The following is a 288,358-nucleotide window of genomic DNA, read 5'->3' on the forward strand; positions in this document are numbered from 1 at the left end:
TAATAGGATTCAATTAACAATTGATCAACCAACAATCACACTGGCAAGTGCCCAGCAATGAGGTCCAAGATAGCTTGACCAGTAAAAAGTCATTTAGTTCTTCTAAACACCTTATGGATAGTACTTTTTAGAGAATACTTTGTACCAATTTGGAGACCACCAAATGGGCATCCCTTTAAGACCCTTTGTGCAGCATATGAAATAAAACACAGTCATCCAAAAGTGGTTTGTTGATTAGCCAGGTTTCCTGGAGGAATACATGTAATTTTTTAGACTGTTCAGTACACATGAATTTGGATGAAAAAGGTGGCTTGTCCTCTTGTATTCCAAGAAGGTACTAATCTTTGATGTGACTTTGAAACACAACGTGATTGCCTAGGTGTCACATTTGAGTTATGCAGAGCTGCAGAGATACTAGACCAGTTAAGCCATGAGGGACGTGTATTACTGATAAAGGATTTCCAGCATACTATTTTTCTAGCACAAAGTGGGTCCTCCCTCAAGTGCATAGTAAAATAAAAGTCTTTGCTGGGAGACGATCTCACTGGTCTCATAACATTAGACTGTGGTGGCTTCTTATCAGAGAAAGAGGATGGCCTACTTTTGTAAATATCAAACCTTAAGCCTTAAAGAAAGGAATGATGGAGCTTCTCCCAACAGCGTTTCGGTAGTCAATCTAGATTTTAATTGTATAAGAGTAAGATCCATTCCGTGATCTTCTACAAATTTGATCTAGTCAATGTCTATCAAGTCAATCATCCGCAATCATGGGATATCTTGAAATAGATGGACCACATTCTATCTATATAGAGGAATTTTATCACCAGAGTTAAAGAAGCCTTTCAGGAAAACACTCTCCAATGATGAAAATCTTTGTGAAGTTGTAGCAGGTTTGGCACCACAAACCTTAGAGATTGTAGTCTTTGAGGCAGGTTTCAATATATATTTTCACTTTTCCTCAATGGTCATGAAGGTGATTTTACATTTCAAAGCCATGTACATTACTTCAGATTGGTCACCCTTACCTTCATCACACAATGACAAGATTTAAGGGGTATTAAAACTATAGGTTGATGGATTATCTAAATGACTTAAGTCATTTGATATTTGAGAGAGGCAGGAGGTTTCAAGTAACTCATAAATGTGCCCATCAAGGTTGAGCAGGGAATGTCCAAGGTTACTGATTGCAAAGGTAGATGAGGTGATGCATCATGTAGGTTAGAAAGCTCCGGTTCTATCTGTGATTTCTGAGGTACCAATGTAGATTTCTTCGCACATTCTTCTGGAGTGTTCAAGCAGTTCAATAAGACTGTGCTTTAATTTTCTCAGAAATGTTCTTGTCCACGCATGCTTAGTTGTTACATTTTTCATATTTTTACATTTATTTCACTTCTTGCTTCCTTTTGCAGATTATTTTTCTGAATTTGCAGACAAATTGCTACCTTTGGTGACTGTAGATAAGGGAGCTGTAGAGCTAGTTGTGCAGTTGTTAATAATGTGATCGTAACAGTCAGTAGAGATGCAATGATATTGATTGGAAAAGTCAATACAGGTAAAATAAAAATGGCCCTTGAAGGTAGAGACTCTAAAGAATCTTGAGGGTCGACCGACACAGCTTGAAATGGCTGATAAAGTAGTCAGAGGATCAGCATCTGTCCGCTTTGTATTGGTAAAGATATAGCGTTCCAGAAATATCAGCTTGGAGTTCATCAGATTAAGAGTGCCCTTTTGTTCTTTAAAATCAGATTCAATGTTTTTGTAAAGTTTCACAAAAAAATTTAAAATGAAATTCCATGGATTTAGGCTCAGTCGAATATTCAAACAAACATTGAGAGTTTAGCGTTGTAGAGGAGAAATATTAGGAAAATGTTGATTGCTCACACCCTTTCGACTAATCTCTGGTAGGTAAAAGAGGCAATCTTTCTTTGAAGAGTTTTGATTAAACAAATTAGTTTGAGATTCCATGTACTGTGGTGGCACTGCAGGAAGTGTGTCCATAACTATTTGAGAATCCAGAATACTGAGCTTTGGTTGTGAATAAAGCACAATAAGGGGTTCAGTAGCCATTACAGCCTCAGAAGTCTGTAACATTGAAACGTCTGCTGACAAAAACATTCAGTAATCTCCCATGTTTGATAGGAAATTAATAATTTTCCATTGGGCCATTTTTGCAGCACATAACATATTAGGAATTGCAGTCAGAGGTGTCATAGACTGATCAATCAGGAAGTTTTGCAAGTCAAAATCTGACAAAGGTGTACCCACATGTGCTGCTTGGAGTGAAGTTGTTTGACTCTGAAGGGCATACATTCAATACCATAAACGAGGAAACACAAAGGGAAGAATTATTTTGTTTTTATGGAAAGGCACCAGCTAAAAGCAACACACTTGCCCGATGTCAGGACTTACTGGTGATTCACAGCCATCAATTACTTGAACTGCAGGAGACTCTGCTTTGCGTCCACAGAGTTTGCCTGCAGGTATGTGTGGCAGTGAATTATGGGGCTCACTTGTGTTCTCTGACAACGGTTAAGAGTAAGCTCATGAAACACCATTGTAGACTTTCTGGTAGTAGCCCAACTAACACTCTCTTGGAGTCAGGCACAAAGCTATACATCCTGAAGCCTACTTAAAACCTTTAAAATATTAGTTGTATCTTCAAAAATCTGAAGTACTAAAAGTATTTAGGGACTCTCTTTGGGATGCCATTTGATTGCAAAGAGGCACCACATGGAACTTGTTTAATCATTTTAAAGACCTCCTGGATGATACCTGGTCTGTGGGGCCCCTGTGATATCAGACCAAGTGATTGATGTTGTTTCAGATGCATGCTTTTGAACTATGGCAGTATGAAATGCAGATTTCCAAAATCCTTGTTGAGAATAGATTTGTGGGGTATTTGATTGGTATTTAGTTTATTTTTTTATTTTAAAGCTGAATCTTAATTAAAATGTATTAATCTGGTCAAGAGGAGAGTTATTTATATGAAATCTAGATTACATATTACCCTTTAGCTGAGCTCATGTCCAGTTGGCTAGTCAGTTCATCATGTTATTGTCCCTGTATTCCCCTACAATCTGAGTCGCTCACATATTTCTTTTTTTGTGTCCAGATGGGAAATTCAGATTATTAACAAACAACAGAGCATATACATAGTAGAAGAGATGACTTTATGTTAAAAAATCATGGCATAACTCAGTATCTTATGTTGTTATGTATAAGGTCTGGCAATGAAGATCTAAAGTCCAGCCCTTGTTGGGGGAATGCACACCTATAGCAACCCAATGCGCTAGTTAAGCTCTAGCCAGGCTGGGTGGGTGCCTGGAGCTGGGAGGAAGTTGAGAGTGAACAGGCATGTTGAAGTTTGGACAGTGAGGTAGGAGTGTGGAGGATTTTTTATTTTAAATGGGAAATTGGAGAGGTTGGAGATTGTGTAATCAATTTGATGGAGGCTGGAGAGAAAGGAGAAAGGAACATGGACACAGAAAGATATTGGAATATAAGTCAGGAGGAGGAGAGTGCTGTAGAAGACGCCAGGTCAGAATATCAAGAGAAGTGGGAGAGAAATATAAGTAGTGTAGGGGAGGACTGGTCCAGGAGACCCCTCTCGCCTGCGTTTCTTCCCCAGGTGAGGGCTATGGCCCATTGGGCGTTCCCTCATGCCACCCGGGCCCAGGTGGTGGGGGGCTCACCCACTGGAGACATTGCCCACATGTATCGAATGCCCACATGTATTGATTACAACACAAATTTAGTTAGGCCCAAAAACCATTCTCTGCCCGGTAAAGATGGTGTGAGCTCAGCGCACTGTAGCGCGGCCCCCACCCTTGGAGAACATCCCTGTTGCCGCAGCACCCTGGCAGATCCGCTGCGAGCACGTTCCCACAAACAAGACGGACATGAGCTAGCGCAATACGCTAACATTGTAACAGTTCACCTCCCGCAGTGTACCATCACTATCAGCATGACCCAGCCAGCAGGCCTGAACAATGAAATGAACAGCAAAAAAGGTCCTCTGATGGCAGACAGTCTTTACATATATATGTATATATGAATGTCAAGTCCTCTTGCATTATTTCTTTCTTCCACAAAATATACACGCCTGTAGAATGTATTAAAATGAGAGAGTATGCTCCCATGATATAAGCTATAGCGAGCCCGCACTATTACAGGTGGATGCTAATGATAAAGGGATGCTCCAGGGATCTGTTCGTTGCGTGTATCACTGGGCAGCCTACCTCACATGGTTTCGCGCCATAACTAAAACTAATGCTGCTAGAGTACGCGAGAAAGCGGATGCAACTATACTATGAACTCATGTCAAGAATGCGCAAGAGTGCACTTATCATGTGTGAATGTCTGAGCCCCTCATATGCTACCACCGTCACGTACAGGGGCGGATCGTTTTCTATGTACTCCACTGATCTAACCACTACCTCATTTACTGCAAATGTATATGCATGTAACTAAAACACTGTAGCTGCTAGAATATAATGTACAAAAATGGTGCTCGGACTGGGTATAATGGAAACGCACCCAGCCAAGGTTAAATGCATGTTTTGAAGTGATTTTAAATAAGTATTATAGAAAGTATTCAAATGTTTGCGATGTCTTTACCTATATTTGGCAACACACGAGGGAGATACCTTTGTGAAAGCGTACAAGGTCTCGATGTATCCCCCTCCCTCCCTCAGAAGGCTGCCAAGACATAAGAACAGAGCCCCGCTCTGTGCTATCACGCCTCCCCCGACCTGACTGGAGCCGCTTCAAAGACTTGTAACCCCACTGCAGCACCCAAGGCCGCGGCCAGCCACCTGCATTATTTACAGCGTAGCAGTAAACCTTAGTTTAAACTCAAGCGCCCCCTTGTAAACCCCACAACCCACCGGACTGTCTCAGACTTATGGCCCTGTGCAATCAGGACACCCAACACTTTGACGACACACAGCGAAACATCTATAACCACTTCTAACAAGACAGAAAGACCTGTACCACCCGCCCCAGTCCCCGAAGCTTAGCCCCGCGACCTACGGTCCCGGTCAACAGATCACAAGTAACCAGGCCTCGATATATTATCTCCAGACCCCTCACAAGGTGCATTCCTCCTGTGTTGCATTAACCTATTGAAAGATTTACTAAAGAGAATAGAACTGTAAATGACTGAATGACTGCGGGGTGCATGGCAGAGGGCAAGTAAGTCAGGAAAGGCATTCATCTCTGCCACAGGCCGCCTCAGCACACCAACACCGCCCGGATGAACTCAAGCCGACCTGCCAGGCCCAGCCCAACCCACGAGGGTGACCAGTGACGTCCTCCAGCCAAGACCAACCACACCGCAGCAGCACCTATAGTTAGTCGTCGCCACCCAATCCCAATGAACTTGTGCCCCCTATAGTATGTAGGTTTTGATGACGTTTTTTGTAAATATATACGCCTGTCTTTGCTATTGTCAGACAGAGCGCTCTCGGAGTTTGCAGAGTTCTTTGCACGCCCAATTCTGATCGATAAACTCCCATTTACGCTCACCCGCACTCTGTCTTGGCCTTATTCCCATTTTGGGAGAGTCCTTCATTGTCTCTCATTGCGGGGAGGATCGTGCTGTTTGGGGACGCTTGCTTTCAGTGGTGACCCCGATAGCGTGATTTTTATTTCTTCCTAAACTCCTTCTAACCGTCCCCGTTTGGCACGAGAATCTCCGGTCGAAAAGGGATACGCACGGTGAGCCAGCTCCGGGAGGCTGCCCGCCAACGGCGACCGGTACACTAAGAAGTGCGCACTCAATAGAGAGGGGGTACGGGATCCCGGTTGAAAAATCCCCTTTGAGTACCGCTCGCCGGAGCCGGGGCTGACTGTTGAGCTGACGGCGACACTGCCTGGACGGACCCAGTTTCGGAGAGTATCGGTTCAAGACGGGCACGTGAGTACTGAGTGCGAGCGATCTTAAGGGGAGCGGGGAGTGAAGTGTAGGACAGGAAACGAAGAGGGGGTACGCAGATCTACTAAAGATCATCTTAAATTTTCCTTGCTTTTTCTTTGCATATGGCCATTAGGATTAAGAGGTGAATAAGAGATAAAAGTGACGGGAACCGAGCTCCGAAAGGGGGTGGAAGGCGGCGCCGCATAGTGCTATCTTAACTAGTACTGGGAATATATGAAGAAGTGGAGTATAAAATAAAAGTGTTCAGCAAAAGGGGACACTGAGAGTATATTAGTGACCGCTATTACTTTTTTCCTTTTCTTAAGGGTAGGGGGGAGAATAAAGAACTGTGATTAGCACAGACTTGGGGAGACAATAAGAGAAACAAAGTCCTATTAGAAGGAGGGGAAAACAGGTTAATATCTATATATATATGCGCATCTAGATACTCAAATAAGGCGATTAGTGACAGCCGGCTAGGGAGAAAAGGGAGGGCAGCTTGAATGGTGAATGGTGCCGAGAGGTGTGTGCACCTCGTATGTGCTAGAAGAGATTTGGTGCTGTGAATGTGTGAGCGATTATAAGTGCATAATAGTTAAATGGTCATGATAAGTGTGGTCGGATAAAAGTTTTTTCTCTCTTCAGAAAACGCCAATATAGTGGAGTGAGTGAGTACCTTTTTGATTTCCAGTCTGATATTGTCAAACCAAAGGATGGGTTGCTCTTGTATGTGCCCCTCAAAAAGAACATAATAGATATTGTGTACGGCCAGTTTTGTATTGTGCAGACAGGAAGGGGGAGAGCCCAAAGGGACCCAACATTGAATGTGAAGTAAAATATAAAGAATAATATTGATACTACATTTACATTGTAGTTGCAAACACACTAGGCACATTAGCACTAGGAGGGCACAGAGATGGGGGCTGAAACACCCTTATCGCATATTTGTAAGAATCTCCCGGGATACGTGGAGCGGATTAAAAAATACCACGACCAATGGGTGACCGAGCTAAAGGGGGAGGGGTTACCACAGATTTGGCCCGAGGGAGGGTCGTTTGATAAAAGTGTCCTGGATACAGTGGCCACATGCATTTATCTAAAATACAAAGGAAAGCAGCTGCAAAATAGGAGGGAAATATTAGATCTTTGGAGGTTATTTGAAGAGATACCACCGCCTAAGACACCAGTACTAAATACTGATCTCCCGTCCACCACAGACAATCCACTGCTAATACAAAGAGATGTCAAAGAAGGCTCAAGTGTAGCGCCACCAGTAGAGGTAATAAGTCTGTACCCGATAATAAAGAAGCCTGTGCCCGCAGAGGGGTACAGTGATCCCACTTACATACCTCCCCCGAGAGATACTACACCCCTCCGGCCCACGGCACCTCCGCCATACGAGAGCACGAGGGAGCGAGCCCAGGCAGGCGCACAAAGGGTAGATATAGAGAAGCTCACAGATGATTTAGAATCAAGACTGACGATAGCAAAGGATGAGCTCTCGAGGATAAAAGACATATGCGAACAGACAGCACTAGATGCAACTAGATCAGGGCGTACGTCCAGAGCGCTTGGTGAAAATAGAAAGCCTGAAGAGGGGTGGAAAAAGGGCGAGATTTTGTTCAGAATTGAGGAAGAACCAACGCGAATAATAGAAGTAGGGCCCGGAGAGGGAGATGGTGCAAGTGAGGAAAGGCGGGGGGGAATTAGAGAGGAGTTGCTGTGTGATATAAGGGACGAGGTAGAAGAAAGCGACAGGTTGAGTATGGCAATAGGAGGGGGAAGCGAGGGGGAGGAAGGTACGTGTTCGCTGAGAACCCTGGATGATGAGTGGACGGGCCGACTAAGGAACAGAGTGGGAAAAATGGCATCACTGGGGACATCAACAGCTCAAACGGGTCCGGACGGAACGACAAAAGGAAGGCTACAGCTCCCGTTGATACACAGGGGAGGAGGGAGGCCTAACTATATCCCATGGGCACAGATGGATAAAGCCAATTTATTAAAGCTATTGCCCCCGTTGTCAGGAGGGGCAAGTAAGTGGATATATGCCTTTGAGAAACATACTGCCGGGGTACCCCTAGCCATAGGAGATGTAAAAAGTCTACTCGTATCAGCAGTAGGCGATCAGGCTGAAAGGGTATGGGTTAAGGCCGGTTTCCCGGGAGTAACGTTAGACTGTGACCGCCATGATGGGGCATCATTTAACACGGTGCGTGCCAGGGTGTGGGATGCCTTACGCGAAACATTCCCAGACACACCGGACTTGCAGTCAGTGATGCAGTGTACAATGAATGACGGGGAAGAGGCTATGGATTATATTTTTCGGGTCCAAGAGATGTGGAGAGCAGAGACGGGCACGCCCTGGTACCAATCGACATCTTTATTTTATTTCATTATAAAGAGAGGGCTCCCAAAGGAAGTGCAGAAGGCGCTTGACAAGATAGCAGGTATTGAAGCAAAGGGATGGCCAGAAATTCAGAGCATAATAGTACACCATTGTAAAAGAATCAAGGAAAGGGAGAAGGAGGTGGCGCAGAAAAGATTGGCAGACGAGGCGAAGTTAGTACAGTCAAAGTTAGTGAAGGTTGCAGCAGCAGTAGCCGCGCTCCCACACAGTAGGGAGGGAGATGAGGAGGAGGAGGGGCTGATAGCACTCCAAGGAAGGGTGGCAACTAATTGGGCAGGACCAGCACAGCGGCAGTGGACTGAGCAGGAGCAAGGTGGAAGCCCGCAGTGGCAAGAGTGGACCCCTCGAGGGGGACGAGGTGGGTACAGGGGCCGAAGAGGAGGCGGACAGGGGTATGGGGGCATGGGAGGAAATGGATGGCAGGGTCCCAGGGGCCCCCAAGGGAGTTGCTGGAACTGTGGAAGATGGGGACATTACTCCAGGGAGTGCAGAAGTAGACAAAACAATGGGTTCCAGGAGGGGGAGGCTTATGGTCATCCACACCCGGGAAGCCCATACGGTCTCCCAATGGGACAACAGCAGCTAAGGAACCCTGGCCAGGGTACCACGGGCCAGCAACAAGGACACCAGTATAGGACACAGAACCACCCCCAAAACAATGACAATATGCAATACACGCCAGGTAACCCTTTCGCGACAACAGCAAACGGGGACCCCGCGCCAGCACCTTACAGCGGCATGTCGATAGTTTCCGGAAATGTCTTTACTGAGGGAGGGGCGACGAGATACCCCGCATAGGACAGCCCACAGAGAACACTTGCGTGTCCAGTTCTATCCACCACCTACAATGCAGCAGAGGAACCATTGGTAGGGGCGCAGATAGGAGACAAGCAGTTTATATTCATGGTTGATTCGGGAGCGGAGAAATCATGTATCAGAGAGGGCCGATTCCCGTTATCTAACAGGAAGTTAGAGACGCAGGGGTTCTCTGGGGCTGTAGTTGAAGTTCCTTATACAGAAGCTTTGGATGTAACAGTGGGGGGTAAGACTGTGAAAGCACCCTTATTGTATTACGAACATTCCCCAATTAACTTGCTAGGGAGGGATCTCCTGAGTAAACTCAACATGACCATATCATTTACTGAGAGAGGGATAGTGTGTTCCACACCCGGGATATGCCCCTTGCGTGCAATGTTGGTAGTACAAGCCTACACAACCACGCAGGAAATACGAGGACTGCCACAAAATGAGGAAATGTTTATCAAAGGGCTGAAGACTCTGGCCCTCATTATTCCCGAGCTGAGAAGCATGGATTGGAGGATCCCGGCGGAGTTCCTCTTCCGGCCCATAGTATGCCCCAACACAGCACCAGGATCAGTGGTATCGTTAGATTTGCACGCTGTGCAAGTGTCAGTAAAAAGAATAGCTGTGATTGGAGTGGACGAGGAAGGGTGTGAGTGGCGCACAGTGCTATGCACAAACGCCAACATCGCCCTGCGAGAAGTGACAGATGAGGATCTTTTTTCAGACTCAGAAGGTGATGGTGAAATAGTGATGGAAATAGCGATGCCCTGTGATATTTTAATACAAGCCAGGGAGACTCCCGTCCAATTGATGACAGTGGTAGGAGCACCACCGTCGTTTTTTGATGACGACATGAGGCTCGTACCAAACAACTTATGGACAACAGGCCCCCATGATGTGGGACTGTTGCATGGGGTACAGCCTGTGGTAATAAAGCTAAAGCAAGGAGCAATTTTACCACGAGTTAAACAGTATCCTCTGTCTCGTGAAGCTGAAGAAGGGATAAAAGAGACAATAAATGCCCTACTAGCACAAGGGATAATAGTGCCTTCAAACTCCCCATGTAACACTTGCATTTATCCGATCAAAAAAGCAAAAGGGGGGTCGTGGAGGATGATACAAGACCTACGCCCCCTCAATGATGTAATTCAGAAGGAGTTCCCTCTAGTCCCGAACCCCGCATCAATACTATGCAGCATCCCGAAAGAGGCATCACATTTCACAGTAGTGGATTTGAAAAACGCATTTTTCTCTATACCCCTGGCTGAAGAGAGTAGATACCTTACCGCCTTCACACTGGGGGGTAAAAGGTATGAGCATTGCAGATTACCACAGGGTTACTGCGAGAGCCCGAGCATCTTCAATCGTGTATTACATGAAGACCTAGGAAACCTATCAGTTGAGAGCACCATTATTCAGTACGTAGACGATTTACTAGTCTGCGCACGAAACGAAGAGACATGCAGAACAGATTCCGTAACATTGTTGACCTTGCTGGCCAACAAGGGGTACAAAGTGGACAAAGGAAAGCTACAGTACTGTCTGACAGAGGTCCTGTACCTAGGGCAGCTGATTTCAAGAGATGGGAAAAGAATAATACCAGACAGGGTAGAAGCCATAAAATCAGTACAAGAACCCACAACAGTAAAAGACATGCAGAAATTTTTGGGAATGTGCAATTATTGCCGAGCATGGATATTAGATTATGCGGCATACACCAGGCCCTTATTACAAGCATTAAAGGTGGCCCAACAGGAGAACAGGAAGATGGAATGGACAGAAGAGATGAGTTCCTCCTTCCAAACACTAAAAGAGTTGATTTCAAGTGCCCCAGTACTCGCAAACCCTGATTATGGACGCGAGTTTTACCTATTCTCACACTGCAAGGAAACACTGATGACAGCAGTGCTGACACAAAAAACATCTTTAGGACACAAGCCATTGGCTTACTATAGTGGCACTTTACATGCCGTGATGCAGGGCCATTTCGCGTGCGAGCAATCACTCGCTGCAGCCGCGTTCGCGATTGAGAAAAGTGCCACAATAGTAATGGGTTGCCCTGTGACATTGTTTGTGGAACATTCATTATTTGCAATACTCGAGAGATCAAAAAGCACACTGACCACACAGCGGGCGACCGCCTACGAGGTTATACTGTCCAGTGCCAACATCCATATAGTGAGATGCAAGACAGTGAACCCCGCCACATTCATTACAGAAGCGTGCACGCTCGAAGACATGCAGAACCACGATTGCACAACCTACACAGGAGGAAGCGGGGAGGAGACAGTGGTGTGTGAGAACGCTCTAAGCGAAGGGGAAGTGTACTTTGTGGATGGGTCCGCATCAATTGACGCGGACACGGGAGAAAAACACGTTGGCATGGCAGTGGTGAGGTTAGAAGACGGTGAGTATGAAACACTGGTACAATATCGTCTCCCATCACATTACTCCGCGCAGGCAGCAGAACTGATTGCACTCATAGAAGCACTACATGCGGCAAAGGGTTGTGCAGTGACGATATACACAGACTCAGCTTACATGACAACGACAGTACATGGAGGACTAGCAAGATGGGGGCGGAGGGGCTTTAGGAGGGCAGATGGAACACCTGTACAGCATGCAGAATTGTTAAAAGAGTTAATTGAGTCCCTGCAAAACCCCACTGCAGTAGCAATAGTAAAGTGCCAAGCACATACGTCCAACACAGATGTTGTGTCTCTAGGGAACGCGGCAGCGGACGCGGCCGCCAAGGAGGCTTCCTATTTTCAGAAAAATGACACAGGTGAGTACATGCTTAAGGACAAAACAAACGACGAGCCCCCAGAGGGATATAATATCATGCCCATACAACAAATAATAGAATTACAGGAAGGAGCCAGTGCAGAGGAAAAACTATTGTGGACAAAGCGAGGGTGCAGCAAGTCAGGAACAGACCTGCTGTGGAGGCAAAATAACTCGGGGAAGGTGGTAATGCCAATTCAGCTACTAGAGATTGCATTTCAACAGCTACACTTCCCTGCACATAACACCAAACAACACATTGCAGCAGAAATACAGGAAGAATGGTTCGTGCCCTGTCTTCAGGAGCATGTGTCTCGATTGGCAATGGAATGTACAACATGCCAAATATACAATTCAGGGATGACCTTACGCACTCTCCGGGGAACAATCCCTAGACCCATTGGCCCATTCAAGGAACTACACATAGATTACGCAGACATGGGGGAAAGGTGTAATGGTGCACGGTACATGATTGTGGTCGTGTGCCCATTTTCAAGGTGGGTGGAAGCAGGACCCTGTGCGCGACCCGATGCCAAGAGCGCCGCCAAGTTCCTAGTAAGGGAAGTATTCCCGCGCTGGGGAATTTGTGACGTGATCCGCTCAGACAATGGCACTCATTTTGTGAATGAGCTTTTTAAGGAAGTGACAACATTGCTGGGATGAACGGACTGTTGAAGGGCAGGTTATCAAAACTATGCTTCTCATTAAAAAAGAATTGGATTTACTGCCTACCGCTTGCGCTATTTGAGTTGTGAAACCAGCCAAGCAAAGACCACCATTTGTCCCCGCACGAGATCGTGACTGGGAGACGGATGAACACAGCACATTCACCACTGCGCGAACACTCAGACGCTCACAGAAGCGCCGCGATATTGGGAGATGAGTTCACAGACTATTTAAAGAAACTGACAAGGGCAGCGCGCGTGATAGCAAAGCAATTGTCCCCACCCTTCACTAGAGAAGAGGGAAATGTAACAGGCGCTGTCACAGAGCCAGAGCAACAACTACAGCTGATGCCAGGCGACTGGATATATGTCAGAAGTTTTGTGCGTCGGTGGAATGCACCACGATTCCATGGCCCATATAAAGTAATATTTTGCACGCCTACGGCGGTAAAGGTCAAAGGGTTGAGGTACTGGGTGCACTTGACCGATGTACGGAAGGCATATAGCTACGTACAAGAGGAGGTAGATGGGGAGGCACAGACAACAGCAAACGCTGCAACTGAGCAGAATGACTGAATATGAACTTGCGTGTATGTGCTGGTACTGAATTTGAAGAAATGCACAACTGATAAAGATGTCAAAAAAAAAAAAAAGAAAAAGAAAAAAGGGGGGGAAAATTTTGTTTTAACTTTGATCTTGTTGAGTATGAATATATCATATACATATATTAAATGAAATGCCAAACTATGAGCGTGTATACACCCTTGTCTGTGAATACCCCTCCCCGTATCCCCACCCGCTTCCATTCCCCGTCACATGTATATTGGCACTGATGGTGCCAACAAAAATGTTTACATGTATGCACTCAATGCACTTTTATATCTTAAAACAGGAGCTTCCATGGCATCTAACGGGCGGCCTGCAACGGATAAATTTACTAGAATTAGAGAATGGTTAACTGTGAAATGTATATATTCGTATGAATGTGGATTATCTGCGTGCATTATATTGTTTTTTACATTATTATTTGGTCTGGTTACATACTGGTTCATAGCGTTCATCTCTATCGAGATGAACGAGGGGGGAGGGAGCAACACAACCATTGGGACCAATACAACTGCAAGTGTCAACGCAACTACAAGGGAAGGTGATTTTTTGATATGGGATGGAACTAAACTTGTGTGGGGCTACTATACTACGTCACCCAATGTTGTCATCTCACACGATGGAGGGCCAAAAAGTGAAAGACAAAACAACACACTGTCCCCACCTGAGATGTCTAATTACAATGCTCACAGTTTAAACAACCGAAATCCCTCTGCCATATCCTGGTTGTATAATACCCCCACCAGCCAACCTGCCCCCACGGCCATAGAGAATCAAAGAATGAGAGAAACACATGAAATATTATATGATGACTGGGTGAAGGGGGGCGGGAATGAGAAAGGGGGGTCTAGTTTGTCTCGTGCCCAGGGAATCGGGAAGAATATGAGGAATAAGAACAATAGACGGAAGAGGGAAGCAGGGAGGAGGAAGTATGATGAGTACTATGGGCTAGGCCTAGATAAGATGGAAGACCCACGACACCCCCACCAAACAAATAAGTGGTATGCAGATATGAGTGCCACAGCTAAACAAACAACAAACGAGAGCTGTTATGTTTGCTCCCTCATCCCTCACGCATCAGGTACACCCAAAGTACTGTTACCCAAAGAGTTGCCGATTATAGATGCCCAATGTCTTCTTCATCTCACGTTGTGCAGAATTAAGAACACCTTCCAGGCACATGAAGTGACTTTTCAAATGCTGCAGAATGAGAAAACGTGCTACCCAAAACCGTCAGGGGTTGTATGTCTGAAAGAACCATTTTTTGCAATCGAAGGGACACTTTTTTCTGATAACAAGTGGAAGAATGAAGAAGTAATGTGCAAAGCTGAAGCACTGAGGGGTGTGGCACCGGAGAAATTGCAATGGATAGAAGAAACATGCACACCCGTATGGAGAGAACACATTTCAAAACTAACCTGGGTCACGCCCATCGAAAAGCCTTTCAAGTTGCAGAATGAAATAGACTATGAACTATGTTTCAAAGGAGAGGGGAGAACGTCCATGGGAACGAACAAGAAGTGCAACAAAACCCTCACTATCCCAGACCTAAGAAAAGGGACTGCGGCCCTTATGGACACGTATTGGGTATGTGGAAACCAGGCATACCTACACCTCCCCCCGTCGTGGAGTGGCAGCTGCTCAATGGCCACTCTGCACTCAGCTCTAATGGTGATACCAGAAAGCCACATCGATGGAAGCAAAAGGACACAGGAACGCACACAACAGAGTGTGGGCCGACCAACTGCAGAACCACGAATGTATATCCTGTCTTCTGGAAGCAAGGAAGAGGTGCTGACCCGCAACAGACGAGCATCAAACTATATATCGAAGGCATCATCAGAACTATTGGCCCAGATCCCAGACAAATATCGATTATTCAGCTCAGCAGAAACATTCTTTGCCTCGCTCGTATCAAGTGTCCAAGCAAAGGCTAACGCAAAATGGCTCCAGATAACACGCTGGGAATTAATTCAGCTGGCGAACGACACTGAAGAAGGTTTTAACATAATAAAGGTCGAACTAAGAGCCTTGCGACTGATGACCGTGCAAAACAGGTATGTCCTGGACCTGTTGACGGCGATGGACGGCGGTGTTTGCCGAAAAATAGGAAGTGCCTGCTGCACTTTCGTACCTTCTGAAGACGCAGAAAACGGCTCCCTGTCCCATGTGATTGAAGCAGTCCACAACCTAGGAGAAAAAATGAAGATGGAAGGCGGAGCAGAAGATAGTACATGGTTCGATAACCTCTTCTCCTGGGTCCCCTCATGGCTTGGAACAACGATGAAATTTTTGATGCCAGCTGTGGTGTTCCTCCTATTGATTTTCTGCCTATGCCAGGTGGGTCTTCGAGTCTGTGCTAACGCAGTACCAAATGGTGCAATGATGATGGTGACAATGGGCAACTCACACGGTACAATAAAAACGGTGCAAGAAGCACAAGTACAAACAGGGGTAGACAACACACCAAGGTACCAACTGGTGCCCATGTACCATGACAAGGATATTGTAGATAAGCTTTGGCACACCACCATCAAAGAGCCCCGCATACTAGAATGGTACGAGGAAGTGTGGGTAGATTTGGAAGGAGATGGTGGGTGAATATATCTTACGTGTACTCCAGATGAATACGCCAGGAGAGGTGAGAGTTTAAGGGGGGTGTGCAGAGCATGGATGCCTATCAAAGGAACTCCTGCATGGGATGAGGCGGTGATGGACGAAGCAGAGTGTAGGAGGATAGAGGAGTTAAAGAATTCGTTACTTTAGTAACGAAAGGGGGGAAATGTAGGGGAGGACTGGTCCAGGAGACCCCTCTTGCCTGCGTTTCTTCCCCAGGTGAGGGCTATGGCCCATTGGGCGTTCCCTCATGCCACCCGGGCCCAGGTGGTGGGGGGCTCACCCACTGGAGACATTGCCCACATGTATCGAATGCCCACATGTATTGATTACAACACAAATTTAGTTAGGCCCGAAAACCATTCTCTGCCCGGTAAAGATGGTGTGAGCTCAGCGCACTGTAGCGCGGCCCCCACCCTTGGAGAACATCCCTGTTGCCGCAGCACCCTGGCAGATCCGCTGCGAGCACGTTCCCACGAACAAGACGGACATGAGCTAGCGCAATACGCTAACATTGTAACAGTTCACCTCCCGCAGTGTACCATCACTATCAGCATGACCCAGCCAGCAGGCCTGAACAATGAAATGAACAGCAAAAATGGTCCTCTGATGGCAGACAGTCTTTACATATATATGTATATATGAATGTCAAGTCCTCTTGCATTATTTCTTTCTTCCACAAAATATACACGCCTGTAGAATGTATTAAAATGAGAGAGTATGCTCCCATGATATAAGCTATAGCGAGCCCGCACTATTACAGGTGGATGCTAATGATAAAGGGACGCTCCAGGGATCTGTTCGTTGCGTGTATCACTGGGCAGCCTACCTCACATGGTTTCGCGCCATAACTAAAACTAATGCTGCTAGAGTACGCGAGAAAGCGGATGCAACTATACTATGAACTCATGTCAAGAATGCGCAAGAGTGCACTTATCATGTGTGAATGTCTGAGCCCCTCATATGCTACCACCGTCACGTACAGGGGCGGATCGTTTTCTATGTACTCCACTGATCTAACCACTACCTCATTTACTGCAAATGTATATGCATGTAACTAAAACACTGTAGCTGCTAGAATATAATGTACAAAAATGGTGCTCGGACTGGGTATAATGGAAACGCACCCAGCCAAGGTTAAATGCATGTTTTGAAGTGATTTTAAATAAGTATTATAGAAAGTATTCAAATGTTTGCGATGTCTTTACCTATATTTGGCAACACACGAGGGAGATACCTTTGTGAAAGCGTACAAGGTCTCGATGTATCCCCCTCCCTCCCTCAGAAGGCTGCCAAGACATAAGAACAGAGCCCCGCTCTGTGCTATCACGCCTCCCCCGACCTGACTGGAGCCGCTTCAAAGACTTGTAACCCCACTGCAGCACCCAAGGCCGCGGCCAGCCACCTGCATTATTTACAGCGTAGCAGTAAACCTTAGTTTAAACTCAAGCGCCCCCTTGTAAACCTCACAACCCACCGGACTGTCTCAGACTTATGGCCCTGTGCAATCAGGACACCCAACACTTTGACGACACACAGCGAAACATCTATAACCACTTCTAACAAGACAGAAAGACCTGTACCACCCGCCCCAGTCCCCGAAGCTTAGCCCCGCGACCTACGGTCCCGGTCAACAGATCACAAGTAACCAGGCCTCGATATATTATCTCCAGACCCCTCACAAGGTGCATTCCTCCTGTGTTGCATTAACCTATTGAAAGATTTACTAAAGAGAATAGAACTGTAAATGACTGAATGACTGCGGGGTGCATGGCAGAGGGCAAGTAAGTCAGGAAAGGCATTCATCTCTGCCACAGGCCGCCTCAGCACACCAACACCGCCCGGATGAACTCAAGCCGACCTGCCAGGCCCAGCCCAACCCACGAGGGTGACCAGTGACGTCCTCCAGCCAAGACCAACCACACCGCAGCAGCACCTATAGTTAGTCGTCGCCACCCAATCCCAATGAACTTGTGCCCCCTATAGTATGTAGGTTTTGATGACGTTTTTTGTAAATATATACGCCTGTCTTTGCTATTGTCAGACAGAGCGCTCTCGGAGTTTGCAGAGTTCTTTGCACGCCCAATTCTGATCGATAAACTCCCATTTACGCTCACCCGCACTCTGTCTTGGCCTTATTCCCATTTTGGGAGAGTCCTTCATTGTCTCTCATTGCGGGGAGGATCGTGCTGTTTGGGGACGCTTGCTTTCAGTAGGTATATGGAGTTTAACTTTGATTGGAGTTTGTACAGGAATAGCAGGAGAGGGTGTCTATAAACATTAAGAGGAGGTCATATATATATCACACGGAGGTGTTAAAAGAATGTGGCGGTTAAGAAAGAACGTAGGCATTCACATTTTAAACCTAGTGTTGTGTTACCCCATGTCATGAGAAAAAGTATGTAGTCTTTCTAATGCACTTACTTTATATGTGCCTTTATGGTGCTCAGTCCTACCTGTGCTTTATTCCAACAATAACTACCTTCGCTTTCCTCACATTTCCATCTTGGCCTGGTTATTAATCCCTGTCATCATCATGAAAAAATGAATGATAGACCCCATAAGCCAGTAATGAAATAACTTCATGTGGTGTTATGAATTCATTTCCTCAATCAGGAACTACTGCACAGTATTGCCATTTGCATGATCTTCAGGCTTTCTGACGGATCTGAAAAATAAGATGGGGTTAATTTGTTAGTGGGAGGAGAGGGAGTGTCCACAAGTGCCTTTGCTGTGATGTAGGTGGTTTCAGTTTGGAAAGACCATTGACTTTGTCTTGGGAGGATAGCTCAGCGGCAACATGCTCGCTTTGGAAGCAAGACGAAATGGAGCAACACAGATTTGATGCCCGGGTCCATGCTTAGAAACCTTTGGGTATTATACGTGTTATAAATAACCAATCATATCATATCATGTGTAGGTTTGCTCTAGGTGGTCTGAGTTGGTGGGTGTTCAGGCATATGAGTCCATATTGGGGGCCTTGTATGCCTGTGGGGTAAGGGTGGATTGATCTTGTTGAGATTGTGTGAGCTATTGGAGGAGGATTGAAGTTCTTCTGATTAGTGTCAGTTTGGGGGTGTTATAGATATTGCATGTTTGTGTCATAGTTGTGTTACGTTTCCAGGGGTATGGAGGGTTTTAGCATAGGTTAGTGGGAGAAGAGAGTACAATCCTCATGGCATTGGGTTATGTCGTAGTCATGCAGGGTGCTTGTTTGTTGATTGAAACATAATCTGCTGTGGTGAGCTGTGTTTGGTCTCTCTTTAACACTAGCCTCTGGCTTGTGAGTTAGCTCTGCAAGTGAAGCAGCCATATTGATACTGCTTTTCTTAAGTTCAGATGTTTTTCTATTTTGTTTATTCCCTAGGAGAGGGAATTCCAGAATGTGTTGAGATGTTTAAGAATGCTGTTCCACCATATTTATTTTTCAAATTACATTTGGTTTCAAGATATATTTCTTTGCTAGACCTCAGGGTTCTGTTTGGTCTGTAGATGGAGATTCTATCATGTAGAGATTCTGCTCCTTGAAATACAACCTTTTCTTAACAGGTAGCAAGTGTAGTGCTCTTAGTGTTTGTGTGATGTGTTCTCTCTTGTGGAATCATAGAAGGTGTCTTGCTGCTGCGTTCTGGATTTTTTGTATTATGTTGGTAAAATAGTCAAGCATGCCAAGGTAGATGCTGTTGGCATAGTTTATTCTTGAAATGACAGATGGCCTAGTGGCAAGGTTCTGTGTGTGAAAGTGATGAGTTAAATGAGTTTCCAGTGTTAGTTCATTGTCAGGTTTACAAGATTCATTAACCCTTTGGAGGATTATGGACTGGTTCCCATTCCCTAGGCCATGGCATCAGTGACTCTATTGAAGGGCTGATGGGTGTGATCATGATTTCAGTTTTATTCGGGTTAAATTTAAGATTGGTATTGCTCATCAATGCATTCATTTGTGAGAGGCAGTTTGTGAGCCTTTGGTCTATGTCTCTACTGTTGGTAATTTTGTAAATGACTTGAGGGTCATCTGCGTAGTTGTAGAATGCAAGCCAGTGTTGTATGTAATAATGACAATCATTAGGCAGTATATATTTGGCACCAGTAAACAGTATATACAGTAATAAATAACATCTTTAGGTAGAACTGGCGAGGGATACAGTGCGAGACAGCATAGGTGCTGCTATGTGCCTTTTTACAATTTACAGTTGGGGCTTTTCTCCGTGTAGTGCATGCAATTTCACTACAACTATGTCCTAATGTTAACTGTTGCTGGCTCCATTACTTACTCTTACCACATCCTCCTACCTGTACATTGCAATACAGTTTCAAGGTAAAACTGCACCTCAGAGACCCAGGTCTTGGAGACAACTACAGAACTTGGAGCAGTACGAAGCAGAGGCTTGCTCCTGAGCTTACTGGCACCACCGGTTCTCTCTGATCCCAAATGATCAGTGACAATTTGTACTGCCTGATAAGGTGAATGAAATTTATAGGAATATTTAAATATTAAACATATATCAGGGTTGGTGCATTGAGGCTGGTGGGATTTGTATGTGGCCCACAAATTCAACCATATCCCTTTAGCACATCAATTAACTACGACAGTGTCCAACCCTTCAATGTCAGTTGGAATGACACCTGTTCTTTATACTTCAAGCACCAATGAAACAAGGTCATGTCACAGGAGAATGGTGAACTGACTTATCTCTACATGTAATGCATGTGGAGTACACTAGTAGCCAGATGTGATTCATAAAGATAAATAACTGCATGCTATTGTCTTATATTGACAATTATCCTTCTTTGTGACCAAAAGAGGCCTGCTGGACCAGTTTCCAAATTTGGCAGTCAAGAAGGTCTCGGGGCTCACTCATTGGGGGTTCATCATTTCTGAACCCCCCTCTTCCAAATCCACCAGATCACTCTTAATGTTCTCCAAAATCCACCTCTCACTCTTCTCAACATGGCCTCCAAACCCATAAAAAACATGTTTTTTCCATGGGCCCGTCACCATGAGAACTTGTTGGTAAGCCAACTTGAGTTTGTTTTTTCTATTTTCAATTTGAGATGGCACATTAATACTGGAAAAGTAAACATTTCTCTCTCTCTCCTTTGAGCACAAAACACACTATAAAAATAGCTTTTTAATTTCTAGCGAGAGTGAGCCTACCCGCAATAATATTAGAACAAAATATGATTTTATTTCCATGATGAGCACACTGAAAATTACACATTTCTTTTGTATGCCTCTTATGCTTAAGCAAGAAGCAGGTTATCTTTAGGCCCTTGCAGGTTGTAGTTGCCTGTGCTCCCTCACAAAACCCTTCCAGGGGTGGATCTCAAAAATGTTCAGATGATTTGCTAAAAAAGTCCAGCAATTTTGAGGCAGCATTGTAAAATGTTTATTGAAGGTAACTGAAACATGTGTTTATTAAAGAAAATTGTATTGTACATGGCAGTGTCATCCCTATAATGTACATCTCACAGAAATTGTCCTTAAGTAAAATGTTTAAATCAATCAGTGTTCTTTTGTGCCGCCATATTACATACATGATTTAAAAGCTGTTGCATTTTGCACAAGAAAGCCATAAGTTAAAGAAAAATGCACCAGCATTATATATATTGAATTATATTATCAAATGCTGAATTGATAGAAAAACACAGCAATAACATATATCCTAATTTTCCATTTGGTATGTAACTTTAAAAGGTAAATGCAGTTTAAACCTGGACTGTATTTGTTGAAGTTCAGTTCCAAAGATGCTGGTTCAATTCTCTGGTACAATAAAGAAATATCATCAATCATTAATTAATACATTCAATGAACAGATGCAGCTGTGTATATTCAGAACATATGTTGAATTAAAAAAAAAAGAGGGGAACAGTCCTGTATACATCCCAAAATCCTCTCTTTTCCCCTGTCTAACTATTTTGATGGGCAAATCCAGTTCATAAGGAATGTATCTATTTCTTATGAAGAAAATGGGCCTCATTACGAGTCCGGCGGTAACCGAGGCGGTAAAACCGCCTGGGTACCGCCGGACTCGTATTACCATTCCACCTCTGTGATTCCCAGAATTACCGGGGCATTACAACCCCGGTTTTCCGGGAATCACGGAGGCGGAATGGTGTAAATCCCCATTCCCATTGAGTCCTATGGGACTCAATGGGAATCGGGATCATGGAAACACCGGCAGCATCTCGTGATGCAGCGGTGTTTCCTCGTCCGCCTGCAGGCGGGCGGTGTTAAACCCGCCAGGTCAAACCTGGCGGGAACATCACCTCCCGCCTGCAGGAGTCGGGATCAGGCGGTCCGGAAACAATGGTGGTGGCGGGTTTACCGCCACCATTATTTCCGGACCGCCTGATTTCCAATACATCAAAACAACATGTTTCCAAGCAGACCTAGGGCCTCATTACGAGTCTGGCGGTAACTAAGGTGGTAAAACCGCCTGGTTACCGCCGGACTCGTATTACCATTCCGCCTCCGTGATTCCTGGAATTGCCGGGGCATTACAACCCCGGTTTTCCGGAAATCACGGAGGCGGAATGGTGTAAATCCCCATTCCCATTGAGTCCCATGGGACTCAATGGGAATGGGGATCATGGAAACACCGGCAGCATCTCGTGATGCTGCCGGTGTTTCCCCGTCCGCCTGCAGGCGGGCGGTGTTAAACCCGCCAGGTCAAACCTGGCGGGAACATCACCTCCCGCCTGCAGGAGTCGGGATCAGGCGGTCCGGAAACAACGGTGGCGGCGGGTTTACCGCCACCGTTATTTCCAGACCGCCTGATTTGTAATGAGACCCCTAGACCTTCATTTACTGTGGCATGGCCATACATGACCACCTGTGTGTGTCTATGTCATAGCCAGCATTTTAATGTAATAATTAACTTTGATGGAAATGAACCTGAAAGGTTAATTTAAGATGGCACTGAAATTAAATTCTATTATTAGTATGAACACTTTGCTTGATTTTAAAAAATGAATCCAGATTTGAATATATTTTATTTATTTATTTCATGTTAATTTATTAGGCGCTTATACAATTAACAAAACTGTTTCAAAGCGCCCACAGGGTAACATGATGGGGACAGGGAAGGTAGACAATGAATTACATCAAAGGTAAATAATTGAAATAATAGTACAAACAAATAGTGACTAACAGGCAGGGGAGATTAACCTAATATGCCTTGTTAGTGTTCAGAATGTGCAAGTGCAGGGGGCGGAGGGTGAGGGATAGATGCTGTGGTGCTTATGGAGAAGTGCTTGGGGTGAAGTGCTAAGAAGAGAAGAACATAATTGCAACCTCCCGTGGGGAGGGTGAGCCAAGTAAGTGCAGTAATAGACAGTGGCCGGGATGAGAGATGTGGGAGGGTCAGGGCCCCCGAGTATACATAAGGGCCCTGCACATCAGTCACGCTACTTTATGATTAGCAGGGAAGAGATGAGGAGAAGGAAGGAAATTCAGTGAAACATTCCCAATAACTTATGTATAAAGTTCATACATTGAAATGGGCACATTATTATTGGATGTGCCTAGTTCAACAACATGTTCATATTAAAGGTTATTTGAACATGAAGCATACCTCTTAATTCAGCATTTCTTTCTGTTTTTGAATATGTGGGCCTTAATAATTGTGTAGGTTTATAACAAAGTTGATGAGGGAAACAGATTTACCTTCAATGTGATCTGAAAACCAGAAGAGAGGGGATAACCTCCCATTATCCCATGGCAAAATACAAAGGAACAATCAAATCAAAGGGGAACATCATTTGGAGTGTTAGTATCTGAAGAAAACCAATGATAGGCCTCATCCAGTGAGAGAATGCTGCATCAAATAAAGCTTAGTGGGCAGAGATTATCACTTAAGTCTAAACACACAGAATATAGGAACATTTATTGGGCAATCTGCAGAAGAAAGTACCTTATCTGACAGACGCAGTGCTGTGTGGTGTTATAACTTGTATGTAGGCGATGGGGATTCCCCTTAAGGAGGCCTGATGAAGATGTCTTGCCCAAGACAGTTCAGGTTACCTGAGCAGGATTTTGAAGGTAGGAGATAGAGCTATTGTTGTCCCTACCTGCCAAGTACCTTAACAAGACAAACCAAGAGTGAGTAAAACAATCTGTGTACATCTAGATATATGTCACAGGAATTAGTTAATTCCAGAAAGAATTTGGATAAGTCCCACTATTAGCAAAGCATGTTTTAACCCCTTCTATATTGGCATGTTTGGTTTAACCTGGTTAGTCATCATGCTGTTACTAATCTTCAAATTATATGTACGCCCCTAAGTTTAATAATGGCACATCACTGCTGTAAGCAAGGAAAGCAAGGACAAATATTTTTACACGTGGCTGAAATTAAGCAAAATGTCAAATCGCGGCAAATTTAGTCACGTTCGTCGAGCACAATTACAGAGGCACTATAAGGGGTAGCATGTCGGTTTTAGGTTTGTTGGAAAGCTTAGAATCTTAGCTTTAAGATGACAGTTAAGGAGGCAGTTCTAATAGGCTAAAATAGTTTGGATTAGATTATTTTAAACTAAAAGATTGGTTTTGGCACAGTGCTAGCTGGGTACTCACACTAGATTTTGGACAGGAATGCGACTTCGTCACCGATCGGGTCAGGATTGGCTGGACTTCTGCTAGCAGTTCTTCACAGCGATCTGGTCTCTGGTTCTCTCTGGTTCTGGATACAGCACTGCTTTCTGGATACTGCTAAAGGTTCTTGCAAAAGTTCTTGGCAAATAATTCAAACAGCTCGCCCGGCTGTTGAATAGTTTGTTTGGTTTTGAGGCCTGCTGAAGAGGATTCAGCTTGTGGATTCAGGCCTCTTTGCTACAAATTCTGGAGTTAATTTCTGGTCTCTGGAGATTGATGGATTTGAAATCTGGATCTCTGGATGTGAAGTCTGAAGTCTACCGGCAAAGCGTCCCGCAAGAAAGTGGAAAGTGATTGTCTCTACCTGGGTTCCAGTGGCTCTTTTTATGTGTTTAGAAATTGGGTGGGTCGGCTCATTCTGCATGCCCAACCCTCTCAACTTATCATTGGCCAGTTCCTCCTCTCTTCCTTGATTGGGGGAACTGGGTTGTGAGTCGGAGTGATGAGGTAGGTTTATGGTCAGAGGATCTTCCCCTTGTCAAATTGCACACAAATCTTTTTCTGATCCAAACACATATTTATCTATGTACCATTTTTCTAATGTTATAGGTCCAGTTAACATATTTTCTGTAGCACCAAACCATCCGATCCCTGTCTTTGTACAATGTCATGTCCACTTCTGACAGAATTCTCCCCTTTTCATCCAGATAACAACCTCTACACCTTTCCAGATTGTACACAAATGTGCACCAGGGATATGGGTTTCAGATGATAAAGTGTCAGATTTTTAACATGCATACATTTGAGTAACAACATTTATTCCGCTACTATCCCCAAGAAAATACCACAGGGTCCTAACACCTCTTAAAATGTGCACAAAAAAGTCACAAGAATGATGATGTCATTTATATAATTTTTACAAGTCCGCACTATGAATTATCCATCTTTTTAAAATCATGCTCTGGCCCCAAAGGGGTGTGGTTTTCCAAAGCTCATGGTGGAATTTCTGGTTTATCCACTTTCCCCAAGCTCAGCTTGCTCTCACAGGCACTGCCCCTCCCAGTTTCTCCCAAGAGGAAGCCATTTTATCACCACCCTAATATAACATTTGCCAGGGACAGTGCTTTGTTTAGTTTGCTGTAGTCCCCAGGTGCCACTTCCCTAATCCAATCAGAGAGGTGTCATCTCCTTTTGGCAGGGGCAGCAGAATGCAGCCAGGCCTGGGAACAGTTGTTGAGCCAGTTCAACTCCTGTCGGGGGTAGTTGTCAGGCAGAATTCAGCTAAATGTCACTTTATTTCCCAGTTTTCTACATTCAAATCCAACTTACAATTTTTGCACATGCAGCTAGAATGCTGATTCTAAGTTCAAAACTATGACATTTAAACAATTGCAACCTATGTGACACTCACAAGTAGGTCACTCATTTATTCTAAACATTTTGATTTTAGTGGCTTTAAACCCAAATTCACTTAAGCTGCTGACATCCCCAGCTATATTTTATATATACATTAAATAATTACTTCCTTCAAGTCATTTCAGAATATAGTTTTACATTGTATCCACCTCTTAGCAAGTCTTTCCTTGGCCTGGTTTGGGTTCATTTGTTCAGTTTTACACAAAAGTCTGGTGGTTTTAAAACGCTGGCTTTCTGATGGTGGTGAGCACCAGTATTGCATCCATTTTTGACATTAAGAAAATTAATTCCCCACAGTTCTGGGTTGCTTTTGGCAATCAGCATTGCCATTCCCAATGGTTTCAGGCTACTGTGTGTGTAGCCCAATGGTGGTTTTAGGCAGTGCCCTCCTGTTGTCACAACATAGGCAAAAATGGGTGGCAGCATATTCTTCATGTTTTCCCTGTGCACTCTCTGGGGAGTTCTGGCCATCATGATGTTTTCAATGCTAGTAATGCACAGTTTTATGGTAGGGCTTGGATGCATGTGTAAAAACATCCCACAAGCCCCCCTCTTGCGATGGCCATTCTGATCTTTTACTGATGGAACTCGCAAGATCTGGGATGTTCGCCTCATCTTCTTCCAATTCCGTAGATGGCACAGTTCAGCATCTTTTCCTCCTTCCAGTCGATCAATCAGTTCTCCTTGCTGGTTCTGAAGGGAGGATTGGGCGGTACCCTGGGCCCCTCAGATCTTCGCTCCCTGTCCCCAGGTCGCCTTCCGTGGTCAGTCTCCAGGTTTTCTTTCTCCTAGGACGACGAAAGCAAAGCGGCAATACCTATTTGTAGACGTTTCTCCACCACTATTAATGGTGTGGCGAACACATACATTTTATATATCCGGTTACATTTTTCAGTCTTGTTTTAAAAAATAAGATATAACAGGAAATATTTTTACAAGAATCATAATATTTCAGAGACTATCTACATGGGATAATTTAGGGTTGGAACTGAATTATTCTGGAGCGGCCCCCTCTGGGATTCCAGAGGATTCCTCCAGTTGTTGCATAGTGTGCCTGGGATAGCAACACTTTAGCTGATTTATATGTACCCACTTGTCTTCCCCTTCCGCCAGGCTACCTTTGGGGATGCAGATCTTATACGCTACAGGGGAGATCTTGTCTATAATTTCAAATGGTCCCTTCCATGTAGGCAAAGATTTTTGCTGTTTGGCCTGGTTCCTTTGGAAATTGTATAGATAGACCCGGTCCCCCACCTCGTATACTTTCCTGGTGGTTTTTAGGTCGTAGTGGGTCTTCATGCTATCAGCTGATCTTTCTAGATTCCACTGAGCATAGGCAAAAGCATGTTGAAGGTGTTTCCTTAAATTCTCCACATACTCATGAGTTGTGGAGGCATTTATCAGTGTCTGCTCTTGGGTCCTGTAGAGCAAATGCTGGGGAAGCACCATCTTGCGTCCGGTCATCAACTCAAATGGTGACATTTTAGTTGCAGATGAAGGGGTAGATCTGATGGCCATTAGGACCAGAGGTAATCGGATATCCCAACTTGGCCCAGAATCTGCCACAAACTTTTTTAATATGCTCACAATGGTTCGGTTGTATCTCTCCACCGCTCCAGAAGAAGCTGGCCTGTAAGCAATGTGTAGCTTCCTTTTAACCCCCAGTATCTCCCACATCTTTGTCATTACCTCACTGGTGAAATGGCTACCTCTGTCTGACTCAATCCTTTGAGGCAGACCAAAACGGGAAAAGATGTGGTTCATCATCAGGGCAGCTGCTGTTTCTGCCTTGCAGTTTGGGGCCGGGAGACATTCCACCCACTTGGTAAACAAGCATGTAACTGTCAACATGTACTTGTTTCCTCTAGACGAGCGAATCACAGGGCCTACAAAGTCGATTTGCAAATCTGACCATGGCAGTGTCATCCCCCTCTTTTGGAGAGGCGCACGGTGTGTGAGGGATGATGGCTGAAATTGTGCACACACAAGACACCCCTTCAAGTCCTGAACCATGTGTGGCCAGTGTGCAACCTCTCTTAAAATCTCAAGGGTTGTGTGAAACCCAATATGGCCGGCGGTGGCCGCATCATGGGCGTGACTTAAAACCAGGCTTCGGAATGAGGTAGGAACCACCCACTGATCATGGCCATCTTGGGATTTCCTTACCAACAAACCGTCTTGGATTCAGAACCTTTTTGGACATTTCATCAACACTCTTAGGTCCTCTTTTCCAATGTAATCGGTATCAGTCAGGGGAAAGTTCTCAGGGTCCTCAATTAATGGGTCCCCCTTCTGAGCTGTAATCAAATCAGCATCCGGGGTCTCCTTACTCCACTGTGAAGTTGAAAGATCATTGTGAGCATTTGTCTGGGACCTCGTTATAGCAGTGACCGGGATTTCCCCCAACAGGGACTCTATTTCTATTAGATCCCCTCGGATGGCCCCAGTTTTGGCGAGCTGATCAGCTAAGTCATTTCCAGTTTTGTCTGGTCCCTCTACTTTGGAATGACCCTTGATCTTTTTCCAGTAGATGGTCATCCCATTCAATGTGACCAGATCATCAATATTTTGGATTAACTTCCCATGTTTCAGGGGTTTGTTATTAGCACATAACATGCCTCTGGTTTTCCAATGAACCAGGAGCTCCACGAACCCGTTCCGTACATAATCCTAATCTGTGATCATGACCAGTTTGTGGAGTTCATGTTGGACAGCAGTGAGGATGGCCTGATGCACAGCCATCAAATCTGCCACCTGACTACTTCGGGGACCAATTTTGTATCCAGCGGAGGGCTCTGGAAACTCCTTCACCCATGCATCCCCTACACGGCCACCAGTTCTTTCTCCCCGTTGTTGTCAACATGGTAAGAGCATCCATCCACATAGACAGTGGGCATTCCCTCACACTTGTCTTCTTCAAAGACTTTGTGTGGGGAATTAAGGTATGCCTCCATGTTGTCCTTGATTATTTAGACTTTCGTTCTCGAGACAGTTTTCTCTGGCACAATCATGCAAGTCAGCCAGACCTTGCGCGAGGGGACTCTTCTTGTTTTGGCCATATCAGACCTCCACAGGAAAGCCTTGCATTGACAGAATCCAGGAAGTAATTTGGGAATTACTCACATTTCCGGCCCGGATTCTGTCACTTTGGAGATATTGCAGAGGCTGGTGTGGAGTCTCCACTATGATGTATTACCCCTGGATGAACGGGCGGTAATTCTTCAATGCCCGCACCTTTGTCAGGAGTGCCTTCTCACAATCGTTGAATTTTTCCTCCACAGAGGATAAAGTTTTACTCGCATAGGAGATTAGTTTATTGACCTTGTCATGCTTTTGGTATAATACTGCCGTCAAGCACGTATTAGAGAACCCTGTCTCCAGGTAGAACTCCTTGTTTCTGACAGGGTAAGCTAGGCAAGGCGCTTGTGAGAGGCTTCTCTTGAGTTGTCTTACTGCCTCGGATTGTTCTGGACCCCATTCCCACTTGACCCCCCCCCATCAAGAGATGAATCAGTGGTCTAGTGATCTCTGCATAGCCCTCAATGAACTTTCTGCTGTAATTAGTCAGTCCAAGGAGGCTCCTTAGATCCCGCAGAGTTGTGAGATCCTTCAGTTTCTGAAGTGCTTCAACTTTCTTTTCCTGGGGACAGAGACCCTGAGGAGTAATCTCATGCCCCAAGAAATTAACACGGGTTCTACACCACTCTGCTTTCTGAAAGGAAAGTTTTGCTCTGGCAGCCCTCAACTATGTCAGAACATAACGGATCTCCGCTATGTGTTCCTCCACAGATGAACTTTTGATGAGGACATCATCTACATAAGCCAGGTTACCCCTCGCACCCATGTCGGGCATGGCCTTATGTAGGAAAATGTTGAATTCATTAGCGGAGTTGAGGTATCCGAAGGGGGTCCGGGTCCATGTGAACTGCTGGCCCCCAAAGGTAAAAGCCAGTTTGTATTGGTCCTCCCTACTGACAGGCACGGTCCAGTATCCATTGGTCAGGTCTATTGCAGTGAATACCTGTGACCCCTGGATCTGGGCCAGCCCTTGGTCAATGTAGGGCAGAGGCCATCGGGAAGTATGGACCCGTTTGTTGAGCTCCCTAAGGTCGGCACAGAGTCTCCACTGGCCGTTTGGCTTCAATATTCCCAGCACCGGATTATTGAAGGTGCTGTGTACTGGACGGATTATTCCCCGGGACTCAAGGTTCTTAATTATTTCAGTAAGGGACTCCATGGATGCGAGAGGCAAGCGATATTGCTTCACAAACACTGGAGTTATGCCGAGGGTCCATGGGAATTGTTGTTGTGTGGATGTCGGTGCGACCACAGTCATATGAGTCTACTACAAAGAGATCTTGGAAATCCAAGAAAACTTGTTTCAACTTTTGCTTCTGTTCCAGAGTCACATAGGCATCAGCTAGGTTGACACTCTCTTCCAAGATCTGCCTGAAGCCTGGTAAGACTTGTCGTTTGGCTATCTCAGCGGCCTCCTCCAGTTGGGTGGAGAAGTCCCTGGTCAGAGTGCTGATTTGGACTGGAGGCTTCAGGTGGGAAAGGCAGCCCTCATGGACTTGGAAAATCACCTCATCCCTCCTGAAGTCACAAGTCACATCTTCCTTACCACAAGGGCAAGAAGTGTACACCAGGAAGTTCCCCCCATGCCGGGTAAAGATCCTGTCTGGTGTTGTATTGTCATCACTGTCACTGTCAAAACAGTCCTTGGGGATTGGTCCTAATAGTTAATTTCCTAAATCAATGGAGAAATGTCGGTCATCAACCGCCATTCCAATAATGGTGCCTGCGGCTAGAGTAATATTCTTTAAGTCGCTATTATCCACATCTATTGGAATGGTGTCATGTTCTATGTTGACTAATGGTGTTGGGTTTACTCCCAACCCTTGCTGTTGGAGAGAAGCATTTAGATGAATATAAGCATCAGGGTTTTTCAATTTTTGTCCTCTTTTAACTTTCACTTCCAGGGAAAATTGTCGGGTCCTTTCTGGGATGGTGACTTCCTCTTTAATCTGAATTTCAACTGCACAAGGTAGCAATTGAGCTGATCTAAATGTTTTCCTGGATCATCAAAGCCCATGGGATTATCCGCTAATCGGGACCAAGCTTTGAGGTTTATTAGTTCCAAACTAATGGCAAAGCGATTGAGAATGTCACTGCCTAAGTAAAAGGCGGCAGTGACGTCTCGCACGACCCAACAACTATGGACTATGCTCTTGTTGCCAATGGAGATTTTGAGCATACACCTGCTTAGCAGGAGATGTTTCGCATTGGGTGTTTCCAGATCCATTTCCCATTTGTCTATCAGTTTGAATGTGGGAATGGCTGGATCTTTTGGGAGTTGGCGGAACATGGTTTCGCTGATGAAGCTCTTAACGTTGTTCAAACACACTCGAGCGAGAACAGAGTCCTTCCCATCATTTACCTGAACAGGGATGAACAACTGCTCTCCAATTTGCTGAATATCAGCCAGGCTCTGAGCTGCTTTCGCATCTTTCTGGACTTTAGGAGTGGGAGTTTCTGATTTTGGATTGGTAAAGAATTTCAAAGTGTTTCCTTCCAGTGTGGAATACCACCTTAAACTGGAAGGAAGGTTGATTTTCAGAAATAGAGAGGACCCCCCATCACCAGTCTGTTGTCCTACTGCTATTACTGTCACGTCTGGAATTTGGTTGTTCTGGAAGTGAAATTCTACTTGGTCAGATTTTTGTTCAACCATGTGGCAGGTGCCGTTTAAACTAACATGGTTGACACTCTGTTTTAATTTTATTGGTCGGCTAGTCTGAGTCCAGAGGACCTTGTTTACGCAATCTATTAGGGGTGACAACCTTCTCAGGAGGTCATTCCCTAGTAAACAAGGGGTGCCCTCTGGAGTCACTACTATGACCGGGTGTTTCACCTTGTGTCGCCCAGTTTTGATGTCCAAATCTGCAGTCCCCTCGAGGGGAATTTCCTTCCTGTCAAAGTTCTGGAGTTGTCCAGGAAGAGAGGTGAGGGGAATTTGGTACTTCTCCCCCCTACCTGAATTTAGTTCATCAAAGGCCCTTCTGGACAGAAGGGTAGCTTGGGATCCAGTGTCCACCAGTGCCAAAATTGTACCCGGCCCCTGTACTTGTACCGGGGCATAGTATCTTCCCTCCTTCTCCTCAAGGGGCACAGATAGTGCACATTTTTGGACAACTGGTGGCTAACTTTCTGGTTTTTGACATGGCGAGAGAAGAGATTTGGGCAGAATTCTGTGAAGAGGCTGGGGTATCTGAAAGAAAAAGTTGGCAACTGGAAATGGTTTCGGGTTCTGGGCCGCCCCCCCTTTTTGGAGGCAGTCATCAGGATGAGTTTGACCCATGGGATTTTGGGATTGTTGGTTCTGGGATAGAATGATGGGCGGCGACAGCTCAATCCCCACATCTACCCAGTCTGTTGATTCGGTTTTAGGTTCCCCTGGTTCCGGTTCTGGGCCGCCCCTGCCTTTTTGGAGGCAGTCACCAGGATGGGTTTGAACCAGGGAAGTTTGGTTTTGTTGGTTCTGGGATAGGATGATGGGCAGCGACAGCTCAATCCCCACATCCATCCAGTCTGGATTGGAATCTCTTGGGACCCATTTTTCCTAAGGAGGAGTTCCCCCATCTCTGAAGGAGAAGATCCTTTTCCCAGGCTCCTCTGAGGATCCCTCTCCCTCAAATTGGAAGACCTGTACCTCCTGCACAAAATGGGTCTGTTTGGGTCCTTTGTTTCTCCTACCTCCTCTCTGCTCCTTGGGTGGCAGACTTTCAGGGTTAGGAGATTTTGTTTCCGGTTCCTGGGTTTCCAGGGGCTGTTTACAAGTGGGGAAGGAAGCTTCCTCCAAGGCTTTACACCCCCCTTCCCCTTGTGCCTCCTCCATGGGAACCAGTGGGTTTCCTCTAGACGAGCGAATCACAGGGCCTACAAAGTCGATTTGCAAATCTGACCATGGCAGTGTCATCCCCCTCTTTTGGAGAGGCGCACGGTGTGTGAGGGATGATGGCTGAAATTGTGCACACACAAGACACCCCTTCAAGTCCTGAACCATGTGTGGCCAGTGTGCAACCTCTCTTAAAATCTCAAGGGTTGTGTGAAACCCAATATGACCGGCGGTGGCCGCATCATGGGCGTGACTTAAAACCAGGCTTCGGAATGAGGTAGGAACCACCCACTGATCATGGCCATCTTGGGATTTCCTTACCAACAAACCGTCTTGGATTCAGAACCTTTTTGGACATTTCATCAACACTCTTAGGTCCTCTTTTCCAATGTAATCGGTATCAGTCAGGGGAAAGTTCTCAGGGTCCTCAATTAATGGGTCCCCCTTCTGAGCTGTAATCAAATCAGCATCAGGGGTCTCCTTACTCCACTGTGAAGTTGAAAGATCATTGTGAGCATTTGTCTGGGACCTCGTTATAGCAGTGACCTGGATTTCCCCCAACAGGGACTCTATTTCTATTAGATCCCCTCGGATGGCCCCAGTTTTGGCCAGCTGATCAGCTAAGTCATTTCCAGTTTTGTCTGGTCCCTCTACTTTGGAATGACCCTTGATCTTTTTCCAGTAGATGGTCATCCCATTCAATGTGACCAGATCATCAATATTTTGGATTAACTTCCCATGTTTCAGGGGTTTGTTATTAGCACATAACATGCCTCTGGTTTTCCAATGAACCAGGAGCTCCACGAACCCGTTCCGTACATAATCCTAATCTGTGATCATGACCAGTTTGTGGAGTTCATGTTGGACAGCAGTGAGGAGGGCCTGATGCACAGCCATCAACTCTGCCACCTGACTACTTCGGGGACCAATTTTGTATCCAGCGGAGGGTTCTGGAAACTCCTTCACCCATGCATCCCCTACACGGCCACCAGTTCTTTCTCCCCGTTGTTGTCAACATGGTAAGAGCATCCATCCACATAGACAGTGGGCATTCCCTCACACTTGTCTTCTTCAAAGACTTTGTGTGGGGAATTAAGGTATGCCTCCATGTTGTCCTTGATTATTTAGACTTTCGTTCTCGAGACAGTTTTCTCTGGCACAATCATGCAAGTCAGCCAGACCTTGCGCGAGGGGACTCTTCTTGTTTTGGCCATATCTGACCTCCACAGGAAAGCCTTGCATTGACAGAATCCAGGAAGTAATTTGGGAATTACTCACATTTCCGGCCTGGATTCTGTCACTTTGGAGATATTGCAGAGGCTGGTGTGGAGTCTCCACTATGATGTATTCCCCCTGGATGAACGGGCGGTAATTCTTCAATGCCCGCACCTTTGCCAGGAGTGCCTTCTCACAATCGTTGAATTTTTCCTCCACAGAGGATAAAGTTTTACTCGCATAGGAGATTAGTTTATTGACCTTGTCATGCTTTTGGTATAATACTGCCGTCAAGCACGTATTAGAGAACCCTGTCTCCAGGTAGAACTCCTTGTTTCTGACAGGGTAAGCTAGGCAAGGCGCTTGTGAGAGGCTTCTCTTGAGTTGTCTTACTGCCTCGGATTGTTCTGGACCCCATTCCCACTTGACCCCCCATCCCATCAAGAGATGAATCAGTGGTCTAGTGATCTCTGCATAGCCCTCAATGAACTTTCTGCTGTAATTAGTCAGTCCAAGGAGGCTCCTTAGATCCCGCAGAGTTGTGAGATCCTTCAGTTTCTGAAGTGCTTCAACTTTCTTTTCCTGGGGACAGAGACCCTGAGGAGTAATCTCATGCCCCAAGAAATTAACACGGGTTCTACACCACTCTGCTTTCTGAAAGGAAAGTTTTGCTCTGGCAGCCCTCAACTATGTCAGAACATAACGGATCTCCGCTATGTGTTCCTCCACAGATGAACTTTTGATGAGGACATCATCTACATAAGCCAGGTTACCTCTCGCACCCATGTCGGGCATGGCCTTATGTAGGAAAATGTTGAATTCATTAGCGGAGTTGAGGTATCCGAAGGGGGTCCGGGTCCATGTGAACTGCTGGCCCCCAAATGTAAAAGCCAGTTTGTATTGGTCCTCCCTACTGACAGGCACGGTCCAGTATCCATTGGTCAGGTCTATTGCAGTGAATACCTGTGACCCCTGGATCTGGGCCAGCCCTTGGTCAATGTAGGGCAGAGGCCATCGGGAAGTATGGACCCGTTTGTTGAGCTCCCTAAGGTCGGCACAGAGTCTCCACTGGCCGTTTGGCTTCAATATTCCCAGCACCGGATTATTGAAGGTGCTGTGTACTGGACGGATTATTCCCCGGGACTCAAGGTTCTTAATTATTTCAGTAAGGAACTCCATGGATGCGAGAGGCAAGCGATATTGCTTCACAAACACTGGAGTTATGCCGAGGGTCCATGGGAATTGTTGTTGTGTGGATGTCGGTGTGACCACAGTCATATGAGTCTACTACAAAGAGATCTTGGAAATCCAAGAAAACTTGTTTCAACTTTTGCTTCTGTTCCAGAGTCACATAGGCATCAGCTAGGTTGACACTCTCTTCCAAGATCTGCCTGAAGCCTGGTAAGACTTGTCGTTTGGCTATCTCAGCGGCCTCCTCCAGCTGGGTGGAGAAGTCCCTGGTCAGAGTGCTGATTTGGACTGGAGGCTTCAGGTGGGAAAGGCAGCCCTCATGGACCTGGAAAATCACCTCATCCCTCCTGAAGTCACAAGTCACATCTTCCTTACCATAAGGGCAGGAAGTGTACACCAGGAAGTTCCCCCTATGCCGGGTAAAGATCCTGTCTGGTGTTGTATGGCCATCACTGTCACTGTCAAAACATTCCTTGGGGATTGGTCCTAACAGTTCATTTCCTACATCAATGGAAAAATGTCGGTCATCAACCGCCATTCCAATGATGGTGCCTGCGGCTAGAGTGATACTCTTTAAGTCGCTATTATCCACCTCTATTGGAATGGTGTCATGTTCTATGTTGACTAATGGTGTTGGGTTTACCCCCAGCCTTTGCTGTTGGAGGGAAGCATTAAGATGAATATAAGCATCAGGGTTTTTCAATTTTTGTCCTCTTTTAACTTTCACTTCCAGGGAGAATTGTCGGTCCTTTCTGGGATGGTGACTTCCTCTTTAATCTGAATTTCAACTGCATAAGGTAGCAATTGAGCTGACCTAAGTGCTTTCTCTGGATCATCAAAGCCCATGGGATTATCCGCTAATCAGGACCAAGCTTTGAAGTTTATTAGGTAGAAACTAATGGCAAAGTGATTGAGAATGTCACTGCCTAAGTAAAAGGCGGCAGTGACGTCTCGCACCACCCAACAATTATGGACTATGCTCTTGTTGCCAATGGAGATTTTGAGCATACACCTGCTTGGCATGAGATGTTTGGAATTGGGTGTTTCCAGATCCATTCCCCATTTGTCTATCAGTTTGAATGTGGCTGGATCTTTTGGGAGTTGGCGGAACATGGCTTCGCTGATGAAGCTCTTACCGTTGTTCACACACACTCGGGCCGGACCAGAGTCCTTCCCATCATTTAACTGAATAGGGATGAACAACTGCTCTCCAATTTGTTGAATATCAGCCAGGGTCTGAGCTGATTTCTCATCTTTCTGGAATATCGGATTGGGAGTTTCTGATTTTGGATTGGTAAAGAATTTCAGAGTGTTTCCTTCCAGTGTGGAATACCACCTTAAACTGGAAGGAAGGTTGATTTTCAGAAATGCAGAGGACCCCCCATCACCAGTCTGTTGTCCTACTGCTATTACTGTCACGTCTGGAATTTGGTTGTTCTGGAAGTGAAATTCTACTTGGTCAGATTTTTGTTCAACCATGTGGCAGGTGCCGTTTAAACTAACATGGTTGACACTCTGTTTTAATTTTATTGGTCGGCTAGTCTGAGTCCAGAGGACCTTGTTTACGCAATCTATTAGGGGTGACAACCTTCTCAGGAGGTCATTCCCTAGTAAACAAGGGGTGCCCTCTGGAGTCACTACTATGACCGGGTGTTTCACCTTGTGTCGCCCAGTTTTGATGTCCAAATCTGCAGTCCCCTCGAGGGGAATTTCCTTCCTGTCAAAGTTCTGGAGTTGTCCAGGAAGAGAGGTGAGGGGAATTTGGTACTTCTCCCCCCTACCTGAATTTAGTTCATCAAAGGCCCTTCTGGACAGAAGGGTAGCTTGGGATCCAGTGTCCACCAGTGCCAAAATTGTACCCGGCCCCTGTACTTGTACCGGGGCATAGTATCTTCCCTCCTTCTCCTCAAGGGGCACAGATAGTGCACATTTTTGGACAACTGGTGGCTAACTTTCTGGTTTTTGACATGGCGAGAGAAGAGATTTGGGCAGAATTCTGTGAAGAGGCTGGGGTATCTGAAAGAAAAAGTTGGCAACTGGAAATGGTTTCGGGTTCTGGGCCGCCCCCCCTTTTTGGAGGCAGTCATCAGGATGGGTTTGACCCATGGGATTTTGGGATTGTTGGTTCTGGGATAGAATGATGGGCGGCGACAGCTCAATCCCCACATCTACCCAGTCTGTTGATTCGGTTTTAGGTTCCCCTGGTTCCGGTTCTGGGCCGCCCCTGCCTTTTTGGAGGCAGTCACCAGGATGGGTTTGAACCAGGGAAGTTTGGTTTTGTTGGTTCTGGGATAGGATGATGGGCAGCGACAGCTCAATCCCCACATCCATCCAGTCTGGATTGGAATCTCTTGGGACCCATTTTTCCTAAGGAGGAGTTCCCCCATCTCTGAAGGAGAAGATCCTTTTCCCAGGCTCCTCTGAGGATCCCTCCCCCTCAAATTGGAAGACCTGTACCTCCTGCACAAAATGGGTCTGTTTGGGTCCTTTGTTTCTCCTACCTCCTCTCTGCTCCTTGGGTGGCAGACTTTCAGGGTTAGGAGATTTTGTTTCCGGTTCCTGGGTTTCCAGGGGCTGTTTACAAGTGGGGAAGGAAGCTTCCTCCAAGGCTTTACACCCCCCTTCCCCTTGTGCCTCCTCCATGGGAACCAGTGGGTTATCGGGGTGCTGCCCCCGTCATTGTTCTGGACCACTAGGTCCAGAGTTTGGGGCATTCTGTGTCGGCATGCCCATCTGAGGGTTCTGTTGGGCCCTCAGCATGCGGCCCAAATCCTGTGCCATGTTCTGAACCTGGCGCTCTAACTGGGAAACCCGCTCATGCTGATACGGGGCTCTATTTTCTCCCCTGGGCTGATCCCGGGAAGGGTAGCTATCCCTTCTCTGGTAATACCCCGGGTTGGGAAGATTTGGGTACCCCTCCACCCTTGGCCTCCCCTCTCCCGGATTAGGTGGTCTGGGCTCAGGGAATTGGGGAAAGAAGGATGGATGAGTTTGGGGCTGGAAACCTTGTGGATACCTGGGGAAAAAGTTCGGCCCAGGGTTTGGTGAATTTCTGCCCTCCTGTGGGAAGTTAGGAGGGAAGTTCCCCGGGTTAGGCGCTTGGCTGGATCCCCCCCTTGGGCTGGAGGAGTCCACACATAACCCAGGATGGGTCGGTTTCCCTTGTAGCGGGGACTTACATAATCAGGGGAGCGAGGGACCCCATTTGTGGGACTTTCGGGTAAAGATCCTGTCTGGTGTTGTATGGCCATCACTGTCACTGTCAAAACATTCCTTGGGGATTGGTCCTAACAGTTCATTTCCTACATCAATGGAAAAATGTCGGTCATCAACCGCCATTCCAATGATGGTGCCTGCGGCTAGAGTGATACTCTTTAAGTCGCTATTATCCACCTCTATTGGAATGGTGTCATGTTCTATGTTGACTAATGGTGTTGGGTTTACCCCCAGCCTTTGCTGTTGGAGGGAAGCATTAAGATGAATATAAGCATCAGGGTTTTTCAATTTTTGTCCTCTTTTAACTTTCACTTCCAGGGAGAATTGTCGGTCCTTTCTGGGATGGTGACTTCCTCTTTAATCTGAATTTCAACTGCATAAGGTAGCAATTGAGCTGACCTAAGTGCTTTCTCTGGATCATCAAAGCCCATGGGATTATCCGCTAATCAGGACCAAGCTTTGAAGTTTATTAGGTAGAAACTAATGGCAAAGTGATTGAGAATGTCACTGCCTAAGTAAAAGGCGGCAGTGACGTCTCGCACCACCCAACAATTATGGACTATGCTCTTGTTGCCAATGGAGATTTTGAGCATACACCTGCTTGGCATGAGATGTTTGGAATTGGGTGTTTCCAGATCCATTCCCCATTTGTCTATCAGTTTGAATGTGGCTGGATCTTTTGGGAGTTGGCGGAACATGGCTTCGCTGATGAAGCTCTTACCGTTGTTCACACACACTCGGGCCGGACCAGAGTCCTTCCCATCATTTAACTGAATAGGGATGAACAACTGCTCTCCAATTTGTTGAATATCAGCCAGGGTCTGAGCTGATTTCTCATCTTTCTGGAATATCGGATTGGGAGTTTCTGATTTTGGATTGGTAAAGAATTTCAGAGTGTTTCCTTCCAGTGTGGAATACCACCTTAAACTGGAAGGAAGGTTGATTTTCAGAAATGCAGAGGACCCCCCATCACCAGTCTGTTGTCCTACTGCTATTACTGTCACGTCTGGAATTCGGTTGTTCTGGAAGTGAAATTCTACTTGGTCAGATTTTTGTTCAACCATGTGGCAGGTGCCGTTTAAACTAACATGGTTGACACTCTGTTTTAATTTTATTGGTCGGCTAGTCTGAGTCCAGAGGACCTTGTTTACGCAATCTATTAGGGGTGACAACCTTCTCAGGAGGTCATTCCCTAGTAAACAAGGGGTGCCCTCTGGAGTCACTACTATGACCGGGTGTTTCACCTTGTGTCGCCCAGTTTTGATGTCCAAATCTGCAGTCCCCTCGAGGGGAATTTCCTTCCTGTCAAAGTTCTGGAGTTGTCCAGGAAGAGAGGTGAGGGGAATTTGGTACTTCTCCCCCCTACCTGAATTTAGTTCATCAAAGGCCCTTCTGGACAGAAGGGTAGCTTGGGATCCAGTGTCCACCAGTGCCAAAATTGTACCCGGCCCCTGTACTTGTACCGGGGCATAGTATCTTCCCTCCTTCTCCTCAAGGGGCACAGATAGTGCACATTTTTGGACAACTGGTGGCTAACTTTCTGGTTTTTGACATGGCGAGAGAAGAGATTTGGGCAGAATTCTGTGAAGAGGCTGGGGTATCTGAAAGAAAAAGTTGGCAACTGGAAATGGTTTCGGGTTCTGGGCCGCCCCCCCTTTTTGGAGGCAGTCATCAGGATGGGTTTGACCCATGGGATTTTGGGATTGTTGGTTCTGGGATAGAATGATGGGCGGCGACAGCTCAATCCCCACATCTACCCAGTCTGTTGATTCGGTTTTAGGTTCCCCTGGTTCCGGTTCTGGGCCGCCCCTGCCTTTTTGGAGGCAGTCACCAGGATGGGTTTGAACCAGGGAAGTTTGGTTTTGTTGGTTCTGGGATAGGATGATGGGCAGCGACAGCTCAATCCCCACATCCATCCAGTCTGGATTGGAATCTCTTGGGACCCATTTTTCCTAAGGAGGAGTTCCCCCATCTCTGAAGGAGAAGATCCTTTTCCCAGGCTCCTCTGAGGATCCCTCCCCCTCAAATTGGAAGACCTGTACCTCCTGCACAAAATGGGTCTGTTTGGGTCCTTTGTTTCTCCTACCTCCTCTCTGCTCCTTGGGTGGCAGACTTTCAGGGTTAGGAGATTTTGTTTCCGGTTCCTGGGTTTCCAGGGGCTGTTTACAAGTGGGGAAGGAAGCTTCCTCCAAGGCTTTACACCCCCCTTCCCCTTGTGCCTCCTCCATGGGAACCAGTGGGTTATCGGGGTGCTGCCCCCGTCATTGTTCTGGACCACTAGGTCCAGAGTTTGGGGCATTCTGTGTCGGCATGCCCATCTGAGGGTTCTGTTGGGCCCTCAGCATGCGGCCCAAATCCTGTGCCATGTTCTGAACCTGGCGCTCTAACTGGGAAACCCGCTCATGCTGATACGGGGCTCTATTTTCTCCCCTGGGCTGATCCCGGGAAGGGTAGCTATCCCTTCTCTGGTAATACCCCGGGTTGGGAAGATTTGGGTACCCCTCCACCCTTGGCCTCCCCTCTCCCGGATTAGGTGGTCTGGGCTCAGGGAATTGGGGAAAGAAGGATGGATGAGTTTGGGGCTGGAAACCTTGTGGATACCTGGGGAAAAAGTTCGGCCCAGGGTTTGGTGAATTTCTGCCCTCCTGTGGGAAGTTAGGAGGGAAGTTCCCCGGGTTAGGCGCTTGGCTGGATCCCCCCCTTGGGCTGGAGGAGTCCACACATAACCCAGGATGGGTCGGTTTCCCTTGTAGCGGGGACTTACATAATCAGGGGAGCGAGGGACCCCATTTGTGGGACTTTCTCCTTCACTCCATGTCTGTGACTGGCCCGAGGGCCTTCTGGGCTGTGAACTATTTGGTTCAGGCAGGTTTTTAGGTCCCCCCATCTCCAAATCTAAAATGGGGGCAACCTTTACCTCCGCCACCTTGGCAGCAGCAGGGGTGCTTTTGGTTTTGGGGTTTTTCTGCGCATTACTTTTATTTTCTATGGGCTTCTGCACCTCATAGATCCGGGTGGCTTGCTCAATGACCCAGTCTAAAGATCTTTTCTCATGAAAATCTCTCACGAGCTGGGTCATTATGTACTTGGGAAGAGCATGGAAAAATGTGTTGATGAATTCTCTGCTGTCCGTGCGCACCCTTCTGGTGGTCTGCGCAAAGGCACGCTTCAATTCTTGCACAAATTCTTGTGGGGCCTGATCCTCCCCACATTGCAAATTGTAGGCTGCCTTGCGAGCCTCTTGGGGATTTCTATGTACAGAAAAATGTTTCAAGATGGCCACCCTATATGTGGACCATCTTGAATGGTTTTGGTCCTCCAGCTCCGCAAAGAAACTGGAGTATTCAGGGGAGAATGTCCATTTGACGTACTGGATGCAGCTACTGCTGTCCTTCAAATGGAAAGTCTCCATCATTTGCTCATAGAGCTCCAAGTTTTCCCAAACAGAATACTTGGCGTTCTTATGATAAGGCGTGATGACACTCCTGATTGCCTTAATCTGTTTTAAGGGGTCCTTAAGCAAGGCCCTTTTCACCTTATTGGCCTTTTTGGTTCGGGTAACCCTGGTCCATTCATCCTCTGATTCAGAAGCACTGCTCCCAGAGGTGCCCGTCTGATCTTCCAGGTTTTCCCGGATTCTGCGAGCCTGGGAATAGCTGGCAGAATGTGGGGACCTGGTCTCCTGTGTCCTGTGATGCTCAGAGGAGTCTTCAGATCCCTCCTTGCTACCAGGATTTGATGGGTACCCCGCCCACTGACCTAACTGGGCAGAGGTTTTCAGGATGCCCTTAGTGGGCCTACTCTCCTGGGGTTCCCCACTAAATTGCACTGTACTTAGGTGCCCATACCCGGGTGCCCGCCCATCCATTTCTGGGAGGTATTGGCTTATGAGCCCCATACTTTTGGCTGGATAGTAATCTGCCATTCCTGTGGCCCTGTGCTCATGCACGCCAGGGGACATGGGGGTGGCAGAGTCCAGGGACTGAAAGAGATGAAGGCCTCTGGTACTAGGGCTTCTGAGGTTATGCTCAGGTGTTTCCCTTTCCCATCGAACTTCATCTCTGTCAGCCCCTGCTCCCTGTTGCAATGCAAGAGCCTGCGCTTTCAGTTCCTCAGTTAAGGCCTTGCTAGACTCTATCAGTCTCTCCTGCATGGCTACCTGTTGCTGGAGCCTATCATTGTGCTGACAGAGAGCCTCATTTTCTCTCTGTGCCTCCTGGTTGGTCCTGGAGTACTGGGCCAGTCTCTGCTGCAGGAGGGTTACCTTCTGAGTCCCATCCCTACTGGCCTGCTCCTTTCTTGCCAGAGCCTCCTCCACCCTCCTGGTGTGATCTAGCAAGCCCTGATGCTCTTTTTGGAGGTCACCCAGCCCCTGGAGGGCCAAGTGATTTTCTTCAATTTCTCTTTTTAAATGGCAGACTTCCTGGCCTAAGGTATCCCTTTCCTGACCAAGAGTCTGCATTTGTGACGCCAGGTCGTCCCTCTGCCTTTGAAAGGCACCAGCTTTCTGGCGTTCTTCATCAAACTCATCAGCTAAATGTCACTTTAGTTCCCAGTTTTCTACATTCAAATCCAACTTACAATTTTTGCACATGCAGCTAGAATGCTGATTCTAAGTTCAAAACTATGACATTTAAACAATTGCAACCTATGTGACACTCACAAGTAGGTCACTCATTTATTCTAAACATTTCGATTTTAGTGGCTTTAAACCCAAATTCACTTAAGCTGCTGACATCCCCAGCTATTTTTTATATATACATTAAATAATTACTTCCTTCAAGTCATTTCAGAATATGGTTTTACATTGTATCCACCTCTTAGCAAGTCTTTCCTTGGCCTGGTTTGGGTTCATTTGTTCAGTTTTACACAAAAGTCTGGTGGTTTTAAAATGCCGGCTTTCTGATGGTGGTGAGCACCAGTATTGCATCCATTTTTGACATTAAAAAAATGAATTCCCCACAGTTCTGGGTTGCTTTTGGCAATCAGCATTGCCATTCCCATTGGTTTCAGGCTATTGTGTGTGTAGCCCAATGGTGGTTTTAGGCAGTGCCCTCCTGTGCTCACAACATAGGCAAAAATGGGTGGCAGCCTATTCTTCATGTTTTCCCTCTGCACTCTCTGGGGAGTTCTGGCCATCATGATGTTTTCAATGCCAATAATGCACAGTTTTATGGTAGGGCTTCGATGCATGGGCTTGGATGCATGGGTAAAAACATCCCACACTGCCTTGCTTATTTGTAGCTGTCAACCTTTTGTTTGGCTATTTTCCTGACCTCACATTTATGGACATTTGCTGCAGCTAACAAACTTAGGGACAGTATTACTCTGTTCTTCTGTGTTAATTGACAAGAGTTTATATTAAGGGGCTCATTCTAAGTTTGCCCATATCCTGTCCGAAAATCTGCAGGATACTTTCTAGCAGAATTACCATTACCGCCACTTGATCTGGCAGAATTACTGCCAGATTACAAGTGGTGGTAAGGGCTGTAAATCCCTATTCCATGGAGTCCCATTGGTATTACCGGTGCCAGTAATACAGGCTATTATTGCCTGTAAGGAACCTGACTTACCTTCAGCCCTCGGCTGGAGTTAAATCTGGGGCCCCACCACCAAACCTACAGCTGGCCAGGTTAGTAAGATGCCAGTATGCAGTAATATTGGCAAGTTATTAACACACTGGCCAACTTAGAATGAGCCCCTAAGTCTCTACATTTTTCTATCTATCTTTACCTTCAGTCAGGTAGGTGTTGTCAATTTATTATTGCTTGAATATTGATAGATTTACTTTCGCTATACCAGTACTAGGTGACCCTAAATGTCCCCTGCTTTTAAACTTATATTTTGAAAACATACATTTTTATTTAACAACATCACTCATCAATATTCCATTGAAACTCAATTGTATAAAAGAGTGTCATCAGCTGATGATATTCATAACGCTATGACTTGTTTGACTGATATAGAGAACTTCATGCATTTTAGCTAATCTTACATTTAACACCCATACAACTGAATTTAGTTTATTTGCCTCATCAGGTTGCAAATATAGGATTCATGTCTGCCTGACCCCGCTTGTGAAGAATGAAATGTTGCTTCTATTACTCCCTTTGTGAAATCGCTTGTTTATTCGATGGACAATAAACAATTGTTGAAATAGCATGTTCACAAAAGTTCAAACTGCCAATTATGAACTGGTCTCCTCCATTAGATCACATTTTACATACCATGGGAGCTTTTCTGAATTGTGCAAGCTCAGATTCTTTCTCATGTGCATGGTGGCTGTTCTATATTGATTGATGGGTGCATCTAAATGTGCTCTTCAGTCCTTTAAATCGGTCCTTTTTTCTGCCATTTGTTGTCTGGCAAGAGGCAATTTCACCATATTTTTCCTAAATTTGTTGAGTTGTACTGAATTCCGCGGGAGGCTCAAATTCTGCTTATTTCAGTTTGTATGAACTATAAAGCTATGGTCCTACTTTAACCACTTTATCTGACTGATGAATTCAAGATGTTCTTTTTAGAAATATACCAAAAGTATGAAAATATCAAACTTCAAAGCAGTTATTTTTCTTTTGCTTTAACTAGCCTGAGGAATGTTCTGCCTTCCACCTTTTCCTTTGCTCCTCTCTTGCTACAGTTTCATACAAACTTAAACACCTTTCTGTTTAACCTCTGAATATTTTTTTGTAAATATTCAGGATGTTTTTCTGTATCTATATATTGATATAGTGTTCTGCACTCTGATGCTCTTGGGTTAGGTTTGTGCAGGTGAAACAGTCCTATCTGCTTTTTCAATATTAGTCAGATGTGGCTGTTTCTGTCCTGAGCCTTTGCAAATTTCCACTGTTTTTCATCTCAATTTAAAAACTGTCTAGCTGCAGTAGTAGGCTGGACAGCAAAAGACTGACTCAAACTCAATGGGGACAAAACCCGAAGTCTTCATGGTCAGACCTACCACTCCAAGGATGTCGTGGACCACCCATTATTTGCCAACCTCTCTGTGCCCTTTTCCGGAGCCTGCCCTGACAGTAAGGATTTTGGGTATTAAACGTATGGCAAGGGCTCCAGAGAGGCCCGAATATCTGCTGGCTGCCAATCTGGCTTTACCAAACTGAAAGTACTAAAAAAAGTGTTACACCTCTTCCCGCCAGAATCCAAGGCTAAGATTGTTACCACGTCCATTATGGGCTCTGTTGACTATTGTAACGGCACCTATCTTGGTCAACCTGATGGTTTGATACAACGCCTTCAGCTTCTTCAGAATTCAGCTGCCCGTCTTGCCTTAGGTGCTCCCAGACTGTAACACTCTCAGGACTGCATTGGCTTCCAATCAGGAGCTGGGTGAATTTTAAGATCCTATGCCTGGTTCACCGAGCCACTCATAATGCTGGCACAGAACTTCTACGGTCTAGGCTCACTCCTTACAATACGAGTAGATCTCTTTGATCATCTAGTCAGTCTTTCCTGTGTATCCTTAGATTCCGCTGTGCCGGGCTGGAGGAAGGTCTGTTGTGGTACTAGCTCTCTCGCTCTGGAACTCTTTGCCAATGGTTCTTCGCAATACTCCAGACTATTGCAATATTTCTGAAGAACCTAAAGTACCATCTGTTTTAGTTCCTGGCCCTGGTCAGTCCATACCTGTCTCCTATAAGCACCTTGTTGCCTATTCTGGCCTTTTTTGCACTGTACAAATTCCCATACAATACATTAAGATACCTCCACTTCTTCTAGATACATATTAGTCTCCTGCATATTAAAATTAACTCATTGTGAGCACTTAGTCCCTAAATACGTTCACAAATGGAGACCTTTTCACACAAGGCAAAGGTTTACCTGCCAGCACTGGGTGAAAATCTCTTCTTCTGCTAATTCCAATCAACATGATCAAGTTTTTACCTATTAGTGGTCCACTCAAACTACAATACATTGCTAAATATGTATAGAAAGGCCAGCATACACTCCAATGGTAATGCACCTTAAACAAATGTGCCGACATAGCTATAGGCTACACTATACCTTTACCTGTAAATGTTTCCCTTAGCACGACAATTAATCTGCTTAAAAAATATATGAGGGAGGATGTTAATGTAAAAGTGGAAAATGGTCAGTTGATAAAATGTTGCACTTGTCCGCCATCCCGTGGCAGACTCAAACACAACCTCAGCCCTTATCCTACTCGACCTCTCTACAGAGGTGAGGGTTAGTCATGACACCCTAACCAAAAAACTAGAAGACATAGGCATAACAGACACAGCACTTCTCTGGACTAAATCATTCCTAGCAGACAGAATAGAATCCATATGGATTAAACCCTTCAAATCCACTCCAAGAGCTAACGACTTTGGAGTGCCACCTGGATCCTCACTGTCACCACTGTACTTCAACATCTATCAGGCTCCAGTTATCAGAATCTTCAAAAAGTACAATATTACATGCTACAACTATGCAGATGATACTCAAATCATCTACAAAATCAAAGATACCCAAGCCAATCATTCAACCCTAACCGAGTGTCTAAAAGAAGTCTTCAACTGGATGACTGCCAACAAACTAAAAATCAACCCAGGAAAGACAGAAATCATGATCATATCCAAAGACCAAGAGAACAAAACCGCCATCCCGTGGCCAACGGAAATGGGAACCGCACCATTACCATCTAAGGTTGTAAACAATCTGGGAGTCATGATGGACAACACCCTAACCTTAGAACCACAAATAAATGCAACAGTCAAGAAATGCTTTTTCCTCCTCCACACGGCAAGAAGAATCCTATCTTTCCTCTCCTTCACGCACAAAACATTCCCTATCGTTGCCCTCATTATGTCAAGAATCGACTATGCAAACAGCCTCTTCCTGGGAATACCACAATACCTCATGAAGAAACTACAACGGATCCAAAATGCAGCAGCAAGACTACTCCTCAAACTATCAAGAAGAAAACACATCACTCCTGCTCTGAAAACACTACACTGGCTCCCAGTAATACATTGCATCACCTTCAAAACAATGTGCATAATGCATAGGGCAATCAGCGGACAAGGAGCAGAATTCCTACAATAGAAAATAACAATCTACAAGCCAACAAGACCCCTCAGGTCAAGCAACGACATCCGCCTGGAACCTAAACCATACATCAAGAAAGAACTTGGAGGCACCTCATTCAACCACTTAGCCGCAAAAACCTGAAACAACATCCCAAAAGAAATAAGAAACACAAAAGATCACCTCAAATTTAAGAAATTACTAAAAAACTGGTTCTTCAACAACACAGACTCAAACTGAAAAGCAAAAAGGAATAGGGATGACTAAACCAGAGTGGACACGGACAACTACCAGACCTGACAGGGTAGCTCCCACGGCACCTGGATGGGTGACACCGAGTATAGAGTGGAGCTCAGGCGAAACTCATGGAGACGGAGCCAACAACCCCACCTAACCCCACCCTACACCCGCACTCACCCCTTAGTCCCCACCAGGTACCACAGTGTTGTGGCACTGTCGGGATATCATCAAACATTACAATAAATGAGCTATGGACATTAACAGGTGCACGGGCCATGTGAGCGGGAAGGGAAGGTAGGTAGGGCTGCGAGGGAGACAAGAAGAAGGGGGCCAACAGACCCAGATCAGGACAGAAGTGCTGGGGTGCTCCGGAAACCCATCGGGGGGGACTACAGAAGTCGAAGCCCACAGCCTCAGGTGAGAATAGAAATGCCAACTAATCAATTTGCACTAACAATTTCCGCCCTCCGCATACTTCTGTCAAACTCCAAACAAAACACAACCACAAACCTACAGCACAACAAACCGCACAAACTTCACTACATGGCAACAACAAAACTAAAACACACATAGACTCGCACAACAGTACACAATGACTACGGGACCCAAACACCCCAGGCCCAGCCAACGGACCCACTGGGCTGAGGCCGCCAACAGCACATCACTGTTCTCTTGCACTTTTCCAGCTTCTTCCCACTAACTCCACTCCCTTCCACTTTCAGAGCCGCCAGAGCGCCAGGGGACCACTCCGGTGGTGATAGTGCACGGTACAAATGTCCTTTAATATTAACATTAACATTAACACTTACAATTCCTTTCCTTTACCTTAGTCAAACTTTCAGATAGGTTTTTGAACTGGGCCTGTGATATTTGCATTTTTATGCTGTGTATTCTCTGTGTTGATACATTTGATTACATAAACCCCATCCCCCATAATTCAATTATCTATGCATCAAAAATCCAAACATTATTTTTCCAATTTCTCTTTCTTATTTGTAGGTTAGACATACAAGAATTCCTTATGTTTCTGAGAGCCTCCCCTGAGAAAGTGTGGAACACCAGAAAGTGAGGCTAGTCGGGGATCTCTACCTTTCCCTCTTGAAGTCCTTGCCTGCCTTCATCTAGTTTCACAGGCAACTTGAGTTTATAACTGGAGCTGGGATATCATACATAGAGAGGCAGGCTCACCCTTTAAGTTAATGGCAGAGTTGCATAGCATCATCAAAATGCAGCAAAGTAGATAGTTAAACGGAGACACCTCAACTCAGGCATCTTAGCAATGTTAAGTTAAACTGGTGAGGGCAAAGACCCCCGGCAAGTCTAAGCCAACAAGGGTGTGGGTGGCTAAAGCTTCCCAACAAAACCTTCCCAAGAAATTATGAAAGCAGTGCTGAGTCATCTGCTGACCCACCCAAAGCTATGCATTTGAATAGTCGGATAGTCATGTATGGAAGGAGGAAACAATGACCTGCAATATTTAAAACAGTCAGAAAATCATGTAGACTTAAATCCAATGGCTGTTCTTTGTCTTGAAATATTGCATACAGTTGGAAAGAACCCATTAAACCCTCCACTGATGTGCAAACTCAGGTAGCAAGTATCTATGTTTTTGAAGTACACAGTTGACTTCGGAAAGTGTAGGTTCAGTTCCAAGCAGCCTGTGTTAGGAGCAGGGTTGGAGCAAGCTTCAGCCAGGGTGCAGGGGAGGCTCTATAACTGTTTTAAATATTACACCAAGCACGCAAACACAAAAACCCTTGTTCTGAGCCCAATAGGTTGAATATTGTTTTCTAATCATTCAGCGGAGGAAGAGAGACACCTGCAAGCTGAGCAGAGCAGTTATGCCTTGGGCATCATCCTTTCTTGCATGTTGAATTGGGCTGGACAGGCTTCAGTCCTCTACTACCCAAGTTTATTTGCTGTTGTGTGCTAATTACTGCTTATATTATCTGTTGTTATGGGTGATAGATTTGTCTCTCACTTGCTGTAAACCCCCTTTCACATTTGCCTCCAAGCTGGGTGTCATTGCAGAGTGTTGCTTACTGCCTTTAACTTAATCAATTTTTGAGATCTTCAACACCCCCTAGCCTTCCCCTCCACCACCTACGGCTCGCTCTGCCACTGGTTAAGATATATGAATTAATTACTGTTGTTGTAAAAAGTAGAACTCTTGGAAAATATTTTGTATGACATAACTTTGGAAGTGGTTCTAACAGGGAATCAAAGAAAAGGACAAACCTCATATTGTGTTATTGTTAACTTCAGCAAGGGTCTAATCAACTACTAATTGTCTATGAAGTATAAGTATCCAATGTCTTATATGCCGACCTTGTGCCCATTCTGTACCCCTCTCAATCCTCCTCTCTTTCTCTTGCTGTCTGCCTCTCAGTGCTCTCTTTTTCATAGCTCTGTCTCCCTCCCATTCTCATGTAGTCAGGTGCACATTTGCCAGTGCCACATCCACCATTGCTGGCTGTGCGATCAAAGAAAAACAAATATATTGGGGGAAGAGGGACTTGGTGTTTTCTTCTGTGTAAAAGCAGCCAGTCATTTAAAAAAATGACATTTTTAAATAATTAAAGGTGATGGCAAACAAGACTTGATAGGTACCTACATATTGGAATGGATCATGTTGGCAAGTATGCAAGTGCTGCCCACATATTAGACATCCACACACCAAGTGCGACTTAAAAATATACGAGCTGGTTGTGTGTGCTGGTAATTCACTCTATGCCTTAATTATCACGATGTTCCACATGTATCTACTTAGCAATACATAAGTTAGAAATGTCATACATTTCACTATTCCCCATTTATTCTCTTGTTACAGCCGATATATTTTCTTGTTACAGCCCTTGTTACAACCGTTTTATGCCAACATGTGTTTTCAAGGCTGCTCATTTGCACATAATCATAAGCGAAACATAAAAATATGAGTTATAATATTAAAAAGAAAAGTACATTTACATACCATATTCGTCATTTAAGGGCAGATAGTTATGAAAAAATAAATGAAAAACACGTGTCCTTCAAATGTTAGAGTCCATCCTACTGGCAGCAGTTATCGGAGGCTGGTTTTTCATGGCCACATAATTTTCACAAGACATATACAAAGACCAGACCATGTTGTAGACAATTTATGTCACAACCAGAATGGAGAGACTGTACCAATAAGATACTGTGCCAAAATAAAAACTGCAAGGACTTGAAATTGCACATTATATTTTATAGGCAACATTACCAGATGACTATTGGTGACTTCATTTTACTATATGTTCGCCCATACGATTTGTGAACACATGAGGGGACATCACTGGGGTCCATATTTCTGGTGGCACTAACCACTCATGATACTGTTGATCAAGGAATATCGCTCCAAAGACCCATTTACATAGCAAATAATGGTTTCAGTTGCACTTTGGGCATCAATAAACAAGCATGCATCAATGGACCGGGCACTGGCTATTGAGTGGCCTCATACATTCATCTCCTTGTAAATCTGTTTGAGCAAATGAGGCCATTGCCAATATGATGAACACTAACATTTGAAAGACACGTGTTTTTCGTAATTATTTTCCTTATGCTCTTAAATGCGAATTTGGTGTATAAATGTACTTTTCTTTTTAATATTATAACTCATATGTTATGCTTCTGTTATGATTATGTGCAAATTAACAGCCTTGAAAACGACCTAGTGTCGAAACACGTGTCGGCTGTAACAAGAGAATGAATCGGCTTTAACAAGGGCTGTAACAATGTATGACATTTCTAACTTATGTATTGCTAAGTAGATAAATGTGGAACATCATGATAATCAGGGCATAGCGCGTATCACCAGCACAAACAACCAGCTTGTACATATTACAAGAGGTTTAGGGTGAAACCTCTCTGTACTGGAAATACAGCTTGTCACACCATACGCCTTACAGCCTAAGCACACTCATACATGGTGTTTACCCCTATTAACCTCACTTTTCTGACCCACTTAAACATTTTCTACAAATCTTTTCCATCTGCTTTTCCTTTCTTTTAGAAAACAAATACACACAATGCTGTTATGAATGCACACATGCATTTTTTTTAACTATGCTACTAAAAAGAAACATTTTCAAACGCTGAAAATTCTCAATGTTTCATTCCATACAAATGCCATACTTTCCAACCTCTCTCAATACATCCCTTATATTACAACCATTCTCCACCTGCTCACACATGTGTGTATACTGCCAACATATCTATATACAACACTTCACCTTACATTTAAAGTAATGTTCTTTTCTAACCTCTAATATAAGACACCAAACACTTCTGCAACGACAATCCGCCATTGCTTTATCACTAGGCCACAGTTTCCCTATTCTTTAAAAACACTGAAACACATTACAAATACATTGGACCACAAAGACAGCACCTCTTTCATTAAAATCACCAGCACAAAAATAACCTAGATATGCATTTTTTCACGCCAATTTTTACCCTGTTCCTTTTAATGTCCCAAACAGCACTACTCATACTCTGATTGTTCTAAAACATAGTTAACATACTTTACTACACCACCAATATCACAACTTTATTAACTCTTTTCCACAACAACTCCTCTTAATAAATAACAACCTCTCCTACTAAAAGTAGTTAATCATTACCACATTCACCCACTAACTTTCTTTTATAATTACAGGAAAAAATAAGATTGCTGAAGACAGCTCCCGAAAAAAGAACACTCTTCACATCCTACAAAGTAAGTACATTCATTTAGCATGCATATTGCTCTAATTGCAACAATGTACTTTCACTATACATTGGCCTAGAGTATTCTTTTTGAGTCAACAACATTTAATTCACTCATACTGATTATATTGCAGCATTCACACTCTTTCTATTTCCAGCTAAACATTTTACTTTATTCAATACACCACCCATTCCTTACTGGTTACCAACACATCCATCTCTCATTAGCTTCTGTATCACAATTTGACTTCCTTACTATTCCATACCCCTATCCAAATGAGGTCCTAATTCCAATAAAAGTTTCACACTCATTGCATTCCAAATCACTATCAGACATTACCACACATACACACACTTTGTCACCCATTTTTCATTACACCCGCGCAACCTTCATACCTATGCGCTAGATCACACCATTATAACAACCACTGTTGTCCTCAAAACATCAACATGTCCCTACTGATTCAAACCAGCACTCCCTTACTCACTAACACAAGCCCATCACATCTGTACAAACTCTTACTCTTACAACCTTCCCAACCACACTTGTTATCCTACTACACAATCACACAACTATCTATTCATCTCTACAATCACACCCACACTCCCATGCACAATACATGCACATACAGTCCACAACTTTCAAACCAAAACTTTCTTTTTTCCGAACAGACAAAACAGAATGCCTACTAAAATCCAACTTGGTAGAAAACAAAGAAAAAATAGAACAGATTAGCGAGTAGCAGTAAGGTGGTAAATCCCCATTCCATTGGACCCAATGGGTATGGGGTGGCGCTATTAGTGCTGGAGCAATTAACACCATGCTATTAGCACTGAAAACGGTGATGAAAGGGGACATTTTGTACCTGAAACATAAAGATGGAGGTAAAAGTCACACTGTCTGCCCAACTCATTATTGGGCCAAGCCTTAAATTTGGCAGCAATAGCATTACCATCACATTTAAGGGTTACTGCCCAACTTTTGATGAGGCCCTATATCTACAAATGTTAACATAGCCACAGGAAAGCATTCCAATAAATGTGTTTTGCAAAACATTTTCCATTGCAGAGTTCTTCACAATCTTATGAAAGACAGCTAAAAACTCACGATCTACCATTAAAAACTACAGATGACTAAACCTTGAAGCTCTAATTGACAGCACATTTCTACTAAGAGAAAGTTGTTTATATTGATTGTAAACAGAATGAAACCACTAACTAAATTAATCAATACATTGCTAAAAGTACTTCTAAACATGGTCAATGTCAATATAGATACATTTTCAAACTTATGTGAAGTGGAATGGATTCACACAAGCAGCACAGAACCATATTTCAATGAAGAGGCGTATAAACAGGAACAGAAAAAAATGATTGCCATAGATAGTAATGGCCAAGGGTATGTAATGGTAGAAGACACCATTATGACAAAAGAAACCCTTACAGAAAAAAAACTTCCCCAACAAACTTTCAAACAAATGTTCCTTTCGCCCAAACAAGCCGTCCAGTGTACAAATGGACATGAAGCTCAATATCTAACGTACGTCAACAATCCTTCAAATCTTTATGCCAATTCCTCAATCACTATGTGAAACTAAAAGACAAAAGTAGAATGAAAACTTTACAAATCATAGACTCCTGCCCAGTGCTCAGCCACTCTGGACTGCAAGGACATTCATTAGCCAACATTTAATGAATTCCTTGCAAAAGCATATTTCACCACTTCAAAAGGTTAGTAATACACCATTCTGCTATATGAAATCTTGTGCATAGTCTGTACTTTGCAAAAAGTACTTCACTAGAACTCCAAAATTAAAATAGCATTAAATAACATTCTCCTACATGGAACAGCCAAAGAACTTCGATGAGAAATAGAGCACCCAAAGTAAATATTTTGAACTGAAATTGACTTACACATTTCTGTAACTTCACAAAAAATTAGCAAAAGCCTCACAAACACCAACTTCCTAACAAACACATACAATCAACAAATAGCAAAGTTTTAAAACACATCTGCTGAACTACCAGAGCAAGTATGTGTCTGTTGTCACATAATTTTTTATAAAAAGAGCACAACAATAGTAGATATAGCCTTCAAAATAGAGGACAATGAGGAATCTCAATGGTTCCAATTAGCGTTATATCTAACAACAGGAAATAAATACAAAATAACTGACCCCTCAACGGTTTGCCCATGCGGCAATACAAAGCTAGACAATAACCAAATGCCATCATGTGCTATCATTAATAACTTAGAAATATCCCCACTTAAAAAAAGCTCTCCAATGACTTAACTTGTATAAGAGCTTATAATGCAAACAGTACACCCAGTTCACGCTTTAATTCACCTTCAACTGAAAACAGCCAAATTGCCTCCATCTGTATAGCTAAAAGGCAATCATGGCAAAGTAATATTTGCCATTAGATCATTAAGAAAATGTAGAAATTAAGAGTACAAAGGCCAATAGATCAATCTTTGAATGTACTATTTAATAGTGTACCAGTAAAGACAACAATATTTGGCAACAACTAGTCAACTCAAACAAAGTTAGACAAGTCCTCGAAATCTCAATGAAAACAATAAATACTACAAAGATATACACATACTCCCTGATTCATAGAATTATTTGCACGTAAAACACACATTTGCGTGCCATTTTTCCTGAAAATCCCCATACCTCAAACAGGGATTTTCGGGCAGAATGGCACGCAAATGTGCATTTTATGCGCAAATAATTCCATGAATCAGGGGCATAGATTTAAACCTAAGAGAAACCACCAAAAAATTCAAGATTCCCAACCAACTGCCAATTTCAACGTGTATATCCTGTTACTGCAGCCAAAATGTTACACCAGTATAGAATTCAACCACTACATTCCAAAGACACCATAGAATATGCATTAGAAACATATCAAATGTGTCAAGCCAAATGATGCCCAATGAGCATATGGGAGAAATGTTTAGAAGCATGTTCTTTTCCTCTACTCTTTCCTACAGGAAAAGGAGGAAGCTATGATGAAAGATCCACACAAATTAATTTTTACAAATGTATTCTGAAGACCCCAGATTCAGACACAATGTAGAATATATTTTCCACCTCCTGTTTGAAAGTGAACTAGGAACTCTGTGTTATGGAGTTGCTCACACAATAAAATCAGGCTGTAATTCTATTTTACATGTATGTTAACCAACAGCTAAAACAGATAAATGACAAAGGTGTAGTTTTGCAGCCAAGTATCATAAATCTCTTGGCAAACATGCGTGGTACAAAAGAATACTGGTTCTGACGCCACGCTGATGTTCATTGTATACTAAGGATCCCAGGCCCACCCACATGGTTTTTAACTTTAAGTTGCGCAGATACGCATGGGATGACTTGCATGACTTCTTACGCACTGTAAACCAAAATAAAGAGGGAATAGGCATAAAAATACCAGCAGGACTCTGCTCTCTACACCCTATCAATGTATCAAGGTATTTTCACCATCGCTTCATTGCCATGAAGCACTTCATCTGCAATAAAACTAGCCCTCCACTCGGAGAAGTGGAACAATTCTTTAAGAGATATTAATATCTATCCAGATGAGTACCACACATCCACATGCTTTTGTGGATAAAAGATGCTCCCAAATTTGGCCATGACAGTGATACCACTGTTTTACAGTTGACTGAAAATACATTACCTGTGACATCCCTTCAGAAACCACACATAGTGATCTTCGTACACAAATCTTACGCTACATAACTGTGGCAAATATGCAGACGTAGATATAAAAACAGAGGTAAATACTATACCAAAGGTATCTTTGGCTTTTCTAGACCAGTTTGCCCGAAAGGACAAGTAAATAGCTTGATGTCTTCTGTTAGACACAGCGTAAAAGGCAAATCTCCTAAAAACACATACAACATTAAAAGGGACAAAGCATCCAAGTGCATCAGTGGTTACAATGCAATCATTGCCCTGTTTTGGAATGTAACTATAGAAATAGAATACATTAGAGACAATTCCACTGCAGTTGCAACATATATGATATGATATGGCAATTATAACGTGCCTGTACACAAGTGCTTCAACGCACGACGAGGCAAGGGAGGGGGAACAGAGGGATGACAGAGACAGCGATCTTACTATGCCAGGTGTCATTGAGATTGCGCAAGTGCAGGGCAAGGGCGGGGGGACAGTGCAGTACATGGGATAGACAATAAAATAAATTGAATAAATAACAGCAATAAATAAAAGTGTGGCCAGCTGGTGGCAAGGAAAACGTTAAGTACAGACTTCAGGTGTCAAGTGCTGGTGGGGGACTGTAGGGTTACAGAAAACAGTCCCCAAGTGAGGGGGTTGCCAGGAAGGCAGTGCAGGTGTGCAACTAGATGGGGGAGAGGACCTGCACCAGAGATCAGAGGGTGGCCAGGTAACCAGTGCAGTTTCAGTTTCAGCCAGGAGGTCAGGGGAGAGGAGGAGAGAAAGCAGAAGCAAAGAGGAAGGTTTTGAGGTGCTTCCGGAACCGGAGGTGGTTCTCCTCAAGTTTCAGGGAGGCAGGGTGGCTGTTCCAGAGGGAGGCCCCAGCCGAAAAAAGAGATATCCCATCAATTTGTTGCTTAGAGAAGCAACTGACCCTGGAGGAGTTGGATGTGGATGAGTGAATAGCGCGAGAAGGACGATATTTAGGAAGAGAGAGTTGAAGGTATTGAGGTCCCAGGCCTCAGAAGGCCTTGTGGACAATGCAGAGGGTTTTGAACTTAATCTTCGCAGCCACTGGGGGTCAGTGCAGCGATTTCAGTCCTGGAGAGTTACGATCCCTGGGATTGAGGCAAAGGACAAGTCTTGCAGTCCTGTTCTGGATGAGTTGCAGACGGCGGAGAGTGGAAGCATGCAGATTTAGAAAGAGGTTTTGCAGTAGTCCAGCATAGAGAGAACCAGAGCTCTGAAGACAGCAAGCTTCTGGGAAAGGAGAGGAAAGGAAGAATACCTCTGAAACATTGCGCCTTGAAACACTTGTGTATAGGTGCATTATAAATGCCATATCATATCATATCATATCTGATGAGGTGCAGCTGGTAGAGGGACTTCTTAGAGATGTCAGAGATGTGAGGAGAGAAGGAGAGTGTGGAGTCGAAGATGACCCAGATGTTTTTAGCCTCGCAGGTGGGAGCAGGAAGAGGGCCAAGAGAGGCTGGCCAGAGGGTGGTAGGAAAGAAGGGAGTGTGTGTGCTGATGGAATAATCTCAGTCTTACTGGCATTAAAACAGAGATTATTAGTGGCAGGCCATTCCTCAATAGCAGACAGACTGTCAGAGATGAGAGAAGGAGAAGAGGTGGCTGAAGGTAGCCTAGAAATGAGCTGAGTGTCATCTGCGTAGCACTGAAAGTTGGGGCATAGAGCGGCAATGAGGTGGGCAAGAAGTACCAGGTATTGGTTGAACAGCCAGGGAGAGAGGTTAGACCTCTGGGGAACACCACAGGTAGAGATAGAGATAGAGGAGTGGAAGGAACCAAGTTGTACCTGGGAAGGTCGATCAGAGAGGAAAGAAGTCAGCCAAGGCAGGACCTGACCGGTGATACCAACTGTATCAAGGAGACGATTGAGTAGGATGGCATGGTTGACCGTATCAAAGGCAGAAGAGAGATCAAGTAAGATGAGGACACAGAGAGTGTTAGAATCAAGGCTGGAGAGCAGGTCTTCATGGATTTTCAGGAGAGCAGTTTCCGTGCTTCTAGCAGCTCTGAAGCCAGACTGATGGTCATGAAGACAACCAACAGATTCAGTGTGAAGATTAAGATGGGAGATGTCCAGCTTTTCCAGGAGTTTGCCAAGGAAAGGAGTGATTGAGATTGTGCGATAGTTAGCCGGGCAGGACGAGTCGGCAGTGGTTTTCTTAAGAAGAGCTAAAAACAATGAGAAAACAGAGCTAAAAGACCTCTGGGATGACATATCATCTGACAAATCACTGTCACAAAAATTTTACAGCTTTGTAAGAAAAAATGCTCTTCCATAGAGAATGCAGGTGCTACAAAGCTGCAGACCATTTAACAGGTACTACGTTACATGGCAAATCAGAACAGACTGTCTGGCTAAACCGTGGTCCATCTTCATCACAAGAAAGAGTACTAAAATTCTACCAAAAGATAGAAACAATAGTCATAAACAATCCCAACAGCCAGGACATTTTAGAAAACCAATTTAATTGACACGTACTACCCAAAGAGAATTACTGCTTTGGAAAACATGTGCCTGCACAACAAAACAATGTCACATCAATTCAGACAACTGGCAAATATTCAGTCACAACTTGTCAAGGAAGTCTAGCCTAATTAATCATATACAGTTATCATTTAAATCTCTGCAACATAGAGAACTTTATTACATATGCCCTACTGCAACTTGTTAAACCTTGGAGAAATGAAGAAGAATTATTAGGTTGCCAAGACTAATTTGAAACTGCATTCAAAGCAAATGAAAGCAGTACAGCAAATGCATATTTCAAACAATAAAAACAAATGTTGGACAACTAACGCATACAAGAGGAAGAGATGGAAGCTGTACTAGATAAAGACACTCCTGAGGGCAGTCAACCTTCCCTTACAGGAAGCCAAGAACCACTTGGAGAACCACTCATTCTAAATGAAACAGAAATAGGCATGACTGAGGTAGAAAATACCATGTATCAATCTAAACAATCTGAAGAAGACTTGCCAGCGCTCAAATCACTTCTAAATGATGAACAACTCAACATTTATCTGGAAGTCACTGAAGAAATTGAACATGGTTTTAAACATGATATTAAAACTTGCAGCTGTAAACATGATAAACCTCTGCTCCTGTATGTAAGTGGTGAAGCTGGTTCTGGAAAAACATTCTTAATTAAAATAATCATCACCTTCTGCAAAACCTAACAAAGAACAGCCTTTCATCTGTTGTGACAGCATCCACAGGATTAGCTGCCAACAACATAGGAGGTGTAACTGTACACCAACTACTGCTCCTCCCAGTAGAACACCAAAACAAATTAGAACACTACAAATTATCAGCAGAAGCTGCTACTGAAGTACGCAGAATTCTGAAACAAATGAAAGTGCTTCTGATAGATGAAGTAAGTATGGTTGCCAACCTTTTTTTTGGCTTTTATTCATCCCAGAATATAAGCAGTCCTAAAAACCAACTACGAAGAACTGTCTGGAGGAAAACACATTATTGTTTTTGGATTCCTCCTACAGTTAACACCAGTAAAAGGTCAACCTATTTTGAAATTATTAGGACGCAAACAATGCTCTAACACACTCATGAACATTTAAATTCAAATCTCTGGCAGCATTTTGGCTACAGAGAACTAACTCAATAAGTGTTTCAGTCTGCAGATATCACCTATGCTAACATTTTAAAAAGCATGATATATGATTACTAAAGATGCAAAATCCATCTTAAATACTAGACTAATACATGAAATATATGAGCAAAACACATATGCTGCTGATGTCATGGAACAATTAACTCAACAAAATATAAAATTCATGTCCTTAATGCCAACCCTTACAAGCTGTGGACAATTCAACAATACAATGTTAAAAAAGAAATACAACCCATACTGTATATCAACTCCACAGACAAACTAGAAGTGCACGGCATGACACCCCCTAGGTTGCAACAAGCAACAGCATGACTAATATCTTAGACAAATGTATCACGAACACAGCTCAATTAGAAAATGTATCTAAACTGATGAGTAATTCTAAGCTGTAACCTTGATGTAGAATAAGGTTTAGCCAATGGAGCAATTGGTACAGTTGTTGGCTTCCAAACATATTCATATGACAAATGAGAACAACATTCAGGTTGTCAACATCCACTTTGGGAAACTTGCAGAAGTCAACAAAAATAGGCCGCACAATAGCATGTTTCTGTCTTTTCAAAGACGTACGTACGGAGAGAAAATTCTCTCTATCTCTTGCATATGCTTCACTATTCAAAAATCGCAAGGTCTAGTCTTATATCACGCATTGATTGACATTGGCAGCACATTCTTTAAAGAAGGTATGAGTTATGTAGCACTTTCGCATCTGTGTACACTCAATGGTCTACTTCTAGTTAACTTTGATGCAAACAAAGTTAACGCTGACATTCCTTGCATCCAAGAATACAAAAGGTTATGTGCACTGTACACTACCATCTAGATATGTACCATGTTCCTCAAAAAATAAAACCTAGAAAAAGAAAACAAATCAAATACAAACAGAACCTATAGCAGATACCCCAACAATACTGCTAAAGAAACCAACAACAACTGCTCTCCATCAAATAATACAACCGCAAAGGAGTCTATTCCAAAATCGACTGTCGCTTCTCAAAAAACAACTGCAGGCCCATCAAAGGACACCGAGGCACAACTCTCTGGTCCATTTACATTCAGCAACACAACTGGAGTAAATTGTTATGCACATGTAGCAATCAATCTTCTCTTCCAATTGCCACCAATTGTTCACAACATGCACTTACACGGCTCAGACCAGTTGTGTTTTCAAATGCTCGCCCTTCATAGAAATGCCACAAATAATCCTGACAGCACTTACAGTGTCTCATATATAAGGCAAGAATTGGACTACTGTACAGGAATGGTAAAATTTACCATAAACGCACATGAAGATCCATAAGAATTTCTAATGTACTTACTACAAGTTCTGGAAAACGAAAACATCCCTATAAATGAAAGCTTCCAGATTTCATACCCTTGGAAATATGCATGCACTCTCTGCAACCAAGTTTCACAAGGCCACATGCCTAATGAATGATTGTGTATATATCCATACGAAATTATGAATCCATTCCATTTCACCACCTTCTGCAGAATGCAAATCATAGCATATTATGCCCTTTTTTTAAATCAGACAATCGTTCTAACATACAATCACATGGCCAATAATATAATACAAATGTTTCTAAGGTATAATGCAGATGGTAACAAACAAAACTGTAAGCTTACTAGCTTCACACATGGCCAAATATCTCTTGGCAAGAAAACCTTCACAACAGTGGGCATAATTGACCACAGTGGTGCTATAACCACTTTAGGCCACTATACTACATATGTCTAAAAAATAAGGCCTTGGTTTGAAAATAACAACACCACCGCTACTCCAAAACTTAGGTTACCAGCAAATCGAACAAATGCCTACTTAATATTTCTTCAACCCACATTTAGTCACTAACGTATAATACAATAAACAGTTAGAATATGCCAACGAGTATCCAACTACATCCATATTACTACAATAGTACTTTTTAAAATCCAAGACAGTTAGCATTTACCAACAGGTATCTAACTACTCTTCATGCCAATACACTTTAAATATGCCATCACAGTTCTTGTCACTGCAATACCACCTTACAATACAACCAACGTTACTACCAAATCTAACAAATGACTACTTAATATTCCTTCACCCCACATTTACTCACTAAACTATAGTCCAATAAACAGTTAGAATGCACCAACTGCTAGCTAACTACATCTAAAATACAATAGTAGTATGGTTAAAACCCAACACAGCGAGAATATGCCAACGGGTGTCTAACTACTTTAAAAACACCCTTCATTGTAATACACTTCAAATGTGCCATCACAGTTATTCTTACTGCAAAACATCTTGTAAAGTTCAATGTAGTTAGAATATGACAGCAGGTATATAACTACTTCCCCTTAATTACAACACACTTCAAACAAACATGCTACCAGACTAATACCCACATAATTATAGTTGTTTTCTTTTAATGCTTTTTAGATTTTATTTCCAAATGACCCAATGACCCAATGATTATTTTATGTCAATACAACAACAGTGTAGCACACACTAATGTTGTACCAAATATACAGGGTAATTCATAGATTTCAGCGCAGAGGCAGCGCACGCAGGCAGCACAGAGAGGGAGCGTGTGCCAGCGTGCGCCAGCCGTGTGCGCTAAATAGCGTTCTGGCGCACCACGTATTCATGAATTACCAAGCCATTTTGAGCGCTGGCGCAGAGAACATCCTGCAGCACCAGTTACGTCTTTCTGAGGTGTGCAGGAAGTTTCACACACGATAGGCCTTGGGCAAGCGGGGTACGTGTATTTCGGGGGTGCGCAGGAAGTTTCACACGCGATAGGCCTTGGGCGAGCGGGGTACATGTATTTGTGGGGTGCGCGGGAAGTTTCACATGCATTAGGCCTTCGGTGAGCGGGGTATGTGTCTTTCTGGGGTGTGCAGGAAGTTTCACACGCGATAGGCCTTGGGCGAGCGGGGTACGTGTCTTTCTTGGGTGCGCAGGAAGTTTCACATGCCATAGGCCTTGGGAGAGTGGGGTACATGTATTTCTGGGGAGCGCGGGAAGTTTCACACATGATAGGCCTTGAGAGAGTGGGGTACGTGTCTTTCTGGGGTGCGCAGGAAGTTTCACATGCGATAGGCCTTGGGCGAGCCGGGTACGTGTATTTCTGGGGTACGTGGGAAGTTTCACATGTGATAGACCTTGGGCGAGTGGGGTACGTTTATTTCTGGGGTGCGCTGGAAGTTTCACATGCGATAGGCCATGGGCGAGCGGGGTACGTGTATTTTGGGGGTGCGCTGGAAGTTTCACACGCGATAGGCCTTGGGCGAGCGGGGTATGTGTATTTCTGTGGTGGACGGGAAGTTTCACACGCTATAGGCCTTAGGCGAGCGGGGTACGTGTATTTTGGGGGTGCACGGGAAGTTTCACACACGATACGCCTTGGGCGAGGGGGGTACGTGTATTTCTGAGGTTTGTGGGAAGTTTCACACACGATAGGCATTTGGCGAGCAGGGTACGTGTATTTCTGGGGTGCGCTGGAAGTTTCACATGTGATAGGCCTTGGGCGAGTGGGGTACATGTATTTTGGGGGTGCGCGGGAAGTTTCACACGCGATAGGCCTTTGGCGAGCAGGGTATGTGTATTTCTGGGGTGGACGGGAAGTTTCACACGCTATAGGCCTTGGGCGAGCGGGGTACGTGTATTTTGGGGGTGCACGGGAAGTTTCACACACCATACGCCTTGGGCGAGCGGGGTACGTGTATTTCTGGGGTATGTGGGAAGTTTCACACACAATAGGCATTTGGCGAGAAGGGTACGTGTATTTCTGGGGTGCGCGGGAAGTTTCACATGCGATAGGCCTTGGGCGAGTGGGGTATGTGTATTTTGGGGGTGCGCTGGAAGTTTCACACGCGATAGGCCTTGGACGAGCAGGGTATGTGTATTTCTGGGGTGCGTGGGAAGTTTCACACGCGATCGGCCTTGGTCGAGCGGGGTACGTGTATTTTGGGGGTGCGCAGGAAATTTCACACGCGATAGGCCTTGGGTGAGTGGGGTACGTGTATTTTGGGGTGCACGGGAAGTTTCACACGCGATAGGCTTTGGACGAGCGGGGTATGTGTATTTCTGGGATGCGTGGGAAGTTTCACACGCGATAGGCCTTGGGCGAGCGGGGTACGTGTATTTTGGGGGTGCGCGGGAAGTTTCACACGCGATAAGCCTTGGGCGAGCGGGGTACGTGTATTTCTGGGGTGCGTGGGAAGTTTCACACACGATAGGCATTTGGCGAGCAGGGTACGTGTATTTTGGGTGTGAGCAGGAAGTTTCACACACGATAGGTCTTGGGCGATCGGTGTACGTGTTTTTCTGGGGTGTGTGGGAAGCTTCACACGCAATAGGCATTGGGCGAGCGGGGTATGTGTATTTTGGGGGTGCACAGGAAGTTTCACACGCGATTTCGCTGGCCGAGCGGGGTATGTGTATTCCTAGGGTGCCCCAATGCGAATTGGCAGTGTGTGTCCTCCCAGGTGAGCCCTCCCCAGGGCCTGCAGACAGCCCACACCACAGGAGACTACCCTGCACCCCTGGCCATGGCCCGCAGGCAGCCCATCCACCCTGGGCATGCCCCCTAGACAGCCCACATGTCACCATGCACAAGTGAGCACCGACACATGTCCCCCTGCATCCCCCCACCCAGCAGTGACAGGCACCTGCCAGCAGGCCCCGACTCATGTCCCCCTGCACCCCCCACTCAGCAGTGATGGGCACCTGCCAGCAGGCCCCTACTCATGTCCCCCTGCACCCCCCACCCTGCAGTGAAGGGCACCTGCCAGCAGGCCCCGACTCATGTGCCGCTGCGCCCCCCTACCCAGCAGTGACGGGCACCTGCCAGCAGGCCCCGACTCATGTCCCCCCAACATGTCATAAAGATGCACATTCATGGGCCTCATGTCCACCAAAATCCCACTGCACGCCACCCCAGTCTTGAGACCCAATCAAGTTTCTCATCCACCCCACACTGAAAGGTCTATTACATGACACAAACCAAAAGACAACTATGTACATCAACACATGTCCGTCACACACATACACTGGGTGCCAGTGATTGTGTAAACCCACATTGTGACATGCAGTAAACCAATGAGCAAATACCACATAATAGAAGTAATACATCAAAATGTATTTTCCACAAAATTAAGGTAATGAAATGAAAACATGAAAAATATTTTAAACAAGAAAATAAATGCATGCACACAAATTTATAAAAGAAATGAAGTCTCAATACAAAGTTATCCTAAAGAAAGTTCGTCCAAACTCTCCGTCCACCAAAGCAAATCCAAAGGAAACGTAAATTGTAAAATCCATTGATCCATGCTGATTTAAAAAAATGTTGTTTTCAGAAATCCACAGTTCAACTATGTACATCTATTCAATCCAGGGTCCATGAGCCCATAAATGAAATGAAATCTATGAAAAAAATACCTAAGAAATAACTATATACAAAAGGGTGGGACATTGTCCGAGCACCCCAAAATAAAGCAAAATGAAAATGAAACCTAACACTACAAACAATATACAATGGGGTCGGGCTAGTCCGACGGCTCACTTTTTGATTTCCCTGGCCAGGGCATCATCAAACTCCTGGTCTATGTCCTGGAGGTGGGCCTCTTCCATGGCCCTGAGTTTTCGCAGGGATGATGCCATGTTCAACTCCAACTCCCTGCGAATTGCCTTGAGGCACTCGGCCCGTCTAAGCACCCTGCACATGGAGTTCTCCGCCCTGACCATTGTGAGCCGTGTCTCTTCCGCCCACCGCCGCTTCGCATCTATGGCCTGGCCCAACCGCTGCCACACAGAAGACACTCACATTCCAGGGTCCTCCTGCGCTCTGGCCGATGCCTGCCCCTCTGATGTTGATGGCCCCGAGCCATCATCGCTCCCACCTTGTGCCTGCTGCTGCTGTGCCTGTGCCCTGCCTCTTTCTGCCTGCACATCCTCCTCTGGCTGGGGTGCAGTTGTTGTGGTGGCCACCCCTGCTGGACGTCTGACTCCCGACTGTGGCAGGGATGTGTCCTCCACCAGCCTGGCCACTGGGTCAGAGGTAGCTCCACAGGGTACCCAGGTGATACATGGGTGGGAAGATGGCATGGAGGACGACTGGCGCATAGGGGGTTCAGGTGAGGAGGGGGTCGGAAGAAGGTCCAGCACACAGAGGAATCCAGCACTGGTGACCCGTCCTAGTAGGTCAACGCGGTCAAAGAGGCATCCGAGATGACGTGCAGTGTCTTCACGAAAACACTGCAGGTCAGCTCACATGCCCCGTTGACGCAACACCATTCCAGCCAGGAAAGGCTCAACCCGGTCCCGGATTGCCACATCTGCAGGGAGAGGAAGGCAGTTGTGCGCTCAACCTCCCTAAAAACGGGTCTGGACGTAGGCATCCCTGCTGGTGCGGGATGATGCAGTCACAGGATCGGGGACAGGATTACACACAGGCACCTCTGTGGTGGCCTGTTGCCTCCTGTCCCTGCCCCTGGACTGCACCACTAGCACCAGTGGAATCCCCCCTTCAGACCCTGTGTGTGTCCCTTCCACGGCCTCCTCCTCCACCAAACCCCCCACCAACCTGGATGACTCCGTGCCATCTTCCTCCGTTCGACCCTGTGGGGTCTCAGCTGCCCCTTCTGCTGCCGAGGAGTCCACCTCTGACCTCCGCCTCTTGGACCTACCCTTGGCAGCTGCGGCCTGGGGCGCGACACCAGACTCCTCACTCCCCGACGAGATGACAACATGGGAGGGGAGCTGAGCCTTGCGTCTCTGGCTGGATGTGCAATCCCTGCCGCTTTGCTCCACAGCACCCTCTCCGCCATCTTCATCAGTTGACGCTGCATACAGGGAGAGATAGAACACAGGCATCAGGGAACTGTACAATGGACTGATACACACATGACATTTGTATATGAGTGGCAGTGTCAAACTTCAGACATGGCATCACACTCCCCAACAAAAATGTCATTTCAACTCACACACATGAGCAAATCAACAGGAATGTTGCACCAGGCAGCACCATCCATACACAAACAACAGCATGAGCAGCCGAAGGTGAGCCTGACGTCACATGCAACACGGGGAGTGCAGAACACATGCACACACGCCACCAGACTTACATGCATCTGTACATCTCCACCACCTGTCGCAGTGATAACATCGCCATCCATGTCACATCTGGCAATCAGCCTCCTACTTGTCAGTGTCACATGCATCCATGTTGCATCACAGTTGCACACTTGTCAAATACACACACATGCACATGTACATAGTGCAGATACATGCAGCAGGAACCAGCATCCATGTGTGACACCACAACCATGCCACAGTGCATGCACATACATTTTTACATGTGTGCACCCACACATGCATTTGCCCAGCATGCTTACCAACACATACACCATCGATGTGTCTCACACATGAAAGGAATCACATGTGGCAGGTTCACGTCCCTGTACATACACATCCATACATGGCCCTACAAAGACATATGTGCAACCTGCACACTCCTGGCACACCTCAACACGCACAGCGTCCAATCAGTATGCATGTACACTTACCGCTTGACTCCAGACAGGTCTGCCTCTCAAGGACCTGAACGTGGAGTGCTGGGCGTATACGTTAAAGGACCCTCATTTGGTTGTTGGTTAGGCAGACCCGGCACCCCTTGGCATCCGCTGCCTTCAAGAGGCGCCAAGCCTTGTTGAGAGTCCTGAACCTGAAGTCCTCCCAGTGCTTCCGGACATGTTGAATGTGGCAGACTGCCACCCCCGCCCACATTGATGGCAGTCACGATGTCCATCCAGATCCTCTTCCATCCTTCATTGTCAGCGCATGAACTTCCAAAGAGGGCATCATACTGCCCCAGGACTTGCTCCACCAGGATACCAACTTCACTGGCACTGAAGCGGGTAGCCCTCTGCCTCTCTGGCTGGGGGTTGCCAGTGATGCCGGATGGTGTTGTGTCCGACATGGCAACCCCACAGGCAGGTGTGAGTGGGCAACTGGGTCCTGTGCCTGGGCTGTGGAGCAATGGTATCCCAGTCGGGAGTCTTCAGTTCCAGCAGGGGTGGTCACAGCAACTGCACCCCTGCAGATGGCTGACGTGCAGGCACCAAATAGCAGGACACGTGGGCAGCAGGCAGGCAGGCAGCAGCAGATGGCAGGTGGGAGCATGCTCGGGACTCTGGGGGGCAGGAAAATGGCCTTCTGTGCAGGAGCGTGTTCTTCCGTGTGTTGTCGCGTGGCCAGCTTGATACGGAGTGATTTGGCACGTGAAAAAAGTGCATGTCAGCGTGAAATTCGAGGAAAGGCCCTTAGCGCGTAAGCACGTCTGTGACGTTACGCACGCGGGCGTTTCGCACAACACGGGTGCATGTTTATTGTACACGTGAAATAACTGCACGTCCGGGTGTGATTGGAGGTAAGGCCCTTAGCACGTAGGCGCCTAAGTGACGTTGCACGCTTGGGCTGGTTTAAAAGGTACGTGTAGAACAACATTTTCTTGTATGTGCTTTTTGTGGAAAGCGAGCAGGTGATTCTTGTACTTCTTTTCGGTTCACATGCGATTACTTCACAACGGTTCCAGTTCGTACTCCTTGTTTCCTCAGACAGCGTTCAATTCTTCTTTTGGCGGTGTGTTGCCAACGCACACACGTGCGTCTTTTTCACGTTCTTTTTCCAGGCAGACGGTGAGTCGCACACGTATTTTCCAACTGTGGTTGCCTCCGTGTGTCGTGTACCCCTTCAGAGGTCATTGTAGGCTGCGTGTATCACGCGTACACTTACTTTTGTGTTTCTGGGTGCCACAGCGAAGGGCGGGTTCATTTTTCCATGCACGTGGTCTACCAGGGTTGCGTGCATGTTTGATATTGTTTTTGGGGTTCCTGTGCATTGCGTGACCCGTCATCTTCCCCCAGGGGTCACAGACAGCCTTGCTAGAGCACTAAGGTACGAATACCATCTAGTACCCTACCCCTTTCACCCCAATTACCCAGGACAATTGTTTACTGCAACTCCCATATGCACTACATGAGTGTCATGGTTGGGAGATGACCAAGCAGTTAGGGAGGCAAAGGTGGCCGACCTCTGGAAGGTGGGCGCGGTAGGGGACGTGGCCATGATGTGCAGGGTGGCCCAAGAGGGCAGTGTGTGGAGGACCAATCAGGGCCACCTATGCCCCCCCAAATGGTTGTGGGAAATGTAGCTGACACCATCCCTGCTCAGCCCTTGTTAAACCGGCCCATATTGTCAACTGAACCGGCACAGGATGACTCCCAAGCTGACTTCCGTGTCACTAAGTCTAAGCCACGTGTGGTGGTGAAAGTTGTTGTCACCAGGCCACGTGGATCTGGGGCAGAAATGTCATCTGCTGCCCCAAGTAGCCAGGGTGAGGAGGCTGCAGGGGCAGCTGCAGCTCAATCCACCCTAGCTCCGAGTCTCCCAGCCGGGACAGTGTCGGTCCAAGTACATCACACCGAGGTTGGTCCTGCCAGCATCACCCTGCAGCAAATGCCTGCAATGAGACCTTTGGTCATTGTGCCTTTGGAAAATTCAAGTACCCAGTCCACCTGTGCTTCTGCCCCTACCAACTGGCTGGGACCCCAGACACAGCTGCACACTCCGGCTCGTCAAGGAAACCTAGCTTCAATGACGCCGAACTAGATGCACTCGTGGCCTGTGTGTTGGCACATAGCCGTGAAATGGTGGTGACTGCAGGGTGCAAGACAACGCCTGCTCAACGTAGGACCCACTGGCAGACCATCGCGGACCACATTAGTACCCTTGGATTTGTGAGAAGCACAGCTGATGATTGCTATAAGCGGTGGAATGACCTGAAACGCAGAGCAAAGAACAAGCTGGCTTCCAATCATGCCTCTACTCTGTTGACTGGTGGTGGGTCTCCACCAGAGGACGACCAACTCACTGAACATGAGTCTGTCGCTGGAACCTTCATCACAGAGGAACAGATCCGAGGCATGGGAGACCTACCAGATCTTGAAGCATTGTCCGGTAAGTGCCCATGCGTGTGTGTGCAATCCATGTCTATGTTGCTTGGGTGATGTGTTCTGATTGAGTGCCAGGTGAGGCTGTGTAGTCATGACTGGTATGGGTCATCCATGTGGTTCCTCCAAACCATTCCCCGGCCTTGGGTTTGGGTGTGACAGTATTCCTTCTAACCACAGTAGCCACTTTGCACCAGATTACTGCAGTTGCCCTTCAACAGTCATCTTGAAACAACACTGTTCAAAATGTTTTCCTGTTCATTCAGCCTGATTGTTTCAATCCTTGCCATTTTTACGACGCATTTTTCTGCCCTACCGCTATAAATGTGACATACTTCTGTCATAGATTACAGCCCACAATGGCCCACATTTATTACCTTGTTATGGGAATGATTTAACCATTAAGGATGATTGAGTAATGGCCTGCACACAATCATTTTTGGCCCCTGTTTGAATGTTGTTAATGACTGTTGTCTTCTGTCATGTTGAAGTGACCAACCATTGATCTATCCATCTGCCTGCCATCACTGTATAATTGAACACTGGATCTGTTGCAGCGTGTGGCACATGCGTGTTTTGTCACACTATTTTGCATGTTGTATCTCATGATGTCCATCTCACATGGATGGGTGACAGTACTTATTTCCTACCATATGGCTGTACCTGTTAAATGGACCATGGCTATGCTATGTGCCATCTGTGTGCTGCCATGTGTCATGTATGTGTATTGGACATGACACTCACAGGCTAATGTGTGATGCCAGTGCTATCCAACATGCAGCACATGTGTTGCTTTTCCATCTTAGAGTCATCAGTGTCTGCTTCTTGCCTCCCCTTCCAACTAATTGACAGTGCATGCATGGCAAGGTTATAGTCATGTGGGACATGTGTAATTTATGTACTGGATCTCTGCCTCGTCAGGCATATGTGTGTGCTATGGTGCTCATGCCTGTTTCCATTTGTTTTCTTTCATGTTTTTGCAGGTGATGAGGCACTTGATGCTGTTGAGGATGAGGAGATGGTGCAGACCCAGGAGGAATCACACCCACAACCGGGCACCACTGGAGGACATGGGGTGGTGGTGGGTGAAAACCCATTTGTCCTACAGACCATACTGTCCAGGGATGTCTCTGGGTACACCTCCGCAGACCTCTATGAATCAGGTGCTGAATCGGACAGTGAGTCATATGTGCCGTCGCAGGTGAGTGTTTCTGGCAGGGATGCTGTTCTGTCCAACCCACTTGCATCGGGGGTAGACCCCTCTATGGGGATTTCAGTGTTGGTAAGTCCGCCTTTGGCGGTTACGGATGCAGGGTCAAACTCCACAATATTTGCTCCTGTTCCTGGGCCAGCAGATCAAAGGAGGAATGCAGTCCTGCAGCCTCAGGCAGTGCCAGCACAGCAAGGTGCAGATTGCCTTCCCCCAAACAGGTGTGGTGCCCGTCAACGCGGTGGCCGTGTGCCACCAGGCAATACAGTGTGGGAGAACTCCATGTACAGTATTGCAGCACAACAGGGAGCATCGTGTGAAATGATGGCTCAGGCAATGGCTAGGGTGGCCACTTCCATTCTCCCCCCTGAAAGGCAGATGGAGCTCCAGCAGCAGGCAACAGACTCCATTTGCCACTCACACAGGGAGTACATGTTGACGTCCAACAGGGACCGACGGGCTGGACTGGACGCTCTGCGCAAAGCCATATCTGTAGAGTCACAGGCCCACAGAGAAGAACACGGTTCCTCAGAGATACTCTGGGTGAACTTGAGGCTTCCCGGAATTTTAGGTCAGAACAGCAGCTGGAGCAGCTCACACGTTCACTCTCAGCTGAGCTCCAGGCAACCCGTGCGGAGATCCGGGCATCACGGGAGGCCATGCAGGCAGAAATGTGGGCAACCCGTGAGGTGCTGCATGGGGATCTCTGTACCATCATCCTGCAGAACCAAACATTCCAGACCTGCTTGCTTACTGCCATGGAGGACCATACCAGGGCTTTGCGTGGGCTGCCTCCCATATCACGGCCACCTCCTGATGCAGCAGCAGAGGGTGAAGAGAGTTCTCCCACTGTAGCGTAGCCGTACAGGCCATGAGCCCATGGAGGTATTTTTTTTCTCAACATCTATGCATGTGGGTGTTGGGGTGCACCCTGTACCTCAAACCTCCTGGGTGGCCTCACCCCTGGTCCACACATGGCCATTTTTGATTATAATTGTTTTTAATATGTTTTTTTTTTTACAGTGTGTTGCTTTGTGTGGCTCCTGTGGGCATCCACTGTGTATTCCAGCTGGGCACATGCAGGCTTGTCCGGTCTTTGGGTTAGATGCTTGATTTCCTGACACACACACCCCTCCTGCTTCCCCTTTCCATGGGCTTGCAAAGGGTTTGACCAAGTGACAGTAACTTACACAGTGACATTGGGCTCCCATGAGTTGTGTGGGCAGTCTGCAGTCAAAACTGTGTGTACATCCCTAGTGGGGATTGTTGTTGGATTCTACACTGCATGGTGTATTGATATGTGCTTCTGCATCCATGTCTTTCTCCTTATATAAATGTAGGTTCTTCATGTCTTCACAAGGCTCCTTTGCAGATGCAGTTCATGTTGTATGCAGTACACTGAGACATTTGCCTGATAGCAACACCCTGTAGTTGGAAGGGGTCGATGTGCTGCCTTAGTCAGGTTATGAGAGTTGCACTACTTCAATTGTTTACTGTCATATATTGACACAGTTTCATCCTGAACTGATGTTTTGTGTTGCTGGTAAGTATTGGTTCATGTGTGCTGTTTCTTATTGATTGCTGAGCGCATATTGTCTGTGGCCTGTTTACATTAGGGACAATGCCCTTTGTGACACTTGTGTCATGTGTTGTGCATTCATTTGGTTGCTTTCACATTGCATGCCATTCCAGGGTGTGTTGGGTAGCTGAGATGGGGAGGGGTTGGGTGACATGGTACTATTTTGATGTGGTATTTTGCAAGAGGGTAGTCATTCCTGCTGCATGAATGTGTGTCTTTTTGTGATACAGCCTTGGGTGTTTTTAAGTAGGTAGGGATGCACACAATGTAATACTTCCAGGTGAACAATCTCAGGCTGGTATGGTTGTGACAGTTGACTGTCCCTTTTGTCATCATCATTGATTGTCAGCTGGTATGTGCCAGGCCTGTGTGCACTCCGCAGGGGTGGGATTTTAGGTGAAGTAATTTGCCTCAAGCTGGGTACGGGCTGCCTCACCACGTGCCCTTTTACCTCCCATGCGCAGCGGCCGTGCATGTGGTTGGGGATGTGGGGGCACCACCATGTCCACCGGCACGCCCCGGCGGATTGCAACATTGTGTAGGACACATGCTGCCACTATGATCCTGCACACTACTGGTGGCGCATATAGCAGCTGCCCACCAGAGCGGTCAAGGGAGAAAGCGTGACTTGAGCCCTCCGAATGTGCGCTCCACAATGCCCCGGGTTGCAATATGGCCTGTGATGTATCTTACCTTGGGTAGTGGGGTTCCGAATTGGCGTCATCATGTAGGTGCTCAGAGGGCAGGCACTGTCCCCTGGGGAGGTGATAATGGTTGTCATTAGTGGGGTTTTCACATTTCTCAGTTTCTGACATGCATGCATGTGCAGAGGCATTTATACTCACCAATTAGTCATGTGTCGCCATGCCGGCCAGCTTCCAGGTCCCGGTTTAGGGGTGACATTCTGAATATGAAACTATCATGGCTGGACACTGGATAGTTGGCCTATACTGAGGTGATGGTTCCCTTGGCATCACATACAACCTGCACGTTGATGGAATGCCAGTGCTTGCGGTTCCGATAGATGTGCTCAGTGGCCTTGGGTGGACGTAGAGCCACATGGGTGCAATCAATGGCACCTAGGACTTTGGGGAAGTGTGCCACCCTGTATAATTGCTGGACAACAGCCTGCCTTTCTGCAGGTGTTTTGGGCATGTATATGTGCCTGCGGACTGAGGGGCGTGCATGTCATGATGGCCAACACCTGGTGTAGGCAGCGTGACTGCGTGACCTGTGACACCCTCCCCACTATGGCACTTGTCTGCTGAAATGAACCAGTAGCTAAGAAGTGCAGTAGATTGAGCACCTTTTCCAAGGGGCTCAGTGCTTGCGGGCACAGGGTGGGTGATGTGAGGTCATCCTCCCACTCCCTCACCAGGTCTGGGATTATGTGTTGTGGAAACCTGTACCTCCCATACACCTGGTCATCAGGCATCCCAAAAAGGCTGGTCATGGGTAAAAAAATGCGGGGCCTGGCTATCCTCCTCCTCCTGCAGTGTCCCACAACCACTGCTGCGAGGAACGGTATATTCATCGTAGCATCTGTGCTTGTTTGTTGTTTGCGCACACTTTTATGCTGCGTGGGTCGCTTACGCCTGCTTCCTGCTGGCGTGCGTGTTTCCGGATTAGCGCGTCTTTTTTGGTGCACGCCTTTCCCTTGTTCGATTCCATGAATACGTGTTGTTGGCGCGCATGTGGGCTTTGTGAGCGTTTACCTCCTGTACTTCCCCTGTAATGCCCACATTTTCACGCGTTGTTCCCCATTCCGCGTGTAATGCCCTGTGTTCCGCCCACTTTTGTTGTGTGCGCTGCGCTATGAGCACTTTCCCTGTGTGCGTAGCGCACGCCATTTAATGATGATTTTAGCGCACATCCCAGGATTTACACGCGCACTGAATTCCATGAATCGATGTGCGCAGCTTTGGCATGCGTGCACTGCGATTTTCACGCTTGCACTCCCCTTTTGGGTGCACATTTATTCATTGAATCAGCCTGATAGTATTGTATAGTATTGTATTAGGTTATTCATATAATGTTTGGCCTCAATGCGCTTTGTGGTCAGAACGCCCTCAGTGACTGTAGTCAATGTGCTTGAGGTTCTAAGAGTTTTAGATTAGGAGATGCATGTGTGCATTTTTGCCGGTCTAGGATTTAGGTGGCTGGCTTGGCTCGACTAAGCAGCCCAGAAAAGGTCAGGCATGTGGGTGGGTGCTGTTGGTGGTTTGCGATAGAGTGCTATTGTTGAAGAGTTGATGTGTGGCCAGCTATAATGTATTTCTTTTTGTTGGAAATCACTGTATGCTAGTGGCAGAGGTGTAGAGGTATGTCAGGTGTTTCAGTGTGGATGGCTATGTGCTCTGCTAGATCGGATGGGCATAGCCATAGCTGCATTCTACGGTGCATGAATATTTGGCCGTGCCTGTGTCCTGTGTCCACAGACGTGGTGTAAGGTATACGTACCATAGGCTTTGATGTTGTTTGGCTGCAGTGATCTGTGTCCAGTGTGGACATCATGGTCTCATTATTCATGGTCTCTCTGGTGGGAGAGTCTGAGCGTCGAGAGAGCGAGTGAGTTTATTGCGGTGTTGTTATTCACGGGGCGATAGTTTGTCAGGGTGAGCTGATGCAAATGCTGTTGTTGTTTGTGTTGTAGTTGTTGTAGTTGGGGTAGGAGTAAGGTTTATTGTGGTGTGCCTCAGTGAATTCTGCTGGCTTCCATGTGGTACATGGAGTTGATGGCTGAAAAAGAGTGGGGATCGTTGAGGTAAGGGAAAATACACCTGAGAATCCGTAGATAGAACAAAAAGGTTTTAGATATGCCGGTGGTGTATTGGGTGAGGGATACGTTTGTGTCCAGCATGCATCCAAGGTTTTTTACCACGTTTGAAGTTGCCGGTGCTTGTCCTAGGGATTGAGGCCATGGAATCGGTTGGGGAAGGAGGGCAGTTTTCCTGCAAACTAGGATTTCAGTTTTCCCAGGATTGAGGATGAGGTGGTTGGTCGTCATCCAGTGGTCAATATCTGAAAGGCATGGCGACAGGTCAGGATTGCCAGAGCCTTGAGATTTGGGGATTTTAAGGGTGATCTGGGTGTCGTCTGCCTAGTTGTAGCAAGTAATATTGTATGAGCGGATGATTGCGGGCAGGGTTTTTAGGAAGAAGTTGAAGATTATGGGAGATAGGGATGCTCCGTGTGGGACACCTTTTCTTACTGGTCGTGAGGTGGATGTGAACTGGTGGAGGTGCATGATTTGAGAGCGATTTGAGATGAAATAGGATATCCATGAGAGGGCTGTGTTTCTGATTCCTAATGTTTGTAGCTTGTCTAGTAAAGATAGTGTGATCACTGGTATCGAAAGCTGCAGAGAGATCCACTAAGATGAGTACAGCGAAGCCTTCTGCGTTGGCTGTTCTTTTTAGGTTGTCCCAGATGGACACTAGGGAGGATTTTCTTTCCCCTGAGTGGCCTGAAGCCGGATTGTGCAGGGTCTAGGAGATTGTGGGCTTTGGTGACGAGGCCAAGCTGCTTGTATGCTGCGCGGACCATGAGTTTTATGATGAAACGTGTGTTGGAGATTATCTGGTAGTTCTGGGGAGGAGTGGGTTGAGTGTTGGTTTACTGACAATGGGTTTGATCTAGGAGGTTTTTAGGGCTTCCGGGAAAGATCCTGAAATGAGTGAGTGGTTCATATTTGAGTGAGCAATACTACTTGCACAGGTAGAGGCTAGGATCTTTTTGAGGAGTGCGGGTGGGCCGGGGTCCTTCAGTGAAGCCGGAAGGCTGGCTATCTTCTACGAGCAAGTGTAGCTAGGCTTTTGGGGAAGGTTAGTCTGTGAGCGAGCGGATGGGTGGCGGGGACATATGTTCCAATTTAGAGATGATGACTGAGTGTCTCTCAGTATCAACATTGTGGAAGTGCAGTGATAAGGTGTCACATAGGGTTTGGGAGACTGGTGGGGGGGTAGCTCGAGCATGCGAGGGATTTGAATTCTGATATGATTCCATGTAGTTCCTTGCTTGGGTTTCGGGCATTTAGGATTCTGTTCTCATAGAATGTTTTCTTGGTATTTCTGATTTCCAGTCTGTATGCTCTGGTTGTTCTTTCTGGGATGGTTTTGTTCTTTGCTGTAGGGTGAGTTCTCCAGGTCCATTCCAGACGATGCTTTAGGATTTTTAGTGATTTAAGTTTGGCAGTGAACCACCTGGGTGTTGGTCCTGATCTCTGAGTGGTCCGTTTTGTTGGAGTAAGGGGTGTGAGGGTGTTTGTAAGCCAGAGGTCAAAGGTTTTGCTTGCTGGAGGTCCTTCCTGGAGTGAACGTGTATGGAGAGAGTTGAGCAGTGAGTGAGCTAGGTCTGAGGTGATTATGACTTTTTTCCATAGTGGAATGATTTGTGAGGTGGTAGGTCGTGGTTGTGTTGGGCCTTGACCATCAGCCGATGTGTTCAGTGGTATGGAGAAGTAAATTGCTGAGTGATCAATCCATAAAAGGGGTTGGGGTGGTTGGGTAGATATGTTTGTAGTGTTGAAGATCACATCAAGCGCATGACCTCTTGTGTGGGTGGGTGTGGAGATGTAGTGTGTTATGTTGAGCGATTCTAGATTGTCTGAGAGTGATAGGGTCATAGGGTTTCAGGGTGAGTCGAACCATACGTTGAAATCCCTTAATATGGTAAGTGTTAGATGTAGGATGAGGTTGTTGGCCAGTGCTTCTCCAAGTGTTTTTGTTGTAGCCAGGGGGCCTGTAGATGAGTAGGAAGCTGTTGGAGGTGCAGGCTGAGACTTGCAGTTTTACCAGGAGGGATTCATAATCTATGGTGTTGGTTGAGGTGTCCTTAATAATTAGTGGTAATTGTTTTTTGTGTAGTATCGCACCCCCCCCCCTTCATGATCTGTCCCGGACATTAAGGTTTTAGCCAGGTGGGAAGGAAGGTCTCATGCATGATGAAAAGGTTGTCTGGGATTTTTTCTGTGATGAGATCAGAGATGCAGAATTTATTTTTTGATAATGACCTTGCGTTGAGGAGCAGGGTGAGGGGAGGAGGTGCAGTGTGGAGAAAATGGAACAATAGGAATGGGAGATGAGGGAAATAGGGCTAGGACTGAATTGGGTATGGGTGGGGAGGTATGGGTCCAATAGCATTGTGGCAGTGTTTGAGGTCTGGGTTGGAAGATGGGTTATGCTAGGGGGTGCATAAGGTGCCTTTGATCTTGGCCTTTCCTTGACTTTTGGGAGTTAAGGGAGTGTGGGTCAGAGTGTGGGGCCTGTGGAGCTTTGGGTTTTGGCCAGAGCTGCTCTTGCTGCGCTAAGGCTGGGGAAGATTGATTTGGAAGTGCTATATTGTTGGTAGAGGGTGTGAGCAGATGGTGCAGGTGGGTGGTTGTTGGCAGGGTTGGTGTATAATGGGAGTTTATGTGGCTCATTGTGCGGTCCGGTGTGTTCCGGGGATAATGTACTGTGCATCCTCTCCATCTTGTCGTTCTTAGTTGAGCAGAGCAGGATCTACACGGGGGGATAACAGGTTGGGGTAAGAGGGGTTGCTCGGGTGAGGAGGAGGGGTAAGTTTGTCATGAGGGTTGCAGGGTGATGGGGTTGAGGGATAGGGTATTGGCATGTGTGTTGATGGTGGTTAACTACTGCTGTGTTTGGTCTTGTTGGGCCTACTGGTACACCAGTGTTCTGCTATGCTTTGACCTGTGTGTGGCATGGTGTCTGCCTAGTCGTGAGTAAAAGCAGGTTATTTGTCTGAGGGCGGGTGCACCTTCAGCTGGGATACAGTGCCAGATCTCTATACTTACTCTGTCTATCACACTTGGTCAGGGCAAACCTGTGGGTTTGATGGGAAAGCCTAGGTTTCACACAGTGGTTTATAGAGAGAGAGTTATGGGGTCCCGGATAGTGTAACTAAATGTCTAACCCCAACAGAATGCTAGGCAGTAATGATACCTACGTTTCTAGATAGTTGGAGAGTGCCTAGGCTTCACAGCATGGCAGACATGATGACTGCGCAATTTAACTCGAGATTCCCGGACAGTGGGACAGGCCTATGATTCAAAGAATTGCAGATATAAACACATTCATGTTTGATAGTGATATGATATGATATGGCTTTTATAACGCACCTATACACAAGTGTTTGAATGTGCAACGAGGCAAGGGAGGGGGAACAGAGGGAGGACAGACAATGATCCTACTAGGCCAGGTGTCATTTAGAACGCTCAAGTGCATGGGAAGGGGGAAAAGGGGAATTGCGGAGGGGAGGGGACAGTGCAGTACATAGGATAAAAGAATAAATAACAATAAGTACTGCCGGCAGGTGGCTAGTGCAAGGGTAAGTGCAGACATCAATGTAGTAGTGTGGTTTGGTAGTGTGACTGGAGGGATGCAGAAAAACAGTCCCCAAGAGAGGGGGTTGCCAGGACGGCAGTGCTGGTGTGTGACTGGAGGGGGAGGGGACCTGGGTCCGAGATCAGAGGGTGGCCAGGTAACCAGTCCAGTTTAAGTTTCAGCCAGGAAGTCAACAGGGGAAAGGAGGAAACAAAGCAGAAGCAAAGAGAAAGGTTTAGAGGTGTTTCCAGAACCAGAGATGGTTCTCCTCAAGTTTCAGGGAGGTAGGGAGGCTGTTCCACAGGGAGGCCTCAGCCGAAGAAAGAGATCTACCACCAACTTGTTGCTTGAAGAAGCGACGGACCCTGAGGGAGTTGGAGGTGGATGAGGGAAGAGCTGGTGAAGGAAGATATTTGGGAAGTGAAAGTTGGGAGAGAGGCCTATGTTTCACAAAATGGCAGATATAAACACGGTCACAAATGAGACTCCTAGATAGTGGGAGAGAGGCTTATGTTTCACAATTTGTCAGTTCTAAACACACCTAGATTTGAGACTCTGAGACAGTGGGAGAGAGGCCTATGTTTCACAAGATGGCAGATAAAAACACATTCACATTTGAGACTCCTAGATAGTGGGAGAGAGGCCTATGTTTCACAAAATGGCATATATGAACACACTCGCAATTGAGACTCATAGATAGTGGGGGAGAGGCCCATGTTTCACAAAATGGCAGATATAAACACATTCACATTAGAGACTCCTAAATAGTGGGAGAGAGGCCTACGTTGCACAAAATGGTAGATCTGTGGGATGTTTTTACCCATACATCCGAGCCCTACCACAAAAACTGTGCAGTACTGGCATCGAAAACATCATGATGGCCAGAACTTCCCAGAAAATGCACAGGGAAATGCATGAAGAATAGGCTGCCACCCATTTTTGCCTATGTTGTGAGCACAGAAGGGCACAGAGCCTAAAACCATTGTAAAAGGGGCAATGCTGATTGCCAAAAGCAACCCATAACTGGTGGGAATTCGTTTTCTTCAGGTCAAACATGGCTAATTTATGGGCACAAAATTATTTTACTGCAGAACTACACCAATGCCATTTGTTGAACCTGGACAATATACTTCCATGTAATATCTCTTGTTTGAAATGCTTGAATTCAAGACTGATCCAAAAAAATTGCATGCAGTACCTGCTTTTGACTGAGGGCGTCGCTAGCGGCCTAAGGTCTAAACTCTGACAGGGAAACTGCATGTCAGGAGTTGCAGGAGAGGCCTTTACATGAAAGGCTGGGAGTTAATTAAAATCTTAACCACATGCTGTTCCCAGAAGACAATCTGATTTAATTAACAGGCCAAAGGCTGGGAAACCTCTCACCTCCAGAGATTCACACCAGGAGTTAGAATCTCACATGACCTCTTGATTGATAGAAGGCAGACTGGCTGGGAGCCTCCTGGAGACCACACAATAGGCTCTTGCACTTGAATAGAATATGTTGATTTTGACTGTTTCCTGTCAACAAAGGCCTGCCTGCCAGAAAACACATGTGATCACTGACCCACCCAAGTCTTGGAGGCGGACTCCAACACTCTGAGAACTGAATTGAAAGCAAAATATATATTTTACATAAACACTGATAACTCTTTGTAATCAAATGACAGGAATGTATAACTTTGAGAGCCTTCATTTAAAAAATGTACCTTCGATTCAAGCCCAAAATCCAATTTGTGTGATGTTCTGGGGAAAAACCCTGCTATTTATGTATACTACAGACTCTGTGTTTAAGCTAGAGACATGGGAATTTACTGGAGTATGTATGGACAGGCCGTGTATATGTGTATAATTTTTAATGAAAAACCAATATTGCAAAACCAGTTAAAAAATGCAAAATGTTGCCATTTCTGAATGCAAGCTCTTAGAAACATCAGAGTTTGAACAGAGTATACCTCATATGATACGTGATGGGTGCATGTAATTTCAAACCACTGTGTATCTATGAAATATGTCTTTAGGTCAAATATAGATTTGTGGGCAAACTGACCAGGGGAGGATCCTCTGACCCATAAAACCTACAGCATCACCATGACACACATTTCCTTCCCCCAATCAAAGCAGTGCGGAAAGCTTGACCAATGGGCAGTTGAAAGAGGTGCTGGCTAGTGATGCTGCACACACACCCACTTTCAAAAGACATAAAAAGAGCCACTGGAAGCTAGAGAGGACATTAAAATCCAGTTGCTGCAACACGCTCTGCAGGACCATACAACATCCAGAAGATACCAGATTCAACACTTAGACTTTAAAACTCCAAAGAACTTGATTCAGAACTCAAAGCAAGGGCCTAAACCCACAAACTGAGAATTCTTCTCAGTAGGCCTCAGCATCCAGCAAACCTAACAGCGGTAGCAGCATCCAGGAGCCGTGCAGATCAGTGCTGGGTCCAGAGAAAGCTGTGCAGAAAGATCCAGAAGCAGTGCTGTACCCAGAGAAAGCAGAGCAGTAACCAGAACCAGAGGCCAGAGATCCAGAGTGACCCAGACGGCTGTTAGCAGAACCAGAGAGCTGACCCAGATCACTGTGAAGTGCCGAGACCAGAACCGGAGTCCCGTCCAAAACCTGACCTGATCCGTGGGGAGGCCTATTTCAAAATATATTGTGAGTACCTAGCAGAACTGTGCAGAACCAATCTCTTAGTTAAAATAATATAATTCAATCTATTTTAAATCTAACCAGAACTGCCTCCTAACTGTCACCTGTCATTTGCAAAGCTGTCACCTGTCATTTTCTAGCTGCAAGCTGTAACCTGTCGCTTTGAACTTTTAAAATTTCAAATCCGAAAAACTACCTTTATTTAATCGTCCGTATCTCTGGAACCGTTTGTGCTAGGAACTTGGTTTAACTTTCCTCTGAAAGCTTAGAATCTCAGCTTTTTAACAAGCACATCTCAGCTTTGCCGTAATCACGATTCTCGCACTCGCAAATTTTGCCACGATTTGCAATTTGGCCCGATTTCTTTACTTGTAAAAAGATAGCTGCTTTTGCCTGAACTGCTAATTTTCGTTTGCCTCTTAAGAACCATCCCTGAATCATTGCTAGAGTGAGCCTGAACTCATATTAACTAGATACCACTCACCCTGAACCTCCTGAAGGGAATTAAAATCATTTTCAGCATATTTCTCACTGCATTGTCATCATATTCAAAGCCTTTTGCCTGTGTTTCAAACTTCTGTAGTCTAAGCTTGCTGAATTGAACTGAATTACATTTGATTGCATTCCTAAGAACTGTGTCATCTTCATCTTCATCTCCTTACATTGCATAAAAGGGGGGGTGAATTGTCCAAGAAAGTGATTACATTGTCTTTTGCTGAAACCCTATCAAGTTTTTTTTTCTGTACTGCATTTTCATTCCACCTTGCATCCATTTGAAACCATAAAAGTATTGTTGCTATCTTATCCATCCTATAACCACTCATCAGTGATTATAAAGAAGTGTGCTAGTGCCAGACTATCCATTATTGATTACTGCTCAGATTAAGTGTGATATTCAATTATTAATTTATTATAAAGTGTGATATATATATATATATATATATATATATTGTTTAAATTCTCAAATAAATCTTTTAACTTGCAAAACAGAACTACTTCTTGGCTCAGTGGGGTCAGGGGGATTCCAAGAGAGGGGTGTTATATAGGGGTAGTCATCCAGAACTCATGAACTGGACATAAAGATATATCGATAAGGGTTTCCATTCAGTATCCCAGACTAGGCATTGACTTAGCTGTACTGCTGGATTGAATCCTCTTACAAAGTGGGGGCTCGAGCCGGACGTCTGGGTTAGATTTATCACTTGTGCAGATTAATACAGTGTGCTAACTGACAGGAGACATACATCCGGTCGGATCACCACACTGTGTTACGCTGTAAAGCACTCCTCAAAGGAAAGCTCTAAGGAAACAGTCTGATATGCAAAAATAAAATACAAACTTCTGTAAGTCAGGAAGGAACTCAAATTCCAGAATGACGACACTGGTAAACATCAAAATAGCCAGAGAGCACTTTTTATATAAGCTATTTGTGAGAGGTGAGTGGACTCATCAGGACCAAACGGTCTGGTTGCAGGCAATCGCGCAACAGGTCACGGAAACAGGGTCAGATATATGGGGAGATCAGGGTCCCCTACATGTGGCCCTGAGTGAATTATACATGGCCCCTAAGGCCAAGGATGAGCACAACAAGATTGCCAGGGTAGCGACATATTTATATTTACATATGGGAGCCATGCAGGACAAATGTGCTGAAGGCCAAGATCTGGCGAGTAGGCAACTGCTGGCATTACAGAAGGCCCAATCTGTTCTGGACTCTTCTGCGCAGAGGCTGCTCAGGAGCCAGGAGTCAGAAAATGACAGCAGACGGTACATCACTAAAATAAAGGAGGATATGGATGTGCTGCAACAGGAAAAGGCGGACCAGGATACCAGATTTCTGGCCTTGCAGAAGGAATACCAAGAAGGTTTGGACTCCCTACTGCAGAGCCAGAAAAAGCTGGAGCAACAGTTAGACTTCAATAGGGCATGTGCTGAGCAGGTAGTCACCCTGCAAAGCCACCTAGATAGGGAGAAGGCAGAGAGTAATAAACTGATTTTGAAAGACCTGAATACCCAGGCAGAGTTTGACCAGGAGCGCCAGAAAGCTGGTGCCTTCCAAAGGCAAAGGGACGACCTGGCGGCACAGATGCAGGCTCTTAGTCAGGAAAGGGATACATTAGGCCAGGAAGTCTGCCACTTAAAAAGGAAAATGGAAGAAAATCACCTGGCCCTCCAGGGACTGGGTGACCTCCAAAAAGAACACCAGAACTGGTTAGAGCACACCAGGAGGGTGGAGGATGCTCTGGCAAGAAAGGAGCAGGCCAATAGGGACACAGCTCAGGAGGTAACCCTCCTGCAGCAGAGACTGGCCCAGTACTCCAGGACCAATCAGGAGGCACAGAGAGAAAATGAGGCTCTCTGTCAGCACAATGATAGGCTCCAACAACAGGTAGCGATGCAGGAGTGACTGATAGAGTCTAATAAGGCCTTAACTGAGGAACTGAAAGCGCAGGCTCTTGCATTGCAACAGGGAGCAGGGGCGGATAGAGACCAGGTTCGTTGGGAAAGGGAAACTCCTGAGCATAACCTCAGGAGCCCTATTACCAGAGGCCTTTATCTCTCTCAGTCCCTGGACTCTGCCACCCCCATGTCCCCTGGCGCACATGAGCACTGGGCCACAGGGATGGCAGATTACTATCCAGTCAGAAGTATGGGGCTCATAGGCCAGTACCTCCCAGGAATGGATGGGCGGGCATCTGGGTATGGGCACCTAAGCACAGTGCAATTTAGTGGGGAACCCCAGGAGAGTAGGCCATTAAGGGCATCCTGAAAACCTCTGCCCAGTTAGGTCAGTGGGGGGGGTACCCATCAAATCCTGGCAGCGAGGAGGGATCTGAAGACCCCTCTGAGCGGTACAGGACACAGGAGACCAGGTCCCCACATTCTGCCAGCCACTCCCAGGCTCGCAGAATCCGGGAAAACCTGGAAGATCAGACAGGAACCTCTGGGAGCAGTGCCTCTGAGTCAGAGGATGAATGGACCAGGGTAACCCGAACCAAAAAGGCCAATAAGGCAAAAAGGGCCTTGCTTAAGGACCCATTGAAACAGATTAAGGCAATCAGGAGTGTCATCACGCCTTATCATAAGAACGCCAAGAACTCTGTTTGGGAACACTTGGAGCTCTATGAGCAAATGATGGAGACTTTTCATTTGAAGAACAGCCAAAGCTGTATCCAATATGTAAAGTGGACATTCTCCCCAGAGTACTCCAGTTTCTTTGCGGGGCTGGAGGACCAAAATCATTCAAGGTGGTCCACCTATAGGGCGGCCATATTAAAACATTTTTCTGTTCACAGAAATCCCCAAGAGGCTCGCAAGGCAGCCTACAATTTGCAATGTGGGGAGGAACAGGCCCCACAAGAATTCGTGCAAGAACTGAAACGTGCCATTGCGCAGACCACCAGAAGGGTGCGCACAGACAGCAGAGAATTTGTCAATACATTTTTCCATGCCTTGCCCAAATATATAATGACCCAGCTCGTGAGAGATTTTCATGAGAAAAGATCTTTAGATTGGGTCATTGAACAGGCTACCCGGATCTATGAGGTGCAGAAGCCCATAGAAAATAAAAGCAACACCCAGAAAAATCCCAAAACCAACAGCACCCCTGCTGCTGCCAAGGTGGCAGAGGTAAAGGTCACCCCCGTTTTGGATTTGGAGATTGGGGGGCCTAAAAACCTACCTGCACCTAATAATTCACAGCCCAGAAGGCCCTCGGGCCAGACACAGACAGGGAGTCGAGGAGGTAGTCCCACAAATGGGGTCCCCCGCTCCCCTGACTATGTAAGTCCCCGCTATAAGGGAAACCGACCAATCCTGGGTTATGTGTGGACTCCTCCAGCCCAAGGGGCGGTATCCGGCCAAGCACCTAACCCAGGGAACTTCCCTCCCAACTTCCCACAGGAGGGCAGAAATTCTCCAAATCCTGGGCAGAACTTTTTCCCCAGGTATCCGCCCAATTTCCAGCCCCAAAATCATCCATCCTTCTTTCCCCAATTCCCTGAGCCCAGACAACCTAATCCGGGAGAGGGGAGGCCAAAGGTGGAGGGGTACCAAAATCTTCCCAACCAGGGGTACTACCAGAGAAGGGATAGCTACCCTTCCCGGGATCAGCCTAGGGGAGAAAATAGAGCCCCGTATCAGCCTGAGCGCGTTTCCCAGTTAGAGCGCCAGGTCCAAAATATGGCACGGGATCTGGGTCACATACTGAGGGCTCAACAGAACCCTCAGATGAGCATGCCACCGCAGAATGCCCCAAACTCTGGACCTGGTGCTCCAGAACAATGACGGGGGCAGCACCCCGATAACACACCGGTTCCCAGGGAGGAGGCACAAGGGGAAGGGGGGATTAAAGCCTTGGAGGAAGCTTCCTTCCCACTTGTAAACAGCCCCTGGAAACCCAGGAACCGGAAACAAAATCTCCTGCCCCTGAAAGCCCGCCCCCCAAGGAGCAGAGGGGGGTAGGAGAAACAAAGGACCCAAACAGACCCACTTTGTGGAGGAGGTACAGGTCTTCCAATTTGAGGGAGAGGGATCCTCAGAAGATCCTGGGAAAAGGATCTTCTCCTTCAGAGATGGGGGAACTCCTCCCAAGGAGAAATGGGTCCCAAGGGATGTCAATTCAGACTGGGGAGATATGGAGACTGAGCTACCGCCGCCCATCATCTCATCCCAGAACCCACAATACCGAAATCCCCTGGTTCAAACCCATCCTGGTGACTGCCTCCAAAAAGGGGGGGCGGCCCAGAACCGGAACCAGGGGAACCCACAATGGCTCTGATCTCCAGTTGCCAACTTTTTCTTTCAGATTCCCAAGGCTCTCCACAGAATTCCGCCCAAATCTCTTCGCTAGCAATGTCCAAAACCAGAAAGTTAGCCCACCAGTTGTCCAAAAATGTGCATTATCTGTGCCCCCTTGAGGACAAGGAGGGAAGATACTATGCCCCGGTACAAGTACAGGGGCAGGGTACAATTTTGGCACTGGTGGACACTGGATCCCAAGCTACCCTTCTGTCCAAAAGGGCCTTTGAGGAACTAAATGCCGGTAGGGGGGAGAATTACCATATTCCTCTCACCTCTCTTCCTGGACAACTGCAGAACTTTGACGGGAAGGAAATTCCCGTTGAGGGGACTGCAGACTTGGACATTAAAATTGGGCGACACAAGTTGAAACACCCGGTCATAGTAGTGACTCCAGAGGGCACCCCTTGTTTACTAGGGAATGACCGCCTGGGAAGGTTGTCACCTCTAATAGATTGTGTAAACAAGGTCCTCTGGACCCAGACTAGCCGACCAATAAAATTAAAACAGAGTGTCAACCATGCTAGTTTAAACGGCACCTGCCACATGGTTGAACAAAAATCTGACCAAGTAGAATTTCACTTCCAGAACAACCAGATTCCAGACGTGACAGTAATAGCAGTAGGACAACAGACTGGTGATGGGGGGTCCTCTCTATTTCTGAAAATCAACCTTCCTTCCATTTTAAGGTGGTATTCCGCACTGGAAGGAAACACCCTGAAATTCTTTACTAATCCACAATCAGAAACTCAAACTCCTATAGTCCAGAAAGATGTGAAATCAGCTCAGAGCCTGGCTGATATTCAGCAAATTGGAGAGCAGTTGTTCATCCCTGTTCAGTTAAATGATGGGAAGGACACTGTTCTCGCTCGAGTGTGTGTGAACAACGGTAAGAGCTTCATCAGCGAAGCCATGTTCCGCCAACTCCCAAAAGATCCAGTCATTCCCACATTCAAACTGATAGACAAATGGGAAATGGACCTGGAAGCACCCAATTCCAAACATCTCCTGCCAAGCAGGTGTATGCTCAAAATCTCCATTGGCAACAAGAGCATAGTCCACAATTGTTGGGTCGTGCGAGACGTCACTGCCGCCTTTTACTTAGGCAGTGACATTCTCAATAGCTTTGCCATTAGTTTGGACCTAATAAACTTCAAAGCTTGGTCCCGATTAGCGGATAATCCCATGGGCTTTGATGATCCAGAAAAAGCATTTAGGTCAGCTCAATTGCTACCTTATGCAGTTGAAATTCAGGTTAAAGAGGAAGTCACCATCCCAGAAAGGACCCGACAATTCTCCCTGGAAGTGAAAGTTAAAAGGGGGCAATATTTGCAAAATCCTGATGCTTATATACATCTAAATGCTTCTCTCCAACAGCAAGGGTTGGGGGTAAACCCAACTCCATTAGTCAACATAGAACATGACACCATTCCAATAGAGGTGGATAACAGCGACTTAAAGAGTATTACTCTAGCCGCAGGCACCATTATTGGAATGGTGGTTGATGACCGACATTTTTCCATTGATCTAGGAAATTAACTGTTAGGACCAATCCCCAAGGACTGTTTTGACAGTGACAGTGAGGACAATACAACACCAGACAGGATTTTTACCCGGCATGGGGGGAACTTCCTGGTGTACACTTCCTGCCCCTATGGTAAGGAAGATGTAACTTGTGACTTCAGGAGGGATGAGGTGATTTTCCAGGTCCATGAGGGTTGCCTTTCCCACCTGAGGCCTCCAGTCCAAATCAGCACTCTGACCAGGGACTTCTCCACCCAGCTGGAGGAGGCCGCTGAGATAGCCAAACCAGAAGTGTTTCCAGGCTTCAGGCAGATGGTGGAAGAGAGTCAACCTAGCTGATGCCTGTGTGACTCTGGAACAAAAGCAAAAGTTGAAACAAGTTTTCTTGGATTTCCAAGATCTCTTTGCGGTAGACTCATATGACTGTGGCCGCACCGACATCCACACAACAACAATCCCCACGGACCCTGGCATGACTCCAGTGTTTGTGAAGCAATATTGTTTGCCTCTCGCATCCATGGAGTCCCTTACTGAAATAATTAAGAACCTTGAGTCCCAGGGAATAATTTGTCCAATACACACCACCTTCAATAATCCGGTGCTGGGAATATTGAAGCCAAACGGCCAGTGGAGACTCTGTGCCGACCTCAGGGAGCTCAACAAACGGGTCCATACTTCCCGATGGCCTCTCCCCTACATTGACCAAGGGCTGGCCCAGATCCAGGGGTCACAGGTATTCACTGCAATAGACCTGACCAATGGATACTGGACTGTGCCTGTCAGTAGGGAGGACCAATACAAGCTGGCTTTTACCTTTGGGGGCCAGCAGTACACATGGACCGGACTCCCTTCGGATACCTCAACTCCGGCAATGAATTCAACATTTTCCTACATAAGGCCATGCCCGACCTGGGTGCGAGGGGTAACCTGGCTTATGTAGATGATGTCCTCATCAAAAGTTCATCTGTGGAGGAACACATAGCGGAGATCCCTTATGTTCTGACCCAGTTGAGGGCCGCCGGAGCAAAACTTTCCTTTCAGAAAGCACAGTGGTGTAGAACCTGTGTTAATTTCTTGGGGCATGAGATTACTCCTCAGGGTCTCGGTCCCCAGGAAAAGAAAGTGGAAGCACTTCAGAAACTGAAAGATCCCACAACTCTGCGGGAACTAAGGAGCCTCCTTGGACTGACTAATTACAGCAGAAAGTTCATTGAGGGCTACGCAGAGATCACCAGACCCCTGATTCATCTCCTGAAGGGGGGGGTCAAGTGGGAATGGGGTCCAGAACAAGCCGAGGCAGTAAAACAACTCAAAAGAAGCCTCTCACAAGCGCCTTGCCTAGCTTACCCTGTCAGAAACAAGGAGTTCTTCCTGGAGACAGGGTTCTCTAATATGTGCTTGACGGCAGTATTATACCAAAAGCATGACAAGGTCAATAAAGTAATCTCCTATGCGAGCAAAACTTTATCCTCTGTGGAGGAAAAATTCAATGAGTGTGAGAAGGCACTCCTGGCAACGGTGTGGGCATTGAAGAATTACCGCCCGTTTATCCAGGGGGAACACATCATAGTGGAGACTCCACGCCAGCCTCTGCAATATCTCCAAAGTGATAGAATCCGGGCCGGAAATGTGAGTAATTCCCGAATTACTTCCTGGATTCTGTCAATGCAAGGCTTTCCTGTGGAGGTCAGATATGGCCAAAACAAGAAGAGTCCCCTCGCGCAAGGTCTGGCTGACTTGCATGATTGTGCCAGAGAAAACTGTCTCGAGGACGAAAGTCTAAAAATCAAGGACAACACGGAGGCATACCTTAATTCCCCACACAAAGTCTTTGAAGAGGACAAGTGTGAGGGAATGCCCACTGTCTATGTGGATGGATGCTCTTACTATGTTGACAACGACGGGGAGAAAGAATTGGTGGCTGGCGTAGGGAATGCATGGGTGAAGGAGTTCCCAGAACCCTCCGCTGGATACACAATTGGTCCCCGAAGTAGTCAGGTGGCAGAATTGATGGCTGTGCATCAAGCCATCCTCACTGCTGTCCAACATCAACTCCACAAACTGGTCATAATCACAGATTCTGATTATGTTCGGAACGGGTTCGTGGAGCACCTGGTTAATTGGAAAACCAGAGGCATGTTATGTGCTAACAACAAACCCTTGAAACATGGGAAGTTGATCCAAAACATTGATGATCTGGTCACCTCGAATGAGATGACCATCTATTGGAAAAAGATCAAGGGTCATTCCAAAGTAGAGGGACCAGACAAAACTGGAAATGACTTAGCTGATCAGCTGGCCAAAACCAGGGCCATCCAAGGGGATCTAATTGAGATTGAGTCCCTGTTGGGGGAAATCCAGGTCACTGCTATCACTAGGTCCCAGACAAATGCTCACAATGATCTTTCAATTGCCCAATGGAGTAGGTAGGCCCCTGATGCTGATTTGATTACAGCTCAGAAGGGGGATCCAATTATTGGTAAGTTTTACCAACACCTTGAGGACCCTGAGAACTTTCCCCTGACGGATACTGAGTACATTGGGAAAGAGGACCTAAGAGTGTTGATGAAATGTCCAAAAATGTTCCGGATCCAAGACGGTTTGTTGGTAAGGAAATCCAAAGCTGGCCACAATCAGTGGGTGGTTCCTAACTCATTCCGAAGCCTGATGCTAAATCACGCCCATGATGCGGCCACCGCCGGTCATAGGGGGTTTCACACAACATTGGAAATCTTAAAAGAGGGTGCATACTGGCCACACATGGGGCAGGACCTCAACCAATATTTGAAGGGGTGTCTTGTGTGTGCACAATTTCAGCCATCATCCCTCACGCACCGTGTGCCCCTCCAAAAGAGGGGAATGACACTCCCATGGTCAGATTTACAAATCGACTTTGTAGGCCCCGTGATTCGCTCCGCTAGGGGGAATAAGTACATGTTGACTGTGACATGCTTGTTTACCAAGTGGGTGGAATGTCTCCCAGCCCCAAATTGCAAGGCAGAAACAGCAGCTGCCCTGATGATTAACCACATCTTTTCCCGTTTTGGTCTACCTCAAAGGATTGAGTCAGACAGGGGTAGCCACTTCACCAGTGAAGTAATGACAAAGATGTGGGAGTTACTGGGGGTCAAGAGAAAGCTACACATTGCTTACAGGCCAGCTTCTTCTGGGGCAGTAGAGAGATATAACCGAACCATTGTGAGCATATTAAAGAAGTTTGTGGCAGATTCTTGGCCAAGTTGGGATATCTGATTACCTCTGGTCCTATTGGCCATCATATCTACCCCTTCATCTGCAACCAAAATGTCACCATTCGAGTTATATGACTGGACGCAAGATGGTGCTTCCGCAGCATTTGCTCTACAGGACCCAAGAGCAGACACTAATAAATGCCTCCACAACTCATGAGTATGTGGAGAATTTAAGGAAACACCTTCAACATGCTTTTGCCTATGCTCAGCGGAATCTAGAAAGATCAGCTGAGAGTATGAAGACCCACTATGACCTGAAAACGTCCAGGAAGGAATATCAGGTGGGGGACCGGGTCTATCTATACAATTTCCAAAGGAACCAGGCCAAACAGCGAAAATTTTTGCCTACATGGAAGGGACCCTTTGAGATTATAGACAAGATCTCCCCTGTGGCCTACAAGATCCGCATCCCCAAAGGCGGTTTGGCAGAGGGGGAAGACAAGTGGGTCCACATCAACCAGTTGAAGTGTTGCCATCCCAAGCACACTCTGCAACAACTGGAGGAGTCCTCTGCAATCCCAGAGGGTACCGCTCCAGAGTAATTCAATTCCAACCCTAAAATATCCTACATATAACCTATCAAATTCTGTGTTTCTCAAGTTTATGTGTTCCTGTCGCTTAATTTAAAAAAATGTGCTTGTTCATATCTGTTGAGTTCTAAAATATATATGTCACCCCACTATATCAATGGTGGGGGAGAAATGTCCATGAATAGGTGTTGCCGCTCTTCCTTTGTCGTCCTAGGAGAAAGAAAACCTGGAGACTGGCCAAGGAGGACGATCCGGAGACCAGGAGCAGAGACACAAGGGGCCTGGGGTACCGCCCAATATTCCCATCAGGACCGGTGAGGAGAACCGATCGATCAGTACCAGATGGAGGAAAAGATGCTGAACTGTGCCATCCACCGGAAGAAGATGAGGAGAACATCCCAGATCTTGCGAGTTCCATCAGTGAAGCAGTATGGCCATCGCAAGAGGGGGGCTTGTGGGATGTTTTTACCCATGCATCCGAGCCCTACCACAAAAACTGTGCAGTACTGGCATGGAAAACATCATGATGGCCAGAACTTCCCAGAAAATGCACAGGGAAATGCATGAAGAATAGGCTGCCACCCATTTTTGCTTATGTTGTGACCACAGAAGGGCACAGAGCCTAAAACCATTGTAAAAGGGGCAATGCTGATTGCCAAAAGCAACCCATAACTGGTGGGAATTTGTTTTCTTCAGGTCAAACATGGCTAATTTATGGGCACAAAATTATTTTACTGCAGAACTACACCAATGCCATTTGTTGAACCTGGACAATATACTTCCATGTTATATCTCTTGTTTGAAATGCTTGAATTCAAGACTGATCCAAAACAATTGCATGCAGTACCCGCTTTTGACTGAGGGCGGCGCTAGCGGTCTAAACTCTGACAGGGAAACTGCATGTCAGGAGTTGCAGGAGAGGCCTTTACATCAAAGGCTGGGAGTTAATTAAAATCTTAACCACATGCTGTTCCCAGAAGACAATCTGATTTAATTAACAGGCCAAAGGCTGGGAAACCTCTCACCTCCAGAGATTCACACCAGGAGTTAGAATCTCACATGACCTCTTGATTGATAGAAGGCAGACTGGCTGGGAGCCTCCTGGAGACCACACAATAGGCTCTTGCACTTGAATAGAATATGTTGATTTTGACTGTTTCCTGTCAACAAAGGCCTGCCTGCCAGAAGACACATGTGATCACTGACCCACCCAAGTCTTGGAGGCGGACTCCAACACTCTGAGAACTGAATTGAAAGCAAAATATATATTTTACAGAAACACTGATAACTCTTTGTAATCAAATGACAGGGATGTATAACTTTGAGAGCCTTCATTTAAAAAATGTACCTTCGATTCAAGCACAAAATCCAATTTGTGTGATGTTCTGGGGCAAAACCCTGCTATTTATGTATACTACAGACTCTGTGTTTAAGCTAGAGACATGGGAATTTACTGGAGTATGTATGGACAGGCCGTGTATATGTGTATAATTTTTAATGAAAAACCAATATTGCAAAACCAGTTAAAAAACACAAAATGTTGCCGTTTCTGAATGCAAGCTCTTAGAAACATCAGAGTTTGAACAGAGTATACCTCATGTGATACGTGATGGGTGCATGTAATTTCAAACCACTGTGTATCTATGAAATATGTCTTTAGGTCAAATATAGATTTGTGGGCAAACTGACCAGGGGAGGATCCTCTGACCCATAAAACCTACAGCATCACCATGACACACATTTCCTTCCCCCAATCAAAGCAGTGCGGAAAGCTTGACCAATGGGCAGTTGAAAGAGGGGCTGGCTAGTGATGCTGCACACACACCCACTTTCAAAAGACATAAAAAGAGCCACTGGAAGCTAGAGAGGACATTAAAATCCAGTTGCTGCAACGCGCTCTGCCGGACCATACAACATCCAGAAGATACCAGATTCAACACTTAGACTTTAAAACTCCAAAGAACTTGATTCAGAACTCAAAGCAAGGGCCTAAACCCACAAACTGAGAATTCTTCTCAGTAGGCCTCAGCATCCAGCAAACCTAACAGCGGTAGCAGCATCCAGGAGCCGTGCACATCAGCGCTGGGTCCAGAGAAAGCTGTGCAGAAAGATCCAGAAGCAGTGCTGTACCCAGAGAAAGCAGAGCAGTATCCAGAACCAGAGGCCAGAGATCCAGAGTGACGCAGACCGCTGTTAGCAGAACCAGAGAGCTGACCCAGATCACTGTGAAGTGCCGAGACCAGAACCGGAGTCCAGTCCAAAACCTGACCAGGTCCGTGGGGAGGCCTATTTCAAAATATATTGTGAGTACCTAGCAGAACTGTGCAGAACCAATCTCTTAGTTAAAATAATATAATTCAATCTATTTTAAATCTAACCAGAACTGCCTCCTAACTGTCACCTGTCATTTGCAAAGCTGTCACCTGTCATTTTCTAGCTGCAAGCTGTAACCTTTCGCTTTGAACTTTTAAAATTTCAAATCTGAAAAACTACCTTTATTTAATCATCCGTATCTCTGGAACCGTTTGTGCTAGGAACTTGGTTTAACGTTCCTCCGAAAGCTTAGAATCTCAGCTTTTCAACAAGCTTAGAACCCACTTGCCACTCCTTATACTTTTGCCTTAATCACGTTTCTCGCACTCGCGAATTTTGCCGCGATTTGCGATTTGGCCCGATTTCTTTACTTGTAAAAAGATAGCTGCTTTTGCCTGAACTGCTAAATTTCATTTGCCTCTTAAGAACCATCCCTGAATCATTGCTAGAGTGAGCCTGAACTCATATTAACTAGATACCACTCACCCTGAACCTCCTGAAGGGAATTAAAAGTATTTTCAGCATATTTCTCACTGCATTGTCATCATATTCAAACTTTTGCCTGTGTTTCAAACTTCTGTAGTCTAAGCTTGCTGAATTGAACTGAATTACATTTGATTGCATTCCTAAGAACTGTGTCATCTTCATCTCCTTACATTGCATAAAAGGGGGGGGTGAATTGTCCAAGAAAGTGATTACATTGTCTTTTGCTGAAACCCTATCAAGTTTTTTTTCTGTACTGCATTTTCATTCCACCTTGCATCCATTTGAAACCATAAAAGTATTGTTGCTATCTTATCCATCCTATAACCACTCATCATTGATTATAAAGAAGTGTGCTAGTGCCAGACTATACATTATTGATTACTGCTCAGATTAAGTGTGATATTCAATTATTAATTTATTATAAAGTGTGATATATATATATATATATATATATATATATATATATATATATATTGTTTAAATTCTCAAATAAACCTTTTAACTTGCAAAACAGAACTACTTCTTGGCTTAGTGGGGTCAGGGGGATTCCAAGAGAGGGGTGTTATATAGGGGTAGTCATCCAGAACTCATGAACTGGACATAAAGATATATCAATAAGGGTTTCCATTCAGTATCCCAGACTAGGCATTGACTTAGCTGTAGTGCTGGATTGAATCCTCTTACAGATCTAAACACACCTGGTTGTGAGACTCCTAGAACAGTGTGAGAGAGGCTAATGTTTCAAAAAATGGCACTTATAAACACATTCACATATAGGACTTCTGGATAGTGGGAGAGAGGCCCATGCTTCACAAAATGGCAGATATAAACACATTCACATTTGAGATTCCTAGATAATGGGAGAGAGGCCTATGTTGCACAAAATTGCAAATCCAAACACACCTAAATTTGAAACTCCTAGATAGTGGGAGTGAGGCCTATGTTGCACAAAGCGGCAGATCTAAACACATTCACATTTGAGACTCTTGGATAGTGGGAGAGAGGCCTAAGTTGCACAAAATGGTAGATCTAAACACACCTAGATTTGAGAATCCTAGAACAGTGTGAGAGAGGACAATGTTTCACAAAATGGCAATTATAAACACATTCACATTTGGGACTCCTGGATAGTGGGAGAGAGGCCTAAGGTGCACAAAATGGCAGATCTAAACACACCTAGATTTGAGACTCCTAGATACTGGGAGAGGCCTATGTTGCACAAAATGGCAGATCTAAACACACCCAGACTTGAGACTCGTAGATAGTGGGAGAGAGTCTTATGTTGCACAAAATGGCAGATCTAAACACACCTATATTTGAGACTCCTAGATTGTGGGATATAGGCCTATGTTGCACAAAATCTCAGATCTAAACGCTTTCACATTTGAGACTCCCGGATAGTGGGGGCGAGGATTATGCTGCACAAAATGCAGATCTAAACACAACCAGACTTAGGAATCCTAGATAGTGGGAGGGAGGCCTATGTTGCCAAAATGGCAGATGTACACACACCCAGATTTGAGACTCATAGATAGTGGGAGAGAGGCTTGTGTTGCACAAAATGGCAGATCAAAACACACCTAGATTTGAGACTCCTAGATGGTGAGAGAGAGGCCTATGTTGCACAAAATGGCAGATCTAAACACATTCACATTCAAGACTCCTGGATGGTGGGAGAGAGTCCTAAATTGTACCTTCCTGGTGGTGGTGTTGTATGGTGGGGTGAATGCTAAAAATGGTTATTGGTATCAGTGAAATTGTGCTAAGGGGCCTACCTTATCCGTTGGTTCTGGTTAACGGCAGTGTGTGCCTTGATTGGCATGTATGGGAACTGCAGCCAGCTGCTACTGCTGATTTGCTAGGATGTACTATTACACAGAAGGTACTATTTATCACGGTCAAAAAAGTAAATCAGTATGAAATATTGTATGCAATGAAAGCTTTTAAACCATCCTGCTTAAAAAAGTATACTGTTTTTTTCAATAGAACCAGAGATTCCAGCATTATTACTGTATTCAACTAAGTAACCATACAAAGAAACAAATACATATTCCATAAGCACTATCCTCAATTGTACTACAATCATAAATACCATATACACGTCAATTATATCTTTAAACCATATTACAATTACTATATACTCCCCCTAAATTACCTATAATTACTGTACACATATTACTATAGTATGTGTGACAAGTGGCAAGATTCCTACTCCCCCTACGGCCATGCCCTCAAGAATCTGACCACTGGCCACAAGAACCACAATATATTGAAACCATATAACAAGTACATACAATGTACCTTCAAATAACAAGATCCACCCAGAACCCCCTGCAATCCAAATGATGTCCACAAACAGCAAAATTGACAGTGGACTCGATGGCACATGCACACCCTATTTTCACCTATAAAAACAGCTCCATTACAAATGTATTGTACTCACACACCATTTGCAGCCTCTCTTTCAGCCACCAAATAACCCCGAATGTGTTTTCCAGACGTTTTTTCTCAATGCGGTGTCCGGGGTCAGCCATGAGGTCAGCAGTCTTGACGGCATCTGAAAACCCTTTTTTTCACCTATAATAACAGTTCTCGTCTCCAGAGCCCTGGTTCTCTCTAAGATGGACTATTGCAACAGCCTCTTCCTCAATCTGCCTTCTGCTACTCTCCACCCTCTGCAGCTAATCTAGAACAGTACTGCAAGACATACTCTTGATCCCAAGTCCAAGGACCCTATCTCTCCAGCCCGGGAATCTCTCCACTGACTCCTAATGGCTGCAAGGATCAAGTTCAAGACAATTTGCATTGACCACATGGCTTTCTGTGGCCAGGGCCCGCACTACATCCAACGCTCTCTTCCTAAATACCTTCCTTCTCAAGCCCTTTGCTCATCCCCCCAACTCTCTAAGGGGCAGACGCTCCTCCAGGCAGAGGGTGGGGAGTAGATCTCTCTCCTCTGCAGATGCCTCCCTCTGGAATGGCCTCCCTGCCCCTCTCAAACTACAGCCAAACCACTGAAGTTTCGGAAACAGCTCAAAACATTCCTCTTCTCCTCTGTATTCTCTCTCTCCATCCCCTGCTGACCTACCTGTCTGCCACACCGACGGGTTGCTTGGCTACCCTCAGAACCTCACAGGGTACCAGGCTCTCTCTTGATCAGTCACCACTGCACTGGCTCTGGGCCTTACGCACACTTGGGGCTGTAACTGTAACAGGCTCTGCTTACGCTTCAAAGTGAGGAAGGGGCTAGCCTCTTCAGGCCATGTTGCCTGATAAATGAGCCAAACTTACAAGAGCTCTTAGAGGAATGGGCCGGCCTTTTTCTTCAGGATCATCCCCACTATGAAGCTAAGCGGGGTCAGTCCTAGTTACTGCATGGATAGGCGACAGAAAGAGCATCTGAATTATTTCCTTTTTTTAAACCGTTCTACTGTCAGTCCTTGAAGGTTTTGCACTCAGAGACATTTTTCTTTACCTTTTGCTGAATTGCATTCTGGTATTTGTAGTCTCCCAGTCAATAATCGAAAATAAAAAATGAGGTATTTTTACCGCAACAGTGAGTTCTTATCCCTGCAGTAACTGAGACGAACCGTGCTTAGCTTCAAAGTGAGGAAGGGGTCAGCCCACTAAAGCCATGTTGCCTAATGTATGCCCTCCCTTACCCTTTGAAAAACACTTAGAGAAACATGGCCTAATGGGGCTGGATCTTTCCTTGCTTTGAAGCTACACAGGGCCGGTCCCGTTTACTGATGGAATGTAGACAGTCCACGGTCCTGAATGCTCTGTGTTTTCTTAGTTTTAAATATCTTATAACACATGGCATTTTTATAATACAGAATAAATGAAATTTAAAAAAATCACATTTATGTTGAACACTGCAACATGAGAACCCCGGCCTTAAGGAGTTCAAGACGCAGCACTTAACTATTATGCTTCCATTAAGTTATTGTTTGGATTTTCACAAATTTCATACCTAGCCTTTTGTCATTGAACATATTCAATTGTAGGGTAAGTATGAAATGTATGCCCCATGAAGCACCAAGCCTCCTTGAAGCATTGTGCCATTGTGGCCTAGTGGTTAATTGTTGGGCTTCAAATTCAAATTGGGCTTCAAATTCTGTCAGGTTGGATGTTTTTTTATTTTATTTAACTCATTTCATTTATTTAAAAGAAAAACCTGTGTCCAATCTGTTTGCCTGTTTGCTTGAATAAAATGTTTAAAAAAAAGAAAAGCAATGCAAGTGGGAGAAGGTGAGGTTTGTTGCAGTGCAGTCCTGTGATCCTATTTAGCATGAGGGCATTTAGACGTGGCTGCAATGTCAGCCATGTCCAAACATCCCTCGAGCCAAAATAGCTTTCACGCTGAAAAGAGCACGCTGAAATGGGTGCTGTGGTAGAATGGCCCAAAAAAGGTGTGTGCCGCTTGTAGAATTTTATCTCACTGCGCATTGCCTAAAAACATTGTGAGTTCTCAAAGCCTGCAATCCAAAGGCCAGGGCTAGTGGTCTGGTTGTGTTTTAAAATGGACAGTGGCATGACCAAAGTCCATGCCCACTGACCATGCCCGAAGACCATACTAGTGGCCTGGAAGCATTCTTAAAATCTATGGAATAACACAACCCTAGAAATTCAAGGAAAACACATTAGTTGCAGGGATGTTAAGGTGAGCAATACTTTGTAAAAAAACTTTGAAATTCAAGGAAAAAACGTTAGTTTCAGGGATGTTACAGTGAGAACGTAATGCTATAAAATGCTGGTAATTAAGCTAAAGCCACCTTAACTTTGCACCCCCTGTTACGTAGACTATGACCACAATGATGACATCACAGTCACATCACTGATGACATAACTTATTACATTTCAACAGTAACTGGCATTAAGCATGGCCTTCAGCCATGGTCAGTGTGCATGGCCAAATATATTTTAACACATTAATGGGTACTAGTCATGGCCTTCAGTTATGGACAGTGGTTGCAAATTTCACCCATGTGCACTGAATAAACACTAACAAGCTACCACTATCTTCATTGTGCATTTGCCCAGTCCAAGATGGCTGGACTGGTTTACTTTGTTTGCCTTCTTTATGACCTGGCCCTGGCTCCCTCTTCATCGGTTGCCCGGCCTAGATCGGCCAATCAGTGCAGCCGGGAGGCGGGAGCCGGCACCTAACCACGAAAGCCTGCATCAAGGGATATGCCCCACTTCAGCCTTTCCTTTCTTCACTGCTGCACCTGCCCTGCCGCTCCTGCAACAATCGTCCTGCCTGGAATCCTCTCTGCCTCTCCCACTCTCAGCCAAGGTAAGCCTGGCTATTGTGGGATCCAGTGCACCTGGTTTGCATTTCTGAGCTTTTTTTTGTTAAAACATTTGGATTGTGTGGGAGGCATGACGGTTTCACAAGCTCAATCTATCTTCAAGATTTAAACCAGTTTTCCAGTTTCTTTTCACCTCTTTCTGCTCCATGTGGCACTATCTTCATCGTGCATTTCAGCCAGAACTGGTTTACTTTGTTTGTCTTCCTGTGGCCTGGCCCCGGTTCCCTCTCCCATTGGTTGCCCAGCCTAGATAGGCCAATCAGTGCAGCCAGGAGGTGGGAGCTGGCACCTGACCACAAAGTCCTGTAAGAAAGGCCCTGTCTAATCCCTGTCCACCACCAGGCCGATCCAGGGTGATTGCCCCGCTGCAACACCATGATTATGCCCACCAATCTTTTCTCTTGCATCTGTTTGTGCTACTGCCCTGCAACATTGTGCTGCTGCCCTGCAACATGGGGTAGGCTCCATGTTTATGCCAACAGATTTTGACTCTTGCATCTGCGTGTGCTGATGCCCTGCAACATGGGGTAGGCTCCATGTTTATGCCCACTGATTTTGACTCTTGCATCTGTGTGTGCTGCCACCCTGCAATATGGGGATAGGCACCATGTATGTTTCTTTAAGCACTTATGTAACTAAGTATGTTAGGCACCATGTATTTTTCTTTAAGCACTTATGTAACTAAGCAAAGCCTTCTGTAACAGCGCCACGGTGCCCTAGAGCTGTTTGTGTGCTTTATACATGCAAATAAATAAAAATAGATAAACAAACCATAGATGTTGGCCTTTACAAATAGATGCTGCTTTTCAACAGTGTCCACTGTATATTATATACATTGATCAGGCACTAGCCATAGACTTCAGCACAATACTGGCCATTGGCCACAATCTTTGGATGTTCCCACTATATATTCAAACATGTAAGTGCATATAAGGCAGTAAACGTGACTAACCCTAATATGTGATGCCATCAATGACATTTCAAGGGTTTTTCGGTTTCACTTGTAACCATGACATCCTTTTAACTCAGTTCTTTCACTGAATTTCATAGGTTGTTGTTAGTACAACTTAACCATCATTTCCTTTTAACACATTTTTGTCACTGAATTTCATAGGTTTTTATTACTGTCCCTTTAACAAAGTTGTTTCACTGAATTGCAGGGGTTTATACCAGTGCACCCTAATTTGCTACAACTTCCTAATATCTTACTCCCCCCCAATATAGCAGCATATTCAGTGGATCTAGGAAGTTTCAACTAAAAACTGTGCAACGTTTTAACACTTCCATCAACTTTTTGCAACTTTGTACACCGGTTTGTCAATGTATGGTAACATCTGGCATCATTGCAGACTTCCCGGGCATTGTCACGTGACCACAGACGCTCATTCTGTGATGACGTGATCCCGAACAGGTCTGCGCTTCACGAAGGGGACAGTGCTTCGTGAACTGTTAAAAACGGCATTTTTCAGCCGATCTAGGAACAGGTCCTAGACCTATTCTTACTGATTTTCCATCTGCAAACCAGGAGAAAGAACATGCTTGGAAAGGTTTTAATACAACTGTCATTTACCTTCAAAAATGGCATCAGAAATGGCCATCCCTCCTCCCCAGGAGCCACCACCACCACCAGCTGAAAGGCCTACACAATCGTAAAAGCGCAATGGTGCACAGAAAAATCAAGAGGACCAGGAAGATGAGATAGAGGAAATGCCTACCTCCAGCACCCAAAGAGAATCATGGGTGTGGCGGTTCTTTACCACCGTTGCGGGTGTACCGAAAGCTCAGGCTGCCAAGGTGAAATGCACTGAGTGCTCAGTTGCAGACAACCTGGGCAGTACTCCTACAGCACCGTTACACCAAATCCAAGCACTGGGATGCTCTGAGAAAGGCTGTTCCTTTCTCAGGAAGTAGTAGCCTGTGTTCCTCTACCTCATCTTACTCAACCAATACTGCCAGCACACAGGCTACTCATCTGGGGAAGAATATCCAACCAGCTAACTTGCAACCAATAAAATAGGCTGTTGATCCATATCTTTCAAAGACAATAGTACTCTGTGCATAACTGTACATACTGCAAAACACCACTGTGCAGGAGGTAGCAGTTTCAAAATGCTTTCGAGGCTGCCATCAAGGAGCATGAGAAACACTGCCCCTTACCTTAGACTTAAAGCACACTCAACATGTTCCCCTGTCCACCTGCCCCATTCATATCTGTGGTGTGTGCCCCTGCCATCATTTCCCTCCCCAACCTTATTTCCTGGCCACTCCAGCCAAAATAAAGAACAAAAAAAAAAACAACAAGGTTCCTTTTGGGGCCACCTTTCACAGTAAAAACATTTTTTTTAATCTTATAGATTCCATCTACTTTACATTTTTTCCATAAAGTAATTAGACTCAATAAGATTCTATAATGGACAATTGTATCACAGAAAAAAAGAAAAAAAGGACAGAAACAATTTTCTGTCACAAATACGTTTCTGTAGCATGCAAGAATAACCATAATCAATGGATTTTCATGAATATCCATGGTCTCTGCAGACCCCTTTCCAGAACAGGCATCATTAAAACACCCAGATAGCACATGCACACTATCGCACATGACAGCTCTTCTACCCTTTTCCCTTTTATGTTTGCAACACTCCCTCATTGCTTCCTTTCAAAAACTCACACATCCATCCAGCAATTACTTCCAAAATCTTTACCTGAAACCTTTTCAACATATTAAACCTCCACACACCAGCTCTCAGTTAACAATGGTCTACAAATATTTTCCATATGCATTTCCTTTACTTATATAAAAATAAATGCACACAGTACTACTATAAATGCACATATGCATTGTGCAGTAAGAGAAGTGTGTTAATGAAAGGGAGAGTAAGGACGGGCATGTACTTATGGGAAACCGGGAAGGAAGAGCCAATGGGTGCCAATGTTGGTGGCCACTAGCTAAGTGCTGGGACGGAAGAGTCCCAAGGATGGGGTGCACAGCCGCCAGGCAATGGTCCCGCAAAGGTAGAGTTGAAGTGGGGGAGGTGCTGGTGTCAAGTAGGTATAGTGCTGCAAACCTGTGAAGGTAATGAGGCGCAGGGCACCACTGTCAGTGGCAGTGGGATCAGTTAGCAGAGAAATGAGGGAGGGAAAGAGGAAGACAAAAGCAGAGTTTAGAAAGGTTTACGCCACTTAATGAAGCCGGCTCAAAGTCTAAAAGGGGCAGGGACACTGTTCCAAAAAAAGGCTCCAGCTAAACAGAGATCTTCCTCCCCCTCTCTGTTTGGAGACACATTTCACAAGCATACCATTGGAGTAAAAGTAGCACAAGGCTGTAGCAAGGGAGTATTTAGGGCCAGGGAAGTTGAAAATAGCATGGTCCCATGTCCAAGAAAGCCTTGTGGATGATGCAGAGGGTCTTCAATTTCATCCTTACAGCCACCAGAAGCCACTGTAGAAATGTTAGGGCTGCTGAGATAGAATCCCTAGCCTTCAGGCCAAGCAGAGTACTCTTTCTAAAAGTGATGCAGAGGAGGATAACGAAGAACATGAACAATAGGTAGAGGAAGTGCCGACCTCTAGTCCCAGGAGACAGTCATGGGTGTGGTGGTTCTTTTAGACCATAGGGGGGATCCTGAAGGCTCTGGCTGCCCATGTTGAATGCATTGAGTGTTGGAGTCATACTAAGCCACAGACAACACCGGCAGTATTCCTTCGGAACTACCTGCATGCACCACCACACCAGATCCAATAACCCAGGTGCTCTGAGAAAAGCTGCTCCTTTCTCAGGGAGAAGAAGGTTCATGTGTCCTCTACCCCATCTTCCTGAACTCCTCCTGCCACCACACAGCATACTCCTGTGGGGCAGAGTATCCCGCCAGCTGCCTCGCAGGCCATACAGGAGGCTGCCGATCCTTACCTTTGGAGAATCATAGTTCTCTGCATGAACTGTGACACACCGTTCTACAGGGCGGAGCAGTTTTAAAGTACTTTCAAGGGTTTGGTCAAGGAGCATGAGAAACACAGCCCCCTACCTTACACTTAAGATCCACCTCATAACTTCCCCTGTCAAACTTGTGCTACATATCTATGGTTGATGCCCCTTCCCTACGTTCCCTCCCCCACCTTATATCCTCGCCTGTCCTACAAAAAAACAGAATCCCCCAAAAAATATAAAAGCCAGAAACACAAAAAAGGTTCCTTTAGGAGCCACCTTTTCCAGTTAAAAAATAGAACTAAAATAAATATACACAGGACAACTTGAATCCTGTATGGTCTGCGGACAGTACGATATTCTGCAGACACCCGGAAATTTCCAAGATTGGGATGGGGGAATAAAAATCATTTCAATAATTTTTTGTTAAAAAATGGTGGCTCTTGACTTTTTTTGTATTTTTGGGGGGTTTTATATACTGAACTGACAAATATTCTACTGAACTTATTTATTTTTTCCATCTTTCACAAAAACTGCTTCTAATTTGTTTTCTGTTTTTGTTTTTTATCTGCTACAACTACTAAAAAATACTTCCAACATATGTGTTAATGGGACATTATGGTTAAGTTGCATTAATAAAAACATATAAAATTCAGTGTTAAATGTTGTTAAAGGGACGTTATGTTTACAAGTAAAACCGAAAAAGCAACAGAAATTCAGAGCAGAACTAAGTGAGCATAACTCGCACCACCACCGTGCGCTGCTAACACTAAGACCCAGGACATCAAAGATGACATCACAAATGTCATTGATGACATCACTGATTACATCACATATTGCAATAATTGTGATGAAAAGTTCCTCCATTAAGTAAAAAAATAAGCTTATAGACTCCATCTACTTCACATGTTTCAGTAAAGTAGTTGGACACAATAATATTCTCCAATATTCCCATTAGCAGTCTCTACAATGCTAATGTAAATGCTGGCCAGTTTTATACTAGAGAAAAAGAAAAAAAAATACATAAACAATTTTCTGTCCCAAATACGTTTCTGTAGCATACAATAAGGACATAATCCATGGACCTTCATTATTATCCGAGGTCTCCACAGTCCCCTCTCCAGGCCATCCATCATTAAAAAACACAGATTACATGTGCACACCATTGCACAAGACAGCCCTTCTACCCTTTTGACTATTCTGTTTGTAACAGTCCCTCATTTCCTGCTTTCAAACCGACACATCTATCCATCAATCAGTTAAACATATTAAACTTCCACACACCAACTGCCACTTTAGAATGTTCTAGAATTATTTTGCATCTGCATTTCCCTTGCTTATCCAAAATAATTGTACACACTGCTGCTATAAATTCACATATGTCCACCCTTCCCCCTGACCACTTTTTCAAGCACTTCTCTAATATACATGTCTCTGGCCTAGTATGCTAGCTACTGTTGTTAAAACATTCAGAATCTTCAAGGCCTAAGAATGATGTCTGTTTTCCCGTGTTTCCTTCACACCTTGAAGCACTTTGAAGCACTTCACTTGTGTATAAGCGCTTTACAAATAAACAATTACAATATGCATTGTGCAGTAACTAAAGTGCATGAATGGAAAGGGGAGTGTGTATTGCCAAATGCTGATAGGAGCCCAGAAGCAGAGAATGGAGTTAGCGGAGCGGAGAACAGTAGTAGAACAGTATTTAGGGAGACAACGTTAGAGATATTGTAGTCCCTGGCTCCAAAAAGCCTTGTCAATGATAAAGTGGATCTTGAATTTTATCTTTGCACCAACGAAGATGCAATATACACATTTTAGGGCTGCAGCGATAGGAACCCTGGGCTTGAGGGTAATGATAAGTCTTGCAACCCTATTATAGATTAGCCAAAGGCGGCGTAGACAACAAAGGGGGAGGTTAAGGAAGAGGCTGTTTCAGTAGTCCAGCCTACAGAGGACCAGGCTCTAGAGAGTTTGAGCCTCTGAGGGAAAGTGAGGAATGGTAGAATGCCATTAAGGAGGTGAAGCTGAAAGTGGGCTTTCTTTACAAGCTCCAAAATGCAAGAAGTAGAGGAGAGAGAGGACTTAAAGATGACCCCAAGCTTTTTGGCCTCCCAGGATGATGAGAGTAGAGGGCCCAAAGAGGGTGGCCAGAGGTTAGGAGAAAAACAGGGCACAGGTGTCAAAATAGGAAAGATCTCTGGCTTACTGGCATTGAGACAAAGATTGTTAGCTGCACACAATGCGTTGTTGGCAGTCAATCAATCACGGACAAACAACGAAGAGAAGAAATTAGTTGAGGGAAGTTAAAGGAAAGCTGTGTGCCATTAACATAACACTGGAAATAAGAAAAGAAGAAGGACATCAGGTGAGCCAGATGGACGAAATAGATACTGAAGAGTTACAATCATAGGATAGAACTCTAGGGTTCTCTGCAGATAGACAGAGAGGTGGTGGAGTCAAAACAACCCATTTTCTGCTGGAACAACGATTAGTGACGAAAACAAGTCAGCCAGTCCAGTGCCGATTATGGTGCTAAAGGTATCATGTAACCGTTTAAAGAGGATAGAATGGTTGACCATGTGAAAGGCGGCGGAGACATCAAGGAGCACTATCCTCAGTTGTCATACTATAATAAATACCAAATACTCTTCATTTACATTGATGTTTCCATTGCTACAAAGAGTTATTTCTGATTAACGGATTAGCAGATTTGCTAGATCAGCTTTTCTCAGTGGGGTGCTAAAAATGACTACATGTCTTAAGTGTTTTTGCAAATGTTGTGTCTTGCAGTAATTATTTTCATTAAAGCAAAGTGAAGGTTTGTTTCTGAATCTTTATGAACACATATTCATTCAATGTACAATATTTCCTTCCACATATTGAACAAGTCTCTTCCTCATGGCTGAAGACTTTTCATTAAAGCATGTCTTCCACCTTGTTGGACTTATTCTTAAAAAGTGTAAGATATTACCACTGGTTTGGCAAAATCAATTGGTATAAACAATTTTTGCCACATCGTCCACTGCTCTGGTGTATGCCAATTGAGGAAAGTGGATTTACAGCCTGCTGAGTTCCATGGACATCATTTTGAATCCTTATGGTTCTTATAAGTAAGGTAACACATCGTACGATGGATGGGATGTAGAATAACTCCCAAACCAAACAAGAAGACTGACTCAGGAAGTTGGCAAAAACTCTCTGTTTTAATATTAATTATTTTAAACAGGGCGTACAATGGACATCAACGGAAGTCGCGCCACAACATATTTCATAAAAAATTACACTTTTATAGCACAAACTTGTTATACGTGATGTCATACTACATGGCAAACTACGAAAACCTATGGCGGTTTGTGGTTGGTTCAAGGGGAACATCTAAATATACTTTCTATATAGGATAGGATTGTGATTGAGTCTCTATAGTAAGGTGGGCAACTTATGCCCTTCCTTAGTGCAAGTCATGGAGCAAGTCATCCTCGACTGTGATTAGAAACACAACACCTCATTGGGTCTCAAACTATAAGAATCTTTGTTATATGGCCTTCTGCAATTGGTTGGCATGCTTTTACCCTTCTGAAACATTTGATTCTCTAGCAGCACATAAGCTATTACGGCAGATGCTGGTGGGTGGACTTGACTGTACCTCCCCACCCAATTTGCCAATCATCTCTCATCACTCATGCCATCTGCCATTCAGATTGTCTTTGAACTTGACCTTGTAGTAGCTTCTCGTCTCCGGAAATATAAGAGAGTGTGGACACGTACTTATCAAGGTTCAGGCTTGCATGCTCACGTCTGTTCTCATCTTGGACTCACATGATCAGAGAGTGTGAATTAGCCCATTTCGTAGCATGTACTTGTCTTTAATGAAGAACTTAGCTTCAGGATATTCTCTCTTTGCAACTTAACAAGGGTACCTCAGCTTCTCACGCTTACTTGTTCTTCAAGGACTGATAATTAGTTTTGGCTGCTTTTAGCCGTTGACACCAAGCAAAGCAGTTTTCCTTTGGTCCATCTTTGAGCCTCAAGTTATTGTTTGCTGCAACACACACACAACTGTCAATCCTCCTTTCTCCATGGGTTGAGCTTACTAAAATTATAGCATGGAATGTCCAGATTCTATATACATATATATATTGGTGGCACTGCCTGCAGTCTATTCACTACAAATAGCCACCCCTATGATTACTTAGTCTACTTGCGTTACGGCATCTGTACAATTATAAAATGACATGCATTTTCTGCAATGCTTCTTTACACATGTAAACTTCATTCCATACATGAATGTCTTCTCAATTCTTTACTTCGCCATGTGATTCTATATGCTTATGTATTCTCTTCTTCGGTCATCCTTCTAAGTGCATAACGCTCATTTCTTGTGACATACCAGCTTCTTCCTTACATGTTTTCACACTTCATCTGGCATCTCACCTAAGAGATGATCATCCTTCCGAGGATACATCGCATATGGTTTTCTCAGCAGATACCTTGTGTCAAAGGCTTTTTGCAATATAGGCACTCTTATTGGTATAGCGCATGTCGCAATTTCCGGTTTCCAACATGTAGGCAGAATAGGGACAGGACTTCCTGCAGAGGCATTCAGCTGCTCCTCTACATTCCCCCCTCTTGTTGATTTATCAACCACTCCTTCACCAGTCTCCACATCTTGGTAACTTCTCTTGAAAAAGTGCCTCTTTGGAGTCCAGATCTTCACCACTCCCTTCAGGGATCCTGCTGATTTTACATGTTCATCAACACTCCAGGTCATGTGGCTGATTTGTACATTCAGATTTCAGTAGATCCATCATCCCACATACTTTCTGTGATTTCTTGGATGCAGGAACTTCGTTCCCTTTGGTGGTAAGATGCTGGCCTCTATATATTTTCTGATCTCTTCATCTGTCAACTCCTTGGGTCTAAACTCTGATTCAACATCAATGATGATTTTCATTCCTACTGCCTCCTTTGCTGTCTTCTTACACTGTGTTATTATTATCCTGATCACACAGAATCCAAACATCACCATCACCACTATTGATCCCAGGAGTTTGAAGATATTTGTCATCCACTGTGGGACCCACGAGAAGATAGATGCAAACTAGCTATCATCCGCAATATCTTCTGTCTCATCTTCCATCTTATTGTGCAACTTCATAAGCAGCGCTATGGCCTCTGCCAGGGTCCCATTCTTGTCATCATGAAAAAGTATGAACATGCAACATGATTCTCAGATTTTGATACAAGCACCAATATCTATTGCTGTAATCATATCAAGAACATATCTGTTCTGGATGGTCATCAGTCTTATGGCCCTCAATTCCTCCTTGATCGCATTGAATCCCTTTATAGTAATGTTGATCTCCTGCAGAAGCTCCCATCTGGTAATTTCTAACCATTTTGCATTAGCAATCATCTGGATCCCTGGCATGAAGATCGTCATAAAGATTGAAGCAGTCTTGCTGAACAACCTATGTTCATATGGAACAGCATTGAAGGATTCTATAGATTTAGCAGAGAAATAATTCACCTTCCTTGTTCCTCTACAAATGGGCCTCTGCTTTTGGAAACTCTCCAATGTTCAGGTCGCTTTGAAGAATCACTAACTGTGGAACATGAATAAGCACTAGGAAACACATTCCTCCCCAATCGTTGGGCAGCTTCATATACTCTCTGGACCCACAGCCCATTAGTGATCCATTAGAACTACTCACTTCACTCCTCCTCATCGTGGGGTGAGGGCAGGAGCCCCCCCAGCACCCCAGCCCAGCCGAGGAACCACGAGCTACACGGACAGGGCCTGCCTGACCCTGTCCCCACACGCCGCCTGACTCGCGTATGCCGGGCGCAGCGCGGCCTGAAACCGAGGCTGAGCCTCGCTAACATCAGCTGGAACCGCCGGCAGGCGGATCACGCCGGCGGCCAGCTCCAAGGCCACTCTAAGGCCTGTTGGGTGCCTGTTCGGAGCCACAGGAGCCAGGGGCCATAAACTCTGCCCGTGCTGCTCCAGGCATCACAATCACCCTGCGTAATCACCTTTGTTCACCGCCGGAGCCTCAGAGCCAGTGTCTACTCGGACCTTTAATCTTTTGTGAGTAAAGGGGATACCCTCAGTTTTCACTATTGTGCTTTCTGGTATGTCTTCTGCTATTCCGCATTCATAAGCATTTGAACTCGTTTTTTTTTTTTTTTTTCACCTTCGATAACTGTTTGCTACATACGCTTATGCTTCCAACTCCGCCGCCTCTATGCGTACTGCTGCCACCTCTTTAATAGTTCAGTCTTCTTCAGCCCCTAGTGCTTTATGCCCCATGACTGCTATTGGCCGTGCCCTCTGTTCGCTAACTGACCATTGCAATTGTGCGGTGCCTTATGGTCGCCCAGAGACCACTGTATTATTGTGTAGTGCCTTATGGTCGCCCAGAGACCACTGTATTATTGTGTAGTGCCTTATGGTCGCCCAGAGACCACTGTATTATTGTGTAGTGCCTATGGTCGCCCAGAGACCACTGTATTATTGTGTAGCGCCTTATGGTCGCCCAGAGACCACTGTACTATTGTGTAGTGCCTATGGTCGCCCAGAGACCACTGTATTATTGTGTAGCGCCTTATGGTCGCCCAGAGACCACTGTACTATTGTGTAGTGCCTATGGTCGCCCAGAGACCACTGTATTATTGTGTAGCGCCTTATGGTCGCCCAGAGACCACTGCATTATTGTGTAGCGCCTTATGGTCGCCCAGAGACCACTGTATTATTGTGTAGTGCCTCATGGTCGCCCAGAGACCACTGTACTATCACTCTCAGCCCAGTATCCGACCTCGGTTTTTAGACCTACATCTGACCGTCGCACTTAGCCCAGTATCTGACTGCTACTCTTAGACTAGAACATCACTGCTGCATTAATCTCGCCAAGTATTTGAGACCTGTACTCTGCCAACTCTGCCCCGTATCCATCCACGGCAACTAACTCCAGCCCACCTAGTTCAGCTAGTAGTAACAGTATGTACTTCCACATGCCCAACCCAGTTCACCTTGCACAATTCTCCAAACTGACAATTATCCTTACCATCATCTACATGACCATGCCTACAGTTCTGCCTACAGAGGGCCTTGGTGCCCACATACAACTCATCTCTAAACCCTGCAACTTAGAACAAAGGAAGCTTAGACTCCGGGCTCGACTACCTAAAATATTCGAACCTATTACTAAATATAACATTAACCTAGAACACCTCCGACCCAAAATATGCCGACCACCGGTAATCACCGCTCCTCTCAGACACCAACCACACCATAAAATCAAGAAACTTATAGCCAAACTTCCGCTCACAGCACAGCTAGAACCTGAACTAAAAGCTGCTCTAATTAATGCCAGATCATTAGTCGCCCATGCCACTGACATAGCAGATATCATACGGGATAATAGCCTTGACTTCATCGCCATTACTGAATCTTGGCTCCACGATGCAGCAGGTCCGGCTCTCACCCTGGCAGTCCCAGAGAATTATACCATTCTCAGAGCTGACAGACTAGACTCGCGCGGTGGAGGAATTGCAATTATCGCCAAATCTAATCTCTCTATGAGAATCACACCCACACCCTCCCTCAAATCCTGCGAGCTTCTCTCTATCAAATTACCAATTGCCAACTCCCAAACACTAAATATCCACCTTATCTATCGACCCCCTGGCCCCGTCAGCACCTTCACTGAAGACATCACCACTGTTATTTCTGAGAAGCTAAAAGAATCCTCCCAAACACTAATACTAGGAGACTTCAATCTAGGGCTCAACGATATCAACGACCATCATGCTACTGCCACAGCCAACACTCTGTCAGTGCTAGGCTTCACGCAGTGCGTGAATACTCCCACACATATCAAGGGAAGAACACTAGACTGGATTGCCAGTCACAACTGTCACCCCTCTATAACAGCCATCACCCCCCAAATATGGTCTGACCATTACCTTATCTCTTTCACCCTTAACACCAAAAGACCCATAGTCTTAACACCCTCGCCAGCCACACCCACCTTAACGAGAAACAAGAAAAACATTACAGCCGACAATATTCTGCCCCACATCCTACCCAAACTAAATTCCCTACCTGACCACTCTGACCCAGGCATCCTAGTGGATGCATTCAACGCAGCCATGTGCTCTGCTCTTGACAGTACTGCTCCTTTCAAACTTCGGATCAGTAAACCTAAAAAGCACTTGAACTCATGGTTTACACCCCACCTAAAAAACTTAAGACTACAGAAGAGAAAATGTGAAACAGCTTGGAACCGACATCCGACCGCTGAAAATAAAACTAACCTAATTAACATCTCCTCGCAATACAAAAGAGACATCATCCTAGCCAAACAAGAAACCTATAATAATAGGATCTCCCAATCCAACTCCAGCATGAAGGAGCTATTCTCCATCCTAAAGGAATTGGAAACTCCTATCACAGTACAGGATGACTCCATCAAAGACAAAACTTGGTGCACAGACATACAACTGGCACTAACCAACAAAGTATCTAACCTCCAAACAAAAATTGCCCTAAAGAAAGCCTCCCTGCCAACTCTACCTCTGATAGTCAAAACCCCCTCATCCAACAACCCAGAATCCACTCAATTCCGCTTCTCCAAGGTCTCAGTAATTGAGGTAGAGAAGACCATTTTGACTCTCAAACCTTCTAATTGCAAAGGCGACCAATGCCCCGCACAACTGATCAAGGATGCGGCTAGGGATTTAGCCCCCTTTATCACAAAACTTATCAATGCCTCCTTTACTACGGGCACCATCCCCCGCAACCTAAAGGAATCTTGGGTACTCCCCCTCCTAAAAAAGCAAACATTGGACCCCAACATTCCTACTAACTACAGGCCCATCACCACGGTTCCCTTCCTACTAAAAATATTAGACAAGGTAGCATACACCCAGATCCAGAACTTCCTTGAGATGAACCATCTCCTCGGCACCCGCCAATCCGGTTTCCGGCCGCAACACGGCACAGAGACTGCCCTTATCGACCTAAAAGCCCAAATAGATTCACTCAGAGACGAGGGAAAATTAGCTCTCCTCCTCCTTCTAGACCTCTCAGCCGCCTTCGATCTTGTGGACCATAAAGTCCTATGTAATCACTTGGACTCGGCTGCCCACTTCTCAGAGGAGGCTATAGTCTGGATTCAATCATTTCTTAGTGACAGGACTATGAGGGTGTTCTCCCCTGCAGCGGCAGCAGACCCTATCCCAATCACTTGCGGAGTGCCCCAGGGATCCTGCGTCTCGCCGACACTCTACAACATCTTCACCAAGCCACTCTTTGACGATCTTGATAATCTGGGTATCACCTACACTAACTATGCGGATGATACTCAGATTCTCTTACCACTTACTGGGGATTACGTCGAAGACCTGGCTCTGGTGAATAGAGTCTACAGCATCGTTCAGGCATGGATGGCCAACCATGGCCTATGCTTGAACGATGACAAAACAGAGCTCATCATCCTGGGCACGGCAGCCCGTATCTCCAAACTTAACCAAAACTACTCCGCCTTCATCATAGATGGCAACACTATCAAGGTCGCCAGAGAAGTAAAAACCCTAGGTTTTTACCTTGATGCGACACTATCTTTCACCAAACAGGTGAACTCATTGTCATCATCCACTGCCTATACATGCAAGTTAATACGAGCTGGGAAACCATTCCTCTCAGAGGACAGTTGTCTTATTCTAGCTAGAGCCCTCATCTTATCGAAATTAGATTATTGTAACGCCCTCTACATAGGGACTACCAAACAAATCATCCACAGAATCCAAGTACTCCAAAACAATGCACTTAGAGCGGCCTTAAGTATCCCCAGAAGTGCACACATTTCAGAAATAAGTCGAAGACACAAATGGCTTTCCACCCAAGAAAAAATCAACCTTAAATCTGCGTCCCTTATCCACAAATGCCTAAACAACAAAGCTCCCCGATACCTCTCAGAACGCTTCAACAGGAAAAATCCAACGAGACTCACAAGGACAGCCAGCCCCAACTGCCTCCTAGTGCCCAGATTCAAACTAGCCACCATTGGAGGTTCCAGCTTCCCAGTTAAGGCAGCACAGTTATGGAACTCCCTACCCCTTGCACTCAGATCTGACCAAACCTTCAATAACTTCAGAAAGAACACCATAAAATGGCTTATTGAGAATGCGACATAGCGTATGTCACTTTATACGTAACGTCTTCTTATTATGTTTGTACCAACCTGCTTTTACTGTTTGATCGCCATAGATTTGACTGTTTAGCTACGCCTTATCTGCACTTGCACTTGCCCTACCCTGCAGACTCGAAATGTCCACTATGCCTGTAACCTGTAACGTTAACTAATCTGTAACCTGTAAACGTTAACTAAGCTGTAAACCTCCTTGTTCTCTTGCGCCCTGTTACCCTAGGGTCTGGTGCGCACAATAAATAAATAAACAAACAAACAAACAAACAAACTGTCCCATCCTTCATGCCTGGTACATCAAAAATGTGGCCACACTGATGATTTACTCCAACTTTCCCTGTGCCATTGTTTCTGAAACACAGAGCTGCACTGGCCACAGATACTATCTGCAATGGTCCTCCTTTATTGTCAACCCATGCCAACAACTTCACAAATTCCTGGCCAGTGGTGCTTGCATTCATTCTCTGCTGTAACTATAACTGGCTCATAATATCCCGTTAGTGCTGCTGCCTTGCACACAATCAGGCCTTCCACCTATCCTTCCGGAGTCAACACATTTCCTTTGATTTGTAATTGGCCTCTTTCCTTACATTTCTGTATCTCTTCTTGATTCTTGTTTTGACAATCTAGCATCTTGTTTTATTCTCTTCTGATTCCTGCTTCGTTCATTTCAGGCTGTTCATATCTTATCACTGAATTATGTGTTTCTGGTCTCTCTCTTGTTTTCAAATCTTGCACATTGTTATCTTCTCTTTGGGATGTATTTTCAGTTATCCATATCAAGGATGCTGTTTGACACTTGAATTGTCCTGGTGTCTGGCAGAGTGCATGGTGCATTAGGCAATTAGCTTTTTGCACTGGCACCTCTGTAGCTATGAATATCTTGGAGGTCCCCATAGCATACGGTATGAGAGCACAAACATAGCAACTCTCCTTGGAAGTTCTTTCTCTCACATTTCATGTGCTGAAACCACATGTGTTCTGTACTGTCTAAATATGTGTTAATCGCATTATCATCTTCCTCTGCAATTCCCCTGTGGCATCCCCTTCAAAAGTTAGCAGCCCATGCAAACAAATCTAAAGTAGCTCTGCTCTTGTCAGAAAACACTTGAGACCTTGGCTCATCGGTTATCTACACGAGTACCTAGAGTAGGGAGAATCAATGGAGCTTCCACTGTTCCTGGACTAATAAAGAGTGTGGACCAGAAGAAACAGGAAAACAAAGATAGACATTGTACATGCATAGATTTTGCACCAGAATATTAATCCACACTATTTGTACCACTCAGGTATTTCTTGAGTTTGCTCATTCTCTGAAATTGTGCTATTTTCAAGATGCCTCATTTTTGCTATACTCGTTTAAGGAAGGAAAACACTTTTTAATCAGGTAAATATGGTAAGTCTGATAGCGGTTGGATATCTTCTATCATTGTGACAAGCCCAACAATAGAATCAATTAAACAAGTATTAAGTAAAGAACGAATCAGGGTACTGTTCCCTCTTCCATTAGTCAAAGCACATTTCAAAATCCAACTCAGGCATAATCACAATATGTCAACAACTTTCTAAAGTTCATTTTCAAAGTATTCTGTGGCTCAGGAACACGTTTGCAAGCCTGCTATATTATCTATGTTGAGTGTCCAATGAGAGCTGCAGTCCAAATGCAAATATGCATGTTTTTTTTCAATCAATCCGCTGGATTATCGCCTTTCTTCCTCGTCATCGATCGTGTCTGCACGTGCTAAACGTCTTCTTCCTGACTTGCTTCTGGATTAATCATTGGGGGTGTGATGGTCTCACCAGCATAGGTTTTGATGTCGCTGAGATGGATCTAAGCTTGTCTGCGTTGAACTTTGCTGCTGAGGGAGTAATGACCTCCACAACATATGGGCCCTCATTACAACACCGGCGCTAAACCATGGCGCTATTAGCACCATGGTTGGTGCCGGTGTTGTAACGGGTCCGCCATGGTTCAATGGGGAATTACCACCCCATTCCAAGGTTGCCGGGGCGGTAATTCCCCATTGAACCATGGCCCTTCCCCATCCCCATTTTCGCTCCATAGGGCTCTATGGGAATGGGGAAGGCGCTAAGTACGGAACCGCAAATTGCGGTACCGTACTTAGCACCAAGGTCCCTTTGCGAGTCCCTACTTTAACGGCTGGTGTACACCAGCCGTTAAGGTAAGGCGCTAAGTGTTTAACGGCGCTGCAGCCTTTTACGGCGCCATTAAACACTTAGCGCCATGGTCGTAATGAGGCCCATGGTCTGACAAATCGGGAATCATGCCACTTTCTATTAAAGTAACGGATCAACACTATGTCTCCAGCAAAGAGTCCAGGTTCTGATAATAATTTAGAAATTGCGGTTGCTGAATGGTTTTCATCTGTGTGCTGAGACCGACCCCGCTGGTGTTTGAGTTGATCTGAAATGACAGAGATATTAGCGGTCATACATGTCAAATAATCATTTAATTAATTTCCTAACAGTTTTGCAGTGCTCTGGGCATCACTTCTACTCCTCGATGGAGGAGTCAAAAGGCATTCTCATTCGTCTTCCTGTCAATTGGTGTCATTACGACCCAGGCGGTAAGTACACCAACTTTACCACCATGGTGTAAACTTTGTTTACACCATGGTGGATGGCGGATTTACCGCCCCATTCCAAGGTGAGTGGGGCGGTAAATCCCCATTTCCCATTTACCCTTCCCCATTCCCATTTTTGCCCCATAGGGCATAATGGGAGTGGGGAAGGCGCTAATAACGGCACCGTAAATTACGGTGCCGTAATTAGCACCAAGGCGGTTTAGCGCCATGGATTTTAACGGCTGCTCAAAGCAGCCGTTAAAATTGGAATCAGGCGTTAAGGGTTAACGACGGCGTTAACCATTAACGCCTGGGTTGTAATGAGGCCCAATAACTTGTGGGGTGTGAGGTGGTGGTAAGACCCAGGCTGATTCCTTAAGACATATAGAGCTAGGGGTCGGCAATATAGCCATCCCATCTTTAGTGTCAATTTAAGCTTGGTGACTCTTTCCTTCAAGAGGCTGTTGAGTCTCTCACATATTCCATTCACTTGTGGGTGATAAGTACAAGAAAACATGTGTTTAATATTCAGCAATAATCTTATTTGTTCAAATACTTCATTAACAAAATGTGACCCATTATCAGATCTTAGCACCTCACACATTCCCCATATAGTTAAGACTTCTCGTACTAAAAACTTTGCTGTGCAAGTGGCATCAGAGTGCGTACAAGGACCTGCTTCGATCCACCTAGAAAACCACTATCACATACCTATATCGATTACATACTTGCAGCATGTCAATGCTTAAAAGGATGGTTCGGTCAAGGAATTACTCTCCTAATTGTTCGCAGTGTATGCCCAGTAGTAAACATTGGACATACGATGCAATTTACTACATAAAATGTGACGTGTTATAACAGGTGCGGTACAAACCTGTCTTCTGCAATTGTTGCAGCAAGACTCTCCTTAGTCACATGCACAGGGTAGTGCAGCTCTTCTAGCACTACCTTTAACAATGCTACTGGCATTAATGGTTTACAGTACTGTCTTTTCACCATAATGTTTCCGTAGGGGATAAAGAACACCCCCTTTGTTTCCATAATTCCTGCTCTTCCTGCGGTACACTGCCCTAAATTCCCATTAACTGAGCTCTTGGTAAATGATTAAATCCTTCATTCACTACCATAATTGTAACTGCTTTCTCTTTAACATTTGGAGCATCAAAATTTGAAATATCTGGTGAATACGCACACCTCTTGACTTCTGCTTCTGCTGCTTCATTTCCGCAAGAAATAAAGTCAGTTTGCTTAGTGTGTGCTGCACATTTAACTATTGCAATGGCTACTGGGAGTTAAAGTGCCTTACTAAGCCTGTCCAATAAAGACATGTGCTGCACCGGAGTGCCATCCGCACTGAGGTAGCCCCTCTTCTTCCAATGTGCTAGCCCTGCGTGTACGGTCAACGAAACATAGGCAGAGTCACTGTACACCATCACTTCCTGCCCTTCGTGTTTCTCAAGCGCAACACTAAGTGCTAACTATTCTGCCACTTGCGCTGACAAGTGAGAAGTAGTCTTGCACTTGCTAGAAGCCCAATTTCCCTGTTCGCTCTATGTCTCACTACAGCTGCACCAGAATGCCTTTCTCCACTCGTCTGATACATTTTTGAAGAGTCATCAATAAAAAGAATCTCCCATCCTGGCAGCGCATTTTATTTAACGTGAGGTATGTCATCCTCTGTGTAAGCACTGCTGTCATAATTGCCCCATTTGTATGTGAAAACAAAAAGAACTCATCAACTTAATTTTGAATTCCTAAAACAGTTGCTGTGCAAATTGCCTTTTTGAATTCTTCAAACCCTTCCTCCATATCTTCATTCCATTGTATTTTCTTTATTCACCTGTGTGCTCTTTAAAGCCTGTAAAAGGGTTCTTGTATATCAACTATAATCAAACACCCATGCTCTCACATAATTACATAATCCTAGAAACAGTTGCATCTGCTTCACCGTGTGCGGTTTTGTAGTTTTCATAATCGCTTCAACTCTTTCATGTGTCACCATTCTTTCCTTCATGTGAGATCAACTGGCCTATGTACAACACTTCTTCTTGACAATATTGTAGCTTCTCTTTATCTACTTTATATCCCTTGTATACTAAAATAATAATTAAGTGAATTGAGTCTTGTCTACACTCATCTTCTGTTATGCTACACGTCAAAATGTCATCTACGTATTGTATCACAGTCCTTTCCAAATCAATATTGCCTAGGTACATCTGGAGAACTCTATTAACAATAGATGGAGACTCACAGTACTCTTGAGGCAGCCTTGTGTGCTTCGGGCAGATTTGGCGGAACGAAAATTAAGTCAAGTCTTGTGAATTTTTTGTGCAACAGGATTAAGAAAAACTCATGTTTTAATTCAATAACTGTGAAATATTGTGCTTCTACTAGAATACTACATAGTATTGCTGGATTAGGAACTAAAGGAAACTCTGCCTCTACAATCTGGTTAATCGGTCTCATGTCTGTATGAATCTCAATGGCCCTCCCTTTAATTTCTTCACAGGGTACACCGAGGTATTGCGCGGTGACTCTGACGGTACCAGATCCCTTGCTCCATCAATGCTGAGGTAGTCTCAAAAATGCCCTCATCTGCTTCCTGAGACATTAGTTATTGTTTAATTTGAGGTAGAATCGCTCCTGGTTTCAGATTTATATTTTAACCTCCCCTAGTCCCTTTAGTAGGCCTACATCATAAGGGCCTTTAGTCCATAAAACACTTGGCACTTTCTCCATGTCAGTTATGAGACAAGGACTAAGGATACCCCACCTTGTGGACACTGGCCGTGAAAGGATCCAGCACACTATTAACAAATCACTGCTAGTGGTCTGTGCTTTAGAGAACACCCAGGGCACATGTAACACATATACACATTTTATTCATATGATTTTCTTCAAAACCAAACAATTTTTCCTAGCATAACATAGCTAATATTCACATAACCTTTTGCTTGCCCGTGAGTACCGGGTAGTCGTCTACTGTTTAAGGCATTTCAAGTGAACTTCATACATTACTTTGTACATTCAGTTTCTTTGCAGTGTGGGTTAGTACATAGTGGTGACTTAGAATGTGGTCAGATTGACCTGACATCTGTCTAGTCGACACAAATTGGTGTTTCTGGCACAGAGTCAGTAGCTGGTGTTCTGGTGCCGTCTTCAGGACGATTACAGTGGATTTGATGGTGTCACCGATTTATCACTGATGTGGAACATCTAAAGGTAAGGAAGCAATAATTAAAAACATGGGGCTCTCTCTACAGGGACTGAAGGTGCCTGATAAGGTTCTGGGCTGTATCCTACCTAAGCCATTTATTTTCACAGGTTGTTGAGGAAACAATGAGTATCTCGCTGCAAGCGCCTTCTGTGCGCTTGGTGTAATTCGATCCCGTACTAGTTGGATCTGAACTCCAGTTAAATAACTGTTGGAGAAGATAATAAATATCTGATTAGATAAGGGCGGGTTCGTACAGGCTATCGTGCAACTACCACCCTTTCTGACTGTGATGTCGTGTCACCGTGCACTGCTAACACTAACACCCAGGACATCAAAGATGACATCACAAATGTCATTGATGACATCACTGATGACATCACATGTGCATTTACTTTTCATGAAAACTCTGTAGGAGGGATTCTTATAATGTTGACCAAAAAGTGTCAAGGATCATTAGAATAAATGTCATGAGCTAATAAGTGCATTAAGCAATGCATTGATATAAATACCATTCTATTATGAAGTTCTATCCAGTATACTAAGCATCTCATGCAGAAACTTAGGCAGTGTGTGCAGTATACATGATGAAGGTGCAATATTCATAATCTTGCCCTGCAGAGTAATGAAAGGACAACTGCTTTCTCATTAGAGTTTTACGTACTGTGACACATGTAATAAGTAGCTAATAAAACCCACTTAATACATAATTACATTATTACAGACAAAACACAAAGAGACAACAACACATACAAATATGAGTATATACAGGGACAGAGAAGTAAGCAAAAAAGCAGAAATAGTAGCAGAAAGAGTTCATAACCTAACTGATTATCTTTATGCAGAGAAATGATTGCTCTGTTTCAAGGCTGCTACTTACTGTATGTATGCGTATCAAATGATGTCAGTGAACCCTAAGGAAAGGAGTGTGAGTACAATGTATACAAATATGAGCATATACAGGGAAGGTATAGTAATAAAAATAAAACTATGAGAAAGTGCTGATAACTCTAATGATTATCTTCATGCACAGAAAGGATTGATCTCTTTCCAACCTGTGTCTTCCGCTATATATATGTTTAATATGATATGACTTGACCATAAGTCTACAAATATAGTACCTTTTCAATTTTTACTTCCTGACTGTTACTGAAGAAAACTATGTGGCTTAGATATGTCAGTAAAGGAAAAAAAGGGAGAGCCAGCCATGTGATGTCATCAGTGATGTCATCAATGACATTTGTGATGTCATCTTTGATGTCCTGGGTGTTAGTGTTAGCAGTGCACGGTGGCGCGAGTTATGGTTGCTTATATTACCATAATTGCCGAATTTCAGGGGTTTTTCAGTTTTACTTTGAACCATAACGTCCCTTTAACAAAGTTTTTTTACTGAATTTGATAGGTTTTTAGTAACGCAACTTAACCATAACGTCCCTTTTAACAAAGTTTTTTCATTGAATTTCATAGGTTTTTATTAGCGCAACTTAACCATAATGTCCCTTTAACTAAGTTTTTTTACTGAATTTCATATGTTTTTAGTAGCACAACTTAACCATAATATCCCTGACTTTATATACATGTAACATAGAACATACTGAACCCCTAGCTAGTGATTTCGATGTCTGCGGACTACCGCCATGTCCGCGGACATATTGAATATCGGAGCGTGGTGAATGTAAATTTAAATAGTGTGCCCCATTTCCCCTTTGAGGTTGGCTCTGAAAAGAGCCGTTTTTTGGGTTTTTTTGCAGATGCTTGACAGACACCTGTTATTTTGAATTATTTTATTTTATTTTTCTTACTTTACTCCTAAAATCTTCACATAACCTTCTCCAACGCAACCCTTACATTCCAAAAAAGAATGGCATTTCCCATAAAAGATAAGGAAATGCCATCTTCTTTAAAATAAACAGCATTACTAGAATCAATATTCTCATTATTACAGAAGAACATACCAGCTCTAAGTATGAAGGCACACATGCCTCGGTTGATTACACACCTAGCATTGTTTTATTGAGGACAAAAAACTGAACTATTGTCCCATATTGCCCTAGGTACTAATCCAGAAAAAAATGACTTTGGCATTTGGAAGGATGTTCATTACTGCTTGAACCAAGTGTTCCAAATCTGCCAACAAAGTAGGGGCACTGACATAGCCCAAATGGAAAGCACCAAAGTGCAAAACTACCACATGGGGGCTGTTCATCCTGCCCATATCTTCACAAACTTGTACAATTCCCTGTACATTGCAATCAGGCACAGTGCTCCACACCACCTCCACTCCTTTAACATCAACATTCTTTGCAACATGCCTGCATTGAGGATACTGTTGTAAACCATGCACAAACATATCTCCAAGCACCAACACCCTGACTTTCTCCACTTCTGCCATATTCACTACACACAGTCTCTTTGAACACAACTCCACAACCTCAACATCTGATTGGCTGATCCCAACAGTCTTCTTTCCATGCTGGATTTGCTGGAAAACCCTGGATGTAGCACGCTCTGTCCACGGACCGCGTAACTCTTACACAGCCCTTCTACCATTTCCACTTCACTCTCTGTGCCATTCCCTCATTGAATACAGCTAAGCAGGCACACAATACGGAGAACGTCCTCAGAACACCCCCATTTTGTTTATTTTTGAGCATTTCAGGACACCGCGAGTGTTCTTAGAACACATTCAACTTGCCAGCGAACAATACGGACAATGTCCTCAGAACACCCCCATTTTCTTTATGTACGAACATTTCAGGACACCGCGAGTGTTCTTAGAAAACTTTCAGCTTGACAACGAACAATACAGACAACTTCTTGAGGACACCCCCTGCGAACATTCCAGGACCCCACGAGTCTTCTTAGAACACTTTCAACTTGACACCGAATCCATTCTGTTTATTTACGAACATTTCAGAACAGCCGTGTTATCCTCAGACAAATCGAACACAACAAAAGCATCTAGCACATAAAAAAATACAACATTGCACCTATCTCATACTCCCCCACCCACCCCAAACACTCTTACACACCAACACAATCCACTAAATACAATTTTTAAACCAAGTTTCACCTCGCTGTCCGCGGTCGTCAGCGAATGCAAGATGTCGGGTGCCACCAAAAATCTGACACGCTCCATGCCCCACGCCGTCCAATCAGCGAATACGTCGGATGTCCACGGACATCACGCAAGCTGCTCGGCCAATCAGGGCACTGTCCGCGGAGCGAACCGGGAAGTCCATCCGCGAAGCGAACGGAGATATCACTACTTTTTTTGCCTTACATTTTGGTCATTTTAAAAAAACTACTGGACGGATTTTCAACAAATTTGCAAAATCACGCTTTTGGGACCAAGCCCCCGCTCCTGCTGCAAATTTGGTGTAAATCCGGCCAGCGGTTTGGGCCGTAGGCGTGCGCAAAGTTTTTTCCCATTAAGTCTATGGGAAAAAAACAAAAGTTTTGGGAACCCCCCTATAACTTTGCCCCCCCCGGACCAAACCTCTCCAAACTCTGCAAAAAAATTCAGAGTGGGCCATATACTTTTTTTTACAAAGTTTGCTGAGGATTCATCCAGAGGGAGCGAAGTTATAAGCCACCCAAAAAATGCTCTTCCTATGGAAACACCAACTTAACCATAACTACATGGACGCTACCGCATCCATGTAATATATATATATATATATATATATATATATATATATACATATATATATATATACATATATATATATATATATATATATATATATATATATATATATATATATATATATATATATATATATATATATATATATATATATATATATATATAGTTTAATAGTTTATTCACCATGTATAGCCAAGATTATGATTACTTAGTCTACTTGCATTACGGCATCTGTACACTTATAAAATAACATCCACTTTCTGCAATGCTTCTTCACATGTGCAATCTTCATTCCACACTTGAACGTCTTATCAATGTACGCCATCAGATTCTATACCGCTCATTTCTTGTGACATCCCCAACTTCTTCCTTCCATGTTTTCACACTTCTTCAGGCATCTCTGCTAGGAGACCATCATCCTTCCAGGGATGCATCACGTTGGGTTTTCTCAGTGGATACCTTGTCTCAAAGGCTTTTCACAATATAGGTACTCTTACTGGTACTCTGCCTGTTGCAATTTCTGGTTTCCAACATATAGGCAAAATAGGGGTGGGACTTCCAGCAGAGGCATTCAGCTGCTCCTCTAAAATTTACTGCAGGCTGTCAGTGTTGGCCGGCCCACCTTCGCATTTGATATACTGGGCAGCATTGCCAGATAGCCTTCCCAATGTGTAGGGTTGAATGCAGTAGTGGTGTTTGGCCTTGCAGTACTTAACTTTCCTCTTGTGCCCAGAGTAGGTAGGTGGCATCAGAATGGCCCACCGCTCATTCATGGGTTTGGGTGTGCGCTTGCTGCAGTGCCAGAATTGACCCTACTGTTATCCTCAGATAAGAGGTGAGTGATATTGGTGCAGCACTGCCACTCGGTTATAGGGTTGTGCAGTGCCGTGATTGTCTGACACCTTCGCCCTTGTACTGCCATTTGGGATTATGTTGCTCCTAACAAGACCCTGACACACAGGAGATGATCATTTTTCAGAGATATCATCCAGGAATTCACTGGATGACAATCCACCTATCATAATTGACAGGCAAAAAAGGAGGAACAAAGGGACAATGGGGTGCATCAGGCAAGCAAGGTAGAGGTGCCAATATGAAATGTCATTTTTTATTTATTTTTTAAATTGAGAAAAGTATATCTTTCAATAAGGACATCCTTCACATAGTTATGCATGGCTCTGTAACCTTTATTCCAACTCTCCTTCCTTTCTCATCCTTCCCGACCTATCTTCTTCCATTGACACGGTCAGTCACTCCATCCTCATAAATCGGCTCATGATACCCTCAGCATTATGGAACGGGTACTGGATTGGTTGTCCTCTTTCCAGTGAAATCGGCCCTCCCAAGTACGAATGGGACCTTTCTCTCCTCAACCTCACTCTCTACTTGAAGCGTCCATCAGGGCTCTATCTTCTTGCCGTGGCTTTTCAACATTTACCTTTCCCCTCTTGCCCACCTGATCTCCACCTTCTATCCTTATTTGCAGTGCTATGCTGACAACACTCAGCTTTCCTTAAGCTTCCTTCCTGTTCCTCCTCCTCTTCCTCTTCCATTCCCAATTGTCTTACTTCTATTCAGGCATAGTGTGCTTGTAATGATCTCTGACTTAACAACATTAAGACTGAGATCCTTCTCATTGGGACCCATGCCCCTTCATTCTCTTCTACTCTCTGGCTGCCTTCCATCCACCCACTCCCCACACGCAAGGCCCATGGGCCTCATTTTTGACTCCTTCCTCTCCTTCCTTCCTCTTATCTCTGACCTAACCAAGAAGACCCGCTATCTGCTTCACCTCCTCAGGGTTATTCTCCCTTTCCTCACCTTACTGCAGAAACTCAATATCTTTAGAGCTCTGGTCCTCTCCAGGTTGGACTACTGCAACAGCCTCTTCCTTAATTGCCTGCCTCTGTCCTCTTCAACTAATCCAGAATAGGGCTGTGAGACTTATCCTTAGCCTCAAGCACAGGAACCACATCTCTCCAGACCTAAAACTCTCTGTTGGCTTCTGGTGGTTGCAAGAATCAAATTCAAGACCCTCTGCATCATCCACAAGGCTTTCTGGGACCTAGGACCCCTCTATATCCAACTCTCTCTTCCTAAAAACCTCCATGCTAGACATATCCGGTCCTCTAGCTCCAACTCTCTGCAGGTCAGGTGATTCTCCAAGAAGAGAGGGGATAGATCTCTTTCTTTGGCAGGAGCAGTTTCTGGAACAGACTCACTGCCCATCTTTGACTTGAGCTGGATCTCCTTAAGTTCTGGACGCTCCTCAAGACCTTTCTGTTCTCCTCCTCCTTCCCTCTCCCCCTTCCTTGTTAACCTCCACCTGATGCTGCTGGTTGTCTGTGTCCCTTATGAACCTTACCTCTGCCTGGCCCTCCCTCAGTCAGTCTTCTGCTGCACTCTTACCAGCACTTGACCTTGGCGCCCTTCCCCTGAATTGCATTGAGGCTGGTCCACCCCATCCCTGCACTATCAACCCCCCTGTAATTTCCCCAGGCACTTGCCCCTGTTGCCCCCCTTAGTACTTGCCCAGCCCCTGTGTCCCCTTCCTCCTGCACTTCTCCCTCACCCCCACTCTTTATCTCTTCCCTCACTCTGTTCAGCCCCCTCTTCCTGCACTTCTAGTTATTGCACTTGCGCAATTCGAATATCACAAGGTCTAGTATTAGCATTGTTGTTATTTTCTCCCCTGTTCCCCCCCCTCTTTTGTCTTCTGGCATCTGGAAACACTTTGGGCCTCATCACGAGTTGGGCGTTAATGCCGGTGCTAATAGCGCCGGCGTTATCTGCCCTACCGCCTAACCCACCGGCGCTATTAGTGGCAGATCACGGATTTGGCGGAACAGGAAATCCCCATTCCCCATTGAGCCCATTCGAGAATGCCCCATTCCCCATTGGGCTCAATGGGGAAATTTTGCGCTCTTAATGCCGGCGGATTTCCCACCGGCGGTAAGTGCACAAAATTTCGGCGGATTTCACCCCAGCTAAGAGCTGGGGGGAAATCAACCGAAGCCATGATTTGGCAGACCCTTAAATCCGGCAGTAACAGCGCTACCGCCAGATTTAAGGGTTACCGCCAAACTCGTGATGAGGCCCTTTGTGCTGTGTAGGTGCCATGCAAATGCTCAATAAATAAAAAAGAAGAGGGTCTAGGGAGTAATCATATTTTAGAATTCTTTTAGTTTGATCAACTACATTACACTCATTGTCTATGACATCAATGACAAGTAAAATGTCATAATTTAATACAATGGATAGAACAGCGCCAAAGTCTTGGAGTAAATGAAACCTAAGTCATTGAGATGTTATTGCTTTAAAAACGAGAGCATTGGCTATAAACACTTACAGTATGCAAGAATAATCAAAATGTATACACATATCAAAACAACCGACCGTAAGCATGGCACCATATACACATATGTGACAACATATGTTTAGCGGGCCCAGAGGTTCTCGGTATGCCAGAGTACTGGAATTACTCCAAGCCAACCTCAATGATGAAATAGACAAAGTGCAAGGCACATTTCAGCTTTGTTATCATCCAAATAAAGCAGGGACAGCAGACAGGCATCAAAATCTTGGGTCTCTCCTGGAATTCAAACAAAACAACACTTCAAGTACCTCTGATGTGTCATCTCTCACATCATAGATCATCACAATTTTACAAAACCTATGGGGAATGGGAATCGGTTAAGGAATGTGGCTACATATGGATCATATAAGCTTTACACAGTTAATTGGGTAAATGATATCTGATGGCTCATCCTGAGATCATCCCAATATTGATAAAAGTAAAAATACATCACTTCTAAGTAAACCAATTGGCTGGCATACTACATAGTGGGCGGCATTAACTAAGGAATTTGATTGGTTGCCTTCTTCCTAACTAACCTTGGACATTTTGACAGGTTCTCAAGATATGCACCAAACATGTAGTAGGCAGAGAGAGACCCATGAACTGTGTTCTATTGATTAAAGAAATTACCATACCTCATTCCTTGGACCATGAGCTTGGGTAATGTCTATGTTCTTGTCCTTGGATCTTTGTGTGCTTTTAGGGAGTACCGCAGGTGTCCTATTTTATGCTGCCATCAAATGAATAGCCAGTGTTTTCCAATTACAAGTCACGTGCTAGAGCACCATGTATGAAGTGGAATTACCTCCTATTTACTGAGACTTTAACTATTATTAATGTGTGTGCTGTGTTTTCTGTTGCCTCTGGGGACACTCTTGAGTTATTCTGCATGGGGTCCTTTTGGCTCACTGTGCCGTTGCCTCCGACAAGCACAGATTAGTTGTGCTCTTATTTGCATGAATTAATTAGGGAGTATCCTGCCTATGTCCTTGGAATCACTATCTAGTGCCTATGATCCAATGTTCGTATCCAAGCTATCTCCGTCTGAACATGGCACTGACTGCCAACTACTGCCTGAGCTCTGGATAGCTCTGTATTTCTGCGGATTCAGCATTTTGAGCTCTCTGAAGCCTTGAAAGTGTTTGCCTATTCAAAAGAATGCTGCTGCGTCCATTTTAGAGAACATGGCTGCCCTTTTACACTCTTATTTCTAGATTAAAGAGCTATATTTGCATGTTGTTTGTGTTGCATTCAGCTTATACATTGGTTGTGTTAGTGTTCTTCTTGTCTTGTGTTTGCTATGTAAATATTTTTCATGTATAAATGCACATTTGACCTAGTGTACGTATTTTTCATGTGGAAGTGTTAGGGAGAATTCTCATAAATGTGCTAATTCCTCTCTACCTTAGAGACCCCCAACATTTTTGCTGGTCTCTAGGACTTTTTAATTTCTAACCTGGAGAGAGTGAGACCTTTTTCCCACTCTCTCATGTATTTTTCTTGTGATTCTGACTATTATTCTTTTTGTTTCTGGAGTCTGACAAACTCCATAGGCATCTTTTTGCATTGTGTCACACAACACCTTTAGTGCAGTGACACAGGGAAGTCGATTAGATTTTCCGAGGTTTAAATACCTTACTCTTGGATTAAGTACTGTTTCCAAGAGCAGTAAAGTGAAAATGACTTTGCTGTACAGTGTAACTTTCTAGACCCAGCACACACTATCTTACAATAGGCTGCTGGAGGGATTACTTAGTAGCCCCTTTGTCTAGCATCTCATGTAACATTTTTATGTTACCCTTTACACAATTAATGGCTGGTGGCAGTGGTTACTTTTGACTAAAGTGTTGTGTCTTTACCATGGGCTGCGTTCGCACCTACAGTAAAGCACCCGTGGGCACCATTTTTGCCCAGATCGTCTTTGTTCCCCATTTCTTGTTGATTTGGTCCTTCTTGAGATTTACCCTGCCAGGTTTGGTCCCTTTGTTCATTTTGTCTTTGGCGGGCTTCAGGAGTGAAACCCGCCTCTGGCTCCAGAGTGTCTAGTGGGGGCAGGAAGTGAGGAAGTTGTCCGAAACACCCTGTGCTTAGTCTCCTAGAAGACTTGAATGCACTCTGTGATGATTGGCTGGCTGGCTGGCTTGATGGGTGATGGACAGCTATGCTGGAATGAATGGGAGCAACCTGCATAAAACATGAGACTTTTAAGCTGGAAGGCAGAGTCGACCTCAGAAGACACCTGCTGCAACTCCTGGACCGTTGGTTTGCCCGGTGAAGCCCTGGTGCGGTGCTATGCTCGAAGTTTGTCTCGACAGAGAAGCTCTGCAACGACAATTTTTCCCCTTGAGTTGGTGGGACCAATCAACTCCAAAGTATGCCACCTGGACATCCATCTCAGGTTGAATTTCCACAGAGTCCTGCTGGAAACCATATAGTGAGGGAGAGGAACACCAGTTTGTGTGCATTGCTTTTAAGTTGGCCAAGAGCTCCAGGAAGATCCTCCGGACTCCCAGGAAGCAGGACTGACCGAGCCTGAGCCCCCAACAGAGTGCGGGACCCCAGAAGCAAAGAAGGCCCATCTCGACAGCCAATAACCGCAGTGTTGCTATTTGCAGTAGTTGTGAGAAGCTGAAACACTGAAGTGCCACTTGTTTGAAAGTTTGCCGGTTGCATACAGTGACCATCCCGTTGTGGTGCAGGTGTCCCCAGAAGTCCTCCCTCTTGTCCCCATGACTGAGGCCCAGGAACAACAGGATCTGCAGAGCTGCACAGGAACCAAGGTCATCCGCTGCATCTTTTCTTCTAACCAAAGGTACTGTAAAGTCTGAGAGAACTTAACTCTCACTGTAGATTTGCTTAATGTTCTACTTTACAAGTCTTTCATTTAATTCTTCGTTCTTCATCAAATACTTCTAAAAACATTGTGCAAAGACTTTTACTCACCTTCAATAAGTGTTTCAGTTACATTGACTTTTGCCCATTGGATTAGTCTGGTTCCCTGAATGACTCTTCTCTCCTCTGTTTTGTCTTACACCTATCCTTCCAGGAAGGGGTTAACTTGCTTTGCATTGGGGGGGTTCAAAAGTATTTGCCTGCTTAAAGAAATATTTGAGATCTCTTGTTTATTCTGTTTAACCTTACTTTTTACACACTCTCTGCCTACTCTAGATGTAACCGTTCTATATTAATGACTACAAGTTTCCTAGTTATTTGTGTCACCTGAGGATGTATGAAATGTCTGTGGGTCATCCGCAATGGGAAGTTACTGAATCTAAGAAACCTAAGAGTGTGTTTTTTTTTAAGTATATTTGAGTGTTGCTTTTATATTGTTCCTTCTGAAGAAGGCTTACTTAAAAGACTGGTAAATAAATTAATAATTGTTTTATCAAGAAACCCTGAGTATAATTGTTTATTTGAATACTTGTCACTACAAATCTCTCTGTAACTGCATTACTGCTCACATTGACCCCTCTTGAGATAAGCCTGGCTGCTAGGCCACACTACCAACTTGTGTAGTTCAGACTTATACCAAAGGTTGGGTCCCTATTGCCAGGAGGATATGGTTGTTGTAGTGCACCCAAAGGGTACTCCCCCAAATATTTACCTAACAGGAGTGCAAATCTACTTTGTGTCTAATGTGTGGACCGATTGATGTTACAACATTTGCTTACTGCTTTTGCCATCTTCAGCTTTGATTGCCTCTATATCTACTACCTGCCCGGGATTGTAAGTGATTTCAATCTGGCAAACACTCAAGTCAATGCCTAGCTTGTAATGCACAACTGAATCCTTATTTATTTTTGTCTAAAAGTTCTTTTTTCTGAACGATATACCACTCATATCACACCCCTCTCCTGGAACCCCCTCCTCCTCCCCGGTCACACTGAACCAGGAATCAGGATGGTTTGCAAAGTTAAAATATTTATTTATGTATTTACAATTTAATCACACTATGTTTTAATGGGTACACAATTATCACCAATGGGCTGATGTAACACAGAATAATCTCTTTAATACACCAGGAGTAATAGCGAGCAAAACAATTCAGCACAGAAATGGTACTTTTGTGTGTGTGTTCAGATCAGATAGCAATGTGGTTAAAGGTTCCCACTTCACATCCCTCAACCCCCAAATGGCAATGTAAAGAGATAGGAGGAGAGAGCAGGTATTCAGGAATGGTAGAATAAAACAGAATATCAATCCCACTTTCCCCCTTTCGAACACAAGAGAAAACAGAATTGACTGTCAAGCTGTCAGAATGGCTTTTAAAGTTATCTTAGAATGGACTGGGCAAAAACACCAAATATAGTCAAAATTGCTGAAACTACTATAAATCCTTATGGGAGCCACTTGGGATAGTTGCACACAAACACAAGCAATGACTTAATACCAAGAAACAATTCAAAATCTTAAAATTCAAGTTGGAAGCAATCAAAAGCTGTTTTACACGTGTCAGAATGTACCAAAAACGAAATTTGCGGCAAACCTTTCACTGCGCGATAATCGCGATAATGGGAAAACCATATGGATTTGGGATGCGGTTTCAGATGCGATTTAAAGCTGTGGATGCAAGAAGTTGAAATGTTGTTTCTAGCACAAAAACTGAGGGAGTTATGAACGTTTTAGTGGAGGTTGTTTTTTCGAGATATGTGCAAGAATGGGAAACAGGAATGCACTTTTAAAATGACAAAAGGATTTCTTACTCTAGAGGATGACTATCTCTATCAGTATCACTATGAACAAAACAAATGCCCCACAGGAACAAAGCCACTTGATCAGAATGACTGCCTGGTAAGGACTCGCCTTCTTCAGATAAAAGATCAGCGCAAAGATAGTTTTAGCAATACTATTACAGGAAGAAGATAGAATGGTTTGGATAAAAGGTTCAGATAATTCAAAAGTACTCCTAACAATACAGGTTCTGAATACAAGATAAGATGGGTTTAAGATAGGGATTGACTATGGACAGTACATATGCTAGTGACACAGTTCTATCTATAGATACTCACTAGATATGTTTTTAAACAGAACCTTCAGGATTCTGGTCCGTCAAGATTCTGGTCAGGGAAATGGATCTGGTTCTAGGACGGACAGCTGGGCACATCGGATTGGATCTGCAATCAGCAAGGTGCTCTGGTCACAGCATGGCACAGGACTGGACGGGATCTGCAATGCATTCTGGTCACAGCACGGCACAGAACTGGATTGGATCTGCCCTTCTTGGTTCTGATGATAATTCTTTTAGCAGGCAAGCAGTACAGCGCAGCCCAGCTGTATTTTGATGCTTCCCCTTAGGTTTGTGGGGTTCTGGAATTTGAAGCCTATCTGAAAATTGTTCCGCTATGCAATGGGTTTCTGCTTTGCCAAGTTTCTGCAGTCTGGAGCAAGGAAGGTGTAGAGTTCAGCAGCAGGGTGCTCTGCCAGTATCGGGATGGTGAGTGAATCTGTCTGTCTTTTTGAGTGGTGAGCTGTCTCTATTTATGCTATGATAAAGGGGATGTGTGGGCTGGTTTATCCTAGGCTAGCCCTTTTCCAGGTGATTGGGTCAGAGTCTCCTCTCTGCTTTGATAGGAGGAGAGAAACAGTGTGTCACCTTTATGGTATGATTTTATGAGGCAGAGAATCCACCCCTAGACCCTTGAACACTATGAGGCTAATTCATAGAATCCAGCGCACAAGTAGCGCACGCGGCTGGCGCACAGCGTGCGCCTGCGATAGTCTGCGCCAGGCACGTGCGCTAAAACAGATTTCCGCGCACAGCGTATTCATGGATTTCAAGCTCCCAAACCAGCCGTGGCGCAGAGAATCGCAGCGAGCCTGCAGCAGCGCCAGTAACGCCCCCAAGAACGCCCTCGCGCAAGGAAAAGCCATCAAAATCGCTAAATCATCGCTAAGGGCTGCGCTAACCCTGGACCACTTCACAGGGCAGGCAAACAAGGAAAGAAAAGCGGGCAATCTTCAAATCAGGAGTACGCGGGAAGTACTACACGCGACTAGGCAGGGAACGTGAATTACAGGGGTACGCGGGAATCATCACACGCGAACAGCCAGGGTGCGTGTATTACAGGGGTAGCGGGAAGTTCAACACGCGATTGGCCAGGGTACGTGTATTACAGGGGTACGCGTGAAGTAGAACATGCGATAGGCCAGGGAACGTGTATTACAGGGGTACGCGGGAATTATCACACGCGAACAGCCAGGGTGCGTGTATTACAGGGGTAGCGGGAAGTTCAACACGCGATTGGCCAGGGAACGTGTATTACAGGGGGACGCGTGAAGTAGAACACGCGATAGGCCAGGGAACGTGTATCACAGGGGTACGCGGGAATTATCACACGCGAACAGCCAGGGTGCGTGTATTACAGGGGTAGCGGGAAGTTCAACACGCGATTGGCCAGGGAACGTGTATTACAGGGGGACGTGTGAAGTAGAACACGCGATAGGCCAGGGAACGTGTATCACAGGGGTACGCGGGAATTATCACACGCGAACAGCCAGGGTGCGTGTATTACAGGGGTAGCGGGAAGTTCAACACGCGATTGGCCAGGGAACGTGTATTACAGGGGGACGCGTGAAGTAGAACACGCGATAGGCCAGGGAACGTGTATCACAGGGGTACGCGGGAATTATCACACGCGAACAGCCAGGGTGCGTGTATTACAGGGGTAGCGGGAAGTTCAACACGCGATTGGCCAGGGAACGTGTATTACAGGGGGACGCGTGAAGTAGAACACGCGATAGGCCAGGGAACGTGTATCACAGGGGTACGCGGGAATTATCACACGCGAACAGCCAGGGTGCGTGTATTACAGGGGTAGCGGGAAGTTCAACACGCGATTGGCCAGGGAACGTGTATTACAGGGGGACGCGTGAAGTAGAACACGCGATAGGCCAGGGAACGTGTATCACAGGGGTACGCGGGAATTATCACACGCGAACAGCCAGGGTGCGTGTATTACAGGGGTAGCGGGAAGTTCAACACGCGATTGACCAGGGAACGTGTATTACAGGGGGACGCGTGAAGTAGAACACGCGATAGGCCAGGGAACGTGTATCACAGGGGTACGCGGGAATTATCACACGCGAACAGCCAGGGTGCGTGTATTACAGGGGTAGCGGGAAGTTCAACACGCGATTGGCCAGGGTACGTGTATCACAGGGGTGCGTGGGAATTATCACATGCGAATAGGCTGGGTGGGCCCTCACAGGTGTACCCTGTACACCCTCCACGGCCCCTGCAGGCAGCCTACAAAACAGTGGACTACCCTGCACACCTGCTCATGTCCCCCTGCACCCCCATCCACCAGGGGCACCCTCCACCAGGCCCCCACCCATGTCTCCCACCACCCCCACCCCCCAGCAGTGCAGGGGCACCTGCCATCAGGCCCCCATCCATGTCTCCCACCACCCCCACCCCCCATCCACCAGGGGCACCCTCCACCAGGCCCCCACCCATGTCTCCCACCACCCCCACCCACCAGCACTGTGGGGCACGTGGCCAGCAGGCAGTCAGGCAGCAGCCGATGGCAGGTGGGAGCGTGCTCAGGGCTCTGGGGGACATAAATTTGGCCTCCTGGCCAGGAGCCTGGTCTTTCGTGTTTGAACGCGTGGACAGCCTGATAGGGAGTGATTTTGCACGTGAAAACCCCACACTCAGCGAATCGCGCGAAAACCCGTCACCAGCATATGTGCGTCAATAGTTACCTGCACGTGCAGTGTCAAAGCGTGTGATTGGTGAAAATGGATCTACACGCAGGAGTGACAAAGCGTGTGATTGGTGAAAAGTGAGCTACACACAGGAGTGTCAAAGCGTGTGATTGGTGAAAAAGGATCCACACGCAGGAGTGACAAAGCGTGTGATTGGTGAACATGGGCCAAGCACGTACACGCCGTAAGTGACGCTGTACGTGTGGGCCTGTATAAAAGGTAGTGTTGAACACCATTTCCTTGTACGTGCTTTTCGTGGAGAGCGAGTGGGTGAATTCTGTACTTCTTGTCGTTTCACACGCGATTTACTTCACGGCGTTTCCAGTTCGTACTCCCTGTTACCTCTGACAGCTTTTTCTCTTTTTCCTCTTGTACTGGTTTACCTGGGCCTGTTCCCTCAAACAGTGTCCCCTTCTACTGTTGTCCTGTCTCCTCAGACAGCGTACACATCTTCTTTTGGCGGGGGTGTTGCCAACCAAAAGCGCTCATTTTTCACGCTCTTTTACCTGGCAGACGGTGAGTCACGCACGTATCTAACATCTGTGCTTGCCCCGTGTGTAGCCTACCCCTTCAGAGGTCAATCTAGGCTGCGTGTGACACGCATACGTTCATTGTGTTACTGGATGCCACAGCGTAGGGCAGGGTTTTCCATCAGCACACGTGGTCTAGGAGGGGTATTGTGCACATTCCTTAACTTTTTTGGGGTGCCTGTGCGTTGCGTGACCCGTCATCTTTCCCCAGGGGTGTCATATAGCCTTGCCACTGCACTAGGGTACGAATACCATCTGGTACCCAACCCCTTTGACACCCAATTGCCCAGGACAATTGTGCACACCGACTCCCATACGCACAATACCATCAGTGCCATGGTTGGGAGGCGTGCAAGCCGTAAGGGTGGCAAAGGTGGCCGAGCCACACGTGGTGGCCGTGGAGGATCCACTAGGGGACGTGGTTGTGACTTGCAGGGTGCCCCTGTCCCCCCCAGTCTGGAGGACCAGTCAGGGACACCCATGCCCCCCCCCCCCCCAGTTGAGAGTCATGTGGCTGATCCCAACCCTGATCAGCCCTTGTCGGACCAGGCCATTGTGGCACCAGACCTGTCCGAGGGTGATCCCATCGCTGACATCCAGGTCAGCAGGTCCACTGCACGTGCACCGGTGCACATTGGTGTCATCAGGGCACGCGCATCTATGCCAGATAGGTCATCTGCTGGCCCCCGTAGCCAGGGTGTGGCTCCATCCACCCCACCTCTCATACACCCTGCCAAGACTGTGCCGGTCCTAGTTCATGCACCTCAGATCAGGCCTGACCCCATCCCACTACCCCCAATGCCTGCACCTACTCCCATGCTGAGTGGGCAATCCCACACACCCAGTACTGAGTCCACCACGGCTCCTGCCCCTAGTGTCCACAGCGGCGTAGGACACTCTGGATCCCCACCCCCTTCCAAGCGCAAGAGGAAGAGTGCACGTCCGGCACAGGCTGATGCCCCAGGCACGGCTGCACAGTCCGGCCCATCAAGGAAGCCAAGCTTCACAGACGCCGAACTGAATGCACTTGTTCAGTATGTGTCAGATCATGATAGGGAAATGGTCATCGTTGCAGGGTCCAAGACCACACATGCCAGACGCCAGGCACACTGGCAGACCATTGCTGACAGAATAAGTGCCATTGGAGTAGTGAGGCGCACAGCTAGTGATTGCCAGAAGCGCTGGAATGACCTTAAGCGCAGGGCAAAGGATAAGCTGGCCTCAAGTCATGCCGCAACCTTGGTGACTGGAGGTGGGTCCCCAGCACAGGATATAGAACTCACACCACACGAGTCTGTAGCTGGATCCTACGTCACCGAGGGACAACTCCAAGGTGTGGGAGACCTCCCTGATTACGAGGCATCATCCGGTGAGTGCACATGCATGTGTGTATTATCCATGTGCATGGTGTGTGTGTGAAGCATTCATGTTGGGTGCCTGTCAAGGGGGTGTGTGGCAGAGTTGATAGTGGCACCCATGTGCCTCATCCAGTATGTTCAGTGCAACACCATCTGGCCACAGCACTATCCCTACTGGCAACAGTGCACATATGGGCCAACACCATGGAAGTTGCCCTTGAATTGTCATTTTGTCACTACATTGTTGCTCATACTCCCCTGTCTATTCATCTGATGTCTCACATACCATTCCTATCCTTTCCCCCAGCCATTAAAGTTTCATCTTCACATGCCTGACATGCAATGATACCACATGCTAATGCGTCCTCTGTATATAAATGCCAACCAACATGCTGTCATACTGTGGATGTTGCCTTGACATCCACCTCCTACCTGTGGGCTTTGGTACCGTCTGGTTTCGAGCCCCATTCCCTCACACTCCATGCTGCTCTTCATGGTCTATCTTCCATGACTCCTACAGTTCAGACCATCGTGCCCTACTCACGACACCTGCTTGCCAAAAGTCAAATGAGGGCACCCTGCCCTCCAATGCGACCCACCCTATTGCTGACCAGTGCATCTGAGCCTACTCTAAGCTAACTCTCACTGACATCTGCTCATACATGCCTTTGCCTGTCCCATAGACCCTTCACATGGTCCCTGTCCTCTCTCCTTGCTCCTCTTCCACCATCATTGGTGGGACCCGTTGGGGTGTACTCCTGGCCTCCTTCCAATCCTCAGAGGCCACTATTGATGTGCATGGTAATGGGAGCGTCTCAGTCCAAGGCCCTTAGGCCAACCTCAATCTCCTTGAGAAATGCTACCCACATCTCATCAACTTCCTTACCTCTCCTGCTGTCCCCCCTCCTCTCTCCTCATCAATCCTGCACTGCCTCCCTGCACCCTCCCATGAACCTTCTCCGCCTCCCACTCCAACTCCTACACATGCTGCACCTCTGATCTCTAGCACTCCCCGTAAGTCCTACAAGGCTGTCAACCTCCTCCACAATTACACTCCTTTCACTGCGGCTGCATCAGGCATTCCTCCGATATCTGTCACTTACATGAGGTTATGCACCTTGACATCCTTGGTCTCATGGAAACATGTCTGACGGCCAGCTCTGTCTGCATCCTTGACCCTCTCCTTGGCCCGCCACTACTGTGCAGGGGGGGTGTGCCCTTGGCTTCCCTGAGGGTATTCCTGCCACTGTCACTCCTACTTAGACCTACTCCACTCTGGAAAGGCTTGTGTGAGGTCTCTCTCCACCACACCTTGACATTCTCAAACAGTGCGTACTGTGTCTGGGAAAACTGGTCAAATGTACTACTTCCTTTCTGAGTGTCCTCACCTCTCCTCCTCACTCATGTCCCCAGACACAGAAATCCTCATCCTTGGTGCTGTACGCATCCACCTGCATGCTTGTTGACGCCCCCACGTGACCTTTCTGTGACCTCAGCAACTCCCTCTCACCCTCTAGACTCCCGTCTGTCCCTACTCATTCTGCAGGGCACACTCTTGATGCTCTGATCTCATCTGACTTTCCCCTCTCCGTCCATCTCTGCACTCCTCTCTCCTGGAGTGATCACATTCTCCTCTCCTCCCAGCTCACCCTCACCACCCCACAGGCAAAGCCACCCTCACCACTGTCACACACCTTCTTGGTATTCCGACCCATGAAGTGTGTGTCAGTCGAGGCTCATGCAGCCAAAATCTCCCCCCCATCCAGCTCCCCCTTAGGCTCACTCCCATCCTGACAGGGCCCACTCCATGCTCCACTCCATGTCAGGTACACTGGATGTCTTTGCCACGGTCATGACCACCTGTCTGAAGCCCCATGCCAATGCAGAGTCCTGGCATGACTCGGATCTTGTGAACCCAAACCACAGGTGCCGGGTGGCAGAGAGGGAATGTCCTGCATCATGGCCATCCTCTGGCAAACTGGCCTGCCACATGCTCCAAAGGCAATAGCGCCTCACCCTTTTCACCAAGATGAGATCCCCAATCCAAGGGCACATATCTGCGGCATGTGACAACTCTGCAGGACACATAGAAATCTGAAAGGACCTTGCCGAGCCAGAAGCAGTGTGTACCTCCCCTGTCCCCTCCGAGCCCACAGCACTGCATGATTGTCTCTGTACCCCTATAGGCCACCCCCCCAGCACTTGTCTGCGCCTAACACCATCTGCCCTTGACGTCAAGTCCTACTTACCTTGTACAGCACTTCCAGCCGCCACTTCCCCTTGCACTTCATTGTGCCACCCACCCCTGCACTTGCGTGACATGAATGACACCAGCACCAGTAGGATTGTTGACTGGCATCCCCTTCTGCCCCACCACCCCTCAGTGCTCCGCTGTACCTTCATACATTACTTGACCGGTGCTTCACGAATGCAATATGAATCCTTTACAGGTGATGGGGAGGTGGAATCACATTGTTTACTGCATTTTGTTGATGTAGACAAGGCACTGTGCATCGTTGCCAATTTGGACTAGCAGATCCATGTACAACATGTATACTTATGGATGTGACGATGCAATGTCAGGACCAGAGTGGTTGAAATCCAAAAAAGTAGCCCTCCTCTCCCTCTTCACTTGGTGGCTATGTCACATGCCATGTGTGTGATGGCATGTGCCTTTGACATGGCAATCACCGGCCAATGTGTGATGGCAGTGCTAGGCAGCAAGGTGAGCAGGCGTTGCTCTCCAATCTGTACATTGTATGCCCTGAGCCTCCCCTACAGACCCAGTGATGGTGAATGCATAGGAGGTCTCCCAGTCATGTTGGACATGTGTCGTAGAACTACTGCCTCTGTTGTTCATCAGCCCTTGGTGCATGCCATGGTGCTAATGCCTGTTTCCATTTTTCTCTTTCATGTCTTTGCAGGGGACGAAGCACTTGTTGATGCTGGGGATGTGGTGGTGGAGCCGTCCCAGGAGGGCAACCCGGGCCGACCTACCACAAGTGAGGGACGTGGTGTGTTTGTGGGTGAAAACCCACAAGTGCTGCAGGCCGTGCTGTCGAGGGGTGTCTCTGGGGGTTCCTCCCCCGAGCAGTATTCAGGTGTAGACTCGGAGGATGACACCTATGTGCAGTCGCAGGTGAGTGTTCTTGGGAGAGAATCTCCTCTGTCCGACCCACCTGCAGCCGGGCCATTGCCCTCAATGGGGATGTCAGTGTCGGCAGATCAGCCTCCGGTGGTTACGGATGCAGGGCCACACCACCCAATCTCTGATCCTGTTCCTGGGGCTGCAGATCAGAGAGGGAATGCAGTCCTGCAGCCTGAGGCCTTGCCGGCACAGCAAGGCGCAGTCCGCCTTGCCCCAGGCAGGTGTGGTGCCCGTCAACGTGGTTGCCGTATGCCACCTGGCAATACCGTTTGGGAGCAATCCATCTACGGTATGGCCACCCAACAGGCAGCATCATCCGAGATGATTGCACAGGCCATGGATAGGGTGGCCACTTCCATTGTCCCCCCAGAAAGGCTGATGGAGCGACTGGAGCAGGCTACAGAGTCCATCTGCCAGGCACACAGGGAGGATATGTTGGCGTCCAACATGGACAGGCGGGCGGCACTGGCGACTCTGCGGGAATCACTTTCCATGGAGTCCCAGCGCCACAGGGAAGGCCTGAGGGAAGAACTCCGTCACCTCAGGTCGACCCTGTTAGAGCTTGAGGCTTCATCCCATAGAAGGACAGAGGAGCAGCTGGAGCGTCTGACACGGACGCTCTCGGCCGAGATGCAGGCATCTCGTGCGGAGGTCAGGTCATCCCGGGAGTTACTGCATGGGGACCTCCGCATGATTATAACCCAGAACCAGAACTACCAGACCCGCCTGCTTGCAGCCATGGAGGAGCAAACTCGTGCTTTGCGTGGGCTGCCTCCCATTGTCACACCATCTTCTGAGGCAGCTCCCCCACCTCCAGAGTCAGCTGCAGGGTCTGGCCAGAGCCATAGCGACTCATCTCCCACAACAGAGTAGCCGTGTGGGCCACGAGCCTATGGGGTGTTTTCCTTTCCCATGATCCACACAGGTGGATTGTGGCGTGCATCCTGTCCTCGGACCTCATAGGTGGCCCCCCCCCCGCCGGCCCTTTCATGGCCATTTTTTCTCATTTTTATTTTTATTTTGCAAGAGTGTTGCCTTGTGTGGGTACCTGGGCATACACTGTATTGTGGCTGGGCACATGCAGGCTTGTCCTGAGTTTGGTTTCGATGCTTGGGTAGCAGACATCCACACCCCTCCTGCTTCCGTTTCCATGGGCTTGCAAAGGGTGTGCCCAAGTGACAGCAAATTACACGGTGACATTGGACTCCCATGAGCTGTTGGCCAGTCCATAGTCAATACTGTGTAGACATTCATAGTGTTCATTGTTGTTGCACCTAACTATGCATGATGGTTTGATATGTGCCTCTACTTACATATGTTGCTCATGTTTTGCAGGTATTTCACACAGATCTTCACAAGGGCATACTCTCTGGAGTCAGACTACATGTCGGTAGATGTGCACTGACACTTTTGCATGGCGCCATCACTGTACATCTGGACGGTGAGGACATGCCAGCAGAATCAGGTAATGAGACTACCATTGATTACATGCAATGTGTCTTGTTTGTGTGGGCTTCAGGGTGGGTTGGTGTGTAATTTGATTGAAAATAATCTTACACAGGTGTGTAGTAGTGGCTCCAGGGCGGTTAGCTGCTCAAGTGCGGCTATGTTCCATTTGGGGCACTGCTATTTGTGACACTGGTGTCATGTTGTGATGGCCAGTTTGTTTGCTGTCACATACCATGACATGGTGTCCTCAGTGGCGGGACTGTGAAGGGAATGGTTGACATGGCAATGTTGTCATGTAGTGAATCGCCTGTGGCAATGCATATTAGATTGATGGAGTTGTGTCTTTGCGTTGTGATGCATTGCTGGTGTATGTGTAGCTAGGGGTGCACACATATTGACACTTCCATGTTAACAATCTCAGGATGATGTGTATCTGACTGTTTATTGTCAAGTAATTTTCAGACATTGTCAGGTAGTGTCATCATTGATTGTCAGATGGTATGTGCCAGAGCAGTGTGCACTAGCCAGCACTGTGATTCCTAGGTGAAGAAGTTGGCCACCAGTTGCGTACGGGCTGCCTCCCCCCGTGCCCTTTCCCCTCCCATGCGCAGCGGGCGTGCATGTGGTTGTGGATGTGGGGGCACCACCATGTCCACGGGCAGGCCCCGGCGTGTTGCAACGTTGTGCAGGACACATGCTGCCACTATGATCCTGCACACTATTCGGGGAGCATATAACAGCTGCCCGCCAGAACGGTCAAGGGAGCGGAAGCGTGACTTCAGCACTCCGAATGTGCGCTCCACTATGCCCCGTGTTGCAATGTGGGCTGTGTTGTACCTTACCTGGGGTGGCGTGGTGGGGTTCCGGATTGGGGTCATCATGTGGGGGCTGATAGGGTAGGCACTGTCCCCTGCGGAGGTGGTGATGGGTATCATTAGTGGTGTTGTGTCATGACCCAGTATCTGACATGCATGCATGTGCAGTGGCATTCATGCTCACCAAGCAGCCATGTATCTCCATGCTGGCCAGCCTCTAGGTCCCGGCATAGGGTAGACATTCTGTAGATGAAGCTGTCGTGGGTGCACCCTGGATAGTTGGCATATACTGATGTGATTATTCCCTTGGCATTGCATACAACTTGCACGTTGATGGAATGCCAGTGCTTGCGGTTTCTATAGATGTGCTCTGTTGCCCTGGGTGGACGTAGAGCCACATGTGTGCAGTCAATTGCACCAAGCACTTTGGGGAATTGAGCCACACCATAGAATTCCTGGATGCACGTCCGCCTTTCTGCATGAGTCCTGGGGAGATATATGTGCCTGCGGACTGATGGCCGTGCAGTGATGATGTTCAAGACCTGGTGTAGGCAGCGTGACTGCGTGGCCTGTGACACACCACCCACTATGGCACTTGTCCGCTGAAAGGATCCAGTGGCCAAGAAGTGCAGTACATTCAGGACCTTCTGCAGGGGGCTGAGTGCTTGGGAGCACAGGGTGGGTGATGTGAGGTCATCCTCCCACTCACTGACCAGGTCCAGTATGATGTGTGCTGGAAACCTGTACCTCCCATACACCTGGTCATCAGGCATCCCGAATAGGCTGGTTCTGGGTGTGAATATTCTGGCCCTGACTCTCCTCCTCCTCCTCCTCCTTTGGTAGCCCACTGCCACTGCTGCTAGGAACGGTATGTTCATCCTGGCATCTGGCTTGTTTATTGAAAAGTGCGCAAATTAATGCCTTGCGCGTGTTGTAGGCGAGCGTGTGAGCCTCGCACCCCTGGAATCGAGTTCCCACTCCAATCGCGTGTGGAAATTCCCACGCAGCAGGCATACAGGTGCGCTGACGTACTTGCTTGTGTAAGTGGCCGCGCGCCCCTGAAATACACGTACTTAGGCCAATGGCGTGTACGCGCACTTTTGGCCAATTACACGCGATGAAATACACGCACATAGGCCAATGGCGTGTACGCGCACTTTTGGCCAATTACACGCGATGAAATACACGCACATAGGCCAATGGCGTGTACGCGCACTTTTGGCCAATTACACGCGATGAAATACACGCACATAGGCCAATGGCGTGTACGCGCACTTTTGGCCAATTACACGCGATGACACTCTGACGTGCAGTATTTCCACGTGTGCTCCGTCTTCACGTGCTGAGTGGGGAACGCCCGTGCGGATCACGTCAGACGCGCTTACGCGATGAGGGACTCTGGTCCAATAGAATCGCGTATGCGTGCTGACGCACTTATGCGCTAAGGGCCTTTCCTCGGATTTCACGCTGACGTGCAGGAATTTCACGTGCCAATTCACTCCGTATCAAGCTGGCCACCCGAAAACACACGGAACACCACGCTCCTGCCCCGAAGGCCGAGTTACTGCCCCCCCAGTGCCCTGAGCAGCCTCCCACGTGCTATCTGCTGCTGCCTGCCTGCCTGCCTGCTGCCACCGTGCCCTGCCATTTGGTGCCTGCACATCAGCCATCTGCAGGGGTCCACTTGCTGTGTCCACCCCTGCTGGAACTGAAGACTCCCAACTGGGATTACATCGCTCCACAGCCCAGCCCCAGGACCCAGTTGCCCACCCACACCTGCCTCTGGGGTTGCCATGTCGGGCACTTCTACATCTGGCACCAGTGGCAACCCCAGGCCAGAGGGGCAGAGGGGCACCAGCTTCACTGCCACCGAAGTTGGTGTCCTGGTGGAGCATGTCCTGGGGCAGTATGATGCCCTCTTTGGATCGTCCCGCGCCAGCAAGGAAGGACGGGAGAGGATCTGGGCCGACTGTGTGGTTGCCATCAACGCGGAGGGGGTGGCAACCCGCAACGTCTTGAAGATCAAGAAGCGCTGGGAGGACTTGAGGTCCAGGACCCTTGTGAAGGCCCGGCGCCTCGTGGAGGGGGGCCGGGGCCACATGAGTTCCATCCAGAAGAGGGTCCTGGAACGCGTACGCCCAGCGCTCCACGCCCAGATCCTTGAGAGGGAGACCCGTCTGGAGTTGAGCGGTAAGTGTCCAAGCATCACTGTGTGAGACAGGGCATGTTGCGGTGTGCTGGTTCTATGATACTTGCCTGTATGTGTGCCATGGGCCATGTATGCATGTATGTGTGCTGGGACATCATGGTAATGCATGTGCGACCAGTGATGTGTGACCCACATGGTTGTTGCATGTGTTGAAATGCGGCATGGGGAGCACCATGCAGATTTGGGACATGAGAGCATGCCAGTCTCTGTACCTGGACATGGATGGGGGTGAAGGATGGGTGCTGATGCCAGGTACATATATGGTAGCCATGTCTGTGTGCCTGACCTGCATGTCTGTGACTTGTGCATGCCATGGATGCATGACTCATGTGTGTGACAATGCACAGATTCAGTGACGCACCCAACTTACCCTTGTTTTGCCTGTGTTCGGTGTGATTGGGGCCAGATGGATGTGACTGAGGTGAAGTGTGTGCATGTGATATGCATGAGCCATGATGCATGTGAGTTACATATCATTGAATGTTTCAAGAGTCAATTGGACATGCATGGAAATGTGCATGGCATGCACCATGCCTGTTACTGTGTGTGTTTTGCCTGGACTGACCCATGTGTTGTGGAGGGACATGATGGAAGTGTACTTTGACAGGGGTGCTCATCTGCTATTGCTTCCTGTCTAGGGGACCATTGTACAGTAGCCTGATGCTTGTGTCCTTTGTCTCCCTCTACGCAGCGGCTAGTGAAGAAGAGGGCGGAGACGGCGCTGTGGAGCAAGGCGGCGGGGATGCCCCCACGGCTGCAGCGGAAGGGGTGGGTGAGCCCCCACAGGGGCCTGCTACGGCGGGAGACGGTGAGGAGCCATCCATGTTGGTGGTTTGCACAGAGGAGGAGGAGGCCGACACTGGTGCACACATGGGGCCTGGTGGGAGCATCCCTGCTGGTGCAAGTGGTGCAGTCCAGGGCCAGGGGCAGGAGGCAGCACAGGTCACCGTGTAGGTGCCTGTGCATGTCGCTGTCCCTGACCCTGTGAGTGCACCACCATGCACCAGCAGGGATGCCCCGTCCCAGGCCCGTCCGCAGGTAGAGGGGATGTCCATGTCAACTGACTCCCCTCCACCTGCGGCCGTGGGAACCGCTGGCCGCGTGGAGCAGGTCCTGATTGGGGTCGCGATGCGCACGGCTGTGATTCGTGATGCCGTGCGTGCTTCCCGGGAGGAGCACGCACGTCATCACGAAGTGCACCGTGCCGACGAGGCCCAATTGGGATCGGCCATGTTCGGGGGGTTCCTGCATGTGTTGGCCAATCTGACGGCCCTCTCCTCCTCTGTGCAGGCTATCCACCGGTCGTTCTCCTTGCCGTCTTCCGGCCCAGATGCCACCATGGCCCCCTGTGGACCTGCCCCGACCAATGCAGCGAGCTCGGTGGGGATCCCATCCCTGCCGCAGTTGGGAGTCGGAGGTCCAGCAGGGGTGGACGACACAGCAAGTGGACCCCAGCAGATGGAAGATGTGCCGGCATCATCGGGCAGGGCACGTGCACGACGGCGTCGGTGGTTACCATCAGCCTGGATGCCGTCGTGCTGGCAGAGGCAGTGGCGTCGGAGGCAGCAGCGGGCTCGACGTGGGAGGCATCATGGCTCAGGGCCATCAAGATCGGAGGGGCAGGCATCGGCCGGAGGGCAGGGCAACCCTGGCATGGCAGTGTGTTCCGTGTGGGAGGAGTTTGGCCAGCGGATAGGTGCGGAGCGGCAGCGGGCGGAAGAGGAGCGGCTCGCCATGGCCAGGGCGGAGATCTCCATGCATCAGGCATTGAGGCGGGCTGAGTGCCTCGAGGAGGCTCGCAGGGAATTTGGTGAGCACATGGGGTTGTCCCTGCGAGACCTCGGGGCCAGGACTGAGTCCCGCCTCCAGGACATTGACATGGAGTTCGAGGATGCCCTGGCCAGCATCACCAAGTGAGCCGCAGGACTAGCCCGCTGCCTTTGTATATAGTTTTTTAGTTAGTTAGTGCTAGGTTTCCTTTATTTCTTTTTATTATTTTGGACCGCTTGGACAATGGCCACTTCTTTGTACATATTTTTTTAATTAGTTAGTATTAGGTTTCATTAGTGGTGTTGGGCTCATGGACCCTTGAACAATCCTGTATATATTGTTATTTTTTGGGAGGTACATTTTTTTACTTTCATATTGTTTACACCATGTCGTAATGGTTTTTCTTTCATTTCATACTACATGTGTTTACTTTGGACAAATTCTATTGATTTTTCTATCCTTTGTTTTTTGGTTTCTCATTTTTGTTCCCGGACATGGACCTTTTATTTGCTTTGCCAGATAGTTGTATTAGTTTACTTGATATTTTTTGTAATACATTTTTATATTATCTTACACTTGTGTCATTTTTTCTTTGGTTTCTTACATGTCATGATATGGGTTTTGACATTCACTTGCACCCGTTGTGTATGTGTGTGTGGCGGACATGTGTTCTTTTGCATACTTGCCTTTGGGGTTGTGTCATGTGATTGCATTCACTATGTGGGTGCATGCAATCCTTGCCTGGGTGTTTGTGCTGGGTATGCTGGCCATTACTGCCATTATTGTGTATCGTCAGGACCAGGGGCCAGGGGGACATGGGTGGGGGCCTGGTGGAGGGTGTCCCTGGTGGATGGGGGGTGGGGGGTGGTGGGAGACATGGGTTGGACATGGGTGGGGGCCTGCTGGCAGGTTCCCCACAGTGCTGGGGGTGGGGGTGGTGGGAGACATGGGTGGGGGCCTGGTGGAGGGTGTCCCTGGTGGATGGGGGGTGGGGGGTGGTGGGAGACATGGGTGGGGGCCTGGTGGAGGGTGTCCCTGGTGGATGGGGGGTGGGGGTGGTGGGAGACATGGGTTGGACATGGGTGGGGGCCTGCTGGCAGGTTCCCCACAGTGCTGGGGGTGGGGGTGGTGGGAGACATGGGTGGGGGCCTGGTGGAGGGTGTCCCTGGTGGATGGGGGGTGGGGGGTGGTGGGAGACATGGGTGGGGGCCTGGTGGTGGGTGTCCCTGGTGGATGGGGGGTGGGGGTGGTGGGAGACATGGGTTGGACATGGGTGGGGGCCTGCTGGCAGGTTCCCCACAGTGCTGGGGGTGGGGGTGGTGGGAGACATGGGTGGGGGCCTGGTGGAGGGTGTCCCTGGTGGATGGGGGGTGGTGGGAGACATGGGTGGGGGCCTGGTGGTGGGTGTCCCTGGTGGATGGGGGGTGGGGGTGGTGGGAGACATGGGTTGGACATGGGTGGGGGCCTGCTGGCAGGTTCCCCACAGTGCTGGGGGTGGGGGTGGTGGGAGACATGGGTGGGGGCCTGGTGGAGGGTGTCCCTGGTGGATGGGGGGTGGGGGTGGTGGGAGACATGAGCAGGTGTGCAGGGTAGTTCCCTGTGGTGTGTGCTGCCTGCAGGGGCCGTGGAGGGTGTACAGGTAATGCCTGGGAGCACACAGCCATTTCGCGTGTGCAACTTCACGCGCACCCCTGCAATCCACGTACCCGGCCATATCGCGTGTGGAACTTCCCGCGCACCCCTGGAATCCACGTAGCCGGCCATATCGCGTGTGGAACTTCCCGCGCACCCCTGGAATCCACGTAGCCGGCCATATCGCGTGTGGAACTTCCCGCGCACCCCTGCAATCCACGTACCCTGCCATATCGCGTGTGGAACTTCCCGCGCACCCCTGGAATCCACGTAGCCGGACATATCGCGTGTGCAACTTCCCGCGCACCCCTGAAATCCACGTAGCCGGCCATATCGCGTGTGGAACTTCCCGCGCACCCCTGAAATCCACGTAGCCGGCCTTTTCGCGTGTGGAACTTCCCGCGCACCCCTGCAATCCACGTACCCTGCCATATCGCGTGTGGAACTTCCCGCGCACCCCTGGAATCCACGTAGCCGGACATATCGCGTGTGGAACTTCCCGCGCACCCCTGAAATCCACGTAGCCGGCCATTTCGCGTGTGGAACTTCCCGCGCACCCCTGGAATCCACGTAGCCGGCCATATCGCGTGTGGAACTTCCCGCGCACCCCTGCAATCCACGTACCCTGCCATATCGCGTGTGGAACTTCCCGCGCACCCCTGGAATCCACGTAGCCGGACATATCGCGTGTGCAACTTCCCGCGCACCCCTGAAATCCACGTAGCCGGCCATATCGCGTGTGGAACTTCCCGCGCACCCCTGAAATCCACGTAGCCGGCCTTTTCGCGTGTGGAACTTCCCGCGCACCCCTGCAATCCACGTACCCTGCCATATCGCGTGTGGAACTTCCTGCGCACCCCTGGAATCCACGTAGCCGGATATATCGCGTGTGCAACTTCCCGCGCACCCCTGAAATCCACGTAGCCGGCCATTTCGCGTGTGGAACTTCCCGCGCACCCCTGAAATCCACGTAGCCGGCCTTTTCGCGTGTGGAACTTCCCGCGCACCCCTGCAATCCACGTACCCTGCCATATCGCGTGTGGAACTTCACGCGCACCCCTGGAATCCACGTAGCCGGACATATCGCGTGTGCTACTTCCCTCGCACCCCTGTAATCCACGTACCCTGCCATATCGCGTGTGGAACTTCCCGCGCACCCCTGTAATCCACGTAGCCGGCCATATCGCGTGTGGAACTTCCCGCGCACCCCTGTAATCCACGTAGTCGGCCATATCGCGTGTGCAACTTCCCGCGCACCCCTGAAATCCACGTAGCCGGCCTTTTCGCGTGTGCTACTTCCCTCGCACCCCTGTAATCCACGTACCCTGCCATATCGCGTGTGGAACTTCCCGCGCACCCCTGTAATCCACGTAGCCGGCCATATCGCGTGTGGAACTTCCCGCGCACCCCTGAAATCCACGTACCCGGCCATATCGCGTGTGCAACTTACCGCGCACCCCGGTATGCACGCACACGTTTATTTTTTCTCTCTGCGCGTGTGTGTGTTTGTGGGTACCCCTTTGTACGTCTTTTGTCCTGGAGGGCCACAGTATTGGACATTGATCATGTCTGTATATAGGTGCTATTTGTTGGCGCACCTTTTAGCGCACATTTCTTGCAGGCGCAGAGACGCTACCGCCTGCTTTCTTGTGGCGGTCGTGTTTGTGCCTGTTTGTGCCTGTGCGCTGCTTTGAGCGTGCGCTTTTTTGCCCTATTCTATTCCATGAATACGTGTTGTATGCGAGCGTGTGGGCGTTCCGCGCACTTGCCTCCTAAACTTTCCCCGTGCCGCCCACATTCTTCCCCATTCCGAGTGTTGTGCCCCATTTTATTCCCCATTCCGAGTGTCCCGCCCTGTGTCCCGCCTACTTTAGAGCTGTGCGCTGCGCTCGGAGTGATGGCGCAGTGGCCGTGGCGCACGACGTTGGTTGACCTGTGCGCCGGCCTGCGCCGCGCGTTTTTTCCGCGCACGTCCTCTGCTTTTCTTGCGCAGGGACTTCCATGAATCGACGTGCGCTGGTTTCCCTGCGCTTTGCGCTGATTTTCGGCGCAGCGCACGTATTGGCCCCTCTGCGCCGGGATTTTCGGCGCACATTTATTCCATGAATCGGCCTGTATATCTACTTTTAGCGCCATACATATTTACACATGTGCAACCTCTATAACAATCACACATAAAGATTACATATTTTATATAGCAACTATCCCTCAAAACCCCGTAGCTGTGGGATCTTGTCTCGACTTTTCACAGAATTTTGCCCTTTTCATCAGGAATACAATGTTTAATTTATAAGCACATTTCTATAAGTGTGCGTGCTTAACATGGGCATAAGTGTATAAAGTTTTGTGAGGGGTGTGGCTAGATGGTTGCGTGAAAGGACGTTCCTCTAGGGAGCTCCCGCAGATCCGTCTCTTGATCCTGTGAAAACTGAGGGATTTCGGTGGGCGGGCACGTCCACGGCACACCTGGATGTGTATGAAGGCTGGGGGCACATTATGTGCGTAAATATAGCCCGTGGGAAGGCGAGACGAAAAAACTACAGCAGAAACTAGAAACAAACTTTCTGCGTCAGAGAAGAATCCAAGATGGCCATCGGGGCACAAAGGGCCATAAAGAGACCGCGAGGCTGAAGTGGACTGAGTCGGCCTGCACTGTGAATGTCTCGCCAATGACGGGAGGCCCGAGGAGCGAGGCATCTTGCTGGCGAGCAACCGGAGGCACTTGAGGGGAAGAAAAAAAAAAAGGGCACCTTCGCCGGACCTGGGAGAAAAGCAGCGGCCAGAGACACTGACGAGGAAGCCGCCGGACTCTGGACCCGTGGGGGTCGGATAGCGGTACGGAACTGACATATTAACTGGTGGCCCCAGGGACAGCGGTGGCTCCCGTGCAGGAGGAAGGGAAGAGAGGGGACGAAGCCAGCGACACTGCATTGCCGCGACAGAAGCGGCCGTACCGGCACCCAGTCGGGACTTCGGGGGGCCACGCCTGGACTGAGAGTGCCCAGGACCTGTTGCGTCGGTGGCTGGGCTGACGGCGCGTATATAAGCGTGAGCCCCCCCTGGAGTGTCTCACATGGCACGGTGCTGCACGCAGTGCCATAGTGGTACAGGAGCCACCAGTACCATTGGCCAGGAGAGTGGGGCCCGATTTGCCAGGGCGATGTCGGCAGAGCCGACGGGGGACAGCCGCTGAGAGGCCTGCATGCGGCAAATCCCAGAGGGCTCCTCTGCGGGCTGGGCAGCCAAGCAGCACACCAGAGGGATAAGCAGGGCCACCTTTGGAGACTGGAGTGGGCAGCCGAAGTGCATCCAGACTTGGGCCTGGTTGAGCTCCTCTGGGGCAACGGACAGACACCAGCGAATACACACCTGGCCCTGACGCAGGAGCCCCCCCACACAACGGGACGACCACGGATGTGGAGTGGCCGCAGCGGGTAACAAAGGTGGGTGCAAAAGGTGACCGAGGAGCTTGGGCCCAGTTATAGGAGGAGTGGACACCTGGGCCAGTGTCAGCTAAGGGGAGAGAGGGACCCATCACACCAACCAGGAGGGGACAGTGGGTGCTGGGCTGCTAGGGCAGGAGCCCAGAATGGGAAGACACTGCAGCCTGCGCTGAGAGGCTTAACGGCGTAGCCCACCCCAGGCAAGTGCAGCACTCAAGTGATACGCAGAGGGCAGCTGGACACGGAACTGGACCCTATGAAGGGGAGAAAGACACGGCTGGAAGCTACACCGCCGGGCAACCTCGCTAGGTCCCGGCGTGGAAGAGAGGTGGACCGGCGAACACACCTGGCCATCGGAAGTGGGGAGGCCACAGTGTAAGCCTGGGACATATTGCGGAGCTGGAACTGGTACAGGGGAGGACACAGCCCATTCAGGGAGAGCAAAGAGCAGTCGGCCCACAACTCCGAAGAGGCGGAGAAGCGCCCCACATGGCCGAAAACGCAGCAGAGAACGGCGGAATAAGTCTGAGTGGGCGCAGGCACGGCCCACCTCAGGAGCTCAGTGGGTTGTGGGTGTGTGCCTCCCAACACGGCGGAAAAGGGCCCTAAACACCAGGCATAGCCCGACACCACACAGACCCTCATGTGAGAAGTGGCTGAGCTGGCCCATTTCACGCTAGCACAGCACAATGTTGAATAAAGTCGTAAGACCGAAGAATAAACAGCCCACACTGGAGGCCTATGCCAAGACGCCCCCGGGAACGCAGGGAGCCAGGAGCAAGAACAAAGCTGCCGTTGCAACGGAGGATGCCCCGGGCACAATTCAGGAGGTGCTGGCAGCAATTGCGGACCTGATAGTGGCCTGGGAGACCAAATTGGTTCTGGCCGTGAATGACCTGAAAGCGGGACTAGACCTTAAGGTGGGAGCAGTCCAGGAAGAGGTGAACTTACTAAGACAGGATGTAAGAACACTTGCGGAGCACACCGGGACCCTAGAAAAAGAGATGGCCCGAACACAGTGGAATGCGCCGCCCACAGATTGGAACTCCATGCCCTCGTGCAGCGAGTAGGCAACCTGGAAAACAGAGCAGAAGAAGCGGAGGGACGCGCTAGACGCAATAACATCTGCATCGTTGGGTTGCCAGAAGGAATGGAAGGGTCCAACCCAACGGAATACGTGGAGACCATGTTGCTTCAGGAAATAACCGGAGGGAAACTGACCCAGGGGTTTGCGGTTGAAAGGGCGCACAGGGCTTTGATGAGGAGGCCGCCTCTGGGAGGCCCCCCCAGGCCATTGATCGCAAAGATTCTTTACTACCGAGACCGGGAAAGAATACTCAAATTCTTTCGGAAAGGGGGAACGATCGAAAGGGGGCCCACGAAAATAACTGCATACCCTGACTACACCTTGCAGGTGCAATGCAGCAGAATGAACTTCGAGGCAGTCAAAAGAAGACTGAGAGAGGCAGAGCATAGATATATGTTGGTGTACCCAGCCAAACTGAAGGTGTTCCACAAGAACAAAACACTGTTTTTTGATACGCAGGAGGACGCCATGGGATGGCATGAATAGCTAGGTTAGGTGGCTCAGCTATACATAAATGTCCCAGGTGCGGAGAGGAGGAGGCGGGGCTGGTGCACATGTTCTGGGCTTGCCCAGAGGTGAAGAGATTCTGGGTAGAACTGAAGACGAAATGGCCAGCCGGGGGGTGGTGCTGGATGTGGAGTCAGCTTGGGCATGCATGCTGGGGAGCTTCCCTAGGCCTGGTACCCTAAAATATATTAGCAACATGAAAGACTTGGCCTATATTTTGGCCAAGCGTAGAATAGCAATTTGCTGGAAAGTGGCCCACAGGCCGAGAGTAGAGATGTGGTGGGCAGACCTCCTTAAATGGGCAGAGGTAGAAACAGCGGTCTGGTATGAAGCAGACACTAGAGGAGGGGAGGAGGAGGTAGGCCCCCTGATAGCCTGGAGGCAACTGGTGACCTCAATGGCGAACCCCCACCAGCATAACCATGATATGGAAGACCAGGAAGTGATAATGATAACTGAGACACCTGAAGATGCTCAGGCAGATGGTACGGTAACGACGGCTCAAAGTTTTGGGGTGGTAGGGGGGAAGATGGAAGAGAGCAGAGAATAATGTAATAACTTCAATTTACAAATGTACATCTGAAATGGTTGTAATGTTTGGAGTGTTGTTTGTTTAAAATAATAAAAATTGTTTAAAAAAAAAGTGTATAAAGTTTTGTGTAAAATCTAATTTTCTGCCATTTCTTTCCAGAACATGTCACACGATTGTGCTGCCTCTTGAAACGTGAAGCCAAAATTTAGATTCGCCAATCTGTTACTTTTATATTTTGTCCAATTTTCACTGGCAAATTATAAGTCTTTTAAGAAAATGTTATTTGTGAAGGTTCAGCCACAGATGGTTGTTCAGGTCCGCCTCTTTCTGTCTCCCTGCAGTCCAGAGGCAGTCTCCTCCCTGTTTGCTCTTGGCAGAGGCCATTTACGACGGTCCTCAGACCTCGCATTTCCTTAGCAGCAGCTGTTCATGGTTCCCTTTTGCCTCTGTAGACCAAGTTCTTTCCAAACCCTACAATTATCGCTTTGGTGAGATTTCCTGGTGGGGGGAAAGGCCATCCTTCTGTGGAGAAACCTGATATTCCAGTTTGGTAGCTTTTAGCCAGGCTTGATTTAATTGTTCATTCTGTTGCATTTTTTCCTTGGCTTAAAACAAACTTCTGATTTCAAAATAGCATCTAGAATACTTAATCAAGATTGTAAACCATGGGATCAAAACAATTACAACATAGGTTACTCTCAGTAACAGGCCTCTTAGATTGCAAACATTTGATTTCGGTTTATCCATGTTTAAAGTTTAATCAGGCAGGCTCCTGACAGCTAGCTAACATTCCAGCAGCCCTCTGCATCACAGAGATTTTTTTTTTGACAGCCACAGACAAGCCACTTTTGCTGTGGAAATCCCTTTATGCTTTCAGCTTTTCAGGACCTTGCAAGTTCACAATGATTTCTTAGACTAAGTGAATTGTAGCACCCAGCAAGAATTTTGGATGTTTGAGGGTGTTTTGTACCGGCATTCTGCAGTTTCAGCACCAGAGAAAAAGGGATTTAAAGCAAGATTTTGGGTTTTCATTTAGCAACACTGATTTTTCCTTCTGTATTCCATTTTCACATGTTGTGGAGCCCAGTGACATATTCCAGGAGTGAGATCTCTGTTCCACCACTGACAACATGCGTGGCAGATTGGGCAGCCATCTTTTTGTGCGTTGCAAAGCGTGATTTTCAGGGGTTTTGTCACGCACAAGGATTTTGCAGCCATTTTGATGTTCCTGGCATCATCATAACAGAGTCCTGCAGCATAGCAGAGCAGAAGTGGGTTAAAACATCCCATAGGATAAGGGTGATATGGTTGTCTGAGTGAATTATCGCTTCTGACCTGTACAGTAATGGATTGTGGCGGGGCAGATGCTATGGATGCCCTCCAATACATATCTAATTACAAATGTTTAGAGAGTCAGCAGATTAGATTCTACTACCAAGCGACCCATTCTAAGCCTGGAAGTCATTGTCAATTGTATGGCAAAAGAACTTCTGTCAATCAGGTATTTGTAATGCACACTGTCACCCAAGGCACCATGGTGCTCTCTAGATGCAGAGGGAAGGAAAACACATTTAGCAAACAAATCCGTGTTTAGCCTGCGTTTAACGAGCACAAAATCTTCAGTACCGGTAGGGCATTCCAAAGTGTTGGGCCAGCTATGGAAAAGGGACTACCTCCCACATGTTCTCGGTGGTAGCTCAGTACCTTCAATAACACTAAATCCACTGATCGAAGCATATACCCTGGATAGTAGCATGGAATTTTATCCTGGATAGCCAGGCAGCCCTTCCCACTCATTGCCTGATGAATGATACACAATGCCTTAAACGGAATTCGGCTGAGACGGGCAGCCAATGTAGCAAGATGGCGTTGCAGTAGTCGAGACTGCTATTAAGGCAGGCTGCTAGCACTTGGGCATTGCGATCCTCAGGGATAAAAGGGAGGACTTTTACAAACTGCTTTGAAGGAATGCCAGGCCACAGAAAGTATTAATCTGGGTTTCCAGAGCCAGCAAAGATGACGTTTTAACACCAAATTTCTTGACAATTTTTGCTGGGATGGGAAGGTGACCCATTGACAATGGCCAGAAGTCCAAAGTCCAGCTTTCCAAAGTGACAACGGGAGCAATAATCAAAACGTAGGTCTTCTTGCTGTTATGTTTCAGCCAGCTGGATTACATCCAGCCCCCAACCGCTCCAAGGCAGGATCTGAGTTGGACAGCAGTCCCTGCTTGGTGTAGATCCATCCTAAACAGTATTTGAGTATCCTCTGTGTAGGAAAAGAACTGGAACCCAAAGGAGCAAATAAAGGCAGCCAGGGGTTGGATGTGCACATGGAAGAGCAGAGGGGAAAGGGACAACCCCTATGGATCCCTGCACAGCCAGAGGAGAGGATCTATAGGAGGCAAGAGAAACCATTTGCACCCGCGATGTCAGAAAATCATGAAACCATTCCAATACTGGCTCAGTCATGCTTGCACGCTGTAGCCTGGATAGAAGAAGCACATGGTCGAAGGCGCCCAAAAGGTCAATAGAATAAAGCCTGCAGTGCCACCCTAATCCTTGATCATAGTGAAATCATCCAATACCGAAACTAGAACTGATTCATTCTAAAATGTCATGTCCCTAAAGAAAGGATCTCAATTGGGGGATGACATGCGATTCCACAACTTTCATCAGGAAGGAGGGTAAAGAGATTGGCCGGTAATTTGAAGAGTCTGATGCATCCAAGGAAGGCTTCTTTAGTAACAGAATCACTAAAGCCTTTTTTAAGAATGCTGGGATCTGCCCGAAGGCAACGAAGGAGTTAACAGCTTCCTATAGCACCTCACTAAGACTCATAGGAGCAGATTTAAACAAATACAGAAGGATGCCATCAACGGGGGACGCAGACTTCATATGTGACACAATTCGACTAATCTCATAGCATTTGGTGGGCTCAAAGGGAATACATGACCGAGAGTCAAGATTGCTTGGCGGCAACTGATCGGAGAGGACCATCTTGAGGATGCCCCTAGAGCGGTTAGACATACTAGCCCCAATAGCCTCCATTTTATTTATAAAAAGTGAGACAAATGATCACACAAAATCTGCGACGCTGGACCTCGAGAGACTGCAAGGAAATGAAAGTTCCTTTACCGTTTGGAAAGGTTTCTTAGGTGCATTCACTGCTTTGCACATGCATGTACCTTAATCTATCATTCTGTGCTTTGCCACATGGCGGACCAGTGCCGCATGTACACAAGTCCAACACTTGTGCAATGGCACTCGAACTGGTGATGCATGGCCATTCTGGTGCCCTCGGCATCATATCACTTTGCTGACGTTTGCCTGGTGTTGCTGCACACACTGAAACCAGGCACAATAAAGCGGAAGGGTTGAGCCGTGGATATTGTGCATTTGATAAATATGTGTATCAACTGTGTGAGTCTCTGCACGAGGTACGGGATGGCCTGGGAATTCCCCAACCAATGTTTCAGGTCTCCTGGCGCTCAGTGGCCCATAACAAAAGCAAGGCCCCCTTTTTAAAGCAAAACATATTAGCCTGAGAGGGGAGGGGGCATCATTGCAAGTGGAGGAAGACATATAGACATGCATTATCAGGCACACACATCCTTTTTACTATTATATTTCATATGTCTTGTCTTAAAAACATGCGCCCAATGGAATATAATGTTTACCTCCTGCAGGACACTCACAGCAACCAATGATCTGCTATGTCTACATGGGATTTAAAATATAACCTGAATGCAAATGTCTGTCTCTACTCACCCTTGTGATTTAATGTGGCATCAGGCTTTTTGGTGCGCACGGTTTCGGGTTGTGATTTTCAGCCCATGGAACGGACAAAAAAACACCTAAATATCATTACCTAAAACATGAAGCAGAAGGTCGTCAGAAGGGTTAATTACATTATCTGTGTCATTATCCCAGAGTCCCTCTGCCCCGCGGCTGTATGGATCCATTTAGCTGCTGAATTGGAAAGAGCTGTGCGCTTCCTGAAGATTCGCCAGGCATACCAGAGAGGGGGCTGCCATCGCAAGGCTGGCCGGCCATCTCCCCAGCAACAAAAGAACGACGGATGAAAGAAAAACACACACAGGAAAGCAGATACTAGGTTAAGGCGAGCTAAAAGGCGTCCATTAATAGCCCATGTTTCTTCTTCAGATACCCTGTCGGTCTTTCGCTCGTGCCCTACCCAGCCCACTTTGCCTTAGTTATTTGAACTGCTATTCAAAAGTTTAAATACATATGTGTTAAAGACACACGTAGTTTACGCCTATGCTGATACTGTGGTTTGTTGCTAGTTCTCAAACATCGATGCATAATCTGTTAAAAAAGAAGGCATTTTGGCTAATGGGCTAGCCAAAAAAAGTGCCACTTCCCATGTATAAAATGGGATGGTGAGTAATGTTCTAAGCACATAAGAAGTTACTGTTTGTCAGTAGAAGCGATGTTTTTTTTGTTTTTTTCTTCTTCTTAATGACAAGTGTATATATGTATAGAATGTTATCTCTTTGATATGCTCATGTATTTTTTTTAATGTTAATACATTGGTTCAAAAAAAGTAGAAGCGATAGAGGAAGTAATAGACATTAAGGGCACTATAATTAAAAATACATTTAAAAAAACATATTTACCCATGTGAATTTCTACACAAGTATTATCGAGTAAAGTCAGATATAGTTCAGTCCATGCCCAGCGCTGTACGGGACTCCTTTTGTGAAACAGAAATCCCGATAACCCGTTGTAAGTGTGCACGCTCATTTCCATTTTTGCCTGCCTATTGCCATTTCCTTGACGTTCCCCAGGGTAGGCTGCCTTTTCACACTACTTGGTAATTTAGTGTGCATGTTTTTAACATTGCTCGTACCATAACTTCGGCAGACATAAGTCACTTTTATGTGCTTTTCACCCCTCATTGTGTACCCCAATTCCTGCTCTTCAATGATTCTGTTTCACGAGAACTTTAGTGATTATACCCCAGTGGAAATTTCAAACATATTTGGAGTTTTCTCTGCGCTGTTCTGTTATCACATAAACCTTTGATTTTTCACAGATCAAAACTTGATGAACATTCCCGATGAAGAATACTGATAATATGTTTAAGTTATATTAAAGAGTTTGATATGCACAAATTCCAAAAACCATAAAATATGATACAGACCTATGGAAATAATACGGAGAAAGACAGACAGCCTGAGAGGGAGCTACAAATCAACGTAGTGTACAGACATACAATAATATCAGACCTCTCTATTAGGAGAGTTGATTTCACAGTGGGTTACTGTTTAAGTGTAACTCGAGTCACAGAGGTTTGGGGCGTTTTGGAGCATTGAACTTAACACAAAACATAAAGTGATGGACAGAGAGGCAGGTCAGTTAAACTTCCTCAGACAGCCAGGTCAATTGTGGTTAAAAGGTAGTGGTTAAGTTTGCCTGTGGGGCAGTAGTGCTAGTTGTTCCAGCAAGTGCTACACAGTGCTCGATTAGAGTCAGGAAGGAAGCAAGAGGAGTTTGTGGGATTAAAGTATGTGGGGATTCTTACATTACAGGACCTTTTCTGAGTTCTGGAATACTCTTCTCCTCCCTCTCTGTACTACTCAACTCTACCACTATTTAAATCCATCCTCAAAGCCCTCCTCCTTTCTGAAGAACCTTTTTCCCTAGACCTCTATCTACTCTATCATCCTGCTTCCTTCTGCCTTTACCCTCATGGACATCCCTACAGCACTTTTCCGTCACCCACCATCCTTAATTTAGCACTTCCTCCACCATCCGGTTCCTATATTATTCTCTCCTGTCCTCTTCCCTGGTTTATGTTTCCACCTTCCCTGTCAACACCTGGGCTTCAAGTCATAGTCTCTTACACAATGTTCATGGTCCCACGTCCTCTGCTCTGTTAGAAATGTTTAATTTTGTAAGCATGTTTTTGCAGAAAATGTGTTGCTTTCCTGTGATCTCTTTAATCAAATAAAATAAATAAAATAATACAAGCCAGTGTTTATGTTCCTTTTGAAATCCTTCAGGTTGTTAGTTTCTTAGTGATGAAGCAAGATTGTTTCAGAGTTTAGGGCCCACCACTTCTACAGTCCCCCTGCCCCCTCTGTGCTGGAGTCTTTTGAACCTGCTTACTGTAAGTTTGTTGTCATGTGATGATCTCGACAATTTTGTTGTTGCATATTTACTCATTTATGTACGATTTCAGTTATTTAGGAGCTTTGTTTTTGAGGATCTGAAAGACATGCAATGGCAATGCATAACAGAGAGCCTACTGAGTGCTTAAAGCCCTGATGAGATATGGCCCCGGCATATGCTTTATTTTGGATTCGTTGGAGTTCGACCATTCGAATGTTTATTAAGCCGCAAGTATAAGCTACTCAGTTGGTCTAGGTGTGACAGGGTGAGTGCTCTAATGACCTAAATGTTTTATCATTTCCAAGTAGGTTCACAATTTTGCTTAAGATATACAACTATTTGTATGATTTTGTTGCCCTAATATTTTATATGGGGCTGTAGTAAGTGTTTGTTTTCAAAAATATTTCTGTTGTGTTTTATCTAGTCTAACGGAGTTGGTACTGGACCCATGAGGGTCTTTCATTTGAAAGGTAATATCATAGGGGATTGGATAAAAAAAAAGATTGGTATCTATCGCCTAATCCTGTTTTTCTGGAGGAATTCAGTCACAGGAAGGCTATTGTTATGAGGTCCAGGTTTAGTAGTATCTGTGAATTGTAAGTGCGTAGATGGATGGATTTTCAGAAAGGTTCACCCACATATCAGGATAAGATGAACTCTTAGGGTAAACACACACCTCAAACGGAAGATGGTAGTTGTTGATACAATTCGAGGTTGCACTGTTTATTCCCATCAGTACTTTTCATCTGTCAGTGAGATTCAAATGGTTGATTGTACAGCAGTTGGTATGTGGCTGTCAAGTGGTTTCAAAATGTGCTCTTTTATGAAAAGCAGTCTTTCTTGTTTCTGTACTCCTGTTGGGTGAAAACCATATCAGCACTGTTCTGGACACGTTTTTGGGTGGTTGTGTTTCCAATAGCTTAGCATTAAAAGGGATATTTGATAGTGGTGTGCCATTTTCCGAAAAGAGCAACAAGTGAAGTGAAAAGTGATGGCACAGTGCAGCATGGCAAGTCCTTGATCTTGCAGCCCACAGCAAAAACAGTAGCGAGTTTTGGCAAATTGTATCCCAGGGTTTGGGTTCAAAACATTCAGTCCACTCAAAATATGTTTCTGCATCTGAATGGGTGAATCATTTTTGCTAGTACAATCCCTCATAATTGGCCGCTATCAATTTGCTACGGAGTCATTCTGTGGCTTCAAAAGAACTGTCTACGGCTGACAATGACCATCGTTTTTTCCTGTGCTGAAATCTACCAAGCTTTTCTTCTTCTAGCAAGTGGTAAAGCCCAAGGTGGCAACCTGATCTTGCTGGATATCTTCAAATTTCATCCTGCAGTTTGGTTCACGGTTTTTAGCTGGATGTTCAATGCATTTGCTAAAAGTCATTTTATACAACCAAGATGGTGGCAGGCTATTTTTGTGCCTTTTTTAAAGAAGGGCAATAGGTCGGACCTTTTCTTTTATCGCCCAATCTCTCTGATTGACTTCTCAGCCAAATGGATTGGTAGATTTTACTAGAATTTATTATTGGGTCAAACCCCGTGACATTTTGTTCATTTATTTATTTTATTTATTAGTATGTTAGCATTTACAAAATGTATACAATACTAAGCCATGAAGACACAATTTCACAAAACATGCATATAAACATCCCGATTTACTCTGTGGATGGTAAATACTGTGAGGGGTCAGAAACAGGAGTTGGATAAGTAGGTAGAGTTTTCTCACAAGTAGCCATTTCATTAAACAAGGGTGAGACAAACAACTAACTTTCCCTAACCTGACAAGGGATTCCCTACCTGTCAAACTAAAGCTAAAGGAAAATGATGTAATGTCCAGAAATCTCTGTCTCTCACATGTATACACACAGTAAAATCATGAAGGGATTATCTGGCTGTTCAAACTTCATAAAATAGCATTTTTTTTTTTTTTTTTTTTTTTTGATGCTGTAGTTTATTTGAAAACTTTTTCATCGTATAGTTAAGTTGGATCCTTTTTTTTAAAAAAATTGTTTGTCCAGTTCGAGTATAGAAGATAAAAAGAGGGCAATTGTGTAAGTGTACTTGTTGTTGTGGCCGCTGAGTAGAGCGGTCCATCTTTCTTGCGTACACATTTGTATCGATGAGAGTTGATAAAAGGCACCAAATTCTTTGCGTTGTGGCGCGAGTGCATTACATTCCATGACGAGGTGGAATATGGTTTCCTCGATTTTTTGGTCTTTACAGAACCTGCAGTAGTTGTCTTCCTTTTTGATTTGTCTTCTTGTAGCTAGGTGTGCTTTTGTAGGGAGAATGTTTAGGCGGATTTTCAAAAATGTTGTTCGAATGGTTGGGTCTGGAAAGGTTTGCAGGTAGGCCGGTGGTTCATGGATTCTCCTGTTGTCTTTTGTACAGTGTAAGTTCTGTTTGTAGGTATTTTTTTGTTGAATGGTCTTTATCCAATCATTATGTAGCAGTTTTGTTTTTGCGTGTTGTGGACGAAGTGTAAGTAATTCTTCTGTGATATTTTCACTAACCATTTCTTTTCTCATTGTGGCTTTCCATTTTTGCAGTATTGTCGTGTTGAAGGTATTTTCTTTATGTCGCAGTATTTGAATTGCTGGGGTTTTCCCGTCTGTCAATATTTTGCGAAAGATGTCTAGTCTTTTCCACTGTACGACTGATTCAATTGATTGAGTTGCCAATTCATAACGTATTCTTGGCATTGGAAATGTTTGTGGGAGGCGAAGGACTTTGCGCCAGAAAGTCGCTTCATATTTTGTCCAGTTGACTCTCTGAGCGTTTAGCATTGCTTCGGTACCATAGGTGAGAATCGGGATGTATTTGTGTCTGTAGTAGGAGATAATTGGCTTGAAGGAGAATTTGCCGTATTTTCTGTGAAGGAGGCAGCCTTGTCTTGATAGCGTTTGGGATGTTTGTTCGATTTTGTCCAGCCACTGCTCTTCTGATTTAGACTGGTTTATTGTGATCCCAAGGTATTTAAACTCAGTAACATTTTCTAGTTCGACGTTGTCTATCATGAATGTACGTTGGTTTATTCTTTTTTTTTTTAGTGATTTGGTTAGGGTCATTATCTTTGTTTTTCCCGTATTGATCATTAATTCATTTTTTTTCATGTACTGGCTTAAGTCTGCCAGTGTTGTTTGTAACCCAGTCGGTGTTTTGTCTAGTATCACGATGTCATCGGCATATGCCATGACTGGGACTGGGATCGAGTTGATTTTGGGGGGATTAGTTTTGTCTGATTTTAGATGGTCTTCAATGTCAGCAGTGTAGAGGTTGTAGAGTGTCGCTGCAAGTGGACAGCCTTGTTTGAGTCCGTTTTCTGTTGGTATGGCGGGTGTTGTAGTTCCTTGTCTCGACAATCTGACTTTTATCGTGGTTTTTGAATATAGTAGAATGATCGGTTCTAGGATGTCGGTTGGGCAGTTCCATGTTCTAAGTTTCGACCATAATTTTTCTCGCGAGATTGAGTCGAAGGCCATTTTTAGGTCAATGAATGCTGCGTAGATTGCCGAGTTGGAGTTGATAGCTTCATGTTTGATTACTTGGAGTAATACCAGGTTGAGGTTTGTTCCAACATTGGCTGTAAATCCTGTTTGTCTGGTCGAGAATTTGTTGTTTTTTGTGGCCCACGCAGTGAGTTGGTTTAATAATATTGTTGCAAATAGTTTTCCTAGCGGATCGAGCAGGGCGATCGGACGGAAGTTTTGAGGGTCTTCTTTAGGGCCTTGTTTGTGGATTGGTACGATTACTGCTGTTCTCCAGGAGTTAGGTATTCTATGCAGTTTATTGATCAGGGTTGTAATATGGCATAGAAGGGTTGCCCAAGCGGTTGGATCTTCCTTGATCATGGCATTAGATAGTCCATCTGGGCCTGGTGCTCTAGAAGTGTTGAGTTTGTTAATCAGGCAGATGAAGTCTTCAAATTCTGCTTGTACTTTCCATGTTGAGTCTGCTGTAGTTTGTGTATTCTGATGAGCTGTTTCTCGTAGTGCGTAAATGGTAGTAAAATGCGTTATCCATTTTTCTTGGGTTACATTAGCTATGAGTTTATGCTGTTTTTGTTGATTGTCATTGAGTAGGTTCCAAAGTTCTTTGGTATTGTGGGATTTGTGGCTTTTCAGTATTTGTTCAGCATCCGCTTGTTGAATGAGACTTTTTTGCGATTTGATCCAGTTTCGATGATTGTTTTTCAGGGTTTTGATCTGGTGTGAAGTGTCGGGAGCTGGAGTTTTCTTTAGCTGTCGTATTATTCGGTTTAGGTCTTTTTTCCTTTCGGCAATTTCCTGGTTGTAGAAATGTCGGTGGTCTTTCTGCGGACGATTTTTTCTGGTTTGTTGGAATGGGATTAGTATCCATTCATAGTCGATTTTTATATCATTTGCCAGTCTTGCCTGATGGAATTGTTCCGGCAATGAGGTTGAGGAGGCTTGCGGGATTCTCAGTCTTGTAGTTGTTCCATTTAGTTCTAATGGAGGAGGTGGTAGTGCTGTCACTGTTTTTTCTGGTTTCGCTTCTGAGTGTGCGGTAAGTTGGTTGTGATCGCTCTTGTCCGTTGATATCGTCTGTGCGTTTGTAACTGAATGGTGAAGGTTTTCAGATAGGAATATATAATCGATGATTGCATGGGACGAACCTCTGCTCCATGTGGGTGTATAGGAATTCAAAGTGTTCCCTTGGCTTAGAAGGAGTAGGTTCCGCGTTGTGGTTTCTTTTATCCATCTCTTTGCATTTGGTGATAATTGTGAGTGCTTTAAGAGGCTACCGTTTTTATCGTATAACTTGATGTTCAGATCGCCACAGATTATTGTTTCTGATAACGGGTATTTAGCTAAGGCCTCGTCAATCGAAATGAAGACTCCATCTAGGAACGTGTTTGTAGATATTGCTAGCGGGTTCCAGTAGAGGTTTAGAATTAGGATTGTTGAGTTGTTTTTGTCTTCTCGCTTTTGCTGGTGTTTTGTGGATGTTATTATGGTCAGTTGCGTCCAAGGGTTTATATTCTCGGAGAGTATTACTCTGATGTATGGGTTTATCTTGATCAGGGTGAGTAAGCCTGAAGCAGGTCTTCCTTGTTTTTGTACGATAGCTGGGTTTAGGAATGTGATAAAGCCATCGCATGCCGGTGGGTCGCTGAGCCAGGTTTCTTGAAGGCATATGAAATGATATTGCTCTAATTCAGCGGTTGTGTCCGTGAATAGATGTAAATTGCCTCTGGTGTTCCACGAGCATAATGACCAATTGAATCTATGGTTCATTAATTGTTATGAGTTTGAGCTCATTGAGTATTCTGTAGATTCTGTATCTGAGAGGGTGTTTTCGTAGTCATAGATTCTTCTGATTGCATCGGCATATCTGTCTGGATGTTGGCTTCTTATAGAGTATTCTGTAGATGCAGTGTCTGATGAGGGAGTTTCAAAGCTAGTTCTGTTGGGTTTGTTAATTCTATCTGAGTCTGCTTCTTTTGAGGCACGATTTGAGTATCTATCGTCAGTTGTCTGTTTTTGATTCCTCTGTTCAATGTGTAGTTCTTCATACCTTGTGGTTGCTTTGTCTTTTGGTTTGCTTGGTATTCTTGAGGATGTTGATGCCCAGCATGAGAAGCCTAATTTGTGTAGTTGTTTTCTTGTTGATATGATGAGTTCTTGGTTATTTTGGTCTGGGAGCTCTATGACGATCTTATCCAGGTTCCGGTCGTCTTTGAAGGTTATCAGAGCAATATCTTTTGTTGTGAGTTTGTTCAGGCGAGGTATTACGCCAAAGAGGCGTAGTAGGTTTGTTCTATTTAGAATTACCGGTTCTTGGTTTTTATTTGCATTTTCAATATGGATTTCATATGTTTCATTTTGTCGTAGTGGATTGACGAATATTGGTCTGGTCTGTCTGTGTTGACTGTGATCTTGTGGTGGTGTTGTTATCGAGGTCGACGAGATTGAATCATACGGTTCATCTCTGGTTGTGAGTGTTGAGATGTTTTCCATCGAGATCATTGAGATTTCTTCTAGGGAGATTTCAGTAGAATTGTCTTGATTTTGGTTCGATTGTTGTTCAAGTATTGAGGCGTATTCGTCGATTATTATGTAGCTTGTCTGAATTAGTGGTTGTGAAGATTGTTGATTGTTTTCTAGTGGTTGTTCTTCATGGGTGGTGATGTCGAGCAAGTCCTCGTCAATCAGCGATTGTGGCAGGGTAGGTTGCGCTAGTTTGGGTTTTATCTGGGTTAGCTGAACTTGAATGCTTTGTGTGTTGACAGCTGTTTGTTTCTTCTTTGGTTGATGCGCGATTTGGGTATTCTGGGTTATATTTCTTAGAAATGCTCGCGAGCCCGTTTGTCGTTTTTTGTTATTTTTCTGTTGGGTTCCTTTTATTTCGTTCGTTGTTTTTTCTTTTTCGAAGATTTGAAAGTTTTCCTTTGGATTCTTTGTTATGTTGCTTGAGATAATGGTTTCTGTTTTTTTGTTAGTATTATTTTGAGGTGGTTCTTTCAGTGTTTGTTGGGCAAAATCTGTAATTGTTTCAGGTAGTGGTTGTATCTGAGTTGGGGGTTGTGATGGTTTTGAAAGCGGCGAGGTTTGTAGTCGTTGGTCGTTGGGTCTGGTTGCTTGTTGCTGATGGTGTTCTTTAAGCATCTGTAGTAATTCTCCTGTAAGTTTTGTTTTTTCTTGTCGGTCTCCTCTTGCGATCTCTGCTAATCTTTGTTGCCACCGGTATGTCTCGTCTGCTTCTATTGTCAGTCTTGATTCCACTGTCGAGACAAAGTGTTCGATGTGTATCTGTTTTGAATGGATTAGTGCTAAAAGGGTCGCTTGATCTTTTATTGAATCTTTCAGGTCTTCTTGTAGTTTCAAGAAGGGGATCATTGATTGGGAGAGTAATGCGATGAGCATATTTTGTAAGTCCAACATTGTTGTTGGGATTCTTGGGTGCATATCTTCTTCATCTTGTACATGATTGTCGTTTTTCTGTTGTGGGTCTTTTGGTTTTTGGTTCTTGATTATTGGGTCTGGGGTATAGTAGGATTCATCCGAGTCATAGTTGAATCGTGATGGGACAGTTTTACGTTCATCCAATTCTGGTTGTCGTTCCTTTTTCATCTGTTTGTTTTGGTTTCCATAGGGGATGCAAGGGGTTGAGGTTGATTGTATTTGATTTATTTCTGTTCGCTCTCCAAGTACTTCTTTTGTTTTTTCTGCAGTAGACATGATGAATTCTATTTCGGTGGTGTCCAGTGATAGTTTTGGTAGTTTATTTCTTGTTTTGGATGTTGTTGGTTCCACAGTGCTGGCGGATTTGGCGGAATTGTGAGTTTTAAGCCATGCAAGGCGGGCTAATCTTGCTTTTTCTTTTTGCTTCAGTTGGTCTGGTGTTGGGATTGCTGGTTTTGTGGTTAGGTCTTGTGTTCGTTCTGTTTGTTGGCTGGTTGCGGTTAGCTTGGAGGCGACAGGGTCAGCTGTGAGTTTTGGTTCTTGATTATTAGTTATTTCCTGAGGGTTGCTGTGTATTTCGTGTAGTTTCTCCGATTTCATGGATTGTTGATTCTGGATTTGTTTGTCTGATATTAAGTCCTGTTTTGTGGTCGTCTGCATCTGTTTGGTTGTAAGTTCGATGGGTTCTTCGTTGCTGGTTGCAAGGTTTGTCAAGGTGTCTTGTATCCCGTTGTTTAAGGGGTCTTGTTTTGCGAGCTGGTGGTTTGCGTTCGGATCAGTTGATGAGTTGGTCAGTTGTTGTTCTAATTCGAGTTGGGAAGGCAGTAATGATGGCGCGGACATAATAGGTTGTCCAGGTTTGGTAGTGTCTGAGCTGTTTAGTTCAGATGAGATTATTTGGTGATTTTCTACTGTACTGTGTGAGTCTACTGATAGTTGGAGTTCCACTGTGCCGACGGATTTAACGAAGTTGTTGGTTTTCAGCCATGCAGTTGGATTGGCAGTTTCTAGGGTTTGGGCTCTGGAGTCTTCTAAGTTCTGTTTATAGTCTGAACACTGTGTCTGGGACTTTGGAATTTCTTTGTACAGTGTCACTTTCTTGAAGGATTGTTCCAATGTTAGCTGTAGTTGGTCTCTCTCCGTGGTGTTATCGGTCGCGTTCTTAGTTGTTTGTCTTGTTTTTGGACGTTGAGTTGGGTTTTGTTTATTAGTGCGAGTTGTGGCCATTGTTTCCCGATTGTAGAATGCTAGGCTTAGGTTTTGCAAGATTTCTGTTTGGTTTGTCAGAGTGCTGGTCTCCTTTTTTTTTTTCTTTTTTATCGGGTTCGCTTTTAGGATCCAAGGGACTAACCCTTTCGGTCTCCTGGTTAGCAGTGGCTGCGAAGATGTATCCTTGTTTCGGTTTTCTCTGGTGGATCAAATTGCGCTTTCAGGATCCAAGGGTCGAACCCTTTCGGTCTCCTGATCGGTTATTTCGCGCAGGTGAGTGTTTGATTCGTCCTTCTGTAGTGGCGCGAGTTGCGCTTTCAGGATCCAAGGGGCAAGCCCTTTCGGTCTCCTGGTCAGCAGGGGCTGCGTAGGTGTATCCTTGTTTCGGTTTTCTCTGGTGGATCAAATTGTGGTTTCAGAATCCAAGGGTCGAACCCTTTCGGTCTCCTGATCAGTTATTTTGCGCAGGTGAATGTTTGATTCGTCCTTTTGTAGTGGCGCGAGTTGCGCTTTCAGGATCCAAGGGGCAAGCCCTTTCGGTCTCCCGGTCAGCGAGGCTGCACTGGTGAATCTTCGTTTCGATTTATTGTAGAAAGTCAGGTACGCTTTCAGGATCTAAGGGCGGACCCCTTTCAGTTTCTTGATCAACGAATGGAACGAGGATGTATGGTTGTTTTGTTTCTCTGGAGCGGTTGGGGTTGGAGGATTAGGATCCAAGGGCGAAGCCCTTTCCGTCTCGTGATCGACGAGGGTAACTGGAGATGCCAGAAGTTAGAACGTTAAGTAGCAGGGGCGAGGCCGCAAAAGCGCGGGCGGTAGAGGATTCTATTCGGTGTGAGGTGGGGTGAAGACGCGTGTACAGTAGGCACAGGCAGGCTCCGGCGTCAAAGATGAATCGCTTGGTTACAGGCCAGCTGGTGCGAGCACACGAAGGGACAGCAGGGCTGTCAGCGGTCGCAACTGGGCTCAAGGCGATCAGCAAGTTCAGGGTCAGTGATGCAGGGCGTGGATGGGTGGTAGGCGAGGAGCATGTAACGGGTTTGAGATCCTGCAGGACGGGGAGCGATGCTTTAGGTGTATGTAGCGTGATGAGAAGTAGGTCACTTACACTATTTTGGCTGTCTTTGGCTGTCTTTGGGTGATTCAGTAGGTGGATTTTTCTGGGGGAGGCGCCGCGGAGCCTGCAGAGCCTAAAGACCAAAAGACTCTGCAGCAGACTCCGCGGCCGCTCCGCGGTGTTCTGGGTATTTTAAAGTCACCGGGTGGAAGTAGGCAAAACAAAGGTAGGACAAGAAGCAGGTCCTCACTGGGTTCAGGAGCAAAAAGCTGTAGAGTCCTCTCACAACCGCAACCAAAAGACTCTGCAGCAGACTCCGCGGCCGCTCCGCGGTGTTCTGGGTATTTTAAAGTCACCGGGTGGAAGTAGGCAAAACAAAGGTAGGACAAGAAGCAGGTCCTCACTGGGTTCAGGAGCAAAAAGCTGTAGAGTCCTCTCACAACCGCAACCAAAAGACTCTGCAGCAGACTCCGCGGCCGCTCCGCGGTGTTCTGGGTATTTTAAAGTCACCGGGTGGAAGTAGGCAAAACAAAGGTAGGACAAGAAGCAGGTCCTCACTGGGTTCAGGAGCAAAAAGCTGTAGAGTCCTCTCACAACCGCAACCAAAAGACTCTGCAGCAGACTCCGCGGCCGCTCCGCGGTGTTCTGGGTATTTTAAAGTCACCGGGTGGAAGTAGGCAAAACAAAGGTAGGACAAGAAGCAGGTCCTCACTGGGTTCAGGAGCAAAAAGCTGTAGAGTCCTCTCACAACCGCAACCAAAAGACTCTGCAGCAGAATAGCATTTAGATTCAAAAGAGAGAAATGAACATAAATCATTGTAACCAGGGTTGAATCACCTTTCTCTGGATAAACACAGGATGTCTCAAACCACAGTTCAAAATCAAGGAAGCTCTTTTTGGAAACAAAGTTACACTCAAAGTATAACACAACATTCCTTTAATTCCATACAACCTTTATTCACATGGGCCTGTCTGCCATTGTGAGGCAAAGAAGCAGACTCAAAGAACTGACTCCATAAAGGCACATCAAAGGCCGCTGGAGTTCACGTCCTGCGAATACCACCGGAAACCCTGACATAACCAGCAATAACCCTTAATGGCCCACACCTGACAGCCTTTAAATAATGTCCAACTCAGGTGTGGGACATTACAACCACTAGACTGCACACTCCAGTTCTGCAACTCTGAGGCCCTCTTCTGAGTACCAAGAGCATCATGGGACCTGCAGACTCTAATGTTCTTATGCATTTTAACATCATTTAGCTCACGCTGTTTCACTGATTTGTAGAATGTGCCCTTAGTGGAGGTTTTTAATGGACTTAATGCTTGATTTTCTGTGTGATAGTTCAAGCAAAATGTAGAATCATAACTATCAGAAACCGCTGCTTTAATTCCCGAGCACTACATACATCAATCCCTTGTTAATCATGATGCCTGAACTTTGACAACAAACCATCAAATATTCAGGCAGTAGAGGATAGAGGATGAATATCGTGTTTCACCTGACATAGTCCTCACATTCCCTTGATGGCCTGGTCCTCCCATGTTGTCCACCTGGCTAAAACCATCCGTATGGTTAGGATCAGGTAGTGGCTGCCTTCCCATGGTCTCATGGGAGGAGACTTTAGGCTGGGATTCTGTGAGGATTCCACAGGATTCATCACATGCACTTCCCCTAAATACCTTGCTCCCATTCCAGTTTCCTTTCCTATTGCTGCTCCCTCAGTCTCCCTCATATTTAAATAAGATTCATGAGTTTCCAAGTTCCATACTGGATCTTCTGAAAATTATTCCTCATGATTCCAAGAATTTAGGGGAGAATAGGATGAAAACATTGTACTCTTCTTTTCACAGAGGAAATTTACTGTTTTTAATTTGGACTGAGTCACTCTTTGGATCCATTGATCGAATTGGGGAACATTGCTACTGAAAAAATTATCTAAGCGGGGAGATCAGGTATCACTCCCACTAATAATAAGACCTCCCTCCCAGTATGGTAATATCAAGTCGGTTTAAAGGGAGTCCTTTAGTTTGGCCATGTACACAACTTAAATTTCTATGTCCCAGGATGTTCCAATCTGGAGGAAGACTATCAGCTTTCATTGCAGATCCTCCATTTCCTGTGTCCAATTGGGCCCAACTCGTCTTCCCCTGTATGATAGTCGATCATTATTTCTCTGTCCTGCACAAAGTATGGATCAGGTTTTTCAACAGAGCTTGTTCTTTTACAACGAAAAGAGATGGTACTTTCGCTAGGAAACTTAAGCTTTTATTCTTTTCTTCTCTCTTTAGGGGGCCATGGAAAATGTAATGGACATTGGTAAATAGAATGTTGGAAACTCCCCCACATAAAACACCCCAACTGTAAGGGAGAAGTATACTCTGAGATATCTAAATATTTAAAGTATGATGTTTAAAGCTCTTATTAGTTTCTATTGAAGTCTCTTGAGATGTATTTGTAACTCAGTGAAATATATCATGTGACATGTTTTGCTTTGAAAATGTTTTATTATGTGTTGATAATCACTCAATTCACCCTCTTTGGTCTAAGAGTGATGATCTATGATGGTACAATTCCTACAATTATTTGTTGTGTCTGAATTCCATGAATATTCAAATTTCTCCCACCTGAGATTATCATTAGTGGGGTAGCAGAATGTTCTAGATTCTGTTTGTTACGAATCAAAATATGTCATCATATTATGTGATTCTCCGACCTCTTTATCAAGAAACTTACAGTTAGCCTTATTTCCCAAACGAGGGGGGAAAGGTTTTCTTGATGTATTGTTAATGGTATTATATTTAGATATCTCCTTGCTCCATGCCTCCCAAGCAACATCATATCAATTTTCCAACTCTATCACCTCTGTGTATTTCACCGGGATTTGGTGAAGTGTTCAGGAGCATCATTTTTAATTCCTTTCCACAAGAAACTAAGAGACATATTTTCAATCCTGTTTCTTGTAAGGGACTAATGTAGGAAGGCAGTTAAACAGGAAACTCTGTTTTCAATAATAGAGAAATTAAGAGTTTCTCCTTCCTCCCAGATTACATAATTTTGAAGGAAGAAAAGAGGCTAGATGTTACCTTCTACCGGTTGTCTAACAGGACGGATAGCCTTTCGTAAGAGTTTGATAAAGATGTATGCCTACATTCACATGGAGAGGCCAACGTTTATTAGTGCCTCCTTTTAATATTCCTGCCCCCCTGATAAAAAATGGGGTCCAACTTCATGTCGCTCTGTTTCACTGATTTATAGAATGCACTTTTAGCAGAGGTTTTCAAAGGAATTAATGCTTGATTTTCAGTTTGATAGTTCAAACAAAATGTAGAATTATAACTATTTGAAATAGTTGCATTAACTACCCCACCCCTACATATATAATTCCCCTGTTTCTCATAAGGGCTATCACATTTCATGCCTTAGGAAAGGAGGAAGTTGTACTTTGACAACAAAGCATCAACTATTCAGACATTAGGGAACCCACATCATCAGAAGAGAATGAATATTGGGTTTCCCCTTATGGAAATCTCACAATCCTCCCACGTGATTCGCCCAGCTGATACCACCCCTAGTGTTAGGATCAAGTAGCGGCTGCCTTCCCCAGGCCACATGGGAGGAAAATGTAGGCTGGGATTCTGTGAGGATTACGTAATATTCATCTCAATATATGCATGGAAACATTGGCGTGCCGAGGACGATTCGGACACAGGGAAATACAATGACACATTTGAAAAGAACACAGAAAAGGGCTACCAATTATAAGCAATAAAATCTAACTACAAAGTCAATTCAAAAGAGAGTCTAAAATGTTGCCTATATTTAGCCAAAACATAGTCAAATAGTATATAAGGGAGAGGTCCGTGCCCTTTAGAAACCTCTCCCACACAGTGACACTAAAATCAAGACAGGTGTAGTCAATACCACAACAAAGCATCACCAAATTTCATAGGTTATGCACGCTTTCACAAAAAATCCTTAAATGTTTGACATTCTCCATGACCAAGTGCCCAAAAACTCTACTGTGCCGGTTGTGCCGTGGATACCTTCCCTGGCTCCCCTGACTTCCATTGTATTACCCTATTGAATTTTATGCTCAGGTATACTTTTTTAATATAAGTCACTGATCATTCTTTAATATAAAGTGGAGTAACATAAGGAAAGGGGTAATAGGTTAAATATTCAATACTCAAAGAATAGCAGGACAGATAGGTTCTTATTTGGTCCCAATCTAAATCATAGATGTTATACTTAAGGGCAATCTTGTATCGCAAATAAGAGGTGTTGCTCATATTTACCCCAAGATGGGGATTCCAAGCCCCGAGTAGTGTTGCTCAGAGGCCCAAATGTGACTTTGCTTAAAAGGGCTGCATTGCACAATAAGGAGGCGGGAGCAGCAAGAGTGAGGTGCCAGGAAAGGATGAAACATTGTACTTTCAGCAGGCTAAGAATGCTAATGAGTCCAGGTTCTGCATAAAGGAACCCAAAAGGAAGATTAGGGCAACAGCCTGTGAGCCTTCTTAGACAGAGTGCTTCAAGTCTCTCAATACTTGCAAGATGTTTGTGTCCCCATATTTCTGCTCCAAATACGATGGATGGGGGAATTCTAGCAAATATACACGTCAACAACAGATTGCAGGAACAAGCCACCATTTTATTAGCAAAAAGCAAAGATACCTCTAAGATGTTGGCGGACCTTAATCTTAGCTGTTTTCAATTGGGCTTTGCTAGGTTTTCGTACTGTGCAACTATGTGGAAAGGCTGAGTGCCTAAGTACCTTGTATATTGCTTTACCACCTTGTTTGCGCCCTGGTAAGAATGTTGATTTTTGTAGTGTTAATAATTATGCCATTTTATATTGAGAAGTTAAGCAAGTTATCCAGTTGCAATTGTAGGCTAGCCGGAGTATGGTCCAGCAAAACCAAGTCAGCTGCATACTCGAACCTTGGTATGCATTGCGCGCCGAGTCGAGGGGGAGATATTTTGTTAGATGCTAATGAGTCTTCGAGATACAAATTGAAAAGTGTAGGGGCAAGTATACAGCCCTTGACCGTTTCGAAGACTAAGCTGTAGTCAATGAATGCCACTTACATAGGCTGATTTAATACGTGCCAAGAAAATTCAGTCGTGGAGACTTGGGCCTCATTACAAGGTTGGAGGTAGCCTTGCCGGTTAGAGCGGTGAAGCTACCTCCATACCTGATTGAAAGTCTGGCACCCGTGAATGGGCAATTACCGGGGTATTCCGACCCCGCCGAACCCAGTAATTTCCCTTTCGTGAGTGCCTGTGCCAGTAGATCCCCATTCCCATTTCAGCCCCATAGTGCTCAATTGGTCTGGGGATGCCTGTAGCACCGGCACCGTTCATAACAGTGAAAATGCTACAGGCATGCTGTGCTCGCGGATGCCTTTCATTCCGCCACGGCAGACCTGTTGGAATGAAAGGCACCCGCGGCACAACTCAGAGTTTGCCGGTTTGGTAACAACGGTACCAGCAAGCATACCGGTACCGTTGTTACTGGACTGGCAACCTCATGATGAGGCCCAAAAATGTGTTTGTGCAGGTGCCATTTCCCATAAAGGAAGCCTGTCTGGTTCATGGGGATGATGTTATGCTCAATGGACCATATGAATAGAAGAACTCTGGCAAATATTTTGCCAGAGTGGTAAAGCATGCTTGGAATCCTGTACATTTTCGTGGCTCAACCTCTTCTTGTAAACAGGCTCCATAATACCCTCCTGCCAGGGTTTTGACAAAGTACCACAGTACTGCAGTAAATGGCACCTGTAAGAGGTTTCCCCATTAGTTTACGTTTAGCTTGATCAGCTCATTGCATAGCCCATCTGGCGCACATGAGTTTGTTAAGTTTTGTTAAGGTTTGCAAGGTGAAATTGCCTGAAACAATCATAAGTCCACCTTTCATTTCTACAACATGCTGAGCCCAGTCTTCTATAGAGACACAGGTGAATGGCATGTTGGAGAATACAGGTGGATTCACAAGCCTCCAAAAGGCCCACATATTTCATTTCTAGTTAACATGATTATTTCTCGCCACTGAGACCGAGTATTCTTTTTACAATTCAATTTAAACCAGGGAGTATAATGGGCCCATTGAATTCTGATTGCCAGAGAGTGATCTACACTGGTCAGATGACCGGCCAATCATAATAAGGTCATGGCATAATTTCCTTCTTTCATCCCTTATCTTTTTATCAAAATAATGTTTGTGTTTGGTATTGTGCCATTCAGAGGAATGCTCATCATTGTGACCCACTCAGGGTGTAGAGTTAATAACAGAAGTAATATCCTTAGTTATTTCAATGTACTTTACAAGGAATGTCAGGTGGTCATTTCGTATGTTATCTTCACTGGCTCTATCACTGGAGGTATATTAATTCCAATACCGAAATAAGCTGCAATGGGCTAGTGCTCACTCTCTTCTCTAATCGTGTCTTAAATATATATATCATTGTTTAATAAGGTCTGGGAGACAACAAAATAATCAATAGTCGTATAGCTACTCTGGGAAATTCTTGTGAAATTACCTGGAACGTCAGTTGGGCAGTGGCCATTTAACATACACAAACCAGAGGAACACAGTAGCTTCACCCAAGCAATTTTGACATACACAAACCTTTCTGCTTCGCCCGGTTACCTCTGGGTCTGGCGCGCATTATAAATTAATAAACAAAACAAACCAGAGGAACAGAGCAGCTTCACCCAAGATATTTTAACATACACAAATCAGAGGAACACAGTCGTTTCTCCAAGAAATGTTAACATACACAAATCAGAGGAACACAGTAGCTTCTCCCAGCAAATTTAACATACACAAACCAGAGGAACACTAATAGGTTGCTAAATAACATTATCATAACATTGCATTGCTATAATGTTGCTAAACAACAAACTAACAGGTGTGCCCGCAGAAACTCAAAACTCTACTATTATGCAATTCCTGCAGTTAAAAGTGGCAACAACAACAGCAGAAAAAAAACTGGCATAACTTTCATGGCGATCAGTCTCCAGTTAAACGCTGCTCCTCCTGCCAGCCACGCACAGCATTGTACCCCTGGGGAACACAGGCCCTCTTCCCACTGGTCGCTTGACCAACTCATCCCAAATATCTCCCCTAGCACTCCTCTGCAATCGCCAGGAGTACTGCAGCTGTTCGGCAGCATTACTTTCTATTTACCAGCCGTAATGCAGCTGTCCGCTGCCTCCTCTGCTTTGCTTGCGGCATTCGCCAGCATTGACTAGATGCCGGTTCCTCGCTTCTCTTCACACGGCCAAAATCCCACGCAGCGCCATCATCACAGGACACACGCTGTCCCTTGCTATAAAATGTCAGCCTTTCGAAAAAAAAATACATCTTTAACGTCCATATAATGTTGTAACACCGTCTCACGCTGCAGGGTTCTTTTCTCTTCACAATTCTTTCAGAGCTCCGAACCAGCGGACCTTTCAAATAGTGATGTCCTCAGCAAGCCGGGACAATCGCATCCCCCAGGCGTTCTACGTGACGTCACCACTTCAGGTGAGCCGCCGGGAGGACATAGGCCACCGAGGAGAACTGCCCCAACGGTCAATTCATCCACAGCGAATCTCCCGCTGCTTCAAATGTGTCCCCAGTCTAACGCTACTCTGTACCCCAAATTGCCCACGGCCACACGGCAGCTTCACACAACAATGGAGCCTCCTCTGTAAGCATGGGCCATGCTCCGCCTCATGAGAGATACCCCAACACCTAATAAGCCACTGCAGCTTCTCCCGCACCAGCTGTACCAGCAATAAGGTAAAGCTCCCTTGACCCTGTGTCCGCATTGACAAGATCTCACGGACTCTCCCTTCAGTCGTTCTACTGCCTCCTGCAGCACGACTCTGTTTGCCCCTTGGGCCTCCACAGTAATAGGACCCCAGGCCCCACCAATGCTGCAACGGCTCCAAGCCCCCTGGTGCTCTCTATGGGCCCTCAGCCCCACCAATGAACCAATCAGCTTAGGGCTCCTTGGCACCCACTCCTTTATTTCCTTACTGGCACACTCACTGGCCCTTGCCCCCCCCCTCTCCCCCCCGGCGCTGCTCTCTACATCCAACACTAAACTTCTCTGCCCTTATTGGCAAACAGCGCCACCACTACCTGAGAGAGGATCTTCTGTTTGGATGGTGGGGGGGAGTGGGGGGCGGTGAATGTCCCCTTCTTTGTGCTGTCCCCTCAGCACAGCCAGCATCCTTTCATCCCATCCTTGTCGCCAATGTAAAAGCTGGTTCTTTGTCAATGAATACTCTGACATCTTGAAAGGTACAGGTAACTTCTTTACTTTGTTCCAATTACTTTTCATTAAGTTCATTCAGTCAGGTACATATAAGATAGGGACATCATCCACCGGCATCCTCTCTCAGTAGTCACAACTCCCAACTGACGTCCTAGGAACCCACTCATGCAACAACATTCTCTCAGCCCACATTCTACATCAATCACTCCAACATTCCATGCATTCCAGGCAGGGACCAGGGAAGACTACATCACAACATAGTCCACCATGGAGCTGCATGGGTATGATTATCTAACAAAAGAGAATGAAAGACATATAGTAGATGGTGGACTTTGAGACAAAGAAGGATTTTAATGCTAAGATAGGGGAGCTAAAGTCAGGGAAAAGGTATGGCATATGATTGAAGGTCAAGACCTTCGGCTCCAAAAGGAGAAAATGCAATCTACACCTATTCCAAGGCCTAGGTTGGACTGATCGATGATCCCTAAACCTCTCAAGGCCTCCTCAGCTTTAAATGTGTGTCATTTGCTGGTGGATCGAAGAACAATATGAGATGGTTATTGGTTGGGGGGGGGGAGCTAGATTTTCAGAAGTGAGAAGATTACTGATCAGGAGTTGCCACGGATGTGAGCGTGACAGAGAGGTGCAGGATGCTGGAGACTGTTTTCTGTCTCCCTACAGCCCCCCCTACCAGCACTTATGTTCTGCACTTACCTTGCACTTGCCACCATTTGGCCGCTTTTATTTATCTTATTTATTCTTCAATCCCTTACACTGCACTTTCCGCTCTCGCTTCCCCCAGGCACTTGCCCTTTCTCCCTACCCATTCACTTGCGTGATCCGAATGACACCTGGCCTAGTAGGATTGTTGTCTGTCTTCCCAATGTTTCCCCTCCCTTGCCTCGTTGCGCCTTGAAACACTTGTGTATGGGCGCGTTATAAATGCCATATCATATCCTATCATAAGGCAACTTCCAGGTGGAGTGCAGAAGGAAATGAAGGCAACATTGTGCTCAGGGGTGCGCCAATGGGCACATGTGTGCATGATGTGCACAGATGCAAGAGAGTGGATTGTGCATGGTGGACCAGGCACTGAGTGATTGCAGTTCATCTATTAGTGCAATGTTCCAATGAGTAAACAGTGTATGGGTAAGATGGCAACGGTGTGGACGTAGGTTTCAAGGAGGGGATAGTCATAGCCAAACAAGTTAGACCTTCACCCCACCTCGGCCAGGGGTTTAAAAGTTAAGTAGGGGGGGCATCAATGGAACTGCTGGACTTCCATACAGAAATGTGTGTCTAGAAGGAGTAAAATGTGTCCCTAGAGCTTGAAAGGATGTTGTCAGACAGGTAAGAGGGGTCCCAATACAGTGCTGTGTCATAGGTGGCAAGGGGGGTAACAGCCCCAGATGGGGGATGTTGGACAGTATGCAGCCCAGGTTAAAGCTGACGATTAAGGACAATATGGGCAGTGAGTGGGATCATCATGATAGTGTGCATTGTGTACTGAATCACTCTGTATTGCTGATCATCACTGCCGAAGAATGCACTCGGGGCATGCGGCTCAGTCTAAGAAGAGCAAGGATTTAAACATGCATCTAAATCACAGGTGGTTAGGCTCCAAGTGAAGTATGATAGGGGGAATCCCATTGTTTTGGATGCCACACAGAGAAACTATGCCCACCCTAATTGGGGCAACAGACACAAGGGACAAAAATAAGATCCTGCTGTGACGATATGAGAGCTTTAGTAGGAGACTAATGTTGGATGCATGCTTATAAATAACTAAGGAAAGGTCCCAGAGACATTTGTGTATTAGACAATGGATTTTAAAGATGATTATGTCGTTTACCTTCAACCAGTGGAGTGAATTACACATTGCCATATCATGACCATATGACTTTAGCCTGACCACTAGAGGAACATCAGATAGGCATTTTGCATAGACTGTAGTTTTATGATACGGCACATAAGCAGCTGTGCAAAAACAATTGAGTTACAATAAGCCAGATGAATTTTAAGGAATACACCAAACACTATAGTATGATCTCTTCCTGTTAGATAGGAGAGAATTTGTTTACGCAATTCGACAGTGGTTAATCTCCTGGTTCATCCATTTTGGAATCAATAAAATCTCCCAGGTTACAGACATCAGACATAGAAATAGCAATATTCTTGATAGGAGGTGGGGGCTTGATAGAAGGAGGAAGTAATCCACTTTAGGAGGAGGGTGCATTGAGCAGAATTTCTCTTTTTACATTGTTTAACTGGAGCCAATTCCTCCCCATCTAGGACTGAATAGGTTCTAGTGAAGGCTGATTTGTAATATTTGGTAGGTAGGTCCTTTACATTTTACAATAAGCAGTGGTACAAGTTGGTACAAGTTATTCTAAGGTATTCAGCAGTATTGTGGACGTTAGTGCTGACAGTGGATTAGGTGTTTGTACATAGCTTTATTCAGTATGACAAACATAAAAGCATCTTAACAAAACATAAATACAACCACAGTAACTATTGAAAATACATGTTGATAATACACTCTAAAAATACATATAAAATTCATAACATTTCCATACAGTTAGATAAAATTAATCAGGTTCACACCTATGGTACTCCTACAAAAAGCTATTGCCAGTTATGTTGTCCTAATCTCCTTTAATCGGAATATTGGGAGTAAATAATACTTCATCGGCCTGTTTTACCATGGGCAAAACAAAGGAAAGTGCTTCAATGTTTCCACTGTGTTACCACATACCTTACAATGATTTTTTTTCTTGCCGCTGTTCAGCTTGCAGTAAACTCAGCTACCCTCAGGGTTTTTGTGGTAATATCGCCATATGGCCTCTTTCAGGGTGTGCCATTGCCCATCACAATAGGGAGCAATGTTGTGAGGCCAAATGTAATGGACATTCAGGGGCTGAGAAGCAGCAGAGTGTGGGTGGGAATGGCCACATGCATTAGCGAGCCTGGGGCAGTCAATGGGTGGGTAATGTGGTGAACCAGAAGAAGGAGTTGGACAAGTTAATGACATATTCAAAAAGAGATGTATTTAATTTAAAAGAAAACTCCTAATTTGCCCTATCGCTATGATGGAAGTTCCCTACCTAACAAAATCAAAACTAAGGGTGCACGTCAAGCCCAAACAAAAAGTCTTTGATTTGAATCCTTAGTACCTAACGGGCCCTACCACTTTAGAAAAATACCTAACTAAAAAGAAAAGGAAGGCTTGTATAATAGTATTGGTATGGGCTTCTGTCTAGTGCACTTGTATTTAGTTTGTTCTCAGTCTCACAGTTCTTACAGATTTTATTGATAGCTTCAGTATCAAATCTGTTTGTAAAATTAACAAATATCATTAGTATGGGGTTCCCTCTCCCTTTGATAAGGAAACACTTTCTGATTTTTAAAATGTTCCAGTACCTCCAGGATGCCTTGAAATTACACTTCTTCCTTTTCCACCTTCATAGCGTTGGAACTTCCCAAAGTCTGCTAGCTCTGTGGTTAATTGTCTTATTTCTCGGTACAAATTTAGCTTAGGGCTTCTGCCCCGATGGGGAATACAGCCACCCATAAGATGGGGAATACAGCCACCCATAAAATGGGGAATACAGCCACCCATAAAATGGGGAATACAGCCACCCATAAGATGGGGAATACAGCCACCAATAATTTCATGCAGTTTACAGTCAGGGCTATAGAGTATTCACCTTCCCTTCACTCTCTTTTATCATAGGCCCTGTTTCTGTGCTTCTTTGATACTCTTAGAGGTTGTTTCATCTTGGATACACCTTGCCTTTATAATTTCTATTCTTATTCATTGGGGCCCTGTGACCGTCTCATTTTTTTCACTTCTCATACTTTTGGAGGCTATTTTAGCCAAGCGTTACAGTGTTCACATCCATTTACTCGGGATTAATGGGTCTGCATGCCCATGACCTTTTCATGGCCTTTCATAACTTTGACGGCTATTCCAGCCTTGCATCACATTGTTCATATCCCTCTCTCTCTGAGTAAGTGGAGCCAGGATCCCTTTACATTCACTTTGGGTGTCATTACGACTAGTGCAGAATGGGTTTAACGGCGCCGGTAATGGTGCTGGTGCCGTCAAACCCACTCTGCACTATTACGAGGTTCCCTCGCGGGACCTGCTCTGGACGTCTGTTTTTTCCAGACGTCCATAGCGGGTCCCGCGAGGGGACCAGGGAGCTAACAACGGCCCCGTAATTAGCGGGCCTGTTATTAGCTCCCTCCCCATTCCCATTGAGCCCTATGGGGGCTCGAATGGGAATGGGGAAGGACCAGGCCCGAGTTCTCTGAAGGAGGAAATACCGGACCCTCCAAAGTCAGAATGGGCCGGTATTTCCCCATTCAGAGAACCCGGACCCGGACACGATTTTGGAGGCAGCCACCTGCAAATGCAGCTTTGCAGGTAGCATTCACAATTAATTTCTTCAGGAGCCTGCCTACTTTTTAGCAAGTGCTGAATGGAAGAGGATTGAATAGGAATCCATTTCGTATATTGGTGGGCAGGAAAAATGTTTGATGAATAAAGAATGTCTGGGCCAATGTCCAAGAAAGCACATGCCCAGAGTCAAAATAATATCAAAAGTCCAACTCACCATCCAACATTTATTAATCCAGAGTGAGGTCCAAAAAGTCCTGCGTAGTTGTTGCAGGTAAGATTATAAGAGCGGATGATTGCGGGCAGGGGTTTTAGGTAGAAGTTGTAAATTAGGGGAGATAGGAATTCTCCTTGTGGGACACCTTTCCTTACTGGTCCCAATGTGGAAGTGTACTGGTGAAGGTGCATGATTTGTGATCGATTTGAGATAAAAGAGGATATCCATGAGAGGCCGGTGTTTAGAATAGAGTGATCAGTGGTGTCGAAGGCTGCAGCGAGATCCAGCAGGATGAGTACTGCGCAGCCTTCTGCATCGGCTGTTCTTTTTAGGTCGTCCCAGATGGAGACTAGGGAAGAATCTGTTCGCCTGAGTGGCCTGAAGCCTGATTGTGCAGGGTCTAGAAGGTTGTTGTTTTCGACCATGAACAATGAGACCACCCCATCCACCCTGGACAAAGATCACTCCAGTCAAACAAAACCAAAGACTACAGTACATATAACCTTGAAGAATATGATATGTATACCTTACACCACATCTGTGGACAAAGGTGGCAGGCAAGGCCAACCATCCATGCACCATAGAATGCAGCTATTTGTATTTTTGTATTTGTATATTATTTATATTTCGCATTGAACTCTGAGGTAACTGGGTGCTGGAAAGGAATTGTGGGTTACATACATACATGGAAATCAATGGAGGTACAGTTAGAGTACTAGACCTCTGGTTTTAGAAGGTCTGGTGGCATGTGGCAATTATGACAAAGCATAGGCAAAAGTGCGAACAAATGAGCAATGAGAGTAGGAGCGTGGCATACGCAGGGGTAGTTAATGGAGAGGTTTATTGTTCAACCAGTCCTTGATTCTGGATTCGAATGCCAGGAGGGAGGGCTCTTGTCTGAATGCTGTACGCATGGAATTCCACTGTTTGGCTGCTTGGACTGGGAAGCTTGCTCCTTCAGCCATTTTTAAGTTGAACCTAGGTACTGTACGGCAGTGAGATAGGGTAGATCTGGTGGTGCGGGCTGACTGATGCATACAGATTTTGTCGGAGAGATATTTGGGTGCTGTATTTGCAAAGCATTTGCATGTTATTACTAGTGTGCAGAGAGTGATTCTGTCGCAAACTGAAAGCCAATTGGCATTGCGCCTCAAAGTGGATATGAGGCTGGATCTGGGTAAACTAAGTGCTGCTCTTCATGAATTATTTTGCAGGACCTGAAGTCTGTTTAAGTTAAGTTTGGCGCCATGAGAGATCCAGGGGCTTCAATCTGGATGAATCCACAAATCCAAATAGAGGGAAAAGTTTGGCATAAGTGGTTCCTTTGTGGCATAACATGGATTGCAGACCTGTACAAGGATGGAAGATGGATGACAGCGAGGAAAATTCAATCTACCTTTGATATTCCAATTTTTAGTGTGTCAGATTATCAGAAAATAAGGAAGGCTGTAGGAGAGATTGATGTGAAAGGAGGATTGAATTTGGACCTTTTCCGGGAGATTCCAAAACCAGGAGAGAGTGGGTTAGCTAGCCGTGTATATGGAATGATTGTGGCTGCATACAAAGGAAATGATTCACTGAGGGAGGAATGGAGCATGAGAATTGGTAGCGAGATTGATGAAAGTGAGTGGTCTTGTATGTGTGTGAATATCAAACTATGTTCTCTGGGGCTAACAGAGAGATCACATCAAATCAAGATCTTGAACCATGTCTTCTGGACACCGTAGCGATTAGAGAAGAGAGGCATGAGTGATAATTCGGATTGTTGGGCTTACGTACAAGAGTCTGGAACGCTAGAGCATATGTTATGGGACTGCACAAGAGTAAGAGGTTTTTGGTTAGAGTATGATAATATCTGTGAGAAGGTTATAGGTGAAAGGCTAAAACATGATTTGAAGACTCTGGTGTTGGGATGTGATGTAATGTTGGAAGATCTAACTATTTGTCAGAAAAAATGGTTTTCAGAAGTGATATGGTGGGAAATGAAATAATCCTGAGAGGATGGAAGACAGCAGATCCCGTTGATATAGCTGTATGGCTTGTTGAAATGCATAATATTGCATAGGTGGAAAGAGTGCTTTACCGAAGAGATAGGAACATGGGTTTGTTTGAAAAGATTTGGGCAAAGTTTCTAACTTTATACTGATCAGTTGATTACAAATGTGAACCTTGAATTTGGGGGGAATGGATTTGATTTTTATTGTATTAACATAATCAGATGTATATAATCTGTAGTTGTGATTTCATTGCTGTATATAACTTTGTATACTTTTTTTAATAAACTAAAATACAATAAAAAAAAATAAAGCTACTGAGGGCAGTAGCTGGCTTCAGGTTGTCATTGTCACAGTGCATATGAAAAAGAAAAGGTGTTGGGATGTCCTATCTCCTTTGTTAGCCTCTGCTGCTAGGCCCCATGTGGGCCTGTTTGAATTAAACTCTGATTAATATGTGAATGCGCCCACCACCTACGTGGTTCAACAAAAGGACATGGCGAATTTGTGGAGCCTTTGTTAGTTAATAGCCTCACTATGGCAGGGAAAAGCCCCCCCCGCCTTTTGGTGATGCATTGAAACCTCCACTTGTCAGATCCCAACTAAATATGAGAGGGGGGACTGCATTTGTAGGCTGTGTCCACCCAGAGTACACAGGCTGTGCCCACACAGGTATAGGTGCATGTTGTGTGGTAAGCATAGGAAAATGTGTGCAGATTAGCCCGACATATTTTTTGGAGGTTTATCTAACATCATTCAATTTCATTTAATATTTAAAAAAAAACCATGGTGCACACACCAACCGTGCGGATGGTTGAATTCCCTACAGGTTAAGGAACACAATCACATGCCCCTAAATTGCCCATTTTTAGAGCACCAGGCCACTAAGTAAATCACTGTGGGAAGAATGAAGCAATTGGTTGACTTTAGTGTACTTTCTCACACTTTGACACCCCAAAGACAGCAAGTCATCACTAGTCCATGTACACATTCTTCAGAGATAGCTCAGCTTTCAGTAATCCTCCCTCTGAAACAACTATGCCACCCCAACACTATCAGATGAACTTCGGAACACTGCTTGAAACCTGCCTGTTGCAATCCATCTATAGCAAAACTGAACGGTGATAGCTGGAATGTTTGAATTAATCATAACCAAAATCATGTGTCTGGGCAGTCTTCCAGACCATTGTTTTTCAGCCTGCCAAGACATTACAGAAGGAGAAATACCATATAAAAATCAGGCTTGGTTCCACTGCCAAAAGGGGCAGACTGGCCTGATCTGCTAGGTCAGAATCCTTAAGCTCAAGACCACAAGCAGCCACAGACAAGTTCAATTCATCTAGATACCTGCACCGACTGACATAACAAATACCTAACCACATTTCTAATGTTGCTTATATTAACTCAACAGGTTTCAACCTAGACCTCTGCTCGCTCCTTCTTCTCATTCTCCTTCTCTAGTATCCTTACTTACTCCTCCATTTTCTACGGCCTAAAACTGCCTCACTGAGGTATTGCTCATATTACTAAAATCTACAAAACAAATGTATAGTGTAAATTACAATCTCAGTCTAGGACCAACTAGGTGATAGTCAGAAAGCCATTGCACAACCACACTCACTGCTTAGACATTTGTTGAATATGGAGTGGTTACTAGAAAATAGAATGAGACATATGGCATCTACTTTGAAGAGTAAAGTTATAATCTACTTCACAAAAAAGTATTCCTGTGTCTTGCCTTACTTTCTTCTGGCCTGCCATGCTTTTTATTTAAGCCAGGAAATCTTTGTACTCCTGCCCGATATTCACTGTGACACACATATACTGAAAAAGGTCTTAGATTCTTGAATTGGTAGTTTTAAATATACTTGCCTTGTATCTCAAAATGGTGCGTAAGGGGTAATGTAGTCCCTACTTTATGTTATAAGGATATTGGAAGTCACCCTAGAGTTCCGTCAGCAAAAAGTAGAACGAGGCTGAATCTTTTTTACGTACACTAGGGGATATTTTATTATTTATTATTCATGGCCATGTCCTGTCATCCTCTTTAATACCTGGCTTCGTGCTTATTGTAATGTAAGAGATCATCCAGTTGCAGATTCATTTAATCAATTTAGAACATGTTTGGATTCAAAAGAAATGCAACAAATAAATATAACTTGTAGCTAATTATGTGTTGCAGATAAATGGTTTGATCAATTGACCAGAATTCATTAAGCACGTTTTTGTTTATTGCTTTCAAATAGGTAAAGACATGCAGATTATTGCTCTCCAGTGTTTCACTACAGCAATGCACAAAATAAGTACACTAAAGCAAAACCAAAAATTGATGGCTTGGAAGGTTTTGAATAAATCATGAGCACGGACACACCTCTGGGCAACCCTCCAGACTATTGCTTTTTAGGCTGACGAACCACTTAAAAATAAGGCTTGGCCTCAAACTAAAAGGGCCAGTCTAGTCCGAACAGCTAGGTCACATCCTTTCTGCATGAGACCACAAGCATCCGCAGACATGGCTCGGCTTTGTTGGCCGTCATCAGTGAGGAGTAGCTTGGGTCTCTAAGACCAGCAGGCTCGGGGTCCACATCTGGGCATACCTGACCCATTCAGTGTGACTAAAGCAAAAACAAATGTTGATAGCTGGAAGGTTTTTAATAAATCATAACCTCTGGCATTGCTCTGGGCAACCCACCAGCCATTAATGTTCAGCCTGATAAGTCTGAGGATGCTGTGGTCTCGTGCAAGAAGGATGTGACCAAGCAGTTCCGCTGGACTGTCCCTATTAGGGTGGGACCAAGCCTGATTTGCATGTGGTCTTTCCCCTTTTGCAATGGCTTGGCAGGAAAAAGAACGACGGTCTGGAGGGTTGCCCACAAGCAATGCCAGAGATTAAGATTAATTCTAAACCTTCCAGCCAACACTTCTTGTTTTGCCAAAATACACATACTACCAGAAACATGTTCTCAACAGTAAATGGCTGTATAGCTTTAAGGAACACAATTTCACAACATAATTTGAACAGCTTATCACAGCTTTAATACATGCTGCTGTGGAAGCTTGTATTCTGCTCTGTGCTGGCTCAAGTGGCAGGCATCCTGACATCACAACTGAAGTGTAATAACTGACGGCAAAGCAATAGTGATGCCATGTTCTTACTACAGGTCATTTATTATATCACAACTATCTTGCAATAAGTGCACCGTTCACACGAGTATTGCAGCCATGATGGTATGATAATTGCTTATGAGGTCACGCTAATTGGAACATTCCCATCCATGCAGCGAGCTGGGTAAACGGTGCAACGAGTGCATACAAATGAGAGTCAGCTGTATGTGATGGGCTTTTATTTTTGACAAATGATCCAAGTTACACATCTTTTGGAGACTCCATCTGCGAAGACTTATCACAGCCCTTACCAATTTCTCCCATTTTCTATGCCAGTCAAGTATACGTAAACACTAGGAAAACGGAATGCAACACGCTCTACATATGATTAAGCAATTGCACTAGCGTAACTTGACGACAGTCACAATGATGGAGTAACGCCAGTCGAAGTATTTTCTCATAGCGTAAGTTTCCAATTTCCGCAAGTTATCACTTGGCAGACGCACAGATCCGTTCTTCCATCATTTGGTTCTGATTTTACTTCACACATGTTTTATTAGATTTATTAACACTATTTTCTTAGTTTACGTTACAGCGGTTTGGAATACATGGGCATATCTTATTATTGCCTCTAGTTTTGCAAAAAATGGTAAACGCATCTTTAGAGAGGGGCCCATTTTAGGCGACAAGCAGCATTTGAATCATCACTATATTAATGTACCCAGGTTAAGCATTTTAGATTTGGGTTCCTGAAATACCACCCATACAAACCCAGAAAGTAAAATTCACATGGCAAAGTATTACAACTATTGGGCTAATGGAATACAACACATGTTCTTCCGGAGTCCAGTCAAATGCAATTCCTGCTACAATCCCTCCACGAGAATGAGACATCAACTGTTAGTCACTCAAGGGTCAGGTTAGAGGCTATATACCTGCCCGAAAATGTGTCCCTCCAGGCAAGGCTAGGTGTGACCTTTGGATGGTCATTATCCATTGGTCATCATTGCACACACAAATTAGAATGGTACGCTGATATTTTTGTGTGACTACCATCTCAGGGAAGTTCTAGTCTGTGGGATGAGGCCATGAACAACAGGCCGACTTTAATGATCTTGGTGTCACGTATGTCTGTGTGTGAAGAGATGTTTTTAGGAACCCAATGACCACAACATGTTCTTCTTCTAAGTTTCATCCTCCACCATTGAAGGCTTAGTAGGCCTTACATTTTGGCACTTAGGGATATTTCAAAACAAGATGGACTGTAGAGACTGGAGGGTTCCCACTGAAAAGCTGAAGGCACACTGGGGCTTTCCCAAACTGGTGGTAGACACTGCTACAGTCTACATTCACCAAAACTGAAAGTCACAGTGTAGAGGAGGTCTCAGATATGACCTGCACTCCAGCCACCCATTTTCAAATACCAGGAGCATACTTGCCGAGATATGTGACATATGAGGAGCAAATAAACCAACAGAGAGCCACACTGGAGCTCTGCCCAGTGCCCATCAGAAGAGCAATACCTGTTGAAGTGCCAATAACCAGACAACCATGGGCAGCACGGTACCCATTGAGACAACCTTACCAACAGCTGACATGACATAAAGACTACTTTCACACTGTCCCAGAAGAGACCCAAAGGGCCTTAATCAAAGGTGAATGGTGACGACACGAGGGCCCGGACAGACGTACAGATGAACAAACAACAACCAAAAGATGACACACTAAGGTGAAACACCATGGATAAATATATCACAGACATAGAAGAAGAGATGATGTCGAAATATAAAGAAACATAACCATAAAGCAGGATGAAAGTATGCAACCAGCTAATCCCTGTACATAGGCTTGTAATGCAAGAAGCTAAGAAAACAGTGCGGCTTGCTATGCTTAGTAGAAGAATAGAGCGGCAGGCACCAACTATATATATCTACCTCACTGAAGCACATTATATAATTGCAGTCCACTCTACATGAAAGCAGAATTAAGCCCAGGATGGTAGGGGTCAAAAAGGCCAGGATTCAAATACCAGCACAAAGTCAGAAACTTAGCAAGAAGCAGCTCATGTCTGGGAATTCAAGGTCAACCTAAGGAAGGGAGGAAAGCGGCAACTTCGAAGAATCCAAATTTTAGAGCATAGCAGCCTGCCCGTGAAGGTCAAGATAAGGAGGCCCAGGCAGGTGGCGAGGCCGAAGGGAGAATCAAATACGCAAATAGATGGAAAATGAAGCAGCTTCACGGTGTACTGACACGTGACCACCTAAGTGCGAAGAGGTACCAACGTCTGATGTCACCCAAAACCAGAGGATGCCATAATTTTTCCCGATAAGAAGCTACAGTTTCAAGGCCATCCTCAGCCAACTAATTGACACATAGCCCTAAAGTACTGATTGATGGAAGGGAGGCAGGGTGAATGTTGGGGCATGCCACATCTGGGTAACCATTCTGCATGCTGCTAATTAAAGTGGAGAATTCTGCCAAGGGGTGTAACCGACCCAATCACAATGGACCAAGTATCTAGGGTACTATAGCTACTAGAACCAATGAGACGTCATACATGTAGTGACGTCTAGCACGAGTGATGTAGAGGGATGGGCGTAGAAGCCCACCTGATGAGAGTTATCCAATCCTCACACCCCGTTTCCATATACAGATATAGTACCTATACCAAAGTTACCTTTTCCAATCAATAGACTTGCATGACAAACTTTCGAGTATTACACGTCAATGATGACAAATTTTGCCTATAAGAATTGCTGTTTGAATGAAGATTGGGGAAGTTGAAGCGAGACGGGCGATTGCATCACTGATTATTTCCTAATGTTTCCCCGTTTTTTGTACTTGTCATTAAACGGACTTCCCTTTGCCAAACCATTTGAGTTGTCCTTATTTGATTGGTGTTGGAGTAAGAGAATCCCGCACCCCATCCACCTCAAGGTGCAGCTATCTCGTCTTAAAGGTACTCGAGGGTGAGCTCTGATCGCATGGGCCCATCAGAGGTCTCTCTGCCCTCCTGTACAACAGTGTCCAGAAGGAAATAATTCTTAGGTTGAAGCCCAGGCCGAAGGTGACTAGCCAAAAGCATTTGCCTCAAGAACATGCACTCCAGTGTGCCAATTAATCCTTAAATGAACTGGAAGACCACCAGAAGTTCCTGGACATAATGTGCCTGGAGGCCATGTTACCACTAACCTGATGTGTGTTAATTGCATGCGATGTGCTTGTTGAAAATGCGAGCTGGGTTGCTGGTCATGCCATTCCTCACAAAGTTAGTTGCTGTTGCTTCAGCTCCCCCGTCAGCTATACAACATTGTACCATGAAGGTTAACTGTAATATATCCTACACATATAATTGTCTGAGGATGTCTGTACATTGGGAATTGAGCACTGCACAGCCATCGTTACCCTCTGATCTTGCATACATTCTGAGCAGGGAACGGAATCAGTGCATATGCTTCAATGTTATAAAAAGCTTTAAGATGGGATTGTTGTGAAGAATAAAATGAGTGCCGACCATAGGGTGTATTATGTTCTTATTGATTCAAGAGTAAAAGTCTTTATCTTGTTGCAGTTTATTATACGGTTACCCTTAACTCAGGGAGCTCCTTTCCCCCCCAATGAATGTGGCACACAATAAAGCACTATTAGTTTGTTATGATTCACGATGGTAAGGCCTCCAACCCGTCTCAAACCCAACCCCAACAATGGGTGCCACAATGGACTATTATCCAGGCCAGTGTGGAGTACGAAAATCGATTTATTAATGTATTTAATCCAAATGTGACAAACAGACTATAATCAGCATCAATGCTGTGGCAACACAAGAAAAACATTGACTTCCGTAATGGCACCAACACAGAGATAATACTCAGATATGCAGTCACAATTTCCTGCAGCTTCTTTTTCAAATCACCCACCAATACAGATTAAGAACAATTCAAGACACACAGTGATTGCTGATTTGGTTATAATACTTTTTCTCCCAGCAACCCACACCCTTCAAACATCAATTAGACTTGACCCCTCTGCATTGAGGGCCAGTAGAATAGAGTGGGAACACAATGGGAAAATAGTTTTGGGATTCTGATAAAATGCACTTTTTGAAAAACAGGGTTCAAAGGGAAACATTGGGCCTCATTACGACCCTGGCGCTAATGGGTTAACGGCGCTGTAAAAGGCTGCAGCGCCGTTAACCTATTAGCGCCTAATTACTGTTTTACCAGCCGTTAAAGTAGGGACCCGCAAAGGGACCTTGGTGCTAAGTACGGTGCCGCAATTTGCGGCACCGTACTTAGCGCCTTCCCCTTTCCCATTGAGCCCTATGGGGCAAAAATGGGAATGGGGAAGGGCCATGGCGCATGGGGAATTACCGCCCCGCCAACCTCGGAATGGGGTGGTAATTCCCCATTCCGCCATGGCGGAGTCGGTAAGTTACCGGCATGGACCATGGTGCTATTAGCACCATGGTCCAACGCCTGGGTCGTAATGAGGCCCATTGTCTTTCAACTTGTTACCACAGATGCAATATGAGGGAAAGAAAAGCAATGAGAACATTTGTTTTGCCACACCTAAAAAGAACAGACAGAGCTTTGTGGTTCTGGTCAGAGCAAAATGGGAACAAAAAGGTAATTTCTTTTTGCACCCTGCACACTCAGGGGGGAACAGGGTTTTGAGATTATTGCTTTAGGCAAATCTTTATGTCTATACCAGCTCAAAACACACTGGGAAGAGCTTGTTAGTTTTGAATGCCAACAAAACACATCCCATGATTTTTATAGGGGAATTAATTGATTTACTTTAATTAAATATACTAAGGACCTACACAGACAAACAGGATATTTTGCTATGGGGAAATAACTGAAACAATACTTGAAAAATGAAGGGCCTACAAAATCTATGGCTTTGGGATAGTTTTACTTACAGGAGAGGCCTTGTAATGAGCATCAGGGAACAGCAGGGCACCTGTGGGACAGCAAGGGTATCAGTCCAAGATAGTCCCTTCTGGCTCCTCCAAGGGGTCCAAGTCAGCTTCTATGTCTCCTGGTCCCTGTCTCCAATGCAAGATTTGGGGCCTCTCTGCTTGGGTGTTTCCCGCAAGAGTTCAGAAGCAGGTTACCTCCCTGAATAAGTGGAAAAAGCCTAGTTCTAATGCAAACTGGTTTACTTACAAGGCAAATGACATCACAAACGTGTCATTATTCCTGTGAAAGTGATTGATCGTTTTCTCTGCCCACCTCCCACTTGTGTGCTAACAGGGCAAGGAGATGATTGATTGATTGATTGATTTATTGTTTATTTGTATAGCGCCTATACACAATGTGTTTCAAACCGCTTCAAGGAGGGAGGTAACATGGGAGAATACAAATTACATTCTTACAGGTCCTTGAAACACATCAGAATTTGAAAATAATAATAATGATATCATATCATATCATATCAGATAGTAAAAGGGCATGGAACAATAAGATAGGGGAGAGGAAGGAAAAAAAGGAGACAAGACTAGCAGTAACATTACTATGCCTGACGACAATTGTTGCAGTGCATTAATGACAAGAGGAGGGGGAGGAGGGGAGGTGAGGTTAGTGGAGAGAAAGGGAAGGGGAGGAACAGACAATTGACTATCTAAAAAGGTCAACAAATATTGAACGTAGTGCTGGGGAGGGAGTATGAGGAAAGGACAAGGAGGGAAGGGCGGGAAACAGACAAGCTCTTATCAGAGGTTGAGAGACACATTGTAAGAGTAAGTGCTAAGATAAAAGAAAAGGTGGAGGAGGAACAGGAAGGAGGGGAGGGCAGGAGGCTGCACAAGACAGGCGGCTATGATTACTAAGCCTGGCGGCAATTGGGGTAGAGCTGGAATTTGACAGTAGGAAGGAAGAAAGGGAAGGAGAGGATAGTAAGAGGGGGAAGGGGGGAAAGGACGATAAAAGGCGAGCAGGGGGTGAGTGGGGGGGACAGAGAGGTAAGGGGTGGGGGGCTTGCAGACACTCACCGGTGTCAAGGGGTGGGGGGGCTTGCAGACACTCAAGGGGTGCAAGAGGTAAGGGGGGCTAGCAGACACTCACGGAGTGCAAGGAGTGGGGGGGTTGCAGACACTCAAGGGGGCAAGGGGTGCGGGGCTTGCTGACAATCAAGGGGTGCAGGGGGCAGGGGGGCTAACAGACATGAGGGGTAAGGGGTGGCGGTACTTGCAGACACTCACAGGGGTCTAGGAGATGGGGGCACAGGCTAACTCACGGGGGCAAGGAGGGACACAGTCTAACTCATGGGGGCGAGGGAGGACACAGACTTACGGGGGAAAGGGAGACACAGACTAACTCATGGGGGTAAGGGGGGACAAACACTAACGTACAGGAGCACGGGGACACAGACTTACACACGGGGCATGGGTCACACAGAGTAACTCACAGGGCAAAGAGGGACACAGATTAACTCACAGGGGCAAGGGTGTACAAAGACTAACTCACAGGGGCAAGGGGGGGACAAAGACTAACTTCCGGGGGCAAGGGGTGGCACAAACTTACTCATGGGGGCAAAGGGGGACACAGACTTACTCACGGGGACAAGGGGGACACAGGCATACTCAAGGGGGCAAGGGGGGATAAAAACTAACTCATGGGGGCAAGGGGGAGACATACTTATTCACAGGGGCAAGTGGGGACACAGACCTACTCACAGGGGCAAGGGGGGACAAAGACTAACTCATGGGGGCAAGGGGGGACAAAGGCTGACTCACGGGGGCAAAGGGGGACACAGACTTACTCACAGGGGCAAGGGGTACACAGACCTACTCACAGGAGCAAGGGGGGACACAGACTTGCTCATGGGGTCAAGGGGGACACAGGCATACTCAAGGGGGCAAGGGGGGATAAAAACTAACTCATGGGGGAAGGGGGAGACAGACTTACTCACAGGGGTAAGGGGGGACACAGACCTACTCACAGGGGCAAGGGGGGACAAAGACTAACTCATGGGGGCAAGGGGGGACAAAGCCTACCTCACGAGGCAAGGGGGGACACAGACTTACTCACAGGGGCAAGGGGTACACAGACCTACTCACAGGAGCAAGGGGGGACGCAGACTTACTCATAGGGGTAAGGGGGACAAAGATTAATTCACAGGGGCAAGGGGGGACACAGACTAACTCACAGGGCAATGGGGGACACAGACGTACTCACAGGGGTAAGGGGGGACACAGCCTAACTCACAGGGCAAGGGGGACAAAGACTTACTCACAGGGGCAAGGGGGGACACAGACTTACTCATGGAGGCAAGTGGTACGAAGATTAACTCACTGGGGCAAGGGGGGCACAGACTTACTCACAGGGGCAAGGAGGGACACAGACTAGCTCACAGGGCAAGGGGGACAAAGACTTACTCCCAGGGGCAAGAGGGGACTCAGACTTACTCACAGGGAAAGGGGAGACACCGACTTACTCATGTGGAAAAGGGGGACAAAGACTAACTCACCGGGGCACGGGGGACACAGACTTACTCACAGGGTCAAGGGGGACACAGACTAACTCATGGGGCAAAGAGGGACACAGACTAACTCATGAGGGCAAGGGGGGACACAGAATTACTCACAGGGGAAGGGGTGACACAAACTTACTGACAGGGGCAAGGGGGACACAGACAAACTCACAGGGGCAAGGGGGTACAAATACTAACTCACAGGGCAAGGGGGAACAAAGACTAATAATGGGGGCAAGGAGGGACACAGATTTACTCACCGGGGCACGGGGGAAACAGACTTACTCACAGGGGCAAGGGGGACACAAACTAACTCACGGGGGAAAAGGGGGACACAGACATACTCACAGGTTCAAGGGGGACAAAGACTAACTCACAAAGGCAAAGGCGGACAAAGACTAACTCACAGGGGCAAGGGGGACAGAGACTTACTCACTGGGACAAGGGGGACACAGACTTACTCACAGGGGCAAGGGGGACAAAGACTAACTCACAAAGGCAAATGCAGACAAAGACTAACTCACAGGCGCAAGGGGGACACAGACTTACTCACGGGGACAAGGGGGACACAGGCATACTCAAGGGGGCAAGGGGGGATAAAAACTAACTCATGGGGGCAAGGGGGAGACATACTTATTCACAGGGGCAAGTGGGGACACAGACCTACTCACAGGGGCAAGGGGGGACAAAGACTAACTCATGGGGGCAAGGGGGGACAAAGGCTGACTCACGGGGGCAAAGGGGGACACAGACTTACTCACAGGGGCAAGGGGTACACAGACCTACTCACAGGAGCAAGGGGGGACACAGACTTGCTCATGGGGTCAAGGGGGACACAGGCATACTCAAGGGGGCAAGGGGGGATAAAAACTAACTCATGGGGGAAGGGGGAGACAGACTTACTCACAGGGGTAAGGGGGGACACAGACCTACTCACAGGGGCAAGGGGGGACAAAGACTAACTCATGGGGGCAAGGGGGGACAAAGCCTACCTCACGGGGCAAGGGGGGACACAGACTTACTCACAGGGGCAAGGGGTACACAGACCTACTCACAGGAGCAAGGGGGGACGCAGACTTACTCATAGGGGTAAGGGGGACAAAGATTAATTCACAGGGGCAAGGGGGGACACAGACTAACTCACAGGGCAATGGGGGACACAGACGTACTCACAGGGGCAAGGGGGGACACAGCCTAACTCACAGGGCAAGGGGGACAAAGACTTACTCACAGGGGCAAGGGGGGACACAGACTTACTCATGGAGGCAAGTGGTACGAAGATGAACTCACTGGGGCAAGGGTGGCACAGACTTACTCACAGGGGCAAGGAGGGACACAGACTAGCTCACAGGGCAAGGGGGACAAAGACTTACTCCCAGGGGCAAGAGGGGACTCAGACTTACTCACAGGGAAAGGGGAGACACCGACTTACTCATGTGGAAAAGGGGGACAAAGACTAACTCACCGGGGCACGGGGGACACAGACTTACTCACAGGGTCAAGGGGGACACAGACTAACTCATGGGGCAAAGAGGGACACAGACTAACTCATGAGGGCAAGGGGGGACACAGAATTACTCACAGGGGAAGGGGTGACACAAACTTACTGACAGGGGCAAGGGGGACACAGACAAACTCACAGGGGCAAGGGGGTACAAATACTAACTCACAGGGCAAGGGGGAACAAAGACTAATAATGGGGGCAAGGAGGGACACAGATTTACTCACCGGGGCACGGGGGAAACAGACTTACTCACAGGGGCAAGGGGGACACAAACTAACTCACGGGGGAAAAGGGGGACACAGACATACTCACAGGTTCAAGGGGGACAAAGACTAACTCACAAAGGCAAAGGCGGACAAAGACTAACTCACAGGGGCAAGGGGGACAGAGACTTACTCACTGGGACAAGGGGGGACACAGACTTACTCACAGGGGCAAGGGGGACAAAGACTAACTCACAAAGGCAAATGCAGACAAAGACTAACTCACAGGCGCAAGGGGGGACAAAGACTAACTCACCGGGGCAAGGGGGGACACAGACTTACTCACGGGGGCCAGGAGGGACACAGATGAGGGGTGTTAGGTAGGAAAGCTGTGGAAGGAGAAAACGTTGTCATCCCAAACTGGCATGTTCAAAACTCTGAAAATCTATCAACATGGCAAGTACCCTACATTTTCAAATCTTTCCATATATGGATATATTTTTAAGAACTACATTCCTATGCAGAGATATGTTTTTTCTTCATTTACTCAGGAGCCGTATCAATGAAAAATATGCCACTTCATAGTTGCCAGGTTAATTTTGTCCTTCACCTTCTCACCAACTTTTAAATCTCTCGGAATCAAGGGAACGCCCACATCAAATTATTATTAATAACTTTAGTTATGTTTATCACACAAAATTATCATGGTTTAAATGGGGTTACTGTAACCGTTAATAAACATCTAGAATGACCATTGTGGCATATACGCTGCCCCTTTTATGCTATAATATGTATTTCTCCTATTAAGTAAACTCCCGTTTTTTTTTTATTAGCTTACAATTTCATTTTACCTTGAGCATGTGATTGGACAGAGGCTGGCTGATGCTTATCTTTTCCTCTCCCTTCACGGCCTGTAATGGCCCTGACTGCAAATCTAATGGACATTTTATGGGAATTGTGACCTCTGCTGGCCTTATCTGTGTCCACCCTGGTTTAAATCAAGGCAGTGTATTTCTTTCTATATTTTTAAGCATTGACCCTGATTGATTGTTGACAACCAGACCTCCCTCTCCAGGAGCAGCATTGGAAAAGTCTTGAGGTTAAGTCTCAACTTTAGCAGAAAGGACCGGCTGCATGTAAAATTCTGCAAGCAATGGATTTTAGGCCCACACACAATACATTTGACAAAAAAGGTAGCAGGCGCCCCTCTCTAGAAAGAACATGGCATTAAAACCTGTTCAGTGGTTTTTACCCACTTTGAGAGTCCGCAGTCATGGCTTTTATGCTCACTGTACTTTTCACAAAGAAAGAATATCCATTTGCATATCAGTCTTTGTCCCACCCACAAGGGCAGTCCAGCAGTCCAGCAACGAAATGCCAGGCAAACCTCCTTTGAATACATTTTACATGACATTTTGTAAGGCACCTGGGCCTTATATCCATTTGTAACGTACTTCTTTAATCTCACAGTTGCAAAATACATTAATATCACTTCTGGATTGTTCATATGTATACAACGGTTATATGAGAAAACCATGTTCAAACTCTGAAAGTCTAGTGAGCCCTGCTCTTAGCATACTGTCATTTGGATGAGGAAAAAGGAAGTTCTTGTATTTCTTATAATTGCAATGAGGTTGGTTTCACATGAGATGACTATAGCACAATCTGGAATTACATTGGAGATAATCTACACACTGTTATCTGTCTCTTTAAGTAAAAGTGCAGCTCCCCGTGGATTCAGTAAACCAGCATTGTCAGCCACATGTCTTTATTTTTGTTGCTGAAATGAATTGCGCATATCTTCACACTTTTGAGATTCACGCCCACTTTCTATCCTTTAAGATTTAGACCTGTTTTTGGTTCAATAGGTGTCATGTCTGACATCACCATTTCTGTGCTGGCCTTATATTTCGTTGGGAATTCCCAAATCACTCTGGCCTCTTTATTTTTGGCATTCAGGGGCTATATTTCACCCCAAAATCTACAAATATAGTTGTCAAATGTAAAGATATATGGTCATTCTTATGTTCCCAGCATTCTAGGTCTAGGTTAGTTCCCTATCTGGTGCTATATGTTCACACCCTCTATCTCACAGAGTTGTTTCAAAAAAGTCTAATGACTTTATCACGCTGTGCGTCTTGGAATTAATATTTATCAGAAAATTATGTATATGGGTATTCTATATTTTAACAATGTGAAATGCTCAATAGGTCATGCATAACATCCTCATTATCACTACAATATATTCTGGAAGCAATCATGAGAAATAAACACTGTATAATTGGAAACAAAGCCTGTTTACAACGTTGTTAAAATGAATAAATACGTTTGATTTTTTTTGTTTTTTTAATAGCTACTTATGCAGAAAAACACACTGCCCAGACACCCTCCCAGCATGTCTGATTTCCTATCTGATCAAGCAGATGTCAGTAACGGCTGCAGTGGTTCTACTAAATGGACAGCTGGCTTTGCACCTGTCACCCACATAGAATGGGATCGAGACATACAGTATGAGTGATAGAAAGTGTTTAAAAGAGTGTACCAGGGGACCCCCACCAAAAAGTAACTCCAGGAAATACAAGTAATCCAAAAAAGGAGCGTACTCCAAGCAAGAATTAACGCAGGTTTATTGCACCCAAAGAGTTGTGAAGCACAGTTCAGACAGCCCCGTGCAACAGAATTGAATGAAGTGAGCTGCCAAAGCAGCCCATTGTGTCTAAACATTTCATACATAATTTGCCAGATTAAAATACACCATTTTTGTTACATTTTTAAAACAGGTCACAAGAGCTGATTGGTGGGAACATGTAATTCCCCTATATCCATATATATGTTAAATTCTCCAAATTTTGGCAACAGTTACATAAACACCCCTTGTGACATCACAAACCTTCCCACACCACCTCTCAATTACATGATTGTGCTAAGCAGTCAAAAACACTTGTTTGCCATTGGTTGGCAATGTCCAATGTACAAAATAACTTGAGATGGCAAGGGCCGAGACAAGTCAAACCAATGGTGGCCTGAGGACATCATTGAGCACACTATACAATGTTTCATGCTAGGGACACCAAAACCACTCCCCGCTGATTGTCTCCTCGTCTTGCACCCCATAGCCCCAACCCCAACTCTCTGTCCCCCCACCCCAGCTCCCTTCTCACTCCTTGCTACAAAGTGTAGTCTGCAAAAATGATACCCCACTGTGTCTGGAGTTCAATTAACAGTATTTCATGTCTCTGCCAATTCTCCTTGTGCACCCAGGTACCTAGCTCATTGGCCTTGAAGTATCTCTCAGAATGTCTTGGCTGTGGCTGTGTTATCCTGGGAAACATCAGCCATGCAACATTTTAGCACACTGTTTCTGCTGAATGTTCAAGAAATACATACTGCTGGTCACACACGGGCCCTCAGCTCTTTTCTTATGAACTGTCTTGCGAGAAATGCATTCCTAATGTGGGCCTACAGACAAAGTGGCTTCTCTATTGTTCACACATTGCTAAAAAGCCCCACTATGACATCTTGCACCCCCCAATTGGTTGCCACTCCATGCAAATACCCAATACAACCACCCTACATTGTGCCCAAAGCACCAACCCTTCTTTGCGTTCCACCATGGGACTGTTCACGCTGCACCTGCTTCTGTTGTCCCTCATGCAAGCAGTGCCATGTTCAATGATGTACCCACCACTGATGCCATCCCCACATTACTCTTAATGTCACCACGTTACTTGAGCAACTGGTATGTGGACCCCCCCCCGCCCCCTCTTGGCAGTGTTCAATCTGGACCTTAACAACAAGAGAGAGAGTGAACAAGAGGCAGAGATAGATAGATGGAGAGAGAGAGCTAGAAACAAATACAGTGTAGAGAGAGATGATGAGAGAGTGGGAGAGAGGAAGGAGAAAGGGCTAGATGGTTGTATGAAACATTGTACAGTGTACATTTCCTATTTTCCAATGCATTGCTCTGTGTGCTTCTTAAGCATTGCTATACCTTAGGGAGGTTTCCTTGCATCAAGCATGGCACATTTTCTCCTTTTTGCTTCATTTTATTCTTTGTGTTTTGCACCATGAAGCATGTATTTAGTATTCAGTATTGTTGGTTACACCTTTTTCACGGCTAGTTCAGCATAAACTCGGCAAACAGATTAATGATGTGGTCTTTTACAGCACAAGAGATCAACTCATGACTCAAGACCCAAAAAGCACTGATTTATCATGTCCAAAAAAAGAGAATTGAGTAAGGGGATACATTTACCCACAAGGGAAACAACAAAAAGAAGATAAATCACTGTAACAGTCCAAAAGGCATAGATAAACACATAACAGTGACAGGAAATGTTAAAACAAAACCTAACCACGGTCTCAGCTCAATAATATAAAATAGTAAATTATCATGTTTGTTTTACTCTAAGTGGTTTTTATCAAAGTCACACAAAGTTCTTTGAGAGCTCCAATGGTCTTGACTGCCTCTTTACGGTGTCAGGAAAAGCTTGCCCTTTCTGGGCTTAGTCACCTGGTCAGATTGTCTTCCCTTTCTGTTCTGTGTGTATTTTCAGAATGCATTGATTGTTTAACTCACCCCAATTAAAGGGATGTACACAAATCATGGAACCCCAATTGCTCTTTTTCAAAGGGAGGCGTGTCTGCCATTGCCCTTTGTATCAGCCATTGTCTAAGACTGGCACTTTACCAAACCTAACAACCAAGCAGAGTTCTTTTACCACCCTTTATGTGTTGGGTAGATCATACAAGTCTCGTTGTTATCTTCTCCTCCTTCTCTTTGGAAAAGGGTTCAACATATTTTATGCAAGGATAGGCCTCTCGTCCTCCTTCATTTCACTCCTCTGCTTCACACCTCATCTGTCTTGATTACCTCTCCTTCCTTCATCTCCAGCCTTACCATCACTTCTATGCTTCTGTTTTCTTCTAATTAGATGTTCTCACTCTACTCCTACTGTGGCCTCTCCCTTACTTGTCTGCACCATTCATCCGTCTTCTTGATGATCTCTCACTTCTCCAGAGCAAACCTCTCACTCATGTCTCTGCTACTTCCACTTCCTTGTTGCTCCCTCGCTCTGTACCTCTAATATCCTTCCAAATGCCTTAATTTTGTGTTTGGACCCCTCTTTTATTACCACGCCTATGCAATAATGAAGAACTAAGGATTTTACTGGGAATACCTGTGCCCCATTAATAATGGAAATATTGGATTAGTGCATGCTGAGTAGATCCTCCTGGACATGTGTACAGAATAACATATTGATTATTCATCACAGACCAGTGTATCCATGGACTAAAATGAGTGTGTAGCCACCATTTTGGAACCCGGTGGATCCATATATCACATTTATTAACTTGTTTACAATTTCTTTGGAAAAAGTCTTTATCATCCTAAAAACCTTTACACTGGATACTTTGTTAAACATTTAAGAACTATGTACATGATGGTCAAGTTCCTTGAACCTTGACTGCTTTCAGCCGGGTGGTGTGCAGGGTATGGGAGCGTCCTCAATGGCACAATACTTTATTCTCTTTTGTGATAATCTCACAACCTTTGTGCAAGGTTGTGTTACCTCCCCAGCACCCAGAGTTGTACAAATACTAAAAACTAAATATCTGTATCCTTATTTTCTCAAAAATATGTGCTTAAATGCTTCTATTGGTTTTGTTTTCAGCATTCCACAACCCCCAGAGCCTCTCATGTTCCTTCCCCTACCGGCTCAAATTGATTTTGTCACATAACAATTTGCTTTCTATTTGGAACCTGCTTTCTTCCTTGACCCATGTGGACCTGAGGCATTTGGTACCCATAACTATCTGTTCTAGCAACCCTAACATCACAGTTGCCTCTACAGATAGCATTTGTTTACAACAAGGATTAACCATGCCTTTGAGTACACCTGCAGGTTTCCATGGGCGCAGGTCAAGTACTTATCCGGAGCTACTTAGGAAGTAATTTTGCATGAATTTCAAAGTGCACGCAGGAGACCATCAGCTTTTGCACTTGCATTGTGCTGGGTCCTCTGTTTGGTCCTCTGAATGCAATTGTAATGATTCACAAGGAGGAGGGTGAAAAGGGGTGTATTCAAATGCACTAATTAGATTTCCTTTTGGTCTTGTGGAAAAACAGATACCACCTGCAAATGACACTTTACAGACAGCTTTTAGTAATGGTTTCCGACCTGTTCTTGAGCAGGTGCAAAACCAAGGTAGATTTGATAGGAATCCATTTAATTTATGCCAGCATGAGAATCTCATGAATGCCTGAACCAAACCACACTGGCAATATGGAGTGGGGCAGCACAATAAAGATCAGATCTCATCCATGCTCTGAGCCCCTTCATCTTCTGCATTGTCAATGCAGCAAAATGGCACAGAGCAGGAAATGGAGGCATAAACGCATTACACCTTACGTTTACATGTCTATTTCCGACACTTTGCCAAATTTAAGATGAATGAGGCTGTTATTGGGGAAACACTAGATCAGCCTTCACAGCTGGTGTGAAACCTGAAGGTGTAACAGGGACTCAGTGATGTACCCATCTAGGGTCATTTGAATATTATTCCCATCCCCAGAAGCAGCCTGCGCTAACATCTCTATTTTGGGATTGGTGTCTTTCCGTTCCTATAGGGATTGGCATGCCCACCAATCATAGTGTATTTTTGTAATTTGATTTATGCTCATAGAACTGGTATAATTTCTCTTTAATGTGCATCAGGAAAACAGCTAGCTATATACCCACATTATCCAAAGGCCTAACACTGGACTAGCCTTCCCTGGACCACTCTAAACAGAGGGCCACTTTGCCTTTCTGGCTACCCCATGCCCTTGTTTTGTACTTTCCTTAAATCTTCTGGGGCCAGATACCTGTTTCCATGGCAGTGAGATGACATCTTTTCATCGAGGAAGGGGGACATTCACCAGACTGTCAGATGGTGCAGTGTTGTTGAGTGGGGGATTAGGGACAGTTGATGGCCACTTGCAGTCTAGATGTCCTTTTGCACTGTTGTATGCCACTCTGGTGAAAGCAGGGCACAGAGTTTATAAAGTGTTCAAAGATAAACGTGTTCTTGGTCTGATCCACATTCATGCACTTATTTAAAAGATCAATGATTTGAATGGACAACTGACAGGGCCTCTCTAAAATTTAGAGTTGCAACCCAGGTAATTCGGTCAGTGATATTCCGTTTCATGGCAGAACCTACGAAACAACCATTTTAAAATTATTGTGTCAGGTTGTCTACCACACAGGGTTCAGAATTTGCATTCCATTCCCCGGTTTGGAGTGCTACGGAGTGTTTTGAATGTTGGACCCCCTCCATACCTTGTTATAGACTCTACTGACTCACAGTCTTTCTTCAGTCCTTAAGAGGCGTCTTCTGCTTATAACATCAGATCCTGAGCGCAGCAGTGCATAATGCTGCAGAGTCTTTTGTGTGTTGGACTCCCTGGATACTTTGTTACAGACTGTACTGACTCACAGTCTTTCTTCAGACCTTAATTTTGGGAGTAGGAATATTCTGCTTATAACATCAGCTCCTTAGCTGAGCGTTGCAGAGTGCTGTAGAGTGGTTTGTGTGCTGGACTCCCTGGATACTTTGTTACAGACTCTACTGACTCACAGTGTTTCTTCAGTCCTCACCTTTGGTAGACCAGTCACAATTGGCTAGGCCCAGATGCCTTAGCTTCTTTCTTTTTCCCTTCCTAGGATTGTAAATATTCTTGTTAAAGCAGTGGTGATGCTTGGAGACCCCTTCATGATGATTTTGTACCAACTATTTCAAATGATCTTGGATGCGCCGTCTATTCTGGCATTCTGCTCTAATACACGCAGAGCCTGACTTAGTCGGCGCATAACAAAGCATGGTGTCCTCTCTAATTCATTGAGTTAGGCTCAAACATGTTTTAAGATCCCATCTAACAGATATTTATTTATTTATTTATTTAAATTTGTATAGCGCGCAAGCAGCCCAGGGGCATTGAGGCGCTGTTACTTGCATGAGCTTAGTTACAGGCATGGTATCAATAAGAGGCATATTACAGAAAGGAACAAGCAAGGTTATCATTGCAGTTTATGCGGTTGGTCAATACAACTTAAGCAGTGGGTCCTATGGTTGGTATTCATGCTGCTGCGAGGGACCTTATGAGAAGAGGGTGGTTTTCAATGCTTTGCGGAAGGCTAGGAGGGAGGGCTCACTGCGGATGGTGGGAGGTAGGGCATTCCAATGAGTGGGTGCGAGATAGGGGAAGCTAGATCCACCTGCTCTGGATCTTTTTACAAGTGGCACAGAGAGCATGTTGGTGTAGGGTGATCTTGTTGGCCTTGTAGAGGCGACGGAGTGGATTCTTTGTGAGAGGTAGTCGGGGGCAGTGAGATGGATGCATTTGTGTGTCAGTGTGAGCGCTTTGAAAATTATTCTCTCCTTAATTGGGAGCCAGTGGGCTAGTTTTCTGGCTTCTGAGATGTGGTCCCTTTTGGCAATACCTTGGGCTGCTCGGAGAGCACTATTCTGGATGACTTGTAGCCTCTCCAAGTTTCTTTTAGAGGTTCCTAGGAAGAGTATGTTACAGTAGTCTAGCCTGGAGCCGGTTCTTGTATTTTGTGCAGTTCTGTTTGGAGAGGAAAGGCCTGACTGCGTTGATCAGTTTAGCATGATATGCGGCTGAGGAGGCAATGGCGATGACTTGTCTGTCCATGGAAAGGTTAGAGTCTAGATAGACTCCAAGAGTTTTGACTGAGTCTGATACAGGTATTTTGATGGTGTCGATGGTGAAGTGACTGAATTGGGAGTCAAGTTTTTTTAGCGTTTCGGTGGAACCTATCAGTAGGAGTTCTGTCTTGTCAGAGTTGAGGCATAGTCCATTGTCTGCCATCCAGGCTTGGATGGTGTTGTAGAGGTTGTTAAGGGTCATGCCGTCAGTGTCATAGCTGCCTGTGAGGGTAAGGAGGATCTGGGTATCGTCCGCGTAGTTAGTGTAGGAGATACCCATAGCATCGAGGATGAGGAAGAGGGGTCGTGTGAAAATGTTGTAGAGTGTGGGGGAGAGGCATGAGCCTTGGGGCACGCCAAAGAGTATGGTAGTGGGTGAGGCAGAGGCTAGGTCGGAGAATACTTGCATGGTTCTGTCTTGTAGGAAGGATGTGATCCATGCTGTGGCGTCAGGGGAGAACTTGGCAGTGGAGGAGAGATGATGGCAAAGGACGTCATGATCTACGAGATCGAACGCTGCAGATAAGTCAAGGTGTAGGAGAAGAGCTGGTTTGCCCATGTCTCTGGCATCGTCCATTTGGTTTTTCAGGTCCAGTAGGGCGGTTTCAGTCCCATGTCTAGGGCGGAAGCCCGATTGGCGGAGTCCCAGGAGTTTGTTTTCTTCGATGAAGTGCTGAACCTGCAGATAGGCTGTTTTGTCGAGTATTTTGAGGAGGAAAGGTACAGTGGTGATGGGTCTATAGTTGTTGGGGGAGGTGGGATCGAGAGTTGTTTTTTTTAAGAGGGGGCGGACCCATGCTTCCTTGAGGGAGGTGGGGACTTTCCCTGTAGCGAAGGAGGCATTGACAAATGCTGTCAGGAAGGGAGCAAGCGCCTCAGTGCAGTCCTTGATGAGAGTGGCTGGGCAGGCATCACCTTTACAGTTGGATGCTTTGATGTTCTTCATTATGTTAATGATGTCCTTTTCCTGTATGGATTTGAAGGAGAAGGGATGGGGAGGGTCTTGGGCTGGTGGTGGGACAGGGATATGAGTATTGAGCAGGGCTTGTTTGGCAGCTAGAATTTTGCTTTGGAGGCGGCTCAGTTTAGATATGCGTGGACAATCTGTTTTCACTAGGGCCAAGGGAGGCACAGATTTATATCTAAATCTCAGGATATTCAAATTCAATTTCAAAGCCAAATGGTCACTTAGACCAAACTCATTTATAGACATTTCCTCCACTAGGTGATGAAGACTGGTTCATACAAAGAAGTAGTCAATCATTGAGCAGGCAGACCCTCTACACCAGGTATACGCATAAATGTCCCATGTTGGCCGAGTAAGTTGTAAGTTGTAAGTCCCAAGACATAAAATACTAAACCCACTTTTTTCCATTATGTACATAATGCTAGCAGGGCTTCAGAAAGAGGCAGCCCTAGGTCGTCCTAGAATTTAACAAGTGGAATTAAAGTCCCCACCAACAATAACCCTTAAGCCCGGGTTTCTAGAGACTGCGTCTTCGAATATCTGATTCAACCGATCACACATATCAGAGATATAACACGCCAATTTATGCCAATATATACATATAACCAAAATGCACTCCTTAATCTCCCCTGGAAAATGGAGTTCTACAATAAGGAGTGACTCATGAGCAAATACTAGATTAGAAACAATCCTAAAGGCTTTATCTATCAGTTTTTCAAGGCTGCCAGAAGGGCACCCAGTAATCCCTGTTTGGCTACCTGTTAATAAGTATCATAATCCTCCACTGCAAACTGTGTTAAATGCATTGTCTCCTGAATCAGAATAAATCCAGGTCGTGATGCAACATCGAGGTGGGTGGCCCATGACTAAAAATGTCTAAGACCACACACATTCCATGACATAAATGTCACTCCAACATGCTCATTCTAGTGGTTCTGATTCAGGATGTTGGCCTGATTGGGGATAGGGGGAATAGATCCCGCAATCCCCGTAAGTACAGTCACAAAGATCATAAATTGCTTAGCAAGTCTTCACTAAATTTGGGGGGACATGCCCCCTAAGTGGAACACTTGGCGCCTCAATCTTTATACACATTATTCCACAAAGGCCGTTGCTTCAGCTTCAGATGGAAATATAAATGGAGTAAGACCAATCAACTCAAAAACCTCCCTTTGTTCCCAAATCAATTTCGTGATTATATATGAGTGGTATCTGCAAATCATATAACGCGATTTTGGGGACGATAGCCGGACACAGTCTATATCATCCGATCTGATTGATTTTAGGGAAGGAATGGCTTGAAATGCTCTCAGCATGGCGGATCGATTTAGGCTGGATTTCCCATTAGGTATAGCCTTAGATTCCCACCCCATAATATATGGCATTTCTGGGGAAAGGGCCAACTCATGCTCTCTTTGTGCCTCTTTTAGATTAATTTCAAAGGAATTTGCAGAGGAGTTAGATGGTATTTTTAAGATTCCATCATGTGTTACACGGGCTGCCGCCTGCGCTCCCGAAACCCTCCTTGCTTTTACCGGTACATCACTTGCATTCTCCAGATGAATACTAGGGATGTTAGGTTGATCTGAATTAGATTTTGATTCAACTCTTTTCTCTTTAGGAGCAGACATCACAGTAGAATTAGATTTCACCACTGGATTTTTTGTGCGTTGCGTCGCTGGAATCAAAGGCATTAATCCACCTATAACTTTAATTGTGTTTGATGCTTTTTTCATCTAAAGTACGGGGTAACATTTTAATAAATTTGATTGTTTTTGTTGATTAGATATAAATGACACCTATCTAGACAACCCTTTGTTCTTATTCGAACTAAACTCCAGTATGAAAGTTTGTTCAGGGACTGTTTTAGTTTACTTTTTCCCCTTAACTGAATTTGATGTTCAGAAGGACTTGGGACTCTGTGTTAAGCTGTTGCAAATCTATGACCCCATCCTCATTAGATAAGTTACAGATATACTTCATATACGAGCCATGATTGTCATTTTTCTTCAATAATTCATTCTTGGATTTTTTTTACATTTACACTCAAGGACTTATTTTGACGGGCCCCTCGTTTTAGTGCCCTTACTGACATTTTTTGTTTGTTTTCGAGACAACACTATCACCGGAGTCTCCGTATTGTCCATAAATAATGTGGAAGGACTATCAATGGGTTCGCTGTAGGGGACCTCCTTAAACTTCTTCAGCCCCTCACCACTTAGATTCTCATGGTTAAAGTGATTGACTTGCGGAACCACAATGATCTCCTGTGCAATTTTCTGAATTGCAAAAGTAACAACCTGTGCAAGAGCCCTCACTAATACTGCCAAATTAGGTTCCCCTTCACTCACATTTGCAGCTACTAATTCTGGGAAGGACTTAATAGGGTTCCCCACATCATATAGTTGGCAGGTGTTTGCACAGCCCTGTCAACGCTGAACGCCTTAGGATTATTTTTGCCAGCTGTTAAGGCAGCCACCATATCGCAGGCGAATAAGAGCCCTTCAATCCGATTTATTTTGCATAAGATTTCGACAAGAGAGCCTTCATGGCACCAATTTCACAATGCGTTTGTTCGTGCCCTCTGTCGAGATAGTTTAAGATTTGTGTCAGCACTGGAAAATCAGTGCCCATTGCCGAGGTGTCTAGTGGATGCTGTCCACCCATAGCACGCACTTCCGGGGCACTCCTGTCATAATGATGGTTTGAGGTACCTATATCGGGACCGTGAGCATTAGAGCTACCGGAAAATCAGTACCCATTACTGAAGAGTCTAGTGGATGCTGTCCACCCCTAGCCCAAACTTCGGGGGCGCTCACCTCGGACTGCTGGATTGATGTACCTATGTCATGGTCCAAAAGCAATAAAGCTGCCATCGGTTTTAAATTACCCCGTTCGTCAGTCAGGGAGCTAGATTTCCAATTGCAAAACTCCCCCATAGAGTAGTCAATCTTATGATCCCCCGTAGGACTGCCAACCTTACCCAAGATGACCCTACCTTCCGGGGGCTTACTGACTAGCTGTACACTTTCAATACCGCAGCTGCTTTGATTTACCTGGTAGAAGGGGCGAGGGAAAACCGCATTTGTTTCCCTAACTCAGCCTCTATAGCAGAAGCAATCATGGAGACAACATTAAGTTTATTTTCTCTATTTTCATTTTCTTTATAATATCTGCACGTTCATTCATTTCGTTATCAGATATTACTACAGAGTTTGCTACCACATTTCCTTCCATTTGGTCAGGCATATTAATTTCCTTAAGTTTAAATTTTTAATTTCCTTAAGTTTACATTTTTTTATCAGAGGCAATAACTTACACGCCCCCCCAGCTATCTCACTCACTGGTATTTCCGGGTGCCCTGAGATGTTGGATTGACGCGAGCAGAAAGGAGGCTGTATTTCCTCACATACAGAGGTGCCCAATTCACTGCTCTCTTCGTTTAGGCATACCGTTGTTGGTGGTTCCATAATCCCCAGCTGGGAGCCCATAGCTTAACCCTACTGGAGGCTCATAAAGTTTACGGCCCCTTCGGAGACGGTTTAACATTTTTTCACAGCTTTGGGTAGTGCTCCCACAACACTCTGCCTGATAATCACCCTCCCAATCACAAGAAGGAGATCAAACAGAAAGCACACAGTTTACAAACGAATCCACCATTCAGACCACATAGAAGGAGCTTACAATCAATATTAGCAAAAGGCGCCCACTGAAGGTCGAAAGAGGCACGGCGCCACCTTCACTTACACCGCTCAAGAGCAAAGTGAAGTCCCCCTAGTTGAATACCTTCAAGAGACACCTGGTCATATGCGCTGGGTGACAATCATATGAAAATCACAGATACCTTTTTACAAAGAGAAGCCATAAAAGCCACAGCTCAAATTTGCATTAAGCAAAACAAAAAAACACTTCAAAGAAGATCACAGTCCCCTTGAAACGAAACCATGTCAAAAATAGGGTAGTGGGGGGCCTTTACAGGTACAGGTCTTTAAAGGTAGTCAGACGGAGAGGGGCTACCAGCAGGGCCTCCCGACTGATTGCCGGGAGACACTACATGTAGTACCACGCGAAACACTTCAGATTGATCAAATGCAGGATGCCCAGAGTCGAATTGCATGTGAGAGAACACATAGAGGGACTCATCAGTCTCCTGCTAAAACTGTAACTCAAGGTATATGTTCCGCCTTGTTACTGTGGTCAGTTGATGAGAGTCAGGGGCAGTAGTGGCTGCTGCTCCTTCTTTGTAACATACTAAACCTATTTGCACCTACTGTTTGCTCGGTGTGCGTATCCCCATCAGTGGTGACAAGGACACGTGGAGCTGATCGACCAAGGAGGCATTTGGATGAAGGGGGAGTGCAGCAGCTGCCGCTGAGAGGAGGGTCGTGGGAACGTGTCACCCAGCAACAAGGTTAGAGCGGCGAAGAGTGATACTACAGGAGGCAGAGGGCCAACAAAAGAAAAAAATACAATACTTAAGGAAGGGGAAGTGCAGGACAAGGAACACAACGCTGCACTAATTACTCGCGAGCAAGCAACTTCGGCCCTTGAGCTTCACCATACTTTAAGTCACGCACAGAGTCCGTGTGACGTGATCTCATGACCTCATCCATTAGCCCAGCCTTGTGACGCATTGATAGGCAACGCAACGTGTCACAACACAACAGAGCTCATCGGACAGCTTATTGTTATGTTCTTTGGAAGGACAAAAGAGAAGCAAAGCAATTTTGCTACCAAGAGAATAAAAGCTGCTCAAGAGTTAGCTAAGCACAAAGAAAAAAAAAGGTGGAACTGTGAGGACACAGGCATTGCACACGTGTCAATTTGGGAACACGTAACAACAATTGAAGCAATTGAAGGAGTGCATAACAATTAAAGAATAAATAACAGTATATGTTGACAAGCTGCCACCATGGCTGCTGTAGTACCTCCTCCACCCCAATTCCTAGCAGAATCGGGTGCACCACCAATAAGATGGGATAGGTGGAAAAGTATGATTGAAACATACTTGGCGGCCATGGGTGAGGACAAGTTCAATCCATCAAGAAGACAACAATTGTTGTTGCACAATTTAGACCCAGAGAGGCGCAGCGTTTTTGATGAACTTCCAAAGCCGGAAGGGGAAGGCACAGTGGACCTGGATGAGTTCACTCTGGCAGTGAGAAAGATAGAGGAGCGTTTTGGGCCAAAGAAAAATTTGACTTTTGAAAGATACATATTTTTCCAAAGGCCCCAAGATCTATCGGAGCCTTTAGAAGGGTATGTGGCTGTACTGAGAACATTCAGCCACACGTGTGAATTTGGTGCATTGCCAAATTTGTTCATTTGTGATCAGTTGGTGAGATGCATCAAGAATCCCAGGGTGCAAGAGAAGCTGTTGGCAAAGGACATGACATTGGAACAAGCAGTGGAACTTACCACGAATATTGAACAGACAACACAGTACCTGAAGGAAATAAAATTGGAAAGGAATGGTCAAGAGGTGTGCGCCATGAGCTAAACGAAACCGATTGTGTCAAGGAAAGACTGGATAGTACACAAGTGTTTCAGTTGTGGTAATCCTAGGAATGCAGCAACCAGTGTATTTTGCCCGGCGAGAAATACAGAATGCATTAGATACAGATGCAAAGGGCAATTTATATGTTTATATGCATGTGCAAGGGGTCTACCATTATTGCATTGGATCACAAACAGAGCCATGGTGAACAAGAGAGCCAAAATGGAGAAGTCAAGTCTCGACATATGTTTGAAAATTCAGCAATGACTGGAGGGAGTGTGGAAGGCCTGGTAGATGTATTTCAGATCAATGGTTCGAGGATATCAATGAAGGTGAACTCTACCTCTCCGTGGACCATATTATCTTAGGACACCTTTGCGAATACTCTGTTGAGGGATGTACGGGAACTGTCGCCCCCTCAAGTTCAACCTTGGGGCTATGATGAAAGTGAAATAGAATTGCTGGAAAAACGTTAAAGGGTTGTGGCTTATAAAGGCAGGGAGTGTGTAGTGAACAACTTAGTGGCAAAGAAAGGCTCATCATTATTGGGGTGGGAAGAGCAAAGGAAATTGGGAGTTTGGATTCAAGCTAATGCACCCATTCCAGTGTCAATAGCAGAAATAGATGACAAATGAGTTGCAGAGTTCCCTAAGGTATTTTCGGAAAATCTGGGGAAGTTGGAGGACTATGAAAAGTGTATCAAAGTGAAAATCAATTCTATGTCTGTGGTACACAAAGTACGTCCAGTTCCCCGCAACATGAAACAACAGTTACATGAAGACTTAGATGGCCTTCTGTACAAGTGGGTGATAGAACAGGTACATGACACGGAATGGTTATCTCCAGTAGTGCTAGTGGTAAAGAACAATGGAATGAGTTGGTTGTGTGTGGACTTGAGAGAGCTCAGCATAGATTTATCAGCAGCATATAACCAAGTGCTGTTGACCTGGGAATGTCAAGACCTTACAGCATTCTTCACCCTGTGAGGAACTTTCAAATATCTTAAGATGCCATTTGGTCTTACATGGGCTGCAGCTGTTGTCCAGCGGGGGATTGAGAAAGTTCTGGAGGGGGTCAGCAATGGGATTGTGTTCCCGGATGACATTTTGACTTTTGCTAATGACATGGAACATCATGATAAAGTGGTGAGGTGTATGTTAGAGAGAATGAGTGAGTCTGGATTACCATCCAATATAAAAAAAAACTCTGGCTCAATTGGAGAATTTAAAAATAAACTCAAGGAACACCTCTTTAGATAATTAGCCTCTTAAACCATCTGCTTGAAATTTCCTTTCTAATGACTTGTGCCCGTATGCCTCTGGGACACTTTGGTTGCGCATAACAAATAACTTAACATAGCATAACATAGTACAGTGCAGTAACTGCAAAATTGGTGTGTGAGGTGAAATATTTGGGGCACGTGATCTCGTCTCGAGAGATTGCTCCCAAGCACAGTTTGGTGGAAAGTATTACTAAGGCTCCAGCCCCATGTGATAAGGATCAATTGAGGTCAGTTATGGCAATGACCGAGTTCTATCATTAATGTGTTCATAATTTTGCAGTTATTTCAGTGCCTTTAAGAGAGTTGTTAAAGAAGGGAGTTACCTTCCTGTGGACAGAGGTATGTGAGGAAGCCTTCCAGAAGATCAAGGAAGGAATAGTTAAGACAGCCTCCTTGGGGGGGTGTTTGTAAGTGGTCAGAGAACAGTGTTGATGGCGGATATTAGCCTGCTGGGGCTTGGGGCATCTTTGTCACAATTGGACTGCAGAAAGGAGGAGCAGGTGATTGAATTTGCTTCCAGGCAATTAAGGGGTGAGGAGAAGAATTATTTAGTGGTGGAAAGGGAAGTGTTAGCAGTATTTCGGGCTGTAATGCACTTTAGGTTTGTCCTGTGGGGTCCATGGTTTGTGGTAAAGGTGGACCACAGGCCGTTGGTGCTAACGTTAATAGGAGGGAATTGGGCCAAGGGGTCACCCAGAATTTCGAGATGGATCTTAGGTTTACAGAACAATGATTTCCAGTTGTGTTATGTCTCTGGCAAGGAGAATGTGTTGGCGGACTGTCTCTCATGACTTCTGGTGGAGGGGACAATTGAGGAGAAGTTGCAGGAAGAGGAGATGATTGTGGCCAATATTTAAAAAGAGGCTTTAAGTGAATAGGCTTGGAGAGTAGCTGAAAGAGAGGACTCAGTACTCAGCAAGGCAAAGGAGTGGACGGTGGGGGGCTGGTCTCAACAGGATGAGGTAGAGAAAGAATGTGATCTATTCTATGAACTAAGGGATGAGTTGTGTCTGTTGATATCTGGGGGAGGGTCAGGAGGTGGCTCAAGGTGATTCCCCCTGAGGGCATCAGGGACAAACTGATTGAGATTGCTCATCTGCGACATTGCGGTATAAATAGTACAACAAGGATGTTGAGACAAAGTTACTGGTGACCAGCTATGGACAGAAAGGTGGATAGGAAGGTCAGGGAATGTGATGTTTGCTTAGCAATTGACAAGAGTAAGGTGGTGAGGGAGATACCACTTTGTCTATTGCGAGTTCCTGAAGAGCCGTGGCAGAAAGTGGCTGTGGATTTGATGGGTCCAATCCATGGTTTGGGTGATGGTACAGGTGCATCGTGGTCTTGGTGGATTATCACTCGAAGTGGGTGGAGTGGAAAGGTTTAAGGCAGGCCACAACGCCAGAGTTGGTAACATTTTTTTAGGACTTTTTTTTTTGGGAAGGGTTTCCCTCTGAAATGGTGACGGATAATGGTGTGCAGTTTTGCTCTGATACTATGAGGACATTTTTGTTAAGGTTTGGCATTAGTCATACATGCATCACGTAGTATCATTCTAGGGCCAACGGTCGGGTAGAGTCCAGTTTGGGTGGGTTCGGCTTGTATTGTGAATATTGACCGCAAGGAGGTGATAAGATTGGTGGAGGAGGCTCAGAGTAAATACAAGGGAGCATTTGATGATACTTCCAAAGTGAAAGAACAAGATTGGGTTGTGGGTGATTTGTTGTTTATAAAGCATCCCAGGTATGGTCTTAAGGGTTTGAAAAGTACATTTTTGGGACCAAAAAGGTTTGCGGCTGTAAGGGACAGTGTAGTTATTGTGGATGTTGGAGAAGTATGGTCGAAGGGTAGGCTGATTTTGAGTAAAGCTCAGAATGTTGAAGGGACATTTGATAGTGGTAAGAGTAGTGGTGGCAACATGATGGTGAATGGTGGAAGTGTGAGTACTGAGAGTAAGGTTGAGAATAGTGTGGTGTTGGAAGGGAGGCATGTTGGTGGAAGAGTTAAGACATTTCCTGTAAGGCTTAAAGATTTCCTGTGTGATTATGCTGCTTTAAATTACAAGGTTTTCATTTATGCATGTATCATTATAATGCTCGATTAAGGGAGGCTCACTTTTGGGGTATTATGTGTTGTTATTATTAAGGGGGAGATGTGTTAACCTAGGGTTCTGGAACCGTGGTCAGTTGATGAGAGCCAGGGGCTGTGGTGGCTGCTGCTCCTTCTTTGTAACTTAATAAACCTAGGTTCACCCATTGTGTGTCCAGTGTGTGTATCCCCCTCAGTATCCCTCTGAGGGAGATTAAGAATGTCTAAGAGTTCCACCCCTACTGTTAGAATTTATGTTTGATATAGGTGGCCCAGGCTCTTTGTATAGAACACGTGTTTGTGCTCTCTTAAACAAAGTACCTGCCCTATGTCTAATCACTTCAAAAGATATCTCATTGATAGATTTCCCCAACCCCTCAAGATTTGATCAAGTTAGACTGGTAATACCCACACGTATGCTATATGAGGTATTACTAAATGAAGCCCCGTATTTATGTAAATTGGGTTATGACCTTTGACCCTATGAACTAAGTAGATCAGTAATTGAAGTTCCATGGGCTCCTCAGGGCAGGGTGGATTCTAATAGTGAGGATCATAAGAAGGTGGGTAAACAGAATGAAGAATCCTCACAGAAAATCATCTCTGTCATTGAGGAAAGAGAATGGTGATGGCTAGCAATGGCCTTGAGAGAAGCAATATTGAAACTTAAGGATATTAAGGGGCAACTTTAGCAAAGTGGACTCACTCTCATGCAACTCCTTGAACATGAAAGGTTTTTCTGCCTTGCAGACGGACGCCATTCTTTGTTTTTTTTTTGCATACTTTCTCAATCATCCTTTTGCAAGAAACTTAGCTAGTTAACCCACGATTTTTGACAGGTTCACTATTTTGACTGAGGCGGCCATGCAAGGGTTACGGCATGCCGAGCTGGGGGATTGGTAGTGGCAATACAATATGGGATGGGGTACAGCATTTTCAAACAATTGCATCTCTCTAAGGGGTTGCTTGCTCTAGCTATAAATAAAGAGGGTAAAGGAGCGCTAAGGCACATATTATTGGTCAACATCTACTGGCGCCCTCTCATATATATAAACTCATTATGCAGATGATACATGCATTACTTTAAAACTGGTTTATATCCATCCTGGGCAGATAGATCCTTGTGACTGGGGACTTCAGTGCTCACTGTGATGATACGTGGGTGCTGGATTTAGATTACCAAATAGATCAGGCTGAATGTGTAGCTCAGAGGAAAATTAATCAATGAGTAATCCAAACTCACTTGGCATGGCAGAAACTGCACATCTACTATTGATTACGTCTTTGTAACCAAAGTTTTATTGGACATATGTACACAATTTGAAATAGTTTCCAATCAATCTAGTGACCACAGCATGTTGGTTTTGTCATTTGCATGGAATGGTACGGAGAACCTTATGGCAAAAAATCTTATCCATCTATCGGTAAATACAAATTGTAACATAATTAGTTGGCATGAAGGTAATGTCAATTGATTTAATATGATGATGGTGCAAGAATTTGGGAATACGAAACCAAGCTTCTGAGATATTCCACCATGTCTTTTAATCAACATCTTCAGCTTGTAGTTGAGCCACTATATAAGAGCTGCCTTGAGAATTTGCCCCAGAACATCAGAATCATAAATTTGATGCATGAGTCCATGATTTCAAAAGGTCTACACATAAAATTATTTGGCAGATAAAAAGGTCTTCCTTGGAGAAGGAGGTGAAAATCTCTAGGATTAAAACAGCAAATCAAAGTCTACAAATTTCCCTAAAACAGTATGGAGAGGACATGCTGGCTGATCTGAACATGAGTAATTCTAAACTTTTGTGGTCCTTGATTAATGGACTAGAGAGCCACATGGTCGCCCAAAGTAATCCTATCTCTGATGACATATGGACCTTCAATTTCACCAAGTTATATGGCCACTGGGGGACCAAATCTCAAGGTTGGTATCCAGAACCTACAAATGGTTGGAATCTGGACTTTACTGTGGATGACATCAATAAGGCAAGTCCTTCCCAGATGGGGGGACCTAGCCATTTAGTCAATAAAATCTTTAAGAATGATCCTGGACTTTGGGCTCGAATATTGTACATCCTGTTTAGGGATATTATTGCCATCATGTCCTCGCCTTCCTCATGGAAAACAGCACATGTCATTCCTATCTATACAAATAAGGCTTTTTTGGCCTATTTCCCTTGTTGACGCTTACTCTAAAATTTTCGCCTCTATGATTTTAGAGAAAATGGAGGAGTTGTGTCTGTCAAAATATTTGCTTCATATGTTCCAAATCGGTTTTAGAAAACGGATAGGCACTGATTTGTTTTTTTTATGTTTCGTTTTCAAAATTGGGCCTGGAAGTATGATTCTTTACCCATATATGCTCCTTCGATCAACTTATCTATGGACTTTGATCTGGTTAATCTGGCCATCTTGTGGGCTAAACTAGATGCATTGTATGTTCAGTATCCTTATTTATCTACATGAAGGAACTCTAGTCCAGGTGCAATTAAACAATGAGGGGGTAATGTCCACAACTTGTAATTAGCTTAGACAGGGGTGCATCTTGGACCCCTGCCCTTTTAACCTTTATGTGTCTGATGCTGGAGAATTCTTATCTAAAACGTCCACTGTCCCACCTCAAATTGGGGAGCTCCGAATCCCGCGGACAGCGTATGCTGATGATTTTGTTTTATTTGATTGCACTCCTGTTGGTCTAAAGAGATTGATTGATGCTTGTTCTTATTTTATTACAGAAAACAAGTTTAGGATCAATCACAAGAAAACAGTGATTTGAACATTTTGCAAACAGAAACATAAAAATGCTTTCTGATGGTTTATAAATCACTCCAAGCTGTTTGTCACAGAGTGAATGCTATGTTTGGGTTATTTTATTGTTTCTCATTCCTCTAAAGCATTTTACAGGAGTTTTGTAAAATGAAAAGCTCGGATGTTAGCTGCCTAAATATGTCAAGTAGTTTGAAAATATGGCCCATTTTCTATATTACCGGTTTTTAAATGTTACCTAGGAAAAGTAATTTTGAATTTTATTTATGCTTGGAAATCTTCCTTGGGTGGCTGCTACAAGAGCTGGATACCTATGAAGCATTAATGTGGAGAAAAGTCTTGTACTTTATAGCCCATAGTGCTTTGAGGCTTTGATCTCAGCAATGCAATATGAACTGTGATTACAGTTGCTGCAGAGCAAAGTATGGCGTAAACAACTACCTCTCTATAGCACATTTCTCACCTCCTCTAACCAGACCTTATATGCAAAATGTGGGTGATTGGTAATTGGGGTGGTGCAAATACTGCTTTGTGGGTCTGTTTACTGCACATTGCTCTCAGATGCTAATTAATCTGGATCTCTCTTTGGAAACTCTGACCTCCAATCCGGATAAAGTTAAGTAAAAATAGTGTAATGATTGGATTGTCATGAGAGAAACTGTGTCAAAATCCACACTATATGCTTTTTTAAACCTACATCATAAAGGTGCTGGCACTATTGAACAATCTGAGGCGGTTTCCGGCAAGAAGTTTTAGAAAAAATTGTATGCATTTTTTTTATGACTGTAGTCTGTACGATTAGTTGCAAAGAAGCCTGTTTTCTTTTTTTGTATCTGCCTTTGTAGAGATTGTTAAACATCCAGTCAGCCAGCTTGTGTTAGTAGACAACAAAAGGTGTGCTGTGGTTGGGTTGCACTTGACTGTAGACAAGAGAGAAGCAACCCCAAGAAGGGGTTCTTGGAGCCAAACAAATCCAAAAGGGACAGTGTTAACAGCGAATTCAGCCACACCATATTCTCCCTTTTGTTCGTTTCTGCTTAATTCATCAAAGTCCATAGATCAGGTAACAGACCAACGCGGGACAATAAACAAATGTTTGAAATTTAAAACAAAAAAGCACAGGTGCCTGACACAGGCTGAAAGAGGACATTGTTTAAATGAAATCAACATACTTGATGCAGTATAGAGAAGACTACAATCTGAAAGAAAGTCACAGAAGATCCGGCAATTAACATATTCAAATTCCAATGGCAATCCAGTCAATCAAGCCGGGTTCAGGAGTCCTTTCAATAAAAGCAGTGAGTATGAATCGTGAGGCAAAAGTAGTCCGGGGACAGGCAAGAGTCACAGAGAAACAACCAGACCGCAATACTCAGGAGGGAATAATCCAACAAACAGAGTCACAAAGCAGGCACATTTCCAAAGAACCATGTAAGCAAGACAGAAACACACACCACTCACAAGTGGACGTACTTACGTGAGTGGCATGTGATGCTGCAGCAGCTTCAATAAGTTAGTCACTTTTATTCAATATAAAACCAATAGGTACACAATTCAATCAATAAAATGACCCCAATATATAAATCAGTTAATATATAGAGTACTACCAGGTTCCCAGTCGGTGCCCTCCTAGCAAATTCTGCCCCGCCGAATGGGCATTGATTGAGCATATGCGTCCCGGAGCGTGCCTCATGGCATTGAGAAAGCTAGGGGCAATTTTTCATTTTAGCAGGAGCAGCTCTCTCAGGGCTGTCAACATTCTTATTCATCTTTAAATTTGAACTTGGATGATTTCAAAGTTTTATTGTCTTGTACCCTCGCATGTGGGGTAGAGGATCAATTTACCTACTGTTTCACAGTTATTTATTTGCAGGTCACCGAAGCCCGCAGGCATCAGGGCACACAAACAGAAACAGAACAATAAAGACATGACAGGTGTCCATGGTGGGCAAGAGAGTCAGAAGCAGGTGGGTTCAATTTCCAGGAGGCATGGCTGAGGAGGGCGTCAGTTGAAAAGGACAGTTTTCAATCTCCAGTGAAAGTGATTTTATTCCTTTACCAGCCTGAGCAAGGCATTCCAGATTTTCACACCCTTGAAGGTGAAGGATCTGCCTAGACAACTGGAGAGGGCAAATTTAGGGATGTTGACCAGTGTCAAGGCAGAGGAGTGCAGCTTCCTTGATGGCTCATAAAAGGACACCCGTTCTTTAATAACTTTGTAATTTGTTCCAGGCCTGTGCAGACTTTGTAGCATTTACAAACAACTGGAGTGATCACAGTATGGTTTGTGCAACATTCAATGTTGATGACACTAGGGTAAGGAGTGGCGCATTTAATGGGCTAAATATAAACAACGCTGGAAATAGATTAAAATGTACACCTAGGATTGTGTGCAACTTAAACCGAAGTCTATTAAGTACTTTGCAAACTACTTCGTACGAGAGAAAGATAGACTGCTTTGTTGTCCAAAATTACACAGAAACAATAGCTATGTGTGTACACAATACATATTCACACAGGTTAGGCCAAACGAAGGAAGCAAAAAACGTACATGTCCATAAATATAATGAGAACTTAGTCCTTAGAAGAAGGATATTGAGAAAGGGATTAAGGGCCATAGAGAACAACTTGGATGTCCAAGTGGGGATAAATTGCAAATGTCAGGCTTTAAAGCAAAAGAATAAGAACTACTGTAAAAATCATAAAGCAACCAACTTGCAGGGTGACAATGAGATCATGCTTAAAAATCAATTAAAAAAGATGCCTTTTTTTGGGCAATAGCAAATTTATTGAATCAATCTCAGTCCCTTGGTTAGCTGAATGCTGTCTCAGAGAGTGTGTGGATAAAACATTTTGAGAACTTGTAATAAACCCCCTCCAATTAAAAGCCCCACAGAAAGAACAGGCCGAATAGGATTTGGCCAATCATATTCTTAAATCAGATCCAGAAATAATCTGTGTATTTATTAAGAAGGCTATGTCCTTAGGGCCCCTGGAACTTGCAGGCTTAAAATTGATGAGTAAACAAGGACCTGAACACTTGGTAAGTTATTCTTTCCCTTTTGTATTCAGGTGTATTTGTTCCCCGAGACTCGGAGGTCATCACATGTTGTTCCAATTTACAAGAAAGGAGACAAATGGGATCCTAAGAACTATAGGCCAATTGCCCTGTTGGATGTGGGAAGCAAAATGATTGCAGCAGTCCTTTTATAACATCTTGAGAATTGGGCCAGTCCAATGGTGAGATTGGAGCATTTCCAGCCAGGATTTCGTCTGGGGCATTAAACTAACATTAGTGGAGCTATCATGAGGGAGTTTCAGGAAAGGACCCGGGGAACTCTGAACTTATTTTGTTCATGGCCTCAATTGATTTATCTGTATTTTTTGATCGGGTAGACTGCTGCAGACTATGGTCTAAATGGGGATTGTCACAGGGACTCTTCTGGCTAATCATCGGTTTGTATGATAATTCAGGCATTTATGCCCGTCTGAATCGATCTGGAAATTTGTCCCGTAGAATAAACACTGATACAGGATTGAGGCAGGGATGCATTTTGCTTCCCTGCCTCTTTAATGTATACGTATCAGACATAGGAGAGACCCTTCATTTAGTCGCCATGGTTTCCCCTAAGCTAGGTCCAATAAAAATGTTGGGGGGGGGGGTCATCTGCTGATGATTTCACGCTTTTTCGACTACTCCAGGATAGGAATGCAGCGACTTTGGAGGGCTTCTCCAACTATGCAAAAGAGAATGGTTTAACAATAAACCCTATAAAAACTAAAATAATGGAGCTGTTGAGAGGCAGGACTCGAGGCCCTCATAGGTGGATGTTTCAGATCATTTGGTGGCTGGAATAAACAGCCTAGCATGTTTGGGCTTTCACTTTACTGCAAATTCCACACTGAGAGATATACAGGTTCTACTTTAATCGAAAGCAGAGATCCTAACTAACCAGTTACTACTGGTAGATAAGAAGTACGGGAGGTTCTCAATTAAGGCAGCCATCCAATTAGGGGAAGGCGGTCCCCAAACTGATATATGGCCTAGATCTTAGACATATGCTTGGTTGGATAAAACAGATCTGTTTCTGGTTACACATTTGGCTTTAGAAGCCAAGACAAATGCTTGCTCTAATTTACATACTTTTCTGTAAAAACTGAGAGCCAATTGTGAACACCTGTTAAAGGAATTGGAACTAGACACTGAGATTTTGGTGTCAGGTCCTGAGAAAGTTAAGGAGGCCTTGTATAAGTGGGACTGGGTTTATACCATTGACTCATTCCATAGTTATTGCTCCTTGAAGCATCTGTCGCATGAGTACAAGTCCAAGGGCAAATTGCAGCATATTCATTACTCTTCCCAAATCGGTATTATTGTTCACTTATTATGTGCCTTTGCTGGAATGTGCTTCCTACTAAGGAGATTTTTTTAAGAAGAGGGCAACTAGATTCATTGGATTTTGGTTGTAGGTTTTGTAAAATCAAAGAGTCTATAAAACATGCTATACTTCTGTTTTTGGAATGTTAAGCCCTACATTTTGAAAGAATGGTATATTTTAAAAATAAAATGGGGGCCTTTGCTGGGATGGATCTAAAGGACCTTTGGAATAGACTTCTGTATCCTGCTACAACCGCAGAAGGGTTAGCTGTACTAGCTTTTATCAAATCTTTTAAAACCTTTGAAGAGGAAGGTGTTGGTCCTTCAAATTTAAGCTGAAATGGTGATATGTTGGCAATACTGACGTGATATTATTGTGGTATGCACCAATTTTTGTATACAACATATGTTGTAAGATGCTTGCTATTTTATTGTTTTTATTTTTTTCTTTTCCATTTTTTGTTTTGGCATCATTTTATGTTCCATTGTAAAGGTTTGAAATAAACCAAAAACAATACAAAACAAAACATAAATAGAATATAGAGTAAAACAGGACATTTGAAGAATTAGGCAAATATAACATCTGGTCCTTCCCCTAAAATCCATAAAAGTATGTGTAAAAACAAATCTATAGCATGCCAAAATGTTAAAACATTCCTTCTCAAGTGGCACATGCAACTATTATTACCATTGGTCTAACACATTTGGCTTGGGAGAGTGAGATTTCATTTGGTTATCGCAACATCTTTCATGCTTGCAAGCCATGCTCTATGGACATATTTTACTACTTAGCCCCCAATGGTAACATAATGGGTTTCTTTATAGAATCGCATTGCCTCCTTCACGCTTCAGATGTTGCCATCCTGCAAACATGGCAAGATGCAAGGTTTTGATATCAAATATAAAGAGGTCACCAGATCAAAACGTGGAAAATAGATTCACTGAAATGTATATGATAAGAGCATTGATCTGTCATGGAAGTGTTCACGGTGTTAATCACATTAGCTAGAAGCAAAATACCAAATAAAAGTTTTATGAATAATGATCTCACAAAGTTGGGTGTCACTGAGTCAGGCTGTTGCTCATAGCAGAAGATAAGTTTGGATAGAGTTGAATCAATAATCATATTTAGGAGACCAACTTCCTCTCTTGCAATATAGTCTGCCTTTACCATTGCTTTAGAAGCCAGCATTAGAACAAGTCGCTCCATCCATACTTTGCTGTGACCAATGTAAGCTCACAATGTTCTAATATATTTTCTTGCATAGTATATCAGCAATTACATAAAGGGGAAGATATCCATTATCAATCCGAAACAGAAGTGGTCTCAGTGCGACTTAACAGTCAGTGCATTTGTGATTCGTCCCATGATGCAGTGGCAGAGTAGGCATGCTCTTATGGAGCAACAGTGTTTTTTCCAAAGACATTCTCTGTTTTGAGAATTGAATTGAGACTTGAAGGCCATGACCAAAAGCCAGCTCCATCCATTGCTGCTTGTTTTGCCTGCATTTTATTTAGCTCAAGCGTTTGTCGAGCAATACATAATTAGATACAACAGATGATTGCTTTATTAATAATTTGTTTGATTTTTCTATATGGTCAGTCTCACTCCCATTAGAGGAGAACTTACCATCCAAATAATCAAACCCTTTCACTTGTTCCATCCAGGTATCTACAAATAAGAGGTTTAATTTTGGGTTTGTTTTGTGCATCTGCAAGAGAACCATGTTTTTGTCTTTACTTTATTGTTAGGGCTCCTTCCCCATAAAAGTCCTAAAACACTGCAAAGCTGTTTTTTTAGTCCTGCCGGCTTAAGTGATATCAACACTGAATCATCTGCAAATAAAAGCATAGGGCACTTATCCTTCCCCTAAGTCAGTGCATCTGTTGACATTGATAGTGTGTTGTCTATATCCACATAAATATGAAGGGAGAAAAGCAGGGGAACAAAATTGCACCCATGCCAAACTCCCTACTGGACCTCTAAACTGAGCAGCTACTTCAACTGGAAGTCCCCACCTGACCACCACCTCATTGCCAATATAGAGGGATCATATTGTGCTTAGAAATTTGAAAAGTGTGTCCAAGAATTAGTAAAGTCTCCCACAGTTCAATCAGGGGTACCATGTCAAGAGCAGTGTGGAGATAAAAAGTAACTTCTTCATCAAATTGTGGTCTTTGATGAGAGTAATCTGATGACTTGATTGTGGTTTTCTGATGTGATGGGATGATGGGAATTGTGGCCTTCCTGACACTCTTCATTGCGTCAAGTGTGAGGTAACTGACATGGCTTCCAACAGTAAACCTTATGACATCAAGTACCATCTTGCACAGATCCTGCCAGTTGGGAACACAAGTTCATTTATCCAGCACTGACACTATTTGCCACAGGCTGAGGGAACATTATGTGACTTAAAACCCAGCAAAGCAAAAGAGGTGATGGGTGGAAAGTTTAGAATTAATCATAATGGCTGGCATTGCACTGGGTAACCCTCCAGAACATTAAAAAAGGGAAAGATCATATGCAAATCTGGCCTGGTCTCACTCCAAAAGGGGAATTCCAGTCCAAACTGCTTGGTCACATCCCTTCTGTATGAGGCTACAAGCATCATCAGACATGTTTCGGGCTCTTCAGTGAGGAGTAGCTTGGGTCTCTAGGAGGCTTCAAGGTTTAGAATTAATCGTAACCTCTGGCATTGCTCTGAGCAACCTTACAGACCATCATTTTTTGTCTGTCAAGCCATTACAAAAGGGGAAAGACAATATGCAAATTAGGCTTGGACCCACCCAAACAAATTCCAAAAATACTTGTTGGAGTAAGGAAATACATTTACCCAAAAGGGTGACAACCAACAATGATATGTCTATGTAAAAGTAAAGAGGGCAAATGTAAACACAACCTATTAACAGAAAATTAAAAAAAAAAAAAATCATCCTAATCTAAAGTATATGTGAGATCCAGAGTACCAGTTTCCTAATCAACACTAATTTGCTGTTAGACTTCTCTTACCATGAATGGTTTAAGCATGGTAACACCATTATTTTAAGAGCTCCATGATCCTGGGCCCTCTTTGTCTGGCCTATGAGCTTGGTCACTTTGCCATTACACACAACTGATTTATTTGCTCTCTAGTCTGGGTGGATTTTCAGCATGATGCAGTGCTTCTTTATCTAGTTTAAAAGGCATTAAACCAGATAAATTATGTTTCTCCAAGTATGTTGAATCAGAAAGAATTGAATCCATCTGTTGGGACACCAGCTCCACACATTCTTATACATATATAAACCAGTAAATCATAAACAAACTGTATTGATCTCCCAATTTATTTACACAATTGCCCCCGAGGACACGTGTTTTGACCTAAGTGGTATTTGTCAAGGCAAACAGTAGGCGTGTTTTTCATATGGTTGTCTCAAATTGTATCCCTAAACTTCAACTATCAATTTAACAGTATCCATTCATTGACAAATCAAAATAAACCAAAACATGTGGCATTGAATTTTCAATATATGTATAATAAAGGATCAGGAGGGGTACATAAGGATACAAACAGAAATCGAAAAAGCAGACAAGGAAATTGAAAAGAGAAAATAAATAAATTCTCATCAGCTCCAGTACATAGATATATTGAATATATACATTCTAAAGATATATCACCATAAATGTATATGTTACCAAATCACACCACTAACGTGCATCCCTATTATAAATGTATATGTTACCAAATCACACCACTAACGTGCATCCCTATTACCTTGGAGCACATTCTTTATTACAAGCCCTTTGACACAGTCATAGCTGATATCGTAATGAGCCAGTCACAAACCCACTCTCCTGTGTGAATCATGCTGTTGGTTGTGAACAGTATACAGTTAATTTCTGTATACTGCAATAAGACATTATTTTCACATATATTTGGTGTCTAATTATGAAATTCCATGCTCCACCATGTGCAGAATTATTAGTTGCCTGACCATGCTGCATGCTTAAAATCAATTATTGAAATCTTAATGGGTTCTCACCCTGGGACCAATGATACTCTTGAATGGAGTATACAATTCCTCATTGGTTCCAAATATGTAATCTGTGTGTGTAAATGTGCTTCATTAGCTTATATCAGATAGATGTTTATATGTGCCCAGTGATTAGATTGGTCTTCTATCACTCACCAAGTTCTTTTACGGTTTTGTTTTGCTGTCAATCAGTATTGCTATGTTTTCTGTATTCGCTTAGTCTTTCCAAAATATCTGCAGGAGTATATCAGTGTAAGCTGATAGAAATGAGGATGATATCTTCAAAATTGCATTTTAGTATTCTTATAAATTGTTTGAAATCCTAAATAGTAGTCCTTACCTAATTATATTCATTCAGTAAGTATATTTTTCAGATGCCCTATTATGGTACATCCTGCCCCCGTCCGGCATTCTGCGTGCTTTTGTTTGTGGATGCCATTTTGTACAAGTATTTATATCGCGGCTGACTTCACACGTGCATAATGCATGATGTCACAGCCACAACATTCGAAAGATAAACAAAAGCCAGTGCCACTACAGTACCCTATCTGGCTGTGTTATCTGCAAAGTTGTAAATGTGTATAAATGAAATGATTCTTAAAACCGTGGATCCTAATCCATTGAATTCCTTTGAGTTGATTCATATTTATCATAACAAAATAACATGTATTTAGTTATTCCTTTCGAATTGTTTCAAGTTCCTATTTCTAGGGCTTGCTAAGTATATCATTTGAATATTTCCCTATTTATTAGGCATGAAACCAGCTCACTGTTTCTCATTAACAACTCCACTGGGTCAATATAGCTAATCTGTGAATGCTTTCCAATATAATTCATAGTATTCCACTAGGAGGACTTCCATTATCCCATGGTAACTCTTTGCCCATCTGGTATCACCATTTTTCATTTAACATTACGGGCCAGACTATCCCATCTATAAATAGCACCCTAAGGGGGAGTTGTGCTTACACTAACGGCTTTGATGAGGCCAAATCATCACCTAAGCAGTTCAATCTGATAGTTTCTCAGGTTTGTACACAATATTGTTGCAATATTTTTTCATTGTGCCATATTATTCAATTCACAAAAATAGAGATTCCAGCAGTCCGGGTGCGTGGCTTTTCTCTTACAATGTGCCACCATTATACCAATATGTGTTATCATTACACCAATATTTGTCAATTAATAATATAGGGCATTTTTATCATACATGGAGTTGCTGTTCAGCAACTACTCAATGAGATTAGTTTGAGCTATCTCCAAACCTGTTATTACGAGAATCACCAAATTATTACATTGTGCCAAACCGTTGTCTTATTCATTCTTAAATTCTGAATCCAGTAACATAGAGAATTGGATGATACAATGACTTCATTAATTGTCTGTCAGCTAATGATGATATTAGATTAACATTCCTTCAAAAACAGAGGCTATCCAATGCATACCTTTTATATAATATTAACCTAGATGATATTATTAATGATCTTTAGTTAGTAAATAGGAATCTCTACCTTACCAAAGTGCAAGCTAATTGCACAACTAGAACCAAAGGATTACATGTCCTGGATGATATATTCAATTGCACAGTATGGTGAACGAATACATTCAATTCCAGAAAGGCATTCAGAGGAACGCATTGAAATCATGTTCTTTATTAAGACCAAGTGTGTTACATCTTAACTTACAGATCAATCTAGATTCCAGTTGTCTTAATGTCTGCTCTTCCAGGCACACTGGAGCCAGAGGCGGCCTTCAGGGCTGAAGCCTGCCAAAGACAAGACACGGAAAGGGCTCAAATATGTCTCAATGCACAGATTAAAACCCACGAAAGACATCACAAAGAGAAAATGGCGGAAAAAGTAGACAGTGGCCATTTTGACAAAATGATCACCCATGGGTGCTGTACTGCAGCTGAGGGTTCAGCCTGTGGTAGAAAAGCACAATGGTAGGACACATTAAAACCACTGCCACCAGCCATTTAAATTAGTGAGAGTAAGATAAAATGTTACATCAGAGAGGAGGAGAAGGGGCTACGAAGTAACCCACCAGCACTCCACATACGATGGTGTGTGCTGGACCTACAAACAGAAAACGTAAGTAAAGTCAATTTCACTTTACTAACCTTGGGAACTGTAGTTCACACATGAAAAGGTATTTAAACTTTATGAGAAATCTAAAGGGATTTCTCTGTGATACTGCACTCAAGGTGCAAAGAAAACGTGCAGCATGTCTCTGTGCTCTTCCCTTAGATGCTTTTTTATTTTTATTTTCCCAAAAGTAAAATGTCCTAAACTCCCAAAACCTCCCTCCAAAGTGCAATTGTAGAACCAAAGACATGTACTCAGCCAATCATTCTCATTAACTTTCCCAATTTCTTCCACATCATTATTAGTCCCATTCTCAAAGTTACGTATTCTTCTACAATATTCTGAGCAGTGAGATTCATTATCTGACTAAAAGGGACTGAAGAAATGGAGGAAGGATTTGAGGAATATAAAAAAGCTCTGTACAGCACCAGTTTTAGGAATTCACAATTATAGTGAAGAATGTTATCTGTTTTTGCACACCAATGGGTCAGTAATGACACCAGTACTCTCACAGACAACAATGCTGGGGTATAAGCTTTTGACGTATTACAGTCGGATTTTAGATCCATTTATGAAAGGACATTTTTCAATGCAAACCATCTTTGGCAGCTGCCGCATTTGCAATTGAGAAGTCCACAAGTATTAACATGGGTTGTGCCATGATGCTATACGTTGAGCACGCCTTATTTGCCATTTTAGAGAGACCCAAAGGTACATTGACCTCTCAACGAGCGTCTGTGTACGGAGTAATTATTTCTAATCCAGCAATTCAAAATGTGAGGCATAAAATAGTGAACCCAGCCACCTTTGTAACAGAACCTGTAGAAGAAGGCAATCATGTGCATGATTGCTCTAATTATGAATATGAAACTAAGCAGCAGACTTAGAAGACAAAAGGTTTAAATATTCCCCCGAAAATGTTAAAGAAGTATCAAATAGAAGCATGTTGTTATGAGAGGCATTTAATATGCTGTCAATTATGCAACTAATAGAGATACAAGGTAGAGTCCTGAAAGAAGAGCAGGAGCTATGGAGACACAGGGGGTTTTCATTATCCCCCACAGAAGCACTATGGAGACAGGAAAGCACCGTAAAACCAGTGATGCCAGCAGCATTACTAAACGTTGCACTTCAGCAGCTGCAATACCCTGATCATATAACCTGAGAAAGTCTTGCTGCCACCACTGCAGAAGACTGGTTTGTTCCCAGTTTATTGGAAAACGTTGCACAGTTCATTGCGAATTGCATCGTGTGTCAGAGGTTCATGGCTGGGCATAAACTAAGAACAATCAGAGGAGTAATACCCCATCCAAATGGCCCATTCCAGCATTTGCATATCGACTACTGACTGCAGACATGTAGTAGATATAGGTATCTATCTATTAGTGGTGGTTTGTCCCTTTCATGATGGATTGAGGCAGGTCCTTGTACACATCCTGATGCCACCTGTGCAGAGAAGTTTCTAATGCGCAAAGTATTTCCAAGATGGGGTATGTGTGAAGTATTGAGGTCAGATAATGGGCCACAGTTTGTCAATGAGCTGTTTGAACAAATAGGACTTCTATTGAGAATAAAGCATAAGTTATCTTCTGCTTATCACCCATAAGAATAGACAAGATCAGAATAACTATGAAAAAGGGATGGGCATTGCCTACTCCTGGCCTTGTATGCCCTCAGAAATCTGCCAGGTTCGGATCATCACCTTACGCCCCATGAACTAGTAACAGGGTGCCTCATGAGGATGCCCCTTATGCCCACATCTAGAGTCCGGAGTGATGCCCAGAGTGTAGCGCAAACTCTAGGCGATGACATGCACGATTATTTGACATGTATGACTACCAGTATTTCTTCATTTCAGATCAAGTCAAGAATCAGAGGGAGGGGTCGAGGAACATGGAAGAGGAAAGCCCAGTAACCAATACGAGCAAATTTTTACCAGCACCAAAGGTATATGTTGGAGACCAAGTTCTTATTAAAAATGTTACCCGTAAGTGGCACAAGTCAAGGTTTAATGGACCTTTTTGTCTAGAATAGGTTTCCCCTACTGTAGTTGGGGTGTCTGGAAGAAGGGATTGGTTACATTTGGTGGCATAAAGATCAACAATGGCGAGACCCTCCCTCTAGTACCCGATGAACAGGAAGCAAGGCAAGAAGAAGAATTGCTGCGTGTGCAGACTCGATGGATGACCAGGAAGAAGGACGATACAACAGTGTGCAATTGAGAAACATTTCATTTTGGACTGGAAGTTTATTGGAAACTTTAGCACAAAGAGCATCAATTTGCTGAGAATTCCACAGCATAAACATACTTTTTAGAGATTCTTTGAAAAAGTAAAATCATATCAACATTATACCCAAGTGCCAATTCATTATTAGAAATTGGAAAAGAGCTCACTACACAGATTCATTTTTGGGAGCATATCTATTTTGAGAATACCTCATAATACAGCCAATACTGACACACATAGGTTTACAGTTTCAGTTTTGGTGTTTATACTCCAGTTAAACCTTACCCTTGTTAGGAGAGATGTTAATATTCTGATTCTTCATGATCCAAAGAACGACCCATTGAATCCAAAATCCAAAATTCAAACTTTAATTAATATATGGACAGACATCTAAAAGTGGCAGACCTTTAACTCAACATGAGGCCTTAAGAACACATGGGCCTGTAAGGGCAAAGACAATGGTATGTTTAGCTACACATTGTAGTGAGGGTTAGTAACAGTTATTTGTGCAGATTAATGTACCACTTAAGTGGTTGTAGTGGTTACAAAGCCTCATGTTGAGTTATAGTTCTGCAATTTTTAGATGTCTGTCCATATATTAATTAAAGTTTGAATTCTGGATTCACCTTGCCCATCTCTGTGACCCTGTCCTTTGGCTAGTATTTGCTAAACCTAGCTTTCTGCTGCAACTTGTACCTATTCCCAAATGTGTCTTTAAACAGGGGTAGCTTCTGACTCTCTTCTGTTTTTCTTATGTAACCCACCCACTCGAGTCAGGCCCCCCTTAAACAAAAAAGGGTCCCCTTGCCCCCCTTATCTCTCTTCTCATCCCCTATGCCATGAGCAAAACTAAGAACATTAATTTCAAAGAAGCATGTACCAAGGGAGTTGGGCAATCCTGCAATGGCACTGAAGACAGTCCTTCCCATACCTACCAGGATGATTATATCAAGTTAAAGCAAATGGAAAAAGAGCCTGGATGGACAGACAAGATGCTTATGTAACGCTCACCTGGTATCCACGGGGACGTCACTCAGCCTGTTCTGACCTCTTACAACCTCAAACCCTTCCCTGGGGTCTACTCGACTGGAGACTGGGCCTGAAACACAGGATTGGTAGAGATGAACTCCCTATTGTCTCTGTGTGCTTGAACCCCTTCTTCACCGGGGTCCAACCCTTCCTTTTGATCCACAGCTCACCTTGTTTTCTTGGAAAGTGTGCTCTCCGTCCTGCTTTCAGCGCAGGGGTGCATTGATTGATGCGGGCTCGTTGCTGCCTAGTTACTTCACTGGCAAGAGTCCGACAGGTAAGTATAATGAGTCTTTTGAACAGTTCTCTAACTTCGTTCCTTTCCTTCCTTAGATGATGGCCGGTGTCCGGGAATGGCGACGTGCTGCTGACATGAGTAGCGCTGAAGGTGAGTGAGAGCGCGATGCGCGATGCAACCCTTTCGTATTTGTATTGAACTGAGTTCTTTTTCTGTGTCTTTTAGGTGCCGCAACGTTTTCAGCATGGATGCCGGTTATGAAGAAGAATTGCGGTGAGTAAGCGCAGTATGCGGCGCCTCTAGATGTTTCCACGCTAACCTGGAGTGTCTTTTCCCTCTTGCCGATGGATGAGAAGTTCTGGAGACAGAGTTCCCTCAGAGCGGCTGGGATTCAGGTAAGCGTTTGAAGCTCGTACAGTCTTTAAAAATAAACGAAGATTTGCTGAATGCTTACTAATGCCTTCTTTCTGTTCTTTTCCCTTTTCCTTAGGGAGCGGCATGCCGGGCTGGGAATGACACCGCCGAAGATGCCCACAGAACAGAAGAAGCTATGGATGATGGGCAGAAGCGCCGCAAGGTAAGGCTGTTCCTAACGGTGTTCTTGTTCTTGCAGGAGCTGAGCGCAGAAGAAAGATGCAGGCCTACTGGAGACTGATCCGAACACGGTGAGTGTCACGCTGCAGGTGTAGAAAACACAAAGCATGTTTCTCAGCCTGGGCATGGCTTAAATAGTCTCTGGGTATCCCAGGTGTCTCTGGGCTGAACCACACCCAAAAGACTAGACTGCACATGCAGTTCTGGGAACCAAAATATGTGGGGTCATCTATCTTGTCACCATCAATGCACTACAAGTCCAATCCCCAATGTTATCCCATGGGAGTGAGAGAGTCTGGTGCCACAAGTGCCAAGTATGACTCCAGGTAGGTCTTTGGAGGGATGGAGAGGCCCTTGAGGGCCATGTGGTGATCATGGCCTGGCTCCAGCCTGACATCTTGGAGGGCTGGGGACATCAGGGGCAGGAATCATGACAGTTTATGTATCCTTCCGCGGGACAAGAAAAAGTGACAAATGAAGAAATGAAGAGGATGAATTGCTCTGACAAAACTGAACAAACTGGAATGCCCGGATGCGGAGAGCATTAACAACTGTAAATCTATGGATGAGTGATTACCACCAAAGGATGGGACGATGGGAAGATGTCCTGTGCAGCTCATCTACTAAGGAAGGAATCAGTGTGTGAGGTGCAGAAGGTGGACCAAGAACTCTAAATTGTTGACATGGGTGGATGACGAATCACAACCAATGGCTGTGGTCCCATTGATTAACATAACAACGTGCTTTCAAAGCACAGGTACATTTTGAGTTGGCACGAATAAATGGTGCAACAACACAATTGATGTCCCATGAATGAGGAAAGGGATTGCGGTCCTAATGAATCAATATTGGGCCTGTGGATCCATAGCATAAATGAAGCTGCCCAGGAACTGGTGAGGAATCTGTTCCATTGTACTTATCCATGTTCCGGCCATCGTTATTCCTTAGAGCGACCTGATGATTGAGGGATTTCCACAAGAAGATGAGCACTTCATCAAAAAGAAGGTCACTTGCTGCCAAGGCGAAGTCCGTCCCTACGCAGAAGTAGCAAGAACTCCTACCTCCCCTTGACGGTCTTGGCGCCTGGATTAGTTTTACCACAGGTCACCGTAACCCCCACGGGGAAAGAGGGTTAGGGTCCACGGATTGGATGGGTTTCGGGGTGGTAGGGTAACCGGGTTGTGGATTAGGAAAAGGTTATGGATAGGATAAGGGGTATTAGGGTTGGCATGCTCCTTGACTCTGTCCATTTGGAGTCTGAGCTGTTTCCATCTTGTAGTTGCAGATGCAGCTTAGCTTTAGCCATTCATTCATGCATTCAATGTCTCATGCATGCATTACCCTTAGACTGGAACCCAACACTCTGTTTGCTACACAAAGTTTGCCCCACCTCAGGGTTTCAATAGACAAAGTACTCTGATTAGGTTTTCAGCACTCAGTTGGACTTGACACTGACTTTTCTCCCTCTCACTACATAAGATTCACAGCGAATTATCAACATGAATTCAAACACTAGACTTTTGATCACATTAAGTCACTTAGCTCTGGTTTCCAATGAGTTTCGTTCCGCCCGCCGGCTCCGCAGTCTGTGGGCCGTGGAATCTGATCACTGTAGGCGGCGGTAAACTCCTGACAAAAAAGGAGATAATTAGCTTTGCTCTCGTACGCCTTCTGGCAATTCACAATACCCACAAGTAGCGAGTAACAGTTCTCCATAACCCGTAACCGCCAAGCACAGAATTACGTTAACACCCGCAACTGGCGAGTGCACATCAGCACTGTTCTCAATGACCCACAACGGGCGGGCTCAGCGTTACGTTGACATCCGCAACAGGCAAGTGCATCTCAGCATGCAGTTTAGTAGTGTTATTAGTTAGTCGCGTAACTTCCCCAGAGTTTGGGAGGCTCTCCTGATTGTCAATGGCAACTGGAGCCTTTTCAGAGTTAGTTCTTCTGCAAGCTTTAAATGGAATTCAATCTACTTATCTTTTGAATCGCGGGGCCTGATGCTGGAATCCGGCAGTGAGGGCGGCGCCGCGAGTGGCTTAGCTGGAGCTCTGCTAGGCACGTCCTCTCTGTAGCAGCGTTGAGCACGGACAAACTTTCCGGGATCGCGCATGCGCAATGGCCTCCTCGCGCATGCGCGTTGCTTTGGGTGTAGACCTGGGCGTTCCCTGAGATGGCTGGGCTGTAGTTCCAGGCCTGAGGCTGCTGGGAAGTGTAGTCTTCCTTTGGTTTTGCTGCCTGAACTCCTATTTCCACCACACCAGGTACATCTGCACAGGGGATAAAGGTAACACCGGCTCAGGGAGGTACCTCCCACAACCCCTGCAGCCCTCTTGCCCTTGGGGGCATGGGTTTGGTCGTGGCTTTATGACACTTGCACTCCGGCAGATGAAAAGAGAGAATTATTTCTCAACAAAATCAAAAAAGGCTTATGAAGACATTGCCGATGAGCACACATTGTTTAGCAAGACTGCTATGATAATGACATCTATATTCATGCATGAACTCCAAACAGTTGTGGCTACAGATTACCAGATGGGAGCTGTCACAGACAATCAACACCACTATAAAAGGATTTAACGCCATGAAAGACGAATTGAGGGCCATAAGTTTAATGACCCTCCAGAACAGGTATGTCCTTGCCATAATTATAGCAATGGAAGGAGGTGTTTGCACCAAGGTCGGGCATTCTTGCTCTACAGTCAACCATCTCATGACAGTGAGAACGGGACTCTGACAGATGCTATAGCTATGTTGACCAAACTGCACATGAAAATGGAGGAAGATACAATGGTTATTGGAGATAATGATTGGTTCTCATACCTTTTTCATGGATTCCCAATTGGATGGTGAGTACATTCAATTTCCTTGGAGCAATATTAGTGATGATACTGTTTGGATTATGTGTATTAAGGATAATAATTGGACAATACCAGAAAACAGCAAATAAAGCAGTGGGAATGAAGAACATGATTGATGTGAAGGGTGAAACAGAAGTCAATTCTCAGAATAAAAGTACCATCATAGACCACATAAAAGCAAATATTGTGGCATCTGAGGGAACAAAGTTCCTGTATCCAAGAGATCCTTAGAATTACGTGGGACGTTGGGTCTTCTGTACCCTAAGTGGAGAATGCAATTACATGAGCTTGAGTGTGGATGAACATATCAAAAAAGCAGGCTCCCTGAGTGGGGTGTTGAAGATATGGATACCAAAGAACGTTTCTTCAAGAGAAAATTCAAGGAAGCAGGAAAGCTTGAGGATGTGTTTGAGGACTCAACCAGAGGGGGAAATGTAGAGGAGCAGACATACATATCCACAGGAGATCCTACTCCTTACCTCCCATGTATTGGAGCCATGAGGCCATGCCCTGTCTAACCTCAGCTACTGTACCAAAAGTACAGCGAACATATAGAAGACGGTATACATTGAGATGACCATATTGAATGTACCCTTGAGTTGATGACATCCTGCAGGAAGACCTCCCTGAAGGAATATGAAAAAGAGCTAAGAAAATGAACTGATGACATCATAAGAATGTTTGCACAATGTCCTGAGATACTGAATGAAGACGTTGTATGGATCCTTGAGGAGAAATTATGAAGTAAAGAATCAAGTGAACCTTAAAGTGTAAAAGAAAAAGTACACAGAATGTATATAAGCTGAAATGCAATATAGATCAAGTCATCCTTTATTCTAGCTTTAACAAGGGGGGTCCTGGGAGTCCCTCTGCCAGACATTAGTCCTGGTTACGAGGGACTTACCCAGAGTCTTTAGCTCACTATCTTTCACAGAGAAGAAATATCCCAAACATATCAGTCTTTGTCCTGCCCTGGGGCAGTCCAGCACCGAAATGCGAGGCAATTCTCCTCTGAACAAGAGTACCAACAGAAACCCCAGACACGTGTTTCGGTCTGGTTGGACCTCATCAGTAGGGTGGATCTGTGCCTCTCTAAGACTAGTGAGCAAGGGGTCCACGTCTGGATTCCCCTAGTAACTTAGGGTGAGACCCAAAGTTACTTAAATATGCAGATTTAACAAGGGGGGTCCTGGGAGTCCCTCTGCCAGACATTAGTCCTGGTTACGAGGGACTTACCCAGAGTCTTTAGCTCACTATCTTTCACAGAGAAGAAATATCCCAAACATATCAGTCTTTGTCCTGCCCTGGGGCAGTCCAGCACCGAAATGCGAGGCAATTCTCCTCTGAACAAGAGTACCAACAGAAACCCCAGACACGTGTTTCGGTCTGGTTGGACCTCATCAGTAGGGTGGATCTGTGCCTCTCTAAGACTAGTGGGCAAGGGGTCCACGTCTGGATTCCCCTAGTAACTTAGGGTGAGACCCAAAGTTACTTAAATATGCAGATTTAACAAGGGGGGTCCTGGGAGTCCCTCTGCCAGACATTAGTCCTGGTTACGAGGGACTTACCCAGAGTCTTTAGCTCACTATCTTTCACAGAGAAGAAATATCCCAAACATATCAGTCTTTGTCCTGCCCTGGGGCAGTCCAGCACCGAAATGCGAGGCAATTCTCCTCTGAACAAGAGTACCAACAGAAACCCCAGACACGTGTTTCGGTCTGGTTGGACCTCATCAGTAGGGTGGATCTGTGCCTCTCTAAGACTAGTGAGCAAGGGGTCCACGTCTGGATTCCCCTAGTAACTTAGGGTGAGACCCAAAGTTACTTAAATATGCAGATTTAACAAGGGGGGTCCTGGGAGTCCCTCTGCCAGACATTAGTCCTGGTTACGAGGGACTTACCCAGAGTCTTTAGCTCACTATCTTTCACAGAGAAGAAATATCCCAAACATATCAGTCTTTGTCCTGCCCTGGGGCAGTCCAGCACCGAAATGCGAGGCAATTCTCCTCTGAACAAGAGTACCAACAGAAACCCCAGACACGTGTTTCGGTCTGGTTGGACCTCATCAGTAGGGTGGATCTGTGCCTCTCTAAGACTAGTGAGCAAGGGGTCCACGTCTGGATTCCCCTAGTAACTTAGGGTGAGACCCAAAGTTACTTAAATATGCAGATTTAACAAGGGGGGTCCTGGGAGTCCCTCTGCCAGACATTAGTCCTGGTTACGAGGGACTTACCCAGAGTCTTTAGCTCACTATCTTTCACAGAGAAGAAATATCCCAAACATATCAGTCTTTGTCCTGCCCTGGGGCAGTCCAGCACCGAAATGCGAGGCAATTCTCCTCTGAACAAGAGTACCAACAGAAACCCCAGACACGTGTTTCGGTCTGGTTGGACCTCATCAGTAGGGTGGATCTGTGCCTCTCTAAGACTAGTGAGCAAGGGGTCCACGTCTGGATTCCCCTAGTAACTTAGGGTGAGACCCAAAGTTACTTAAATATGCAGATTTAACAAGGGGGGTCCTGGGAGTCCCTCTGCCAGACATTAGTCCTGGTTACGAGGGACTTACCCAGAGTCTTTAGCTCACTATCTTTCACAGAGAACAAATATCCCAAACATATCAGTCTTTGTCCTGCCCTGGGGCAGTCCAGCACCGACATGCGAGGCAATTCTCCTCTGAACAAGAGTACCAACAGAAACCCCAGACACGTGTTTCGGTCTGGTTGGACCTCATCAGTAGGGTGGATCTGTGCCTCTCTAAGACTAGTGAGCAAGGGGTCCACGTCTGGATTCCCCTAGTAACTTAGGGTGAGACCCAAAGTTACTTAAATATGCAGATTTAACAAGGGGGGTCCTGGGAGTCCCTCTGCCAGACATTAGTCCTGGTTACGAGGGACTTACCCAGAGTCTTTAGCTCACTATCTTTCACAGAGAAGAAATATCCCAAACATATCAGTCTTTGTCCTGCCCTGGGGCAGTCCAGCACCGAAATGCGAGGCAATTCTCCTCTGAACAAGAGTACCAACAGAAACCCCAGACACGTGTTTCGGTCTGGTTGGACCTCATCAGTAGGGTGGATCTGTGCCTCTCTAAGACTAGTGAGCAAGGTTATTCTAGCTACAAATAGTAAATAGAATGCAGGTGAAGCTGCCATTGTACAGCAACTGGACATTGGTATCATGAAATAATACGCCAAAGAATCATTAAGAAAGAATGAAATGCTGTGTCGCAGTAGAATAGCAGGTTATTGGAGTTGCGTTGGGAGGCTGTCTGGCCTGAAGTCAAGAACTGAGAAGTCGAGGTCAGCTATCTCTGCTGAACAAGAATGTGTGTGCGGCGGATGAATCCTCTCACGTTAAGGTGCAAGAAAGAACGCAAAGGATGCCCAGTCTTAATTAATTTAAAACATTTATAAAAACTTGCAGAATGAACAGAGTTGTGGTCTCTTGTCTCGTGAGTCAAGGATGGAAATAGGGTTTGAACTTGGAGGTCTAGATACAATAATGAGTGCACTCACTCCCATTGCATTACCAGGGCGAGAATACTATGCAATGTCAAGTACAAAGAGAATCTCATGGCAGAAGGCAAGTGTGATGAGAGATGCTAGGCTAATTGAGTGGTAGGGCAGCCTATGGCCTATCTACTTGTATCTGGGTCTTGGCTTACGTGCTGCTAATTGAACCAAATGTTTCAGACATGGCACAAGCATGACAAACCAATTGTATTAGTCCATATAACAAGGGACCTTATAGCTTAAGAAACCAATGAAACACTCTGTAACTGATTTTTCTTAAATGACACGTATGAAGAGGTAGAAATAAGTTGTCCACCTGATATCGGACAGCCAATAATAAACCTAGTTCCTATATGATTGTATATCTCGATGTGTCCCTTAACCAATCTCAACCCTTGATAGGCTGTTCACTATTGCCACGTAGTATGACATCACTCTGACAGATTAAGAAGTATACAATTGTATTTTTTGTGGAAATCAACTGAGAGACTGAGCATACGTCCGTTGATGTTCGTTGTAACCTCCCTGATTTAGATAATTGTTAATAAAACAGCAACTTGCTATCTTCTTGGGTTTCTCCAGTTATTCTGGTGCAATCCCATCCAACCATAGATTCACTTTCCAAGGGCCAAAGCTCAGTGCAATGTGCTTTGAGGTTACAGAGCTTGCAGGGACATCTGTCATCCACTCCCACCCCCTTCAGCAATTAAAGCCACGTTGTATCACTTCAGTCAGACTCTCAGTCTTCGGTGGTGAGAATATCATTACCCCTAGAAGATGGGGGATTTGATGACTTGAGAGGAGACAACTACAGAGAACTTCTGAGCGTAAATACATTGTATTCTTAAGGGGCTTTAGCTATTGCTCAGAAACAGATGAAAGTTGTAAATGTGGAACATTTATTTTGCTTGGAAGATCTGTCTGAGAATCAACTCAAGACAAAGTCATAAACCTTTCACAGTTGAGTTTCAAAGCCAGTGTTCACATGTTTCACAGGCCAGCATCTCCCATTTCCCATAGCTTGTTGGGGGATGTTTAAACCTTTACCTTCTAGGTCCAAAGCTGTTGTTTCTTTGAGAAATGCAGCCTTCCTTAACTGTATTCATTGGTTTTGTCACCTTAAATAGAACATTATAATATATTTTCAATCAAACCAATGCAACATGTTATATTTGGGTATCTGTAGGTCATATAATGCTGATTCTTAATCCTGTAAGGAAATACAAACAAACACCAGCAGGCCTCTTGATTTCATTTCTGCTATGAAATGCTGGCCTTTCATCCCAGATTGGAATGTTTTTCCATTTTAATAAAAGTTGTTGGTTACTTTCTATTGACTGAAAGATTTCTTTGTGTTCTTTGCCATATAATGTTGAACATATACGCTCATGGGCTGCTAACATCGCACATGTCATTTATCAGATTCTGCGCACAGGCTGCAGCTTACATGTTTTCTCTCTTTGCACCCTTTTCTTTCACATACACTTCTCGATATTACAAATTAGCCGCCTAAAGTTCAAACATTGTGTATTGTACCAAACGCAACTTTCTTGTCTAGACATCACAATGTCATTCCTGTGCTTGGTATTGCGTTGCCAGTGGGTACGACTATAAACAAAGCTCTGCACATACTCACTATTGGAATATTATGTTGCCATTGTGCTGGGCACTGTGTATGCAGTATTTTTCATTGACCTATTTAACTTTATTTTTAGCACTATTTTGTATATATGTTTTGTAAAATCCTTATTTACGTTTTCTTCCAGACGAACATGTTTCAGAAAAGTGATTCTCAAAGGCTTACGTGATGACGACTTCATATCCTCCACCACTGCCTATGGCGCTTCATAATTTCGGCAACCCACTGCAAAGGGCTATGTATCAATTGTGGCGGTAAAGGAACATTGTACACACCGCCCTTTACTTTCTGACGATAACGTGTGAATAAATTAAATATTTAACAGAAACGTTTTTGTTCCAGTGGAAAAAGACAAATGAACCATGGCGGTAACATTTAAGTAAGACATTATCAATCACACTGGAGCTTGCCCCACAGCTGTCACCGTGCATATGAATGTTTACCATTTTAAAAAAAATGACATCTGGAAAAGACGCGGTGGAAATTTCTGAAAACTACTACAACATAAACTAATTATATCGCACCAGTCCAGATGTCGTTTTTCAAAGGTGAGTTATAGTAGTACAACTTTGCTGCTTCAAACTGTTATTCATGACTAAATTATAAAGCTTTAATATATTAATTAAGTAGTGCAGTCTTACTTGCTAGGCATGTTAACCATTCCATCAATGAAATGCTCCCTTTGTATGCTTTTCATAAACAACTAAGTGAGCCAATATTATTAGTGTACATGAGTAATTATTATGATCTAGCCAGCCATTCATTCCAATTTTCCAACCAGGTCCAACCAAGCAGACTTTAAACACACACAAGTAATCCAACACTTGAAGGTGGATTGCATACAAGAAGTGCGTCCTTCATTAGTGAGACCAGCAGAGCTATTAGCAGAGCACAGCTAATAAAGAACATACACAAAATAAATGCGCAAGTCAAATGTTAGAAGGAGTATGTTCTCGTTTTAGCTGCCTGGTCATTTTTGTGAGCCCATTTGAGCCAAATGCTGTTTAGATGATTTACGGTAATCTTAGAGCCCTTTGTTTAACTAAAGCAAGCTTTCTTATGCAGCAATCCATGCCAGACTTCTCCCACTTGTAACTGCTGTACATACAGGTGCTACTATTATCTGATGTAATGGTATTGAATGTATTGACCGGGAAGAATGAAGAATGATATCATTGACCCGTGGGATACAAATGTGTGAAGGTCTTGGATGCCCTAGGTCTGAGGTGACAAGTGAACAAGGGTTCGCAGGCATTTTTGCAAATGATTATACTTTGATTGAAATTTCCATTCCTGTTCATACTAAGGGCCTCATCATAAGTCTGGAGGTAACCCTTAAATTTGGTGGTAGCGCTATTACCGCCGCATTTAAGGGTCCACCAGTTAATGGGCTTGGCGGATTTTGCCGATTTTCAGTGCTATTATCGCCAGTGCCAATACTGCCGGCGCTAATATCGCTAGCGGTAATAGCGCAAAAATTCTCTATTGTACCCAATGGGGAATGGGGAATTCCCAAATGGACACAATGGGGAATGGGAACCAACCGTTCCGCCAAACCCATTAGCTGGCGTTAAATGCGCCAGGGTGTTTGGCGGTAGGGCTAATAGTTCCGGCGGTAATACTGCCAGGGTTACCACCCAACTCATGATGAGGCCCTTTCTGTCACAGTGGACTGTATAAAAATCAGATCTCTAGGTAACCTGTGATTTTAAGAGTTGATCATAATTCTGACGTATTAGTTCACTGAAAGGTAAAATTGCTACTCTCCCCATAAGAAGAATTCAGATATGTTCTATTCTCAGGTTCTTTAATTTAAACTGATTCGGCTTGTAGTCTGTGCATAGTTGTGTGCCTCCACCTTCCAGAAGCAAGCCAAAGGAAACAAACGTTGCCTTAACATTACAGAGGGAGGGGCCATAACTTGAAGGTGGGTCATTATCCGAAGCCTGGAAACACATGTGAACAGGATCCATACAAATGCCCAGGGCCGGTCTTTGCATCAGGCAGCCCAGGCGGCTGCCTGATGTCAGTCAGCCTCCAGGGGGCGCTGCACGAGCAGTCCACAGTGCCATTGCTAGAATACACATGTACCATGTTCGTTTCCTAACATTATAAAAATGAATGTGCCTGTTCATTTTTATAATGTTAGGAAACGAACATGTTACACGTGTATTCTACCACTGGCACTGCTGCAGGCTGTGGCCTCAGCCAGAGCAGTTTCTAGTCCATTTGGTGCCCAGGGCGAAACACTAGGAATGCGCCCCCTCGCCCCTCATCCCATGTGCCACTCCCACCGCACCCCGCACTCCACTCCTGCCGCACCCCGCGCACTACTCCCACTGCACCCTGCGGGCCATTCCCAAACTACACCATTAAGGAACTCCTACCCAAAGTCAAACAGTCCATCACACAAGGAATGAATTGCCATTTGCAGTGGTGGGCCACTTTTTCACTGGTGCCCAAGACAATTTTATGCCCCAGTCCCACTTAGGCTGCAGATAATGAGGATGGGCACACCAAGAGACCATGAACATGGCATAGGATGCAGTATACACAACCAACAAAGAACACAAGATGCTGAAGGGGGTTTGGAGGCAATCTAAGCCAAAAGGGCAATGACAAGGAGACACCTGAACCCAATAAACAATCACTTTTACATTATTTGAATGGGAATCAAGTGTATGCTTTGATACAGTAAAGTCTTGACTGTTGTAAGGATACATGGACCAGGATTATTTATTTATTCATGCAATGTTTGTCGGGTACCTGCATATTTATTTATTTATGCAATGTGTGTCGGATACAGGTATCCGACAAACATTGCATAAATAAATAAATTATCCGTCTCCATGTACCCGACAAACATTGCATAAATAAATAAATAAACTCAGCAACACTGGTCAAAACTATTATCCGCATAGTGAAGTAACTCATCACCATTGCCATGGAAGTGGTGTAAAGTGTAATTGATGTATAGTTTGGAAAAGAAGCAGCATTAAAGAAATAGCGCTGCTTTAAACTATTATTTTGGCCATTTTCTGAGCTTGCAGGGACGCACCATGGGCCCAAACGGATCTCTGTTTGTACCGTGTCGGGACCCACGGTGCGTCACTGCAAGGCACGCCCACTCCTTACAGCCCAGTGTACCTCCCCTCCCATCTCAATGCCAGCACGAAACCATTTGGTAACTAATGGGCCACCATTAGCAGTTTCCCGCCGGCATTGTGATGGAAGAGGCTGGTCTTAGCTGCAGGGGGACCGAAAGTGTTTTTATTGGTGTGCTTATGTGCCCCACCTCAAGTGGCACGAAAGTGGTCAGAGGGAGCCTCTGGCTTCTGTAATTTCACATAGTAATTGTGTACTACGTGACATTAAAGTCGGAAGGGGCAGTGCCAGCACTTGACCTGCGGAACTTTCCCCACGTCAATGCGCCACCCCACAAACTGGGGAATTCCATCCTCTCCAGAGGCTCCAGGGACCGGGGCAATTGCACTCCCCGGGGCTATTGTGCCCTGGGCAGTTGCCTACCTCGCCTGGGCCCGGAAACGGGCCTGGCCTCGGCTCTCAGGCAGGGCAGGGCGATTGGCAAATACATTATCAACATTTGTTGCTTTATTACTTTCCCCCGGCCCCGGGTCGCACTAGCGCCGCTGGCTCCAGCCAGGCCCATGGGCGCACATGCGGTGTGCCCTCCTCCAGGCTATGGGCGTGCACTGACACTGAAGTGTGGATCGATTGGGGCTGGCTGGTGTTGTCGGCCCCGGCCATTACAGAAAAGAGGAGCGATTGGGTCACTAAATCCTGAAGTTGTTCACAAGCACACACTGCCAAGCAGCAGCAGAATCAGCAAATACAAACAGTTGCCACATCCTGCCCTCGCTGATTGGGCCTTGTTTTAGGAAGTCCGGCAGTAACTCCAGCCTGCCGAGGCAAGCACACTTCTTTCCTCCTGCTCCCATCCTCGCAGGTGAGGCCTATTACTTCATAGGTGTTTTATTTATTTTAAAATGGTGTTGCGGAGATCACTGGGCCAACCAAGAACGGCCTCTGGAGGCCACAAAGCTAGACACTTTTGTCAAGGCTCAAGTAGTCATGAAAAAGGAAGCGAGCACTGGTGGTGGACACTCCTCAGGAGATCAAAAGGCAGGGTCTCAGAAAACCTGGGCAGAGTGTCACTGTCAGCAGATCTTAGACAGTTGCAAGTTCCAGCGGGGTTGGAGTGGTCCGCCCTTCGGCCATTCGGCCCATGGCCAGGCCAAAATAACTTTGAGGGCGAGTCACTGGGGGCCAGTACCACGCGTGGGCCGGTTTGGAGGTTACTACGCCCCCCTAGTTCCCACTCCCGAGCATATTGTTCGTCGTTCCCTCTTTCCTGGGCATGCACTGCTGACTTTATTTTAGTGCAAGAGTTTCATACATTTCAGTGTTCACTCAGACTTGTCTTATACTCTTCTTTGTCGTTGTGCTTCTTTTGTTTGGAATAGCAATCATGCTAGTCTAACGAGATAAACAAACACCTACACAAATGCGCCTTGTGAATGATGGTGTGAAGGATGGATGCAGGCGTTGGACCAAAAGCTGAGCAAAGTCTGCACAGCAGCTGGCTTGGGGAAGCGACTCAGCAACTACAGTAGGAACGTCTCCGTGGACGGTTGGCCCGTCTTCCGTATAATGCAAATACCCAGACTTGCAGGATGCATGCTTCATTTTCTTTATTCCATTGGGGGCGACATGCTGTGGCATCAAATCATGGCCTTTAAAATGCCCCACATGGTGCAGCTTCCGATCTCCTTTAACACAAACGTTGGGAAATGGTCATGACTAGATAACGCTACATTAATCAAAGCCAGATCTCTAAATAATGGTTCAGGTATTGGGGAATCACCTGCTCACACTTTCTGTCGTGTGACCAACCAGTGCGCAAAAGGTGTTTCAGAGCGTGGGGCTCAGAATCTTGATGCCACCCATTTCTGCATTTGATACACCAGCAGCTTAACACACTCTGGGGAGGCAGCTCCTTCTGCATAGTCCATTTCTCTCCCAAGCTCGGAAAAATGTTCTTTACCATAATGGACAATGTGAAAAAGCGCAGGGCTGCAAGGCTTTGGGCTGAGGGGGGAGGGCAAAGCGCACTATGCTTGGGGTACACTGGAGATGCTTCCCCTGATACCCGCAGTACTCCAAGTCCTTTGAAATGAAATTAGTCTATACACTGCACAATGTGCAAGGGCCGCTGTTATTCAAGCAGCATGCGACTAGCAATTTGCAAAAAGTAAACTTAACCAGTCCCAAGAAAAGGTTGCCTTCCACCCTTTAAGAATTTGATTGTTTTTGTTTTTATGTTGGGATGGTAGACATCGTTTTTCTTTGCGATCTTACATTTTCATGGTGCTGTCGGGAGCTAAAATGAGTAATCACAAAGGAAACAATTAAGAATTGTGAGAGTTCACGAGCATGAGCGAAACAAACCCAAACGCTCGAACTGCCATTTCTGTGCCGCGGTAATGCACTGCAGTGTGTTTCAATGTAAAGTCCACATTGTAATGTCATAATTTTAGAACGCCACCTCTCCGACATTAACATTGGGAGCTATGTTGAATTTTACATGCATGTCAACTCTCTGCATATGTTTAAAGTAGACTTTACCACTCACATGGAGTAGTGATATTGTTTATGTGTGTCCCGCCTAAATATATTTCACTTCCCGTGAAATATTTGATGCCATACATATTGCATAAATCCATGTATTTTAATGCTGAGATAGATGGGCTGGTACAGCTATCGGTGGGTATGTTGCTGGTGCTTATTCTTGGAGGTTTGAGTAACACTATTCAATACCAGTTCATCACCTTTTAAGAGTGGCTAAATGTTTGAGGTCATACGAATGACTTTAGTGTAGATCTGAAATTGTCGATTCTCTGACCTGAGTCACAGCAGCAAACAGGCCATTGTTACTAAAAATGAAGAGCAAAAGCAGACTAACCTAACCAGGCCTGTTTGGGTTTGACCCTCTTATTGCTGTTTTCTGAGGTTCATGAAATTCAGCAGTTTGCAGCATTGACAATTTGTTAACTCATAGTCCCCACTCCCGCTGCTCACCCCATGACACATGCATGAGATCACAGGTCGAGTGAGGAGGAGGGGCGTCAACGATGCTTCCGCCTGGGGTGCCATCTGTTGTAAAACCGGCCCTGCAAATGCCCAACAAATAATAAATAAATAAATAATGACCCCTTCCGTGATCTATTAGACTATTAGCAAATAGGGATAATAGCAATACATATTTTGTTGTTTTCGTGGTGAAGTAAACGTTTCTTTAAAGTGAGTAAAGTAAATATACAAACTGAGTTAGTAAATTAAATTCAATTTTATTGTGTAGTATTTAAGGTTGTCTTCACGAGCTAAGCGTTTAAACTGCAAACTTGATCACATTGCTGCAGGATTAATATGAACATGATTTAGGTGGCATGTAAAACATTTGTCCATGTTTTTGCTTTCTCTGTGTTGTGTTAAAAAGGATGTTGCAGCAAGAATTCTCCTCCTAGAGAAGAAAGGCCTGATTTAAAAAGTGTTTTACAATGGCACAATCCAATTGAAAAATGTGTTGCAAATCAGGCCCGAAGGATTATGTTCAAAAACATCTTGCCTGGAAATTGCATTGTTGTTTCCATGTTTACTTTTGAAGATGGAATGTTCAGAATGCAGTCAATACCAGTAGTTATAGACTGCACGCTGAACATTCGAATTGGCTGAGGAAAGGTTAATAATTCAATGAAAAAGGAGTGTGTGAGCCCCTCTACTGAGAACAAACATGAGTCAAATACCCTGTTCAATGGAATTTCCTCCACTCGGGAGGGTCTACAACCATGTTCTAGCTCACTGCACCCTTCACAGAGGAGAAATACCCATTTGCATATCAGTCTGGTCCCACCCACAAGAGATTAAAACAATCTCCATGTGCTAATAGCATTTTTAGCCCAGGTAATGGGACTACATGTCAAGATCGTTATATAGACGTCATGGAACCAGTTAAGATGTGTGTGTTTTCTTTTCAAAACAGAAACAATCCTATGAACTCTGTATTCTCTTCATGAGAATTGCAGATGCAAAATCACATACATTGCACCAAGGACAGGCAATTTTGCACTGGCACCTGGCATTTTAAAGCCAATATTTGCACAGACTAGACAGTGGAAGCGTGGTTATTGCACTTTTTCTTCAGCGCACGTGTACCCTTTCTGCACTTTCACTAAGTTCCATGGTATTTTAACACTGGTAAGTGGCCATTTTGTGCTCTACACGTGGCAGTATGTCGTGCAACTGCACGCGTTAGAGAAGGAGAAAGTCTTTTGGGGTCATTACAAGGTAGGAGGTAACCATGCCGCTATTAGCGGCATGGCTACCACCTTACCGGGTACCAGGTCCGGGTTCCTTGAATGAGGAATTACCGGGCCATTCCGACCTTGGAGGGCCCGGTAATTCCTCTTTTAAGGAACCCATTGCTATTCCCATTCAAGCCCCCATAGGGCTCAATGGGTATGGGGAGGGTGCTAACGGGCCCATTGTTAGCACCCTGGTCTACTTGCGGGACCCGCTAAGGGCGCCTGGTAAAACCAGACGTCCTTAGCAGGTTCCCGCGAGCAGACTCGTAATGAGGTGGTAAGGGGTTGACGTCTCTGGCGCTGTTAACCCCTTACCGCCTCACTTGTAATGATCCCCTTTATCTTAATAACAGGTCAGCAGTTCATTCATGAGTATCATAGAATATTCTACAATCATAAAAAAAGCTTGTAATACATTTCTGGATCTTGGAATTTGAAATTGCGTACATTTTAAATTTGACTCTGCAAAACAACATCATCTCGTTTATTATCAGTTTTATTTCTTGTAGTGAATCCCAATGATTAAAAACCAAAATAATTGAAACATAAAAGTCGTAATTAAACATAGAAGGTGAGTCATTTTAATTTCCAATTTAATCTAAAACAACAATCATTATCAGCATTCGACAGTAATTTACTATTTGATGTGACATGCCATTTTATATATAAGTTGCTTTTATTTAATTTTTTCTAGACAAAAGAAATACACATATAAGGTATCCTATTGATAACCTAGAAACATGTGTGAATCCTCCTGATGAGACAATTATGGCAAACACTTATAGACCCACAATTGAGAATAAAAAGAAAAAACTATCAATGAGGATATGATATTGTATTTATATTGCGCCCATTCACAAATCTTTCAGGGCGCTACGAGGCAAGGGAGGGGCACAAGGGAGGACAAAAACAATGATCTTACAAGGTCAAGTGACATTGAGAACGCACAATGATAAGAAAGATACAACTACTAATACATATCTAAGAAGACAAAGTTTGGAATGTATTTTACTGACAAGAAGTGATCAGGACATGAGCACGAGGAAAAGACAATTTCAGGACACAAAGGCACACTACTGCTGATACAAAGCTGTGATGATACCAGGATTTATACTTGAATCCAAAAGAGAAATTAATGAGTAACTGTAAAACTACGAGAGAAACTGAAACATGTTATTTCTTTTTTTTGATGTGTGAATAAGCACATCTGGTTTGACAAACTGTTGGTGTATTATACCGCAACGTCTCTTCCTTTTCTTTATTAGTTAAATATCAGAATGGCACAGATGGGTTGCTGAGGAAGGAGCACACTGCTATAGATTGGAATCTTTAAGTCACAGCGCCTTTTGCCCATTTCCATCTGTCAATAATACTTATTCCTTTGAATGTGTGCATCATAGGTGCACAAACTTATTCAGGTTTATTTCCCACCCCTTTGCACATGTGCAAAATGAGTGGCACCTTTTTTCACATTTTTTTTAATGTATATCCCGAATTTAGAAACAGCATGTGCATTAAAGTGTGCACAAAAGAAATGTATGACCCTGTGCCTCTATGGAACAAGCACAGTGAAAGTGTGATGCATGACAGAATTATTTCTGAATCGTTCATGCATTTTTTTGTTAAGTATGGAACAGCAGTGACATGAACTGCTATGATCCCACTTATATTGTTGTCCCTCATAATGAGAGCCCCTTTAAGGTCCAGTCATGATGCAATTCAATGCACATTTTTTGCCCACTTCCGAAGGCGCAGGAGTCCTCCTGAGTGCAGGAGCAATGCCCCCTCTCTAAGGTGAGCCTGGGGTATCAGCCAGAATTAAAGTAGGCCTCTGGGCTGTATTGCTGCTCTTTGCCAAGTGTAGCTTTTTACCTTACGACATTTGGAGTAATTTTACCAGGATTTTCACCAATGCATCTGATCCGCTGAAATCTGCCTTCACTTCGTTTTCATCTTACAAAATGACACTGATCTTCTCTCAATGTGCCGAGCCTCCATTGCAACACACGTGGATTATCCAGCCTAAGTGGGCGACGACATCTACAGTACAGCAGCCTGGTATCGGAGCCCATCCAGGAACTGAATTTCGTTGTGATTGGTCTGCAGACCCTTCTTCAGGTCCAATGCCTTCGCCGGCAGGTGAACGCCGGCCCACACACTTGAAAGACCAAAGGAAATACCGAGGCTTAGTACAACCAAAATGAAATACACCAATCACGAGTTCAGAGTTACAAGTATACTTTTAAATCAAAGTACAGATAGCTATCTGCTTTCAAGCGCCTCGCAGTGTATACCAGCAGACATTGTGATGGAAGAGAGTGCTGGACATCACAAAGCTCACGTTATTTACACTCTTTTCCCCAGTCCAGTTACATTGTCCAGCCCCTCTCCAAGTTACTTAGTGTCTAGAGTTCATGCCCAGTTCACATGACAAATACAGCAATGTTGTTTTCAGGCTTAAGACATGTTTTTCCTACAGACAGAATACAATAGTAACAACTTTGTTTAACTCGGCCATGTTGATCTTTGCTTGAGTTTAATGTAAGAAAAGTTTCAAGAGATGAACACGAAGGGTTTCTGCCAGAGCACACGGTTTTAGTTACTTAGCATTCTGTTCCGTTGTTTGAATGAGGATGGAGCTGTGGGTGCAGACAACACTTACATTGCAGTTCATTTTAGCTAAAAGGTTTCTTTGCACTGAACAACCTTTCTGGTTTAGGTAGCCTCAACATATTGACATTGTCCAAATTTCATTCAGCTCAGCTGATACCTGAAAAACACATAATCCAGATTGAGACAAAAACAGAAACTAATCATAGCGGCAGATGTTTCTAAAATGGCAGCTTTAGTCAATTCTATACAGGGCATTTTAGATGTAGTTTTCTGTACAATGTAAATGCGCTTAGGCCAATATTCATAATCAGACGGTATTTTGCGAATATGGTTTAACACACTAAGGCACACACAACAAGGAACTTCCCCTGTCTCAAGCCTCCTCTTCATCATTGTTTTCCCACTTCTGAAGAAGCAGGAGACCTCCTCAATGCAGGAGCAGGACCACCTCTCCCAGTTGAGCCTGGGGTATCAGCTGGAATTAAGGTAAGCCCCTGGGCTGTGTTGCTGCTCTTTGCCAAGTGTAGCTTTTTATCTTACAACATTTGCAGTAATTTGACCAGGATTTTCACCACTGCCTCCGATCCACCGAAATCTGCCTTTGCTTTGTTTTCATCTTAAAAAAACATCACTGATCTTCTCTCAATGTGCCGAGCCTCCATTGCAACACATGTGGCTTAGCCAGCCTAAGATGGCCAACTGCATCTAAACTATAGCAGCCTGGTATCGGAGCCCATCCAGGAACTGCATCTCATTGTGATTGGTCTGCGGCCCCTTCTTCAGGTCCAATCCCTTTGCCGGCAGACGACCGCCGGCCCACCCACTAAGGCACACACACAAGGAACATCCCCTGTCCCGAGTCTCCTCTTCATCAATGTTTGCCCATTTCCAAAGAGCAGGAGACCTCCTCACTTCAGGAACAGTGCCCCCTCTCCCAGGTGAGCCTGGGATATCAGCCGGAATTAAGGTAGGCCTCAGGACCGTATTGCTGCTCTTTGCCAAGTGTAGCTTTTTACCTTACAACATTTGTGGTAATTTTACCAGGATTTTCAGCACTGCATCCGATCCGCCAAAATCTGCCTTTGCTTCATTTTCATCTTTAAAAACGACACTGATCTTCTCTCAATGTGCCAAGCCTACATTGCAACACCCGTGGCTTAGCGAGCCTAAGATGGTGAACTGCATCTTCACTACAGCAGCCTGGTATCAGAGACCATCCAGGAACTGCATCTCGTATGATTGGTCTGCGGCCCAATCTTCAGGTCCAATCCCTTCACCAGCAGGCGAACGCCGGCCCACCCACTAAGGCACACCCAACAAAGAACATCCCCTGTCCCAAGCCTGTCCAGAGACAACAGAGGCCAGGGCCAGGAACTCTGCTCTTCTTCTTGCCTCCAGGTCTGTCTCCCCTTTGCTCACCTGACTACTATCCACCAATTTACCTACTGGTATGCACCACGTTCATACCCAAACACTTGCATACCTATTGCAATTAACCTGCTTATCTATGTGCTAATATCACAAATACGCGAACATGGTTGCTCATTTGATGTGTTACTAGAAATGCTCTACGTTGCCTTTGCATGTCTTTAATCAGTAATTGCATTGTGAGGTATCTCCATTTATCTATGCAGCATGTTCATTGCTCCTATTTGTCCTGTAATAACTTGAACAGACATTTCCTCTGCTGCTATCCTGTACACGTCTGCCCGTGTACTATTACGCATCGGAACACACTCCCTCTTATAAGTGTTTCATTTGCATTTGTATCCTTAGGAGTATCCACATCCTATTGCTCCCTTTTTTGTCTGTTGTCTGTTCATTTTGTGCCATTTTGAACACGCATAGCCGCCTCTGCGTCCATTGCCCTTATAACTGCCTGCCCATAGCTCAACTCATGCTGGCTACTACATACGGCCTATTCCAGCCTTTACTACAGCATTGCACTGCGCCTCGCGAGCACTTGACTAAACCATGGAGCACTATTGCTCTCTCACGCACACATGCTAAAGCTTGCAACTGCCCCTACCTGCTTCAACACCGCCATCTCCCTCGTTAACATCCACCTACCGGTCCTACTGCAGCTCATTATGTGTAAACACCACTTTACCTACGGTCCCACCTGCTACCCTGTTTGATAGCTACCCTAGCCCTGACACTCTGCCTTAGTCACAGATCCCCCCTAATTTAGGGTATCTCAGCATGTTCAACCCTACCAGCGGTCTAACCACAATTGGCCACCTTGCCAGCAAACACCTACTTCCACCTTACCATTGGGACATCACCACAGACACCACAGTAGCGAATCATCATTGACCCCCCCCCCACCATTACCCACCAACCCATATCTCAATTGCCCCGCACTATGGCTGGAACACTTTCCAACGAAACCCACACCTAACCAACTTTGTGCCCCAACACCTTAGAAACCTCAGATTAGGCTTTATATTCCGGCACACAGTCTGCCACTTACAGAACTCCACCACTACAGCGAAATCCACACCTAACCAACCGTGTGTCCCACACCTTAGAAACCTCAGATTACGTTCTAGATTCCGTCACACAGCTTGCCACTTACAGAACTTCACCACTACAGCAAAGTCTCCTTCATCCACCCAGCTACCTCCCAGCTCCACTAACAACTCTCTCACAATAACACCAGACCTCACCACTCACACCACTCACACCACCGAAGACTTGATGTTCAAGTGCGCACTGGTCAACGCTAGGACCCTTCCGGCTCATGCCCTGGACATCGCTGACTTTATCATCACCCAAGATCTTGACCTCCTGGCCATATCAGAGACCTGGCTTCATGCAGGCTCTGGTCCCTTACTAGTGCTCGCTATACCCCCAGGCTACATAATCAGCAGATGCGACTGCAACACCAATCAGTCGAAAGGTGGTGGTGTCGCCTTTATTTACAAAAACTCCATCTGCCTTAGAGTAATACCGAACCAACAGATTCCATCTGCAGAGCTTCGATCAGTCAAATTACCCATTTCACCCAATTAAACCGCTATCCTCCCCCTTATCTACGGGCCACCCAGACCTATCACTACCTTCACTGATGACATTATGTCCATCCTAGCAGCTAATACCAAAACCAACTCACAAATGATCCTACTCTGTGACTAACCTTGGCTTCGAAGATCCAATCGACCCCATAGCATTGGATATTGCCAACTCTCTATCTGATTTGGGTTTCTCCCATATGCCACCCATAGCAAGGGGAGAACTCTTGACTGGTTAGTCAACTTAAACTGCAGCATCAATATACAGTCCAACATACCCTGCACATGGACAGACCACCATTTGATCACTTTCAATATCAAAGCTAACAAACAACGCCTCAATCAAGACATTGCTCCCCCTATTCACACTAGAAATAAAAGGGACATAACAAGAAAAAAGCTACTCCCACTTATCCTACCTATTTTGAACAACGTGTCATCTTCTTGCACAGACCCCACTGTTCTAGTTGATACCTACAACCATACTATGCTCCAAGCCATGAACACTATTGCCCCCCTTAAGCTAAAGAAACCTAAACTACGCGCTCACCTCAATTCATGGTTCACACCATAGTTGGGAATGTTGCGCAAAGAAAAGCGATCTGCTGAAGCCCATTGGAAAAATCATCCCTCTGATTCTCTCAACTATAAATAAGCTATCTTCCAAGCAAAAAATGATACATACAATAGGTGCATTCTGCAAGCCGAGTCCAACACCAGAGAGCTCTTCAAGATTCCGAAAGAACTCGAATCCCCAGTAACCCCAACGACACCTGCACTAAGGACAGCACCTGGTGTTCCAACATTCAAAATGCAGTCCTCTGCAAAATCGCCACTCTCCAAGCTAAAATTAATGCTAAACAAAACAGCCTTCAGACCGACCACTTGCTCAACCCTCCCGCACGTACAACTACCACCACTACTCCTACTCACATTCCCTTCTCTTTCTCACCACTAACCATTGCAGAAGTTGAAAACATCATCAACAAACTCAAACCTTCTAACTGCCAAGGCCACACCTGCCCGGCCCCCATTATCAAGGAGGCTACTCAGGAACTTGCCCTTAAGGACACCTGTGTCATCCCTCTCCTTAATAAATCTACCCTCAACCTGAGCATACCCACCATTTACAGGCCCATCACAACGGTACCATTCCTGCTCAAAATACTGAACCGTGCTACTTACTTACAGATGCAGGAGTACTTGGAGACAAAAAAACTACTCGGCCTTAGGCAATCTGGCTTCCGTCCTCAGCATGGAACCGAAACTGCTCTCAACAATTTGAAACCTCAAATCGAAGTCCTGAAAGTCCAAGGAAAACTAGCACTTTTGCTATTACTAGACTTGTCAGCAGCTTTTGATTTGGTCAACCACCAAATTCTCTGCCAGCATCTCAAATCAGTTGCCCACTTCTCGGATTCGGCCATTTCCTGGATAATATCCTTCCTTGATAATAGATCTATGCAGGTTTTCTCCCCCTCAGCCTCTGCTGAACCTTCACCCATCCTATGTGACATCCCTCAAGGATCTTGTGTCTCGCCAACAATATATAATATGTTTACTAAACCTCGCTTTGATATTCTTGACTATCTGGGTGTCATCTATACTAATTACGCTGATGACACCCAAATACTCATCCCTATCACAGGAGATTATACAGTAGACACCAAATTCCTAAATGATGTCAATTTGGTCATTCAGGTGTGGATGGCACAACATGAGCTCTGCCTCAATGACGATAAAACTGAGCTCCTCATCCTGGGCGCCCATTATCACTTAATAGCCTCGACTCCGCATTCAAATCGTTCATCATCGGTGACAATAGAATCAAGGTATCGAACGACACCAAAACACTAGGTATCTACCTTGACTCTACCTTATCACTCTCCAGACAAACCAATGCTGTTAGCTCTGCATCCGCTTACATGTGTAAACTTATCACTGCTTCCCATCCCTTCCTCACTACTGCCAATTGTACTATCCTAGCTAGAACACTCATTACGTCAAAGATTGACTACTGCAATGCCCTCTACCTAGGAACGACCCACAAAACCTAAACAAACTTCAGGTCACACAGAACAATGCTATCAGGCAGCCCTTAACATTCCTAGGGGTCAGCACATATCTGACATCAAACACAACTTACGTTGGCTCTCAGTAGCTCAAAGAATCTCACTGAAAACACTCGCCCTTACCCACAAATGCCCATAAAATCAGGCCCCCATCTATCTAGCCAGCCGATTCACCCCCATACCTCCACCTGTCCTCAAAGGTCCGCACAAGTCAACTGCCTCACCCTCCCCAGGTTAAGCTTCAGAAAGTGGGCAGGATTTGCTTCCCAGTACTAGCCACCAAGTTGTTGAATACTCTGCCTGACCCACTTAGATCAGATCCCTCCTTCCATTCCTTCAAACACAAAATCAAACTGTGGCTCTCTGCTTCAGATAACCTTCGGATTGTTTGAACCATTTTGCTGCCTCTGTTAAGCATACATCTTGCATGCTTGTACATACCTTTATATTCTTAAACTATTACTGTATATTTATCCCTCATTGGCCTCACACTGTACACTTTACTGTACATATACCTTGAATGTTCTTCCTTATTTGCTCTCTACTGCAATCTGTAATATGTATTATTGTAACCGAAGATAAGCTTTTACTGAAACTTGTAATATGTACCATTGTAACCTTAAGATAAACGCCCAGATGCCTTTGGGCCAGGCACGCTATACAAATAAAGAAATGCAAATACAAATACTCCCACCATCCACGTGGGTGCAGGGATCACCACCCATGTTCCAGGCACTAGTGTATGCAAGGGGGGCTGGCCAGCACATGTGCTGCATTATAGTCTCCTGAACATGCTCAAACCACATTAGTGAATAATCTGATCTGCATATTTCTCACAAAGTAATGCAGACACCATTGCATCATCTGCAGATTTTGTATTTGCATTGCATTGTGGTTGCTATTTTAAAGAAACATTTAGGTGCAAGCCATTAGTTATTTAGAAACGCTGTTTTGTCTTTTTGTCTTGACAACTCAATGTTTACAGACCAATTTCCTCAGTAGGAAGTTGTCCTTAGCTTAACCAAAATCTCAACAGCCCAAAGTTTACAGAACAATTTCCTCAGTAGGAAGTTGTCCTTAGCTTAACCAAAATCTCAACAGCCCAATGTTTACAGACCAATTTCCTCACTAGGAAGTTGTCCTTAGCTTAACCAAAATCTCAACAGCCCAATGTTTACAGACCAATTTCCTCAGTAGGAAGTTGTCCTTAGCTTAACCAAAATCTCAACAGCCCAATGTTTACAGACCAATTTCCTCAGTAGGAAGTTGTCCTTAGCTTAACCAAAATCTCAACAGCCCAATGTTTACAGAACAATTTTCTCAGTTAAACAATTTCATTAGCTTAACCAAAATCTCATCAGCCCAATGTTCACAGAACAACTTCCTCAGTAAGAAGTTGTCCTTAGCATAACCAAAATCTCGACAACCCAATGTTTACAGACCAATTTCCTCAGTAAGAAGTTGTCGTTAGCTTAACCAAAATCTGTGACCTGAATCTCTTAAAAGATTGTCTGAAACCGAATTACCAAAATAAAGTAAAAAGCAGATGATTCTGGGTTCTGTTGAATTTATTAACCGAGGTTTAATAATGAAAGATGCAGGTTCTAACTTAAAGAAGAGGAGAGAAAATAAGACAAAATGTTGCACATTACAGAGACAACCCCTAAAAAGACGTTAATGCACCATGCCCTCTATCTTACTCGAGGGCTGGCCTGCAGCTCAACAGTCCGCTTCATGGTCAGAGGATGCAGAGAATTGTTTTGTCATTCATTCGACCCTTTGGTCATTTTTCTAAAAGTGTATCTATGTATGTACTTTGTGGCAATTATTTATTTACCCCTATGGCTATACCATATTTTTAATTTTAGAAATTAAAAGTTTACTTAACGCCATTAAAATCCGTTTCAAATATGGGACGCTCGTTAACAGAAAAATATTCTCAATAGGTGTTTTTTTTTTCTCTTCTTTCAGTTCAATATTGAGTGATGCATTAATTCGACACATTTCCGTATGCATGGGAGATTAACAAAGCATATATTTAGTTAATATCCATGTTTGTACCTTTTGGTGTTTTAATGTCTTTCTCTTTAATTTGGAGTTTGCTGAGATCAATGTTCATGGGATGTGTTTCTCAGTTGAATTCTGCGGGTGTCTCTGCCTTCTAATCCTTTGCCTGGAGAAAGTTCAGTGGTTGAGGCGTGACATGCCTGAAGTGTCACAAGTGCTGGCTTGCACTTTCCTAATAAATATAAATACAATTCATTCATGTTAAACTGCCATTGACCTCTTGGTGTGCTTCTGATGTGATTATTTTGCGAGAGCTGTTGTGCTGCTGCGGCTGGCCCATGTGTGCAACACTCGCCAGATCATATCTTACCTTTCAACATAGAGCTTTGGCCAAACAAGCATAAAGGGCATAGCACCTGGGACATGGGAGAACACACAGAAGGAGTACGAGTAGGTCAGAATTGACACACATTGAGAAGGAAGGAAACAAAAGATCACATTTTTCAAGCCTTTATTGCTTATTTGTGATGCTTTGAATGTATTTCTCTATTATTTCCTCTTGTTCATTACGTGTAATTTACGCATTTGTGACTTACACACATAATGTGGGCATGTTCCTTTTTTTTGCGAAATGGCATACTTAATTGGTATCACTACATATTATCCCCCCAAAAAATATCGCCATATATATGGTCGTCTGGAACGGGCATAGGCGATATTTTTGTGGGGGATAATTTTGGGGGTTTTTAGGAGCAGGGGTTGCGGGGATGTCCCCTGCGCCTTTAAAAATAATGCAGGGTTGCAGGGGTGTCTCCTGCCGGTTCCATGCCTTAATATCGCTGCAAAAATATGGCAATTTTTTTTATGGTAATATTTTTGCGGGGATATTAACACATAGAACCATTTAATTTTGAGGACAAAAGGATTGAAACACTCGTGAAATAGTATTATGATTATTATGATTATTTTATTTATTGAGCGCGGACCTGGCTTTGAGAAGCAACAGAGTGCTTTATAGAAGTATACACCAAGCCAGATACATAACGGAGTGCTTCACTGAGTTTTACAACATAACAGATGCATAATGGAACACATTTTCAGTGGTAAAAACAGAACAGATATACAGTGGGGAGTAGAATACAGAGGGGGACAGAGGAGGGGTACAGCTGTCCCGGGTGGCAGGGAGGAGAGGGGCGGGCAGAGTCTAGAGAGTCAGGTGGTGCGAGGGGCAACATGATGGCCTAGGATTTGCAGAGGAGAAAGTGCCTAACAAGCAAATAATAAATGCAATTGTAGGAGCATGGGGGTGAGTCTGATGCAGATGGGGAGGAGATTCCATAGATTTGTGGCCGTAGGCAGAGAAGACTTGTTTTCTGTTCCTTTCCTTTTTGCAGAAGCGGATTTCAAGTATGCATGTGTCCTGGCTTCTGGTGGTGCGTTGTCCACAGGATAGTTTCTACGCGAGGTAGCTGGTTAACTTGAAGGCGACTGCCTTACAGAGGATGCAGCAAGACTTGAAGGAGTTTTCTGCGTGCAGCGGGAGTCAGTGAAGGTGGAAGAGGGCCAGAGTGATGTGGTTGTGTCTGCGTAGACCCTGGATGAGGCATGCAGATATGTGTAGGACACTTTTCAGGGGCACAAGGGAGGATGACGGGAGGCCTTCGAGGAGTGCATTGCCCCATCCAGGAGGGATATGACCAGTGCTTGTATGGTGGATCTAAAGCTGTCCGAAGGAAGGAAGAGCTTGACTTTCAGAATAAAACACAAAAATGGAATTGCATTCCCAGGAATTAACACAAACAAAGAAGAACAAATAAGTTTGGCAATACCACCATCTCTCCTAAGGGAACACACATATCCTAGCTTGCAGGGGGCCGATAGGAACCTTGATGTTGCCTTTTTTTCCTTAGGTGTGTAGTCGGACATTAAATACAAAATCTCTAATTCCTAGTCCCTTATTCTACTTTTCTTTAGAAGGCTAACCAATGTTCTCCTGATGTGTTTGAGTTACAGATTTGATTTTGTGCCTGGATAATGAACTGTGGGCTTACTTTCCCAACAATTGGTCTCTTAGGGGATACCTAAGGTATGCCATATTAATGGTAAGGGTTTAGAAACCTCACCAAATCCATCCCTTGAACATTAGCAGGACACAATGCTAAATGTTCTGTATTTCGTGACTATTTATAGGTAATTCGTGTGGTTGCAAACCTGCTTTACTGCACCTTCTAAAAACACCCCGATGGCACCCGCTGCCCACCACAATACTCCACATGAACTCCCCCGCTACCTATCGAGCACCTCAGGAATCTATTTGCTTTTCCTCTCTGGAAATAGAATAAAGTTGAAGGGCCCTGCCTTGACCCAATAGAGTAGTGGTGGATCATGTTATAGGGTCCATAGAATGTGCATGCAGTGCCCTGAAGGCGCACATACTTACCCCTGGTGACTTTGAGCTTTTACGAAAGAATCTCTGGAAAAGTTTGAGAAGTTTGCCGGAACACATATCCCCCAAAATGTGAGTGATTCACAAATCACTGTGCATTCGGTGCAAGCACTAATGTATAGGCAAAGAGGAGTTTTCCTTTTTTTTTATCAGAACCTACAAGACATCATTGATGAAAGAAAAAGGTGAGTCTTTAGATTCCTGGTAATCCAGACTGCACAGCCTTTGCAGCAGGGGATACAGTATATCTTTGCAGGATGTCAGTTTTTGAGCGCAATGAACATTGAATTTTATGCGTGAACATCTGAGAAATGAGGTTTAATGAGAACATGTAAAATGAAAAAAAGTAAGTAAATCCTATTAAACAGTTAAAGTGCAGTGGGATATTGATTCATGTTGCAGTGCATTCCTCAATGCCTATTTCTCCAAGAGGATCTCTTTGTTTGGAAGATGTGCTTCTTATGACACATCGAAAATGTATTAAACAGATGTATTCCTCTAGGCTGATTCCCATTTTGTGTTATCATTTCGAACAAAGGATGCGTTATTGTATTACTCGAAGGGAAGTCCTTTTTCTGAAGGATGCATAGAGAATGTTTATCTTATAAAAGTCTTCATTTAACAGGGCGTATTTTATCTACATTATACAAACTTTGTTCGGTTATTGTTACCATCAAAGCATCCATCATAGATACAAGAAAATCATCATAAAATGATTAGCAACAGTAAAATGCATATTAAGATATCAGATATAAATAGCTAAAAAGCCTCTAATTGTAACTGGAGGTTGCTTGGTCAATAGCATTAAAAACACCCTTTCTCCTTATACGTGCCCTGTGTAAAGAAAACTTTTCCACCAAGTGGCCCACATATAAATCGTCATTTGTGGTGCAAAAGTCTAGTGCTTCTATTGTCCTCTGATTCCATGAATCTAAACATGGGTAATTGGAATCTAGCTCTTAGGGTGTCGTACCCGTGGCACAACAGCATCAAATGGGAAATTGATTCAATAGGTGCACCGCAGATCAGGCACTCTGAGGTATTTGCAGTGGACCAGTACTTGGTGTATGCAGCAATTCTCAAGGTGCCAGCTCTCAAAGTCTCGATAAAGTGACTGTGCATGTGGTGGTTGGATGTAATCAAAATATAGTTTGAACCCAAATTCTAATTTGATGCTCAGGTAATGGTGACCACATGAGATTTTGAGGCAAGCTGCCTCCATGGATTGCCAACACTCCTGTTGTCTCACCTTCTTAACCAGGTCAGAGAAACCCTTCACCATGGAGGATGGTTGTTACCACAAATTTGGGAGATTAAGTTCATACAACCAGAATTTGACATCTTTCAGCGAAGGGGTAGAACTGCTACCTTCCAGAGACATAGGGCCTCATTACAACTCAGGCGGTAAGGGGTTTACGGCGCCGTAAACAGCGCCGACCCTTACCGCCTGAGTACGAGGTCCCTTAGCGCCATGGCGGATTTAACACCTGCTTTTAGCAGGTGTTAAAATCCATGGCGCTAAGGGACCATGGAGTTAATTACGCCACCGTAATTTACGGTGGCGTAATTAACGCCTTCCCCACTCCCATTATGCCCTGTGGGGCAAAAATGGGAATGGGGAAGGGTAAATGGGGATTGGGGATTTACCGCCCCGCCAAACTCGGAATGGGGCGGTAAGTCCGCCAACCACCATGGCGTAAACGTAGTTTACGCCATGGTGGTAAACTCACGGCCCAGGCGGTAACTTACCGCCTGGGTCATAATGAGGCCCATAATGTCTGTATTCAGCTAGGGCTGGAGCGGTCCAAAAATGTGACCATAGCAAAAGTGGTTTGAGGGATATCAGATCTTCAATTGGCCGGAGGTCGTACTCTAAAAGTTATTTTCAGAGACTCCCAGGGTGCTTATTTTGGCATAGCGCCAGATCTCTGCACCATACATGGCCGCAGATACTGCCTGCAGCCTGTATAGTTGCAGGACTTGGGATATCCCCCCTGTCACAGTGCACAATTTCTTATTCCCCTTCCCTACTTGCCAACTTCAGATTTGGTTTGGACACATGCTCCGTCCAAACACCATTCTCAAGAAAACAGCTCTCCATTTGTTTCTCATTCACTTCTATGGTAAGAATAGATTACCTAGCCGCTCTATGCCTGAAGATTTGGTTTTTGCCTGGTTTATATCCAGGCGCAGTTCCCCATATTTTCCTGCAAATAATGACATTGCATGATTGGCTCCCATGGGGCTAGTTGCGAGCAGCACAGTGTCATTGTGAAGAACAACGCTGGCTAGCACATGGCGCCCTTCGTAAGGACATCCAGACTGTTGGCCACCAAATCTTAGATTGGACCATTGATGTAAAGACAGAGAGGAATAGTTCCATGACACACCCCTGCCTCACACCTCGCTGCACCCCTCCTGCCCGGCCAACTATCGCACAATCTCATTCACTCCCTTCCTGGGCAAGCTCCTGGAGAAACTGGCCATCTCCCAGCTCAATCTCCACACGGAATCTGTTGGTTGTCTTCATGACCATCAGTCTGGCTTCAGACCTGCCAGAAGCACGGGAACTGCTCTCCTGAACATCCGTGAAGACCTGCTCACCAACCTCGACTCTAACACCCCTTGCGTTCTTATCTTGCTTGATCTCTCTTCTGCCTTTGACACGGTCAACCATGCCATCCTGCTCAACCGTCTCCGTGATAACCTGGGTATCACTGGTCAGGCTCTGGCGTGGCTGATTTCTTTCCTCTCCGACCGACCCTCCCAGGTCCAACTTAGGTCCTTCCTCTCTGACATCTTTTTCTCTACCTGTGGTGTCCCCCAGGGATCTAACCTCTCTCCCTGGCTGTTCAACCAATATATGGCACTCCTTGCCCACCGCATCGCTACTCTCTGTCCCAACTTTCAGTGCTATGCGGATGATACCCAGCTCATTTTCAGGCTACCCTCAGCATCCTCCTCTCCTTCCCTCATCTCTGACTGTCTGTCTGCCTTTCAGGAATGGTATGCCGCCAACGACCTCTGTCTTAATGCCAGTAAGACTGAGATTCTACTCATCGGCACACCCACTCCCTCCTTCCCTGTAGCTCTCTGGCTGGCCTCTTTTGGCCCTCCTCCCACTCCCACCTGCAAGGCTAAAAACCTCGGGGTCATCTTCGACTCTGCACTCTCCTTCTCCCCTCACATCTCTGACGTCTCCAAGAAGTCACACTACCAGCTGCGCCACCTTAGAGTTATTCTTCCTTTCCTCTTCTTCCCCCAGAAGCTCACTGTCTCCAGAGCCCTGGTCCTCTCCAAGCTGGACTACTGTAACAGCCTCTATCTAAATCTGCCTGCCTCTACTCTACACCCTCTGCAACTTATCCAGAACAGGACTGCGAGACTTGTCCTTGGCCTCAAGCCCAGGGATCGTATCTCTCCAGGACTGAAATCTCTGCACTGGCTCCTAGGGGCTGCGAGGATTAAGTTCAAAACCCTCTGCATTGTACACAAGGCCTTCTGGGGTCTGGGACCGAAATACCTTCAACTCTCTCTACCTAAATATCTCCCTTCTCGAGCTCTTCGCTCATCTGCCTCCAACTCCCTTAGGGTCAGTCGTTTCTCCAAGCAACGAGTTGGTGGCAGATTACTCTCTTCAGCAGGGGCCTCTCTCTGGAACAGCCTTCCTTCCTCCCTGAAACTTGAGGAGAACCATCTCTGGTTCCGGAAACACCTCAAAACCTTCCTCTTTGCTTCTGCTTTCTCTCCTCCTCTCCATTGCTCAATTCCTGACCGAAATTGCACTGGCCACCCTTTTGATCTCTGGCCCAGGCCCCGTCAATTACCCACCTGCAGTGCCTCCCTGGAAACCCCTGCACTTGGGGACCGTTCTCTGCATCCCTTCAGTCCCCCCTACTAGCACTTACGTCTGCACTTCATTGCACTTGCCACTAGCTGGCTGTGTGTGTCATATTTATTCCACTTCCCATGTACTGCACTTCCCCTCTCGCTTCCCCCTGTGCACTTTTCCTTTCCCCCCTTCCCATGCACTTGCGCGATCTGAATGACACCTGGCCTAGTAGGATCACTGTTTGTCCTCCCATTGTTCCCCCCCTTGCCTCGTCGCGCCTTGAAACACTTGTGTATAGGCACATTATAAATGCCATATCATATCATATAATATCATACTGCAAAGGGCTCAGTACATTTGCCTCCCAACTGCCAGCGCACAACGGCATTGCTCTATGTATATAAAGCCTGGATTAGGGCAAGCACAAGTGTTTGGATGTTATAAGCATCCAGGACCAGGCACATTTTTCTCTGGGACTGAAACGAAAGTGGTGCATAGGTCCACAAAGAGTGCGTATACTTGGCTATTATTAAAAAGTTTGTACTTCTTCACTAGAAGATCCACCGAAGGCATTGCTCTAATGTGCCCATGCCATCCTGGAATCCCACTTGTAGATGACCCAGGATTCCCTTAGTTACTGACCATTTCTGCACGTGTTCGAGGTTGTAATGTAACCATATTTGTACAGCGCAAACTAAGACCCAGGGGCATCTAGGTACTAAAGAAGGAGAGAGTCTGAAGAAGAACTAACCTAGCAAATCCAAAGAGAAGAGAAAAAAAAACAGAAAATCCAAGAACAAAACAGTCTTCAGGTCTTTTCAGAATCCAAGATGATCCACAATTTCACAGAGCTGGCATGGGAGGGAGTTCCACATTGAGGGAGCAAGCTCTTCCCCCTGTCTGAGCTCTCTGAAATCTGGGAACTACCAACAGCTTTTTGTGAAGCGAAGCAAAGTATTCTGACTGGGGCATAAGGAGTCCGTTGTTCATGAAGATATTCTGCACCCGCGGAATGAACTGCCCGGTGAACAATTCAGAGCACCTTATATTTTATGTGACTGCTAACCGGGAGCCAGCATAGCTGTGACAGAATATCCTGACAATGGGCCAAACTAGTGGCACAGAGGGCTAACTGTGTGGCAGCATTTTTGACTAGTTGAAGGCGCTACATTAGAAAAGCTGGTTGTCCTAAGTAGATGCCATTACAATAACCCCGGGACCCCAGGATTGATGCTGTCACCACTCCTGCATGGGACCCTGAGGATGGAAAGGTAACGTGTTTTTTAAGGTGTTCAATTTAACAAAACCTGCATTTCACACAGAGGAGATCTGAAATTCTCGGGAGACAGAGGGAAGGAGTTTTAGTCCCAGGCTCTTTACCAATTTACTAGGTGCAGGACAGCGTCCTAGTGATTCAAGCCATAACTCTGTAGTACCAGAAGCCTCTGATCCGGGGGGGGGGGGGGGGGTGGCCCTATCATCAAGATCTCGGTTTTGTTACCATTAAGTTTAAGCCAGTTTTTGGCCATCCATTTCCCTATTGCTGACAAGCAATTTCTAATCCTAGGGGGGGGGCAGAGGTGAAACAATACACTCGGAAATCAGCTGGATGCCACACCTCATGCTCATTAATCAGATCTGCTAGCGGTCGGAGATAGAGATTGAACGAAGTGGGATAGAGAAGATCCCTGAGGAACTCCACAGTTGAGGAGAGAAAAGGAGCAAGAGACACCATCTGAGTACAGTCCAAAATAAAAGATGTGAACCAGGCCAGGGGTAGACCAGAAATTCCTGCATCTTGCAGGCGATGGGGCAGGATCTGGTGATCAGTGGTTTCAAAGACTGCGTAGAGTTCAAGAATAATCAGTACTCTGACATCTCTGCGGTCCTGAAGCAAAGCAAGGTCATCCAGAATTTATATCAGAACTGATTCCGTACTGAAGGCCAGAACCGAGATTGAAAAGGAAGAAGCAAGAGCTGCAATTCCAAAAACGAAGAGAGCTGGGGAGTGACTATTATTCCCTTCAACATCATAATGGCCGGAAGAAGTGTAATAGAAGTAAAATAGGTCTACAGTTTTCTGGCTGAGATCTGTTGAGAAGTGCTTTTTCAATAAGAGGGACACAAGTGCATGCTTCAGAGGGGGTTGGATAGAACCTGTAGAGAATGGCCTGACAGACCCAAAGAGGACTAGAATTGTTAGCGGATGCTGATTCGAGTTAGTTTATGCATGACCCTCATTATCACTTTTTCCGTAACCAGTTCAAACTGGAACCTATGTCGGGGCTTGGTTATTGTCAGAGACTGCCCTGTGTGCATGTCTTCAACACCAGATGTTTCACTTCCCGAAATGGATTGGCGAATGGCCACACATTTCTGGAGGATGACCTTTGCATAGATTTTCCCTGTCGGTCTAGGATGAAGATAAGTAGTTAGTTCCCTGGATGCTCCCTCCCTCCGTTTTTGTAAATCGGGATTATTACGGCCCCCCGTCATGCTGCTGGTACGGTGCACAATTTATTGGTTGCATTGAACATTCCAGTCAGTACTGGTCCCCAGACAACTGGCTCTTCTTTGTATAGATCAATACTTATGCAGTGTGGTCCTGGACTTTTCCCAATTTTCATTGCACCAATTGTCCTTGCTTACTCTGACCCCTATATCTCGCTGTTCAGCAGACCCAGTCTCTTGATGCATAACATTATTGACCCCTGGGTCCCTATACAGATTGAAGAAGCTGTTAGACCAGGTTGCGAGTTCTAAGCTATAGTGAAGTTCATGTGACCACAAAAGTGATGGGTGGAAGGTTTCGAATGAATCTGAACCACTGGCAATTGCTCTGGGCAACCTTCCACACCACTGTTTTTTAGCCCGTCTGCGCCATTGCAAAAGGGGTCCAGCCATATGCAAATCAGTCAGCTGCCGCTACCAATGGTAGCAGCCCAGCCCGAACTGCTAGGCCAGGTCCCCGCTGCACAGAAAACCAAGCAACCCCAGACTTGTTTCGGCCTTGTTGGACAGTAAAGTTCCTGTGGCAAGTTCAGAGCAAATCCCACCACCAGTTTCCAGAAAGTTTTAGAGCCATTGGACCTGCAAGCTTCTGTGAGGACCTCCCACCTCAACATGTAGTATGATTGTTTTTCTTTTCCCTGGTGGTGGATTTATAGATTGCTCTGAGGGTGGGCACTCGAGAGCCCAAGCAGTATTGCGACTCCAGAGTGAGCTCCACTTTTGATCCTAACATCCTGAGAATATTTGGTAGCTCCTCTGCGAGTATAAGCTTCCAAACTTGGGGCACCTGTTCTGTAACAATAGCAGCACTGTTAGAGAAACTCTCAGCCCGGTTGGTTTGTGGGCTCCTGGGCAACGGCAGTGGTGGTGGATGGGCTCGAAGGCCTGACGTCCCAGCCCAGGAGGGGCAATTGGCTTTGTAAAAAAGAGAAGGCTGTAGTGGTCTGCTTGGGCCCCTTTGGTGGGACCGCCGCCGTCAATGGAGGAAGAGGCTTGAGTGCCCGAGTGGCACACAAGGCAGCCGGCTGCCAGCAGTAAATGAAAGGAGCCGGCACTGAAGCATATATCCAGTGGCCATGGGGGGAGAGATTGCAGGCCCACACTGGGCTAGTGACTTGCAGCAGTAGTGATAGGCAGGACAGAGTGATTCGAGACCGGCACTGGCTGGGACCGTGATCTCTGTGCATGAGAAAGACGGGCCCCTGGGAGACGCTTGCAGGTGTCAAAGGAAGGTGGAGGCTGCAGCAACTTTCAACCACCCAGCGGCCAGGAGTGGGGATTTTGAGCAGCGGGGCCCTGGAGAATCGTAAAACACTACAGGCTACCACAGACTGGCCAGCTTGCACCAGTGGAACTAGGGGTGATCACGCCACTAGGAAGTAGTCAGTGTTGTGTGATGGCAGGCAGAGCTGTCCACAGAAAGGCACAGAAGGGCGGGTGCCCATTCCTGATTTAAGTGAGCTTGGGGCCTGCTGAAGATAGGAGGAGAAACGACCCCAGGGTCCACCAGCCAGGACCAAGAGTAGGGGAAAGCTCAAGCCAGGGGGGCCCAACTTGTAACAAGGTCCTAAAGTTGCCAAGGCCGTGGGTACCCCGTGATGCCTCTGTACATCTGGCTGGTAGAGAACTGTGGGGGCAAGAGGTGGCATCTTGGCGGGGTGCTGGAGTGATTATGAGGGTGAACTGGAGTGCCAGGATGGTGAAAGGGGACAAAAGTCAGGGTACCCTTTCCTTTGAAGGGAAACAGGGCAGGAATACGTCCAAGGCGCTGTAGGAGCACACCCTCCCTCCTCGGGGGGGTCGATAGGAGCGGCAGGGCCAACAGAGGGCACAGACCTGGACATGAGGAAAATCATCCTGTAATTCAAGGAAGGTGTAGGGAAACTAGATGCCAAACTGGATGCCCTCGACACTAAGGTGGACCTATGTATCTATCTATCTATCTATCTATCTAGGTTCTTATATTGCGCCACTAACCCAAAGGCCTCAGGGCGCTCACAGAAGAGAGAGAGAGAGCAGACAACAGACAACAGTGACAAACAAGTAGCACAAAAAAAGACAGTGACCAAGGAAGGCCCGTCATCACACAGGCCAATCATGATGAAGAGAAGTGATAGAAGGAAAACCCGATATCAGAGTGCATGGTCTGAAAAGTTAAGAGTGTCCTAACCTTTATCAAACAAGAAGGTCTTTAGTTGCTGATACAACTACTGCTCGACAAACATGGTGTCAAACTTAATTAGGGGAAGAACAGAATTTCTGGCCTGGAAGATGCAGTGGCAATGCATCCAACTAGACTGGCGGCACTGGAGACAGCAGTCAAGGTTATTACGGCAGAAATGAGGAATTGTAGGGCCGGGCGAGACGTAAAAACATACGCTTGGTGGGGGTCCAACAGCAGAAGGGGGGGTCCAACAGCAGAAGGGGATGGGTCGCATGGAGGACTTTGTGGAAAAGTTGTGTGTATCACTCTTTGGGAAAAACACACTCTCCTCTCGCCAATGTTCATATTGGAGCCAGCCTACAGGATCCCAGTAGTGCGACCTGTCATGGGGGCCCCACCCCATCGCATAACTGAAAAACCCCTCAATTACAGACATCGGGACGCAATCCTCTGGATGTCTAAGGACAAAGGGGATTTCACCTTCGATGGCGACTGCATGTAGATTTAACTGGATTTCCCAGCATTAGTGCAGGTAGCTAAGGCCCCCCATTTGCGGGAGTGAAATGCAAGCTCTGAGATCTAGACATCAGATATGCAATGATGTTCCCGGATAAGCTCAGGATCCAGTATGCTGGGAAAGCACACTTTTTTGTTGCCCCAGAAGAGACCATTAGGTTTTTAGATGGTTTTCTGAAGAAGGGGCAAGGAGGTGGTTGGCCGCCTCGCAGTCCTGATCACGAATTGGCAGCCCTCCACCCCTGAAACCAGACCTGAAGCTATAGAGTGGGAGAGACACTGACTGCTGGCCGCATGTGAGGACGGTATGACAATGTACCTTTGGGAGAGAGCTTTGGTAATGTTCAGAGGGGGACACTACATATGGTGCTGGAGTATGGGACACCTGGTTTGAAGGAACTGTTTGGACAGGGGTTCCCCACAGAGACCCATCCTGGGTGTTGGCTCAATGCCAGGAGCAACATTTCTTTATGTAGGTTTGAGGCTGGGTGGAGGCGCAGAGGCCCCTGTGTTTTCTCCACCGTATATGAATTTGGATGGGGTTAGAGATTGGGAAGAGGATTTTCTGGATGAGTTGGGGTGGTTCTTCAGCAGGGAGGGGGTGAGGATGGGGGATTGTGGGATGGTATGGTTGTGGGGGATTGTGGAGGATGTCAATGTTTTATGGAGTGTTAATTCGTTTACAACTATTGCAGTGGTGGACCGGATGGAAGCTACAAGGTTGACTGCTCAACAGAGGCAGAAATTGGTGCTACAACACCCTGAATGGCTGTGGACAGGGGTGGGGGATGGATAAGGTGAAGAGTTTTAATATCATCAGCTGGAATATACGGGGGGTAACCGCCCAGACAAGGTTAGGAAGGTGCTCCTGTATATATTTAGCGCATGATATAAAGGTGGCATTTCTCCAGGAGACCCATTTGACGGGCCAGGGTGAAAGCAAATTGGCGGCACAATGGGGGTGCCATAGATAATTTTCACTGTACTCCTCTTATGCAAGGGGGGTAGCTATACTGATCCATAACTCTTATAGGTTTTGCCTTTCAGACTTGCCCAAAGACTAAGAAGTCAGGGCGCTCCTGCTTACCGGACACAATGATGGGTAGATCTCTCTCTTCTAAACCCATATGCCCCCATTATCAAAAACCTGATGTTTTATGAATTGGCGGCAGCCCACTTATCCCAGGTGGCTGATATCTTGATTCTCTGGGGTGGAGGGGGATTTTAAAACTATTTTAGATGAGGGTCTTGATAGGTCGACTAGTGGGATGCATCACCAATACAAAGCTGGCCGGAAGGTCCAGGACATTCGTGCTATATAAGGGGTTATTAGATGTATGGCAGACTAGGCATGCCACTCTACGAAACTACACATTTCACTCATGGGTACACCATTTGGCTTCATGAATAGACCTTATACAGGCACCCAGACAATTGGGGATGCACCTGGTGTCCTGCGGCATATTACCGAGGACGCTCTTGGATCACTCACTGGTAACACTCAAGTGCCTCTTTCTGGGGGTGGCTGTGAGAGGGGTAAATTTGCTGTTTGAGTCAGAAGTGCTTAAGGATGCAAAGTCTTCCATGTTGAGCTGCACACAGACTTACAGGCCTTCTTTGCCATCAAACAGGGGGACAGTGGAATCCCCCGGGATTCTGTGGGAAGCCTTCAAGTTTTGGGTCCAGGGCATGTGTTTGGGGAAAGAGGTAGGTTTACTGAGATGGACTGATTTAGATAAGGGCTGATTTAGAGGGAAAAATAAACTGAAAGACCTAGAGGGTTTATATCAGGAGATGGGAGAAGGTGTGGTGCTGGCAGACATTTGGAAAGAGCGAGATACGTTCCAGACAAATGCACTGCAAGAGCTTCGGTACATGCATAGATGAGCCCAGGTCTGACAATATGGGGAAGGCCCGAAGGCTGTGGCTCTTTTGGCATGGCTCTTTGCGGCAGAGCAGAGAACAACCCAGGTTGACTATGTGAAGAACTTCTGGGGGAGTATATATATCTGACTGCGAATATTGGGGAGGCATTCAGAGAATAGTCTAGTGCCCTGTACCTGTCCTAGCGAATGCATTTTAAGGATAGTTTTAAAACATATCTGGTGGGTAAAACTATACTGGTTGTCACCAGAGCAGCGGGAACACCTGGATAATGAATTCAAAATCCTGAAGGTGATCAAGGGGCTACCGGGCCTAAATCTGTGTTCAGACAGCCTTTGCTAACAGATTTTACAAGGCCTACAGTCATATAGTATCTCTGTATCTGCACCAGGTGTACCAGGAGGCAGTAAAGCAGGGCACACTACCATCTACAATGCAGGAGGCTACAATAACAATCCTTCACACGGATGGGAAACTGCCAGAGAACTGCTCCTCATATAGGACTATATACCTAATCAATTTAGATAATAAAATACTGACCAAATAGTTTGCAAACTGGCTCCTTCCCCTCATGCGCAATTTAGTCTTAGCGGAACAGTACGGGTTCATTCCAGGGAGGAATACCACTTATCGGTTGTGAAGATTCTTTGGCCTTCTCGAAGAGACAGACCAGGAGATGCTGGCCATTGTGGCCCTACTGGAGGCCGTGTAGGAATTTCACTTAGCTGAGTGAGTATTCATGTTCTGCCCGCTCCTGCAGATGGTCCTGGGGGGCAGGTTCTTGAAGTATGTGGCCTTATTGTATGCCTCCCCACTGCACAAATATACATCAACAGGGAGTGGACGATACACTTGCAGATGGCGAGGGGGACACACCAAGGCTACCCCCTCTTTCCGCTCCTGTTTGTGCTGGCTATTAAGCCATTGGGCACAGCATCGAGGGAACGACACCACAAGAAGGGCATTCAGTTCTATACACATAGGGTTATCCTTTCTCTGTATGCGGACAACATTAGCCCTAATCATGAAAAACCCTGTCGAGAAACTTAACCCTGCCATGAGGAAGATCATTTAGTTTGGAGAGCTGTCTGCATTAAAAATGTATTATGACCAATCTGTGATATTCCTGCTGACAGACAGGATAGTGCCCTTTGGTGATGACTATGGATTAAAATAGAAGGTTGTTCACGCAATGTATATGGGAATAGAGATATCATGATATCTGGAGGTCTTGCTCAGGGAAACTATGGAAGCGCTGTCCACAAGCCACAGGGGCAGATAGGTAGATGGACTGGTCTCCCACTTTTAATAATGAGGCGAGTTACGGATATTAAGATGGGGTGTTACCACCATTTATCCATCTGTTTGAGAATCTACCAATCATTCTCCCCAAATGCTTCTTTAAGAGACTATAAGGGATGCTGTTGGGATTGCTTTGGGAGAAGAAAGTCCTGAGTGTGAATTGGGAGGTGCTTATACAATCGTATTGTGGAGGGGTCTGGCACTCGCAGATCTTTAACAATACTTCTGGCAGTGCAAGCCCATTTTCTATCCTTTTCATATGAGGAAAGACCCAGTAGGCCTCATGTACAAATTAAAAGATCGCTAGCGGCACCACACCTGTTGCATACAGAGATTTTTGGAAGGGGCAAGCAGAGGAAGAGAGGTACCGGGGTAGTAGCATGTGAGGCATTGCACAGAATTGCAGGGAACATCGGGGTGGGAATGTTGTACTTTTGCAGCCTGGGAATTACTAATGAACGGGTATGACCAGCCCTAGTGGATAAAGTCAGAAATTGAATGAATGGGAGACTTCTACGTGGACAACATATTCCTGAGCCTGGAAGAGTTTAAGGGCAGGGGGCAGGTAATCCTCCCTTCCTGTATTTCTCTATTACTGGATTCAGAATGGGATTAAGGCTCTCTTCCCCACGTTCTCGCAGCAGCCACTGGCCTTCTCACTTCTTGATCTCTCAGATCTATGCGAAGATGAGGGCCATAATGCCGGGTGTGGGGGACAAAGCAAAACATCAGTGGGAGAGCGCATTGGGGTGGGGATTGCCAAAGAGGACTGGGATTATATCAAGGCCCAGACTCGAGGTGCCACACAATTTCCAGTATAGGCAGATACACTTTAACTTTCAGCATCAAACTTATCACACTCCATCCAAATTGCATAAACACTATAAGGAGGAGTCCGGGGAATGCATGTAATGTAAGGCAACCATGGCAGATTTTGAACACCTGGTGTGGCAATGTCCTCCAATTGCGCAGTTCTGGGGGGAGGTGTTTCAGACTCTGTCTGCAATGTTTAAGGAGACAGTGGTGATGGATCCTCTGTTGGCACTGCTAGGTTTAACTGTGGGATTAGCCAGACTGTATAGGAAACTGGCAGACCTTTTGTTGATCCTAGCCTGGAGACGGGTAGCCATGGCGTCTTGGAAGGGGCTGGTGCTGAAAAAGGCACAATGGTTGGAGTATATTGCTTACTGTCATAACTTTGAATTGGGGGGAGGGTGTGACCATGGTTCCCTTAATCACTATTGAAAGGTTGGGCTGTACAGGAGGGTGGGAGGAAATGGGAGAATACCAGCACATCCGAACTGAGACTCACGGCAATGTTGGTGTGAGATTTAAGACTGTGGCGGCAGGGGTATACCCCTTGTGTTTTCATTTGTGGGCGGATACTCTAGATGTTATGTTATGTGTTGTTGACTTATGTTGTAAAACCAATAATTACAGTTTTAAAAAAAATAGCTCTGAAGGCTCACAGTTGGCTTTTCTCTATCTCTGAAGTCACCCTGAGAGAGGAAAGAAGGGATGCCTTGCATCCTTCTCGTACTAGCTCTTCCTGGTCATCGGCTTGTGTTTAGTCACTCTATTTGGTTTTGTAAGTAGAGGGTACACACTTTGCCTTAGGGCCAAGAGCTCTTCCACAATAGTCTGGGCATCAGTCTTAGAGTCACAAATCTGGGCAACGTCGGTTCAACGGCTTTATAGAGCTCCAGAATCATTTTGAGCTCTACAATCCTGAACCACATCACCACCCATCTCGATTGTCCATGGATTTCAATGTCTAATGCTCTCTGGGGCATTCTTTCCTCTAGCGTTCCATCATTTGGCAATAAGATAGTACAGGCCAGTATTTTGTGGTCACTGTCTTGGCGGTCCCTCACTTCAAATGAGACCACCCGGTTCCATAAGATAGCATTGGCGATTATGTAGTCTACTCTGCTGGTACCATTGTGCCCATAAAAGGTGCTCCTTGCAGGTGGGTCATTCTTACATCATCCTTTGCACGCCCTTAGATTATTGTTGTACAGAATTCGTGCTGTCAGACTATGGTTCATTTTAGGGTAGTCACTCATTAGCTTAGTTATCCCCCATGCAGTGTTTTGGTGATCCTAGTTGTCATCTAGGTTCCTTAACGGTTTGAACTGTATATTGAAAGTGCCCACTGTCATTAGAAGATCATTTGGGGAAATGCAGGTTTCATGGGTTTTCAGGAGAGCAATTATTAAGATTAGATTCTCCATGGGCGTAGCCCCAGAATATTGAACAGCTTTATCTTGGACCCCCTATTGGTAAGAATATTCAAAGATTGTAAGTCTGGGGATTTTCTATCATGTTGTGTTATTACCCAGTTATGTTGCAATCTCACTCACATAAACAACCTTCCCCTGGGTCTGCCCCTATTGCTTTTAGAGGCTGGAATCATGTAGGAAGCATACCCCTTTATATCGTGATTATCAATGGCCCACCATTTTCATAGGCCTATTAGGTCAAGACCTTCAATAAATCTTCTCCAATCTGGGTCTACCTGGTGCTTTTCAATGCTAGCAATGTTCCATGATAGGATCTTAATGTTCCTGGAATGTACAATGTTGCATGTAGTCGGGCGGCCAGTAGTCAGTCAACACCATCCAACCCTGAGTCAAGGTGCATTGGTTTGTTCGCCAGGGCTAACACCTCTTCGACTCTGTCTCGCGGTTCGTTACTTGGATGTCGAGATCTTAAACTTACCATAGAACCTCTCGAGGGATATATGCGGGATTCAATGAAAAGTACCCAAAGGTTTTTAAATGAAGAAAAACATTAAATGGGTTATTACATGCTTTATTTGAGTGATGTATGGAAAGGTTCAAACTCTGTATATCATAGAAATACAGAACATTCCAATACATGCAATAGACCAGAAACACATTCGATTTATTGAAGATATACACATTTTCAAATGATTAGAGTGACTGCTAATATCACATAAATCAATGGTTTGAGTCTGAATGTATTCTGGTGGATACTAACAGAGAACATGAGATTTGATTGGATGAAAATGAATTTTGATTGATTGGCACTGAAAATTGTTTGCATGCATATTAGCTTGCGTTATTTAATGAATACATATGTTTTATGGGCTTTTGGTGTACCAGGCTAGTCTTGACTATCATAATCATAGTGAATGTTGTACATTCAGTAATATGCTGAAACATTGCCCTGGAAAACTTTAATTATAATTATATAATCATTTGCAAAATATCCAGGGAGGGTATTGAGAGGAGCTGAAGTATGCATACTCTTTGAATGTTCTTGTTACTCAATCTGGGGTTTGCAGTTCATTGCAAATGCATTGCATAACAGATGATTGTGCAGCTAACTTGGGGATTTAAGCTAGCAGACCTCTGAGAATAGTGGCTGCTTTTTTCCAGGAGTCTGACACAGGTCATCTGAGAGTAGGTTATGTTTTTCTACCAAAAAACCACACACTGCCATTGCCAGAATTTCATCAATGCAGACGGCAGCCGAGGTGAAAGCACACAGCCAATAAAAACGCTGCCCTTCCCCTGCCATAACATTATTGGAAGTGACATCTTGGTAGTGATGGGCCATTGTATGATCATTGCATAATCGTCATGGAAAAACTACATGCATTAGCATGTTAATTTAGATGGGTTTCTGTTACTGACAAGTGCAAATAATGGGATAACAAAAGAAAGGAAAACACACTTGATTAAGTAGAAATCAGATGGGCTTACGTCCAGGAGTTACAGGCAGGATCGTGATACGGACAGGCAGGATCATGATACGGATTCAGCCAATTCTTGAGCAAACTATAGAGAATGAAGTCCATCAAGTCAACATTTGAGGAGCAACACGTGTATAGCATAGCTTGGTGTTTCCAATTGACATTTACAACATTTTACTTCAATACAGTGGGTCCTTCTTTACGGTTTTGCCTATACACTGTTTGTCCCATAGTGTAAGCACGGGAATAGACTAAGTGGTGTTAAAAGAAGACAATTTCAGGGCTGCTGCTCTCACGATCAGGACTAGATGTCAGCATACAAAGCTGCCAACTGATGACCACACAACCTAGAGACAGCACTTATGTGGATATAGGCCATCCTACTCTGATCATATTTTAGCTAAAATCCTAATACTCGCACAAATTATCGTAAAATGTGCTGTTCAATAACAGGGAGAATGAGAAATTGGATGGGTGCACATTCCCATTCCCTGATGTCCAAAACATGTGGGCTACTGTCTCTAATGACTTACAATGCATTTAAAGTACTTGCAGTCATGATGAGAATGTTTAGGTCTCTCCATATCTCTCTTGATAGGCTCCCACAATGGATTACACAATTTAGAAACACTGTTGTTTTACCCTTTTCTCTACTTCACAATTTGCTGGTACTTCCCCACGACAGGTAATTCCTCGGTCCTCCTAGAATTATTCAACAAATCTGCTATGAAACTGGTGGAAACTCAGGCTCTCCTAATAGCTAGACATGCTAAAATAAAATGTTCCGCTCCTTGTTACACCATTGTGCTCGCATCCCAAAAATGCTCAATCTGTTCCCTAGAGAAATGAGGGAGCATAAAGTGTAACCCTGGAGATCTCACAAACATCAAATCACTCTGAGTCAACCATAGGATTCTGATTACCGAGGCCAAAGCTGCTTACTACTCCACCAATATTGTGGCAACCTCTAACAGGAACAAAGCCCTCTTTGAAGTAGTGAAGCATTGTACCAAACATTCACCCGACCCCAAAGGGCCAGCAACTCAGGAACAAGCAACAGAATCAATAACTTTTTTAATGAAAACATAGACAAAATCTGACAAATCAGCGAATTACCCACCCACAGCATTAGCCCCCCTGCACTCCAGCATGAACACTGCCTCTCAGGAAAAAATTCTCTCCTCTCTCTCACAAGACCTAAAACAATTGCCTGCCTCAAATCTATTTCCTACTTTGACAATATCATCCCAGCCTCCATCATTAAACAACGGATGGGTCGCCGTTCAATGCACTCCTCAAAATCATTAAAGGAATGGTTTCGTCAACATTTTTTATTGCCCCTATGGGTCGGCCATGTGTTTTTAAGCCTAAGTCGCTCGATTTTAGAAAAATTTCCTATGGAACTTACCCGAGTTTTCGTCCATTAAACGCACGTGAAAACAGGCATTAGGGAGCTGCCATTTTGTGATAATCCTATCATTTCCCCCATCGCCCTGGCTGACCTGCTTTTGCGGCACTAAATCATATCCCCCGGCCCCGATCCTGACATTATCAAAACATTCATATTCCCCGCCTCTCTCCGTAACGTTTCTGTGCTGTGTAGGCAAACGCGCCCAGTCGTCTTCTACGCGACTTCACACAGAACCCGGAAACCAATACAGATCAACTCACAACACAGCGCGCCACAATTCGGAATATGAAACTGTACTTTAAAATCAAACAGCAACACGGTATATTTGGTATAGTACATTTATTTGACATTAAATGTTTATAGAATATTCAGCAATTGCCATATGAACTCCGGAAGCCATTTATTTTCTTTTATCTCTATCTGCAAATCCATAAACGTTTATCGTGAGTCACACGCTGTTCGTTTATGGTACACAGGGTGTTGGTTTTCGTTAAAAGAAGCACTTTTGTCGCACGTTGAACCACAAGGCTGTTCCATCAAGTAGGCACTAGGCCAGCGTAAAGGTTGATATGTTGCTTCTAGCCGCTAGTACCGCGTAAGGGCATATGGGCCCTTGGCGATCGTCCCATAAAATCATCAGAATTGTGCAGTTGTTTACAGTAAGCTACAGCTGGTGGTTAAAAAATACATCTGCTGGTGTCTGAAACTGGTGGCAGTAGCAAAAGGGAAGGATATACCTGTTTTGAAAACATAAAATTTATAATTAGTCTCGCCAGCCGATCTTTATTAATATTATTCATTTTATTTATTACGGCCGAGCTGAAACTATTTGCTTTCAAGGATAGTGCAATGGAGTATTTTCAGCTCTAAAATCAATGCGAAAAGTAACAAAATAAATCGAGGTTAGTACACAATGAGAAACGACTTTTTGTCTACATGCATGTGGAATGCGGACCTGCATGCCCATGTGCCCGCTACAAGGACGATCCCACAAACGTTTTCCAAGCTCTTCATTCATTCATTTATTCATGCATCCATTCATTAATTCTTAATTCCGGTATAAAAGCGTCTAAAGAGTTACTTACAGCATATTTGCAATTTCCATTGTGTCTCTGCGTAATGCAGTCCGTAAATCCCACTGTGCTCTTGACAACGATTTTTCGTATACTGAACTAACATGAAACTCGGTCTAGTTTCAGAATTTTCTGCTTTATCGTCTCTTACGTTATTGCACCTCCCCCCCCTTCAAATGAAGTTCTTTCGGCATGGTCGCTATCTCTCAAGGTAAAAAAACAATAGAACCTTATACTGCCAGTGCGAGTTGTGGGCCTCTTCAGGGCGCGAGCTGAAAATCAAAGCCGCTGACCTTCACTAGAAATGAGCATACATTCTTTCTTTGCAACATCCCGTAGTAAAGCCATCTGTGAGAACTTGAAGTTTCAAATCCATCTATGTACTGCGCCTCAATGTGCAAATGCAAACTGGCTTCACTCCCATCTGCAACGGCTCGCTTGGCGCGTTCTAAGGCCCCCAATTTTGTCCTCGTTGTCTGCGAGCTTTGAAGCCCCAAAGAACCATACTATTGAGACTTTAATTTTTTTGGGAAGGTCAGGGAAAGTATAGAGGAGTTGAGTTGCAAGTGAGATTTATTGTTTGTTTGTTTTATTATTTGCTATACGCAAGCCACCCTTCGGTTAACAGTGCGCAGCATTTACAAGAGATTGCGAAAATTAGTTACATCAACAAAAATATATACATACACATATAGACAAGGTCAGCAATATGAGGTGAATAGAGAGAGAATTCAAAGATGACACCCAGGTTGTTCGGCACCCAGGATGGTGAAGGTAGGGGTTAGGGTTAGCGTACTTTGTATGCACACTGTACAATAACATTTATTTACAAAAAGACAATTGTATTACAATTATTTGAACCGGGATTTGTACTTCACAACCAGCTCTCCTTTGGGTGGACATGGCACAGTGGCAATGTTGGGTGGCAATGGATCAGTGCTCTGTACAGAAATGTTCAAAATTCCATATCTGTGCTTCTCTAATACAGCAAGAATAAGGCCTTTGACAAAGTCGAACTCCATTTCCTCACAGACCGGTTTGATCACCCATTGCTTACTTCTTTTTGAAAAGGCCTTAGTGTAGCGAGGCATACTTACCCTTAGTCTTAGATTGTTCACGGCCTACATTTTCAATATGGGCCACAAACGCTAGTAGAGTCCTATGTCTCATGCCCTGTAAGCTGAAATGCAAGAGCATTGGCCTGTACTTTAGGCAAATATTGTGGAACACCTCCAAACCTCCTGTGTGACAGAATTCTGTGAGTTTTATCGAAAACATTCTTCTCAATGGCTTTGTGTGTCGGTGAAGATGGATTCAACCACTTCTTCCATGCCTCCATTGGGGACCAAGGGTCATGTTCACATTGGTGGAAATGTAGGTTTTCTGACCAGCGGTGCACGTTGGTACAGTGGTGCATCAGTGACTGCCATTTTTCAAGTAGTATTTCCACTGACCCTTCACAAGTTTTGGAGCTCCACCAAAGATGGTTGCTGATAGACTGGGACCACTCTGAAATACTTTCCAAACTTTTTTTGTTCCCTGCAGCCGAGATTTTCTTATTGATTGATTTAGCAAGATGCCATACGTCAAATTGATGTTTAATATGTGGGAACTGCTCTCTCATTGTCTTGGCAATTGAAACGTGTCTGTCCGTGGCTATGAGGTTGATGTGCATTCCCCTCGATTGCAGATATTCCACTGATTTTATAAATCCTAGTTTCTCCATGGCCACTGAGGATGTACATTGTGTTACCTGCACGACCACCGAACTCACAATTTTCTTACTATCCATGTCCTGAAAGTGGTAGGTGCAGTACTTGGCAGAAAATCCAGGGCTGTCGCACTGTCCATCGTCGGCTAGCCTGAATCGTTTGCCTTCGAATGTACTTGCTAGAGACAATTGTTCAATTTTCCAAGCATCACTAATGGCCGGAAACAGATAATCACGTTGGTATTTGTAGTACTGCATTTTTTAAATGAAATGGAGTCCCACAAACTGAAAGAAAGACTCTAACCTTCTAAAACTGGAGCGACTGAAAAGTAATGCAGCTGCACACAGTAGATTGCCTGCTGGCAGTTTCCCCAGCATCGGTTGTGCAGACCATGAAAACGTATGATGTAATGTACAGGCGGCATGTATTGTGACGTTACTGCCTTGTTTTTGACGAGTCACATGAATCAATGGCTTCCCACATACTTTCCCTCTGACGGAATGCCCACATTTCAGCATACTTATAATATCCATCAAACAACTGTTGAATACTATGTATTTGCCCTCTTTCATTAGACTGTCATCCTGCGTCAAAGTTGTTTCGGCCTGTGACGTTGAGGACATATCACCACATTAGAAAGAAATATCGCTGCTATCAAGTTCTGATGCGTCGGTGTATGCTGCTGCTGGTTCATTCTCTGTCATTTCAACATCTGCTACTTCAACATTGATGGGAGAACACAACAATGTCGACAGCTTTTTTGGTGGCAATTTTTTGGCGGGTGTAGATTGTGTGAATTGATCTGCGACCACTTCAGAGCTATCTTCACTACATCCAGTATCATGATGTTGTGCTGGTGCGGTCGTACTGTAGCAATGGTCCAATACAACTTTGCCGGATTCTCCGGACATATTCATTTCATTTTCTGTCCATTGGACATGAGCATCCCAAGTCTCAACACGCCGCGTCTGAATTAATAGTTCCTCCATAGCCTCCATGGTGTAAATGGTCGGTAAGCAACATCTCTCAATCGCTTCACTGTCTGTGTATGTATAGTTCGTAGACCCATGGGTAACTAGAGGACAGATTGGAAAAGGGATGTTCAGTTTAAACACAAGATAAAGTATAGTACAATTGACTGGAAAAAAACATAAAATAGTCCCCAGCACAAAAAAATGTCTAAAGTTATGAACTTTTTGTAACTAACTTTATTTTTGTTTCTTTTCTTTGCAACTTTTTTGACTCGACCTTCAACATCTGCATGCTGTTGCTCCGATTCGTATCCGCATGTTTCCCCTTCCTCTTGCGCTGCAACGACTATATTTTCTGCATCCGCATAGACAGCACGGAATGAGGCTCCATCGACTCCCTGAAACATAGTATTTTCATTACTGTGTATCAAAATATTGTTAGCATAAAACACACGTGAGGACGAACACACATGTGCAACTCAATAGCCGAACACGATTTAAACATTGTGTGGAACAATCAAACGACATGTATTCGAGCTCTGATGACCTAGTTTGATGGAGCTGTCAGTATCCATACCTCTGGCTCTGCATGGACTGCCACAAATGATTGCACTGAAGAGGAGGCATCAGCAACTCCCTGAAACACAGTACTTGCGTTAGTATGGTTTTCAATATTGTAAACATAACACACACTTGGGGTCGACGGCACAGGTACATATAAAGAGATAACCACAAATGTTGCATTGTCTAAAGGAATCAAGGAATATTTAAATATGATCAGATTTAATCAACTTATTTCTCTGATTTCTTTACATCTGCATCATCTAAATGGGATCTTGTGATTGTAGTGGAAGCTCCATCGTCTCCCTGAAACACAGTACTTGCGTTAATAGGGAAGAAAGTATAGTAAATGGAATCACGTTATATGATCACGCTCGATGGAGCTATCAGTATCCATACCTCATGCTGCTGAAGAATATCTAGGGCTGTTGTCAATGTGGTGCGCACCTCCGAAAGCTGTTGCGCCAATTCGTATCTGCATGGTCCCGCTTCCCCTGGAATTACTTGAATGTCAGGCTCCGCATCAAGTGCATGGGTTGACGATTCAACAACTGCCTGAAACATAGTATTTGCATTAGTAAGGATTACAATATTGAAAACACAACACACGCTTGGGGTCGACCGCACAGGTACATAACAATGGCTAACCATAAATGAAACATGGTGTAGAACAATCAAGCGACAAGTGTTCCAGTCCTGATGATCACGGTCGATTGAGCTGTCAGTATCCATACCTCGTGCTGCTGAAGAACATCTAGGGCTGTTGTCAATGTGGTGGACGCTTCAGCATCTCCCTGAAAGACAGTACTTGCATTAGTATGGGTAACACTAATTATAACTGAAAACAAACACCAGGGGACGACAACTAAGGTGTATATCAATCGGAAAGCACTAACCAAACAATTGGTAAAATAATCACACGATACATAAAAACTTTTACTTGACATGCATAAAACAAGTCTGTAGCGGAATAGCCAACTATGATTACCTGATACGCGCTAGAAGTGGTTGATAACTGCGAGCACGTCACGGAAGTAGAATGTTCTTGCTTCAGATTCAAGGTATAGTCAAGAAGTTGTAAAGGTAAATTATTGTTTGATAATGAAATGCCAATATTTAAAATTGCCATGTAAGGAGACAGAATACTTGAGTAATGCGCAATATACCACAGTTCCCTGTGCCCATATATAGATTTTGTTTGTGGGTTATGAAATCTAAAAATAATATATTGATAAATGTCATTATTCAAAAAGCTATACACTCATATCAATGTCGAAAGTATTACAAATTGGAAACAACACCTAAAATATCAATGAATCCATTCGGCTACCTACACACTACTGCAAGGCCTAAAGCTAAAAACGGACACTTGACTCACCTGTGGCGGAATGTGGACGAATAGAGTGGGGATAGCGTTTGCGAGCAATTTTCGTGTCGATCGCCGTTTATTCTTCTTTGTTACCCAAGATGTGGTGTACATGTTTGAGGGAAAGTGCCTGCTGCAGATGCGGTATCAATCACCCCTCTAGTCCTCAAAGACTTGTGGGACTCAGCTCATCATGTGGATATCCGCATTGTCTGACCCATTCTCTTATTCGATCAACAGTTTTCGGGAATACATGCATTGTAGTGCCTTCAGATTTACCTGGGTCTTCGAAGGGCAACCGCTAATCGAACAGGCAGGCATTGTTGAAAATTTTGAAAAGTAAATATCAAGATTGTTATAAAACCTTGATGAATAATAATGTCATAAAAAGGTAAATGAACCATACCATGCTCAATGCAATGTTTGTTTTGGTCGCCGGAACTATACCAGTTCATCATGTGCGGCTTAGTATTTGCATAAGTTACAGACATTTTTTAAATTATGTGACTAATCTCTGAACATGTGACTCGTCCCTTGGATGTTCTGTCTTGCACGAAAAGGAAACATGCTTACATTATAGACTGGACCCCCGAAGGATGCAATTCGATGACAATTGACACAGATGAAAATAAATAGATCTATCGATAGCATAGCAATTGAAACTCAAGTGAATAGCAATGAGGCCAATGACCATAGCTCTATTGGGTAATGTAATCGCAAATAGATAGAAATGTAAAAATGACCGAAATATGACTAGGATACATGGCCTTACCTTGACCAATAAACAGTTCGATTCAGCAGGCCGAGCAGTATGTTGCAGGAGAACAGGTAGATGGCCACAGGTAGCACACTGACCAGTTTGCTCGAAGCGGTCACAGATAGCACGACGACGAGCAGATTAGCATAGATCTCAGTGCTTCTCAGGTAGAAGGTTCAGGAGTTGACTTGCAAAGCACAAAGATGTTCTAATCAGACATATCAAGTGGTTTATAAAGTATTAGAAACAGGGGTGTGTTTGTGAATGAATGACGTGAGTATGTCGTGGTATTATGTGGTTTGCAGGGGGCGGCCTGCCTCAGGGGAGGCCTGCCTGGAGACACTGGGTCTGAGGAGGCCATGTGAGTGATGGTCCCTGGGTGTGGGATACCTTTTGAAGTGTACATGCTGTTTGGCACCTTGGCCGTTTGTACCCGTGACAGCCCCCCATGCCAGCGCTCATCCCCGAGTGCGAACCGCCTTTGATAGAGGGGGTGGGATGGATGGGCCTGGGGCGTGCAGATAAGGCACAGGAAGACTGCTGAAAGGAGACACACTTATGTGGATTGCAGAGGGGCGGCCTGCCTCAGGGGAGGCCTGCCTGGAGACACAGGGTCTGAGGAGGCCATGTGAGCAAGGCCCCTGGGCTTGGGATACCTTTTGTAGTGTACATGCTATTTGGCACCATGGCCGTTTGCGCCGGTGACAGCCCTCCATGCCAGAGCTCATCCCCGGTTGCGAACCGCCTTTGATAAAGGGGGTGGGATGGATGGGCCTGGGTTGTGCAGATAAGGCACAGGAAGACTGCTGAATGGAGACACACTTGTGTGGATTGCAGGGGGGCGGCCTGCCTCAGGGGAGGCCTGCCTGGAGACACAGGGTCTGAGGAGGCCATGTGAGCAATGGCCCCTGGGAATGGGATACCTTTTGAAGTGTACATGCTGTTTGGCACCATGGCCATTTGCGCCCGTGACAGCCCCCCATGCCAGCGCTCATCCCCGGGTGCGAACCGCCTTTGATAGAGGGGGTGGGATGGATGGACCTGGGGCGTGCAGATAAGGCACAGGAAGACTGCAGAATGGAGACACATTTATGTGGATTGCAGGGGGGCGGCCTGCCTCAGGGGAGGCCTGCCTGGAGACACGGGGTCTGAGGAGGCCATGTGAGCGATGGCCCCTGGGCGTGGGATACCTTTTGAAGTGTACATGCTATTTGGCACATTGGTCGTTTGGCCCCGTGACAGCCCCCCATGCCAGTGCTCATCCCCGGGTGCGAACCGCCTTTGATAGAGGGAGTGGGATGGATTGGCCTGGGGCATGCAGGCAAGTGTGTGGGAGCGAGGGGCCATCAGGCCCCTCTCATCCTTTACTTCTCAGTAGAAACTCGTACGCAGTGCCTCCAGTAGTGGGTTCGCCCCTTGCCCTTATGTGATGTTAACTTTGGATGACATTCGCATAGATGGGACCACTGAGCAGGACACGGGGCATCCATTTGTGTACCCCCTTCCCACTCCATCTTGGTGACCAGGCCTCACCGCGATAGTACAGCGTGCAGAGCACATGGCCCACACCCTCGTTCCCACTTTGACTGGAAAATTGCAGAGGTATTTGCAACAGCTAATAAATTTAACACATCACTCTTCCTCTGAGATCGCGGTCCTGCATGTGAACCAGCCTGAACTAAGCACATAGCTCGTTCATCTCGACAAACGTGTCCTTGCCCACGCACACTCGCCAGTGGAAACTTACTGCCATTCTGACCCTGTGTCCCTGCAAGGTATTCTCTTCATGTGCCAGACCACTGACCACGCCATAATGCCCACCTAGCAGATCCCCAACTAACATTAGACCCCTACTGCAGTATATCGTTGCCTATCAATAACAAGTGCCACATACCGGAGATTCTTGTGAGCACAGACCCACACTTCAAACAGTGTAGTATAGTGGTCAAGACCCTTAACCTAAGGCCTGTATAATCCAATGTAATTGATAGTATAGATATATGTGTGACTTTTATAGAGACATAACCGACTGAAAGACTTTGAACAAGCATTATTGAGAATATATTATGTTAGCTAAGATAGTGACCACCCTGCTTCACAGTGACCTGACCTTCACCCATTCCGAGCACAGATGTCTGACGTCCATCCTTGAATGGAGACACACTTGATTCATTTAAAAAATCGAAACAACCGTTGTTAATATATATGTGGTGTTTTATTTTGGATCTTATTTTGATGACACAAAAATACAAGACTTTAAACATTGTACAGGTCAGGTTGCAGCAGAGCGAGAGAAAATCCCCTGTACTGACCGCTGTCATTCGGGAATGTTTCTATTATGGCACGAACGGCACAGGCGGGTATCACTCTTCGAACGCGGTGTCTAAGCCTCCCGTGAAGCCAGCATGAAAAGGAACGAGAGGCCACCAGCCTGTACCACCTGTGAAAAGGAATGAAACAAACTGTTTTTAAATGACCAAGATAAGTTTAATAAACATTTGTTGTCAATGACAATTCTTGTAACTAATGGCATTCTGCTCGGACAAATGCTATCTAGACACTGCACACTATTGAACGACTTTCATGCAATGATATGTATATGTAATTTTGGATATAGTAGAAGACCATGAAATAGGAGTGGCATGACAAGCAGAGTATACTTACTCGTTACTCGGATTACGAGGGCGAACAGTTGCGCAAAGTTCGTGCATAAGCACCATCATTATCCTCAACACGGACCATGTGAGGCAGGCTGCCCTGAAGTCTGGAAGTTCGGAAATGCATTGCGGTCGTGGCTCGCCTTCCGAAATGTAGGCCACGCATCCCGAGTTTTCACAGCAGCAGCAGTTCTCATCCTCGGTTGGCATTAGCTCGCACCGATTGCATGTGCACCAGGTGGAAACACTGTCCATGCGACTAGGTCCAGGCTCTTCAGCTGCTGAATCGTCCTCCCAACTGCCGTCCGAAGACCCATCATTGTCGCGTGTTTCCCTTTCCAGTAGTTCCTCCTCGGTATACTCGGGCTCGTACTTGTAGGGCATTATTGTAGCCATTGTGTGGTAAACAAACTAAAATAATTTATAGCGATGGTACAGGTGTTCACACGGGCTACAAGCAACAAAGGTAGCTGACCAGAGCACAGAAACGAATCACAGAATACTCAAAGTAACACAGAGAGAGGAATGGAATCGAAAATCTGCTGTTGTGTGTTGTGAAACGGTCTGTTGATACTTATTGAGGAAAGAGGCATCCTGCCATTTCCATGGCGACACGTCATTAGCTGAAGCGCAGCAAATGTTGACACGAGATGTGCTTTTGCGTTGTGAAATGGGCGGTACGCGTCTTCTGATGACAGGCTCAGGGGCGGGGGATATGATTTAGTGCTGCAAAAGCAGGTCTGTCAGGGCGATGGGGGAAATGATAGCATTATCACAAAATGGCAGCTCCCTGATGCCTGTTTTCGCGTGCATTTAATGGACGAAAACTCGGGTGAGGGCCAGAGGAAATTTTTCGAAAATCGAGCGACTTAGGCTTAAAAACACATGGCCGACCCTAGGGGCAATACAAAATTTTGACCGAACGATTCCTTTAAGGCCTCCCTCGCAGAAGGGTCATTCCCGCACACCCTCAAGACTGGTCTCATACAAACTCTTAGAAAAATCTGACACTAGATCCAGATGACCTGGCCAACTACCGTCCCATTATGAATCTCCTGTCTATTGGTCAAATATTGATTAAAGTAGTTGCTAAACAACTACTCACCATGATTGAAAATCTACACCTCCTAAATTACTATCAGTCAAGGTTCTGCCCCAAAGGTGGCATCAAGACTGCCACCATCTAGGTGGTGGATGATGCCTTTCAAATCATGGATTAGGGACTCATACCTCCTCCTTGACCGCTAGGCTACATTCAGTTACAGAAATCATGTTTGAGTCACCTTCATCAGAAACCCGCCAAGAGCTCTGGCACAGCTACGCATACACTAGGAGAGATAAATTGTCATAGTTTCTCTTCTTCCCCTTTGGCACATCACTGCTATCTAAGGAAAATCACACCTCATAGGGAAAGTCTAGCTGTTTCTATGTGGAATTTATATCGTTTTTGGGAGTAGGTCTCCTCAAATGCCTTCATGGTAAAAGGAGATTATTTTGTCTTTAGATATTTAAGCAATTGAAAGGATCTATGAGCTAATTTTGTGGCCTTATGTGTTGTGGTTACCGCAAATTTAACACATCCAAGACAGACTCTTTCCTCATTGGTCCCCCTGCTAAACAACAATTTGTCCAACGATGTTCAATAATGGCTCAATGATAGGCACCTATAAGGTTTTGATCGACAGCTCTCAGATTCAGTTATTAGGCTTCACCATTGACAGCAGTCTGTCCATTCAGAAACACATAGACAAGAAGGCATACATGGCATAGCTCCAAATCTTCATCCCTCAGCAGGACTTCCAGATTATAATGTCCTTCGGGTAGAGCTCCCACCACTCACTTGGCTCCCCTATAAGCAGCCCACCATGCCACAGCATGTCTTATTATGGATGCATGGACATTTGACAACATCACCACATTGGCAACCTCTCCAGGCCAGGATACTGTTAGAGACTGCATGTATCATCTACAAAGCAGTCAGGAGTAGCACACCAGTGTACCTGGTGGCTATGCTCCACATATTTGTTGGCACATGTTCTATGCACAGAAAATGTAACAACCGGCTTGAATCACAACTCGCCCTCTAAGACAGGACCTGCAAACAATCCTCCTCTTGTCATGCACCCACCCTCTAGAACTCAATCCTGCAATCGGCTTAGAACACCTCCACAATTCCCTGATTTCGAAAATCTCTTAACATTTTTTTTTTCAACCACATTTGACCAAGGACTAATGCCAATGGATGCACAGACTTATGCATACCGCAACTCACAGTATTGGGCTACTGCTCAATGATGTCAGACTAAATGCTGGCTACGCACAATCTACACAGCCCTCCACTGCTCTCAAGTTGGGTTGGTGCTGTAAACAATAAAATAAACTAAAATTGAAGTGCCCACTAATATCTCAATGGAATGTTGTAGTGGTTAATGCTTCTGAAGATGCAATTGACTTGCTTAGTCCTCAACATATAAAATGCCAAACAAGATAATTGTATTCCTTATATTATCAAAGTGGCATACCTGTTCTTTTGATAGATAACTCTATATGCAAATAATACATTTTAGGATAGCTTGTAACCCTTAATTTGAGTAAGAATCCAAGCCCCCTCAATGAATTATTTGCAATGTGTATTTACTTTAACTTAAAGAAATTCCAAGTTCTACACAAACATACCTGCTGTCCTAATTAAACATACCTCTCGCACTTGCCTTTCATACAGTTTTTGTTCTTAAAGATTGTCTTAATGCTCTAAGCCTTTTTTAAATTCATGTTTTATTGAAAAGTGATCATTCCAAGACAGATACATCAGAACTTGAATCTCATTTATAACAATAAATCATTTACAAGCAATGTCCTTCAGCGTCAATTAGATAGCTCAAATACTGCACATTTTAAGAAAAAGCAATAAAAAGAGAAGAACAAATAAATCATCGGAATACATCAATCTCTAGAGCACAAGTGATCAACCTTCTGTTGTTGAGTCGTCATATAACATTATAACAACATAAAATATCTCATATCGTGGGGTTTATAATATAATACAGGATCATCATTTTGGTTTACAAATTGGATGAAGGTCTCCCATTCCTGAAGAAAAGCATACATTTCACATTTCAAGAATGGCCTCTATTTTGCACATTGCTACCACAAAC

This window comes from Ambystoma mexicanum, chromosome 4p (genome assembly GCF_040938575.1).
Source record: "Ambystoma mexicanum isolate Mex_15411 chromosome 4p, UKY_AmexF1_1, whole genome shotgun sequence".
Taxonomy (NCBI): Eukaryota; Metazoa; Chordata; class Amphibia; order Caudata; family Ambystomatidae; genus Ambystoma; species Ambystoma mexicanum.